The sequence below is a fragment of the Molothrus ater genome, chromosome 3, assembly GCF_012460135.2.
Source record: "Molothrus ater isolate BHLD 08-10-18 breed brown headed cowbird chromosome 3, BPBGC_Mater_1.1, whole genome shotgun sequence".
Lineage (NCBI taxonomy): Eukaryota > Metazoa > Chordata > Aves > Passeriformes > Icteridae > Molothrus > Molothrus ater.
In genome coordinates, this window is record NC_050480.2 from 31,607,880 (window position 1) to 31,896,237 (window position 288,358).

Genomic DNA, 288,358 nt, shown 5'->3' on the forward strand with positions numbered 1-288,358 from the left:
CTACAGTTTATCTCAGAATATTGGGGACAGGATAATCAGCACAATATTTTAAACCTTAAAAAAATACTTCATAATCTTAAACTACTTACTTTTTCCAATGTATTTTATGTCAGTATTTTTAACTTTATCATCATGTGGTTGAAAATGAATCATGTCTTCAGTCCTAACTCTTTATCATGCACAACCACCAGTAGACCGAGCTTATTTACCAGCACTGGAAAAACCCAAGTGTCTCAATTCCAGGATTTTATGGATGGTAAGTAGCAGCAAGCCACAGTGATGATAAATGTATTGAATTGTACCTTACAGTGCACATCTTAATGTTCGGCAGTGGCCTTGGTTGTGTAATTTTGTCAGTCCTCGAGTTTGAGAGATCCTTGTGTCATGGATCTCAAGGTCCCCAATTCAACTGCAAGAAAGAATGACTGTATTCACAATGTCCTTATTTACACACTTAAAAAAAACCAAACCAAAACCCTGTAAGAAATCCTTTTTTTCTTTGTCCACCTTAAAATTCACTGCCTGCAAAGCAGAATCTCAGACTTAGGAATTAGGCAGCACAGATTCCCCTATTACTTAGATTTTATGGATAGAAATCTTTTCCATCTGAAGCAGTCTCACAATTCAGTTTTTATGACAGAGGCTCACCATTGCCCTGTCTTCTTCATAGATGGAGACAGCAAAGTGTCCTAAGAGAACCCACCAAAAGTAGTAAAGTTCATGTTTCAGGTTTCCTTATTTTGGATGTAAATGTATCACACACCTGAAATGGGTCGTTCTAGCCCAGTCCCTGCCTCTGTCAGTGGCCAGAAGGGGAAGCTCAAGAACCATTTGAGAAGAGGCCATGCCCATGATGGCAATTTCCTGGATATCCCCAGTGTCCAACAGTGGAAAGCACAGGGCCCTCCCAAGCCAGCAGGGATTTCTCAGTGGATTTCCTGCTGGCACCAGCCCTGCTGTGTAACACCCCCTGCTTCCCTGCCAGCTTCCACCCCTCTGCACTGCCCACGGGGACACAGAGGGCCAGAACCCCTCCTCAGGTCCATGGTTTGGGGTCACATCCCAGCCTCCCCAGCTGGTGTGGGCTGGGGGAATGGAGCAAAGCTGTGAGTTTTCATTGCCATAGGAGCCAGAGCACAGGTGCCAGGCTGGAAGTGCAGCCCTTGACAGCAGCAGCAACTGGTCAGGAGTGGGGGCAAAGCCAAGCCCTGTGGCAGAGGTGAGTAATGAACCCTGGGCACACTTGTGCTGGCCCCACAAGGCAAGGCAAGGAAATTACAGAATCATCCAGGAGGGCTCTAAACGAGGGAGACCCCCATGGCCTCCCTCGGCAGCCTGTTCCAGTGCTCTGCCACCCCTCACAGCCTCACTCTGTGTGGAGTTGCCCCCATGGGGATGCCTGGCCACCCCTCTGGGGAGGCCCCTCCGTGCCTGGCTGTCTTTGTTGTAGCCATGGACTCCTGGCCAGGGTCTGGTAGATGAGGAGGAACGGCTGGGACTCTGAAGAGCATCACCCTTGGTCTTGCAATGCATAGCACCACCACACCATAACCACACACTACTCCAAGTTTTACAGCCAAAAAGGACTGGAGTGGTGTGGTCTTGCTGGGTGCCAGGTGTTCACATCATGTACAAGGGTGTGTGTGTGTGTGTAGGAGGGAGGAATGTATTGGGGGGCAAAATTATCTGTACATAATTCCTTCTCAAAGAAAGAGTGGCTTGTCCCTCCACTGTACCAGAGTGTCTGACGCCTCTCAGCTGCTGCAAATTGCTTTAACTAATACCCTTCCCGTAGCATTGCCTCTTCTTGCATCCTGAAACACTGAATTTTGTCCTTTGGTGCTACTCAAAGCTCAGTCCAATCTGTCACATATCAGAAAGGGAGACATGTCAGGGAATTGCTGAGGATTTTTGACAACCACTTTGTTACAACCTTTGTAAGCTTGGTGCAGCTCTCCTCCCCTACGTGGTTCCTGTGCCCTTGTAATTACTCATGACCTTATGACTTTGCCAAAATTGCTTTGAGGAGAAGGGAGAGGAAAGAAATATCAGGGTTTTCTCTACTGAATTACTGTGACTGTCCTTCTGGTAAGGAGGCTGCAAATTGGAAGGCTGTGTTTCTTACCTGCTTGTAGCCTGGAGAGGGGAGAGAAGATTTTAATATCAACCCTCTTTCTTTTTCACAGTGATTTTGGAACTTGCTAATCAGTTAGGAAATACTTCAGTGACACAGCATGTCATAGACACTGAAGATGAAAAATGTACCCAAATAACCCCAGTGAAGGAGCTTGCAGAAAAAGAGCCAGATCTATCTCAAAGCAATAAACCTTTTTTCTTACCTTTTTTTTTTTTAATTTCAGTTTAATTGTTGTGTCTCTGGGTTTCTGAGACTTTCTATTTTGGGAAAATTTCTGGGTCAGAAGACCAGTCCTAGATTTATTATATCGCAATGCTGGATGTAGCAAAAATCCCTAAAACTAGAAGTGAAAAAAACAACCCCACTCATCAGATAAAGCAAAAGAAAAAGTTTGATTTACAATCTGCTTCTACAGAAGGCCTCACTCCTATATGTGCAATCAATTATTCAAATAACTTGTTGACAATTGATATAATTATTTCTAATTATTCTTGATTAAAGTCCTCGAATTATGTGATTACATCTTGATGTATGCATCATAAATGCAGAAGGTACAGCCTAGATGAGGAGGAAATATAATTTTATTTTACAATTTATGTAGTTTTACTAGATAAAAGGACTCAGAACATTTCATTTTCATGATCCTAAACAGAGACTCACTGAACTCATCTTTATTACATTTATTTTTGTAACTAAAGTAGTAGAACTTCTCAGGTATGGAAGCAAAATTCACTGTATTTTTTAATATTTAGGAAGGCTAAAAAACACAGTAGAGTTGTGTGATGGACATGCAAGTGACATGAGTGTGTATGTTTTTTTCTACAAAATCAAGTCTGTAGTGCTAAGATAAGTGGGCTATTCCTAGGAGAATATAACCATTGGAAAAGTAGCAGTTAATTCAAATTTTGTTAATTTGTTAATTTCTCTCACGATTGAAATTTAAAATTCATGCTTCCTTCTACTGTAAATTCAATTATATTCTTATGATTTTTTAGCATTTTACAATTACTGGTGCTTAGAAGGTTTTAATATGTATCAGATAAACATCTGAACTTGGGGCATTAATTCAGCTGGGCATGCAACAGGAGGAGATTGCTGGCTCAAAGCATCTCAGGTGGGTGGGTGTGAAGGAAGGGGTGGGTGGGGCCTTGCTCTGGTGGCTGCCAATCCCTGGCACACCCAGGCAAGGCTCCACACCTGCCCCTGGAGCTCACACCTAGCCCCAGAATGGCCAGATGACAGCAAGTCCCACCCCAGGGAATGGCCCAGGAAAACCAAAGGGCACTGAAACTGAGGCATGAGGCAAGCACCAGTCTTGGCCCTACCTTCTCTTGGAACCTCTCTGAGCTGAACACTGCTGGAACTAGGAGTGGTAACTATACTTGTTCTTTTCTATAGCATTTTCATCTTTCTTCTAATTCCTTCTTCTTAGACTTTTCAGTAATTTAAAATCAGACAGGCTTGTAGTTTTCTAAGTTGACTGGACTAAGTTAATACTTTGTGAAATGTTTTATGTTGATTGAATGCTGCTCTAAACCTTTTGCTGAAGTTCTCTGATTTTCTAAAGTTTCCAGTAAAGTTTTTCGCTATTTTGACCTCTTGAGAAGATCTTGTCAGTATTTCTCCCTTGCATCTAACTCAGAGTACATTAAAAAATGTAAGCCCTCTTAAGAGTCCCATTGAGCAAGTTTTTGGGGGCCTTACAACAACTTTAGCAGGGTACTAAGCAAAGTGGATGCTGAGGAAGCCCTATCTAGTGAGCCAGAATTAACCTGATCTCATTGCTTTCATGCGTCTTCACAGCTGAGCAGCTTGGTTACACTGAAATATCTTCCTTTTTAAATTATTCTGTTTATTCCAGTCCTTAGCTGATGCATTCTCCTGACTGATTTTACAGTCCTTAGGGAGCTCTATCCTTCATGGTCACCAGCTGTGTAACAAACATGAGGGAATTATATCTCACAGTGGCAGACCCTTGCGTCTTTGTATGGTCCTGAGCAACTGCTGGGTCACAGGAGTCACCACCAGGTTTTCACAATGGTAAGAGCAGCTTCTGGTGCTTGTGGGTCAGCAGCAGGCAGGAGCATGGACTGAGCTAAGGACTGCTGGTGTAACCTCTCTAGCTTGGATCACAGCAGCATTTTGCTCCATCTGCATGAGATGGTTTCTGATCTTAGGAGCAAAGCCAGCCATGCAGAAGTCTTGAAGACAAAGAGCTGGATCAGCAGGGAATTGGTAAAATGGAGGGAAGGGCAGATGAAGATGAACTGAGTATCACTGCTAGGAGTTGCACCAGTTATGAGGGGCTGCTGTACCTGCCTGTGATTAAACCTTTTATGTCTCAATGGCCCCTGAATTGAGAGGCATTTCAGCAAGAGTTTACTCTTGCTTAGTGTCTGGCTCTTAGAGAAGACACTACAGAATATCAAGAGAGACAACAGTTATTATCAGACTGTTGTACACCATGCTGGGGCTGACATGAAGATTATTCTGGCCTCAAACAGCATAAGGACACAAGCAATTTTGAAACAGAGCTAAAAGAATGAAGGTGAAAGTCACATAAAACTTTCCTATCTCTTTCTGGCTTTGTTCCTCTGTATTTATACCCAGCTGAAATGTCACAGCTCAATGCTAGGCTTGGCAAAACAATGGGAGCAAGAAGCAGCTAGGGATTTGCCCAAGCAAGATTTCCCCTCTAAACTTGTAGAGCAGAGGGGAAGGCAAGGGGCACCAGGATCATGTTTCCTTGTAACACAATGCCATCTTCTGGGCCTTGCTCTGGCAGAGGAGGCAGTGCAAATGAACTTGGGATGCAAGTCCAGCAGAGCTGGAAAACACCTGCTGCCTCACAGCCATGTCAGCACAGACTGAATGAGATTACATTTGCAGTTAGCTACTGTATATGGTTTAACAGAGGCAATTTTAGAGATTTTTCATTCCTTGCTGCCTCACACATTGCCATAGAGTATGACAGTGTATATACATCCTGTGCTACATTCAGACTGGCTATTACTGCTGTAAGCTTTTCCCTCTGGGGTGAAAACCAAAGATGTGGTATCATTAAAGAGCAATTGAGACTTTCTGGGTTCACTGCTGTGTCACTTGTAAGTCCAGGGTGCATTAAACAGTGCTTTTGTCACTCCTGTGTCATTCCTACAGAATGGATATACAGTGATAGGGTAGACTTGTCCATGAAATTGATGTTCTGACTAGCTAGTAGGATTTTTTACTCACCACAATTCCCCAAGGTATGATCCTGGAAGCATGTTGGTTTGTGATACACATTTGCTGGTTGAGTTGAGATCTCTTATATGATTAGAAGTGTAAGATGCTAGTGCCAGACTTCTCCGAGTTCAAATCCTATCCTAACACAAAACTCCCATGTAACATGAGGACAGATGAGGAACTGGGGACTTTCCCAAGCTGTTCCCATGAGAGGTTTCTTCATATATATTTTGTTTGATGACAACACACATGGAAGAAATTCCCCTGAGTGCAGATGTTGGTGTTTTTTTGTCTTTTTTGGTGTTTGTTTGTTTTGCTTGGGGTTTTTTTTGGTTTGTTTGTTTGCTTGGTTGTTTTTTTGTTTTGTTTTTTTTTTGCAGGGGGAGTGGTCTGAGGAGACATGGTTTTTAGGCAACCTGTTGCCTCAGCTGCCTGAGTCTTTTAGGGAGGACTAGCTTAGACATTACTGCACACCTAGAAACATCTCAAACTAGGTGCTCTTCCTCCTCGAGAGGTTTGATCTAGAAAGGATGCTCAGATCACACCATGTGCACGTGGCTTCCCATGGAACAGTGCTCCTGCTTCTTCTGCTAACAGCTGCTGGGAGGGTAATGCTGCCTCTTCCCTCACACTGGAATGCAGGACCCTGATGTTCAGGGTATAAGTAGCTGAGATCTGGCTCTCGTTCTTGCCCTTGCCCACAAGGATTTAAATCACAGCTCCTGCCTCTCAGCTGTAGCAGGACTTCTGAGCTGATATATGATAAATCAGCTTTCTGTTCATTATTGGCTAAGAAGGTCAGGGAGGCAATGCCCAGCAGCCCACAGAGCTGTCTTGCAGTGAGAGCAGTAAGGTGCAGTGTTTGTCCACCTGCAGCAGAAGCTTCCCGTGGCCATGGGATGGCTGGTAAGGGATTATGAGCTGCTTGCTACATATGCTTTAAGGGCTCTCACTCCAGAGGTTCCAGCCATGGTGATTATACTGGATCTGAAATGGCACACAATATGCTTCCTTAGTACTACTGTGCCTGGCTGGAAATGCTCAATGACAACTTTTGAGGATTTTAATGTGATGCATTTTCTACCTTAGTAACAGCCATACCTGATAGCTGTCACTAGATGGTTTACAAAAAATACCAACCTTTGATTGTGGTTCAGGTCTGATACACAAATTGCTTAGATAAAGGGCAGGTAGCTTCCTTACCTACAGTATCTATGAATTTTGGCATTTATTTCCTGCTGTTAACTGTTAAACAGCAGCTGTCCCACTTTATGAGTGCTAAAAAAAAAGTACAACAGCTCAGCATTTCTCTTTCCTAACAGGCCCATTTTAGAGGCCCTCACTTGGCAGCTTCTGTGATTCATGCCAAATGGAACTCATTTCCATGACTATTAAGGGTCATTTGCAGGGAGTTACACATAACACAGCACAGGTTTGCAGTGAACACTCTCTGAGAGCTAATTTTTCTGCTGGCTATGGTCTGTATCACAGCAGCCCTGTGACCATCTGTGGGTCTCCCTGCATCTGTGTGAACAGAAGCACTGCATAAAAGCAAAAAAGGTTATCTGAAAAGATCTACTGCCAAGGGAAAACTCTTATATCTCATGAACAGCTTTCTTCTTTTTAATGTGTTAACTCCAGCCCAAAATTGCATAATGGTAGGAGCCTTTGTTTTGCCCCTTGTAGGACATATACACATTCCAGATAGAAAAGCCATTTCAGATGCTTGAGGAGGATGAAATATGAGTTAGCTCAGTCAGTTGGAGTGATCTTGCTCTGAAATTTAAAAATGGCACAATCCCAAGCTAGTTCTGCAAATACCCTAACACTCAGCTATTTTCAAGGCAGGACAAAACACATACATGAAAGAAAAACATTCAGGGCTTCTGAGCTTCCATCTTTGGATAGCAAAAAGGGCATCTAGCTTCGTGGAGATTCTTGCATAGAGTAAAACTGGCACTGAGCCCCTTATCCTCTAACTGTCCCCAGAGGGCTGCAGTGCATGCACAGAAAGGTTGCACCTAGTTAGTAGTAATGTGTGAGGATTCATCATTTTTGCAGCCTCATTCTTTGGTTTAAGGCATGCTCTGTGCAGGCTTAAACTTCACCTAGAGGCAAGGCACTCTGTGCATTTAAATGATAAGCAAAACAAGTAAACACAGACAGAAATAAGAAGGCGATTAGCATCATTAAAGGGGTTTGCCAACTCAGTCTGAGCTTTCTGCAATTACTTAATGAAACAAATTCACTCCAGTTTCTGTTAAATCTTTCAGATTGTCTCAATCAAGACTGAGGGGTGTGAATAAACAGGGATTAGTTTGGTTGCTGTGAGTGCTGACCTGGCACATGGGATTTAAAGGGACTTTTAGTCCTGCAAAGGAGAAGAAGAATGCCCTAGATAACCTATTGAATCAGCCTCCAGAATTACTATGATGTTATCCCCTGCAGCTTCAGGTCTGCACAGGCCATAGGTTTTTAAGGGCAAATGACATATGGTGTCAGCTTGGCCAGCAAAGGATTTTTTCCCTTCAGTGTTTTTGCTGTGCTTTGTTCATGTTTGTTAAATTGCTCCAGAGCCTCCTGCTTGTTGTAACAGACCTCACCAATGCCAGGTTTTCATTGCACTCTTTTCAATAGACTAGTTTGTTGCCCAGAGCAATAGCCTGAGCAAGTCTGGGGACTGAAAAGATCTAAAATTAAAACCCTGCAGAGAAACTGTCTTTGTTCTTTCCCAGAGAAATGAAATATGAATACATCTTTGCCAGAAACAAAGGAACCTATCCTACAAAGAAATGACAGTGTTCTGTCCCTCTCCAAGAGGACTGGGAGCAGCTCCAGACTGTGAGAGACCCAGGTATGAAAGGCAAAGTGACCGTGCTGTGCCTTGCTCTCTGTTCCCTCGCAGGGCACAGCCGTGTGGCCATGGCCCTTGTGACAGGAGCCGTGTGGCCATGGCCCTTGTGACATCCAGCAGAAAGCACTGCTGCCATTTGGAAGATCAGCTTTACTTAGGTTTCTCCTTTCCTTACATTTCAGACACCAAGCTTTCCCCAGCATGGATTTCTTTGTTGCAGTGATGTGTACCCAGGCCAGTGGACTGCACAGGCAGCTCTTCTGCACAGCAAATAACTGCTGGGAGAATCATTCATTTTCCACACAATGCTTCTGCTGTGAAGGCCATTATTCAGCAGCTTGGCAGAAGGGTGGGACCAGCCCATTTTTTAATTTGGCTTGAGAACTCCTCAGAATACCTGCAGTTTTTGACAGGAAATACCTGAGAAGCTACTAGACTCACCTGCCCCCCTTTCAGCAGCCCCACACAGTGGGATGCCAGCATGGGCTGTGACATTTTGCACGTGGTCCCTGTTCTAAAGATTTATTTGGTTTTTAAATGGGTTTGGCATCAAATGAAATGGTAACACCCTTTCATGGAGACATACCAAGGCCCAGGAGAATGATGCTACATGAACTGACTTCCAGATCTTTTTGTTTGTAGGCACATTCTGCCTGGGACCCTTATGTGGCAACTGTGATCAGAAATAATCTTGAGTCAGAGCACACCTTTGTTTCTTAATTGCTACTTCTCTTTGCCTCTGGAGCTAACAGTTTTTAAATGTTGAGGAGCAGCACTTACTAACACTGTTCATTTTGATGCTGGCCCTAGCCCCTAAGGCAGGCCAGTGGAGGTGTGCTGGGATGTGAGCTGAAATGTACCATACAACACTGACAAATAGATGGTTTTCTTTGCCTAAGCTTGGACCTTGTGTAAAGCAAAGCAATATGAAAATATATGGTGCTGGCTTAGTTGTGATGTAATCCTTCTCAAACTGGCAGGTTTCCTTCTGTCAAATTCCCCATAATTTTCCATTGTTGTTTCAGGGAGGGGAAGCATTGGAACAGGACAATGTGTGTTTGGAAACTGAAAGTGTCTCAGCAGATCTTGTAAGATTTGTATTGAAGCTCTGGTGACAACTGAGGTAGTTCTCTGCCATGGAGCCAAGAAAAAGACCTTTTAAGAGCTTCATGGTGCATTAGGTCATTTATACTTCATAGATTTATTGGCTTTGCACTTTTTCTGCTCATCACCCATGATGCTGTAGGTACAAAGTAATTCTGGTTACCTGTTGGTTTGCTCATCTGGGAACACCAGCAAATTTGAGGAAAAGAGCTTTACCAGCTGTGCATAAGTCTAGGACACCAGGCAGAAAATTGGTACCCCCTGCTATAGCAAGTTGAGGAGAGATTGAAATGGGATGAAACACTTTATCTAGTTCCAGGGCAAAGAAAAGTGTGTAAGAATACCTTTGTGCCATCTGGGAGTACCTGAATACTTCAGCATGCCAGAGAAATCTGTTAGTATCAGCCATGACATCTTAGGAATTCTTTGCACACACTGATGCTAAAACAAAAGTTGTTTATTTTTCTGATGATACCATTTTATAATTCCCTTTTCAGAGTGTACAAGCATTTCTTTTTGTTATTTCAAAGAAGGAACAGTTTCTTGAAGTATTCTTGAGAGAGACTAAATGAGCATTAAAAACCTGCTCTCTGTTTCCCTCTGTCTAATTACAGTCAGACCTTTAATGACTGGTACTCTAAGATGTAGTAATTTTTTGTCTGGGATCTGATCTCATGCTTTTTATCACCTACCATAGCCCAGATAAATAAATTAAAGGATGTGCAGTGAATTTATTCAGACTTTTGTCACGCAGTACTCTAGTGGTGGCAGACCAACAAATACAAATTCCTGATGTGACCTGCTGTTCCTTTGAGCTATGACAGAACTGATCTCTGGTAATCTCTCAAGTGTTACTCTTAAGAGCAAAGAATTCCTAATCCAGCAGGAGGATACACAGTCTCACTGGGGCTTGCAGTCACTGTGCACATTGTTTAGGTCAATTGGGACTTGAATTTGATCAACAGATGCTCCAAAGATCCTTGGCTTGACCTCAGAGCTGGGCTAAAATGTTAAATTGGTTTCTTTTGCTACAAATTTCTAGCTATGAAATCAGACAGGCCTAATTATGGGCACATTGCCTGTGAAGTCAGGAAGCCTATATGCAGTTTTGAGGAAAAATAACACTAATTGACATAAAAGAGGGATATTAAGTTTATGTGGAATACATAAATTGTTTCAAATTGTTACCAGACACCTTTGCTGTGGGAGGACGAGGTTCTGCCTCTGGAAGAGGCCATTGCTGACTGCATGTTCTGTCCTCTGCCTGTAGGGAAATGTGTCTGATGGGGCTCTGAGCAGGTAGCACCACAAACTGGTCTGATGGCCACTGGCCAGGCTGCAATCAGATCCCCTGGGGCCCTTTGCCACCCTCTTGAGCACCCATCCAAAACTGATCTGGGATACTTGACTCTGGCAAGTGAAACCTTTCTGGTCCTTGCAGAAAATTTCCTTCATTGCTTGTAAACTCGTACAGGTCCTGTGGGAATGCTGACTTATGTCAGGATGAATCTGTGTGCTTCCTTCTTTGAGTCCTGGTTTTGTTACAGAATCTGCTTTATTCTAAAGGAGACTTTTGTGTACAGCAGGTGCAGAGAATCAGGTGGGCAGAAAACCAAGAGGGATCACTTGGGTAGTAGCTTAAACTAATGCTTCTCACTTCCAGATTGGAGCTCCTGATTCTCTCATTAATTTCTTTGCTGTTAATATAATTCATGTTCCAGTCCTGTACAAATTCCAGAAGCCATAATGACAGTAAACCCCTCTCCCAGGTCATCAACCTAATGAAATGCAAAACAGGCTAACAAAACTCAGTGGAATTGCAAATAAGCAGTTCTATAGGATATATGAATAAAACTTGTGACAACTGACTTTTCTGTTTCCTCCTTATAGAAATGGCAGTGGAACAAGTTCCAATTTGTTTGAACTTCTAGTCCTTCTATTATTATTGTGATATGTCTGGCCACAGTGTGCCAGAGGCAGCAATGTGAATTCCTGACAATACGGACTTTAAATACTAAAGATCATAATCTTACAATTTTTGTTCCTTGTTCTTTTATTTTTAGATTATTCTAATGTATTTTTTACCTAAAGCTCACAGGAAAAACAGATAATTTGAAAACATTTTCCTGTAAAACATACTATTTAGCAGCTGTTCTGAACTTTTCATTTGCCTACTTAAAGGTAGATGAGACAAAATCTTCAAAGGGTTCCATCCTTATCGAAATTTTAAGGCTCTACTTTATCTTTTGTTGTATTGCATGTAAGGTTATACTCAAAAAGTAGTTTTCTATTGATGCCTGTTTCTTACTTGGCTTGTTCCACAAATTGTTTTAGTTAAGGAGCTTTCACACTTGGTGAAGGCTTAGGACTCCAAGCCTGTTGGGACTGACACTTCATGGCAGAGTGAATACCTGGAAGTGCTTTTCAGCTTTTTCCTCAGATTTTATTATTTTTTTCACTTTCCTGTTTGTTATCCTGCCTTCCACCTTGCACCTGTGGTGCATTGTAAAATTCAGCTTATTTTCTTGGATTACTCACTCACTAAGTGAGCAAAATGTTTCTTGCCCTGTAACCTGCAGGGTTTTTACTTGTGTGAGTGACTTTTATCAAGTCACCAGAAAGAAGGGTGCATGTCAAGTAGCTCCCTCCATCAGACATATCCATAACCATTGTGCAGGCGTTAATTCTGACACAGCATTGTAACAGCAAAAAATGTGAGGCCTTGAGATAAATTTCACCCTTCAGTGTGAAAACTGACTTTTGCTGTATACTTAGGTCAGAGTATGGATCAGTGATGAGATGCAGACTTTGACTCTTCTGCACCATTTCCTTGCAAGCACTGATGTACAGACCTAAGGAGGTCGGGCTGCAGCACTCTGTCTATTTTGGGTGTCCCATGATATGGGTGAATCCACTGTACTGAGTTAGAACAACTTTTTTCTCCAAGTCAGCTGATTAAAAACATGGTATTTTTGAAAGATTATTCTGCTGAGAGTTCGATATTTAAAGCTGGGACCAGGCTTTACAGGATCCACATAGCCTGGGAGGCTATTTTCATTGCCTATATGAAAAAGGCCTATATTGCGCTTTTTTTTTTTTTTTTCCTAATTAAGCTGATGCCACAGCATTTATCATCTGTTTCCTCTGCTTGTAGATGAGATTTTTTTTTAATTGAAGGGATTCAGGAGAGTATTCTTGGACTGAAAACCACTTGATGTAGACTTTGCTGCTTTGGTTATCTGTCAAGTATTTGCTGTGGTTCTAATACAACCAGGGTCCATTTTGAAAAGGCCATCCCTGAGGTTTCCAGTATTTGCAACTCTCTAAATTCTGTATCAATATGAACAGAAATGAATGTGCTGATCCTTTGGTTTTAAATAAGCCTTTAAAACAGAGCTCACTGAGCTGGTTTTGCTGTAGAAGACATGACCTTTCTGGGAGCCTGGGGATGTGTTGGCATGCTGTTGGCAGCCTGAACACAGTCTTTGGGAATATTATGTTACACCAGCAGTAATATCTACCTAAGGGCTTACTGCCATATTGGTTCATTAGTGGCTACATCCATAAAAAGGATACTGGGTAGGGACTGGAACACGACTCTTTGGTACTGAGCCATGATTTGTGCTTTCATCTTTGTGTTCTCTAGCATCATGAATGAGTTTTAAACTGCAGGTTGCAGAAGGCTATGCAAGGCTTGAAGAAAGACATCCCTTCTCTGTCTCAGAATAGGACTTGGTTCAGAGGAAAATAACTGAGACATGGGAGCCTGAAAAGTTGGTTATTGCTGTTCAATTATTTCTCTGCCCTCTGATTTCAGACCTCCTGTGCATCATTTTGATGACACTGTTCCACCATTGGTTGTGGAGCAGCAAGAATGAAGTGATTTGGAAGATTTCTCGCAGTGAGCCAAACACCTGCTCTGAATATTTTTCTTCTGTCTATAATACGGTTCCAAAACCTGGGTTACATTTAGCAGAATTCTCAAACTGGGCTGAAGTTTTGTGCTGGGACAACAAGCATAGGCTGTTCAGGAGTTATTTAACCAGGGACAGTCTGTCTCAGGACACTACTAATGTGTTGTGCACTTCAGCTACTTTAGAGAGCATGGTTGTGCTGGTTGTGGCCAGGGTAGGGTTCATTTTATTCCCAGGAGCTATGTTTTGGATTTGTGCTGAACACAGGGCTGGTAACATGGGGATGTTTTTATTATTGTTGAGCAGGGCTTGCACAGAGCTGAGGCCTTTTTTGCTTTCCATGCTGCCATGGCTGGCAAGGAATTTGAGTGTGCATGGGATGTTGGGAGGAGACACAGCTGGGACTGGTGACCCCAACTGACCAAAGGGATATTCCAGCCCATAGGAGATCCTCCTCAGGGTATAAAGTGGGGGAAGGAGGAGGAAACTGGGGGGACATTTGCAGTGAAGGCATTTGTCTTCCCAAGTCACTGGCACCTGTGGATGGGCCCTGCTCTCCTGGGGATGACAGAACACCTGCCTGCCCATGGGAAATAGTGAATGAATTCCCTGTCTTGCTTTGCCTGTGTGTTTGTCTTTTGCTTTCCCTGTTAAACTCTCTTTATCTCAATCCACGAGTTCTCCAGCTTTTACCCTTCCCATTCTCTCCCTGGTCCTGCTGGTGGGGGAGTGAGTGAGCAGCTTGGTGGGGCCTGGCTCCTGGCTGGGGTTAAACCATGGCAATACTGTTAAGAAACCTGTATGTGAAAGAAAATGGCTTTTCTACTTTTTGTTTTGTCACTTGGCACCAAAGGGGTTAGCAAAGTCCAAAAGCATAGCACAGCTGATTTGGTGTTGCTCCTGCTGGGGTCCAGGTGCTGTCACTTGCTGGGTTCTTTCAATGCAGCATTGCTTGAATACATGTGACACTCATGAGAAATGAGTATTGGTACTCAAAAATAATCAGGGGGTGGGGAGGGCTTCTTTTTTTTGTTTTGTTTACAGGAAACTGTAAAGTTCTTGGAGATGTCAACATCTTTGGGATCAGTGCCTTGCTTTAATTGATAAAATATATGCACTGTCTTGGAGGTGGATATCAAGTCAGAAAAGGATGTATCCTGTGAAAAACATTATAGCAATGTCTGCTTTACTTGAAAGGTGGCCTTCTAGTGCATGTGATTCTGAATGGAGAGGGGACCCACCCATTTCACCATGATCATCTCATTCCACAGGAGCACAAATCCTGTTGTATCAAAGGCAGGGAATAGGATAAAATCCCTTCCTTCTCTGTGAATCAGTCCAGTGGCAATGGCCTGCACTGTAGCTGTGACATTGCAGCTGATTTCATTTCAGCTACTGGGATTGAATTTTTTTTGTCTTCTTATGGAATGCATCTGAACATTTCCAAGCATATTTCCAGAGAAAATGCATATTTGGAAAGGAGATTTAACATGAAAATAGATGTCAGCAGCTGAATTTAAATTTTGTGTATTTTGCAGGCTAATTGTAGTGATACAGTGCACAGTAAGCAATTATAGTTGCTAATTGTCTGTAAACAGGACTAATATTTTGTTTCCTGCTTCATATGATTGTTGTGAAGCTGCATATCTGAAAAGAATATTGAGTTCCTAAATGCATATTTTTGTTAAGTGTATACTTCATTTTTCATGAAAATGGGTGCTAAAATAATAATGAAGTAGAAGAATAGTCTTGCAAAAAGATGCAAAATGTGAAAGTGAGATGCTCTGATATTGTCAAAAAAAAACACAAACCCCAAAACAGGGACATAAGTAGTTTGGGAATTAAGGTAAAACTTCTCTTCATGGGAATTGATTCCTTCTCCTTGTTCTGCCCTCATCACTCCTGCTGTACCTGAAATCTGCTCAGGTGTTGTGTTTGAAACTCTGTGGGTCACAGGGCAGCAGCTCACCCACTGGGACCTGTGCAGTCAAAAGCTGCCTTCCTGGTGCAACATAAAACAGCTCTTAAAAAAGCACAAGCTACTGGGGCTGGTGTTTATCTTGGGAAATTCAGCTTCCTCCTATCCCCTGTCAGTCTTCACCTTTTTGTTTGAGTATTATTTGCTGCTATGTGTTCTCATTTCCAAACTACTTGGAACATGAGTCTCCATAGAGCAAATTATTTAGAATTTAGTAAATTCTACACCTGGTAGCAGCTTTTTAGATGCAAATCAGAGGGGGCTTTATGTTCATTTGGTTGGGACTCCTGTAGTCTTAACAGAATGTGACAGCAGTCCTGGCAACAGAAAATCACAATGACTCTGTGAGTCTTCTGAGAAACGAGAAATCCACCGTAGTGCCTGCTTTCCCAGATTCCAACTACAACTTTAGTGCAAATCTGCTAGGAGAGAGGATCCCATTGCAGAAGTCCCAGTGGTCTGGCACCAGTGCCAGCACTGCTCAGGCTCTGCAGAGCCCTGCATGGAGGCACCAGGTGCACTGTCAGTGCTACCTGCTCTGCCTTTGGGGTGAGTGTATACAGAGGACTGGGAGCTGGACAGTAGGGGCTAATATTTTGTGCTCATAGAAACAAACAGACAAACAGAGAATAATAAAAGCATTATGTACTGAAACAAGATTCTTTATTTCAGTGCAGTACAAAGAAATGGGAGTTACTTTGCTTTGAATGAAAATATCGAACCTAAAAAATGGAGCAGATAAAATACGTTTGTGTAGTACTAGGAATCCTTGGATATCAAAGCAGTGAAAAATGATCTCTGTGATGCTGCAGCATTAAAATCAGTATTTACATATCTTTAAATTAATGAATTACTACCTTGATTTATGTTACATCATTGGTAACTCAGTTTCCAGCAGTATATTACCACTGACAATGCTGTCTTAGCCATCAGTTTTCAGCCAGTGATTTCCTTACATTTAAAATGCATTGGTACAGAAGCAACACTCTGTACCAAGCCAGCTCTCCAAAACATTAGCAAAATCAGTCTCTTCTCTTTTTTCTTCCAAACAAATGAATTTGATCAATTTTGTTAATTGCATTGAACTTTGGCTATGAATAGTAATACTGTAAACAGTGGGCCCAGTTCACAATCAAGTAACATGAATTATTTGTATTAAGGTCATGAGTATGAACTTTAAGTATTGTTTAAAGAAAAAAAAAAAAGATTGCTACATTGTCATCCTACAGCACCAAAGACAGTGGCTGCTCAGGATTGGATTTTTTTTCAATTACAGCTTGCATCAGGACAGGTCATCTGTTTTCCTAGTGCAGATTTACATTTTCAAAGGTACAAAAGCATGCCAACACAATGGTTCTCAGCAGACTCAATGGCCCCATTTACGGATTCAGGGATAATGTGGCTTTTTTTTTACGTAAATAAACATTAAGTACATAGGTATTGCTGTGAACCAAGCCCATTGTCTAAAGGAAGCACATTTCTTGCCAAATTAAGTCTTTACATAAGAACATGTTTTTATAATGGATTTGAATAGCTGCTGTGCAAGTTATTAAAATCATGTGTCTTGCAGCTTGCACTTTGTACTAACACAAAAAGGTGAAGAAACATGCAGTAAAATGTAGCATTGTTTAGAAAATAATGTGTAAAAAAACCATTCAGTATCTTATATTAAAGCATTTACACTGCATAGGCATTCATATAAGGATATAGTATAATAAAACTTATCAAATATACAAGCATGCAGCAGTTGCCTTATATTCACAGTTCTAGAAATGACCACACATTGATTTCCTCAAATATAAATTGGATTATCCAAAATAGATTTTGCAGCCACTCTCCTTTGCAGTGGCAAACTATGTTCTCATGTGCATTGCAGAGACTGACCTATATAACAGGCCTAAGCTATGCCGCTGTATTGTACACATCTGTGATAAATACTGTGGTTTGGAATAGGAAGGACAGTGAGAAGTGATCCCTACTTCTCATAGCAGAACTTGGAGACTACACAGTGCTTGAATTGAACAAAATATATACGCATATTAATTGTATTCTCCTTAGAGAGTAATGCTGTAACCTTGCCACATATCTAGCTACTGCATAAGCTGGCCATGCAGTTTTCAAAATAAGTTTAGACAGATTTTTCTATTTGATATTTATTCCATCAGAAGAGGTATAGTAGGAAACATATAGTACACACCCTTTTTGCTCTGCAAATTTTACACAGGACTCCTGATCGTTTTAGATTGTGTTGGGAAATAAAATGCAGTGCCAAAGTCACACTCAGAGATTCAAAATACGTTTGCAGAGAGATGATCTTCATTTGCTCTTTTGAATGTGGTGGTGTTCTATATGATGGTGAGCTTGGACCATCTTAACTGTCACAAGATGACAAGTACCCAGGTTAGACCCCCTCTGTGGCCAAATGCCACCTGGAGGATAAAGCTGAGGTCACGTGGCTTGAAGTTTTCTGTGGTTTTGACTCGCTTGTTATTGCCTAGCTTGGCAGGTTAACCTGGAGAGTGACTCCAGGCCAACAGCAAACAGAATACCTGGAGGGAAGGCTTGTGTTAGTTGTGCAAGGTTTGCAAAATTGAGCTCTAGATCCTGATACAGGTTTTGGGTGTGCCAAGGTGAAATCGGACTGAGGAGTATGACTTTAGACCCTTTCCCTGTCCAGGTATTTTTCCAGTAGTGCCTGCATTCTGCTTTTGCCCTGACTTTCCTTGTCTTCATACATAGTAATTTGTGTGTCTTGAAACAGTGTGTGCATGCACTTCCTTCTTCTGAGCACTTCAGGTAAAGCTAGTGGAAGTAACCTTGTAGGATGTTACAGCACCAACAATGCAAGTTGCAGGGATTCATCCTTGTGTACAAAGCAGCAGCAAGGGATTCAGAAACAGCATTCAGGAAATAGCTTGAGAAGGAAAAAGACAGATGAGGCAGAGATGGTGGAAACATTTGCTAATTTGCAAAGTGGAGTGTGGAAAGGGAAGAAAAGTGGGGCAGTGATTGCTGTTCTCTCTATTAGAAAAAAAAAGAAAGGTATAATCCTCTCTGGAATGTTCCATTCAGAGAGAAACACTGCCCTCTGTTTTTTTTTTTTAAAGCGAGCTTTGGCCCACATGCAGTGTGGGAATGACAAGGTGAGCAGATGGCTTTGGTGTGTGCTATCAGAAATGGTGACACTGATGTCCCTATGTGCTGCAGCCAGGAGTCCACTTTGGTAACTCAGAATAATGAGTCTCTTTGTGTGCATATTTGCATTTCCTAGTAAAGGATATGTGGCCTTTTCCAGACAGCTGTACTATTTCCTGTCAGCCTTATTTAAGAGTAGGACAGCAGTGGAACAAGTAATTGTGCTAGAGATGTTCCAAGCTCTTCTAGCAAAGATACTAATTTTTCCTTTGAGGACATGTCTCTGAGTCTATGTGTGTGAGGAGCCTCAAGTCTGTATTTGGAATCTGATACAAGGACATTTGGAATCTGAGCTGGATGGGGACATTTGAATGCTTTTATTGTATCAACTAGCACTTGGAAAATGGGCTTGCAGCTTTTTTTTGGTTGGCTTACTTGCTGACACAGATGTTGCTTTTCTGCCTTTCTCCAGTGTTCAGTAAGATCTCTGTGGTGACATCTGAAGACACAACTGCTAAGAGAAGTGACTGGTTTTCAATGATTATTTGGCAGTCAGATCTGTATAAATATACACAGAATCCCATTTTTTAGCCTACCTTTTAAGCTGTACACATTGAGAAATGGACACAAGACTTTGAATGCCGAAACCTTTGTACAGCACATCAAAGCAGTTCTCTGATTCTTCACTGCATCTCTGCATACTGAGAGCAGCAGTTCAGATGTGGGGACTGTCCATAAAAGTAAGAGTTTTGGTTTATAAATTCCAGTCCCATTAATCTGAGGTACTGCATTAGCATTTCATTTACCTTCCCAAGTCTGATTTGTTGGCAAAAATGAGAATGCCTTGTGGTTTTGATCCTGATTTCTTATGCATTTTAATATTTGTACTAGGTTCTTTGGATTCCTCACTGAACCTGCACTTCATTTTTCCTTTTCACAGGGAAAATTCTTACAGCCTAGTTTAGAAATGTCTTTGAAGAATCTGGAGATTGTAAAAAGCAGATGTCACAACTGTCTTGAGCATAGGGAGAAGGAGGAAAAGGAGCTCTCCTGAGAAGTCTGACAGCTTGCCACAAAGAAATTGGTACAAAAGCTGTGAGCCCCAAGTTCCCACAGAGATTCACCATCTTGTGAGAATTAATAGAAGTCAGACACGTAAGATCTTTGCTTCTTTTAGAAACCTTATCAGCTCTATTTCTAGTAGCAACCTGGCCTACTCCCTCAGAAGAGGGAATGCTACCTGCTTCTTCCACCTCTCTTACATAGTGAAGAAATTAGTTCAACTCATAAAGATGAGGGACATTTGACCTCTCACCTTTTCATGCTGAAGTTGGCCACACATTTCAGTCACTGCAAATCTGGCTGTGTGGAAAAGAGTGGTTCATTCTAGAATAAAGCAAATTCACCAGAAGAGGTATTTATATCATCAGAAGAACCTCTATCTCATTTAAAGCTGGCCAAGCATTCTCCTCACCCCCACCATCCATCTCTTTTTCCAGATTTTGCATATGTGTCTTTCCAGGTCAAGAATTACGTGAGGCACCTGGAATTATGTGCTTGGCCTCCTTTATTATACTTCTAGTATCTCATTAGATGAGGGATCTGTCAAGGGGCAAGAACATGTTGAACAGCCAGCAGTTTTCAAAAACAGCAGGTGACTAAAAATACTTTATTTTCTTTGCTACTCAGGCCATGACATATGTCAGCCTGGACTGGGCTGCTGAAGAAGCAGGACACAATAAAAGGACAAGTTGGATGAGAGGAAGTCCTCTGACCTTTAGAAAGAAACAGCTATCACTTCCAGAAGCATCCTGCTTTTTTGTAAAGTTTCAAGTAAAACACTGAATACAGGTACAGTTTCACTTGAAGAAATGCAAATAAGGAATACTTGCAGAGTAATTTAAGAGATTATTGTGAAGTAATTGAACATCAAGATCTACTAGATTGAAGTCTACTAGAAAATACTTGTTAGCAGGTCAGTCAGCAAAAAGTTGGTCTACATACTTCCATTTGAAGAGCTTCTCATTTTACATTTTTTATGCTGTTTTGCTTAGACACTACATATAGCCTTAAATGCATGCCTTTAATCTTTAACAGAGACCTTCCTTCCCCATTAAAACTCCCATTAAGTCCCTGTAAGTTACATTTGAAAATCATTCTAGCTTCTAAGTGACTTATAAACTTTATACAGTTAGCTCTTCTGGGAGGATTCCTTTTCCTCATTTGAGTGTGTCAAGTTGGATTGCCTGATTCTTGTGCTTAGTTTTCACCAGTTTATCAGCAGTTCAGAATGGTATCTGTCTGATGACTGTATTTGTACATTGAGAGAACAAACAAATCACAAGCAAATGCCGCGTGCGATGTGAAATTTGCAGGTGTGTGCTACGTTGTCAAGTTTTGCTTATATTAACTAGAAACTTCTAATGTCCAAGGAGGAGTCCCATTTCAAACAGTGCTTTACTGCTTGGTACCTGCTGGACAGAAGTCAATGGACTTTTATTCATGCTGATTTCTTTCTGTTAAGCATAAGTTCATAGTTGTTAAAGGTTCCTTCCTCATTCTGAAAACAATAATGGGAGCTCACTCATATAAAGATGAGCAAGGAGGATGCATAAGAAACACAGGATTTTGCAGAGAAAGGAACAAAATAAAAATTCAGTACAGAGCTTTTATGTCAGCATCCAGTCCACTAACCCAAGATGATCCAGGTTAGTTTGCCTCTGGCTCTTTTTGCCCCTTCCTCTCTACCCTTACTACATTTTATACTGTTACTAGAGGGATGGATTTTACTGCATGAGAGTCAATGTCCACCATGTGTTCATGCAGCACCACTGTGATACATGTCATTCATATTATTCATGGTTGTGGCCATGCAACATGAATTAACACAAAATCATGCTTTGGAATGCTGCAGTTGACAGCTATTTTCTTATATTCTGTTATGGTCTGCAGCCTGAATTGGCTATCAACCTTCTTCCTGTTCTTAAAGGCAGAATGATCGTGGTTATTTTACAGGGTTAAAAAGTTATTGAGTCTTCCTGTAAAATCGCAGTGTAGAATTTGTTGTGAACAAAATAGAGCTGACTACATTACTATAGCAGAATAACTTGCAGCCAGAATTGAATTACATTCTTAAAATCTATTTTTGACAATGTTTTCAGAAATAGGCTGCCGTAGCTTGATTTTTGTCCTACATGTTTTTGAACTGTAGGGAAAAACTGACATTAGCATGTTAATGCAGTTGTATCGTATGGATATGTAATACAAACATGTTTCATAAAAACCCAGTTTAAGTTACTGTGTTGAACCACTCAATACAGCTGGATTATTTTCAGATTCTCTGTAAATTCCTGATCACAAGGTAATTCAAACAAAGAATTCTCACAGACTTTTCTTGGAAGCCTGTGCAGGATTAATCTAAACAGGAGGTACAATAGAAAGCTCCACTTTATTATAGGACCAGAGTTTATCCATTGACTTCAGCATCCTTCAGAGTGTAAAGCACAAGTTTTTCTTTTCTTGTCTAAACTATTTTGAATGAGGTCTCTTTTACATGCTAGTTTGGCAAGCTTCTAAGGCATTTGTGCAAAGTGATGATCCAAGAGCAACCTGATTCAATACTGAGAAATTCATAAATAACATCCAGCAGTAATTAAAGTGAAAAACTACAGCTAAGAAAATCAATCTCCTACAGTATCAGTTGAGCTGCTATACCTTGCAGTGTTAGAAGTGGAGCAGTGTTAGAAGTGGTACCTTCAACTCGGGAGGCATCATTGTGAATTTTAAACACACCAAGGATTCATTCTGGTTTCTTTACATAGATTGCATTGGAAAAATGATGACTGAAAAACCATGAATATATGATAGCTGTAGATATAGAAAGGGTAAGAGTGGAAAAAAAACCACAGCACCAGAAATTACCATCTGGAAACATACTAAACATTCAGTCAGTATATTTGTATGAAAATGAAGAGGTAATTTTGAAGACCAGAAAGGTTTGAAGATAACTTAGTGCACTCTATAAGGCCATTCTCAGGAGTCAAGTGTATAATCATCTAAGACAGGGATATTTAGAACTTCAGATTGAAAAACTGGAAGAGCCAGCTGATGTTTTTACCATCTTGATGAGAGTGCATTCTCATCACTCTTTCCAGTAAGTACACGTTAAACTCACAAAAAAAAACAAACAACCCTATAAATTTTCTGGATTTTTTCTTAGATTAGGGTTAACTTGAAGGTAACAGAAATTAATTGTTCAGTTTTTATGTGTGCAAATCTTAACAAAGTAGTAGAATTTAGGTAGCTGGTAGTATAGCAAGTAATGAATGGGTCTTAAAAATAGCATTTGGAGGCTTTTCTACTTGCTTCTCAAGCTCTCTTCTAAACCACCAGCACAGCTTGTATTTACTGGGAGGAATACCTGACCCTACATTGGGTAAAACCTAAATCTGTTTCTGTTAGCCTACATCTAACCATCGTGCTGTAGCACATAATCCTTGCCTTTCTGGTCTTCAAACAAGAGGTGAGAGTAGTTGTGGATCCTAGTTCATGCTTCAGGCAGAAAAAGTAGCTGGCCCAAAACAACTTGAGACTTAACATGCAAGATCTGGAAAGTAGCCACTGTGTGACATTTGGACTTCAACCTGTGCTTACAGGAATTTCTGTGATTATGGTTTTGATAGCAGCCAGATGCTGGGAGAATTCAGATTTACTATCTTGGCAGGACAGAATAATTCAACTGTGTTGTAGATTATTGGATAAAGAAGCCAGGAGTAAATTATGAAATTTAGTCCTTGAACTGGGATTGGATAAAAACGCTCCAGTTTAGATGTGCTTGTGGTTTGGACCAACATCTTGCAGTCAGTTTTTGTCTTTTTGTGACTCTAGTTTTAGGTACTAAACTGTAAACATCACGATATCTTCTTACTTAGGAAGTTTGCTCTATGCCTCAGTACTAGATACAGGATCTGTAGCAGGACTTCAGGTGAGGAACAGTTAAACAAAAACTCGTATGAATAAGGCACTAGTAAATGTTTGCAGCAAACAACGATTGCAGTCTATATTCTTTAAGAATAAAACTGTTCTGTTTAGGAAATTGCCTTTAATATGACAGAGTTACCAATACCAGTTAGAAGGGCCTAGAGAAAGTGCATCTTTTGGGTTATGCCTGTGAGGTCTGTGAGAACCCCCTAAATTTAACCCCCTGTTAGGAAATAGCCTGTGCAGCAGTGATACTCAGGAGTTTGGAAGCAAAAGGAAACTAGTTTAGATTCTGACTCCTGCTAAACTAGTGTGAAATCACTGTAATGGATTTGCTTCCAATTTATTACAGTGGTAGAAGGATCTGAAGCCAAAATTGAGGCTATTTTAGCAAATCTGGTTAAACAGCAACAGCGCTGGCCCAGGCCAAAGAATTGGCAATAATCCCCTTATACGGTTTCAAAAAATAATCTGGTATTTTAAATTTCCTATTTGCTGAAGTTCAAGGATGCACTTTGTCTTTTGGCTAATGTAATAGGTCAAGGCCTTATGTACTACTTTGGAGCTGACGCCATTCTAAACAGTTATTACAGTGTTGATCCATACTTTATACCAAATGAAATTTGAGTCTGCCGTTCCATTTACAGGATGGCTGGCCAGTATTTTGTGTTGAAAGTTGTTCAAAACCACCCAAATTCTTCCATTCATAAAACCAAAACATACTGCCACTTTTAAAAAATACTTTCATGTATCTGCTCTTTGAGGAGGGTCATTGAAGCACCAAGAATCTGTTTATCTAGCCAATAAGAAAATATTTGGAAACACACAGATCTTGTTAGTAGTCATGATCTGCATTTTCCTAGGATCTGTCCAGTAAAACTATTTTAACAATCATTTGTTATACTAAAGCAGTCAATAGTCAGTCTGATTTCATCAATAAATCCTGCTTTGTAAACAGCTTTGCTTTATCGTCTGACAAATTTGTGTTCCACTCAGATCCTCCATTTTTTATACAAGATGTTATTAAAACAAGCTAACACATTTGCAGTATCTGTAATGCAAGAGGGGGAAAAAACCCCTACATTGATTGATTACTGTATATTATTGCCATTAGGTGCTACAATTAACAACTCCAGGCAGTGGGGTTTTTTTGTTTGCATGAATTATTTTGTGGTTTATGTAAGGTCATGGTATTAAGTTTATCTCAAACTTTAAGATCTCCTATCCATAGGGACCTCAGAAACTGTACAACTATCTCAACCAGCTTTTAAAAATCTGGTGGGCTTTTTGTTTGTTAATTTTGTGGGTTTTTGCCTCACAAGACTGAAGTTACTGGTGGTACAACTCAGCTGAAATTTTCATCAGCAATTAATCTGGACTAATATTAATTTCTTAAACAAAACAAAAAATCCACAACAAATAAGTTAAATTCTGGGAACCTCTCTCCCATACATGCTATACATACTGTAAATTAAATACAGAAGGAAGAAAATCCAGAAATTTCTCCTCACAAAGATCTTTCCTCATAGCAACACAGGAAACCTTTTTCTTTTATAACACTTGTTTTTTATCAGTATGTCAGATTATATGCTTTTCTGTGTGTGTGTGAGACTAATACATGCCATGTGTTTGTCTGAATATGAGAAAATGTTACTGACTATTAGAGTTGTGCGAAATATTTTCTGTAAAAGTTGACAATATTAAAAGTTTTTATCATTATTTTCATAAAATTATGTAAATCTTTGCAATTGCAAAATAAACAAAAAATCTTTGTCAAAAGTGTGCCTTTTGGGGTCATAATTAGTCTTGTGGGGTATTTCTAGCTGGTAATTTGAAGTTGTGCATATGTTAATTTATTAGAATTTCTTAAGCTGTACTCACTGTGAAATAAATCTGAATTTTTTTACCTTATAAGTGTAAGCTATGTTTTGAATGTCAAGGTGTGTTTTTAACTTCTTCATAAAATTAAACTAATACATTGGAATGTGGTTGGGTTTTTTTCTCTTTTTGCCCTCTGCTTTTGAAGTGTGCCTTCAGGAGATGAGAAGAAAAGTCATCATTTTGGAAAAGGTTCTGTGAATATTTAACAAAATGCAGAATGCAGTTTGCTTTCATGGCTGTGTTCCTTCAATGGAAGCAGAGGCATAGTAGTGAAACATTTTTATTATGAAACTATGCTATTACATCTCTGACTGGAGAAAAATCTGTCATCATACATTTGTGTATATTTCTTCAAAGAGTAAATTCACACTTTTATAGAACAGTTGCTTCTTGGTGTAACTTAGTTGTGATTATAGAGGCACACTTTTGACACCAACTAAAACTGTGGTCTAAATAAAGGCATTACTTTCTGTCCATGCAGGTGTATTTACCTATATGGATGACATTTTAACAAAAAAATGTCACTTCACAATTTTTATTTGCAAATTCTTCAGGTGTAAAAACCAACAACATTACTGTATGATCATTTAACAACAATTATTGCATGATTTTGCATAACCCTTGGCCTTTCTAAAAAGCAGTATTTGATTTTGAGATGTGCATTGGTTTAATAATGAGTCATCATGTATCTGCTGACTCACACATGATAAATATTTAACTTGGGGAAGAAATTTTGTTCAGATTACAAAAACATAAAAAAATCAGTTCTAGGTTTTAGCTATTAACCCAGAGATTTTCACTGTTAGATGAAATGCATGTAATTGGAAATAACTATTCTGTTGAAAGTAATCCACAGTACTTTGATAAAAAATCTGAGAGGCTTTAGGGAATATGACAAACTTCATGAGGCCAACCCCAACCCCTCAAAAATTTCTCATACTGTTAGGAGATGAAAGAATTACCAGTCCTGTAACTGCAATGTATTTTAAGGCTAGTTAGAAGACATGGAATAGTGATACTCAAAGTAAATGCTCAAAACCAGTAAGTATTTTTATGACAGGGTAGTTATTTGAAGGGAATTATTTATATGGGTGAAACTTTGCTAATTCCTTTACATTTTCTATTACAATAAACCTACCATCCATCTGAATGTCAATAATAACTGATCTTAGAATGCCATTTCATAGCTCGAATCTTCATTTTGCCCCAAGGTTTGCTCTAGCCAGGTTGGCAATTGGGGAAAGTCCTAAAACAGAAACATTGACACATGCTGATAAATTCAAATGTGGAACATTAAAATTTACATGGAAGCGGAAATGACATTCAGTGTCAGAAGTAAGAAATTTGAAAGTCTTAAATAATCCATATAGAGAATATAGGTTAGACAGATTTAATATAAGTGTGCTTTTCCTAAAAACACCCCCCCCAAACCAAACTTCTTTTTTTTTTGCTTTTTCTTTAAGTCTTTTGTCTGTAAATATGAAAGAAGGCTACACCCCAACATAATTCTTCATTGCCATACTAAACGGTAAAATAGTCTTTCTAATTCACATTGCTCATGGAAGTCTTATTTGAAGTTCCTTTATTGAGTTTGTGGTTAAAGCAGTTTGGGATTTTTGTTGGTTGTAAACTTTTGGCATAATGTGAATACCAGTCCCTTTCAAAAACAGCCTTGAGTTGCTTAATGATGCTTGTGCTGTTCCCCGCGTCTGCTTGGTTGATAACAAGGCCAGCTCCAGCATTCTGCGTAAAAGCATTTCCTACCCAATCAAAATTACCTGCAAGCAAAGGCAGGAATAAACAGTGAGTTTCTAACATTAAAAAAAGAACCAAATAAAAATCCAATCTCCCTAAAGGCAATCCAGAATGAAACACTACCATTTTCCCCAGTGCAGAGATGAAAAAAAGCTCCGATACATACCATGTGTAGTGAAGATTGTTTCTGGAAGTTTTAACACTTTTAAGCCTTCAGAAGTGAAAACATGTTCCTCTATTTATTCAAAACCAATTGGCTCTTCTTTTTACATCTATTACATTATTACTCCATTTACTTTCCTCAATGGCCTTTTCAGTGCTAAAAATGAATTTAATTTTTTTTTTCTGTATAAACAATTCAGAGTTCCAAACCAGTAGATATTTTAGAACTTACCTGTTGACAGATACTATTTGAGGAAAGAAAAATCGATTTTACTGGTTTATGCCAGTTATTAAAATCTTTGTGGAAATCTAAGGTAACAAATAAGCACTTTGAATCCTGGGGATAGCAGGGCAAAAAGGTTAATTGGACTAATGGAAAACAAGTAAATCAAGTGCTTCAGCTACTTTTTTTATTTCAGTAAAACTGTAAGTATTTTAAATTATACAATTAAAACACATGCAGTATTCTGGACAAAAAAGGCTGTTACTTCAGCAGGAACGTTAAGAACTTTAAAGTTATCAAGGATGGTAAATTGAAACCTCATCACAAGGGATAATTTTTCATCTGCTTTCAAGTAAAAAAAAAATCTTCTGTGAGGTGCCACACAGCAATTTTACTTAAATACACTTTTAACCCAAAATACCAGTTAGATACGTACCTAATGTTAGGAGGGTGGCTGAAATGTCATTATAGGAAACGGAGTTAGGCTTTGGATGATGAGGATGAAGAGCATCTGTACAGTATTTGCCAGGACTGACCATAGCTTTAGTAATAACATGGGGAAAGAGCACTCCATCTTCACTGGATTGCAGAATAAGAGAATTTGCTAATAATTATATATGCTTCATAAATTGTGTTATATTTGTGTTTTCAGTCTGTTTTGATTTACTGAAAGCAGAATGTTGGTCTTGAGAAACTGATTCAGAGGGAAAAAAAGGTTTTAAATGAGCAAAGTCTCAAAGTTCAGTCATCATCCAGGTTCCCAAAGAAATTAACTATTTCCTTCACTTAAGGAACATATCAGCTGTAGATGGCTCATCTACAAAAGGTTGTTATTTCAGCATACAAATTAGAATTTCTTGAGATGTGGTTACTTACCAATGTAGGCAGCTCCATCAGTCACCATGTATTTGTTACGATTCAATTTGGGAAGCGAAGTGTTCTTCTGTTCTTTAAGGAAGCAGGCACTCTCTTCCTCAAGGTCAAAGAATTTCTGCCATAAAATAGAAGGAAGCACAGGTTAATGAGAATTGCTCTGTAAGAGACAGAAAAAATACGGTCTGTTCTCTAATCTTTATTGAAAATGAGTTGTACTACAGAAGAGCTTGAGTGTTTCTTGCCAAGCATTAACTTTAATAAAATGCTGCACATTGTATTTCTAATTCAATTCTCATAGTTTGTGATCCTCCTGCCTTGGCATTCTGAACTATACAAAGTATATGGCTACTGCATGCTAAAAGCAATACAGTGCCAGGTAGTAAAGGCTATAAAAATGAAAAAAAAACCAAACATCTTTCTGTTCTCCATGGTAAGAGCCAGGAACTTTTCTTTAACTCATTTCCTTATTTTTCAAGGCATACTGGGGTTTGAAGTCTGCTTCAGGATTGGGACCAGCAGACACAACAACAGCTGAATTAATACCTCTGCAATCACACATTGCATAGTTTCCAACAGGAAACTTACCATTTCAGAAATTTAGAAGCTTCCCAGGATTGAATTTGGTATTAAGAGATCAAATTTTCCAGGCAACAAGAGGAAAATGTTTTACCCTGGAGAGTGAAGTATGAGCAAGATTTAATTATTTGTTTATTTATCATTTTAGAGTTATATGCACTCCTCATCAGTAACAGACAAAATTAAGCAAGAATATACCTGCACAACTCAAAAATAGATTCATGTGGACGCTCAAGAATAACTTGGCTGTAGATAGATATTCCTTGCCATTTTTTTGTGTTTTCCAGTTGTCTAGAGACAGTTTTGTTCTAGGTCATAACTTCTGCAGGCCCTTTCAAAGCACACACCTTTTTCTGTTCAGCACTGCACCCAACAGAGCTGGCCCCTTCCTGCTGCTCCTTTGAGTTAGAGCAGGCATTTGTGCACACAAGATTCATTTACAGGGTCAAGTACACAAAACTTAAGGAATACAGGAATTAAGGTCCCAAGAAGCACAATGGTGAGCTCTTCACCTTGAGTCTGCCCTTTCTGATTCAAGCTTTAATTTCATGAGCACATGTGCATAGGAGAGCTCCCTGCTTCAGCAGCAGTTTGATATGCAGGTTACTCCTTGCCCTTTGGCTGTGTGCTTATAGCCTTTAGTTAGTCCTCAAACAAAGCTTTCTAGGTGCAGGTTCTTCCAGTGATCATGTTCTTCAGAGTACTTGTATTGAGTTTGCATTCTCAAAACAGTTTCAGAAAAGAGTAATTATTAATGCCTCTGTGAATGGGACTTGGAGATGCTGAAAGTGCCAGGTGTAACAGGGTTACAGTGCCCTAACCTATACTTGCAGTAAGGCAATACCAAAACTTGCATTAGCCTGGTCAGAAACCAGGAGAAACAAGGAGGAGATTCCCATCCAACAGAGAAATTACATTTGCATCTCCTTCTCCAGGATGACCATTGGCAAACCAGCTGCAGCCAGCCACTGGCACTCACTGGAAACTTTCAAGCCAAACTGGTCTTTCCATAGGGAAAAGGAAAAAAAAAAGGAAAACAATCAAGACAAGGCATATCACAAGGATCAAAAGCTAAATGAAAAATAAGAAGTTACTGAGTATGCTTGGTAGGATGTATTATCCCCAAAAGAACAGGACAATAGAGGGATGGGTGCAGGTGTGTGTGGCATTTTGGTCAGAACCATATAGAGGTATTGTGACAGCCTAGCAATTTTAAGTGTAATTTCAATCAGAATTTGTAACAGGTTTCTCTTAATATTGCAGTGGTTTTGTATATAAACACACATAATACAAGTCTGCAAGACAGTTTTGTTTTGTACTGAGGTTAGTTTATGTTTTCTCACTGCCAAAGCAGAACCAAGAGGGAAAAGGAATGTTTTCAATAGTTAAAAGTTAGTTTTTTACTTTTTTAACCTATTCTTTCTCCTCCATACACACACATAGTTTTGTTTCGCCTTGATCCTGGCTATAACAGATGAATACAGAAGAAATGCAGCTTTAAAAAGCAGTTGCTCATCTGACATGCATTTTTAATTAAAAGAGTATTGAGATGGAGCCCATGGCACTGTTTTCAGCCAAAATCAAATTGATACCAGCAAACTCTGACGCTTGGGCTATTACAAATACCAAGGTTTATTTAAGACAGTGGTTCCATTTCCCAGACTGGGAAATGTGATGCACAGCACAGAGATAACCGACTTAGTGTTGTATCTTTACAACTCTCTACAGCTGATTTTTTTACTGAAAGTTGGTTTTGTTTTTTCTAACTGCAGAGATTCTAGCTGGACTATTCACCTAGAACAGATGTTGAGGAGTAGTTTTTTTCCTTTTATCATTTAGTTGTTGACAAGATAAATTCTGTACAAAAGATTTTACCTGCTGTAAATAGATGGCAATGAATATACGTATTAGGTACCACTTGCAAAAAAAATTTTGAATATGTAAATAGAATTTTGATGATAAATATGGAAAAAGCTAGAACTTACTTAAAATTGAAGTGGCTTAAACAGAGTCAGCTATGTATGGGTTTTTTTGACTTAAAGCCACACTTTAGGCTGCTTTTTTACTGAGGAAATTTATAATAACAACATACATTATAACAAAAAGCTCTATTTCTAGATATGCATAATGCACTTATTGCATGTATAAGAAATAGTACTTCCTTTTTAGAATTGTTGTCAATTTTCAAAAAGCCAGAAGGATTTATGGGATTATTAATTTAGGAAATCAACATAATCCAGCAGATTATTTAGAAGTGTTACCTAAAAAACACAAAACAAAACCAAAAAACCCCACAAATCCACCCCACCAGGATCCAAGGTGCCTGATTTCCAGTGTGCCTCAATTTCATAAAAGTGACGTGTGTCACACTGGAAGTAGCAATTACCATACATTCTGTTCTCTAATGCATTTGTATGGTATTTCTCACTTTCCTGTGCTGCATGTCTAATGTGGCCCCAGAGTGGCGTTTCTGGTCTTCACAGTTTTCATTTTGTAGTCTGAATTTAATGTAAAATCTTCATTATTTTTTCCTGTACTTTTCACTTGACTGAAGAAAAAGTAGATGCTTACACAGCTTAACAGGAAGGTAACGAGAATGCAGACTAAATCACATTTTTGTGCTGTCAGATTGACTCTTATCTCACAGTATAAACATGACCAGTGGCTACAGGTTCACTCTGTGGGTTTTGCTGTGAGAGACCACAGGTGGTTTTTTGCATGGGCTGTCCACCACACTGACTGTCTTTTGGCACCAATCTATTTTTCTGACTTAATTTTGAGTTCTGTTTCTACTAGGAGTAAATTATGTTCAATATTTTACATTTCCTGATATTTAATGGAATTTAAAGACTTTGATAATAACAGAAAAAATTCTCAGTTGTTATTTCTTCTTGATTCTTTTTTTTTGGGGGGGGTGGGGAATATCTTATATTTTAAAGCAATATGGATTATACTTACAACTTTCAAACTACAGCTTGGAACTTCAGTGCAAATAGCTTTCAGAGATGAAACAAAGTTAAAAGTAAGGGGATCTGTGTCTCTTGAGAAACTTATGAGAAGTCGTACTTTAATACTTCGTAAAACTAATGCTTCTCTTATCTTCCCATCTAAATACGGCCAGTACCTGCAGAGAAAGAAGATAACATTTGCCGAGAACTTTAAAACATTTGGGAGAGCCGCAGGCAGAGGGCGCTGCTGGCCAGCCCAGACACGGCCACCCAGGATTTCCCTGATGGCACAGGTCAGGGAACTGGGACACCGCATCTCTCCCTGGCTGACATCCCTTGTTTAACCCCTCCGCACTGGGACAGCGCAGGCTGGGGACTGGAATGCCTTCTGCAATTTCTCCTTGGGAAACAGAGCTGCTGGGCAGGGTGCCTGCGTCCTTCAGGAGCAGCAGGTGAGATGGGTTGCTTAAGGAGGATGCTATGTGATGAGGATTGCAGGAATTCTGCCAGGAATGGGATGGTGGCTTCCATGGTGATATTCTCACAATTGATAGTTAGATTTGTATTCCTGACATTTAGTGGGAGCAGGTTAGGGCAGGGAGAATTAAACAAAGAAAAATGCATGCTTTCTACATTCCAGTAGCATCAAGATATCTGGGCTAATGAAATCTGAGCTCTACCATGCCAGAAGACAACTTAGAAGCATGAACTGGGAGCTGGCAAGGCAGAAAAGCTGGGGCAGTGCCTCGAACACAAAGCCATGATGAAGGAAAAATGTTGAAGAATTCACACTGGTGGCTTTCCTGGATGTCCCTAATCCAGTAGAGAGAATAAAGTAAGGAGGAGCCCAGGAGATAACATACAACACTGTAGTGGTTCTACATACTAAGATGCTTTCCAACATAAAGGAGAAGTAGGAGGGATACATATAGTGAGACTGAGGTTCCTACAGCACTGCCCATGATTCTTTCCCTGTGATGCAGGCTGTACATAACGAGTTTATTGGAAAAACTCTCATAGACTTAGAGCAGTTTATGCTTGTTATCAGTAATAGGATAATTATTTTTTGAAAAATTTTAACAGAACAGGTCTAAATAGAAAAGAGTACATAACCACATGCTTAGTTTAGCTTAACTGTGTTCAAATAAAATGCATAGATGGAATAGCAGGCTTTGCTAGATTCTAAATTCATTGTGAGCATTATCAAGAGTAGGAGGGACCAGTGGATACTTGCCTCCTGAGCAGGATGGTTTTGAAGCACTCTGGCTCCAGTGTTGGGCCCATGAATGGTTTTTAATGGTCCATACAAACTGGCTGTTTGAAAAAATTGTGGTTTTGTTTGGTTTTAGCGCCTCTCAGTTAACCAAACTATGATATCATTCAAATATAATCTATTCTGAACTGGGAATTTTCATTTATATGTGTATGCCAGTAAGATAATGACATTTCCCACACTGTATACAAGTCACCACACATTATTTCTCTCCTAACACACACACACTTTGTCATGTTGAATATCTGCATGATACTCATAATATGCCAGTAGTTGTGGTCTCAGAATAGTCAATATAATAGTGTAAGAAATAGGATTTGTGTACAAGCAGACTGTTATATTCCTGGGTCCCAGTCAACATTCAGATGGTCAGACTAGACAATTTCTGATCTCCTTCAACAGACAGATCCAAATCTTAGGACCCAGATCTGGAAATGTCCTCTTAGGTCCCTATTCTGCTCCCATTTAAGTCAATGGCAGGACTCTCACTGATTTCAATAAGAGCAGAATTGGGCCACAAGAAAAGGGTGCACAATAGTAACTAACCTCCTGTGGGTTCACTTTCCCCAGCAGACCCCACTGGCATTATGGTAACCAGCTGGGCCTGGGCCTGGACACTCACCGTTTGGCGTTGGTGTCGATGACAATGGGCAAATAGTCCATGACAGCAATGTACACAAACTGCTTGGCATCGTCAATAACACTGTAGATAGCTTCGATATCCAGGACTCTGTCCTTGGGGCAGAAGAGTTTAGGTGAGTTCTGTGAAAGGAAAAGTTCAAATATGGTATTAAAAATGATTTATTTTCTCTCCCCCTCAGTCTTCTTGAGATGAGAAATAGTATCCATTATTTTAGCAGAGATTATTAAGTAATACCTTCAGTTGTCCTGCTAGAATACTCAAAGCTACAAAGGCAAGCTACTTGCTTACTTGGCCCTCATTTAAGTGTACACATTTAGGTGTAACTGTGGGTAAAATGCAAGACAGCAGACTTCAAAACATCCACTGTCATGAAAGAAGCTGTAATTGAAGTTATATTTCAGAGAACTTTGTTCCAAAGAGCCCCAGGACTGGTTTCTATTGGATAAAGTGTTCATATGTTCTTGCCACATGAGTATGATCCTTCACTTGTGAGCAGGAATTAAGTGTTTTATGTCAGTTACAGGGAGACACTGCAGTTTTGCAAGAAACTTATCTTTAAAACAAAGCTCCACCAGAACAGAGCTGCTACAAAAGATTGCAGCTTTTCTGTCTCCTGCCTGGGGCTGTTGAAGGCAAGGTGAAGCCAGTGGAAATTGCTCATCTGAGGCAGACATGCCCAGGACTTTCTACTCTGCTGCACAAGCAGGGAGAGAAAAGTGAACCCCCCTTTCAAGTTGCTTGCAGGTAACAACTTCATTCCTGGGACAAAGGCTGTCGAAGGCACCTTAACCCAGCTGGAACAGGTGTTTTCCTGCCACTGTATCACCTTCTCACCTCTGTTACTTGCTTGGGTTGCAGCTGACATCCAGATGGGCATCTTTCCTTTAGGGAAAGATCCCAGGGGTTTTATTAGTCTTCCTTAATTTCAGCCTGTCACAGTGGTTTCTTTTTACTAATTGGTGTTCTTAAGGATTTACTACAACTAAGCACAGAAAATACTAGAAAATTAACCATAGCAAGATTTCAAGACCAATATTCCAGATCCATTCCTGAACACTAAAAAAGCAAAACCTCTTATACTTTATCAGCCAGTCTGAAAGATGAGTTTGTTGCTAAGCAACACTAAGCTATGATTCCCAAGTATAACAAAAAAATTCAATGACTGTGTTTGGCGCTTGTTTTATATAGCACAAACATTGAAATAAGTTTTCAAAAACTAATTTCAGCTCAAGAAAAAAGTGTAAAGTGATTTAAATATGGTTAAAATATTAAATATAACTTATTTCAATTATCTGACACTTTTTGGAGGTTATTGCTCCGAGATGTTATTCTTATCACTTGTATTATTTTCCTGAACTTTTAAGTTACAGAACAGCCGAAGAAAGAAATTGTCATGCATTTGTCTTCTTTGGGTGTGTTCAATACAAATATTTATTTACATCTGAAAGTGAAAGACTTCCTGAAGATAATTAGGAGAAAAGTCTCAGTAAAAACTCTCAGTGTAGCACTGTGCTTTGGCATTCCACTTGTTACTCTGTGATCCCTGCCCCACAGCCATGGACTGGCTTAGGGCTTGTCTCCATGCTGTGTAGCACTTGCTGTACTGATCAACTACCCACTTGTTCCTCCTTTTCACCTACCAGGAACAGGCCTTTATTCTGGCTGGGAATGTCTGGAATAACCTTTCCATGCCCCTGCTGGGGGGGTGTGCTATCCCAAACCCACAGGGAGGCAGCAGCCTGTTTCTGCCCCAGGCAGGACTGCCACAGCATCAAGGGAACTGCCTGGCTCCTGGGAACCTCCTTCTGATCATTAGTTCAGGAACACACAGCAGCATTAACACTTGGTCCACCAGTCAGTCCCAAGCAGCTCCAGTTCTGCACTTAAGAGGGGCATGTCAGCCCAAGTGGTTGTGGATACAAATTCAGTTAGCTCTCGGAGCTGGACTTCAGTGATCTGAGCTTCTGAGTACCACTGAGTCCTTCTTTTTGTTTTCTAAAGTGAAGTGCCAAGAGAAGAGGCTTCTATGCCTACAGGAAAGGAAAAAAATCACAGAGGAAGGGAGCACTCTGCAAACTGAAAAAAAAGGTATAGTGTCTCTCCATCTGCCTTTGTCTAGGATCCCAGATTCCTTAAACTGGGCCTTAACCAGCTTTCAATTATGTGTTCCCCTCCAGGATCAACTTTCAGCAGGATTTCTCCATTTCTTACAGATTTCTTAGAAAGGAGTAGGATTTCATTTCACAGTGCATTAACAAACTGTCCAAAATTCTGTCTCTCATATAAGGTAGTCCTTAAGATTCTCCAGAATCAATGGAAGTGTCCATTTTTTCAAACCACTATTAATTCTGGCTGTCTTAGGCACTTCCACACTTTTACTCCAAAATAGTTTGCTGTCTATCCACTGATTGTAAGAGTAGGAAAAATCCTGGACAGCAGAACATTGCCTGGTGCCCAGCAGGTGAAGGGGAACCCTGCCCTGTATAACCACTCATCTGCACTGTCTGATGCCAGTGGCTGTACAACTTAATAGTGGGCTATGTAACATAACATGGCTATAAAGCAACGGTGGTTTTGCCCTTGTTATAGAGAATGGAAAAATAGTCTCAGCAACATTATTTATATTCCTGATTTTGAAAGGGTGGTTTACACTCATGTAATTACCCCCAAAATTAATAACACTCCACATCTTCCATCATCTCTCTCACTGGGTACTTTTTTCCAGTTTTGCTACATCACTGATGAGATGGAGGACTCCATTTCTTTCCATTAAAAATACAGACACGGACAGTGCTTCCATGGGGATAAGTGCTTGGATTTTAGAAGTTTTACAATGTCATTTAAAAAAAAAGCTGAAGTAGATGACCTTGTACAGAAGTATGAATGCTTTGCAATAGGGTGAATCCTTATAAATTACATTGATAAAAATGCAAGCTCTGCTTGTTCTGTATAATTTTCTATGTCTAATTCATGGTTCATTTACTCCCAAGTCATTCATATTCTACCTATTAGTATAAATAAAAGAATTTAATTTGAAGTGTCTCTGTATCGTTTTCTGAACACGACTGGAAAAGTGTTGAACATTGCAGAGAAAGGGAAATTGCATAATGCTCAAATGAAATCCTGGAGTATCTAAAGCCCTGGAAAATTGCATGTCATAAAAACCAGAATTAAAAAAAAATTGTGATTTTTTAAATTTCCAGGTCTTTCAAAGATCTTGTGGGTTAAGTACATTTCTTCCCTATCCTCCCCCCCAACCCCTGGAACTCCTTTCAGAACTTACCGACACAAAAGCTTCCGATTTTGTCTCATTCAGCTGCAGCGTCAGTTTATTTTGAGTATCGTACACTCCATAGAGTCTCTTAGACCAACTTGGAGGTACTTTATTCTTATACCTTAATGAGCTGTACAGGGCAAATATCCTTTGTAAATCCAGGACCAGGCAGCTACAGTTGTATACGATGACGCCAAGTTCCTTCATCTGTGAAATTAAAAGTTGGGTCATTAGTGATGTTTTCGCTGATGGATCAGTGGAAGAATGCAGCAAGAACACAAAAACCTCACCTTGGGTACCCCAGCTTTCTGGGTGTCAGTTTCTTCACATGTTAAAAGGGAGATAATGACGCTTTTCTCTCACAGAAAGTACTCTGTAAGCATCAACATTCTCACATATAAATTATGAGGAAAAATAGTCCAAGTAAATACAGACAGCAGAGTACAAGTAAATTCTTTAGCCTTCAACAGGCTAAAGTTCACAGTCCCACTTCTCATTTAGGTAAAGGTATGTCTCTTGATCATCATAAATCTTGTTTGGCAGAGATTTCATTAATTGTACACTCCTAGTACCTAAGATGCTGACAGAATTTTATGCTGAATGTATTGTCTGGCTTTTGTAATCAAAGCATAACCACATGCTCACTCTCTTCCCTTCCTTTGCTTTAGAACAGCTCAAGAAAGGACTGGTGTGGGCCTGGATGCTATTGACCTCTCATTGCCTGTATTTAGTAATACTTCAGCCATCTTCTAAAACAAAGCAAGAAGAAAATCTGCATGTATCTGTTGGAAAACCATATGTACAATAAATATTTAAAAGATCCATGCTGGTTTTCTACAGGCAAACTCTCTTGGTAGCATGCCTGTGAAGTCTGCCTGGCATGAAGAAGAAAATAAGGGTAATATGAACTCTCCAGCATGCTTACCCTTTCAATCCAAAATATTCCCACTGATGTTATTCCCTTAGATGAGATCTCCACAGTTACACAGACTACTTTCTGGTAAAAGCATATCTTTCTGTAAAGCCTGTGAGAACCCTGAACCCCACACTGATGATATCTCAGAGCTTGTTCCAGTGCAATTCTCCCTGACTGCAGATGAGAATCTCTCTGCAGGAATGGGCAGAGGGAAAGTGAAGGATAGAATTGAACCTTGACTCCTTCTGTGGTGGGTGAACACCAGAACTGCAGTGAGAAGGAAATTCTATGGGTGACACATTCTTCATGTCCCTGACCTGGAAATACCACATCCCTAAGAATACACAACGCTGAGCTACCTCGCTCCTAAATATTTGCCAAATAGTCGTAACCACAGGAACAAGACTTAATCCTACTGCTACCTAAATCAGAATATTTCTGCAAGCTTCTTTAATCTGTTAGCCTGCACAACCTGAAATTTGCAGAGAGTTGGAAAAATAGAAATACTGTACTGCAGCCTTTCATTTCTGGATAAGCCAGTAAATTAATTTTGGTGCTAAATATAAATATGACCAACATCCTAGCTGAAGAATCTATTTGGAATAACATCTTTAATTTTTCCCCTGGGTTCTGGTATCTTTGAGGATGCTCCTATATTCAGCTCTAGGCTGTCCCCATAGTCTGGGCACTATTTGTCTCCAAATATTTTTAACTGTACATTAGCACTGTTTTCACTGTGTGCTGCCAATACAGCTCTCTTAATTGCCAGGCATGCCATTGCAGAGGACTTGCTAATAGTACTCTGTTACATCTATCTGCATAATGTAGTTTAATCGGCTTTTCATGGCTGTTAGTTGATTCTGACATAATTATGTGGTTACAGTTTTCCTTTCATTTATCAGTCCCATTATTGCCATTCCACTTTATCCATTCTATTAAAAGTAAAGATAAAAGGGTCCTCATAGCACACCAGAAGCTGCCAGGATTGCATCTGCATGAGCAACTCTCTTTGCAACAGGAGTGACTGCAGTGCGTCCCCTCCCCGTGAATTAAGAGATTGCCCTTCTGCCTAAGTGGTTCCTCGTGTAGAGATAGGGAGGAAGCCAGGGGCACTAATGGGTTTTGTTAAAGCCACTTTCACAGCTCACCACCTAGCCGGAGTGCCAAAGGAAGCATCAGGCACGCCTTAGCGCCAGCCTCTCCCCAGGAGCAGGAGCGCAGGGAGCGCAGGGAGCGCAGGGAGCGCAGGGAGCGCAGGGAGCGCAGGGAGCGCAGGGAGCGCAGGGAGCGCAGGGAGCGCAGGGAGCGCAGGGAGCGCAGGGAGCGCAGGGAGCGCAGGGAGCGCAGGGAGCGCAGGGAGCGCAGGGAGCGCAGGGAGCGCAGGGAGCGCAGGGAGCGCAGGGAGCGCAGGGAGCGGAGCCTCCCCGGAGCTGCTGCGGGAGCCGCGGGGATGCCCGGCTGGGGGCGGCCGCTCCCGCCCGCAGGGAACAGGCGCAAACCACGGGCTGCAGTGAAGCCACCCAGAGGATGCGGTTACAGCCAGTAATGAACGCTCCCTTCCCAAGGTGTTGCGTCTTGCAGCTGGCTTCTCAAAGCATTGATCAAAGCTTTTCCTGCTTCTGAAGCTTTTCCCCACGGGATTCCCTAATACATGATAGAGGCAGGGCTCCTCTCCCTCGCTGGGAAAACACAGATATCCTCTCCTGCCTGTTTCCATTAAGATTTTATAAACTTAAGTTCAAATTTAACTCAACTTGAACAGTAGATTCAAAGCAATAGGAAGAGGGCAACAACGACTCTGATGCTTGTTGCGCAAACCGAATTTTCTTAAGAAACCGGTTTCGATGTCACTTTGTGACCCTCTCAGATTAAGGGTGATACATCCCCTTGAAATGCAAACAATGCATGTACATAGTAAAACCCCACCAGTCCCCTTTCTTGTGTAACAGCCCCAGTAAGTTTGGAGACAAAAAAACTGTTTCAGAAGCACCTTCTACACTGAGCCTAGTTTTACTCCCATACTCTGAGGTGAGGAGAAACTGCTCTTCTTCCTATTAATGATGAAGCTTTATAATCCTGGAGGCATAGGGGGCAGCAGGAATCTGGTAGTGACAGATTTAGTATGAAGTGGTATGACATCTTAATAAGGGAAAAGACTTTCTCTTCTGTTTGAGACTGCTGTCATTACAGACTTTTTTTTAGTAGTCTCAAGAGGAGAAGCAGAAAAAAACATCTATATTGTAAGAATCAAAATCTGAATGTTGTTCCCTGACTTGTCATCATGGAAACCTTCAGCTAAGCATCATTTGAGATATCTCTTGAGGTAAAACCCTTCAGGGCAGGAGCTCTTCAGGCAAAGGAAGTATTTCTCCATCCTATGTTTTAAGAGCAATTAATACAGTAATGTAAATGTCACTAAAAATCAAAGTGAAGATGATCTCAAAAAGCAAAAGCTTAATGAAACTAAGGAAGATAAATGTGAAATGAAAATATAGAGTCACAAATTGATTACTTCAAAATGGAACAAAAGTTTTTGGAAGATGAAGTTGTACAGTTGCTTGTGAGTGACATTTCCAGGGCATGTGCCAGGAACTGAGGAAAGGAATGGTTATCTGCACAGAGAATTTTCTGTCCTCTCTTGAGCAGATTTCTTCTCCTCTTTATAAAGAAATACCATGCATGCTCTAATCAAAGAACAGAAAATATAGGAGCTGGTTTTCCTTCTTTTTCCCCATGCCATTTACCTTTGTGTAGAGCAACTCTTAAAGACTACAAAATTACTGTTTGACTTCCTTGCCAATAAGGGCTTTCTTAAAGCACCAGAAGAGTGAATAATTATACTTGGCTTAAGAAATGTGGTTTCCTCCCACTGCACAGTGATACTCTAACTACAGAGCTCAGTTAAGCTATGAAAAGTAATAAATATGGCCTAGATAGAAAAATGGTAATTTTTATGACAAGAGGAGGAATTCCTTGCTAAATTGGACAAAAAGCAGCATTTCAAAACCAGGAATTTTAGCTTATTCTTTTTCCATGTGCATTCATAGGCATCCTATGCAAAAGGAAGAAAAAACATGGGAAAAGAACCTGAACAATCCAGGCTGTGAACACAGAGCTCTGTAAGATTCCTACACTGAGAAACAGAGTTAGCAGGATGTTTCAGGTACCTTTGGGTCACAGGCCAGAAGGGTGTTCCATGTGTCCTTACCCTGCACTGTGCAGACCAGACAGCTCATTTTATATTTACCTTGAGCTCCACTCTGAGAGACAACCCCGCTGTGTAGGCAAGGTACTATTTGACCTACATAAGAGTGCCACAATCTGGTTCACAGCTTGCAGTATCTGAGTCGTGGCAAATGTAGCAGGAAGCTTTAGAAAACCCCTTGCTTAAAGAAAAAGTTTTTCGTAGTTGTTCACACCCAAACCTGATCCTGTAAACAACAGGCAGATCTCCTCAGGCATGAATTACCATTTGCCCAAAAGATCCGGCCACTGGCAGATGCCAGGAATGCATTGCCCGTGCTACAGAAACTCTGGATTAACTACAGGTAGCCTATTGCACCCAAAATTTACTACAGTTGACTTTTGGCATACAGGATAGTGTATGCATCTGTCATTTGCCTGTGTTTGAAAATGTATTTAATTGTGCATTTGAGCCTCTGATTTTTTTAATGACAAATTTCTAAATGAATGACTGAGCAAAGCCAGAATCACAACAGGGTAAACTAATGCAGTAACAAAAAGCACTCCATACTGATAATCAATTACTAAAGCCTCAGATTTCAATAGCTTCTAAATAAAAGTAATATACAATGTATTCATTATCAGCTTAAGACAAATCACAGATATTTACACTGGTACACTAATCTTTTCATAAAATATGCTCTAGTTATCCAGTTACCCAGAACTCCAAACATACTTTCTTTTTTATTATCAGGCTTACCTGATCCTTACTGCAGGCCTCCCTTATGTTTTCATGTGGTATCCTTTAATACTGAGTAAATATTTCCTTATCATACATAGCACCACTGAAGGCTGCCTCTGTGCAGGTATTCTTTACCTCTCTTTACCAATATGTGTGCCTATCCCATGCCAGGCACAGGTGACAGCTGAGGGGTGGCCTGTGGCAGCAGTGCAGGAGGACAAGGGCATTCTGATAGGGTGACCACCAACAGAGAGAGAGTCAGAGATTTGAGAAAGGTTAAGAAGCGTTTCTCTGTGCAGAGTTGTTTGCTGTGACTGCTGTAGCACACTTTGCTGAAGAGGCTGACAGGAGCAGTGCTCATCACAAATGCACTCAGGCAGCCCAGTTTTGATGTAAGCCAAACGTGCAATCTGATGCTGAACAGGCTGAGAAGGCTGTAGCACTGCCTGGGCCCTCTCCCACAAACCTCTGCAGCTATTACAGTGCACCACAACAGCAAATGGATGTGCCTCAGCTAACACTTCACTAGAAACTGCAACCTACCCTGACACTCCTGAGACAAAAATCCTCCTCCTGTGCTTGGCTAGTGATACAGTACAGAGACCGCATACTTTATGTTAAAATCTAATGTAATTTAGTGAAATCCAAATCCAGCACAGTCCTGCTTCTGCTCCAGGTTCCACTTTTTCTTTTCCTTTGCTAAGAAAATCAGAGCTACACTGATATTGGGAAATACTAAACAGAAAACATTTATACAAATGGGAAAGCACTGTTTTCTCAGAAAGTTAATAAAACTCTGTCTAGCTTAAACCATTGGAAAGTGAATAAATCTAAATTAACAGCATCTTTGGATGTCAGAAATCATCCAGGGCACAATAAATGTTTTTACTTGAATTCTCTGTTATTTTGACAGCGACAAATTGCTTTTGAATATTACTTACAGAATTCAAACAGATTAAATTTTGAGATTAACTATTTCATTGTTTAATTGTGCAACTTTCCTGTTTTCTATAGACAATTTACTGAATCTATGGTATTTTTGAAATCTTACATTCAGCTCTCAACCATTCTCAAATTAATCAAAAAACCTTGTGAGTCTTGCACTTGGATCTCTCTTGTGCCTGGCCTATGTCCTAGAGTTTTGTAGGTTTTACACTTCTGTCATCTAAGGGTAAAGGTTAATTTTCTATTGTGTAGGTTTTAAGTAATTTGAAAATAATTGCCAGGTAGAATTTCGAATGAACTAGAAAAAAAGCCCTTCCAATTGACAAAAAAATGGAATTTCAACCTGAGCCAGAAACTCCATCTATCACTGAAAATGGAAAACTGTCACTCAAGCCACTGTCTGAAATAAATCTTAGCATGTGACCAAGAAAAGCTGATGCATTTGATAGAGAGTGCACCCAGCATTGGCACTGAATGTCCGTATAAAACCATGACAAGTTTTCACCAAAGGAAAGGAAGTGGTATAAGTGGACTGACTGTACCACTGAAGTTGATAAATTTGAATTGTCAGCCACCAGCAGTCCACTGGTCTTTAATTCTCACCTTCTCAAAAGTACATTTGATAGATTTGGAACTGTAGACCATGCAGAATAAAGGTCCCAAGAAGTTACAACTTCATATGTTACTTTTACTAATATTACCTAATGACAAAAAGCTGCTATGATAAGGCAGAGAAGATCTTTGATGTGCTGCTGATTTTTGTATTCTCTTTTTTTTTTCCAGTGGTCCATAGGTAAAGAACACAAAACTGCATTGTGATGCTCTACTAATTTCCACTTCACTTTAGCCATACCATTATTTTTCATAGCACCCTGATCTTAAGAAAACCATGCTGAGAAAAAAAAGATAGGCTTAGCATTTCATTTCTGCTGAAAAGTAGTGCTGCTGATACACAAAGCAAGTTAGGCACCCAGGCAGAATAGGGGCTTATTTTAAAATGGTGTGGTTTAAAGAGAATTTTGTGATGAAGAGGTAGCAATGCATATTCAAAGTAGAAATCCCCTGTGTCTTCATCGCATTAGAAAGAAGCCCCATCATGATTTTTCTTTTCAGCCATCTGTTCTATCGATACTAAAAACTCAGCAAAAATAAATTTGCTTGCAGAAAAAAATCAAATATAGTTTGTTTAAGCCATGGACCACTCTGTGATGATGTTTACATAGACCTTACCACAGAATTGTGAATGCAAGTTTGGGCTTTGTATTGCTGTTGTTTAAGCTCACTAACAAACCAAGCAAACATGGCTAATTGTCAGAGCAAGCCAGAAGCAGAACTGAATCAGTTAAAAATTCATTACCATATAATCTATCATCATAATTAATATCACTTGGCATAATCACAGCCTAATTTATAATTTTCAAATGAATTTTCAGTTTATAGTTTCATTACCCCCTCAAAACACTTGCAGGCGCAAGTGTCTTCTTTAGGGGAAATGGAAGCTTGCAACTGCAAGAAAACATATTTTCTAGTATCATGTTTGATTTACTTCTTGTTTTACCACAGGAAATCTAATTAATGTGAATTCTAATTTGATTCTGTTTCTCTTTTGAAACAATTTTGTTCCTTTTGTCAAAGAAAAGTGCAAGCTGGAAAGAAAAGGATCATGTTGTGTTGGTCCTCCCATCTCACTGCTGGCAAGCTGCATCACATTTCAGTCTTGGTGTCATTCACATGAGATTAAAAAATTCCCTTCTCCAGCAGAACCATAAGAAAACTAACAGGTGAGGTGAAAGAGCCTGCTAGTTTCTGAAAAGGGCTGGACTCTCCTTCACCACCTAAATCTGTGCACCTCCCTGCACCAGAGGCTGTCCTGTCAACCCTTATCTCACAGTCTCCCCACGCAGCAGGAAATCACAGCAGGAGCCCTCAGCATTTGTTCTCATGCTAAGCAATGCTGCAAAGGGCAGCCTCCACACATCTTCTGCTGTGCAACAGAGACAGGAGAGTGCAAAGGGCTGATCTCAGAGTAAGGGCAGTATTTATGTCTAAACATTTCTCTCAAAGCACACAGTTTCTTTGGGGCTTTCAGTTCCATGGCCTTCAGGGAAATGCAACAGCATGTAGTTGGCTAATTGGATGCATTATTTCTAACGTTACTGACACACACAGTGGGTTTTCCTTTTGCAAACTGAGTAGAGATTGGTAGCAGGCATGCTGGGGACACAAACCAGGACAATGACATTGCATATGAATTATTGCTGTAACTGTTGAGCTTTGCCAGACTACCTGATCAGAATAAGAAACCGATTTTCTTGGTGTAAGCAGAAGGCCAAAGGCACCAATTAATTTTTGACTGAGCCTTGATTAAATTCAGTGTACAGGACCTTGAGGTAAGCTAGAAATCCAAGCAGTTTAGATACATAAGGCAATTTAGCCAAATGGTACACAGCCAGCCTCAGAACAATGGCTAGTCAATGTGAAAATCTATTTTAGAAATCCACTGTGCTCTCTGTCCTTTTTTCTTGAAAGTAGTAACCATCTTAGATATTTGTGACGTCTCTGGCTGCTTCAACATGGAAGTCATTTGTCTTGTAAAGATACAATCCTGAAAGAGATTCTTAGGAAGAAAAATTGTAGCTAAATTATTACATCATATTTCTGCCTCCTGCCTCTAACAGTAAAATTGGGAAGACAGAATGACAGAATGTCATAAAGCTGGAAGGACCCACTGGAGGTTATCTAGTCTAGCCTCCCTCCTGCCAGGGTCATCCTAGAGCATATTGCACAGGATGGCACCCAGACAGTTCTTGAATACCTCCAGTGATGGAGACACCACAACCTCTCTGTAAAATCTGTTTCACTGCACAGACACCCACACAGTAAAGTTCTTCCCCATATTCAGGTGTGCATCCATTTCTGGCCATTGCCTCTTGTCCTATTGCTTGGCGGCACCACCACACAGAACCTGGCTCCATCCTCAACACTCTCCCTTGAGATACTTACAGACACTGATGAAATCCCCTCTCAGTCATCTCTTCACCAGGCTAAACAGGGTGAGTTTCTTCAGCTATGTTTTGTGAGGTGCTCTAGCACTACATTTGAAAGAAATGCTTAGGAATTCATCATACTGATTAGAAAAAGTTGCCTGTCCAGTATCACGATTCCTGACTTCCACAGTTCTCTGAAGACACTTAACAACTCTGTTTGCTCAATACACCTCCCTCATGCAGGGATTAATAGTTTTCCACTGTGCAGTTCCAGGGAAACGTCAATGACTTCACTGTTTTGATGACTGCTGTTTACTTAGAAAAGCTAAGGAAGCTGACTGCATGATGACTTCTAAACCAGGCCCTGATGCTTATGACGACAGTATCAAAATCTGAAAAGGTTAGCGATGACATTAATGCTGCACACATTCATATGGAAGGAATGCTTTGTCAGAGTCTATTTTGTTCTGCTTGATGACTTATGGGTATAGAAAGACGAGATTTTATTCTGAACTGCAGAATCATTTGTCTTTTATAAAATGACTGAAATGATTGTCCTTCCTTACCCCGACTCATGGAGATTTATGCCATGGTATTTCAGCCTGATTTACTGTGTGTCTTTTTCACAGGACAATACCAAATCCAGTTTTCCATGAAAGGATTCAAACTTTCAAGCAGAAGGTGACTGGGCTCCATCTGGGAACCTTTTGGAGTTAAGACAGTTCTGAATGAAGACATTTTTCTAGGGGGGAACTGTCATCTGTGCAATATCAAAGCGTGTGTGCGTGGGTGGAATCACATATTGGGAATATACTTTCATGATTATTTTAATGTTATTATTTTAATTGTTTAGTTGAACAAGATTGATCTGATGGGGTATGCTAATATCTAAACCCCTCTGAGAGAAACCTTCCTCCATTTGTTAACATCACTGACCAAGATTAGTTGCCAGCAAATTCTTGTGGAAGAAGATGACAGAATAGACTGTGGTGCATTAGCTCCCCCAGCAGAGATTCAGCTGGGGTTAAACAAACAAGTTTTCTTTCACCATAACATAAATCAAATTTTTGGGAAAGTGGTGGATTTACTGCCTTTTTTATATCCATGTAAGTTTACTGGTTATTTCAGACTACCCCTGGGTAGATCACTGCAGAGATGTGCCTAGAAAGAATTTTCATCTCTGCAACCATTGTCTTTTTGATGATTTGTTTTAAAGGCAAGACAACTGCCAGGTGAACTACTTGTGATGCAGTTTCTGGGAGATCTTCCCAAACAGTTTTTATAAATTTCAACAACTTAACTCTTAGGCTACTGTGCCTTATCCCTAGGCCATGGACTCGCGCAAGCACACCTCACCAGTGCTGTCTATTCACCAGTATTTGCTTCAAGATAGCAGAAGAGGTTTTAAAAGCTGTCTCCTTTTTTGCATGCACTTTTGTGGATGATTTTCTATCCTTTGTGCAGTGGTGTACAGTTTGTATCCTGGCAGTAAATTCCTGCATGCCTCCAGCTCCTAAACACTTTTAGAACCCATCCGAAATTCTCAAGTCTGATAATGCTAGTAAACTGATATTGCTTGTCAAGTATCTGAGGGACCAGCAATAAACCAGAACCAATCATACTCTCTTTGCAACATCTGACTCTTAATTAAGACACAGTAATGGTAAGGCAAGTATTAAAAAGTAAGTAAATGATTATGAGGTTAAATGTACTGGAGAAAGAACCTTCTATTTTCCTTTGGGTTTTGGAGATCCAACTACCTGAATATGGCATGCTACTTTGGAAAGAAGACAGTTTATCAATTCAAAATAGATATTCCATAATTTTGCTCTGCAGGGTTATTATTTATTGATTTACACTCTATTCTTGATTACTCCAACAGCAGGTAAACCTGTTCACAGGATTTCCACAGCAACTAAAAAAAAAGATGAGAAGAAAATAGAATCATAGAATGGTTTGCATTCAAAACGTCCATAAAGATCATCTATTCCAACCCCCTGCTATAGGCAGGGATGCCATTCACTAGCCCTGATTGCTCAGGGCCTCATCCACCCTGTCCTTGAACATCTCCAGGGACGGAGTATTCATAATTTCTCTGGGCCAACCTGTTCCAGTGCCCAGCTACCCTCACAGTCCAGAATTTCTTCCTAAAATCCGATCTAAATCTACTCACATTAAGCCTGGCATTCAGCAATATTCAGGTACCTGAAAATGCCATGCTGCTTTGGAAAGAAGTCAGTTTATTTGTTCAAACCAAATATTCCATCATTTCGCTCTGAAGGTTTATTACTTACTGATTTTCAATTTACTATTGATTATTTCAACAGTAGATAAACCTGTTTCACAGAACTTTCAGAGCAACTGGAAAAATCAACAACAAATCAAAAAGACAAAATCTGTAGTTTCAAAGGTCAGAAACAGAGTGATGAGCATATTCCTACAGTCAACAGAAATCAAATAAAAACATGCAACAAGCTGTTGATGTATTTTGCGCTCTCCTACACTAAATACAGACACTTAATGCAGATGATAACATCGGTGCATGTGAGAATGGAGCACAACAGTGGGAGAAGTATGACAAAGGGGCATAAATTCTGAGTTCCTCAGAGCTGGGAATCAGCACTGCACCTAGAAAAACTAGCCATGCTAAGAGGACTTTCTGGCTCCAACTGCAAGGTGAAGATATAGATCCCATGCTGTTTTCAGTCAGTAAATCACACAAGCAGAAGCCCACAGCAGTAAGGAGGAACCAAGGGCACTACCAGGCAGCAATGAAGCTCATACAAGGCACAAGTGGAACAGCCACATTACCACGTTCCTGCCCAGTTTTAACCAGCCCTCTGTGAGCAGTGCACAGCAATGGTGAGCAAGAGACAAACAGTCCTTTTGCTCCACTGATATTTATCTGTAAATACTGCATGCATAGGTACTAAATTTCAAGCAGAGTAAGCATAATGGGCAACACTGACTGTCCTGATTTACTGGATGTAACCGAGAAAAATACAGTTAAAGAATCTCAGTTAAAGAATCAAACAAAACTTCTACTTCCAAAAATGCAGACTTTATACTATGATAAATGCATGCTGTGAGATCTGCACATTTACAAGAGTATCTTCTCCCAGTCCCCTAACTTTTGGGGGACAAATAAAAAAAATTAAAAGAGGAAAGAAAATAGAAAAGCTGCAATTTTGGAGATATGTATCAGCCACTAAAGTGCTCTAGATTTGGTCAACGATAAAAACCCTAGCCAAAAGCTCTTAGTGAAAATAATAAAAGTATTTTCAACTTGTCCTTTGAAGGACAAGCTGCAATAGCATCATAGCAAAGTTCTGACAATACAACGAGAATTCTATGCAGCAGGAAAAAGAAAAAAAAGTAATAAATAGTTTAAGTAATAAATTACTAAAAAATGTAATTGTCAGTATAGCTCTGTAATATCTCCCTATGCCTCCTTTCTTCCCATATTGCCTCATCTACCTATGCTTGAAGATCCGGGTTCCACTTTTCTGTTATCTTTAAAATATTAGCTAGCTCAGGAAATGATCCCATAGACAGAAAACCCATGAGGATTTTTTTCAGCATTGGATCACATGGATAACAGCATATCAAAACTTTTTAGAAGAAGATACTCTCTGTCTTATATAAGAGAGATTTATTAACCCAGAAACACGAATTTAGAATTACAGCAGTATTATCTTGCCTGTACTTTCAGCCTAGTATTTACCCATCTGAGCTTGATTGAACCTCAGTGGACAACAAAGTTGAAAGAGCCTTGTTTCATGTTATAGGACACTTGAGACTGTGTTCAGTTTACTAATAGCAACATGATACTGAATACCACTGGGATAGTAAGAAAAGTAAGCAAATTATTAGAAGAATATGAGAAAAACTGACAAAGTGCACATTAGGGACAAATCTGTAATTCATACTAGCACAACACTAGCACAACAGTGTCAAATGGAAACTCCCAATATAACTTTTGCTTGACTGAAAAGATGGAATTCTATGTCAGACAAAATATCTTATCTCAAAAGGACCAGATGCACCATTACATAACTTCAAGAGACTCAGATAAAATTCAGAGAAACCACTGACTGATTACAGACTGCTTTTGCTCTATGAGTTCTGTAAAGATCATCAATAGAAATTGCAAATGTGCAGATCTTGTCTCAGTGATCAGTTTTGAGAGGTGGCTCTGCAATGGCAAGATTTTGGGGAAGCTGGAAACAAATAAGATCATCATGATGTATTTTTGAGATATATAGAAATCCAGTTTATTACATATTGGTTTTATTGGAGGACAATGTTTTTCCCACAAATAAATAGAAAATACATTGTTCAATGATATAATTTGGGGAAATCATCATTCCCCTTTCCCTGGGAGAGATACATAAAAAGAAACACAAGTTGCATTTGCTCCTGGCAGCATTCCATAGATTCTTGAATTTTGGGGAAGTTTTTATTAGAATCCATATCCCCAGAAATTAAGACCAAGAGAAGGGATAATTCTGAGGTGAGTTTTGTCCCTCATTAAGTGTGGCCTTTGAGCTATATCTCCTCCTTATGAGTATCATCAATATAATTGGGATGAGAGTTTTGAGTAAAGAACCATGTGGATTGCTTCCAATTGATTTTACCCAGCACAATCAATGAAAGGGTTGCTCCTCTAGTATTCCCAGAAAAATAAATTGCCCCAAAGCTGCTCCTTCAGATGCAGCTCTTAATACCTGAAATACCATCATTTACCAACTTTTGTCATTTCAGAGTAGGATGGGAAAGAGTTGGGCTTTATCAGTCTTTTTGTCACAAAATATTAGAGGAGAAGATGGTACAGATGAATTCAAACTGCTGCTTTTGTCTCCTTTTTTCTATGTTTCAGGAAGAACAGCCTGAACAACTCAACTGAGACTGCCATTATTTCTCAAACCAGTTCTGTCCTGTCTGGTGATAACAGGCAAGACAAGCAGACACACTCCAAGCACTCTTGGAGACATCCTGCTGCAAGCCTTCCTACAGCTTAGCTCAAAAAACAGACTCATACGAAAACAAATCAAATGTTGGCTCATCAGTTTTTACTTAAAGTGGACACAAAGAAAATGTCTATATTTTGACCAACTTAAGTTTTGGGGGTTTCCTCCCTCCCTTTTTTTCCCCTGCCTTTTTGTTTGTTTTCCTGGTGAGTATAGGCTTATTGATTTCACAAATTTCAAAATCCAATATACTTTAGCTGTGAGTATGCACTTGATTATTCATACTTATTGTAAAAGACAGAACTTAGTTTATCTACCGTATCTACAGATGCTTAATAGACCTTTATTTGACTAATTCTCATGGCTCTCCATCTTAGCTAATTTGGCTGTTGATTCAACTGGATTATTAATAGAATAAATGAACAACTTTTTTCCTTATCATTCAAATGTAACCAAAAAATTCATAATTGCTACAACTTTCATGTGCTGTAGGACTCAATACTAATGAGACAAGTATGTTTTAAATACTAATAACCATAAGGAAAAAACAGCTCACAGAGAGTTTCTCATTCACACACAGTCACATCTCACCTTGCACACTACTTTTGCCTCCTTGGGTATTTATTTAACATCTTAGGTACATCAAATAAAAAACTAACTCCTCAGATTAAACACCAACCTGACAAAAACTGTTGGGACAGTTTATCTAATTTCCCAGTTGCCTTAAATTATGTAGATAAAATTAGCAGTTTGTAACTCATAACAACAAGAGAGTAAGAGGAGGATGGAGAGGAAACTGACTGACAAGGAAATCCTGATGGATTTTTAAGATTAAGAGAAATCAAATGCCTTTCTGAAGTCTTACTTATATTGGTAACACAAATCACACAAAGAATCCAACAGATACATGAAATTATTGGGAAAATGAAAAAAAAGATCACTTGGTTATATTTTTGTCCTTAAAGAACAGATGTTTCCCAGCCTGGTTGGGTTTTTTAATCCTTTCAAAGGATAAAAAAATCCTGTGATTTTTACTGGTTGGTTTTGCTACTTAAAAAAAAAAATTAAGTCTAGCAGCCATTCAGCTTATATTTATCTGAATTTAAATGATCAGAATAACAAACAATCCAGAAAATACATGAGACTTAAAAGGCATCTTAGAAACAAAAATCCTCTGCTAGCAGTTTTTATACAGCTAAGAGAAAAAAATCATGCTTAGGACTTTGCCTCAACATCAGCTGAGCCAAAATTTAAGCAGGAATTTTTGAGATAATGCTTTTAAGATGTTCTAGGCAAGAGAGAGCAAATGACAAATGACTACCTGAGGTGGCTCTAGATATTGGGATTTGTTTAAGAATCAACACAATGGGAGCTTTTGCTACTGCTTGATTATATTTCACACTGTCCATCCATATCTTCTGTTCCTGCAGGGAGGGGGCTGCTGGCCCCAGATGTTGAGCAGAATGTTGGGTCCATCCCTGCCGCATGTCAGCTCACCTGTCTCAGGCATCACCAGCCAGTGGTTTTGGTGCATCCCCTGGCTTCCATCTTACCCACAGCTCTCTAATCTCCAGGATCTCTCCCATTTTAAGGACTTTTCCTCCAGTCAGGAACTTCACCTTTTTCTGTTCGGGTCTCCCTCCTTAGTGTCAAAACCACTTCCTCCTGGAACCCCAGACAAGCCACTTCCCTTCAGGCCAGATGTTTACAGTCAGACTCCACAATTCCAAGGAGCAAACAGCAAGCTTCTACTTGAGACCTTGAAGGTTTGAATTTGATCACTAACCTTCACACATACACTCAACTACCTGGTACTGGTGGTATTCATAATTTAAACTATTTTTTTTTGCCAACAAGACTAGCTAATATTAGCCTGATTTCACTTCCAGTGAAGACAATTGGATTAATTTTACTTGTTTCAGGAATTTTCAGTAATTGCATTTTCCAAAAGCTGATTATTTGTTGCACATTAATGCATTTTTCTGAAGTGGTTCAACTAATCCATTACAGTTGTTTGCCCACTGGATTCAATTATTCATGCGTGAATAAAACTTTTCCAAAAATGTTGCTAGTATAAAAAGCTCCAGAAACGTTCATATGTATTACAAACCTCATGCTCCTTAACAGAATTAAGGAGATAAATGCATTTTCAAGCTTTGCTGGAATTATTGGAGGGAGTCTTGGAACAAAAGAAATGTATGATAGGTTTCATTAGCTTATGGATTGTAACAATTTTTATATAACCAATTTCTTTTATGAAGTAATAATAAGCTACTGGGTCAAGGAACTAGAAACTAGAATACAGCACCATGGCCATCTTGATTGCCATTAGTTCAAGCCACAGGAAAAAAATTAATCAGTATACATACACACTTTTAAGCATGTTTGAGTGACTCATTTTTTAGTTGTTTCTCAGTATGTATAAATTTACCAGCAAGAAGCTAGATGATTTCACTGGCAAAATCTTACAGAGCTTACTATATCTAAGAAAGTGGCAAAACTCTGGTTGTTCATAATCCTCAACTTTCAATGGGTTATGTAATTAGGTAATATTGGGATATATTGATAAAAATAGAAAAAGATGCAAAATTCCAGACCTGTACAAAGAAAAATTCAAAATATTCCACTATAGACAAAAACCATCCTATTTTTGTAAAATCCTGCTTTCAGGAACTCTAAACAAGTACTTAATATTTCACTGTGGGGTTTGATTTCAGACTGAAGCAGATAGCTGGCATAGATGATTTCAGCTAGAATTACTACAGTTTGACAAACTTGCAATTTAACTGAAACACAGTTTTACTTGAAAAGTAATAATGTGCTCTTATCCTTGCTCATAATTTCAAAGCTGAGACTCTGGCAAGTATTAAAACTTTGCCAGCAGAGGCACAGGATTTCTGCAACTTTAAAGGCTATTCTTAAGTAATATCTGCAGCATATGAAAATCTCTCCTTGATGCAGAAAATTTACTTTTAAGAAAATACTCTCATTGCTTCTTGTCAGTGCTGGCAAGTCAAGAAAATGGCAACAAAACTAAATAAGCTTCATATGTGATTGATTTATAGTATCCAGCTTATAAACACAAAGAATTCTCCACAAATACTGCAAACCCAAAGCACTTAAGTCCTGATGATGTTTTCCATGGAGCTGTTAAAAGTTAAATTATTGTTTCAGCTTTAGATTTAGTCTCCTAAGAGACAAATGATAAATGATGCTAAACAGACTTGGATTTTTTTATGTTTGCTTGGTTTTTTTTTTTTTTTGTTGTTTTTTTTTTTTAGTATCAGGCAAAGGGACGACAGAGGAAAGTGAGAAAGAGAAGAGGGAGCTGATCTTTCATTTGCAGCTATACTGAGACTCTGATAATGAGAACCCGTGAGAGATACATTTCCCCAGAGAGGGCTCAGCTCACCGTGGGTTTTAAGATTAAGTCCCACACATGTGCAAAGCATTTTGCTTGAGGAAAGGACTCAAAATAAAATGACAGAGTTCTGTGCTTATTTTGCTTATTATGTGAAAAGGAAAGTTCAAGACAGATTATTATTTTAGGACAGCATATCAGATCTCTTTGACAGTCACCCTGATTTATTAACCTGCAACTCTGGGGTAAGGGAATCAGACACTCATATCTGGCATCAACAGGAGCCAAGCATCTAATTTCCTTTGGCTCCTCTGAAACCCCAGCATACATTTCTCAACTAACTGAAAGCAGATTCTATTTTACCATAATGCAGAGAGATTTCTTTTTGCATTGTACAAATATTCTTCTGAGCTTCATCTTAAAACTACATATAAAAATATACTGTTATACATGACAATAAGATTAAAACAAGTCCAAATGCATGCAGGAAAGAGTGATAAAATTAACATCCAGGAATCACTTTTGAAATATCAGCCTACAAGTAACTGGCATCAAAGTTTAATGCGAGTATGTTACAAGATTTTAGATTTACTTCAGCCTGAGAAGAGTAAATCTATATGGAATCATATAATCTGTGATGAAGATTATAAATACATAAGGAATATATAAATAATATCATTATCTGTGTGGTAAATGTGCTTCTTTCCCCCACATTTATTATTTTCACTGGTACTCAAACCCCCAAATAGAAGAGGCTTCAAAGACAAACTATTTATAAGCTAAATAAATCCTATGAAGAGCTATTTTGTTATGACAGAAGAGTTTAGCTCATGAGGCAGAGATAATGTAAAAACATTTTCTGAACTGTCCAAAAGCCCAAACTGTATTTTATTGCATTGCCTGGAAATACAACATCCTCTTTTCCAAGATTTTCTCTAACAACATTGTTTTTTCTACCACTGTTCCAGATTTCTTTGTAAACATACAATTCAAGTAAATTAGTACCATAAGAGGAGCAAAAATGCATTTATTCACTTTCTTTACTAAATTGGCTAATTTGCTTTTAGTCAGACTTCCAGTCTTAGCTGAAAACAAATATTAAAAAGTTCAGCACAACCAAGATGCACGTTCTTCTTTACAAAATCATTAGAACATCATCATGTTCAAAATTATTCCTGTGTTTCTGAGATTCTGCTCACATTTAGAAAGCAAGCTTTTTTTATAGCAACTAATAACTATCTAGGACTGCTGTTTTTCCCTCTCTGTTGTGCTTTTCAGTTACTGAGATCTCAAAGTACAGGTTTCACTCCATAAGTGTGGCTGAAAGCAGCCTCATACAGGTGGTATATAGCAAGAATGAACATGACAGCCACTAATAATCCTGAAACTGTTGCAGAAATAAAAATAGGCACACATACCTACAAAAAGGCAAATAAGCTGTGTTACTGACAAATTCCTCAAAATGGTCACAGACTGCACAGAGTTGTTAGCACTGCCATGTTTATGAGGAATAAAAATGTGGAATTCTCTCTAATACAGTCAGCCTTCAAAAGCATTATGCTACTTGACATTCTATACCCCTAAATCTGACCCTCCCCAAAGGTAGTGGGTATTCCAGTATAATACCCATTATCCATTTGGAAGTCTTTCCAAATCTGGGGTTTGCTTTTTAAATGGCAAATCAGAGGCACTACATCTTGCCCATGATATCACAATAGAGTTTCCATAGTGGTTTGTTAACCAATAGGTTTGCTCCCTTTTTTTTTTTTTTTTAAAGTAAACTGGAACATACAATGACCATCACAGAAATCAATAAAACACAATCAAATATTTAAAATTTAAGCATAAACATGGAAGACAGCTGTTATAATAAAAGGAAGCAAAATTTATAGTAGTACATTCTTGCCAACACAGAAGAGTCATCAAAATTGTGGCAGTACAGTTTTTGATGCTAGCAGTTTTGCCAGTAAACTATCAGAAAATAGAGTTATCCAAGTGTCGTCAAAATGTTACTTTTTTTTCTCATTATACTTTCAAAGGGTATAGGATTAGTTTTTCAATTCAGTTACCTGTCCCAGCGATCTCCAGTCTAGGCTGGCACTTCCAATGTATACGTGCTGTTTATCAACAATCCAGAACGACGACTGAAGCCGACCTTCATTGTATGCTGACATGTTCATATACAACACTTCAGCACCTAGAGATTTAAGGACAGAATAATAAATAGCATTACTTAATATGAGATAGTTTATCTTATTAAAAGAAGAAATGATTTCACATTTCATGGCCTCAGTTTCCAAAATCAGCGAGGGGCATAATGAAACACACCATTAAGGTTTAAAAGCAATGATAAACATTGTTACTGTCCCAATATTTAGGACTTTAATTAACATTTATTTCAGTTTTATGAAGAAATATTTATGCAATGCATGTCCCAGGTATAGGGAACATTCCCATGTGTTATAATGTTTACATAATTGCCTTCCACTTTAGAATCAAATTATCTATTTTTTTCCCCAGCACCGTATGTTCCTAAAAATAGTTCATTTCTAAATTTCTATTCTCTAGCATAAACCACATATTGCAGTAATGACCTTTAAAATATGAATCAATTAAAACCCCTGCCTAAAAAGCAGACTCTACTCTGCTCCTCCTCTCCTGTGCAATGATTTGAGAAGGTATCTGCAGTGGTTGTGGCACATAACAGACCCCAACAAGAGGAACATGGGTGGAGAATTAAGGAAATAAGCAAAGCCCTAAATAAATTATATTGAAGCTGCTCTTAATCCTGCTAATCTGTGATATTCGACCTACCACTCTGAATGGCACAGTTTTATTAATGACTATAGGCCACTGAAATCCAAGGCACTCCTTGTTGGCTCCATTGCATCACTAGGAATGTGTGAATTGGCCCCATCTGTATGTTTGCAGAACTAAATCCAGAATATATTTAATATTAGGTAAGTTTAGGGGATTTCTCACACCATCACTGTTCTTTCAGTGCTCCAGTGTTTGCAAAATAAGGTGATTAATCTGAACTAATCATTAATCATTGCTGAAGGCATTTTACAGTAACCCACTCATCTTCGCATTTCAGTCATGACTAACCAGGGAAGAGAACGGACAGTAAACAGCAGCCTGGGGGACAGCGATGGTACCAGCCATCTCCTATTAAACACTCATGGGGCCTCCAGTACCATGAACTCCAGTAACGGCTGAAAACGACTCACAACTTTAAAAGAATTCCAGGATAGATAGAGAACTAAAATGTATCTCTTTTAATCAAATTTCCTATTTTTGATCTCCTTAGAGACAGTTGACTTGCAATTTTAGGCAACAGCTACCAGTGCTGAATATTTCTTTATTATTATGAAACCAGCAAATTTCCTTGAAAAAAATATTCTAAAAATTCAGACATCAAGAAAAGAAGAAAAACCAGGTAAAGGTGCCACTCACCATGATGCAGCAAACACACAAAATAACATTTTGAGCACATTCCAGACTTTGGCTCATTGGTCAATTGCATTTGGTGCAACCCAGTTACCTTTCCAATTTTTTGCATGTTTCACTCACCCACAATCATCTATGCTTAGAAACAAAGATTTTTCCAATTTCCTTGCAATGTATTGCTGCTGCTTTCAATTCATGCATTAAAGAGCAGAACTGTGCTAATTATTGAGAAAATGAGTGTGAAATGGAAAAGAAATCAGAAAACACGATAGCTGCTATTAAATGGTTTAAATTGTTTCCTGGTGAATAAACAAAACAAAAGCAACTGCTATTAGCTAAGGATGACCATTCTGTAAGGCACTAAACTTCCAGCTAGTGATCCGAAAACTGTGTTTAAAATTGGGTTTAACAAAGCAGATTGCCTTGATGATGTTTTCTTTCCATACACCCAATTTGCAGCATTAAAGAGCAGTATGAATTTAACACCCACAACACACTTACACCAAAACGGTTCTAAATGAAATGTTAGGATTTTTACATAGTAAAGATAAAACAATAGGAAGTAACAATGAGCTTCCTTCTCATAACTGAGAGCCTAAAAAAAAGGACAATTTAAAAACATTTTTGAAATATTCAGTGACAAACAAAAATGCTGACTGCCAAAGCTGTAACAGGAGACTATTTAACCAGTAATACTAACATTAAAAATAGCAGATATCATCAGTAACTTGACACAAAATTCAAAAGTTGTAAAACATCAGAATTTGTTGGCGTGGGTTGCTCAGACATGGGCAGAAGCAGTGGGATGGGACTATTACTCTAAAATATAATCTAGGCTTCAATTACCAAAATAGTGAATATAGTAGAGCAGAAGATACTGCTATCACATATACCAGTAAGATCAAAACCTGGAACCGAATTTCTTTTCCTTTTGGAGACAGCCAACTAGTAAGTAAACAGGTGAGGAAGCAGTATCTCCAAGTTAATTAAAAAAAAAGTCATTTGTTGCAAACAGCAGCTGTTGTGCCGCCTATTAATGAGCCCCTACCTTTTGAAGAAAGGAAACGTGTATCAGTATTGATAATTGCCTCTGTTCCAGAAGCCCTTGAGATGCTTTGTTAAAACAGGCTTATCAAGCCTTCAACACAATCCCCCATCCCTAGTGTGGTTCAGGTCCCATGAGGAAATTAAATTGGACTGATCAATATGTGAAGCCGTAACAGAACTCTCTGTCACGCTGCAGTCTCAATTACACAAAGCTGTGAGTCTACTGAGTTCAACCAGAAGGGCACATTTGTAGGCTTGATTGCTAATAAACATGCCAAATAAATCTAACTATTTTGTTTTACTGGAAATTAAAATTCAGGATGAGGACTTAGAGAAAACCAGTGCTGTCACTTAAAACTCAAGTGGATTTGTCTGTCCCTTAAAATTGTGCATTCTAAGGGCTGGGACAGATGACACATTTTCTGCAACAAAAAAGCTCACAAGAAAAGAGACACTGTAGGGATCAAAGCATATTGTAAATAACAGACATTTATCTGAGTACTTTTTCCTCTAGGTGGGGATTTTTTTTGCACTGTATAAGGTAGATGACTGATGCAGTCTGGGATGCATGGAGAGGATCGTGCCATTGAGAGCCTGGACCTTCTGCATGTGATGTGAACACAGCCCCTGGGAAATGCCAGACAGCAACTTAGCCTCTAGCTTTGTCTCGTAATGGAGGAAGAACACAGAAGGTATCGGTTGCATTGCAAGAAAGATTGACTTTTCATCCATTAAAAAAAAAACCCATCCAACTCCCAAAGTTATCCCGAAGAAGAGGGGTGGTCAAGCAAATGTCATTTACAATTTCTAGCCTCCTGTTTGGTCTAGCTGCCTGCTCTCAGATACTTCACTAACAATGTCTGAAAGCTACAGGGCAAGCTTGACTTCAAGAATAGGAACTTGAAGAGAGCTGGGATTATTCAGCCTGGAGAGAATGCTTCATGGTGATCTAATTGTGGCCTTCCAGTGCCTGAAGGGAGCCTACAAGAAGGATGGAGGTGGACTTTTTCCAAGGGCATGTTGGAAAGAGGGAAGGAAAAAGGGGAATAAATTCAAACTGAAAGAGGGTAAGTTTAAATTAGATATTAGGAGGAAACTGCTTACTGTGAGGGTGGTGAGGCAGTGGAACAGGTTGCCCAGAGAAGTTGTGGATGTGCTGTCCCTGGAAGTGCTCAAGGCCAGGTCGGATGGGGCTCTAAGCAACCTGGTTTACTGGAAGCAGGGGGCTGGAACTAGGTGATCTTTAAGGTCCCTTTCTACCCAAGCCATTTAATGATTCTATGAACCTAAAGCTAAGACATTTTTTACATATTTGAGGCAAAGCACTAAATTCTAAGCAGGACCCTTTGATCAAGAGCTCATCACATCCATGCTGTCATGAAAACCTGTGTCAGACACATTCCTGGCACAGTTGTGTTGTGCCTGTGGATTTTCCTGCTGCTCAAGCAAGGTCATCAGACAGCCACACAAACTGGGAGATTCTTCTTCGTGGGAGAGACTGCAGGAGGTCAGAACTCACAGGGCTGCCACTCGACCTCCACATCAAGTTTATGCAACAGTCTGGAGAAGGTGCACCTTCTCTGGAAGTCTTCACTTTCCTGAGGCTTTGGATCCAACACCTGTGAGCAGCTTAGGATATTGTCCTTGTACTGAGGCAGCGTCATTATGCCAAATCCCCTCACTGGTGGGTGCAGTAAATAATTTTTGTAAGGAAGACCGAGAAAGAGCAACTATTTAGGCTGCTATTATCACAGCTGCCTTGAAAGCAAACATGCAAATTCTGCTTGCCACAGTTTTCAGCAGTACCAGTTACAGGCTAAACTTACTCTGGAGTTAGCAAACATAACGCCCAAGAAACAGAAGCTGCATTTGCTTGTACCATGCCTAAAATTGGTCTTCTGTCTTCCCAACTTTCTTGCTTTAACTACAGTGGTTTTAAAATCAGAGAGGAATAAAAATAAGGGGGAGAACTTTAGGAGTAAAAGGAGAGCCAGAGTTATCTATTTGTATAGATACAAATATCTCTTTCTCTACATTTTGCAATATATGCTTTAACTTCATTTTTTTGCTTTTGATAATAATTTTTAGCACAAAGTACTCCCATGAATAAATATAATTTTTATTCTACTGAGACAAAAGTTCAGAGTTTTCAATGCAATTGGTCACAAGTGGTGCAGTAGCTGTCTCATTTGGGGTAGACACAAGTGATCCAGGTGGAGGATCACCTCCCCATTTTCAAGCTTTTTCTCAACTGATTGCAAAAAGTATGGACTTCTTCCAGAAGCCCCATTAGTGTGACCTGCCACCACTCAGAAGAGGAAATACAAAAGCAGAAGAATGCACAACTTGAAAACAAAGTTATTTTTACTAAGTCTCTGAATGATTAAAAGACAAACTATACTATTTACTATTTCTGTGCTCTTTATGGAATATTGGATTTGAAATGCAATTTAAAAATCTGCCTGGCCCAGAAAGATTAATGATTCAGATTTATTTTAAAAGAGAACACTCAAGGACTTTTAGGGAAATCTCTGATGGTAATAACTTAACTTTGAATCAGCCGTTTTGTTTATATTGCCCTCTGCTTCTCTCTCTAACACATATCCCCCCTGTCCTTTTAAAAAACTACCAGGACTGAATCCTGTCACTCTAAGATTATGTGCTATTCATCAGTCTAAAGACACAATAATTTAAAAAAGAAGCAGCCTCGAATCAAAACCTTGCTGTCTTTTCTCTAGCAGCTCTATATTCAACTGTCACACATGCAAAAAATGAGATCATAATTACTCAAAGAAATTACATTCTAGCACAAGTCCAAGTAATCTCCAGAAAGCTTTTGCAATAATATTTACATTCATGCCATCTCGGCCCATCTTAGACTCAAACTGACCTGCCTAAGAAACACTTACTCCCAGTGTACAATCAGCCATAAGCTGTGTGCTCATGTAGCTTCTCAAAACTGCCTTTAGGAAAACTGGGCTGTTTCTGATGTAGGTATTTTTCACAAAAATTAACTGTAATGCTTACTATCTTGTTTTACAGCATCTGAGGTCACTGACACAAAGATAATTTTGAGGAAATCAAAGCCCAGGAGAGGAATCTGTGACCAAAGCTCCAGGAGCCCCTCTGGTCTATCTCTGGAAAGACACAGGTGCCTGCAGCACTCCCTGGGACTGCAATGGATGGGCTCACATGCTTGGGGCTGTGGTGTGGGTGTTCAGGGACACAGTCACTCTGCCTCCTGTGTGCTGCTGCTGTTCATCTCCACTGGCACGCTCCCCAGCCAGCTCACGTGTCCCTGTCTGGCTGCAGCTTGGAAGAAAGGCTGCTACAAGAGAGCTCTCCTAAGCAGACAGGCTGCAGTCAAGGATCTCCCTGTGGAGCTGAGGACGTGAGAAGAGAGGTCTCCATCGCTGCCGTCTGACTTCCCAGCCCCCTCTCCAGGCCCTGTGCCAGCTTCTTCCTGGCTCCCTTCCATCCCCAGCAGACTGCAACATGCTGATGGGCTCTGCCCTGGATGATCAGGGGAGGAAATATCCTCTACACTCACCATTACTTTTTTGCTTTGTTTTTTACTCAGTCAGTGGGTTGAAATAATTTTTGTGAGGTGGTACAGCCCCAGAAACTGCTCCAGCCACACAGCTGTGGAAGCCAAGAGCTGAGAATGTGGACAGGAAAGAGCAGGAAGAAAAAGGAATATAGTGACAAATGAGCATTACAAATCCCAGCTCTCTCTGAAGCCAAAGTATTACAGAACTACAACTGGTGTGTTTAAAAAAGGGAAAAAAACTCCAACCCCAAAAACTAACACCAATTACCCCAGAAAATAGTAGCATGGACAGATCTCATCTTCAGCAACCCTTCTGCACCCCTCCACTGCCTCCTCAGATGTGCTGAAGGAGCTTTTTCAGGGAATCATTTGGATCAGAAAATGGATCCAGGTTAAACATAAATAAAATAAGAAAGGTATTTCAAATGTAGAACAATTCACTAGTCCAGCTCACCACATGGCAGTAAACAATTTTTTCAAAAACAGCTGAAGGCAGAGAGCAAGTGTGGGAATGAGTGGCTGTGGTTGAGTGCAACAAGATGCAGGAACTGCTTCTGCCAGTGCTGCCATTTAAAGGTACACCCACACAGTCTCAGCCTCCACTCCTCTCAAAATCAGGCCTCAGTAATTTCAGGTGGCAAGCTCCAGAATTTGTTTGCCTTTTATCTTGCATAATCATTTGTCTTGTGCAAAGAGATAAAAAGGCAATTCTAGCATTTTCTTGGGTTGGCATTCCCCATGTGCTTACACAGGGGTTGACAGTGACACAGAAAATCAAGAAAAGACTCATCAGGGACCCTCATGTCCTGGATACAGGATGGCAGATTTTTGAGAACAAAGGAAAGGTCAGAATTAATTTCTTGCAATTGCTGATTTAACTTCAATGGCATCTTGGGAGCTAGTTAGTTCCCGAAGTAACATTTATCTAAATATACCCTTACACTGGCCTTGAAGAAGTCAAATGTTGGCCTTTGTTGCTACCCAAGTAATCAAAACACTGATTTCTCAGCTAAGTACCCAGCTGTATCTAGAGTTCAGCGTGGGAGTGTTACAGCTCTCCCCCACATGAATGCATTTTGTGCTGCCTGCTGGGCCCTTTTGATTTACTCAGCAGAAAAATCCCAGAGATTTAACCAAAGTGCTTCCCATCCCATCTCACAGGCCAGACAAAAGAGAGGCCTGACAGTATTTCTTTTTAATACTTGTAATACCCACCCAGCTACACCTTACTTCTGATTCACCAGCAAACAGCCAGTGGTCCATCACAAATATGACAGCACAGAGATAGAGATTCCCCTCTTTACCTGCAGAATAGACACAGCAGGAGAACACTTGACCTCCCCCATGAATAGAATCATAAAATGGCTTGGGCTAGAAGAGAACTCAAACGTCATCTAGTTCCAAACTCTCTACCATGGGCAGGGATACCTTCCAGCAGATGGAAGACCAGGTTGCTCAAAGCTCCATCCAAACTGGCATTGAACAGTTCCAGTGATGGAGCATCAACAACTTCTCTGGACAACCTTTTCCAATGCCTCGCCATCCTCACAGCTGATAAATCATGCATGGATGTGTTTACTTAACCTATACCCAGAATTTTAGACTGCAAAGAAGGAATAAGCTCGTATAACTACAGATCTCTGATCTTTTCCATGATGGAAGTCCAGGGCATCAGCATGTCCTTGAGAGACATTTGCTGCCACCCAGCAGAAAATGCCAGCAGCCAACAGTATAGCTCACTACATAGAACAAGACAGGAAAAGACATACTCAACTCTACATTTCCAACCTAGATGTGGCCTCTGAAACCAGGGATTTCTGTACTGCATTTGCCAAAAAATCTCTTACTGTTTGGGCCAAAGTTTAGGGCTCCCATTTTAGTCTGTCTTTAAAAAAATTAAATTGAGCCCATGCACAATAATTTAGTGTAATTTTAAAAGCTCCAAACAGCTTTTCCTTTCCTTCTAGTAATTTTATCAACAGTAGCAAACATTTCTGCCTCTTTTAACAAGTGCTGCTGCTTGATGTAGCAAACCTGAGAAAAATCCTCATTTTTTACTGCCTTGACTTTGATATCAGTATTTTTACATCAATTTTTACTTCTTTTTGAGCTATTTGAAGTATTTCAGATCAAGTCATAGAAAATTTTGTATAAAATTTTGAATAATGAGAGCATTGATGATCAGTTCAATTCTTTCCCCTTAGCAGAACTCAGCATTCCTTTAAATAGCATTTTCTTAATACAAATCTGCTCTGAGAGTCTGATGAATCAGTAGAGTCTGTAAGAGAACTCATATACAAGAAAGTTTGGCTAGAATATTAAAAAAAAAATCCACATCTTTTTTTGCCCTTCATTATTGGAGAGTAGACTGCTCATTTACTAGACAAAGCTATAAAAGTGATTGCTGTGGAGATTGGGAAAAGTAATTTTCTTAGTTGATTTAGGCGACAAAGCATATTACCACTTAAAGGAGGACTATAATACAATCAGTAAAAGCATTATTAAAGCTGGATTGTGGCTTTCTTTCTTTGCCTAAGTATAATTGCATATATTTTTACTATAAAAGAAAGCCATTTTAAATATAATAGAGAGATTAGTAAACTTGCACACTGCTTATCCCACTTCCTTGTGAAGACTTTTCTTTACTTGGATTAGCATTTTGAATCACTATATTTATTTATATACTTCTTGGATGAAGCATCCAAGAATTCAGTGACATTTTTTCATCCTAACACATGAGGAATTAGGATCACAACCTTTTATGAATGAACAAGGCTAAATCTCTACCAAGAAAAATGCAGTGACTATTTATCTGTATCTCTCTTTTTAACTTAGCAACATGATTTCATTCTGATATTTATATATTCTAAAATCATCAGTATTGGCAACAGTCTCTTCTAAATATGCTGACTCGCAGTAACAACACTTGTGCATTATTCTCAAAATGTGCTCCTCAGACATCTGGAGCTCTGCTTTGGGTTCTGTCAGTTTCCTTCTCCTGAAGGAGAAATAAATCTCAGTTCTGGAAGGTGAGATACTGCCAGGCAGGCAAAGAGTTGAGGGCAGAGTTTGCCTCCTTGGGTGGCTACTTACTTTAATTTTTACAATACCTTCATAACAGAATCTATTTTTTTTCCTGAACTTTCATTAGATGATTCTCTGAGCAGCTTCTGAGATAAGAGAGTGCTATCTTCAGGCTACTGAAAGCCAAGAGCACCAGCTGACCTGGCTGTGGCCATACAAGAAAAGCAGAGGCACAGCCAGAAGTAATCTGGGTCTGCCAGTGGCACAGACATTTCCTTTCACTACTTCTCCCTTGTCTCTGAGCAATTTTCCCCACCTCCTTCCTTTGATTCTATCTTGTTATCTTGCTGAGTCAGCCTTTGACTTTTCTACATTTTTTTCAGGTCATTCGTATCTCAATGGCAATTACTTTTCTTTCCATGTTGTCACAAGTCCACCAATAACATGCTTTACCTTTTGACAACATTCTGTTCTGATCTTTTCCCAAATTAATTGCTCAGTTTTAAGTTTCTGACCTTCGGTTTTATCTGATTCAGTCCTCCATCAGATTTCATTTCCCCCACTACTTTCCCCCAACATCATTCATCTTCCCTCTCCTTTGCTCTCTTCCATTTCACACTCAGTTCATAATTTCACTCTTGGCCTTGCCTACTCTTACATTGTTTCATTTATCATATATATTCATCCAATTATTCATTCAGTCCCTCTCGCTCCAGTTACCTGAGGAACATATTTTATTTTATAACTACATAAGCAGTATGGTATATTCTTCAAGCTTTTACAAATAAATTTGTGGAAAGGAAAAACATTTTCTTAAGAGTTCTAAGGCTATCCATGGCTTTGGGATATCCAGATTGGTCCTAATTTTACTTTATTTACATGTGCTAGGACTTCTACAGGTATTAACTCATGATATACAACCCCAAAATAAACAGATTTCTGATGGTTGCTGCAATTTAGGACTCAGGGAATTTCTTCTTGCTTTCTTAGTCCAAACAATAACTGAAGCTGAGTTTTTTACTATCATGAATCTAAGGTTCTTGAAAGAACAAGACACTTCTACAGCCTCTTTTTTATCAAAGTAAGCACACACACTACACACTGCAGCTCTGCTGTAGCAGGCTGAAGAATCTCACATTTGATTTACTATTGTTCTAACTAGTCTGTCAGATGCATTTTTGAGGGCTTCATTATTCTGGCTTGGTCACCCAGATACTTGATTCATTTAAATAGAGGCATTTTAAAGAGAAAAATGGACATGCCCTGATGTCAAAATCAGAAAAATCCAGACAGTGGACTGAGAAAAAACAAAAGGTATATGGGGAAAAATACATTGATTTGAGGAAATACCTAGGGGATACAGATCAATAGCTTGTCAGTTAGCAGATTTTTAACATGGATTGACTTTCTTCCAAACAGCCTACTTGAAATGTAGAAAGCAAAACAAAAGGAAGCCACAACGCCACAGATTCTATCTTATTATCTGTGTGAAGGACACACACAATATACAGTCAATAAAAGTAACTGCACACTGAAATCACCAAGGATTTTAGCACCGCAGAGGGACTAGACCACAAAACAAATATTGTTTCATTTCTCCAGTGTAAATATCAACAACTCCCCGTGAAGGACAGGAATACAGGCATATTACCTCCCTGTGACATTTTGAACTGGTGGATAACCAGGTCTGTAGGACTTCTTTTTCTACTCCAAACCACACAGGACAGACAGAATTAGCTTGAGGACAATAAGGGACAGAGATGGACCAGTTCAGTTGGGATGGCAGTAGTACACAGGACAGGGGCTGTGGAACTGTACTGCTTGCAGTTGACTACTGGGATCTCTATGAAAGCAGGAACAGAAGGCAGCACAGGCACTTCAAGTCCCAATATCAAATCAGGGGCTTGGTTACAATCCTTTGTCTTATGGCTGAGAACAGCTGCTCTGTGGTCCTTTGCTTAGGAACTGTTATTTTTGAAAGCTTCTCATTGCAATCATCACATTGTTCTTTTGTAGTGATTGTGAAGCTTAGTACAGTAATTATGTAGTCCTATAACTGCTGGCATTTTTGTCCATCACTTTAATGCTAACAAGACTACTGAGATTAAAAGCTTCAAGAGCAGGGATCTGTTTTGCTTTGAGTCACTGAAATGACTGTCAATTTCTGTACTACATAATTACTAAGACTTACACACTGCAGAAAGTTAATATTTTGTCCAAATGATGGAAAAGGGGCTGAAATCACTCTGTTCTCAAGGATAAACATTAGAAACAACTGCTCTGTAAGGACATGCAGAAAGACATGGAAAAGATGGAGAGTAACAGAGATATCACTCTGAGAACTTTGCTTCCGCTTGAATAACTTCAGAAGGATCTTACTGTAATTTGCTTTCCAACCATTAGGCTGTGTAGAAAATCATAACACACCAAAGTGCCACAGAAGCGAAGGTTAATTTGAAAACTGCTTTAGGAGATTACCAGAAAGATCAGTATCATAGTGGCAAACCCATGTTACAAAGATCAGGCTTGGTAACTAATGTTGTTTAAACCAGCAAGATATGGTTGCATGGGTTTACTTTATGCTACAGTTGTGCTGTACACAATAACCCAAGCTGAGTAGCCTTTCCAAAGTGTTCATCAAATGAAAACCAAGTGGTGCTGGTCAGAGTGCCAGCTGGGTTTGGGCATTTGTTAATGCTTCTTATACAACTTTGAGCACACAGTCTTTAACCAGGTTTGAAGCAGAAATGGAGCTAGCAGCGAAGCAGCTAAAAGAACATAATACAAGTGTCTGTGTCATGTCACTTCAGGTGATGGTCTTCTCAGAGCTGCCCAGGTTTGAAGTTACACTTCAGTCTAGATGACAGAAAAAACTTGAACAGGGTGAGAGACAAAACACTGAGCCCTGCTGAGAGGGCTGAAGCCTGCTTGCAGATCAGCAGCAATCAAAAATATACCAAATCATACCAGCAGCATGGCTTTGACTGACCAAGGTACAGTTCTAAGGAAACAGTCAGGCTTCCAGTGAACATTAGGTATGTGAAATGGACAAACCAAAATTGACCAAAATTAAATTCTTTTCCTTGGATTCCTTTTAGGACCATTAGCCTTCATGCCCTTGCAGGATGAGATAACATTAGTATTTTTGCACACAAGAGAAAGCATGGGATGCCAAAATTTCTGCAAAGGGAGCACAGCTACCTAACGAATGATTTCTGAGCTCAGATGGCCCTGGCAGCTCTTACCAACTCTTTCAGTAGCTGTAGGTAGGAACTTGCACGCTATCCATATGCTTTAAAAATGTCACAACTAATTTCTGCTAATGCCATCCGTTATTGGTTCCTCTGTGCTAAAGAGTGTCAGCAATTCAGAGCAGCTAGTGCCATACGGGAAGAATCCATTCCAGCATGTAAACCACCAAGCAAGATTTGAAGATGATCCCTGTGGCACCAGCTCCTATGTTGGACCTGACTAGGTCCTACCTGACAAGAGCACTTTGGCTGTTCACAAGATGGCTGGATTGCAGATGCTCATAGTTGTGCTGGAGCTTATTAAAAACAAAAGTGCCCACTGCTGCCAAATCCATGAATACACACACCTTAGTACCAGACTTAAATGCAGTATTTCAAACCGAAATTATATACTAAAATACTGACCAATCTACCATGAAAGACCTTTTCCGTTACAAATTTCAAAGCAGAAGAATTATGATATTGCTTCTACTGAACACCTAACATCTTAAATATGCCTCATAGTATTCCTGTCCCTAACAAATAAACATCACAGTACACCTGTTTTTGAATAATGAAGAAAAATATTTAAGTGAATGCATTATTATTTACCTATGCATCTTTGAAACAGTGACCACAGATACTGGAAAGCACAGCTGGTATTTTATAATGCCAAGGTAGACATTATCAATGAGAGGGTACTGTCTTTGGGTACACAGCCATTTCTCTCAGCAAAGGTACACATTTCTAAGACTACAGACACAGAAGCTGTAGAGCTTAGAATCAGAATTTATTGCTTACATATCTGGCTCCAAAAGACAGAATTTTTGGCTTAAGTGAACCTTTTCCCCATTTCTCTTTGCAAAACAAGCCAGTACAACCCAAGGCCCTGGCTGCCTTCAGAATTTAAGTGATTGTGAACTTTGTTTTTTTTTCTCCCTCTATTGGCTGTGGATCTGACAGCCTCATACTGCTAAATCGCTCCTGCTAGAGAACTCTGTAAGTCAGGCTATGCCTAAATCTTTTTAAAGTTAGTGTGCTTCAGGCTCACAAGAGAAAGTAAGCTGTTCACATTATGAACTATTATGGTGCCTAAAATGAGGATATTTGCGTATCTAGGGAAAGTTTAATTCCCAGATTAGGCATCTAGTTTCCTGTAGAACCTATAATAAAAACTGGATTATCACTAGCTTGTATTGTATTTTTTGAGCTAAAAGACATCCAAACTAGGCAGCAGCCAATGCTGATGGAAAGTATGTTGTTTACACCAGTTCCTCATTTTTTGCACAGAAAGAATGGATTATCCAATGAGGTTTTAAAATTCTGTCCTACAATCAGAATCTTAAAACAATTCTGTTACTATTAAGGCTAAGAAATTTCTTTCAAAATATATCTGGAGGCAATAGAAGGAGCAGAAGAAGAGTAGGGACTGGAAGCCAGGTTTCTTCTACCCCAAATGAATGTGTGACTACTACAGCCATCTTTAAATGCAAACAGATTGAAAGATTTTCTGCAAACTGCTAGAACTCAAATAGGAAGAACGAAGGGAGCACCACTACAAAATACCTTCTGCCCTTCCTAAATCTTTGTGATTGTAAGCTCAGTTTCAAGAAGTTTAAGATGTTCAATACTAGCTCAAGTGATTTGCTTTGTGTCAAGTGCCTGGTAAGGCAGACAGCTGTAAGGTAAAAACTGGCAGTTTAGAAACTTTCAGACAAAGCAAGATTTTCAACATCATCTTCTGCAACTCAGGCAGATGTTCTGTGTTGAAGATGTTTGGTTATTGAAACACATGTAACAAAAATAGTCCCCACTTGCACTTTTCAGTCATGTTTCATAAGGCTGGATGTGGTTTACATTACCCAGCCCCCCAACTGAAACAAATAAGAAATGTTGCATATGAGCTCTCATGGGATTTAGGCACAAAACCGGTGCTGAACATTCCCTTGTGATCAAGATGTTTGTGGATGTGTGCACACTGTGCAACATAAACTGAGGTAAGTCAGTTTAGGTGCCTAAACAGAAAGATATTTCTCCAAAAACAAACCTAGTTTCTGCATGTTAAGTAAGAATTCTTGAATCTCTGATGCAAAACTAGTACCTGCTTCTTTCCTCTCAGATGGGCTGCAGCTAGCTTTGGGAATTTAGCTTGGTAATTCTCACTACACAGAACACTGTCAAAGTTACTATGCATTCTAAGAGGCAAAGAATTTAATGAGATCTTCCATCTTGGAACTGGCTTTAAGATTGCTTGTCACAGGCTTAAAGTTTTTGAGAAAATATCAGAAAACATTTTCCAATAGCAACTAATAAAAGATAAATCAAATCTTGCATCTACTATATTCTTGCACCCAAGCTGTCTAAATAAATAATAAAAACTGAACAAGGCATGATTCATAATAAATCAAAACATAAAAATGAATTTTAAAATCAGATGTTAAAGGTGTTGTCAGTGGAATTTTCATTAGCTGCCTTTTGTACACTCTCATATTTTCAAGTGTGACTTAGAGTTGTAGAAAAATGTCAATATTTATGATTTGAAAGGAATGGAAGAGATTTCTTGCCCTCTGTTTACATGCACCTTTATTTATCCTATGAAACTCAGACCCAAACTACTTGCTTTCTTCAGGAAGACTCACCCCTCAAAAAATCCTGCTTACTTCTTCATGAAAAATCATAAGGAAAAGCCACTCTGGTTTTGGTACTGCTGCCAGAATTTCCTCCATCTTAACATCCTTCCCTCACACACACTCCTGGAGAATCCAGCCTAGGAAATGCATGAAGAAAGCAATGGAGCTACAGATCCATTCAATGCCTTATGCAAAACCATCCATTGAACACCAGCTGTCAAGAGCACTCTTTACAGTCCAATGGTACATGCATCAGATAATATTATTCTTATGATACATTGTGCAAAAACTGACCATCTGGACAGGCAGAAATCTCTTCAAGATCCACCTCCTGAATTCTAGCTTCCCATTATATGAACAGAATGCATTTTCTTCTTAGTCTGTGCAGAGTATTTACATTGATTCCCAACATTATCTTCACATGAAGAGGAAATTAAAGACTTAATTAGAATCAGAAAATCTCAGGTTAAAAGGGCCCTCAGAAGACCACCTGACCCAGTTTTTTGTGGAAAAAGGAAGCCTATATGAGATTATTCAGCACCCTGTCCAGTAACGTCTTGCAAACCTCCAGTGATGGAGACTCTACCATGTCCCTGAGGAAGGTTGTTCCAGTGAATGATTGTTCTTGCTGAAAAAAAAATTCCATCTTATCTTGACATAAATGGCCTTAAGCACATAAGTTTATGTTCTCCTTCCAAATCATTACACAATGACTAAACCCAGTTTTGAAATCAATCTAGACCTTTCCCATGCACCAGATCTATGAGGCCATTCCTCACAGAAGCTTGTCTATTTTATTCTTAAAATTGCCAGTGATAGCTCTTGTCTAATCTCTTTACAGACCACTACCCCCATATTTTGAACAATTTTTTATAATACTAGAATCAAGTATTTTGGGCTTAAAGTTAATCCATGTCATCATGGTTTATCCTAGCTGTCAAAAAACTTCTGTCGCCCAAACCCTAAACAGTTTTAGGCCCAAAGAAACTAATCAGGAAATGTTCCCTCTTAGTCTTATAGCTTTATCTTTTCCAGAAAAAATGTCAGTTTCTCCAGAATGGCCAATTTCACGTTCCTAGGGCTTGCAGTACACAAAGGCTCTAGTTCAAAAAAAGCACCAAATTCACTGTTTATTTCATAAGAAAAAAAATGTTCTTATATTTCCAGATGATCTCCATCTTTTCTATGACATAGCAAATGTCTTTCAGTTCTTCTACAGTATGTTAAAATTTATATCTTCCTTTCCTCCACAAGAAGACAGGGAAAGAGAACATGATTGTGGCCAACAGTAAAAATTCATGCCCCACAAGCAACCCAGTTCTAACACTACACAGCACCTTAAGTGCGCCAACAGAAGCAGACAGAATATGGAATTAAACACATTTAATAATTTATATAAACCATATTCACTATTGCTGTCCATTGTGCTACACTTATGTTCAGACTCTACAGGAAAGTACAGGAAACCCTCAAACTTACAGAAGTCCCTGACATTACATGAGCTTGAGCTTTCTGGTGCTATGGCAGATTGAACCTGTTGCAACCAGGTTCCAGTGGTTCTTCTCCCTTGTCCAGCCCAGCTATGTGTTTACTTTCCCTGTGTTGCCCCCAGCCTGTGAGATCACACACTGAGTAATCCAGAAATCTAATGCAAATGACAATTAAGCTAGCCCCCAAAAAAAAGCAGTCTGTAGCCAAATCAGCTCGCTGAACTGTCTCACCACATGATCACTGGTGCAAGGAAGAAGGCAGGGAAAATACAGGGTGAGGAGAGCAAAGAGGAAGCTGGGATTGTGCAGCTGCCCAGATACAACCTGATGAAATTTGTCATGGAGTGGTATCTGTTAGTATTTGTAATCTAAAGGGCACAACTTAATGCATAAAAAATTTCCAGAGCTTTACTAGCTACTCATTTATTTATCACTCTACAACAATGTAACTTTTAAGTTTCTTTGTTTTGGTTGTATCTGATTAGGAAAGACTGTAATCCTGGGCAAATGCGCATGCACTGCTCAGTAAATAACAGCTGCACATGTGATCTAGTGATTGGATCCTGCCTATGACAATGACTTCCTATTATTCTCTGGTTTCCTTGCTAATACATAAAAGTGATTACTAAAAGGACTTAGAAGATATTTTTCCTAAAATCCCACTGTGACATGGACAGACTCCTCTTTCCTTATCTGCCTCAGCCACCACAGACAAAAGACAAAATATTCCCTGCAAAGATATGAAAAATGCTTCATGAAAAAGGAGTACTGGGGAAAAAAAGAAATAGAAAATAAAGGAAGCAATGCAAATTGAAGTAGGAAAATCCATTGGTATGTCTTAAAAAGTATGAACACTATCAGCTAAAATAAGGTAGCAATTAGTAAGGGATTTAGATTCTGTACACGTGAGAAATAATACAACAACCTGCTAATTTGAGACAGTGCTATTCAAATGTTACTGATGAACAAAGACTGGTACATAATTATGTGAAAGGAGGGGGAGGGTTACAAGAAACACTTCAGTCTAGTACACTGAGCCCCAGCTGAGAAAAGGCTAAAACAATAACCATGAAAACAAGCATTAATAAGCTACTGTCACAGTACAAAAAGGATAAAGAAGAACATGTTTGTTTACACAATGAGACAAATTTTGTCTAAAGACAGACCTACCTTTCACAAGAGAGTCATAGAGAGGTATGTATAGTATGGATATACATATATCCTATAAAATATCATCACAGTTTATAGTCTGTTCAGTAATAATTTTGACAACATGAGCGGGGAAAACTTACATGTGATTATTTTTCTTTAATTACTAATATAATTTTTAAAATTTTAATTGTGCCTATAGAAAACAAATGCTCTTATCTGGCTTCTGGTGCCTTTGTTGCCATTAATAATCATTGGTTGTCCCCAAGAGATAGAAACAGTAAGAAACCTCACCTAACAGGGATGTTGTAAAAGAAATTCATTAATACTGTATTTGCAGAGCACTCAGATACCACAGTGAGAAAGAGCACAGAAAGGCCTATGAGGAAATTAATCATTCTGCATTCAGTGCAGGATCTGGCAGATGTGCAATGAAGAAAGCCTAGAGACATACATTAAATATGAAGATAAAAAAAGATTCTAGCCATTACCAGCATAAATAATATCCCCTGAATGAACATCAACTGTCTTAGGCATTAAATGTTTGATGCATTCTCATTCAATATAAAGGAAAACCCTCTGATTAATATGCTAATATTACAACAAGTACCAGCCAGGTATTCTGTGCAAACTACAGAATCTGATACCATAATTAAAGTCTATCATAAATATATGCTATGGGATTAGTATTTCCCCATTTTTGCATACTTAGTTTTGCAACTAAATAACACTCCCACAGTCCAACAATTATTGGCAAATGTACATTATCTCAGCAGTCAGAGAATCCTGTCACCACAGCTGACACAGTGTGGGATGTGTTAGCACAATAAATCAATCCATGTTTCATGCTGCAGCCACTGGACTTCTGTAATCAAGCTCCCCTGCTTTACAGCTACCTCAAGTAAGTCAGGACAGCATAGAAAGGCTAAAAAACAGTTACTGGAGTGATGACAAACCTGCAGGTTCACAGGTAGCTCAGATGTCTGCACTAGCATTGCGATTGTGAATTACTAATTTTATTTCACTCCACATCAGTTCAGTTCTGCTTCCCTCTCCACATAAGTAATTTATCTTACCCCATCAGCCCACATTTGAAGTCAGATCTCAACCTTCTCCTCTATTAATCAATAGGGACAGCTGCTGCAGAGGAAGCAGGTAGGATGCACCATTGTGGTGGAAAAGATCTATAAAAACAGCTTTCTACAGTTCTTCAGAAATGGGGAGAAGAGGCAAGGGGACTCAATGCATGATTGTCTAGAAAAAGGAAAGATGTGCTGGAATTATCTGTCTGGTAGAAATAGTTTTGACACCTGTGTTGAGATGCAGCCATACAGGAGCCTACCATGGTTCCCTGTACAAAAAAGCCAAAACACTGCATGAAAACACGGATAACCAAGTACTGGTCTTCAAGCAATCCCATGTGCTTAAAGCAATTCCACTTTGGTGGAATTTTTTTCCTTCTTAAAGCAGACAGGGCATGCTACCTGAGGATTCCCTTAAGGTTCCTGAGCAATATATTAACAGGTACATCCATGGCCAACAGCCAAATTATCCCTCATCCCAGCCCTAGGAACCAGTCTGCACCACATGAGGGCACAGCCCAGGCGTTCTGATCACTCAGCCTGCTGAAAGGAAAGGCAAGACTCTTCCACCCTCTTCATGCAATACAATTCTCTCTCATATCCAGTAGAACAGCTTGGAGACAGTCTGACTTGTGCATACAATCTGCCTTGGAAAGAAGAGCCAAACCTATGCCCACCTAGCAAGGTGAAGGCAGACCCAGAAAGGATGAAATTCCCAGTGTCCCACTGGCTGTGTATGTGCTTTCTGTCCATGCTACTGCCCATGGCTCAGGTGCCAAGCATGTTTGCTGCTTAGGATCAATCAGAGTCGTTTATCAGGTGATGAACCCCAGAGCAGGGCTTGGTCTCTCTGCTGCCCAATTCAGACTGACACCACAAGTCGGGGTTTGGGTCTCCTCAGACAAATGTATCCTGGTTCTCCATCCTGAGATGCTTCACAACTTGGCTGAGCTACTGATTTGTTTACTACTTTCTTCACCAAGAGAAGAATGTTAAAAAGGGTGCATGGCATATTTTAAAGACAAATCTGACCAGCTGCAGGAAAAAAAAATTACTTGTCTTCATGGATATAAGTCCAAGTGACAATGCACAGTTCCCTTTCAATGATCAGTTCTGACGGATTTCTGAGGATGCAGGTGGCCAGCCCCTCACAAGCAAAAAGATTCATAATTTTAGTAGATAGGCTTTCCAGGATAGCATGGCAAAGATTAATGTTATCTGGGTTTTTTTAAGCCAGCCTTATACTTAGCTTCTATTTGACACAAACAGGACCATAAGCTGCTCATACAAGGTCTACTCATTTCAACATAAAATTAATACAACTAAATCTGACTGAATTCAAAACTAATTTATTTCTTTTCAGGAATGCAAAACCAAAGAAAGATTTATCTAACTTCCATGGAGATAAAAACCAAACAACAAACCTAAATGAGTGAAACGATTGCAACAGAGTTGGCAATCACCTTGCCATAACCAAGACATTCTAATAAAAATATCAGTACAGAAAGTAGCAGACCAAAACATGGAATGAGAAAAAAATCATAGTGGGAAAATCTAGAACTTGTAATATTGATGTCTGAGGAAGGCCAATAGCAAACAGTGATATATACAATTCCAGAGTTAAAAGATGATGACAATGAAACTCATAAAAATTGCCAGCAACTTTCTCCAATCCTTTGTAGCTTAGAGCACAAATATATTGATAATTTAATTTAAATACTGTAAGATTTCCTGTCCCAGAAATCTAAAAAAGGCATAAGGGAAACTAAAGCTAGTAAAATTGTAAAAGCCTGTGTTCTGGGGTTTTTTTTTAACCTCACAGGTTAGATTAATTCCCACATAAATAGAAGGAAGTGTTAAAACATTTCTCCTCCTTTTCTAGCTAAAAATTTCTCCTCATCTTTTTTTAAAAGAGGATAATTTTTGGTATTGGGTATTTTTAATAAATGATACTTAAAATATCTGTTGCCAGTACATCGATATGAATATACAGGCCTACCTCTGCTATTCTCTGACTCATAGGAATTTGGGATATTAGAATCACATGGAAAAGAAACAACTTTTCAAAAGATAATTTCACTGACATTGATATTGAAATACCAATTTCTTTTGAATATATCAGAAAAAGACATTCCACATATATCTGACAAAGTATTTGATATATTCTTACTGGTTATGAAAGAATCAATATCTCTTCTGGTTATGTAGCAGAAATTATCAAATCCCTGGAACAGGTAGTGTTATGAAATTATGAGGATCTATAACTATTAGTTATTTAATTAATTTTAAGTTTATTAAATTTAAATAACATGTCAATCTTGATTAAAAGCCAATTTCCCTCAGAGATAAGGACTTCCATTAGTAATATTCTTTTACTTGTGCAGTGAGGAGATTAAAAGGAATTTAAACAAATATAGATTGATTTTTGTGGAAAGAGGGTGCCCTTTATTCTTCATCATGAACAGTCATGTTATGTTAGGATGCTACTACACATAACAACTCCTTTGCCTAATTAAATGCTTTAGAGTTTCCTTTGTGATCCATACAGGTATCTTCATCAAAAATGATCACCATCAAAACACATACGTTCTTTTTGATCTTTGAAAAGTGTATCTTATCCTAAAAATCATGATTTTATCAGATGTAGATAACTAAGAGGAGAAATGTGTATGAAATTTCTAGAACTCCTAAGAGAGACTAATTTCTTTCAGCAATTCTTGAATTCTCTTTACTATTTTTCCACACAGTTTTACACAAAGCAAGTTCATTCATGCAGTGCCAATGTGCAATCCCACTGTGGATAGGGGGTTTTGAGCCTCAAAATTACAATTAGGAAAGCAGAGACCAAAGAAAAATACATAGCACAGAGAACCTTGTCAGCTGGTTAAATTTGACCAATGGTCTATTTTCCAGTGCTTCAGGATCATCAGTACCATACACATGTTGTTCTGTTAATTTACTTTGCTATTGCTCGAAAGAGGAAAAGTATCTTGTCCCACAAGGTATTAGCCCAGACACTCAGGTTACGTTGCCTACAGTTAAAATGGCCACAGGGAATTTAAACACCTCTCGAATGCACTGCCTTTTTATTTGCTTGGGAGCTGCACACATCAGCTACAGTAACAGTTTCCGATTTCTGACATCTGTGAGCCAGAGAAAGCCGGAGGATTGCAGGGTCATAGTGCAATATCAGTAGTGTGCATTTTATGCACCATCCAAGTCTGCATTTTAAACAGCAGGAACATCACACAGCAGCCAATGGCAGAACGACATAAAGACCTTGGTCTTACCCTTTGTTTTCAAGTCGTTTAATACCTTGGATTCCACGGGCAGTTTATCGCTCACGAGCTTTATCTCAATATTTCGGGACGCCAGTTCCAGCAGCTTTTCAAAAAGACGCTGACCCTGGAAAGGACATTAAAGGAAGCAGAAGCTTTTAGACACCAAATTGATCAAACTGTATATCAACCAATTAAAAAAGCACATTAAACCAAAATCATTCTAAACAACATCTGAGTAACTATGTTCCTAGATATGATTAAACCTACCCCAAAGCTTTGCAACTCAAATTTTGTTTTCTTGGAGAAACACTGTTCTGAAGGCCAATGAGGTTTCTTACTTTTCCCAGATTGTGCAATATTGACAAGGTGACAGGTGTCAGGCAGAAAATGAAGTGTCCAGGGGTTTTATGCTGCATAAGCACATTTTGACATTAACTTTCTTCTAAATAGTCACAGTCTGATGAATTAGTATTAAAAGCTCAAGGCAAACAGTTTACTACGTTTTTTTCTGTATTGAATGATATTTTTTCAAGTGGTTCTAATCACAGTACAACACATTCCCAAGTAGTTGTATGCTCATCTTCAGATGAGTTATACCAAGAAGGAAAATAATTATCTATAAGTATTTTACATGCATTTAATTTTTATGCTGCTGTAAACTTTTACTATTTAAACCCTATCTCAAACACAGAACAAGAAAAGGAAAGTCATACTGAGCTGAATACATGTCAAAACAGAAATTTCATATGAAACATAGAATTTTTATTCACCATGTTTTTCCATATCCAAGAAACAAACAAGAAGTAAAACTTCTGATTGCACTGTAAATGTTTAAATTTTAGGTTGAATATTTTAAATTAAATAAAAAATTTTAGTAACATCCAACTAGACCATATGAAGAATAAACTCCTGTGTTGTTACTACAATTGTTACTACACTTACAACCAGAGTTCACTTCCTTGGTGCTGTCCTAACCTAGAACTGCAGACACCACATTCAATTAGCAGTCCAATACAGAAAGACTTTGGGCTTATGCACCTGACAAAATGCCTGCCCTACCTACACAGTTCACTTTAGATTCAATGCATTGTTTGCCCCAGAGTAAAATTAAAACAAAAAAAAAGCAATAGGTATACATCAACTTTCGAACATACAGGTAGAAGATAAAGCTTTTCACAGAAACATGTAACATAATTCTCTGTACAAACTAAGAATCTTAAAATGATCTTTCCATTCAACAAAAATGAGCAAACCAAGAACAGTTCAGGCTGACATAATATGATGCAGAATGGACCAACAAAACCTCTGACAAAAGCCCTCCCAACATTCTGAAAACCCATTAGCAGCAGAGAGTGGAAAGCCTAGAAATTTGCCCTGTAATTGCCTAGACATATTGGTACTTTGATCCTTGCTGGGCTTTAAGCATTACACAGTCACAGAAAGTAGCGTGTCCCCTGTCTAAAGTACAGACCTATTTTCTAATGTTCACTTGTTTTGAATATATGTGGCAAAATAAAAATGCCATCTCCCTAAAATACAGCTTTCTCAAAATTACCTATCAGCCACAGGCTGCAATGGAAACAGAAGTACTGCTTGTTTTACTTTTATAATGTATGCCTGCTTGCTCACTTAAATCTATAGTACAGCTCCCTGCTCATCCCAGGGCTCACAAGAACTTTGCAGTGAACACAATGCTGCCATAATGAAAGCATTAAAGAATAGCTAACAGAACAGAAAAGAAAAACATTCTTTGCATGAAGTTCTAAATGCTTCTTTTACTCAGAGTCAGCATTTCCCAAGGTTACTAGGTGGTTCCATATGTAAGAAATATCCTCCATGATTTTAACTCACACACCCAAGAGTCCTGAGTTTCTCTGTAAGTTTAAGGAGTGGCTTTCCCTCACATACCTCATCAAGCTAAAAAAATCTTTAATAATTACAGCATCAGGCTCCTGGCGTGTCAGAGCTCAGGCAGCTTTTGGATATGCTTCATATGGGTACAGCACTTCTGGTTTTCCTTAGCTACATCTTTGCAAAAGTCAGCTGGGAAATTCAAGGATTAAAATGTTTTCATTATGCATATTAACTAATATAAATGTAAGTAGAAAAAGCTACTCAGGTTCTCTGTGTTGATTCCATTTACTAAGTAGACTGATAAACACTGTTTTTGTTTAGGTTATCTACAAAAACTGATTTTGTCTAAAAGAACAGCAGAAAACTCTGGCATACAGAACTAAACATGGAAAATGCATTCATAAATTCAATGGAAAATTATTATCATTATCAAAATAAATTAATGGGTTAACTGTTTTGACAAAGAAATGCTTAGAAAGTTAATATCTAAAACTGATAAAATGAATTGCTTCAGGGGATGGATCCTAATTTTATATAGGGAACTACAGTAGTTATTTTTGGATATTATTGTCACTTCTACCTGCAGGAGATTATGTTCACGCATGATTTATAAAAGCTTTGATAAACAAGCCTGGACTTTCTGTATTAATTGCAGCTTGAACAAAAAAGAATCTGGCGGCACCTCCTGAGTTTTCCCTGATGTAACCAACACAGCTGTCTCCTACAGGCCATGCTGCCTGCTGAACAGCCCATCCTATGGATTCATAGATTGCTTGGAGTGTAGCCCTGCATTCCAATGAAACCATCTCCTCTGAAAATGCATCTGTTTTCCCATCAGGGACACCACAAGCTATTCAATTATGGCATTTTTTTCCAATAATGTTTATGAATGGTAAAACCCCAGACTGATTCAACATTTAAAGCATCTCTAAGTAGTGATGGTTAAAACTAGGAGTGCACTCACCACAAATATTTGTGTTTATATAGTTACATAAAAACCACCACCTGTGACAAAATTGGAAAGAATTCCCTTTGTCTCACCTGTCACTGCATCATGCCTCAGCAGGCATTCATACCCCCAAGGCTTAAGCTTGATGAACCAAACTATGAAAAATTCACAACTTGCTTTTAAAAGCAAGTACATACTCCACTAAATGGGGTTACTAGAAATTCTTCCCACACTGCTGAAGAACCTAAACTTCTTCTCCATTAATATTAATTTGAAACTCAGTTTCTACACTTTCTGACATGTTTACTTGCAATTTTACTGGTTTGTTCTATGAAAAGGAAAAAAGATGGGACAGAAGGTCTGAAATGTTTTGTTACTGCTGTCAGAACATTTGAAATGCTTCTGTTGAATACAAACCCTAATGCTGTCATTCAGACCATATTCCCTTTGTGAGACAATACCAGGCTGCTGCACCACTACGTGACAGTGATCAGAAGCATTGCTATATACCCAGCTTGTGAGCACTGAGAAATAGGAGCAGCCAAGTGCGATGAAACTGTGGCTACCTTATAGCAAAATCTGCATTTTAACAAACAATACCACCAGAAGTCTGCTTATCCTGATAATATATTCTCTTACACTTTTCACTGGGCTGTTTGAAAAACATCAAAAGTGACAAAATACTAATGTAGTAAGCATTTATCACATGAAAATGTGATAAATTTATAGAATTTTCATTTATAGAATGTAGTAAGTATTTATCACATGAAAAAATTTACTTTTGCATGGTGGCTTTAAGCCAACATAAATCTCAAACATCAGTCCCAACTGTACCTGCCACAGAAAACTGGTGAATTAAAATAACCCCAAAGTTGTCAATACCAAAAGGTCCTGAAATTTCCCCCAAAGCAATTTATTGGCAGACTGTAGACAGGCTGGCTGTAGCCTGGCCAATTTCCCTTGTCTGCTCTTGTCTCTGTCACCATAGGTTCCTCATTAGAAATAAAATGAGGAGATACAAACATGAAAATGCTGTATTTACTGAAGGACTCTCAAATTGCATTATTGTATTCTTCAGTAACATAGATTCCTACAGTTTAGAAAATGCTTATCTTTTTAATCCCACAGAAAAAGCCTGGTTATCTCGTAGACTTTTCTTCCGGTTTTATGTATCTATTTCTACTATTTTTTCCCAAGTTTTCCCATAATCAAGCCTCTGGGTATATTTCTAAAACATCACTAAAAACCATAGCATGCTGGCAGAAACCAATAGAGCAAATAAATCAAGAAATCCTAACTTTTACAGCTGGTATTTAATACAGAACAAAGAAACTTAAATGCTTTCCTCAATTCTTCTAACCAAACAGCAAATGCAAAGGAAAGGAATATGCTTTAATTTTAAAAACCCTCCTTTCATTGAATTTATTTTCTATGCTTCAGTCAGTACCAGGAAAATGCCACCACCTGAAGAGGAGAGATGTTTATGTAAAGATAAGCTTACAGATGTCTATAGCTGATCCCATCAAATTTCCACTGAGAGCTGCTAGATTGGGAGATATCCTCTTCTTTGTATTTATTTGTATTTTATAATCATTTTCAAGGAAGGGAACTTAAGCCCTCGCACTAACATTTGTTCTACCAAACAAATCACTTAAGCTCCTTGGGCAATGCACGTGTGAGTGACTCATGACTTCTCACCAGAGATTCATTACAAAGCTGGACAGCTGCCTTACACGAAACAGAGTATCAGATGGATGGGGGACTTCTCCCACCAAGCCATATGGGAGATGCACAGTAGGTTGTGTGCATATAAAATCAGAAGTGTCTATTTTTTTATGTGATACTTGTAAAAATCAGATGCAGATCTACCCCTGATCATTTTATGTTTATCCAGATATCCATCCAGGGCCAACCGTGTCATACTCATGGCAATACCAATAAGCCATGCTGGCATTGATTCTGATTTGTGAAAAACAAACTGAAGTTTGTGAAGGACTTGCTGGAAATCTAAAAGGTCATTCTAAATTAAAGTTTCAAAACATAAGATGACCCAGAGGAAATGAAATGTGAAAACTGTGAACTGGCATGATCTTGTATTCACCTTTCTCTTGGCACTGAAAATGAATCAAAAGCCATCCTCAAAAAAAGTCTCTATTTTCCTCTACTATCTCTAAACAGAGATTACCACAGGAAGAGCCACATACCCAGATTCCACGAAAACCTCAATGCTGCTACATGACAACTAGCCTGCTATTTGAAAACACACATATGACAACACAAACTCGCCAAAATATGTGGATTTCTTCTGAATGAGAAAAGCAGCCTAGAGAGAACTCACTATTGTGCCAAGCAAATATTTGTTTATTTGAGTGCTTTATCTGTTGAAGAACAGAAACACTGTCTCATCATGTGTCTGTCTTTAGAGAATCCAATTTAGCTAAACTCATCATCTCAGATGACTGAGCGCGGCTGTTGTGACCTGGACAGCTCAGTTGGCAATGAATGTTTATTTGGATTTATAACAAAAAAATAGACAAGCAAGAGTCAAGGACACCAGGTAATGTACCCACAAACAAAAATACAGAAAATTCAGCAGGAAGTTCAGCAATTTTATATATGCAAATGTATAGGTATCTATGTATATCCAATATACATTTGGACAAGATTGACAATATGTATGCATACAGATGGCACATATATTGGGCATATATATGTATGTGTGCATATAAAGATGCAGAATTTCCTGCTGTATTTTCTTCAATGTGTATATTGCCAATATGTGTGTGTACGTGTACTCACACATCTATGCATGGGAATACACAGATGTATATAGAGAATGTAATTGAACCCTGTAACTAACTGAGAAAAAGAAATCTAGCCAACTCTGCTTTTCTCCTTCAAAAACCCATGTCTGTTCAAGTGCTCATGTGGAGAACCTTGCTCTCCAATATGATTTGAATATTCATAAAATGGAAATTGCTAATTATATAGCAGGATGTGGGTCTGTATGGGAAATGGCTATGTCTTTAATTTCTAAAAAACAAGACTCATTCAAGGAACAACTAGAACTCATTCACTAAGCACTCTGCTACCTGGGAGTTTTGTGTCTCATCCCCTTACCTTTCATAATGCTTCTGCTATGCTGGGCAAATTTCCCCAAACTGAAATTGTAAAGACTTGAGGGCATTGAACTTATTCTTCAAACAATTATTAGATTATAGTTATTGAAGTTTATCTGAAATTTCACTTCCACTTCACTGAGTGGAGAAAGCAGATGTAATGATACAAGTTTTCTCCCTTCCCTTTCACAGAGTGAGCTTTGTGTACATTCTCTGGGACAGCAATTTGCTAAGAAACACTGCCTCTTGGCAATTTTTTAGCAATCAGACTGGCCAATAACAATATAGTGTTTTAGCATGAATAGACAAGCTTGACAGAAAGATCTATCAGCTGTTCAGCCCACGCTGCTGTACAAATGAGAAAATGACTGGAATATTAATTGCCTTTAAACAGAAGCAATTACTCATTTTTGTAAGACTACTAGCAGGCAGAAAAAGATAGCTAGAATAGAGTATTATGAAAAATGTTTCACTTTTCTGGCTTTAACTCTGCATTTGAGGACAAAAGACCAAATCCACTTCTTAGACGTCTCTTCTTCCTTTCCCTGCTGAATGGTATCCTACAGTTTTTACTTTGCAATGCTAATGTGGAAAAGGGAATGGATTTAATGCTTAACTACTGGAATCCAAATTTCAATTTTGCTATTTTATATCCTCTGTTTGGGATTTGTTAGGCTCTGCCAGTTTTGAAGCAAATGACATCCTGAATTTTTTTCAGACAAAATATTTTTGAAAGATTCATGCACATATCAATTCATGCACATCCTAGAAACATCTAAGGCCTTATCTCCTTGAATTCATCTGCTTGAATGACAGTACATGGGTTTGAAGCTACTTAGGCAATACATTTAAAAAAAGCTTAGCTGCACAATTACATTGTGAAAAAGTCAATATTTTGATATTCCACATAAATTTATTCACAAACCATATTCCAATATTTATAAGCATTCTAAAATGTAGGATTTGCATTACATTTTCTATTCATCTGCTCACCTTATATTTTCAGTATTCTAAATGGACATGCAGCAAACTTTTTCTGAAGAAAAGTTAGTGTATGCTGCTCAACTAGGCTACAGTCTATTTCAAAAGAAGCAGAATATAGTTGGTTAGAATACCAGGATTTCCCTATCATCTACCAAAAGGCATTTTTTACTGCACCAAATCAACAGAACTAGAAAGGAAAGCAAAGAGTTTATGCCACGGTATAACAGAGTCGATTCCTTACAGTTACCTGGCTGTCATTTTAGCACCATTTCATGTCAGCTGAGTGGCTCCTTTCAGCAAACGATCTATCTAGTGGAAAAGAGGAGATACTCTCAGCCCGTCCCTTCTTTGAGATCTTAGTTTCACAAGTGATGCTAAATGGAAACCTTTCCTGACCATATTTCTAAGAGGATGGCTCTCAAGAATGAAGTGTTTGTTGGCACAGCATCACTGCAATGCACGTCTGCCTTATTCACTATGATTTATGATTTTTTGTGCTGTTTTTAATTGCAGAAATCTTGAACACTGCTCCCTCCCAAGACTAATTTTGAAAAGCTATGAATCATCTGATACAATATTGTTCTTTATAAGTGTAATTCTATCCATCTATTTTCCTGGAGAATTAATTCACACACTTGCCTTTTATTTCATCAGTAGCACCAAATAAAAAATAATTGTACAGATTTATGAATATTACCAAATAGGTACATGTGCTAATATAGATATAACTTGACAGCTTTCTTAAGGTTACACAATGTCTTTCTTTCCTAAGATGGAAGTGCTGTAAGTATGTGTTGAATGTTATCTGGTCCAAGCACACCACTGCTCTTAGAAACTTTTGTATTGGCAGGAAAATCCCCGTAAGAAAAGGATTTTTAGACCACCCAAACAAATAGTTCTGCTACAGGGAAGGGTTTTAGTCCTGTAAAATTAAGTTCGACAACAAGAACAGACTGTTAAGGTCCCACTCTTTTGTTAGGCTAGAACATACCTGGCATGCTGATGGATGACTGTGATTGAGGTCCCACTGGGAAGATACTATGTCAACAGACTTTTCAGCCATATTAAGCAAATTCATCCAGCCTTGGAAAAGAGACAAATGGGATGGTGCACTGTCTGAATAGTTGATCCCTTCAGGAATATTTTCCACAAGAGCAACCCTGAGAATAGATAAGGAAAAAATAACCACTTAACAAAAGCACTTTTCTTTATTAGAAGGCTCCAAATTGTAAAGAACTTCAGATTTTGGGCCTGGGGTTCAACATCTGCTCCCAGAGGCTCTCAGCAGTTTGCCACCCTGTAACTCTCTCTGAAGCATCTGACTGTCATGCTCCATGCTTCCCAGAACAATGAAATGTAGAAGTGACCTACTGTGAATGCAGCAAAGCCAATCAAGCTTTCAAAGCTCTGCAAAATTAGCTTACACAGGGAAAAGGTTTTTTCTTACAACACAGTAAGTGGGAACCAGTCCTTAAGGTGAGCATGGGAAGAATGAAACAATCTCCTCTTGCTTTGCCACTCTTATCTCTGAATATATTTTCTTCTCTCTAAGGAATTTGACAAGATGTACACTCCCTGGCATTCTCTTAGGTCTGCTTTTACAGCTGACATTTTATTACATGGACATCTCTAAATATGAATTCTCCCTTTCCAACTGCTCTAAGCTACCCAATTTTTCTGCTTTTGTTTACTTGTGTAAGGCTCTAGCTGGGACCCAGTGGTTAAAAAAAGAATTATGACCTTTTAGTTTCTTGCTCTTTTTGGAAAGCTCATTGATCTTGCTGTCTACAGTATTCAAAACATTTTCAAATTAGAGTACACAAATTCATATGGATACAATCACACCCAGGAAGCCAAACAAGCACTGTAGCAAACAGCTCAAAACATGCTCCTCTGCTTCGGGAGAATGAAATTATGCATTTCATTCAGCACCTCGCTGCTAGATTTCCTTAAATGGCAGCAGGTAAAGCTTCTTTCTATACTCAGTAGAGGAATTTTAAAATTAAATAAAGTCAAGCAAGTTCTTCAATTCTGTCTTTAGGTAAAGAGAATAAATTTTCATATAAATGCCTCCAACATCTGCCACTTCTACTGTGAATGATACAAACCAGATGTAGAAAAGCTGTAATAGGAACTCAGAGAACACTCCTCTCTTATATACAAGTACATCAAGCATTTCCACACTGGTTTTGTACTTGTCAATAGTGTTAATTATCAACTCCAGTAATATGAATATAATTTGTAAACTTTAAGTAAATCATTATTACAAAATTCCAGGGTAAAAGAGATTTGTACATGTTTTGACTCTCAGATTAGTGCAGTATATACTATTAATTCAGTTCATCCTAGAGGGTTCACATGGAAACTTTTAGAGCCATTTCAGAATATCAAGCACATTTGTAAAGTGAACCCATTAAAAGACTGAAGATTGGTACTCTTAAGCAATGTTAAGAAAACCCAGCAAGAATTGTGATAAAGTAAACCCATGATCATTATCACACTCAATTTCCTGGCCTGGCAAAAAATCCCACCACCCAAACCAGAACAGGCACAGCTCCTCCTGTATGTTCTCTTACTCCCCAAATCTGTCAACAACATAGGTATCACTAAGCTGCAATTACCAATGACACTCTCCACAACTTTGAACACACTATTCTATTTAGTAACATTTAACTTAGCTACATTGCAGTAATGGAGTTGGAAATCAGCAAACAAGCTGTAAAATGTTAAAAACACAACTAGATTTTTAAATGTCTTTAAAGAATATTTTATTCTAAAACATTCCACCGACCTTGTTTACAAACTTTCTGAAATAACTAGTGCTCTAAAAATTAGGTGCCCTTTTAAAAACAATTAAAAATAAACTATTTTACTCTAATACTTTAGGTTTAGGCTAACTTTTGCCAATAATCCTGTTATAGAACTTCATAAAACTTTGGTTAGATCCCTTAAAAGCCTGGCTTGTTCTTTTTCAACAGTTTGAATTACAAATCATATCGCAGCTCTTAGCATGCCCATGTTTCCAGAACTTTTTTATGGAGAGTTGTAGGATGGTCACCTTCAAAGAGGAAGAAATTGGAGATGAGACTACAAGGACATGAAACCACCCTCATAATCCAGTTGCAAACATCAGAAATGAATGCACCTCTTTCTGAAATCTTCCATCCCCAACTCAATCACATCTAGATACAGTAAGGAGTTATTCTGAATATGCTTCAAATACATTCTTAATACCAAATAATAATAAAAAAAAATTATGTCAAATGCAGTTCTGATTTAGCTAGAATTTAAAATTGCCCATCACTCCCCTGAACAAGTAGTGACCAAAATTTCCCAACATTAGAATATTGCCTGACATACACAGCGTTCTCTAGTGGAACCCACACAAATCAATTACACAGGAGCCCACAAAACAACTGATAGGACTGAATCTGTCACAGTCACTTCCAGTGGTTTTAAGTAGTGTTTCCTGTACTGAACTTGTGTCTCGCTGGAAAACATTAGCTTAACTTCCACTTCTCCTGTCTCTTTCTCGGGCAAGTTGAGAGCCCCCAAAAACCTAACCCTGCCTCAGAAGGACTAAGATGATCTGGAGGTCATGTCCTTGTCAAAGGAGGGCCAATGCCAGCAGGTTGATCAGGACACTATCCAGTCAGGTTTTTGCATATTTCCAATATCTCCAAACCCAAAACTCATCATATTTGAGATGACAGACCTGACCCAGCCAAACACATACTGTTTATTTCTGACTTTACATTATTTAGGTGTGCATTAAGCTATAATGCAGGAAGAGTTGTGGGTCATTGCTGTTCACATACATTTTGTTACAGATACCATCAAGATATTCACAAAAGTTTGCCTCTTCTTCATTTGTCATGGGTTAAAACTTTTTACTTTTTCAAAGAAAGTAGCAAGGAAAATTCACTGGGCAGTAAGGAATTCAACTCCTCCTAAAAGGACCCTTGCCAAGGACAAGGTGCCTCTTGGCAAGGAAATTTGTCCTGACTATTGAAATAAACTTGCTCTTCACTGGGAGAACATCTCCCAACTTCTAAATCTGCATAGCATTTACCAGGCTATGGGACCAGCACTAAATAACACAAATGACTGCACAGCTCCTGCTATTGTATAATTTGGGTTTGGTTGTCCATTAGATGCCAAACGCATTCCAGTTAACAAAAGTGTTATTCAGAACAGACACTATCTGGTAATATTTTTCCTACTCTTCCGTTTTACCAAATAGTAAGTACAGGGAAATGGTCACAGCACCAAGCCTGAGTCTGAGAAGGGTTTGGACAATGTTCTCAGGAACATGATGTGATTCCTGGGATGTCCTGTGCAGGGCCAGGAACTGGACTCAATGATCCTGATGGGGCCTTTCCAACTCATCACATTCTATGATTCTACTTTGTGTTCTTGAGCAAAAATGAAAGAAAAAAAAAAGACATTTTATCTAGCTAGGGCACTAGTTAAAATATTCTTTTCAGAGTATAGATTTCTCTTTAATAATGAATTGATTCTGCCATAAAATTCCAATGTTAAAACCCAATACCAAGCTCAGAAGTAATACAAAAAGCCAAGCAGCAAGTTTTCATACTAAGTGATTTTGCCTTTATAACATTCTCCTTTTGTTTGGCACAATAGCAAAGTTCCAGGGCTTAGTCAAGATGAGTTTCAGTAAAACTCTGTGCAAAAATTTGAGTTTGCAAGCCCCAATCCCATCAATAAAAGCTAAATTTAGTTTTCATTTTTGTTCCAATATGACCCACAAAGAGGTTCTTCAAAAATGGTATTACAAAAACTTCCAGGAGAGAAGGTCACTCACAGACCTTGAGGAACGTTAGACATAGTGACATAATTTATTCTGCAAAAATGGCATATTAACGAAGCAAAACACAAGTGCACCATGGTGATTAAAACAGATTTTTGCAATCCTAAACATCATTAGCTGATAGCCTTACACCTGCTGAATGAAGATGTCTTCCCCTGTCTGATTCCCTGGTGCTCTATTTCATCTGACAATGCCAACATAGGCTTGTGTCTTCAGTTTTACAGCTGAATATCCTCAAAACTACCTCACACAGACTGAGAAAGTAATGTTACACAATTTCTGTGAAGTTGGACAGAGAGACAAGGGTCAGAGTGAGGTCCAAGCTCCTCTCAGCTTACAGAAATGGGGCAATAGAATGGTATTTAATGCCTACCACAGAACAGACCATGACCTCAATAATAAGACTCTTCTGAGCTCAGCTATGGCTTACATTTAGCAATTCCAAGTGAATTCTATACTTGGTTAAGGATTCTTGTTCATCTTTGACAGTTCTTTGGTCAGAAAGCAAGATGGTTTGTTTCTGATGTCACACCAATTTGCTCTTCAGAAGGAAACAGGGGTTCTTAATTTAGCACATGGGTTAATTAAAGTAGAGAGGGCTAGGACAGTGAAAATAGACAGATGCTATATGTCTGTCTCTTGAAAAAAATTTGGGCTATTCACAGAAATTTATGGTTCTGTCAGGAAATTTAGCTCTGAAAATTCACTAGTATAAAAGGAATATTTTTTTATGGTTCACGCCATATTAAAACAACAAACTGGAACATTACTCACTCTGGTTTATCTCAATTCACAGCCATCCAGTAAAGAAAACCCAGGTCATATGCACTTAAGCATCTTTACATCATCTGAATTTACTCACCATTAAAGGGAAGAAACTTAGTAAGAAAACACTGCAATGATTTGTATGAGGCAATAAAGAAACAAAAGATGAAAAAAGGCTTTGACATAAGGCTGCTCTATTTCAGACAAGGGAGACAAAAAAAAAAAAGGGAAGATAATTGAGAAAGGTATGCGAGTTCTGCTCCTACACTATAGTCCTATTTAAAGATAGCCTCTTGTGACCCTTTTTTTCTTTCTTTCTTAACCCAGAAGCCCTGGAATCACCATCCCCTGGTCTGAAGGACCACATCTACTCACATTGTTCCAGTTTCACTTGTAACACCAGAATCTTAATGTTTATTAAACCTACCATCTTTCTCTTTTTCAATTAAAGCTTTCACCAGGTCTTTTTTAAACCCTCCACATCCTTCTTCATCATTTCTACCACTCTTCATCCCTTCTACCACTCTTCCCCCTCAGATCTAATCATTAGCTGTCATCCTAGCTAAGATCACCTTCTCTTCAGTTCTCAAGTGAACCACAGCTCCAGCTCTTGATTCTGAAAGAGATTAAGCAATGCCTTTCTAGACAGGATACAGTTAAAATTTCAAAAACATGCAAAACAAACACTGTTTTCTGGGTTCACAGAGAAAATATCCCGAAAAAAAATAGGGAGAGTATAGCACAACTGTATTTGGATATTCTACTTAAAGACAGTGGTAATGATTTGAAAGATCATGTGCAATAAGTCTGCTTTGAGATCAGATCTGAAGCATAAAGGTATCCAGTATATTTGGATAATTACATAGTATATCCAGTAAAGTAAAATCAAACTGTGTATTGCATGTAATATTTACTTTGTAATTAATTACATCTAATTCTTCCAGTGTGGGAAGTTACAAAATGTGCTATCACATACTTATGCTATGAATTTCAATTTTAAATAAAACACGTTTGACACATTATAAGGAATTCAAGACAGAACATCAGAGCTAGAAGTGAAATGCAAAGCAGCTAAGATAGAATTTACAATGGGCTGTGAGCTCAAGCTCAGTACTCAAAAGCACCTGGACTATTAGCAAATGAGAACACATCACAAGTTCTGTAACACTGACAGACACTCTAACACTGACAGTCTCAACTGGTGAGGCACGTGTGTGTGCGTGTGCTTGTATGCATTTGCATGTGTGCAAGTGCCTGAGTACATGCACACAATGAAAACTCTTTGATGGCGTTTACTTGTCTGCTTTTTGAATTTTAGTCATGAAGACCTTGATGTCCAGAGACAAAATCTTGGGATGATGAATGCTTGGTTCAAGATTATTCTTCGAATTAGATCTGCAGTGAATAAGGATAAATTCAGGTTTATGATATTACATTAAGTTTATTTTTCTGCAGACATGTAAGGTACAAAGTTTCATTTGAACATTTCCAAGTCTGTGGTAGAGCAGACTAGAGTGATCTTTAAAATGAAAGGCTCTGCTGCCTCAAGCCAAAGAGGGCACACTGCTTCTGGGTTTCTGCTTTCCGTCACGGGAACCAGTCAGTGACTCCTCACTCACACTGCTCACGTGGGCTAGCATGGCATCAGGGCACCCTGACATAAGAAAGGGTCCCAGCACCTTACACCACAAAAGTGAATGGACTCAGAAGACACAGGCTTGATCCTCTTAAACATGCAGCTGCAGAAAGTGGCTGTGGCACAAGAGTGAGAATAAAAAGCCTTGCCAACTTCAAGTATTCACTGAAGTCCAGCCTAAGCACACCAGTTAATTCCTGTAATTAGATGTTATACTATCCCCGTCTACAGCTGCCTCTTCTTTGCACTTAACTTCTTTTTTTCTTACTGGTCCACAGAAGAAATTGAAGTATGATAACTATATTTCAAATCATATTTTAACTTCTCACCACTTAGGCCTTTTTATATTGTTTGTAATCAACTTGAAGATCACTCTGTTACTGCTGTGCCCACATAATTGTTTTTGTGCCCACTCATCATGATGTCTGGAAGACAAATTCAGCATGTGGACATGCTCAGCACATCCATTAATCCTGGCGGATTTTATGTCCCGCATTCTCGGTTGGTACAATATAGAAAATAAGATTTTCAGTCAGCATTTATGTCAGTGGAACAATATTGGTTTTTACCACTTAAGGATTAGATTCAATTCTGTAGCTCTATAGAACAAATAACTAGAAGTACTCCTGGAATACCTCTTCTCTTTGGATTGTCCCACGGATGTGCAAAAAGGATGATACCCTCCCTCTGATACCATCAGCTTCAGAAGAACGCACCAATAATGAAGTCCTTCTGTGATGAATAACACAGTAGCTGTGTTGTAACACACCATAAGCACAAAAGTTTTAAAAGAAAGATCCACTATACAAATTCACCAGTCATCTAAGGTTTAAACCTGTGAATGATTTCTAATTAAACACATTTTAGGTGATAAAATGAAGTTTTCACAGTTGCATTTCAGATGCAGCTTTTAGTTCCCAAAGGCAAAACTGCATGCAAAAGAGGGAAAGAATTGACCAGATGTTTCACAATGTCACTTCACCCTACTGGGGACAGTATTTCCCTGGAGTCAAAGCAAATCTGAACCTTAGCTGGAAATTCAATCTAGCCTGCCAAAATCATTTTAATACTGGAACCAAGACAGCAGTCATATAAAGTATCAAATGAAAAAGGAGCACAAGAAAGAATGAATAGCAAACATTAAAGGCCTTCATTTATTTTACTGACATGACTGATACTTGCCTCAGTTCAAAAAAGCCACATAAATAAAGTACAATGAGCACAGAGCCTTAAGAAGCCTTAGAACTTTTCATATGGTTTGTGCAAACTTAGGATTTCTTGTGAATTACGAAGAACAGTCCACTCAATACTTATCTTTTTCCTACACTTTTACATATCCAGGTGCATACCAAAATAATCCTTACCAATTGCCCTTTGCTCTCTAAATGTTGACACAAAGATGTTGAAATGCAATTATGCAATTGTTGTTTCAATTATATACAACTATGTAGCATCATTAGGACTCAAATAAAAACCCCATAGAAGAAGAAGAAAAAAATAGAATCTAATTGAAAGGGATTGACAAAATACATATAAAGACCCTTTTGGAATAAAATACTGTGTGGTTTTGCTGCAGGTTTCTAGCTCAGTTATGCCTGAACCATAGCATTAGCATTCCTGTCTAAGAATACCTAAATAAATTAGACATTTTAAAATTATTTCAAAAGCAAATTAACTTCTCTGATTGTTAAATAAATAAATCTGAGAACTAGTAATCACTAAGTATCAACTAATCAACTAGTAATCACTAATAAGTAGAGACTCTGAAATCTCTAACTGGGAGAATTATCATTATAAGAATGCAGAGAACGAAAAAAGTCTTTAGTTTACTGAATTGACTTCTAATTTACTGAGAAGACAGGATGTAGAGTTTAGTCTTCTAGACTTCAGTCTGGCATTTCTCACCAATTCAGTAAAAGAAGTTTTTTCACAGGTCCTAAAAATACAAATCTCAGAAAAATTTATCCTCTTTTATATCTTCTGTAACCATTTATATATATGCAGATCAAACAGATAAAGACCTAGTATGCCAGAACATATAAATATTTTCTGGAATAATTATAAATATTGCATTGTTTATGACTTGGATAGAATTTTTTTTATACCAGCTAAGGAAAATTACATTATGAAGCTGAGCAGCCAAGCCATCAAAACAGAAACAAGCATAGCTACATTTAATAAAGAGAAGTGTAAAAATATAATAAAGCTAAAACCTATATAATCTATATAATAGAGATCTAGTGTTGATCTTAAATTTCAATTCTGTATATAAACTAATGAAGAATAACATTACTTAATACTGAAATTAACAACAGATCAGCCACAGACTTAGTTAAGGCTGGTTTGACTGGAAAACCACTACACTATTCCAACACTATGCTTTATTGTCCCAGCTTTCCAAATCTTCATCTAGGAGAATCAGTGCCTTATTCCATGAGGGAAGAATTACTTGTTACAGTGATAACTAGTGCTGCAATAGTGACAACTACATTTGAATTTCTAAGACACAGAATGGATTTCCATTTTAGGAAACATTCAGATGTTGCATCTAATAATTTAACTTCAGGTGAAATCTTGCAGGAACTGATGAGCACTTGATCATTACTAACTAAATCCAGCCTGTGTTGGCAGTTCTTGAAGCCCCACTGTGCCGTTTCATCAGTAATCAGAGCTGAAGCATACCACAACTTTCATACTTTACCTAAAAGTTCAGCACAAAGTACATTTACTAAACACCATAATGAAAAGTGGAATGTTTGATAAGGCCACAAGAAATGTCAAAAAGACATTATTTGAACCAAACGGGCACAGCCATCATCACACTTTCCCCATGTTCTGATGGAAGTTGACCTTTCAAAATTCATCAAATCAATAGAAAAGGCAGCACACACCACATTTCTAGATTCATGCAATTCTTCGGTTGCTGGCAGAGCTTTGATTTTCACCCTTTTAAAATGGAATAACGACTATATTTTAATTAGAAAAAAATTTTCTTAAGGTTCAAGTAAATCTTGTGTTCAAGCAAATCTTATTTCACAATCTCATGTTTGAGTTACTCAAAATTTTTTTTCAAATGAAACACCAAGGCACTTTTATGTCAAAGAAAGCAACAGTATGTCTAGACAGTAACCATCATTCATTTCAGAGCACACTGTAGCTGAATTTCACAAACAAGAAGGCACAATACAGAGGTCAAACACTGCAGCGCTCTGCTCACGGCTCTCTTTATGCACAACAGATATAAGCCTTGGGGATATGTGTGAAATCTGTTTAATGGACACAGACTAAGAACAGAAACTGCCATCTGTTCCTTGTGTATATTTGGGCTTTCTGTAAGACACTTCCATTAGGCTATTGTTAGGCTATGGCGAATCATGACAAGAAGCTCTAAAATATGTCTGTGATACACCCCTGTCCTCATCATGTCTAAAATGTGCTACAAAACTCTTCAGCACCCTATCACGTGCCAGAACAACTTCCTTTCAGACTGTGATATCACAATAGTGTTTAAAAACAACAGAGGGAAAACAGCTTGCATTTTGGTCTTATTAAAAAAATGCATCACCAATGAAGGCTGTCATATCACTTTTGCATATGACTGAAATTTATATGGGGTCACAACAGCACTTCAGGAGCTCAGATATGCTCTGTCAAACTTCAAGTAGCTTAACCAGCTTCTCTATGACTATTTCATTCTTAAGCTCCCATATTTCTCATCAATTCCCTCATTTTTGTCCCCAGATGCTTATTCATTCCAGCTACTTGTGGAGCCCTTTCTGAGAGGGAACAAAGGCAATTCCTCTCATGGTTATCCTTCATTGTGATGATGTTTTATAAAATGAAATTTAAACATTGTTGGTAAGTGCTCAAAATGCATCCCTTTGAATGAACTGTTCATTCTTGTGAGATTTTTTTTCTTATTATTCTTTAGAAAAGAAATGCTGGGAGGAAGCCAGAATGGAATCAGCAAAGTCCTTTTGTGGGGATCATTGGGTTTTCTAAAGACAATAGTCTACTGTTGTATTTTTTTCCTGGGCATTCTCTGTATTAAAAAAGCTTGCTCCAACCATGCACCAGCTTTATTTTTTCCACCATCTTTTGCTCTAGATGTGCCCTGTTTTGAACTCTACCACTCTCATGGCTCCTTCTGCCCTTGCCTCCCTCTTCTGTGTATTAAACCCTAGATGACCTCTATTGTTTTGCTCCGTCTAGTTAGTCTTTCTCGCAATAAATTTCTTCCAAATTATTTAATTGGCAGAAAACATAATACTGTTACTAAATCTCCAGGACAGATCTGTGCATTCTATTCTGTTTCCCCACCATATTTGATTTGTCCAGGTAGACTGAAAGCTCTAATTAGTGGCACTTCTTTTTACTCAAGCAGTAGTGACAAAGTAGAATTAATTTTTGGCAAATTCCTAGGAATTATTAGATCAGAAAGAAGCAGCATGGGCCTCTGCAAAACTCCACTGACAATAAACATCATCCAGGGACATGCTTCTAAGTACTGCTACCTAAATTGTCATCATTCAATTCTTTACATAAAATGCCTCATGCAAGTCTAATCTGGCTTATTGTTTTGGGTGACAGGTTTTTGTGTATGGCTTTTTCTTTGTTTTGTTTTGGTTTTTTTTAAGGGGGTTTACAGATAACTTGGCAGCTTCCTAATTACAAGAAGCACAGCAGTAACAACTAGGACTATTTCTAATGATAACTCTTTGGAAGCTTCCTGCAACTTTCCTTTAGCTGCAGCAAATATAAAATCAGATACATTGCTTTAAAAATGGAACCTGTGGACAGTGTGTAGGACCTGAAGAAGTTATTCCAAATTCAAATGGAGAAGGTTTCCTGGGTGATGAAGTCTCTCTCCTTGCTACTTCAGGCAATGTTTCAAATGCTTTCATTCTTAAATTATCACAGAATCACAGAATATTCTGAGTTGCTAGGGACCCACAAGGACCATCAAGTCCAACTCTTTAAGTGAATGGCCTCTACAGGGATTGAATCCATGACCTTGGCATACAGATGAGGAAAAGATAATAGGACAAGTAAGAGTTTTTACCACCGCTTATTCCATACTGGAGTATTTTTATCTTGCTGCTTTCCTAGGCAGAAACCTACTTCATTTGATATCCTTTTACCTGCTCTAGCTTTTATCCTCAATAACTGAGATCCCACACTGCAATTTCTCTCTCCTTTGCTATTTTCATGGATGACAATAATTTCGCTTTTTAGCTTTCACCCTGCACAGCCAAGTGCTTTTAGTATTTTTCTCATTAAAGCAACTTTCCACTTCTAGAACCTTCTGCTACTAAGCACAAGTTCAACCTTCTTGATTACTGATGGTCACTTACACACAATATTCCAGATTAAAACTTACCGATGCCTTTCAAAATGGCATTAAATACTTGGCAATTTTCTTGCCAGATATAAATAGCATGCATCTTCCTCTAAGCAATCCTATTCTACTTTTATTACAGTTTTCTAAGGAATTATTTCCCTTAGGCAGCATAAAGATGTAAAATCTAGTAAAATTTCAGATGCACTACTGCTTGGGAGTGACAAAAATTGAACTGCTAACCAAAGCATGAGAAACCCATGAGAAACCAAAAGATGTATTTTTAAATGCAACTATTTGAATAAAGTGTTGTTCCATTCTCAGCATGAGGACAGGGCATTTTTTGACCATTCAATTATTTTCTGCCTTCAGAAAAAGATTGTTTGTTGTTCAAATTTAATTCTAATGATCTCTGTTGGGAAATGTATCGTTAGGAGGCTCTATAGTCAGCTGCCATTCCCTACTATTGTCATTTCCTGCTTCTGCATGACTGCTGTAGTTTGTAAAGTTCAAAGAGAAAACTAAACTAAACTAAAAAGATACCAAGATTAAAGAAGTAAACGAACAAAAAGCCAGATGATGCTGAGATGTGTAACAGGTATAAGAAAAAAATCTTTCTACAACCCTGTTTTAAAACCGTAAGCAACATGTTCCAATAAAACAGCTGACTTTTGAAGTAGCTTTTTCTCCAAATTGCTTCTGAGAATGCTTATTATTATTTTCATCTAATTCAAGATCAGACTAATCTCAGAACTTCAGGATTGATAAACTCCACAAAATATGAAACAGGAGACGTTGTTAGGCAGGGACAACAAAAAGAAGGTAAAAATACAGACAATCTGTGAAGAACTATTTTGAGGTGTTAACCCAGTCCATGCAATAAGAAATTGCATTATGGGATCTGCAGAAAAAAAAAATTAAGAAATTGTGCTGAAAAGATCTGGGATTATTCCTTAACAGGAGATTACCGACTGCCAGAATCAGCTCTGTCATACTGAATTGTAGGGAAGGCAAACACTCCTCCAAGAATTCACATAAAAAGCTCACATCGCTATAAGGAAGAATACCATTGCAGAAGAGAATAATGAGCTCCAACTGGCAATCCAGCAAATAAAACAGCAGACAGGATTATTAAATAATTCAGGTTAGGTGATACCCCTGGGGGTCATTCAGTCTAACCTCCTGCTCAAAGCAGGTCCTCCTAGAACCGGGTGTTCATCATTTTGTCTGGTAAAGTTTTCGGTAGCTCCAAGGATGGAGATTACATAATCCTCTCTGGGTGTATCTGTTTTGATATTTAACACTCTCACAATGGAGAAAAAAATTAAATTTAAGAACAAGATCTTATGATAAAGGCTAATGTTTACAGTGATTTCCAGCAACCCAAGAAATCAAGTAAGGCTCTTCATTCAATCCCAGTATATGAAAAGTCCAAGAATCTGTGTCAATAATAAAGTAATATGCTTTGTTCTAATCCCCATTCTTGCTTTTCATCTGCAAAATGAATGATTTTGTGCTTTTGCAGTATAAAGTGACTTTTCTGTAACTCCAGACCATAAGATCACCTCTTGCCTTCTATGATATTATCCTGAACTCCCAAATTCTTCCAAAAAGTCACAATATGTCTCATCCTAATCCTTGAGCACAAAATACACTCATTAGAATACGAAATGGCACTGATAGTGAGCTGTACGATGCAGAGCGATGCAGAGTCCCCAGGCAGTGCAAAGGAGAGCTGCTTTATTGCAAAAAACAGGCCTTTTGAAGCAGTCAGGCCTTTATCAGTTACATAGCTTTAAATCATAAGAAACATAATCCAACCAACTACCATACACCGTGATGTGAACATGTAATGGTTATATAACTTGTTTTTCTACCTCTAACTCAGCTGAGTCACCTTCCCAGAGTCCTCTTCTACTTAGCCAAAGCAGCAGGCCTGAGCCATGATTTTACAAGGGTAACAAAGGCCTTATTTTTTAATTTTATAAGGCTTTACCTATATGCAACAGTGATCATCACTGATTCTCAAAAGATACTGCTGTAAGTTCCCTGTTCATGATGTTACAGTATCACTGCTGCCCTCCCTTGTGGTAATTTCCCACCCACCAAGGGGTTTGCTCAGACTGATACAGAGTACATCTACTGCCTTACCTTGCTAAAGTAGTCAATTACCTTATCACTGGAAATACATTAGTCTGGTAGAACCTACCTCATACAAAATAAATGGAATTTTTAATCCCTCTTTCCAACATCTGCATTAAAGTATTGTATAGCACTGAAATAAAATTTAAAGTCTTGGGATTTTTTAAAGCAGAAGATATGTTAACTTATAAACACTACCCAGGGAAGCATAAAATTTCAAGCAACCTATTCCAAAGAGACCAGACTTTCATCACAACAGATGAAAGAATTTTTCTTGACTTTATTATAAATTATAATGAGCAAATTATAATCAGTAAATTAAAGCAATACAGATGGGATGTAGAAAATTCACTTGCGACAGCAAGGAGATGTATGAAGATGATTAATTAAATTATTACAGAACAAAACCAACTGTAAGACAAGAAAGGTTGATACATAAAACCAAAAATAAAGCTTATTCTTATTTCAAAGGAACATCAGTAGGAACACTAAGTAGTAAAGCAGAAATATTCCCTAACATACTCTAGTCCAGCATTTGTGTTTATAATTTGGACATTCACAACTAGCAATCTCTACATAAAAATAGGTTCAAGATCAGAGAAACACAAAATGTACTATTATTTTGCCCAATACAAAGTGATTAGATAGGAAACCATTTTACCTTGATTCAAAAAGAGAAAAAACTTCCACATTTATTGGTTACTCATTACTCAGGCTAATCCTTTTCCTATAAAAAAAACCCTCAGTATTATTTAACTTTGCCATTTCTGGTATTTTGTGGACCTAAAGTTTCCCAGCTGACACAACTAAAGGCAAGTTCATCAGGACTTCCTGTAGAACCCATATAGACTAAACTATCACTCATTTTCTTCTTATTCTGTCTCTAATACTTCTCATAAGCTGTGTGCTGTAGTGTCTTACAGTAAACAATTTATCCAGGCCTACTCAAAGAATAAAGATTGACAAGTCTACATTGCTGAAATTTTACTTTCCCGCTGTAAAATAGAAACATCTGATGAAAACTCAACCTTTTGAGATAGGAATTGCCTTGCTCCATGCCAATCTTCTCAGGAGCTACATTCACTCTAGCATAATTCCTCTGGTGGATACTTTAGAGATATAATGACAGGTTATTACATCCAACTTTTTCACAAGTTCAAGGCCATACACTGTCAGGTATAGATAGTGTCATTCCTGGTTTTGTGCAGTAGCTAACACATCCTGGACAAGAATACATTGCACACCATATTAGGACTATGTCAAGATAGAAAGATAGATGAAAGGGCAGATAAAAGTAATAGGTTACAAATGGACTAATATTATTGTTCCTAGGCCTTACTGGTAAAAATACCTGAAGCCTCAACAAATAACCTACAATTCAGAGTAGATGCCTACCACCTTATCACACAATCTTTTGAAGCTACTTTCCCACTCTACCAGTATGGAAGATGATGTTTTGGAAAGAGGATATTGTTCTGAAGACTTCAGATCTCTGTTCCCAAACCTACAGAAAACTCAGGGCTGAGAAGGAGCAGGGAGTTTGTTTCTGGGAGGTGCTACTTCAGTTATAACTGATTATAATTTTTTAATAATATCTGTCCTGAAGGAAGAATTTTGATGACTCTCTTTAATCAAACTCTGCATATCAAGGGAGATGCTATGGCAGGAAAAATGATTCAAAGTATGTCTCTGTCCCTTGGTCTCAGTGACTACCAATAAATAACACAAATTACTGATAACCTGCACAACAGCTTCAAAACAAAGCCCTCCTTACTGATGCTCCAAAGATAGAAATGTAGACAAAACCACAGAGAACAAGAGACTCTAAAAAACTTTATAGTAATGGTGATAGGAGAAAGAAAAACAGTAACACAATATCACCTCTTTGTCTCTCCTATTTGTCCATTGGCAAACAAAAACTTCTCACAAAAGCGATGTTTCCTTCAGCCCTCCCAGGTGCAAGCCAACTGTTTATGGAAACTGTTCACAGATCCCTCATGTGTCCCTCACCTGAGGAGGCAGATGGTGGATTGTGATGAAGCAAAACAAATTAAAATCTAGGCTCCCTAAAGTGAATAACAAAATGCCTAACACTTCTTTTGGAACAGAACTTAGCTCCAACTTACTCATTTTAAATAAACTCCAGGAAATATACATAAAGAATTCTGTAGTAGTTCACTTTTCAAATCCATTAACTGTCTGTTTGATCTCATTAATAATCAACTTCAGTTAATTCTGGCCCAGCAATTTTATGTGCCTCATGATTTTATACATACAAAAAAGAAGAATAAATAATTAGTATGTAGAAGGATTACAAATGTTCAATTTGCAACGAATTAAAGTTACAAAGTTGCAAGTGAATTCTTTTAACAATTTAGTTTAAATGGTTAATTATAATCAAAAGCATTGTAGAAAAAAAAAACCACATTTGAGGCTGTGTAATATCTGCTGTAAAGGACAGGATCCACTTAGGAGCAGCCTCATCAGTGGGCCCACACACACAACACACAAAATTTAATAAATCACTCACTTTCTCTTTACACAGCTGCTCATTCTACGGGTCCTGTGAACTCTGCATTATTTCCTAACCACAGTTTCCACAGACAGCACAAAACACACCACAACCCACACGCCTGGCTACACCCTGACATGGTGATTAAGACACCCATCCAAAGGGGGAGAAGCAAAGAAAAGCTTACAGCTCAGCTCATCTGCTTTCCAGCTACTGCTCACTCTCTGAAGACAGGCATAAACATCCTCACCTGGTAAGGAGAGGTCACGAGCTCAGCGGTGTGAGCTCTGCTTGGTTTTATCTGAGCATATTTCCCAGATCAGTAATTACCCAGAGGAATATTTTAATTGTGAAACCCAATTTTGCTTAAGGAAAAGATGAAGAGCTCTGTTAAAAAGGCAGCAGTGTTAGAAATGCTGCCTTTTGGTAGAGTACAAGAAACCTTGCCTGGCTGGGGTACATTTTTCATTTGAGAAATTTTTAAATATATTTAAAAAAATCCCCAACAACATAGATTACGCTCTGTGCTTCAGCTCCTAATTTCTGCAAAATTTGCATTTCAGTACACAAGGTGTGGTTTGGGATGTGGAACCAATGCCAGCCAGCTCCAAGATGGACCCAACACTAGCCAAGGCAATGGTGGTAACACCTCCAGGATAATACAGTTAGGAACAGGGGCAAAAACTTTTGTGCAAAAGCAATTTCAGCTGGGAAGAGGAGTGAGAATATGTGAGACAAACAGCACTGCAGGCACCAGTGTCAGTGGAGACAAAGTGGGAGAAGGTGCTCCTGGTGCCACAGGTGAGATTCCCCAGCAGCCCATTATGAGGCAGCTGTGCCCCTGCAGCCCATGGTGGTCCACAAGGGAGCAGAGATCCACCTGCAGCTCATGGAGGACCTTAGGGAAAAGCAGGTGGATGTGCCTGAAGGAGGCTGTTACCCTGTGGAGCAGGCTCCTTGCAGGACCTGTGGAAAGAGGAGCTCCACGCTGGAACAGGTTTGCTGGCAGGACTTGTGACCCCACGGGACCCATACTGGAGAAGGGGAAGAGTGTGAGGAGTCCTCCCCCTGAGGAAGAATGAATGGCAGAGAAAATGTGGGATGAGCTGGCCACAGCCCTTTCCCACTCTCCAGCATCATTGGGATGAAGGAGGTAGGGAACTTGGGAGTGAAGGTGAGCCTGAGAAGAAGAGAAGGGTGGGGGAAACGTGTTCTTAAAATTTGGGTTTGTTTCTCATTATCTCACTTTGATTTGATTGGTGATAAATCAAACTGATTCCCCCAAGTAGGATCAGTTTTGCCCCTGACAGTAACCAGTGAGTGATCTCTCCCCGCCCTTATCTTACCCATGAGTGCTGCATTCTCATTCTCTCTTCCCCAGCCAGCTGAGAAGACAACTGAGAAAGTATCCTTGGTGGTCACCTGGAACCCAGCCAAGGCCAACCCACCACAGCATATTGTCTAGTCTCATTCTGGCATTATCAAATCGTGAAAGACTTCTTGGCCACAGGGTTAAAAACTTAAAAAAACAATACTGAAAAGAATATATTCTAATTCAGCTGAAAGAGTTGGTCAGGACAGGACTTACTCTTGTGCCTGGGGAAATTGATAACAATATTCCACTGACTTGTTTTAAAGTATCATGACCAAGTCTTAGGTAATTAGGGTTTTCCATGTTCTGAGTAGTGCAGAGATGAGAAATAAATAATTTACAATACTCCTTTGACTGGACAGCTTCTATCCTCTCTCTCCCATTAGCTGTATTGACTCAATTCATCGCAATTTTTATGATGAATGCTTGTCAATGCTTTATTTACCTTACAAAGCATTCATAAAAGAATTCTTTCAATATAAAGTTACATCTCTTTGCCAAAATATGGTTTTGCCTTTTCTTCCAAAGTATGTTGCAACATAACTTCCCTTCCCAATTTTCCTTAATCCTTCAGGTCTTGGCTGACAGAATCTCAAATACACATTAAGTCACCAACTCAGTTTCAGAAGTTTATGTTGGCACATTCTCACTGCTTTATTTGATTATCCAGGTTTTGAAAGTTCATTCTAGAAATCTATCCTGGGCAAAAAATCTATCCTGGGCACTTGGATAATAACACAATCATTACTGTCACTTAGAGAACAGATATAAAAAATTTAAATTATTCTTATTTTATACTTTGTATATTTTTTCCTTCTATTTGGCTTCAAATAATAACTATATTAATAAAATCACTGTTTTATTGGTCACTAGCTCAAATACAATCAGAAAAATACAATTTTTACCACAAGCCTATTTATAACAGAAAAGGGCTTTTGGGCACCTTACAAACATACACACTAAAATAGCTTTCAGTCTATAATTGCATGTCTGGAAAATTACTAAATCTTTGAGAAACTGCTTTGATCCCTGGAAGAACAAAGTTAAAGTAAATATGAAACTCAAAAAAGAGGTCAACACGTAACTATGTCTATTCAATAAGATCAATGAAAACTACAAAATTATAAATTCCAATGGAGGTTACTAAAATAAAAAGCAGGGCAAGCAGGACAGATCTGAATCAAACCCTGTCAACACCCTTCCACCCCCACAAAAAACCCCACAGGCAGAATGCATTAGAAGCCAGAGGTGCACTTCCAATTGCCATGGTGCATTCAAGCTTTCAAGTTTAGGACCAACCTTTTAGGCGCTGACATTTGGAAATGGATTTGGCTTATTCCTGTTACTATCCATTCTGCAGCATCAATGAAAGCAGAGAAATATGAGATGCAGACTCAAGATAGAGGCACTGTGAACAGCATGACACAGAGGGGCACATTTTGTCTAAAAAATACTTTAAAAAATACAGTACTCTTTCAGTAGCAAATAGACTCCAGTAAAAAAAAAATAGAGATGGTCTTCAGTAGCATGAAAGTGAGGTTTTTTCTTTTAGACACACCTGAGCACAGCTTGGCATGGACAATGAACATCCCTAAATTTGCTCAGACTCCAATAAATAAACCTCTAATGACACCCCAAAAAGGAACAGCACACCTGTGCTGTCTCAAGCATAAAACTTAAGAGTAGAGCATAATACTACAAAACCCGAGAATAGCAGAATAAAATAGTGAAAAGACAGTTTAAAAATAATTTTTCTATGTAAGAGAAATTTCAATAATTCATTGTTTCAAAGACAGCATAGCATGCTTAGCAACATTTTCTGTAGGCCTCATGCATGAGGCCAAAGAAGGATTTTATATATTTTAATCAAATTAACTCCAAATATTGTATGTTATAATTTGATTTTTAAAAAAATATGACATTTCATCTAGAAAAAATTAAGTAACAGAACTCAGGTGTAGTCTTTGTGGAAAATTAAAATTAAATGAAAAAAAAAGATAAAGCATTTAGTTTGGTTTTTAAAATGTAATTTGTTTTTACATTTTAATGTATTATTCCCCTGCTCCTGATATGGAAAAGTAGTTTTCAGTATCAACTAAAGCTCCTAATACCATTTTACATTTATGAACTCAATATATCTTCTAGACGGTTCTTCCTTAGCTCCTTCATTATTGCTGAATTTTAATTCTGTATTTAATAACGACAAAGCAATTGTAATTTTGAGAGCTTTGGTGAAAGAAGTAATATGTTAGTTAATTAAAATAACAACCTATCTTGCATAATATTGAGGGAAGTTTTAGCCAGGTTTTCAGCCCTAGAGAGTCTGAACTGGAATACATGAGAATCACATTGCTCAGTGTAAATCCATCTTTGTTAAAATATGGGAACATGAAAAATTTACTCATTGTTATATTTTGTCATTTCATCTACCAAACCAAGAAGCCATAGCCACATGACTTGTAATTACACTGTTGTTATGAATTATATCAGTGAGCCATAACAGAATGATCTCATGAAAAAGAAATTACTTCAGCTTCAAAGCATATGAAAGCCAAAAATAGGCATTCTTGTCTTCTCCTCAGCACAGAAACAGACTGTCCCATGAGGGTGGGACTGTATGAAAATCAAACACTGCAAGCTTGCTACTACAAGTCAAATAACTAAAAGACAACAAGCAACTGAGGATTAGAACTACAGTTGTTTGTTGTAAAAACCACACAAATACAGAAGCCTCCATCAACAACAAAAAAACTAAGAAGCCTTCCTGACATAATAATCAATGCAGAACACCTCCCCTCCATTTGCCACCCCTCAAAACAACAAACTCTCTACAAATTAAAATGGGGACCTTTTCTCAGTTTAATAGTTTAATTCTGTGCTGGTGATGCATCAAGCTGCACTTGGTTGACTGACTGACCTAGGGTTTTTCAGTGCCTTCACTCCCAAGCATTCCATGAGGATATAATTTAAAAAAAAAGTTGTAGGTAGAAGACATCAAAAGACATTTTTCTATCAAAAATATCAAGACCCATATCCAGAAACCACATACACAAAGCACCTTCTTGTACAAACCCCAAAAACTGAATATCTGATTATTAACTACCTGGAGTTTGGACTTTACTGTAGAAGCAACAAAATCATGAATGAACACACATGAATAAAAGAAAAATACTGCAATTTTTCAGCAAGATACTGTTAAGCATTAGCAGAAGCTTTTTTGCTGCTAGTTAGTAGTCATACACAAAATAATGGCATCTGTAATGAAAATCACTTTCCCACTGTTGTCTTCAAATGCAGAGTAAAGTTTCAGCAGCTTGAAAATGCTTTTCATTTTATTATCTCGAATTGGTTCTTTTTTACTGCAAATAGGACATGTTTTTTAAAAACCTACTAAATAATCAATAGCAAAATTTGTGTTATTGTTGAAATATTTTAGTGCCATGCCAAAATACAGACTTCCAAGTAGTGCTGAATTTATTACAAATGCTTTGCATATTAAATAAATTCTAATTTAAACTGAATTTTAGTATTAATAAGAAAAATGCTGTTATTAAAAATATTAATTTCACTCTCACATTAATTAAAAAAAACAACCAAAAAGCAGTAGCTAAGTATTTAAAATAAGGTAAATTTGGGGATGCGGGGAAAGAAGTAAATTTTAAGAGATTAACTCTTCAAACAATGAAAACACTTGGTAACATAGATGTCTTAGACTAATTTAGAAGTAGTTTGTGATGAAGACTCTCTCTTCAAAGGAGAGACCAATCAGAAACTGTTTACTCCAGTACAGACTTGCAGCAGTTTTTTCAACTTTCAACTCAGCAGTTACTGCATTCAAACAGGGTAATTCCAGATTCAGATAACTAGCAATACCCCAGCAGAGAGACTCAGAGGCAAGAAATAAGCACCCAGAGGGGAGATGGAGACAAGGAGCCCCAACTCGTTGCTGGTGTGAGCCACCGGTCACAGCACATTTTCCTACAGTCACGCTCCTCTCCTACCCATGGATCTGATGGAGGGGAGTTGTGAGAAGTACTCAAGGAAAGAGGACACCACAGTTCCCCAAAGAAGCAAAATGCCTGGCAGTAAAATTTAAAGGCTCAAGAGGGACATAAACAACCATGATTGCCTCATTAGCAATGCGATAGAGAATTCAGTTCCTCCAGCTCTGTGCTCTGCTCTCGTGATTACTATCCTAACTACTTTCATCTAATACCAGTACGGGTCCAACATCACACCAAGCCAGAGTGAGGTGAGCAGTACTTTGCTTTTAGAACAGTTAACTTGAGCTGCTTACACAACAGAAAAGAGCCTTCTTGGATTTTTAACTAATTATAATAGTAAAAAAAATCCCTGCTGGGAATTTGTTCCTCAGAAAATAAGCAAAGATCCTTTCTTTATCTTTATTCTCTTTCTGACACAGAGATAGGTAATTTTTATTTAGCTTCATTTTATGCTATCAGGTATTCTGCACAATTTCAAGGCTGGCCACTGTGCACACAATGTGATGACCTTCTAGTATTAGCTTTCTAAAACATTGGCACTAAACTGTAGAATAATATTTACAACACACCTCATTATAAAAAAGAGAGATGGATAGGAGAGCTCAATGCTTTGCCACTGCTTTTGACCTTGAACAAAGCCTAACACAGAATATTTCCTGAGGACTGAGGAACAATAACCAAAGGTTAGTTGTTTTTCCACTCTAACTCCAGCTACTTTGAATTCTTAATTTGTCACTTATGTGTAGGAAGAGTATCCCACATTAGAGTCATTATTAATAAAAGGCCAATCAGTATTCTTGCCTTGCTAGATTGCAAGACACATAGGAACTCCATTAAGCTTGAATATGTCAAACAAATGTCCCTCTTCATTGTCCCATTATTAGCAACAATATGAGTTCAAAGAATGGAATTACCTGAAACCTGGAAGAAGGGAAAAAAAGGTACATACCATCATCATGATGGATTGCTGGATCTGGAGAGCAAAGGAGAGGAGAGAAGATGCAACAACAACAAATATTGTTATGAGGACAATTTACTTTCCATATGAAATAAATTAGTTCCAAATAAAAGGTTGCATTTAGAAAATAGATGTTTACTCTGATTTTTGTTACTGTTTAAACACTGCACCTATGTGCCTCCCAAAGAAATTTAAAGCAAACCATTTGCTGTTTGTAGATAAGAGTCTTTGAAGAATTTGTGAGTTAAGGCTCTAGACACGGCAGTTCCAGTTTACTTCCAGATGAAAGATATCATAGAAAAAACTAAACCCTAAGTTTTTTGTAAAGAATCTACAACTAACTCATTCTTAGAATTGGTTCACATATGTTATTTATCTAACTGCATACTAGGTCAATATAAACAGGGAAAACGTAAAGTTTTTTTTTTTAATTATAACACACAAATACTCCACAAATATATCAGGGTGACAATGAAGATAATGCATACAACTTTAACGCCATAAAGACAGCTAATTAAACTTCAGTCAGGCCCACTGATAATCTCCTCTGTCTTGCAATATGGTTTTTCAGATAAGCTTAAGGATAAACAAGTTTGGTACAGCAACAGATTATCCAGCTGATAGGTCTTTGATTACCAAAGGATTACAAAAAAATAAGCAAGTCTGTGGTTGCTGAGATCAAAAAGAGCTAACCTACTCCTTTGTAATTAGTGCGTGCCTTCAGGATACGTTTGTGCCAACACCACTGAGCTTCTCAAACAGTGTTAAACATCCCACATTTAACATTTTTCAGTTTCATTCCCCTGTGGGAGAGTACAATTTTTCTACCTTCTTCGTATTTTGCTCATATCAATGGGACTTCCACACTGTGCATGGAACACTGCAGACAGCTTTATGCAACCCAGATTTGTCTGTGTAACTTGTGAGAATCTTGCATACCCCTTTCCTGACGACTCAGATTAAAATTAGACAATACTGAGGTATACATATTAATCCCATATTTGTGTACTGTTGAGATCACTACAGAAACTTCACTATAAAGAGCTCCTGTTTCTTGATATTGCTGAATCAAGAAGTGCTCATTAAACACTCAGTATGCACCTCAGTGGTGTTATAAGAAAGTAAACAGAAAATACATTATTTTGGCTTATTATTTACACTTGTGTAAAGCATTCGGAAGGTGATAGTGACAATCTTCAGAAAAGTAATTTGCTGAACTGCACAGTAGCCCTTTCCAAATCCTACCTGTCCTTGTTATGCATCATCTGATGTAAAACTGAGAGCTAAGACAAAATTCAGCAACATAAATACAGCAACACAGATACAGCACATCAATGCAGATGACTGCACTTCAGAGAAAATTTATCATGCACATTATGCCTGAACAGCTCATTCAGGGCAAAGGAGGACTAGCAGAGGAGGAAATTATTGTATTGTTTCAATAGAAAGCACATTACCACAGTGGGAAAAATCAGAAATATCATCAACTCCTCCCTTTTTTTAAACCGTGGTTAAGGGAAGAAAACAACATCCTTTGAAACAGTCTTGATAGTTAACTCTTACACAGCTGCTCATTATTTCAGATGGGAGATGAAGGAAAAATAATTTTTAAATTTTCTGATCTGTCACTGTCTTTTCTAAAATCTGCACGAAGCACTCACCACTACTTTCTTTTGCAACAGAAGACAAAATTATCTTAGTTAAAGCATCTTGCTTTTAAAGAAAAAACAATTTCCTTGGCTCAGTACTCTACTGACTGAGTCACGGGCAGCGCTGTGCGCATTTGACTTGGCCACTGTTCTACAGAGCATCAGTGGGTACAAGTAGCTAAATTATCTGCTGAAACACAGCAGACCCTTCTATCCTGGGCTCTTCTATAGAGCTTCTAAGTGCTGCATGTAGGCAGGTGACCTCAGTGCCATTTGTGAGCCTAGGAAGCAGTTCTTCCTTTGTGCACCAGCAAAGTAGAACATCACCTCTTAGCCTGTTATTTTCTTTTTTAAAATAGAACTAAAAAAAAAAAGGCACATAAAGCAAACACTATGCACCAAAGTCCTCAGGTGACTGAAGATCCAAAATACTAGTGAACTTACTAATGGTAAAAGCTTCCCTCCCACTGCTTAAAACTTAGCATTCCAGCTGTATCAACTACCCTAAATCCTTATGCAGCAGTGAAACATTTTGAAAAGCATTTCTTGGCATCTTGCCCTTCAGCACAAGAAAATTTGCATTTTTACAGCATTTCTGCCTGTCAGCACTACAAAATTTTAATGGGTTTTGCAGCTGTGGGGAGAATTGAGAGCTGGTCAGCGGATTCTTATGGCAGACTGCTGAGAGACAAGTGCCTGAGGGTGCTGAGGCACCAGCAGACCTGACCAGTCTTCACACTCCAGAGAAAATTCAAGCAGCACCTTTCACTTCCAATGAGTGTACCAAAACAAAGGCCCTTCCTGATCCATGGGCTCTGTGTAGCAAGGAACATTAAAATCCTTACTTTTTTTTTTTTCTTGCACTTAACAAAATAAGCAGCTTTCTGTAGGAACTCATCAAAGAACAAAAACATAGCCAATTGCAACTTCAATTCCCATAAGCTGAACCTAGTATATTGGGTTTAAGTCACAGATCCCAGTAACTACTGCAAGCAAGAGCAAAATCAGAGAACCACAGGGTCTCAAGTTTCTCCTGGGGATGGGGACAGCAGAGTGGCTGACTTAAAGGTGCTTCTTCAAAGGACATTACTTAAATGTACGAGTGAGGGGCAGAGTGAGAAGTTGCAACAATGCCAGGAACTAATCAGCACATTGAATCTCTCTGGAAGAGCTCCATGCTGAGCCAGAAGGGTATTGCAGTACCAGGAGCTGCCATTCCACAGGGGAGTTACCCAGCATCTGGATGCCCAGTTTCAAAGTGTGAATTAAGTTCAGGAATCCAAGTGTAAGCAGGGGTTAAACACACTTCCCTCTGCTTAAAGCAGAATAGCACATCTTCACAGTATCTCTTGGTTAAACACTAATCCTACACATTTCACCCCAAAAGACATCCCTTGGCCAACCCAAGAAGAGTCTGTCTTGTTTCAGTCAGTACACCTTATTAAAGCCTACTAATTGCTGTCATAAAATATAATCCTTCTCAGGTGTAAGAAGAGCTGATATATTTTGATTTCAAGTCTAATAAAACTGGCATCACATAAGCATATTCACTGGATTAACTATCTTGTCACACAGTCTTCTAATAATTACACCAAAACTAATTAGCCAAATTTCTTGTCTTAACATAATACTTAAAACTGTGAATTCGTTTGATATTTGCAGCTCTGTGGCCAACACAGATTTATCCTCCAGACACTCTCAGTCTCCAAATATAGACTCGAGATAGCTCATCTAGGCAGGGAACACGCATGTGTGTGGGAGGCAGTCTGGAAATGTTCCAAGGAATGGAGTTTTGCCACTTTCTAAACCACTGGGGGATAGGGAAAGACCACAAGGAGGCCTGTAATGAAAAGCCCAAGGGAAGAGTAAGCACCATCAGAATCTCACAAAGCCAAACCCAAATGCCATGGTAAAGAAAGCGAGAAGGAAAACAAGTTACAGATGTCTGTCAAGGGGAAGAAAAATAAATTTTAAAAAGCGCAAGAGATAAGAAAGCAATGAGGAAGCATCTTTATCGCATGACAAGATTTAATCAGTGTGTAAGCCACGAAAAATGAAATACACAGAAGCAGTAAGATGAACTACTTCAAGTCAGAGTTTGTAGATAAAGTATTAACAATTTAACACACCACCATTCATTATTCAAAACATCCACACTCACATGCAAGTTCTTGAAATCCAGCTTGCTTCTCAGGTTTGATGTTAATGAGAGGAATGGTATTCCCTCCACTAAGGCCTGCCAGTATGTGACGGCCTATGTGACAGCCACAGTGCCTCTGTTGTTTTCATAACATCAAGGTGCTACATTACTCAGTGCTTAAAAAAAAATTAAAAGTTCACCCTTGTAAAAAGCAGATCTGTAGCCCACATTATCACGTTGTAGACAGCTAGGTGCTACATTGAAGGTCAAACTACAAAAACATGAGGATCCTGAGGATCTGAGGTGAATTGAAATGAAAAAAGATAAGGTACATTTTGCAAAACTTCTACCAAAAAAAAAGAAACAGTGACCCATTCTGTTGAATTTAGAATAAGAAATCTATCTGTCATGTCTGTTTATTATCTAGAATGCCATATATACCATTAAACAAGAGGAACTACATCATTTAGTTTTCTCTGTTCACTACCATACAGTAATTGAAGATCTCTAGGATATGCTTATCAAAAAACCCACATAACTGCCTTGTCTACATCTTTCAAAAGTTTATGTTTAATCTTTAGACATAAAAGGACAAGGACACAATCAGAACAGAAACTTTTTTAAATCCCAGTTTTAGTTACCAAACGCATTATTTTACCCCTCCCACTTTCTTCTTAGTTTTGAGAAAGGACCAGCCAATTTCCATTTTAATTAATCTCTTTTTGTCCATTAGATTTCTGACCCCTTACCAGGAATATGGAAATGCTGGCCTAGTTTTATTCCTGTACTTCTAAATATCTTCAGTTTGATGCCACAGTTCTAACATATCCTCAGTTTATACACAAAAACTCCCTTGTACTACCAATTTTTTTTTCTCAACATCTTATTTGTTCATAAATTCTTAATTCTGAGCTGATGTCTTCAAGATTCACTATGTACAAATGTTATAGAAAAAGTCTTCCAAATACTGTAACACAGAGCAGTTTGGCCCATGTGAAGTGCCTGTTTCCTGACTCCAGGCAATGCACCTAAATGGCAGCTGGGGAAGCTCTGCCCTCAGCCCACCACAGGCAGCTTCCTTCCTGACAGAGATGAGGACAGAAACGCTGCCCTCCTTAGGTGAAGCCACTCTCGCTCCTGTCATGGCTAAGGAAACTCAGCTGCACACTTCAGGGAACACCCTGCACAAGCATCAGTCAGGAATCAGGAGCTCAGCCTTCCCAGCACAACAGTAAGTGCTCACTTGGTACCTGTTTAGTCACTGAAAAAAAAATCTCAGCCTCTCTCCTTTGTTTCTACCGTGTTTAAGTCTTGAGTTAATACCATTACCATGACTTTCAAATTATGTAAAACTCAACAGCTGAGGTATTTAGTCAGTCCTGTACAAAGCCATATAGCAATCACATGAGCCCCTCATCAGCTGTTAAGCCTATTTAGCTCTTTAAAGCAGCAGCCCATTCAATGTTCACCCATCTGTAAAACACACTAAAATATCCTAACATAACAACTTTAAAAACCCTCTCAGAAGAACAACAAATATTGCATAAATAGCCCTCTCATATACATTAATTAGTTAACCAGATGTTTTTATTTTATTTCTACATTCAGTTTATGACTATGTTCATATTAAACCTTTTTATAAGGCTTGAATATGCCAAATTATTACAGGCTTTTTTTTTTTTAATAACAGAATTTATGTTGCCTTTTTATTTCTTTCCATACAACCTCTGATATTCTCATATGGACACTTTGTAACTGTAAAGAGCAACACTAATTTGGACTGAATAATTACATATCAATACACAATAAGTGAGAATTTGATTGCTACTATTTTTCTTTTGGCCCATGCATCTTTCTAAAAGGCCCTGATTATCTTGGTATGACTTGGAATGGATAAATGTGTTAGCTTATGGTTGCAGAAACCAATCAAGAATCAAAATATTATTTTTCCTCATAAATAAGCATGATTTTATGGTGTTAATAATTGAATGAGAATTTTCTAAGAGCTCTCTAATCCAGAATAGAAATTAAATTATATTCTATGATGTTGGCATTTACACAATCCAACAATACCTTAAACTTAATTAATGCCCTTCCTGTCAAGCAAGAACAAACAAAACTGCTTTGCAAAACAATGAAGGAAAATTGAAGGTAAAAACTTTAGTCAGCAACTATTTGAAATCAGCACTGCAAATTCAGCAGGTACAGTCAAGGTAGGAACAGTAATAAAAATCCACAGATGAAAAGAATTAAGTACCTAAGGTATCCATTCCCAAAGGACACTGCAGTGCTCAAATTACAGAGGCAAGAATCTATGGAAACGTTCCAGGACACCTTAGGAGTACTAAGATAGGTTTAACTACTGTCAGATGGTTTTATGTGGTATCAATTTGTATTTCTCTTTTGTTGTTGTTGGTTTGATTTTGGTTTTGGTTGTGGGGTTTGTTTGTTTGTTTGGGTTTTTTTACTGGTAATAAGGTTACGTCCATCTAGAATTGCATCTGATTAAAATTGCATCTTTGAAACTTGTCGCATTCAAGTTAAAACTGGGGGGGGGAAGAAAAATTGATGGGTACATTTCTGGCCAAGGTGAACAGAGTCAGGAACCTCTTCCCCTAACAGACACAAGCTATCCAGACTGATAAAGCAGGGCTTTAAGAACACCAAAGGAAAAAAAGAAAACAAGCAACCAAACACCTCTTTAGGTCTTAATAGAAAGCATTAACTGACTTATTGGTATTTACCCTATCGAATATATTTAAACAGCAAAATCCTGACTCTCAAGAAAGGCCTGAAAACATAAAACCCCCCTTAAATATCAGAAGCACATTTTTCTCTGGAAATTCTACCGTGTGTACATGGCCAAAGCAGTACCTCTGACACAGGATCAGTTGCCTGACGATTTTAGGTATTTGTGTGACTCTTCCCAAGAGCAAATGGAAAAATTCACTGTTGTCTCCTCTCTAGTCAGTCCTGAAGAAGTCTTTTCACATGCAAACAGATGTGCCACTAGGGAAAATAGTAGATTGCCTGTTGTCATACAGAGGTTACATCTCTACTGCTTTCCCATAGCATTCCCCAAAGCTGCTGTAGTGATGGATTGCCTTCAGTTTTGGCAGCCTGTCTTGGCTCAAAACTGGAAGGTCTATGGGGATATCTTTGAGGTGGCTCACATGGATTTATGAAACACAGCAGATGGGGCAGCTCTTGCAGTCTGTCACTGTCCCACTGGCACTGGCTGCATCTTTCAGGAGACACCTCCACTAGTCCAGCACTTCAGTCTCCACTGGCCCAAATATATCACCTCAAGTATCCTCTAATGCATTTATTGAACCATACTCTCCACCAGCATCTGCAATGAACTGTAAAACATGCACTGCCAAGCTGATACAAGTGACCCAAAACTGGCTGAGAAAAGGACTAGGGTTTCTGACAGTGTTTGAACAAAATCCAAATCACGGCTGCCTGCCTGATGCTGGTGACACATTCATCTTGCCTTAAAGTGTCGTGATCAGTAATGAAGCTTATGCATGTTCATATTTTGCTAAAATACTGGTAAAAGTGCATTTTTCTCCAATACTCAGCCAGCAGAAGAGTTCTAAAAATCATTCAAGCCCAGCTAACTTGAGGAACTACTTCATAAATGACAACAAAGAAAATTTTTAAAAATCACTTAATTTCCCCAACAGGTTCTTTAAAGAAATATTTTGATAACTCAGTGAAAATCAATTAACTCTATACCTGCCAAAATGACAGAAGATATAAGATACAATATGTGGTCATATATATGAGTGTCACATATTTATTCCAAGAGTTACAATCAGATCTAGAGTAAAAAGTCAAAGCCAACACTTCCAATGTGGTATCAAATATCCATCAAAAGTTTAGTCTGAAGCAAGATGAATCCTCCCCCTCATGTCAGAAGGCATGCAAATCACTGATGGTGCTCAGAAGAGCCATTTCAACACTTAGTATGTAAAGGAAGCAGCTTTAAACCTACCACATTGTTATGCTGTCAGTCATAAGAACTCTCAGCTGTATAATAATTTTGAAATAATCTTATTTGGAAAGGACTGGTCATTAAATAGAGAACAAATGATAGATCTGCATCTGGCACATGCCAAAGCTGGTTTTGTGCATTATTTTTTTTTTCAGTCTGGTTGACAGGAAGCAAATTAATTATGGGAAAAAAAACCAAAACCAAAACAACAAACCCTAAAACATAAAATGAAAAAGTACTAATGGTAATGAAACATTTCTCCAGTGCATTTTTTACCCTTGGTCAGGACAATTGGATGTGGGTAAATTGAATAAAGGAAGCAAACTCATACCTTCCTGCTTAACACAGGCGATTGACATCTTGCAGCCTTGCAACATTCAAGAGCCATCTGTATCTGAAGTGTTACTCACAACAATGCTTTGACTAAATAGAGAGACCTGGACATATGGACACCATACCAGAGGCCACTGAGAGGTGACTCTGGCTTTACCTAGATTTCACCGACGTGTTCAGAGGAAAACAAACCAGGAAGAAAATCTTCAGACTAACAAAGAAAAACCTCCAAACATTTCCCCAAAAGCTGTCTCCCTGTACATGTAAAGAGCATCTGGATAAACCAGCCCTAGCAAACCGCAGCCAGCAGCTCTCCCTGACGCCTCCCAGCAGGACGTAAATGCCAGGAGCTGCTGCCCTTGGGGTGCAGCCTAGGGCCACCACAGCAAAGTGAGCTGCACATGGCTGAACAGCAGAGGCAGATCAAGCCCACCAGGCCCACCAGCTCTGCACAAGGATTTGGGCTTCAGCAGGCACCACACCTGCTTCCCCTTGAACACGACACCGCCATGGTGCTCGGAAAGGCAGGCTCAGCCTCCTACTCAGCAGGTCACAGAAATCATCCAGCATGGTACACTTGCACCCCTGATGAGTATCAAATCATGCTAGCCCAGAGGACACGTGCAGTGCTGTCCTAGGATTAGCTGCAGAACCCAATACATCTAATGTAACCTGACAGGATAATAAGTATCTTTTTCATATACTGCTCTGAGGGTGGAAAAGCAATTAAAAATAAATGGTGTCATTGGAACAGGTGCTTGCTAGGATCTGATGCAAAGTCAGCTCTGGCTGAACGAACAAGTCACCCTGAAATGGAGCATGAATTCAGACAGACTCCACTGCAATTTTTAGCTACTTTTAATGCCTTTCCCACAAGCAAAAGGAAGAACGACTTACCAGGGAGCTTTATTAGGCTGGGTGGCTATTCTCACCAGGCAGAATAAAAACATCTCTGAAATGTCATAAATCAGTTTTAAAGATCATGAGAATGACCAGTAATTTTACATTTAATAACTCTGTTTAGTATAGCCTTACAATCTGGTATAGAAAATTACCTCAGAAATCTTTTGAGTTCTGCTTGGATGAAGTAATTTCAGTCTTCTGAAGACATTAAGGTGAAAAGAGAAAAGAACAAATTAAGCTGAGAAGGGAGAAAGAGAGGAAAAAAAAAAGAGAAAATAAAAAGATTTAATCACAGAGAAGCTCCACCAAACTACACAGGAGATAGGATACTCTAACACATTAATTGCTCCTTTATCCCACCTGCATTATCTAGGAACCTTAAAGTAATTGGAATTTGATTTCTATTAGCTTGGAACATTTTCTCTGATATCAATTCAAAAATTTTAAGTCATAAAAGCAGAAATAAACACATACTTTAAAAGGTAATTTCCAAGAACACAAAACACGTTAATCTCTGTTTTACATCCTAAGAAACACGTATCATGGCAGGAAAAGCTGCCTTAAGGAGACTCTAAAGCCCTCTGTCCTAAACTCCACAGAAAATAATTCAATTTAACAGAACAAAGAGTAGGAAAAATAGTAGGTTTGTGTGTTTGAATAAAATGAGTGGAAGCCCATACAATGTAATTAACTATGAACAATCTACTGGGAGTAATACAGACAGAAAAAGATCTATACAATCATAAGTTTTGCCACTTATTTTTTTATATGTGAAGACACTCTCTATAGCTGAAAATAAATGCAAAACAAAAAAAAAATTCCTTTGTTTTTTGTATTTTGTGCCAAAACACAGGAGAAAAATTGTACTCTGTACAGGTACCGAACTGTTAATACACTATTTTTTCCATTGAAATGCATTTTGAAAAATGAAAAATAAAAGGTAGGATAAGCAAAACTTCTTGTGCAAGTTGAATTCCTGATTTCCTTCCCTGGCTTCAGATGTTGAACGGACTTGCAGGAGGTACATCAGGCCTTTGCAGTGCCCAGCCAAGAAACTTCAATTGAAAGAGCATTCCTTCTTTGGATGCAAAAATTAGGAGGTTTTACAGCTCATTCTCACCCAAAACCAAGAAGAAAACAGTCACCCTAGAATTGTTAAGGCTGGAAAAGATCTTAAAATCACAAAGTCCAACCATTAACCCAGCACCATTGTTAACCCTGTTCACCACTAAACCACATCCCTGAGCCCTGTATTTTTATCTCTTTTAGATACCTGCAGGGATGATGATTCTACCACTTTCCCAAACAACTTGTTTCAATGCTTCATAACCCTTTCAGTGAAGAAATAGTTTTTAATATCCCACCTGAACCTCCCCTAACACAACCTGAAGCCATTTCCTCTACCACTTGCCATGTGGGAGCAGAAACTGACCCTCACCGGGCTACAGCCTGTTTCAAGTGGCTGAAGAGAGCAATAAGGTCAGCCCTGAAACTCCTGTTCTTCAGACTAAGCAACCCCAGTTCCCTCAGCCATTCCTTACAGGACTTGGTGCTCCTGACCCTTCACCAGCTCCACTGCCCTCCTCTGGATCCTCTCCAGCACCTCAATGTCCTTCTTGCAGTGAGGGGCCCAGAACTGGACACAGCACTCGAGGTGCAGCCTCACCAGTACAGGGGGGCAATCCCTGCCCTGGTCCTGCTGGCCAGACCACTGCTGACACAGGCCAGGATGCCACCAGCCTCCTTGATCCCCTGGGCAGACACTGGCTCATGTTCAGTCGCTGTAAACCAGCACTCCCAGGTCCTTTTCTGCTGGGCAGCTTTCCAGCCACTCTGCCCCATCCTGCAGTGCTGCAAGGGGTTGTTGTGACCCAAGGGCAGGATCCAGCATTTTGCCTTAGTAAACTTCATACCTTTGGCCTTGGCCCATTGATCCAGCCCCTCAAGATTCCTCTGCAGAGCCTCCAGAAGATCAACACTCCTGCTCAGATTGGTGTGTCTGCAAACTGACTGAGGATAGACTTGATGCTCTAGTCCATCATGTTGACAGAAAGCATTTTTATGCCAAGTGGAGTAGTTGTTTTGTAAATAGAAATCTTCAGTTGCTCTTTAACAGGCTTTTCAAAATCTGAGCATCTTGTTCTGTTTAGACATTTAACTATTATGCTTGTCATAGTTTGTTTATTAAATAGAAACCAGTCAATATAAACCTTGCTATGTTCAGAACCCACACAGCACACAGAAAATCTCCTCCACAATAAGCCAGGGGCAAAGCACTTCCAAGGTAAATGACTGTAAGCATGTGCTGCAGTATGCTTATTTAACAGTGCTGCAAAACCCTACTCAGTGAAATAGCAGAGTAGTTGAAAGAAAGATTTATAAAGCAACAGAAAAAAATCAATTGTGGGCCCTCTTTCACAACCAGAGAATAATCATCTAATGAAATTGAAAGCAATGCATGCAACACACAGTAATTGTTCAATATAAGTAATTATTGTATGCAACTAGATTTAATCTCTAAAATTCAGTGTTGAAGGGTACTGTTGAATTCTAAAGCTTTGCCCGTCAACAGGAAGATTCAGCTCCTCTCCAGGATACCAATCCTTATCCAAAACAATCCAAACAATATCTAAAGAAATCACAAACACTGCTCAGGTATCATGGCCTCCTTGTTATAGGGCAGGACTGGACAAAGCCTCCCTACAATTAAGAAGTGAACTAAATAGGCTTTGCCACTCCTGTCATAAACAACAGCAAATTCTTCCAATGTAAATCCAAACACAAAAGAGCAAGTGCCTTCATTATATATGACTCTGAGGAGAAGAGAAATTACCAAACCAGCATCACTGGAACAGAATGCAAGACAGAATCTACCTTGAAAACACACACAAACAGAAAGCAAGAACATCCTTCCAATTATCATCAGAGTAAGGCAATATTGAAAAAAAAAATCATGACAACAGTTTTAGTTTTAGCTTGGTAAGCATGGAAAGTAGCTACCATTGCTTCCCCTTTTTCCTTGTTCTGTAGTCCCTCTCAAGAGACCGGGCCAAACCCACAGCCAGAGGTAGGAGCTATGCCAGCTGCTACCACTGCTTCAATGGATATTGGCAAGGCCAATGAGACAAGGATAACCAAGGGCATGTGCAAACTCTGTAGGACCCCTAGCATGCCTATCAGCACCAACAAGCAGGAGAAGAGGCTCAAGTTGAGCCTTGAACAGCTCAAGTTACCATTAATAAATCAAAACAACCTTGGTTCAAATTGTTTGGATAGCAGAGACAATCTCTTGATAGTTGTAATTTCTTCTGTTTCCCAAATTGCAATTTTTAGAGTTTATTAGTCAATTCCAACAAAGTAAGTGTTAACTGACACAGAGTTACATCAGAGGCTAGCCAAGATTTATTCACAATAGATCAGCCATTAAAATGTACTATTTTCAAATTACAATAATCTAATTTTATAGATTCAGTGTCTAATGGACCCACAGCAAGACAGGCAACATTCCCAGACTGCTAAGATATATCCTCTTAACCAGTCTCATCCATCAGGGCTGCCGAACAACATTACTGTGGATGTCTCAAGAGAATAGTTTCCATCACATAACGAGCACAAACTGCAAAGCCCCAACTTTTCATAGTCACTGCTACTTTTTTTTGCTTTAATTTCAATCCGTTGACATTCCTTTTAATAGGATGGGTAGCATCAATCTCTCCGGCAATCAGAGAAGATATGCAAAAAAGCTTGATTTCCTATTCCCTGACTTATTTTTGTTACAAAGCCCCCAAGAGAAATAAATACATCAATAAAGAGTAAGGTCATTTTGGGAACATATGCAGTAAGTATTCCCCATGTAATTAAAGAATGGTTTACAGAGGAGGAGCCTCATGATGAATTACAAGCAGATCAGAAAAGCTGCATTTGTGTTCCTGAACAATCCAATCACAACAACAAAGAGAGATGTAAGCTTTACTGGAAAACACCACTGGCAAAAGCTCTAGATTCTAAAGTCTTCTTACGTTCTCTTTAAAATTCTATTTTTTCACACAATCTCCAAAACTTTCTAGCCAGAGAAATTTTCTAGACCACAGTTCTATTTCAGGTGTATTTTCCTTTATAACAAAAAACACAGAAATTAAATTTTCCAAAGAAAACAGCCACTAAAAACCATCAGCAAAGTTCTTCTCAAATCCACAGCATCCTTTCCCATCAACATTCTTCACAAATTCAATCAGTTAAAACCAAAAAAGAGTTATAGGCTCAGGCATATAAACTTATATTTGACAAACATTTCATTATAAAAAAGTTTAAAAATCGTCTATTACCATTCTGTCTCAGCACATCCTGCAAATGTACACACCTCTTCCTGAATGCCAGGGAAAATACTCACGCAGCAGAAACGTAAGAATTCAGTAACTCTTGTCTTATTAAAAGTGCTTAGCCCAAGTACTAAATATATGCCATTGGCAGACATTGATTTGTGACACTTCAGCTAATGTGACACTTCTGTGACGTATTTAACACATAAAAGACCCCAGTTTTATCATGTAGAGAAGGACTCAATGTTAGCAGGTAGCAGCTGCCAGCACTTGGATACTGTTATTAGAACTGGTTTCGGCAGTTTGTACACACAGCATTTATGTGCCTTCTGGTTCAGGCATTAGTACCTAGATCACGCACTTGGATCACTCTGTGAAAGGCACCTTAAAATAGAGCTGGGCTTTGGGCTCACTTTTAGCCCTGTAAATGCAGAGCAGTTTAATTGACTCTTATGTTTAAAGTCAAGGGGCTGAATTTAGTCTCAGGCTCCTCTAACACAATCCAGAAGATTGTCTTAGAGGACACATGTGACACATGTGAACCAACAGAACATTGAGCAAATGTAAGTATTCTTTGGAAAGGCAGATTGCTGTAATCCATACAAACAGACAGAAGAAATCAATCCAGTCACATGGAAAAAAATTAATATCCCCGTTTTTCTTAGTACTGTGTATCACTTCTACTCTGATTTTTTTTTCTCCTTTGAACAATTAAAAGTGAAGAAGGTGAAGTCCTTCCTTGGCTAGGCCTACACAGCTACCCAGAACAGAATGGGAACCATGAGTTGATACAACTAAGAGGAAACATGGTGCAGTAGTTTCCGACTGTGTTGAAGTCATGTGCAGCGCACTGAAGCCAATGAGCAGAAAGACTTTCCCCTCATCTGACCTAGTTCTGTCAAAGATTCACACATGAAGGCAGTGGGTGTAGAGGTGACACATGCAGTATCTTCAAAAATTTTGGAAGGCAACACCTCACAGTAAAAGACCACTTAAGACTTTGATGGGGAAAGGAAAGCTGGCTCAGCTCTAGAAAATTCAGAGAAGATATCAGAAGCCTGCCCAGATCTGTAGGAGTACAATGAAGTGAACAAAACACAACCTAAAAACAATTATGGCAAAAAGTGCCAGATGGACAGTTGGTTTCAGGACAAAGCTACCTGATCCTGCACCTATATTCCATTTGGATGGAGGTACAGATTTAAAGAATCCTCTTGTGTTGGGGTTTTTTTTTTTTTGGGGTTTTTTGGGTTTGTTTTTTTTTTGGTTTCTTAAGCAGCATGCAAACAATATTTTAAAAACCCCATTATAATTGAAAAGACATTACAAAATTTTCTGGATTCTGAATTAGTGCTGTCTGTAATGTAACAGGTGCAGCATAAAAAGGTACTGTCCCTAAAGAGTCTGCACACAAAATGAGCAAAGAATAACAGAAATAAGGATCAAAAGCTCAAAGAAACATTAATCTTTCATAAATTATTCTAAAATGCAAATGTCAATTAGCTCCTACCCAATGTATACCCAGCCGTCGCCTACAAATGATTTTTCCATCAGCTTGGCGGACAGAAGAGGCCCAGAAGACAACCCAGGAAAAGCACTGGTCATCACTAATGAACCAATTAATGGAGGAGCTGACAGTGAGGAGCAGCAAAATGAGATTCACAGTCAGGAAATGAATGGCTTAAAAAACTAATCACTTACTTAAAACTAACAGAACCAAAAGTTAAAGGATATACACAGCTATGGCAGGCATCTGAGGCAAATCTTAATTCAACACTGTCAACACTCATCGTTCTGATCATATCACTGATTTCCTTTACAGCTCACAGGTAAGCCACTATGTCTATAACAGGAATGCATCAAACAGGAAATAGAAAAGCTCCCCCTACATAGAAGGGACAGCAATCTTAGGTCAAAAGGTATTAGTGACCTTTCTGGAGAAAGAAAGAAAGAAAGAAGTGTCTTGATGAGAAATAGACATGAAAGAACTGGGAACTATGTGATCCACCTCCGAACTCAATTACTGAAACTTAATGGGCTTTGGCTCAGGCGTACAAAATAATTGATCTAACACAAGGGTCTTGCTCAAAACACACCATCAAAAATAACTTCAAAAAGTGTGCTTTAATTTTGTTAAACTAACCTCCAAAACCAAAAATTTAAAATGAGAAACCACTTTCTTCCTCTGTTAGCTACTCTTCCCAATAACACCACAGGACCATGGCAATTACTTCATGCCCTTATGTAACACACATATGTTCCTTTCCACCCCAAAAGAGAAGTTTTGTTTGTTACCTCTTACCGACAGTTATTTTGACAGTTCTTTTCTGAGAGTCCATCCTCATCTTCTCCCATAATATCCACTGCCGAAAATATCAGTGCAACCAGAATTGCAAAGCAGCATACCAGTGCAAAGATCACAATGCATCTTTGCTGGGACTGAAAGAGATTAAGATTAAAAAAGTTTTAATGGCATGAGCACATTCTAGTCAACGACTTGAGTGTCTGAAACACTTACATAAGATCTAAATTTCTTTGAAGACCTTACTGCAATAGCTGTCAACATGAAACACACCTCAAGATGAAAACACTCTCAAAACTGTCCTTCATGTATCACCTTGAGATGTATTTTAAATCTCTCAGATACTGTTTAATAATTCATGTCACAAATAATATTCATAATTCAAACTGCTTTCTGTTTGTACCACAAGGAAAGCATTATGCATTAAAATAATGACTCCTACATTAACTAAGTATTTTCTGATTGCGGCTCACAGGTAAAGTACGCACTTGGGATGGCACTTAGAAGTTTTGTTGTGTTTAGTTCAGATAAAACATGTCATTGCAAGACTGAAGCAAAGTCTTTTTTTTCTATTGCTACAAAAAGTACCTGACATTGTCACTATGACTGTCACAGCCACTCAGACACTTTGGGAAGTCCTTGCCCTACAATATCTATAATATAATGAACACAAAAACAAAATCCAGAACACATTCACAGATGATAAATGGGATTCAAGGAAACAATGGGAAACTGTTGCTCAGTACAATAGGCAATGCCCTTCACATCTCAGATTAAATATTAAACATGGCATAGCACTACCTTATGAAATCTTGCAGTAATAAATCAGATACAGCTGGTAGCCCCCTAGATAAATGTGAAATCTCCTAAAGACAGTCTCTTGACATGCAATTTACATAGCTGGATAAAGTATATTCTATTCTGAAACCAAATGTTCAAACAAATATACCGTGCAATTTCCTGCTGAAGTAAATTTAAACAAGACCACATCCAAATATAAAAACATCAATGTCTAACTTCTATTGCGATAGTCATTTTCTTAATTTTCATTATTGCTCCATAATTAAAATGTCACATGTAGGAAAAGGCCTCATAAAGGAATGGGAAAGTGGGAAAGCATGAAAAGTGTAAGGGAAAGGAAACAACATCACACTTGTAGCTGATAACCAATTTCACAGTATTTCCATTGTTCTCAATATTTTGTTTAAGAAGCAACAAGTTTCAGAGTAATAAGAACATTTTCCCATACACCTAAAGAAAAGGTCTAACTCTTTTTTTAAATAAGAAAAAATTCCAATACTTCCCAGCTAGCGTACTTCTCAGGAGAAATATGCTCATGTTTCATTTCAGAATAAATCAGATATAAACACTTTATTTCAGTCCATGAAAAACAAAACACAGCAAACAACTTCTTCAGACAAACAGGAAAAACTAATCTGAAATTTAGTGATAAATGAAGCCTTTAACAGTAATACCAAATGTGTGGTTCAGGTTATAAGCATATTTTAAATATAATGCATATTAGACGCTTTTATACATTTCAAATATATGTTTAAATCTGTATTTCTATTATAGTAACTAAAATCTTACCAGAATTCAGCATAAGAAAATGTTCTTCACCCATAACAAAACTAACTCATTAAAGAAATAAATTTGGAAAGTTTTTTTTTTCCCTGCTGCTAGGTAGAATCATGGTAACATTTGAAAAGAGTTGTAAATTACTGCACCTGAGTGTCCAGAACTAAGGCTGCACAGTGGGACATAGGATAAAATTGTTCAACACTCTCATTGCCTCATACTCCTAACAACAAGAACTAAGAACAGCCAAAGAAAAGTAGGCATTCAGGTCTGGGACACTGCAGTATGCCATTTCTTCATCAGGACACTTCAGACTGCTGTTAGGATGACCACTGTCTCATGCAGTTTTTTGCAGTACTGCAAGTGCACTCGCAGGAACTCTTTGATGCACGTTCCTCCATGCACTGAATGTATCACCATGGCAGCAAGGCAGCAAAGCTACTCACATAACCAGCAAACCAAAAAGAGCCAAAAAGAGCCTGGGCTCGTTTTCTAGTCCCTAGGAGCAGGGGGTGTGACCCAGCAGGGCTCACAACGATAGGGCTCTTTTTCCTCCCAACTCAGGCTAACTGCCACCATTCTACACACTGGGACTAATTTTGAGTTACTCAGGATAAATTTGTAGCACAAGCATCCTAGCTGCCACATGGTGTGAAAGACTACATGCTATTGCTCCAGGGAGTAACTCCCATCTTCTTGTCACGCTGCCATGCAAGCTGCACAACAACCACAGACAGTAGTGGGACCACTGGGCCAGCAGGAACCACATCAGCCTTCGAGGCTGGCCAGTGCTCACAGAGACAGCAGGCAATGCTTCACTAAAAGGTGGCCACAGAGCTGTAAGTCATAACACACCTCTGGAAACCTCTCAGCCTGCTTAAAGCTTGAAGGCCAAATCAATACAAAATCTACAGAGTACCAAAAATCATATGGTACCACAAGGAGGAGGGGATGTGGGGGAAAAAGGGCAGAAGCAACAAATGCTTAAAGTTAAATACCAGGAAATCTTATGGCAGCAATTTCTAAGAGGTCAAAATAATTCTGAATGGATCCTCCTAATCGAACATTAATTTCCATTCCACATAATTTTGGGGAATATATTCAAGGTTTCTCGACTGCTGTGTTGTAGTTGAAAATTGTATGAAGTTTAAATCACTGTTCTTTCATGGATATAGCTTGTCAAGCTCTGCAGTTTGTGAGTACTGCTCACTGTGAGCAGCACAAGCTTAGTACTATTAGTAAGAACACTGCTATTCTACCAGCACCAAAATAAAGACAGAACCACACAAACCTATTTTACTGCTCTTATTTCACAGATCCTTTATATTATGCAAGTATAATGGATTAATTATCTCACTTTTCCCTAAGTACCAGCTTAACAGTATGGTTACAAATAGCATAGGGAACCTTTTAAATCAACATTAAAAACCCCCCCGGGTGACTACAGTAGTTTTTCTTTGAACTAAGGATAGCACAAAATAGTAAATAAAATAAAGCAAAAAATTACAAATTTGTGATTCTCCTAACTATCTTTTCAGTCACAGGTCGGAAAGGTCAAGTAAAGACCAGTAAAAAAAAATTAAAGAGAATAAAGAAGATTTAAAAAAGTTTCACAGTTCATGTTGAACTTATTCGTGCTGAGTGGCGGGTTTTTTCATTGCTTTTCAATCTATATATTACATTATAAATTAATGTTTGGAAAATGTTTACATTAAAATTCATATTTATACTAGAATAGAAAGTATAAAAACAGCTACTTGCATCGAACAAGTCTTTTCACAACAGTAATAAATCTTTCTTTTCACACAATTTGCCATAAAGCTGACCATTTTCAAATAACCTTTCCCTATTTGAAACAGATTAGGATAGACCATATCCCTGCTCTATTGTACCATCCGTGCATGCCTCTGTGTGCATCTATGTGTGAGGAATAGCAGGCATCATGAAAGAACCCCAAATCAACGAGCTCACACCACTGACAGGCTAGAAGGGACCTGCTGGGCTCCTCCTCAGTTCCCTGTGTTGGTGGCATTGGGCAGACTCTTTGTTTGATGCTGTCTTGTTGCGCATCCCCTTGGCAACTGGGATCCCTCTGAGCTTTTCAGACCTATCCTTCTGTTTCCTCCGGAAAATGCCTCAGCGTTCAGGCTTTCAGTCTTCAGCCCTTAATCACAGAATACAGGGGTCTCTAAAACTTATGCAGTCCATCTGTCCATATACAGAGTTAATTTATACAAATATTAATTCCAACAGATATTTGTTTAGCCTGTCCTCAAAAATCCAGAGTTGAAAGAGATCCTGTAGTCTTTCAGGCAACCCCATCCCATATCTAAGCACCTGACTGATGCCTAACTTAAGCCTATTATGCTGCAACAACTCTTTTTTTCTTTCCAGTACTCATGGAAAACAGTGAACAGAGCATTTAATTCTCTCTTTTACATATTTAAAGGCTGCTATAGATGCTAAGAGGCCCAGGACTAGACCCCCTACAAGTCTGACTGTACTGATGGGCAAGAAATTCTGTTGCATGAGAGAAAGATTTGTTCAGGGCTTAAGGAAGATTGGAAAAGAAACTCCTGCAGGAACAAAGACTATCAAAAATACTGTGAGTAAAATGTGTTTCTTTCACCTGGTCAACTAGCTTAAACAATACCTAAGTTAAAATAAATCCACCAAAACACTGCATTACTAAAACAAAGCATGGGAGTTTTTTCATGCTGTTATACCTCTAGGGAGAGAGTGAGAAGAAAAGCCAAAATCTGCACAATGGTTATTCAGTACAGTACTATTCAGACTAAAGTTTAATCTGGGAAGGACCTGCTTGTTTATTATTAAGAAAAAGGATAGCCTATGCCAATTAAGCTTGTCAGAGCCTGTGATACCCATGCAGAATTGAGAATAAGAGCAAGAAAAAGGCCTCCATCTTTATTGCACTCACATTGCTCAAAAGCTCTTAAGAACACTTCACTGGCTCCTGAAGCTTTCAGTTTCTTCACAAACAACAGGCATTTCTTTGAGACTGAGATTTTAATCAGGAATTTATTCTTTCTCCAATGCAGTACAAGAATGTCTTCTCCCAAAAAAGGAGCCATGAAATTGCAATGCTATTGCTGCATCTACTGATAAAACTGACTACATAACAAAACATGTCATGGTTTTGAACTTGTGCTTCATTTTTTTATACCTATTTACAGACTGAAGAAGGCAACACCTATACACCACACTAATACAGGCTCTAAGAGGCAGGCTTTCACATCTTTGGTCATTTCATTAGTCTGCCCTTTCCTGCAACACCCGTGAACACAAATGTGACAACAGAAGCACTTGTCTGCAACACCCATAACTGTTCAACAGCCCTTAAAGAGCTGTTTATGAGTCGGCTTCTATGGGGTGCTGCAATACACCTGCCAAAGATAGCAAGAAACTGGACTTGAAGAATTAGCAATCATTCCTGATTACCCTTGATCATGCGTGTTTATTAGAGAAAAACATTACTATAAATACTATTTCCCCTTAATCTGGAATCTGCATACACTAATAATCTTCATCTTGAATCTCCCACCTAGTATGATTAATGCAAATCAACACTTAAAATCCTCTTTAAAAGAAACAGATTGCTGAGGTAAGTTAGTATTTTTAATTTGGCTGGACCTAGTTAGTTTCATCCTTGGATATTTAGGGTAGTGGCTGAAACTAACAGAGAACCTTTAGGACTCAGCTCTGAAAACTCACAAGCCTGAGTGAAGTATCAGAAGCCTGGAAAAAGCAAAAGTGCAACCCATATTCAAGAAAAAGGAGTGATCAGACAGTAGAGGTTGGGAAACAATAAGCTAGTTGTTCTAGCTTCAGTCTCTAAAACCTATGTAGATATGTAGAAGGTAAGAATCTTTGTCATGCAAAAGTCACATTGATCAAGTCTGATTTCTATCTTTCCTAGTCACAAGCCCTATTGACCTGCTGGAGAACCTGAAAAAAATGTATACTCTCACCTTTATTAAAAACTTTCTTACAAACCACAGCAACTATGTCCAGGTTATCACAGGAGAGGTGTAAAGCTGAAAAATCAAGCTCATTGAAAAAATGGGAGGACATTTTGCAGAATGGATTCTGCATTTAGAATGGATTCAGAGGATTCTGCTTTGTATCTGGTTTTGCTCATTAACAATCTAAATTCTGGAATAGAAATGAAAAGTTCTTTTGAAGTTTTCAATCAAAACCAAAGCAGAACAAATTGAAGACCAGGTTAAAATTTAAAAATGTTCTTGACTCTTTAGAGAGTATGTCAACAAAAACAGGATAAACTTCGATAAAGGAAAAGAGCTACAAGCAGGTAGGACTAAGCAGTTGCACATATATGGGAACTGAGAAACCACTAGGAAAAAGAATACCCAAAACTATTAACAGGCTGGAACAGGTGTTTTAGGAAGACAGACCAAAAAATGGCAGGAGTCCATAGTTTGGAGAGAAGAAGAAATATGACCAAGGGGTACAATAGCTACACATGAACATCAGATATAGTGAAGGCAGAATTATGCACCAAGTACTACAATTCCAGGAATAGTGGATGTTTATTGAAACTTCAGGAGTTAAGTTTCAAAAAGATGAAGTACTTTTTTATGAAGATGATATTAAGCATCTGGAATTTGTTGCCACAGGAGGCTATGAAAGCAAAGAGCAGCAGGAGGTTTAAAAAAGGTTAGACAAAGCTTTCAAAAATACATCCTCATCAGATGCTAGAGAAAACAAGCTGGGATGTGCCCTCTGCTAGAGATGATAGGAAACATTCCAGTGCCCACTGGTAGGCACACAGCACAGGACTAGACATGCCCTGAGTCCAAGCTGCAGAGTATATTTTCTACATTCTTAAATAGTTCCATTTTTCCACAGAAGGAATCAAGAGTTATAGCAGAGAACAACCTGATCATGTCACATTGTGTTGACTTAGATCTCTGCATCCTGCTATAATGCCTGAGCTGCATGCAAGGCAAAAATTATCCTTAGTCTCTACTTCAAGTTGGAGTATTTTGTTTACCTTTCAAAACTGAATGCAGACAGTTTAAATCAGAATCAACAGTAAATATTTAGTCCCATATTTAACCACTGAAACAAGAGAATCACCAACTAATACTCCAAAGAACACATCCTTTAATGTGTTTTCCAGGCAAGCAAGAAGACACACTGTGCAGCAGTCTCCCTGTCTGCCCAGTGTATTTTGGATCTGTATTTGATTTATATAGAAAGATTAATATAATGTAATTATCTCCGAAATTTTAGAAGATCCATATGCAGGTAGACTTGGCTGAGAAAGACACAAATAAGAGCCTCTGCCAAGAGAAAGATAGTCCAAAGGTTTGCCTTCCCCCACACCCAGGGCTCAGCAGCAAGCAGCCTCATGGAACAGGGGTGGGAAGAATCCCTGCCCTGGGCAGGGGGCTGTGGACCCTGAGCACACACATAATGAAGCAGCTGCCTTGGCTTCACTGCTGTCTGAACAAACCTTTGATCCAACAGCTCAGGCACATAACACTTGGACAGGCACATGGCTATAAATAGAAAACCAATAAACTACTTTGGAAGAAATCCAGGGCTTTAGAGGCTACTTATCTGGACCTCCTCCATGCAGGGTTCTATACTGCAGAAAGACATTAACATTCAGAATGTGATGTCTGTAAGAAAAAAAGGTTTCCAGCACATAACCAAGTAACCTCTGATGCAATTTGTCAACCAAAACTGGCATAAGAGAAGAGGTGAAAAGCCTGAATACATTGAAGTGTTCATGCGCCATTTTCCCGAAACTGGGCCCTGACTTCTCATCAGGATATATCGACTCAGCCTTCAGCATAATGTATGGCAGTATTATAATTTGGCAATGTCAAAAAAAGGCCATTGTCTACCCTAAAAATAACATTCTACTCAAATCTAGTGTCTCCTGAAAACAGAAAAGAAATAAGGTATTGAACAATCTGAACCTGGCCTGAACAGCCAATTCAGAAGATTATTAATACTTCATTAGTATGAAAAAACAGCATAAGATTTCTATTTCTATTTTTTTGATTTTTTCAAATCAAAAAGATTTGTGTGTCTTTAAACCAGAACCCTCTAAGTAAGGAGTCCTACCACAGCTAGCATTATAGCCATTATTTCACCAGGACAAAAACCAAACAAAAAAAGAACCAAAAAATTGTGTTACACATACAGTACTTTAATTTATTGCATCTTTTATGTATAGATAGACTTTCTATGTATAACTTTTTTTCACAAATATAATTAAAAACTGAACTCTTCAGAAATCAGGTGAAACCCAGCAACTAATAACTGAGCAAACAAACATTTGGTCTATTATTTCCCATAAAGAGCTGGATCCCATAAGCAGTATTTTTAGAAAGAATGAAATTAATAACTACATGAAGATGTAAATCATTAATATATTGCAGAACAGTCCATTTAAAATCAATTACAATCATCAGAGGACAGCTGGCTGGGGGGGTATATAGCAAATGATAAAAAGACTGGCCTAGATTGTAGAAGGCAAATTTCTAGCAGAAAATGCTCTTTCAAATTTTACACCCTCTATGTATCTTTCTGGAGTCTACAGCATGCAAACCAAGCAGTTAGAAAGCCCTACTCTGAATTGTAGGCCTACTTCTCTCAACATCTAGTTTAATTTTGATGTTGACAGTCTTGAATCCTAATGAAAAACTAGATGGAAATATCAGAATCTATAAAAATCAGAATTTTCCATGGACACAAAACAAGCAGTTGCAGTAACTTGCCATACTGCATCTGTCCCTAGCCAACAATTCTCTTGTTTTCAAAATCAACAGGTGGAAAAAAAATAGTCTACAGTAATACTGTCTCTTCCATACTTTGCTTGCATTCATCAAAATCACATTTTTCTTCTAACTCTGACTCAAGAATTTCTTAAATCTCTCATGGAATGAATTGTTTATTGTACACATTCAACTTTTAATCTCAAGATTAACTATATTTCTATGAAAATTAAACAGAACGTTCTAAGTCAAAAAGAAGGGGAAAATTGTTTTTTCTTAGTTGCTGGTTAAACATGCTCAAAACTTTTCCTCTTAGATATTTCAGACTAATTTTAAATGTCTCACCAGAAAAGGGAGGACATCCCACATTTGAAGTACTTGAAGTCATGTTTTTATTTCAGGTTTTATTTCAGCTTTTATTTTCATTTGGTCGCTTTTTAATACAAAAGTGAGCTATAACACAGAAGTGTCCATTGGCTACAATGATTCCAGAGTGATTTCATCCCAATTCCTCTTGATCAGTCTAATACATATTGTTCTGGCAGCATAATTCTGCACCAAACTAGGCAGGACTGCAGTAACTAAGACAGCTTTAGCTTTTCAGGGAAGGCTCCTAAAGGAGCAATAAATGTTCTAAACATTTAGAACATAGTTGTTATAACATCTATAAATATTCTAAATTTTAACAATAACCCTGCCATGCTATTAAGGCACATTCCAGCCTAGAGACAACCTGTTTAGATGGTAACATCCAGATATTCAGTATATTTAAACAGGCTGAATACAGGACAGGAAGCATTTGAGAACAGAGGACAGGACAGAGTGTGCTCTGGCAAACCACGGCATTTACCACTGCAACATCAAAGAGTTTCAGACTCCCTGACAAAGGAGATTAGCAAAATGTTGGACAGCTATTTTCTGAGCACATGATAAATAAATTTTTATGTGCTAAGGAAAGAAAATACAGTAAACCTAACGATATCAGTGGAAGCATGTCTGTGACAGATCACTCCATATCACTGAGGGAGCCAAAAAGCACCAAAACATCTCTGTGTGTCTTACCCACATGTTGCCATATTTCCTGAAATCAGAGAGCATAATGCAGATTCCTGTTTCAGAACAGTTACCAATTTGGGTGTGTGTGTCTTTGTATATATCTATATTCCTAAATATGTATATTTATACACAAAAACAGACATGTAATAATGACCATTAACACCCAACATAAATCTGTCTCTAAATCACAAAGAGAAATTAGAAGTAGGCAGTGCGAAGTAGCAGCATGAAGGCAGACTAGACTCTATGCAGATGAATACACTGATTTACACTAATTTACATTACAATTACATTACAATACTTTAATTTACAAATGGAAATGCCTCTGTTATGTTCAAAGTTAACTATAATTTACTTTTCTATGATCAGTAACTGTAGAAAAAAATTCTAGTAATGTACTCAGTTAAGTAATGTAAGATGCTGACAGCATAGCTTCAACTACAAGTCACTTTCTTTCAAGAGTGTGTTTTATATAACAGTGCTACTAATAAAGCTTTAAGAGAAACTAAGTGAAATTTTAAAGCAATGAAGAAAGTTTATTCACAGTGTTTGCATATATCCTTTTTGGTACATTAAATGATCATATGTACAGTCTGCTGAAGCTTCATGCACACAGCTTTGTTTTGCTAAGATACTTTCAAAATAAGACAAGACCAAAAAAAAAGACTAAAAAAAAACCCTAAAAATAGACTCCATCAGGGATCATGTTAGACACAAATTTGAGCTCAAGTGCAGTTCTGTAGAATTACAAATTCATCACTCTACCTAGAGTATGTGTCATCTTATCCAAATTAACAAGGCAAAATACATTATGTTAAAGCTTTTCAATGAGATTTTAGCATTTAATCCCGTGATTGGAACAGGCTAAGAATGCATCTACCATCAATTACAGCATTATCACATTAAGTTCTTATAAAGCCATAATTCTACAGTCAAGGGCAGGTGGTGCAACTGAACCTGGACATACTAACAAATTTGTTATATAAATCACAAATTACTGGTTTCTCTTCCATAAAGTGTAAACCGCAAATTGAGAATATTTCAAAATATTTTTTTCTTTCAAGTTTGCTTTCACTCATTCTGACAAGATACACTTAAAGAAAAAGTTCTATTAACTATGTTATAAATTAACACAAGTTCAGAAAAAGAAATTATCTCATATGGGAAGCATTTAATTTTAGCTCATTCTGAATTTATAACTACACTGCAAGTACATATTGAACTAATAGATTTGCCATCTGGCCAAGAAGTTAATTCCATTGTCACAAAGAGCACAACCAGTGTGACATTCACAATAGGAATATATATATTCTACTGTAAAGAGATATAAAGGAAAACAGAGGCTTATGATCTCCAGCTAATCAGAGATATAAAGCTAAACTAGTTAATTATAGTGATTAAGTGTATCCGATCTTTGCTTTCTTTCCTGTGAAAGACTCAAGAGGTAATTTAGGTGCCATGCTTTTTATCCTACAGAATTCTGTATTTGAATTAAATGACAGTGTTCATACTATATTTTAAGTAACTCCACTTCACTGAAATTTCCTTTACTGGTTGAGTAATAGATAATATCATGAGTAAAGATGGGACTGCCATATTGACTTCAGCTTCCCTGAATTGCAAGAAATGAACAAATATTTGAATATTTACAAATACAATAAATTTATAAGCACACACGAATATATACCAAGCAAGCAAACAAAAAAGAGCATCGAGAGAAATAAAGACAAGAAACAAACAGCATCAGGCATTTAAGACCTCCATCTTCTACCTCCCTCTACCATAGTCTCTTTCTGTGTGATATCTGTTCCAGATCTGTCTTCATTGTTATAGAAGTATTTTTCTACTCCTACTGGAGTTGACACACACCATTATGGGTTGAGGAGATAAAGGTAAAAGAACCAAGTTAGCTGGGCAAGGTAAATTGTTCTGGATGTTTTCTTTTTTCACTATTTCAGCTATATTCATCTTTTCCCCTTTCTCTGTTTCGCCAAACAGCAAAAAATAATTCATTGCTGTCACTGTCTCACTCCAACTAACAAGTCCCCACTCTATTCTGCCATCTTACATGTTTCTGCCTTCTTACAGTGCAGGCAAAACTGCACAACATGGACACCAGGTCTCAGAACCAGCAGAAGATAATAGGTATCTGGAGGGGAGAACAAAAAAATCAGCACCAGCAGGATCTAGTTTTGAAGGATCAAAGAGATTATTTTTCTAGAGAGAGCTGCAACCAGGTTCTTGCAGCAGCAGAGTGAAAACTACTGTACTCAGATTAACTTTTCACCCCTCACTGGAATTACCAGATACCTCTTCTACCAGCAGAAATGCTCCCCACTGTTTGCCCTTCCTGTGCTGCCTTATCTCCATATTAATAAGGTCAGATTCCTTCTGGTATGTTGAGATATCAAGGTGTCCTGATTTACAGCATGTTGTCAGGTTTTATTTCACAGCTTGTTTTTCTCATTTGCTACCTTTGTGGAAAAGGCTTTGTCCTCCTCTTTTCTTTGTTTAATATATTACTATAGCATTCAACTGAATTGGGCTCATTGCCTATTGTTCTACTATCGAGTCAAAATATTTATTTTTATTTTCTTAGTCTGTTTATAGGATAAATAAAATCATTTTTAAAAATAAAAATCTCCTCAACAAGATATATAAGGGTAATCTATCAACATTATAACTGACTAGGCAGACATAAAAAATGTTAACTTGGCTTCCTTCATTTTCTATTTGTCTTTCAATGTTTTTTGCATTCAAGTAATCGAAAAAACTAGATAAAACACAGCCCAGTTATGTAAAACATTTCCCATTACTAGGTGACAGAGAATATCTTTCCTCATCTCACCTTCAAATATCATGACATCTGACTTGAAAATGTCTGGAAGAACTCCTCTTTGTATTACATAATGTTTAAGTCAACCTATGAATTTAGAAGCTATTCAGAAGGAAAACTATGAATGCATACGAATATACATATTTACATGAGCACAAAAGTCTCAGTTCAATAGGAAGACAATCTTAGAGATTAAATATGATATCCAACATACATTACTGGTTAAAAATAAATTAATTAAAATATCTATCCAGGGAGATGGCTGTTTCCATGAAAACCATAAAACATTCTGGTCTAGCTGAATGTGCATCTAGTTTTATTATTGTTTTAAAGTAGGCAATCACTACAGATTTTTTTTAATGGTTGCCAATTTGGAATTTTAATTATTCTGTAAAATAGAACATGGAATGAAGGTACAGTGAAATTCTGCCTTCTTATTCTCAGTTCTGTAGCAGAGAATCTCAAAAAAGTAAAAATAGTGAGAGAGATGAAGATGAACCTTGAATATAAAACAGCCATGCGGCAATTTGACATGGTGGTGGTAGAAATCCCTCAGTGAGGTTTCAGTGCTCCTGAAAGCAGAGGAGGTGTATTGCACCTCACCACAGAGATGTTGATGGACCAGACAGAGTTCCAAGAATGAGTGACTGCATGCCAAAAAGTGCCACTAACCATTATCACCTTTCATCCTACTCTGAAGTCCAATATTTTTCTGGTGCAGGTGTTTTATCCCTTCCCCTTCTTTTTTGACAACAAACTTCTTTGGGAATACTTTCTCAGGAGGAAAAGAAACTAAATTTTCTGGAAAAAAGCCTCTTATGGCAGGCTATCAACTGATGAAAATTGTTATGGGCACAGGTTTGTCTTACAATACCCTACAAGCCCTTTCTAAGCTGAAAAATAAAGTGCAGCTTAAGTTTCAATACAGTATCAGGCCTTAACACAGTAAAGCATCCAGAGAAAGGTAAAGAGATTTATCTCTGAAATTTCAGTCTCAGGGTGACAGACTCATTCCCAATCTAGGAGTATCAACAATTTATTAGAAGCTTTCACTGAAAAGAGTAGGCATTTTCTTAGGTTCTCTAAAATTTACACAGACATCTGCATTTATTTTGCCACACTATCAGAAATGTTCATAAAATAATGTTCAAGGAGGTCTCAAAATATGGAAGTGTCCTCATTTCTCAGAGAGCAGCAAAATGGTAACTAATTTTTAGCATTTTGAAGCAATTGGAGATATGCAGATCTTACACTGTTATATTATTTTGCATTTTAAGTTTTTTCCTGAAAGCAGTAGCTGTGTAACACATTCACATTGTACTTACAAAAAAAACCCTTAGTCTTAATATTTTTTGCATTTGTTGCTTAAGGCTTAAATATATTCCATATGAATAAAAATCAATACAGTGTTTACTGTGTATTCTGGTAAAATAACCTATGAAATTCAAGTAAAATTGGGTCCATATTTGTTTTCTGAATGTGTAATATTTTAACAAGTATAATTTTTAGCAATGTACATAGATACTCTACTTCTCAAAAATAGCAAATTCAGATAGTATAAACTGGTAACATTTTCAGATTACTCTGTGTCACCATGTGTCCCTGTACACACTTGTTGAGACAACAGTGATTCCCATAATTCTTCACATCCAGATTCCCTCGGTATAGGAAATGCAACTAAAATTGCTTTTCTTGGTTTCCTAGCTATTTATAAAAAAAATAATAAAATCTCCGGTGGTATAGATACACTAGGTGTGTGCTTCTTCCACAGCACATTCAAAAAAAACTATTCTTATTTTTTTCTGGGATAACAGACAATATTTGAACAGGACAAAACAGACTTACTGCAGAAGCTATATGAAAGGCCACACCTGCTCATATTATCAGCTGATTGATACTCCACCTTCATGTCTGTGTAGAGATTAATTTTTAATTACAGGAATTTATTTCCATATTAATCTATTAAGAGATTTCCACAAAAACAGTTACACAGAAAGCCTTGCCCCATAAACTAAAAAAAAGTTTAATTTTGTTGACCAACATGCACTGAATGAACTACTGGTAGCCATGGAAATCCATAGATATTTTTGCTGCCATTTCTAAGAGATATGTATGGGTACACATATATGTCCTACAGAGCTTATTTCTGGGCAAATGCCATTGTATATCAAAAGCATGTAAGAGTTCCCAAACATTCTTGGTCACTGAAACCTTGCCAGACATCAAGAGCTACAATGGAAACCCAAAACTATTTTTTATTAAAAAATTGCAATTGCAATGAAAGTCAAGCAGTAATACTTAATACAGTTCAGTTTTGTAAGTCCTCAGTGCTGTCCAGACTACATCCAAACAAATTTCACAGAGAGAGCCTAATGATCTAGGGTCAAAATTCCCTTTCCTTGTATCTCTGGAGAGATATAGGGAAGATGCACAGACCTCACTACAACCTAACTCCCCAAACATACAGCAGAGATGCTTGGAATATGTATTCTAAATAAACAGCGAGGACAAAATTTTGTAGCAGCTTTGACCTAAAGATGTGCATGCATTACAGACAGAAATGTCCACAAACACACTAAAATATTCTATCACTAAAAATGACACTTGCTTTGCAGTAAGCTCACCACACTTGTTACATTCAGTAAGGAGTCACTGGGGAGAGGGTTGCTCTAAAGGGCTGTCTTTACCTCCTAAATAGCCACCATGTTTGCTAGCACTCCCCAAGGCAGATTGAAGTCACAGTATGAGCCATGATCTATGACATTTCTCACGTTCCCCATTTTTATACTGATGGCAAACTGCCCATCTGCTCCCGCCTTCCTTGGCTACCCACCTTTCTTTGGTATTGAATTTGCTATTGGCTTTGAAAATGCCTCTGCGTATAATAACAATTTTGCCACTGTCTTTAAAAGGAGCAAGACTCAGCTCAACCTTCAGAAATAATACAGTTGGATTTATATTGCAAAAGCTATAAATTCACTATAAAAATGTGATAAATTTCCTTCCAATAATAAAACTGTAGCCTTTCTTTTTCAGGGGCATTAAAATGCAGACTATGATCACATAAAAGTCACTCATTCAAAACAACCTTTTCAGGGGTAATATGCAATTCATTGTTTAAATTCTTTGCCTTTTCTCCTGTCTATTCTGTCTATGAAAACCCCAGTGTTCCCTATGACCCTAAATATACAATTAGATACATGCCCAAGCTAAAACTCATCCATGTCACTGAGCTCAAAATCAGATTTTGCCAAAGACATAAAACTATGATCTAGTTAATAAATGTGGCTATGATCTACCACGTTTATTTTGCCACAGTCATATCTGACAGGCAGGTAGCACACTCATAGCTCAAGCACTTCTGTTTAATGTGGCTCTCTGCTAGACAAACCTCTTGATCCCGTTTTGAGATTACACTAAATATATAAAGAAACACTATTAGATATGGTGTAAATTCATCAGCTTGATTTATACTTTGGATACAAAAGACTTGATCAAAATTTAATTGATGCTTCAAAGCTTTTGGTATTTCATGGAATATTTAGATATTATCCTATTACATATTTACCCTATAACCTATTACCAAGAATAGATTGCAACTTCAGTTCCCTTTGCTGCTAAGATGTTCTAACACATTTACAGTTTTCTTTATCCCTTTCTTCTCTATACTCTTCAGGGAACTTTCCACAACATGCAAAAGTTCTAGATTTTGTTTTTCATATGACAAGTTTGCTCCTCTTGGGGAAACACCAAAAGGTAAAATAACTCCCTTTGCCTGCTAGGACTGGGAGGCTCAATTTCTTTATAAACATTAACTTTGCACTCAGCTGCTGAGCTCTTTACTAAGTGAACAACCTGAACAATAAAGTGTTACAGTAACTTCTTTTTCTGTTTGAAACTGTGTACTGCTATCATATAGGTACTGCTATATTAGCCTTACAAAGTTCATGGACTTTCTTCAAAATTTGTGCTAATGTAAACATGAACAGAATTCAGGCCTTGTTCTTAGCTCCTTCAAGGCTGCAACTTCTCTACAATTATTTAGTGAAGATGAAAATATTTAATACATGTCATTCTGATCTATCTGGTTCTTGCACAGCTTTCAGCTCAATTCTTACATTAAAAAAAAAACAATGGGTAAACTGGAAGTTAACTAAGCTTGCTGTCTCATGCACATACTATCTCAACTACATATTAATAATAAACGTAAGTAGTTTGCAAAAGGTTATTATAAAGCTTAGAAGTTCTGCCTGAGAAGCATATAAACTATTTTACTAAACATGAGGGGAAAAATAATTAGTTTCCCTCAAAGCCACAATAATTCAAACTAAAGGAAATTACCTAGCAATTTATAAATTCAATAAATATGCTCATGCTTATCCAGAGATCCCTCAAGGACATTGCATCTATTTGCTGTATCTGCAGAAATTAATATATTCCATTTCTGATGTTTTGTAGCTGTGCAAATTGCTTTGTAGATGGCAAGATTGGCAATTTACCTCTTTGCTACGTAAGAATGGGCTCAGAGACTGTAAATGATTACTTGACTAAAAGCATCTCAAGTTTTTTGGCTTGATGCAAGAATTTTCCAGTACTCTGTTCTCTGTTAGACTCTGAAGAATCACAAGCTGAAAGAAAGCACCAGGGTAACCTTCTTGACTGAAATGAAGATCTACACATTTTAGAGAGAAAAGAAACTGTCTGAAGGTTAAAAAAAAACTTTAACAAAATAACAAAAAAATACAAAACCAAGAAACAGTTTGAAAAAAAAATGCCATCATCTTACTTCAGTTCATCACAGGACTGAACACAGCATGTGGTCCAACAGTTGTTTAAAAATATAACTAATGATTTGGATGGCACCCTTTCTGAAAAACAAGCCCTGTCTCCTCTCCAGCCTCTATGCTGAGCTGTCATAAAACTCACAGGGCTACTTCAAGGAGGACACCTAATGTCTAGACAAACCAAGCCACTCTGCTGTGGTAAGACAGGGGAAGAGAACAGCCCTGCCCCATCATTATTAAAAGAGCTGGAATGTCTTTGGGGCAACACCAAAAACTCATCAAAGTGAATTAATGTTCACCAGGATGATGGCATTCCAAAGGAAGTTTAGGATAATGAAATCATTTGAGGTCATCTTTCTAAACAGTAATCTTGGTTTATTGTACAAGGTGATTAAAACTGAGATGGGAGGTAGTGGGCTGTAACAGCCAATGCTGCTAAGAAAAAAAAATTGAAAAATCTTTATTATTTGTTTCTCCAAGATACACACAGAGCCAGAAAAATCAAGAATGTCGTTCCCATATGTAAAATTAAAGGTCCCAAACCATCCTTTTCAGCCTCTCTGACAGAACAATGTTCTGTGGATTAGAATGAGACAGGTCTATGGGATTGAGGAGAAAAGAAAAGGAAGACAAAAGTTGGAGCTCACTAACTACAGTGATAAGACAAGTAATTTAAAGAACTAGTTTTAGAAAAGTAAAAAGATGAACACTACAAAAATATTAGTGGTATTTTTGCTGAATTTCCCTGAAAATGATACATTGACTTTCAGGCAAATCTAGCAAAAGATCTAAAGCCACATGCTTGTATCCCCAAGGATGCCCAAGATGAGGGCTTCAGCACTATCACAGGACCTACTGCAACTGTGCTCACTCTCCATGGCCTTGATGTTGGAGCATAGAGCATAATGAAGGAAAAAAAATCCTGTTGTGGTGCATCTGATATTCAAAGAATTCTTCCATAAAGAAGCTATGGTCAAATTTCTTTTATCTATTTTCCCCTGTTTATCTGTGTCTGCTATACCTCTATAAATATATCTTCAGAAAATATCCCTTCATAAATGTCTGGCACACCCAAGGAATAAATTCCAATCTTTTCATTTAACAATCACAGTATATTTTGCTATTTCTTCTGCAATGTTATTATCTTTTTGCTACCACTCACTGATTTTCCCTCAATTCCAGCAAGTTCCCTGTCTCATCTCTGAAAAGACATCTTTGCACAGGAGAATAAAGATACATTGAGGCTTTGTAGCATGCCTCAACACCTTCACTCAAATAGCCTGGAAGGCTTCAGTATGTTCTACAAAAATTTTTTGACTGCTGTCAGAAGTGTCAGAAAACAACATCAAAGTCCCCTAAGAATACAGGACAGTGTCAAAACAGGAGGAGTAGCATAAGCAATTTCCATCTACCATTTTAGATTGTCATTTTCAATAAACACCTGGAAACTTCCAATAGTTTCAGCATGTCCCAGTCCACGATCACAGCTCTTATGGCTCTTATTCCATTTATAATAACACATAAAAACCTATGCAGCAGTGACACCTAATTCCAAAATACCAGTCCAATATCGCAACGCTCTATGCTACTTATAGTGCAGAAAAATGCACACAACATTTCTGAATTTATTTGCCTCAAAATTATTTTTAAACTATAACCATCTATGAGCAAGATGACAGATTTAGCACGTAAACTTATGGAAACATCAACTTAGTGTCTGGAGGTAAAAAAGGCAAGCTGAATTTACTAGAAAAAGAGCAGAACACCAAAGAAAATTTCTTCACATTGTGAATTTTTTTACATTTGTGGACCCAAACCCTGAAAGTCACTAAGTTCTTGTTCACTCATTTCAAAAATCACAGAACAACTGGAAGAGGTATAGAAATAGGTAAAAAGGACAATCAAGGCATAGAATGTTTCTAGATAAAGAAAGATTAAATAAACTGGTAATCTTCAGCTTGGAAAAAGACACGACTAATAGAGGAATGTGACAGAACTATGAATTCATAAGCAGCATGGAAAAGATGACTGTGAAACAGTTATTCACTGTCTCTTCCAATAAACACATTAGAGGGCATTAAATTAATTTTGTTGGCAACCTTGAATGAACAAACAGAAAAGGGTACCCAAGGCATTGTTAAGCTGTATAACCCCATGCCATGAGACACATAGGTGATAGAAGCTTACATAGATTTGAAAGCAAGTATCTTTGGGTTTTCTTCATGGAATAAAGCCCTGGGAGCTAGTAAAGAGGAATGCCAACTCCAGGAACTGGAATTTGCCAGGGTCCTGTCAAAGATAAGAGACAAGGCAGGCCACATGTTTAGCCTGAGCAATACAGCTACTCTTGAGGTCCTTGGTACTTCTTTCCTGTAGAACAACTCTGGCTAAACACTCCGAGACTGTATTTCAGGGCAGTATTGTTGGAAGACACACTGCCTGCTCAACATTACTAACACAGTCACTTATGGCAAAAAATACAATACAATACAATTTTCTAAAATTTGCATTCAAGACCTTCAAGGAACGTAACAGAACATTACAGGTCCCAGCCAGACTCCACAGCTCCTCCCACCAGCCCACGTTCCAGGAGCCCATCTCAGCTATCAGAGATGCTGGTCCCTGCCCCAGAAGGGCTGGGCTGCAGCTCCCCACAGCCCTGCCTGCCCTGCCCTGGGCACTGCTGGGCCAGGGCCACCTTCAGCATAATGGGAGCACCAGGACTGCCCCCAGGTGCCCTCCTCCCTGGCTGGGCTGGTGGGATGGGGTCTGGTCATCAGGCCCTGCCCTGACAGACCCTCACCAGTAAGAGCCCCATTCCTGCTGGACTCTGCTTCCCAGGGGTGCCCCTGGCACATGTGGCACCCTGGCCACTGGGGCCCACTGCACAAAGCAGCCTACATCTCCCACTGCAAGGCAATGCAGTCATTGGTCCCTCAAAATCTGCACCAGAGGACACCCTGTTGCAGGCACAAGGGAGAGGTTACTGCTCTGCACACTGTCATGGGTGACAGTGAGGTTTCAGCTGCTCCTGCTTTAGGGACCCAGAAATCTCACTGCTGAGTGATGACATGTAAGCTGCCCTAATGTTTTAAGTGAAGAATGACCATACAATCTAATTCTGTAATCATTTGTCCTAAGCACATCAATGAAGTCACACTCTTTCTATGCCCTGAGATTGCAATAAATGGCAAGAAATGTTTAATTGAACTCTCTTGCATTTCTCACTATTTCAGTGCTCATTAGGTATCAGTGTGCTAAGCTTTTTGTGAGCCTGAAGTCTCACTGTCCAGGAGGCTTTCATGGAAAAATCTTCTCCTAGCCTCCAGCATATCTATTCTAAAGAACATTTTCAAGATGACTTTCTTCCTGCACATCATTGTAAAGTGAACATTAACTTGTCAGCTTTATCCAGTCACCATTACAAAGGAGATGTGATAGTTGCATAAAAAATTAAAACTTAGGGCTGATCAGTAAATTTTATTCGTGACATAGGAAGAGAAGGAAGACAGAGAAACTTCTTTACATAAATCTGTCAAAATTTAAGACCATTTATATTTAATTTATGCCAAGTGTTGTATGGGTTCATTAAAGTTTATGGCTTCAATAAAAAGAACAGCAATTATGACATACAAACAGAACCAACATGAATATAACAAACTGGTTCAAATGTTACAAAATAAAGCTAGAGTTAACACTGTCTGATGTAATGCAAACAACATCTGATAGTATATATCAAAGAAGAAATGGTATCAATCTAAATCCAGCTACTAATGTATTAGTCCTAGCCTTCAGAGGAGGACACTTTTTCTTTATTATTGTACAAGACCTTGGAGCTCCCCAGTGCCACACACTTCCACGTGTTCTGTGCCGAAACTCAGCTTCCAGATAGCAAATACATTAGATTCATGAGGACAGCAGACTGATTTTCTCCTTGCTTTCTACTTTAAGAATTAAGTTTATTGAGAAAAAGTAGTGCTTGTCCACCATAAGAACAGCTCTTATGTCTATGGATTTATGTGATTTCATTTATAAACCTTTCATATAAACACAAGCAGCAATGCAAATGAGTCTCAATAACTGCATGCACAAAGGTACTGTGTACTTTGGCTATATGGCCTGCTCTTCTTTCCCAAATAATAACAGAAGATAAATTAATCTTGGCAGCACCCCACAGCCACCTGAGAAGTCTCAATTATCTCGATTTTGCCTATAATACACATTTTACAAACTCAGTTTTTGCTCATTTTGAATAGATTCTGATTACAACAAAAGGAAGAGATACTCATCTCTACCGGGAAAGAAAAGTTAAAAGGATAGGTTTCAAGCTCCTTAAGCTGGTATAATTAGGAAAGGCTTGTAAATGTCTCAGCAAATAGGACAAAACATACACTCAATGTCAGTGAGCAAAGCAAGTTTTACTGAAATTAATGGAACTGGCACAAAAATCACTATGTCAGTATCATTAAAGTGAATGAAAAAGATCTGCTAGTCCCACTGGAAACTTGACAAGGCTGTAATTGATCCAAGTTCCTACTAAACAGAATTACCAACTAATAAACTGCCTAGGGAAGAAAACTGTCATCACCATCTTATGGCTCTGTAAAATGTGTCTGTTGATGGTCGACCAACACACAGGAGAAATAAATACAGAAAATCCATTGCAGATGGGCAATTTCTGGCTATTTCTTAAAGCCAATCTCAACAAAGCAAAGAAGATATTCTAGACTATTCTGCATTTTTCAGCACTCCCATGCTCTAAATCTAGTCTCTTTCTTCCTTGTTCAGGTATGAGGAGTATTTAGAGTAGGCAAACCAGTCAGCAGTAAAAATACACAATCTACATCACTTCTGTGAATAATTCAGAGTTTACTTGGCCCAATTTTAGAATCAGAGAACCAACTATGTAAAAAATGAAGCTATTTAAACAGGAAAAGTAACAAATCTAAATTTAAAAATCAGGTGCACACACAAAAAAGGGTTTACTAGGTTTCAAAAATGAAAAATTTTAGTGTTATGAAGCAGGATCTCAATTCTATTTATAAATACATTCTAATGTGTCCACAACAGAACCATATTCTTTATACCTTCAAATGCAAATTCACTCTATAGTTCTTTTCTGGATTACTGGTTTCTAAAACTTAAGAACGATACATAGGCATCAAGACAGCAAAGCATAGTGCTCTTTGCCTTCTAAAATATTGATTCTTCAGGTAGGAATTATATATTCTAATGCAGATGATGAGTGAGATGTGTTCCATTTTCTCCTATGCACTGTCCCTACTTCTCTTCATTTAAAGGAGAGCAGCATGTACAAGACCAATGCTGACAGCACAGTTAGAGTTATATAAATGAACCATTAATTTCTTAGAGTAACATTAAAAGCAGCAATGAATCTTGGACTTAGATGCTGAAACGGTTCATTAGTTTAGAGCACCAGTAATTTAAGCAGCTTTGTTTTACAGTCTGCAGAAGGAAAACCAGTAGAATTTCCATCTGTTTCTCAGACTGCTAGCACAGTCTGACACTAGAAGTTATGAGAAATGATTCTGGAAGTCAAAACAGCATTCAGAGGACAAAAGTACCCCAAGTGACTTACATGACCAGAGAGTAAATTCCAGTGTTTTCTTTTGCGCTTTCACAGTCTTAACATACTGCCATTTTCATTTCTCCTTAGCAATACTCTTGCCTTTACAAGCCCAATCACAGATTCCTTGCCAAATCAAAGTCTGCAAAACTCTTCCTCACAACAGACAATGTCTTTCACCCCAGAAGTCCAAACCTCACATTTAGCTTTCAAGCAAGCAGCTCCTGGAATTGGCTCCTTACAAGTGATGGCATTGGCTGGAGGAAAAGGATGGGGTTGCATGGCTTGGGGGATGGCAGCAACATGAGCCTGGACTGGATCATTTCAGTTGCTTTGAGTAGAGGTGACAAATTCCTGGATAACCTCTTGAGTAACTACAGAGAACAACAGTGATTATGAAGCATTATAGCTATTTAACCCAGGAGCTTTATTTTGGATTATATAAATGGTCCTTCTGTATTTCCATTTTCAGTCATAGTAGAGCAAAGATTTCTGAAATTAAAGGATGTCATGGATATGTTAAATTCGTAATGCCTTGCTATTTTTGTTGAAACATTTGTGAATTCACAGGTGCTCACTCAAGAGCGCCTGTAGGATTCTGTCGGTGATCTTCCACGATTTTGAGGCTACTAGCTAAATGAGGCTACACTAGCTAAGTGGTTTACAGGAGGCCTGTAAACCACTTGGAAATCAAATACACAGTCCTGTGCTGAAAAGACTGACTGTCTTGGGTGATTTTTTCCAGGAACCTAGGTGATTCACAGCTATCACAAGTCATCTAATACATGTATCTCAAAAAAAGTCATCACCAAGACAAACTGAAGTAATGAACTGTATGTGCTAAGACGAGCATTCTTAAAGGGAAACACAAGAAGACCCAGTCTTGAGATTTTAAATTACCTATTTCCCACTTCCATGCAAATATCATTCCAGGAGTTTTTCTTGAAGGCTTAGCAGAACTAAAAACTCTTTAAAAATCCTTTTGTCTGGGCACTGAGCAAGGAAAACCCTGTTCAGTTCATGAGATCATCAGTCATCAGCGCTAACTGCAACACAGCAGAATTGAATTTGTGATCTTGACGATAGTTTACAGAATACATATGGGTTTTCCAAAGCTTGAGCTCATCCATTTTTTTAGCTGCCTGTTTTCCGTGCTAGAAGGAAAATACAGGCCATTTTTCCTGACGACACTTGCACGTTTTGGTGGCAAAGACCTCAATGTAAAAGGATCCTCTTTCCTCCCTCCTGTCTCCACTCCCCCAAGAAAAGTTGTAGCACACTGAAAAAACAGCATGTGGAAGTTTGGACTGCCACTGTCTAGGGAGCACATATTCCGTGGGAAGGCAGACTATTTCATTTGCCAGAGCTGTCAAGCCAGCCCTTTCTACAAACACTAGCTTAAGACAAAAGAAAAGAAAAATTATAACAAAATGCTGTTAAAAGCTACATGCAGAGGGCTGAAGCAAAGGCATAGTAATTAAGTGGTTTCCTGGGTAACCATGGGGCAAACTGATCAAATCTGCCTGCTTAAAATTAGTTTCTTAAAAACTACATTTAGACATTTAAGAGTTGCACAACTTCCAGGTGTTCTGAGCTGCAGCTGTTTTGATTAACTGCACCCCTAGCAAAGTAAGCAAGTCAGTCCAGTTTTGGAAAAATAAGTCAGTATGATTCTTCCTCTTCTCCAGTTATGACTTTAGTATAAAGTAAAAATAGGGCTCAATTTCCCAACATGCCAGCACCCATAAACAGTCAGACTGAAGCTAAAGGGACCTTTCAAAAATTGGAACAATCTTAGACTCTCAACTTAAGCTTTAAGACTAGAGGCCTGCCTACCTAAACACAGGTATATGAATCCAGTCCACTGTGAGAGAGTACATGACATGAAAGGACAGCTTAAAATCCAATTATCTGATTTAGCATGGTAGAAATCCAAAAATGAAGCTTGGAGAATTTCCTTTACCATCCCCCTCATTAGGTATCTGCATTTCTTGAAGGGGACAACAGGGAAATAATACAGGTTAATGAAGTGGTTAATGCTGTACATAAATCCACTGAAATATTCCCCTCTCCCTCAGGAGAGGGGAGCTCCTGCCTTGTAAGCCTCCTATGAGTGCCCCACATACTTTATCAGTCCTTTTGCCTTCTGGCAGTAAGTGTTAGCAAGCGTGAGATCTCTGTAATGAACTGTGCAGCAAGGATTTGAAGAATTACTTAGAAATTTTATTTACATGAAAATGAAATGCACACCCTAGCAGATGGGAGATTGTGAAAGACAGTTTGGACTATCCAAATCATTTTTATTTCAGAAATAGATAAGCTCTTGTGCAGTTTTCTAAACCAAGGAATCAGACATCTGGAGATCTCATTGTCGTAGCTTAAAACCTTATTTTTATACTAGTTTTTCGCATCTTTCTGTGTGTGGGAGGCTGTGAGCATGGGAAAGAAAATATTAGCTGGCTAATCAGTAACTTTGCGTTACAAACAAAGCAAGTTACACATGGTTTTCTCTGGTTTGTACAACAATACCAGCCAGATTCTGGTGTAACTTAATAAAACAATTGGTCTCTTGCTAGGTATGCATTTGTGCAAGTGGTTTACAGTGTTATAATAGAAGTGATGTGTGCATGTAGTTCAGTAACTAGGATTCAGAAAAAAACTGTTTAAAAAGGGAAATGAGGTGTTCATTCTCTTTATTCTCTATGAAAGAAAATACACATGCTATAAATGAAAAAAAACCAAAGTGACAGGTGGCAAAGCAGCATTTGAATTACGTTCCAACTCTTTAAAGAATTAAGCCATGGGAATTCTCATCTTTAAAAATAAATTGAAATGTTCAGAATGTTATTCTCTGTGGTGTTTCCTGCAAGGTTTGGGGTTTTTTTTCTCTAATTTAAGCAAGAACAAACAACACTGAATTTTAATTAACTATCAGGTACATCAGTTTCTATTCCAAACCTCCTCCGGGAAACAACTATTTTAGAATTTAACATAGAAGGCTGTTTATAACAAAAAATAATATGCTTCTCTCTGCAGCCTAGTGAGTGCCAGGCCCTAAAGATAGTAAAAATCCTAAGCTAAGCATGGTCTTCTGCTATAGCTATTTTCTTAGACTACACTGTCCATTCAGAAATTGTGCTTTTGATTTCAAAAAAATACATTTGCATTTACACAAAATAGTCTGAAATCAGAGACTCAGGAGAAAATATACATGTCACTACTGAAAATAGAAGAGATTCTGCAAGTTTGCCATATTCATCTGTGGGTCTCACTTTGACCGTTAAAACCAACAGCACTGACTTTTTTTAAGGTGAGATGGTTACATAGGTTTAGCTTTTGAAACCTCTTAATACCTGAAAACAATCAGTTTCATGGTTTTGGTCAGGATTCCTCCTTGAAATTAATGCTGACTCAATGTAACATCTCTCAGGGAACATTCCCCAAAGGTTAACTGCTGTGCCAATTACTTTTCACCATATACTCTCCACAGGACTTCTTCAATCAGGCCTAGAACCAAAATGTTCCACAGTGAACTCTTAGTGAAGATGCCCCAGCCACGGGTCCAGGCAGGGTCAGGGCAGAGAGTGGCAGCCTTGGCCCCTGATATCCTGTCAGAGCTCCTAACTGAGGGTCAATGCATCACAGACCACCCCCAGGAGACTCCAGCTCCTCACAACAAGGATTTCTTGGGCAACACTAAGAGGACAGCCCACAACATGTATTTTGGACCAAGAATTTCCAGGTGTATCTAAGCTGTCCATTCTTACAAAAAATGTTACCACACACACTGCCTACAGCTTTGTTTGGAGACAGCAAAAACAAAATCCACTGAAGCCTTTTTTCTCCTACAGAAAATGAAGAAGTAGTGGGGAGGAGGAAGGGGAACTGAACACTAATTTTTTTGTTGGCTTAGGATGAGATTAATCCCAGAAAACTCTCAACACACCATACCTAGCAGTAATCACTTGACCTAAGCAACTGACTCTGTTTTCATTTCTTATGTCTGAGTCACTGCTGAGTTACTTTGTAAGTAGAGAGTATTTAGCAGCAGGTGAATTAATATCATCACCTTTTCTGGATACCTTTAAACAAACATGGGTATGATCCACAGCAGTGGCAACCATGCACGTAATTAAAACTGTATTAAACAGACAGGAAAACCTAAACTTTGGAGAATTTCCATGGTTCTCATACTTCTGGAAGAGCAAATATCTTTTAAGCTATTAAATAAATGTTTACAACAGTGGTCTATATTAGGGCTGTATTAAAATTCCAATGTAATATGTTCAACAAAAATTTTGATCAAAAATTCTTTTGAAGACAAAGATTATTAGAAAAAAAAATGCTGTGTTACATATGGGAAACAAACTGCTTAGAAAACCTTTATGCCACTGATAAATTAGTATTATGTACTATCATTCCAGGAAAGTAATTTTTTCCCTATAATTATCTATTGATATAAAGTACTTTCTCAAGCAGCATCTTGCAGGTATCTTTTACATGCATGAATTTAATTATATTGTTCATGAAAAATCCTCCTACTCTCTCATCACTGACTGGAAGCATATATTTTATGTGCTTCCCTACCCCCACTGACACAGATCAGAGAGAATATTTCACTGCAGCATTAAAATGATCCACAGCAAATGCATGACTTCAATGAACCTGGACTAGAAAATCTATGAGGCTGAAACAACCGGTAAAACTATTAAGTTTCACTCTACATGAATCTGAATTTAAAGTATTTTAGCCTTTTTTCACCTTCTAGATCCTCCCACAAATATTTTTACATTTCTTTTTACTAAAAAGAGGCTCTAATCAACAGTGAAGGCAACTCCATTAGTAAATTTATAAAAGAGGTGAAGCATTTTGGGGACTTGTGATATGCTGACAACCCAAAATCTGCTACAAAAACTAATGTTTCACAAAGTCATATAAAATTTTAAAATATTGTATAATAAAATTCTTTCTATAACAGTTTATAAATTGCATGTTCTGTGTTATGATGCACTACACCAAAACTGTTTTGTTCAGTTGGCTTGCATTTGCCATGACTTCAAGGAGTTCTGAAAATGATGCAGTAGAAGGATTCATGTTTATGCTGGTACACTCTTAAATCTATGTTTTTCCAAGCTACTCACTCCAAATGAATGTGTCTTGTTAGGCTATGGAACTACTCCCTATCTGAAGTAAAATACCTAAATACACATTTGGTGAATGTTACAAATATTAAACTTGTGGAGGTGTTGGGTTTTTCTTTTCTTCAAAAGGAAAGAACAAGCAACATATTTGTTCTATGGCACACAACAAATGCTGTTAATTGTAAGCACCAAAGGATTAAACTGCTGCCATCCTACAGCATTGTTCTCAATCCCTACAAAACTGTACCCACAATAACAGCTTCCTAGTAGTTTTTAGTTGTTTTAACACACTTAAACCCAGAATTATGACTGCCTCCTTTCTCAGAACCTAGCAACATGGCAACTACCTGTCAATCTCAAACCCGTCAAATCCACCACGATCACTAAGACAGAAAACTTTTTTGGGACTCAGTCTTTCAAGCTCTTCTTCAACTTCCTAGAAGACCAAACTACGCAGTTGCCTTTGGATGATGAATGCATGAATGACCTTGAAAACAAAAGGCATACACATGGCACAGGCTGGAGACGAGGGAACTCCACTTGCTACTACAGGACCACAGCAGCCCTGATGGGCAGAGGAAATGCAGTCCATGAGCAGCCCCAGTGCACAAAGAGGTAACAGCCAGCTACAAGCAACATTTCATGACAATCTCTCCAGCAAACAAATGCCAGTAGACACCTTAATATATTCTGCCTAAAACATCACTAGGTGTGTTGTATTCATCCTTCACACAGAACTCACTTTTTCATGCTTTGCCTGTATAAGGAAACCATTTTTCTTCTACCTGTGCCACAGCAGAGGAATTATTAGATGCAAGTGCTGATTTTGTGATTGATCCTCTGTAATAGTGGAATGAGGAGTAGGACAAAAAAAATATATTTTTAAACATACCTAACACTTTCAACAGTCCTTCAAAGAGAAAAATAAGAAAATTAACATTAGTGCATACAACAAGTTTAGTCAGAAGATAATCTAAAAGTTTGTTTGACTTAAAAGACCTTAAGTTATCAAGCACTCTCTAAAATTAGTCCCTTCTATTTCTTCAATGAAAACAAAAAAATACATGAGGAACATTTCTTTTTCTGACATAAATTTTGTAGGCCAGTTTGAGTTGCTGAAAGATCATTTTTATGTGAATGATATAGACGTCTGCAGTAGCTCTTTAGTTAGTCAAGACCAAATGGCCCAGACAGCATGTTTGTCCCAAATCAAGTATATATTTTTTCAAAACTTAATCTCCAGAATTACTGCTGGTAAAATCTCTACCACAGATTTTTTTCTTTCTGAAAAGAAAGAACCACAACAAAAAGTGCTAAAAGTAGGTATTTACAGGAAAAGAATCTAAATCAGAGGTGTAGTCTTATAAGATCCTCTTTCTTGACATTTCTTCCAAATGACTATGTAGTCTCAGTCATCACCTGACCAAATAAATCCCCATTATATGGCTAAGACAGAGTTCTCCCTCTTACCAGGCACGTGTATATCCAGTTAACAGGAAGAACATGTCAGCAGCCTCTAGAGCCTCTAGTCTGGTAGCCTGACACACATGCACCACATCCTGTCCTATGACAGGGAAAGTTATCACAAAAATCCTGTCATGAAAGCCACATCACATAAGGGGAAAAAAGGTTGCAACACAAGATCTAAAATTCTCTGAGCTATTCAAAAGGTTAGCACTATGAAGCTCAAGCCATGGCTATTAAAAAAAATAGGCTATTACCTATTATGGTAATGGAGTCAGAAGTGTTTAGGGTTTCATCACCAGAGTTACCTACCATCTTTGACTGAATAAGGATCAACACCAGAGATTCCAAAAATCTTTCTGAATCCAAAACCTCTAGTCAGATATGCAAGGTGTATACTGGTGAGAAGAATGAAGTGGTGCCCCAACAGAGGGCCGGAGAGTAGACAGCTCTCACCTCCAAGCTGAAACTTCATTATCAAAGATACAATAGGGCTTGCCTATGGGCTGTGTATCCCCAGGTCACACCACAACACTGAAAAACATCTAAATGAAATATTCATAACAACAGATTTACAGTAGACTAAAACCTCTAGTGCAACATCTAGAGAATTCCTTTTGGAATGGCAGCTTCTCATCAGCACTCTGTGTAGGGAAGCAAACCAGGAAATCTACCCAAACTGTACCATGTCTCCCAACACTACATATTAGCCATCACTACATATTACCCATCCTCAGCTCTGGTTAGAGCTCATTCCTTATATAAGCACTGGAAACATATCCTTCAGGGCACAGCTCCATAACTTGCTTGTCTTGCATCTGCACAGTATCAGGTGAGTATAAAGTTGTCAGTACATTTTATCTTCTCTAGACTCTTTTAGAAAAAGTCCAAGGTAAGTCTCAACTTTAATTGTTTTCAGTATTCTCAGTATAGTCATGAAGTACAAGAACAATTATGTGAGGCAAAATACCATGTTGCTACAAGGGTCCTAAGATATATGGGAAACACAATTTAGTCTTGATATTTCAAAACACTGCAAATGCCATGATGCAAACATTAGCAGATGCAGAAAAATATGTATTATCCAGCCACCTTCTCACTAAAGCTGTATTCCTCTGGAAGCTGCTCCCAACAATTATTTCACCTAGAGACCAGACTGACCTTTTTCCCTGCCTTCATTTTCATCAACTTCATTTCTGATGGCATGACAGGATCAAAGCCAAAAGGATAGACTAATGCTAAAAGCATCCGTTTTCAATAGTTTCTTCATATATCCCATGGCTGAGGGAATAAAACCCTGTCTTGAACACAGATGCAGCAGGCATGCCAATACATTATGTAAAACACAGCAAATAATTTATAACTTCCTGAGAGCAACTCATTTTAAGTTATACTACCAGTGTAATGGCACAGCTTAAAAGATGGACTTCGGTGAGCAAAACCTGATCTGCATAGTAGGTTAACTGTAGAATCAAAGGGCAAATGGCTTAAAAATATAATACTCCATCACCTAAAGAACTACTTTTGCATAAACCTTGCCTGGAGACATATTTTATTCACTGAAAGTATTCAGGCTCCATAAACATAGATGCTGAGATTTTAAAATACAAACTTACTTCATTACAAGTAAATGCTAATACATATATATATACATATGGAAATATTTCAACATTACATTTCAGTGAAGTTTCAATGTGATTTATTTTCATCCTTCACAAACAGTATTTATGGAGCATGCAAGAGTGTATTTCACTCTAGAAGAGTGCCAGACTTACTGGCATGATAAACAGCCCAAAATGCAGTTTTTTAACCTAAACCAAACTGTGCCAAAAGTTAGTTGGGACACATAATTTAATACCAAACACATGCACAAAGCTATACTGTAGCAGATTCCTTCTGACCACTGTCAGCATGAGTACTTCTGAATGAACAAACTTCTTTTTTATCAGAAAACTGGCGGAATAACATAAAAGAACAAAACCTGAGAATATTATTAAATCTTGAATCAAGTTCATAGTAGATGTAAAGCTACATTTCCTTTCCTTAAACATATTTTGTATTACATATAAAGTCCACAGCTTACATATTTATAACATACCTCTTTAAATAAGGATTACATTTTCAGGCAGATTATCAGACTTCAGTTTAGTTACTGAAATGAAAAAAAATGTTTAGCCTAAATTTATCTAGAGGTACAATACATCCAATTGTTGAATAAGCTTTTTTAAATTCTGCACAAGGAAGACACTGCAAATGAACTTTGCCATACCAAATATATCCCTTTCACTAATTATACTTTATTAGAATTTAGCACTGTGATAGTCATGTCTATAACTTTTTAGTTTTTCTGGTAAAGCCAGTACATTATTTATAATTTTACTTTTGTTCTTTAGACTTACTAGAAAAAACACTTTAAATAATTAAAGCTGATATCTAATGCATTTGACAGCTTGCAATTTGGGCTTCTTTAAGACCAATTACTATTTACATTCTACAAGACATCATATCATCTAAAAATTTTAAGTGAGAGGCTGTTCCCTCTGGACTATTAATGTAATTTATTACATTGCTGACTAGCTGACTACTATTAAGGGTACATCTTTGGGGGATGTGTGTGGTGTGGTTTTTTTTTTTTTTTCCCTTCAGTAACTTATGCAAGATCCTTGCCCAGGCCATCCAAATTGAAAGAAATAGATCCCTTGTGAACTCACTGCTTTAGTTACTGAACTAATCCATGTCAAGCAAGACACAATGTAAGTTTACTTTGGCTAAAACTTTATTAACAGCAAGTATGTGGCAGTACATGAATGTTATTTTTCTAGAAGGAAATGTTTTTAACTTGCTGGTACAGAAGCATAATCTGCATTTGACTTATGTAGGAACTAGAGAACCACAAAAGTGGAAATATATGTAACACTGTGTATTAGCTATGGGCACAGTAACTGTGTAGTAACTATGGGCACAGTCTTCTCTGACAAGAAATAACAATATATTCAAGTCTCTTCAGTACAACAGTACTGTTTCATGGTTACTCAACATAGGGGATTTTTGTCCAAAAAAAAGCAATAATAATATTAATAACAACAACAAATATTAATAATAACAACAACAACCACCACACATAGATTCACACTAAACATCTTTCCAAGAACCTTACTGCCTGGTTGCCATTCAATTATTGATTTTGCAATCTATTCTGCATACTGAGGAAGAAAATCATAAATTTTTAACACATCAAAGCGCAATGTCTAATGTGAAACATATAGGCTACGATAACATGATTAGCTTAATGGCTTTTATTCAGTGAAACAACTTAGAAAAGGAAAATATCAGAAAGAAATTAGTGACAGTTTTAGGGGTTTTTAATTTTTGTACTGCTGAGAAAGAATAAATACACGACAAAGATAGAAAATATAAATCAAATGTTGTTTCACATTTGCTGTACACTTTTCAAAGTCTCATAGTTATTCTGTTAAAAATCTCCTCTTCCATTTGAATCACAAAGAGAATAATTCCTTACACATCAAGCTGGACTGTCAAGTAAATGTATTTCAGTGCTCTTCAGACTTATTTAGCAATTTGTTTTCCTCTCACTTTGACGTACTGTAATGTCCTAATCAATAAATTCCTGGACTTAGAATGCCCTTAAAATGAACGGCTGAGTTTCCACACAGGAGATTGGGCTTGATGTTTATTTCAATCAACACCCACCCCCAACCCCCAAAAAACCCCAACAAAACAGTCTTGACAATGAGTCTTGGGAGTAAACACTCCCAAGATACATTTCCTCCCTCCAATTCTTTAATACATAGAAAAATGCTATTATGCATATTTTTATTCTATTCTCAGGCATTTTTTAAACCATTAATATCTTTAGTATCAATTTACACTATATTTAGATCCCACATTTATATGCTTTATATTCTACTTCTATTGTTTTAATGCTTAGATCAGAATATTTAAATTGGTACAAATAATCAAATCATTATTCGAAAAACTTTTCCCTGGTTATTTTTCCCACCAAATAAATGCACTAAAGAAACAATGTAATTTCCAGATCTTCATGGATTGAAAACCCAGAAAAATAAAAACTTCATAGCTCCCTAAAAGTCAAAGGCATGTACTGAACCGATCTGCTTCTTTCTAAAAAACAAAATCCCAAACCCCTACAAAAGTAACCATATAAACATACAGCCTGCATGAGTGATTGGTATAGGTTTATTTATATTTTTATGTAAAAAGTCTGTGTCAGATATTATTAATCCAAAATAATTTTAAAAGCCCATAAAGCTGTCCTTCTGAAATAAACCAAGTTGACAGACTTACAATTTATATCAAATACTCATCAGCAATCTTTCCCAGTTTTAAAAAAATTTATATAAGCTGCACAACATGTTCAGTGCCAGATATATTTGTCACCAACTTGCATTGCTGTTCTCTTGCAGAAAAAAATCCTAATTCCTTTGCATCTTACATACTGTTTGTTTTTTGGTTTTTTTTAAATACTGATCTTTACTAATTTCATCATCTTTTAAACATTTTTTACAGGGTAATAACCTTGATCTGATGAAAAAAATAAAGAGCTTCTTACCATCCTGATCCAGTATTTTCCACGTCTCTGGAGTTCAGCAGCAAGGAGCTGTTGCTGTTGCACTGCTTACTAGAGACACTGGAGGCTTTGGAAGCAGAGAATGTTTTATGTGGTTAAAATGTATCACCACTGATTATATTTCAGTCCCTCAATTCCTAGCCTTGATGCTCTGGAAATCAGCCAATCCAAGTGATAAAGAGGTTTGCAACAAGAAGTTGCAGAATTTCCACAGTGAATGCTTCATGGAAATGTTTTGCTTCTTGATACTTGTTTTTTTATATCCACTAAATGTTAAAATAAATCCTGCCTCCCTTTTCCCTCCTTCTCTTTTTTTTCCCCTAAAATGAGATTCATATATTGTTCACAAGGGACTTTGGCATTTGCTATAGCTAGGCACAGTGCAGAAAGGCATCATGCCAGATTACACATACATCTCAGCCAAGATACCTGAATTTTGACTTGCAACACACCCTGTTATTCCAAACATGGATCTTCCTAAGCCAAAGCTCCTAACTGCCAAAATACACAGTGTTTTTGTGAGGCAGCCAAATGCCCCTTCAGATTAGCTAAGAGCATCTTTTGTTTGCAATGTGGTTGCTCTTTGTCGGCTTTTCTTTTTTTAACACTTTTTTCCCTAGGAAAGACAAGGTGGTAAGTTCCAAAGGGATGAAATGATCAACTGGCACTTCTACTGCCACTCCTCTCAAGAACAAATTTCACACAGAAAATTTCCCTGCAATGCTACAATTATGATTAATTTCTCAGTTAACATTATAACCATCTAAATGTTTCCAATGGTAGCTCAGGATGCTTCTGTGTTTTGTGTGATAAAATAAAATTTTAAAGAAGTCCAAACAAAACAAAACCAAAGCAAACAAGCAAACAAACAAACAAAAAAAAACCACAAAAACCCACAAACCTAAAAGTTAACTAAACAGGCAGTTCTGACTCCATGGTGTTATCAAATAACACCTCACAGTAAGAGGCGACAAAGAGGGAGGCAAAAGGAACCAAGTCAGATTACTGGCTAGTTTAACAAGTACTTAGAATAATTCCCAAGCTTTTTGGGGCTCACAATAAAGGGGTTTTAAAGAAAGGATTATCAAAAGGCTATGGAGACTACCTTGGAAATGCTCTCAAGAAGAAAGCATATTATTGTACTAAGAGAGCATAAGACTGAGCCTGAAATTTTAATGAAAAATGAAAGAGGATGGAGTGATGCTTCTGCGACAACTGAGAATTTATAAAGGTCTAGAAAAGTGAGGAACATGTTCTGTGCAAGGAGGGAAAATAAATTCAGAAGAGATGCCTGTGGGTTTTTTCTATTCTGTTTGCAAAAGGAAACAATAATGATTTTCATTGAATCTGAAACAATAATGATTTTCACTGAATCTGAATGGGTATGAAAGTGCAGGACTGACCTGAAGAATGCAAGGAAAAGGATGCTGGACTAATTGGCAAGCCTGTTTAATAGGGAAGAAGAGCTGGATGGAATATTCAAATGTTTGTTGAAACAGCAATGACCTTGCTTTAAGAAATTACATTAAAAAGTAAGATTTAATCAATAACACTGACAGTGTCATTTCTGAACTTAGAGAAAGAACAAAGTAATAAATGACATGTGTTATGAACACCCTGGCAAGATTAGGTTGTTTTCTAGAGTGACAAGGAAGCAGCAGGAGGGGAGTCTGCAGGAGGCCTGTTTTAGCCATGTTGAGCTGTTGACATCTAGCTGAACAGCCACAAGAAGCTCTCTTTACTCCAGACCCTTCTTCTTCAGCCAGAGCTACAAAAATTCATTTGCAAGGCATCATGGCAAAGATGAATTTGACTTGTATTTACAGATGAGCTTGTCTGATGCAAATAAAAGGATCACAGCTCAATCCCTAAGAAAAATAGCAAGATGAAGTGGAAAAAGGTACTGAAAGGCTGATTAAGAAGATCGAAGGGTAAAAAAACAAGCCAACCAGGTTCTATGTAACCAAGAGAGACAAAATTTCAGGCAGAAAAAACGGCAGCAGTATGCAAGATAGCTTACAGGACAAAGAAAATCAGTAGACAGCCCTAGTTTCATTGTTTGACCAGAAAGCTGTCGACACATACCTTGTCATGAGCAACATCAGCAGCATGGAAGGAGCAGAAGATGCACAGATTGGTCAGTGCCCAGTGCCACACCAGAACCTGGCCAGTGTCCATAAACAACTCACTGAGACCCAACAGAGAATTCTGTGAAACAATTCAATTGCAATCAGTCTGGCTACAGAGGTACTGCTCCTTTTAGATGTAAAAACTTTTCCATCAGAAAGTTTTCAGACATCTTACTAGTCTACACAAACCTTTCCTGAAATCCTTGGAATTTATGAAACCCTTATGCTCACAAAGATATCTGCTGGATAGTGATCAGATGCCAAATATGAAGATATACAGGCAGTCAAGTTGTGCCCCTGCATGTTTCTACACAAAATGTGTATGGGACGGGGTAGCATGGCCCTATGCATACACACAAACAATCTTCAACTCCGCCTCTCAGTCAATGAAGCCAGAATAATTCAATTTTTTATGAAAAGTAATGCAATTATTGAGTGAATACAAATTTCAGAATGAATTCTGTCACAGTCTTCTCACAATTAAAACATGTGCCTCCCAAATTCAACCACAAATATCGCCTCCTAAGTTCAACTAAAGATATTTCTTTACAGAAAAAATGCTATCATGAACCTATAGAGGCAGAAAAAACAATTCAAGTTGATTAACTTACTTCAGCATTAGGACACCTGCTTCAAAACAAAGCTACCTTTTCCATTTACTTTGAACTCCTTCTAACACAGAAAAAAAGTGACCACCAAGGGACAGAGTTATGTACTGATATAACTGCTAAATTTTTAATGTGAACTCCAACTTCTACATCTATAAGCCTTAAATTTTTTTTCTCCCTTCAATTCTTGAAGAATCCACAAGCAATGGGAACTTAAATCTTCAGACAGGTCCAGAATTTCTCCTCTTTATGAGGAAACCAATTCCTTCCCAAATCTGAGTTAAAATCTGTAATTTAATCCTTGCTGACTGGTTACAACCCTATTGCCAGACTTTACCCCTCTCAGCATATTAACTGCCAACATGAGCCCCTTGCTTCAGAGGCTATTTCAAAAATAAAAATAAAGCTCTGAAAGGTATCTGATACATTCTTTAGGCCCCTGTAGAAATGTAGTTAGCAGGCTACATAATTTAAACACTTATTTAGACGACATAAAGATGCCCTTGAATACTCTAAATGATCAAGGAATGGATAATGAAGCCATAAAAACTTAAATTGGATTAAAAGTAATCTATCTTTTGTGATGAAAATCGGTTAGATATGGCAACATAAGTCATTTCACAAGTGTTCTTTGCAGCATGTAACCATTCAGACTAGACCCCTCAGTGTGCAACAACTGAATGGTTGTACTAACTGGTACCAAACATAAAGCAACTGATCAAAGAACTGAATTTTTGCCCTGACAGAATTTCTTTTATTTTGGCATTTGATTGTTGACTGGAGAGAAGAGTTTAAAAAAAATCTGGTTTTCATTAAATGAAAAATCCTAATAAATTAAAATAAAGAATTTTTGAGTTGTTTCGCGTTTGCCTGAGATGTCACAAAGCCTCAGGGACACGCAATTATGGCTCTCTTGGGACACACTGTAAGTCTGTCCAAATTGTCCCTAGAGTTATGAAGCATCTTCTCTCTCCATAAGTTGTAAAAAAAAATGGAAGTATCTATAAACAATTTGTTGTAAATAGATAAAAATAAATCACAGCTTGATAAGTGATAAGACAAAAACATGCATTATTTGGCATTACAGAATGAACACAAACAAGATTATATATGTCTGCAGGAATTCTAAAAGTCAGCAAAACAAAACAGACAAAACTTCAAAGGCACCTAGACAAAACATGAAATTTATCAACAACATACTTTGATTTTTTTTTCTGTGAAGAAATATGTCCAAAGTGCACTCTGAGTGTAAATTGGTAAAATGCTGTAATTCTATGGGCTAAAAAAAGTCAACTGAACACAAAAATTCTCCATGCCTCCAATAATCTAACTAGAACAGGAGCTCCAAAACCAAATTACACAACTATAAATACCAGTATCAGCTCTTCATTGTTCATCAGTTTCATTAGCAACATGGAAAAGCAACAGGATTTGCAGGAAAAAAATAAGTTGTAGGAAAGAAAGAGAGAGAAAGCAGAAAGATGGAAGAGAGCTTGCAGAGGCAGGGTATGGTGCAGAGAGGGGCAGAACTTCACAGTATCTCAGTCTGGTCCATCTTCAACACTTGGTGGATCTACAAATAAATAGCTAGCTCAAAAAACAACCAACAAAACTGAAAATCAAAGACTGATATCCCCACCTAGTCTGTTACTCTTCCACAAACACAGCAGTATTTCACCTTGCAAGAAACTTTACCAAAATCTCAGATATAAGTTACATCCTGAAATCACTCACTCACAATTCATATATTAATATCCATGCAACTTTCCAGTGGTAAAATCCTATTCTTCAAGAGGACTTATAAAAGCACAGCCTCAAATACTTCGAACAATGTTCTGAAGCAGAAAAAAAATTAAGATGTTCTACTGGCCTTGCAGAAAAGAAAACTTTTATGCAAAATTCTGCTTGTAGAGGTTTGGACCTCACACAGCAAGAATACATTCAGATCTTAGGAAATTGGTACAGCATCTACAAAACAGAAGAGGCTCCTTACCAATTCAACTCTGCTCAAGCAGTAACCAGAGATTAAAACATGGCCCTGGATGTTTAACATTACCCAGCCCTAAATTGATGTGCCAGCTCACAGATTGTAACTGGAGCAGGTGGCAGCTACTTAAATGGGCAGTATCAATACACAGAGGATGATGGGCTGTCATTGCCATCAGGCACAAACATTGCTTACATGTTTCAAAGAAATATTATCCCTTCATTTTTGGGGAGCTGAAGGTGCGAGTTAAAGGTAAGAACAGTTGCAAAATAAAGTCCATTGATTAAGAAAAAAAAAAAAAAAAAAAAAAAGAGAGAGAAATAGAAAGCCTCCTCCTCTATCTGATGCCGTTGAAAAAACATATGAGTGCTGCCTCCCAGAGTCCAGCTGCCTGGAACAAGTCTTTCTATTTTTACAGTGATTCAGTGGCCAAGAAAATCTCCAAGGGCTGAGAAACAATAATTATATTCTCTTTCTGCCACTGTTTTGAGGGGGTCATACCACCCCAGCTCAGGCTTCCAATAGATTTGGGCATGTGTATTGCCTAAACAGCAGAGACAGGTATCAGCTCCAAAACAGAATTCATCTCTCTCTCAGACGCACATGAATCTCTGCCCTCAAAATCTCATAAAGGAAAACAGAGTTAATAGACCCTCTCTCTGAACAGAGACTCGGTCTCCCACCACTCCTCCACGTGGAGCAGCCAGGTGGGTGACAAGAGCCACTTCACTCCAGGGAGACGCTGGGGAAGACGGGGCACAGAGGAGATGCAGAGCTGCTCTGAGAGGGTGGGCAGCTTCCACTTCCTGACATCAGTGTCAACAGAGGCGATGCTACTGTCTCTCTGCAGGCTGCAGCCAAACTACTCAGAGCAGCACAGCATTTCTTGATCTAACCACTGAAATTAGCACACACTGTAATCATATTTTAAAGCCAAAAGCAGATGTTGAAGGAGTTCCATTTAAAGAAGTTTATGGTATTTTGAGCACTAATCAGAGATCACTATTTTGCAAGTTTGCAGCAATCCTTCCATCACAAAGTAGTTCAAGAGACATTTCTACAAAAAAAAAGCCAAGTACAAAGAGCATGATCCTATTATTTTAGGTAAAAGGAAACAAAAAATTGCTTTTTTTTCATCATTAGTGAAGATCGGACACACCTTTAAATACTGAGAGTACAATCAGCGTAACTCAGCAAACAATTTGTTTCGGTCACTGAGAAATGTAGTTGCCAGGACAGCATTTCCTTTACAAACTTCCAAGGCCGCAGGAGCCCGTGTCCGAATTCCAGGTGGGAAGCACAGGAGCGGTCGCGGTCGCCTCGGCCCGCGGCCACCAGGGGGCGGTGCAGCACCGCGGGCGCTGCCGGCGGCGGGCGGGGAGAGCGCGGGCGCGCGGTACCGGCACCGGTACCTGGATTATCGCCTCTAGCCGGGGCAAGAACGGTCCCACACAGGCTGCCGCGAGTGCTTAATAAGGCAGCCTTTTTATGGAAAGAGCCTACGTAACGCAGACACTAAAAATAGCTAATTAGTATTTGGCCTCCCGTGTAACAACATTAGCTGTGTTGATGTAATTACCTTTTGTTTCCATGTGAAATTACACTTAATATGATTTTACTGGATCATAAAAGACATTTCATTCTGCTGCAATACTCTCCTAATGCCAGTCTCAGACTTTGGTAGAAGAGGGATGAAATAGCAGAAAGAGAAAAGGTGCTACCACTAAGTTGAAAACAGTCAAATACAGAAGTGGAGAAAATGGAGCAACCTCCAAGGAGATTTTCAGGGCTTTTTGTGACCTCAGGGTTACTATAGATAAAGGTGACTTATATCTGTTGGACTTCCTGACTATGACATCTCTCCAAAACTGTCCTGAAAAAGCAAATGCCTGACACACATGATAGGGATGGGTGGTTCTGGAAAACCTCAGATGAAATGGGAGGCAGAGCAGAGTACTACTGCGAAGTCATATGGACGAGAAACTGCTCAGAAAGGCACTGCATGTCTAAGGCTCATATTCCTGTGTGACACAGTGCCTGTCAGACATGACAAATCCCAAGCAACAGGGCCAGGAGAGTGCCAAACTATTTCAGTGTAAAAAGCTCAGTGACAGATAAAACCTACTTTGAAAAACAACACGTGAGTCTGCACAAGTGGTTCTCAGAAAAGGAACCAATCTTAAAAAAGAAATGAAAAGTATTTGAACAGCACCACCACTTGCTCAGGTACCAGACACTATGAATCAGGTGATGCTGATTTAAACCCACTTCCAAACGAAGAATCATGAGCAAGAAATCAAGCAGGCAAATGACTGCTACAGATCTGTGAAAACTTGAGAAGTGTAGGTGTACACAATATGCATTTCCAGCACAGGCTGAGCAAAAAATGGACCTGCACAGTGCTGGAAGACATATGCAAGCTCAATATCCCCCTTACCTGACAGCATTTTGTGAAAAGACACAGCAAGTGGTCAGACAGCTAAACAGAAACAATCACTGGAAATGACAGATCATTTGAAAAACTGATCATAGTAGTGGATGACAATCTGGCCCACTTGTGCTAAGAATACAAGAAGGAAGAATAGGGAAGAGCTGATTTTAGTGGCAAGGTCTTTGGAAAGGTTCTAAAAACTGTGCACAAGCTTCTGAACTAAATTCTTTAACCAAAATATTATCCATATTGCAAAAAGGAGAAAATTGATTTAAAGGATGGACTGCTGGCTTAAAAGATGGAGGAACAGTGATTTATGGCTTTACCCTAAACTAATTAGGGCCAAATACAGTTGAGATCAACAGACTAAATCTTTCACTCATTTGACCAAGCTTACAACCTGTCCATTTCACACAGGATCACAAGATGGATTATTCTGTGTCCTGAGAAGTAAGAGGCTCCAACCTACAAAAAAGTAAAGTCAAGAGTCTTACAATAAACTCTGTAAATCTATGGTTTTTAAAACAAAAGAAGTTGCTGAGAAAGAATAGGTTATCTCACTGTGGAGACTGATGCACAGAGCTGCCAGTCCAACAGCCAAGAGCTTTGAAGTACAGACACACACAAATCAGAGTGACCATCTACTTATACACAGATACTCTTGACCTAACACACACAAGAGACAGGTGCCTGTGGAGCAACACTGCTCCAACCACAGGTCTGCAAATGGTTCATGCTTACATAAACTATTGTGGGGAGATGACCCTGGCCAGAAGGTCAACACCCATACTGCTGCTCACTTACTTTCCCCCTCTCTGTGGCACACAGGAGACAAAACCAAGAACAAAGGAAGGAATCCGGTGGATCAAATAAAGACAGCTTAACAGGTTAGGGAAAGAGGGACACACCATCTCCAAAGCAGCAAGTGACTTGAAGTCACTCACTACCTCCCACAAGTGTGGATACCCTTCAACAACCACCATGGAAAACACTCACACACCCCCACACCCTCCTTCTTTTACCCACAGTTGCCATTGCCAAGTAAGCAGTCATAGCTGTATCCCACCCAAACCTCTTCCACACCTACTTTCCTACTGAATTTGAGGGGAGATGGAGAAACAAAGACCTCTGTGCTGTGCAAGCACTCTTCGGCAACAGCCAATTAGTGCATTATCAACACTGTTTTAGCCATGTATCCAAAACACAGTACCACACAGCACTGTGAAAAAAATTAATTACATCCCAGCTGGACACAGTACAACTATTTTGCAAGAAAGTTGACTGTCAGGACAGGCAACCAGAAAAAGAGAGCGATCTGGATAATATGGACTTAACACAAGAGAGAATGCTGCAACCTGCCTGAAGCCACCATAGATGGAGTTGGTGTTCAGCTCAAAAGACTCTATGGAGAAATAAATTATTAAATCAGATATAACTTCATACATGAACATTCTCAGTCTTGCTCTTTGTTGCCAAAGCATTGCTTACTTCTCAAATGAAATGTTTCTAGTGGTTCTCTGGAGTCAGCTGGTAGGATGACATAAGAGCTTCAGTTAGGAAAGAAAAGTGAAAGAAAAGTGATCAGTAAGGTAGCAAAAACCCAAAGCCAAAATCAAGGCTGCTTGACTTCTCTGGACACATCTTCCAGAGGTAAAGTGATCACTGCTTGCAAGGCCATGTTTTTCAGGCTAGCAGGAAGTGACTGGACAGTGGAATATGGTTGAGTAGCAAAGTAAAAAAAACTTTTGCAGTGCAGCAAGAGACAAAAGAATATACAAAAACAAGAATATACTGTGCCTGGTGCATACAGTCATTACACTGTACTGGCAGAGGAATAAAGGAATAATATGTATTTATAGTAATTTAAATTAATACCCACATTTTAACAGTGTAGTTGAAATTTAATGTTGGGTGATGAGTAACTTAATGAACTTATTACTAGTCAAACTGAATCAAAGGTACAGCTTAAGTTCATTAATAGCATAATCATCTAATGATTTTAAGGTATCCAGAGGTAATTGAGGCCTAGGTATTCTTCCTGGTCCAATTCTTTGCTGCCATAATGCACATATAGTCTCAGTAGTTTGGGCTGTGTTTCACTTGCTGCTATGTTCCAATTGTTAACTCAGCTGAAAAATATGGTGTTGGTGAGATCAAGAGTGACCTGCCAGGAAAAAAAAATAACCTTTGAAAAACTAAGGACTGAGAAATATACTGAGAAAATGCCACACATTGCAAGAGCAATACCACCACTACTTCCAAAGTATTGGAAGATTCTGCTCTGATGACATGCAAAAACTATGACTACTAAATTTAACAGCATACTAAAGCAGCATCCAGCAGTGCTCTCCATATTACATTTGTTTAACATTGTCTTTTCAGCCTCTACTGGATAAGCTTCAGTGGGAACAGACCCAAATACCTCAAACAAGGGGTTGAAGAACCCACAAGTCAGACATCTGAATAGTAAAAACGTGATGGAAAACACATCCACATTCCACCTGGTTGCTGCACGCATTGCTTTACAGCAGAGAGAAGATGCTCTAAAGGCATCTTCTTGAAAAAAGAACTTCAAAGATCTAATGCTCAGACTTAATTTTAAAATCAATGAAAACCCTCTGTATGATATATATAATACTTCCTATCTTGCTAAGTCTTTTTTGAGCAGGAGAGAGAGGGAAATGTAATAATTTTCAGTATTTACAAGAATTACATGTAATGTTTATGTAGCCAACAAAATAAAGCTTCCTGTATATATAAATTTCCTTAAGAGAGTATCAGCCTTTGAATCTGCTATAAATAATTTGACCACTAATTGTAGAAAAAGCCACAGCATGAACACATAGTTTACAGGAACTATTAAAAACCACAAATCAGACTAGTCTGAGTTACAAATTTCTTCCCACAGATCTAAATATTTGAATTTTTCCTTTGCTATCTTTACAATTAAACTAACTACATTTGGATTATATTCTGATCTCTTACAATCTGAAGGGAATTGTTGACACCAGTTTTACATTCTATCTCTTTCTCTCAAAACAAGGTAGTTCATTACTTCATGAAAACCAATCACTCAGAAAAGAAAGTTATACTTGGACATACTCCCATTGGAAATCTCTTCTGCCCACTTTCCAGTAGACTGCTTTCAAAACTTTATGGAGCCCTCTGAACACAGGAGAATCTCCAGCTAACTCAGTCCTGATTTAAGAAGAAAACAGAATATATTTCTGTGGAAAAAACCAAGAGATCAAGAGTGACCTGAAAAGCCAAAACCATATCCTCTCCAATCCAAGGACCAGAGCTTCAATCCCATTTACTGAAATTGTAAGATATGTTATGCAAATGCAAACCATTCTTTGTTTTCTTGAAGAATTTATTTTTAGCTAAATGATGAGTGTACTTTAATTAGAATTTTATATTGCTTATGTACTATTTGTGATTGTAGACATAAGTCTGTGCAAGTGCCAGGGCCAGATGAAAAGTGAGGGCAGTGTGCCTCTTCTTACAGATACTTGCAATAAAGAAAGACAAGCCCAAAAGTGAAATATAGTGGCTAAGACATTAATCTAGGAGTCAGAGAGCTAATTTAAATCCAAACCAAACAAACTGAGACAAACTGCCATTCTCTGCCTTTATTTTACCTCCTCAGCCTTCCTGACAAGGCCTCTCATGGCATTTGCACAGCATACTGCATAAAAGGCCCTAATCTCAGTACAGGATGCTAATCCACATTATACAATATGCTGTTAAAAATATAAAGGTGATCTCCAACTTTCTCTACATGCTTTCAGACAACTCAATTTCTGTGCGATTAGGATACATAAATTCATAAATTAAGATCGTCCTACAGTGAGCATGGGTCACATGGGTCAAACTACAACTTTGTTGCTATGACCTGTGAAACTAGCCCAAATCTCTGAATGTGTTCAAAAGATAACCCCAGAGCCAAGTTCCTCCATCTTCACTAGAACTGCAAAACTGATGATAGATGTCTACCTTCAAAAACCTTCAAATTTGTAGAGTTAAATGCAGGTTTACCACTCAGTTTGAACCAAAGCAACTTTTGCAGTTGAATAAAAAAACAGAAAAAAATTTCACAGAACAGGCAGATGCTTCAATGGTAACCTTCACATTTTCCAACCACTGAATACATACTAAATATTATATGAAGCGGCTATCACAGCCTCCTGAGCTAAGGGGCTTTTCTTAACGTGAAGATAAAGTGAATCATCTGAAATTGTTCAGATTCTCCTTCTTTCCAAAATAAAGGTATGGTTTTCGTACTTTTCTGCCTTTATTTGTGACATTATGCTTTGGACATCTACCAAATCTGTAGTAATGTAAAAAACTGTCAAACTCTGTGTTACTGCACAGATATCTTTAACAGGCACTAAAAAAAAAAATAAAAAGAAAAAAGTGAAAATGTAGCCTTAAAAACAGGGAAGAATAAGGAAGCCTGTAACCTGAAGTAGTCTGACAGCATTATCAAATGAGACAAGAATGGTTGGTTTTTGTTTTAACTGGCATATGCGCCTGCACAGAGGTGTAAAACAAATCACTAGTCTTCAATGAAAAAATCCCAACAACAAAAGTGAAAAACCACCCTTTCTGTAATAGAAGTTTGATAAGAATGAACATAAAACAGGTATGGTCTGATACACTTTGGAAGAAAAGCATATTTGTTGCAGTAGGTAACCCAAGACAGTCAATCATTCTTTGAATTACTGTACTCATGCATCTTTACCTAGTCTCTACCTTTTTTTACTTAGACAAAAACTACAATTGCTGATTGATAACAATACATTTTTACCAAGCTGCTTTTTCAAATTCCGTCTTACTAAAAATGACTGAATGAATCAGTTTTCTGAAAAATTGAATAAACAGAATTATCTCTCTGAAGAATAGGATTGCAGCCACTACAAAGTTTCTTTGAATACTGCCTGATTTATACCATCCTCCGCCTACTGCATCATGACCCCCTACTCTGTAGTAATCCAAACCTATAGGAACTGGAAACACTGAGACTCCAGATGGCAAACAGTGCAGAATGTAAATAGGTTATAAATCACCTGAAGAGCTCAAGGTAGGTGTTAGGCAGGCAGGACAGGTAATCTTGTTTTATTTTTAAATTTTATTTTTTAAAATCACAAACTAGTACTTGCTTGCTTTAGCATACAGACTCACAGAAGGGTAAAAATACTTAAAACTATATGCCCTAGCATCATTTGTTTAATGAAATAAAGGTAACATTCATTTTCTAAAAAAAAGGTAATGTAATTATGTCAGGTTTCTGGTTTACAGCCTCACGTAAAACATGGCTTTCTGTTATTATTAAAGTGTTTCTGTGGCTTTCTGTTATTATTAAAGTGTTTTAATAGAGGGGAGAAAGGTATAATTTAAGAACAGGGTTACTCATTCACGTTCAATTAACAAGAAAACAAACCAACAAACAAAAGCAAAAAGCACACCACTACCAAAGCCCCAACCCCTAACTGTAATGCAGCACACTTACAAAGAGAAGGACTCCATTTCAAACTATGACAAATCAAAGACCAAGGCAGTGTCTGTGCTGAATATAATCTTAGAAATGAAACACAGCCTAAAGCCCTCAAGACAAGGACTCCACACTAATCAGCACTACATAAGCCATCAACATTTCTTCCCACAAATTTTAAAATTGAGAATTTTAAGGCCTTGATCTCAAGTTCATTGGAATTAGCAGAGTTTTCAATGGCGCTGGATCATGTCCTAGAGAAATAAGCAGGCACAGGCAGACTGGAATATAAGACAAGGTAACAGAAAAACACATTAACAGTAAGAATGAGCTTACTTTATTTCCTGAGAAACAATTTGCACACCTGCTTTATTTCAAAATCCTAATACAATTATACTGCAGGCTACATTTGCCTGCAAGTTTCTTTGAACTGCAGATCTTCGGCTTATTTCAAGATAAAACAATAAAAGCAAACATAAAAAGTAATAATAAATGTATTATAACCTACAGGGACTTGGTAATTTTGTAAGCAAAGAAGAAAACATCACCATTTTTATATGGACTGTAATGAAAAAGATTAGATACATTAGTCATAACTCTGGTAAAAATGCAAGAATACCAAGTTCTAAATATTTTTTTACAAGAAACCGCTATTTTAAATCTTTAACATGATTATTAGGTCTTTACATTGATGACAAAATATAATTTTATCCATCATTTAGTATTACACTTAGTTATAGCTAATGCATTCCAGAGGTATAAGCATGTACTATGTGACTCCCAACCTTCCTTTCAGTCTTGTTTTTTATGATTTACTTAAAAGAGGGACATTATTTCATGGGCATGCTTCCAGCAATCCAATTGGAAAACATACACAACTGTAAAAGTTGACAGAAAGTATATACATTATCTTATTATGCATTTTTTTTCTTTTCCATTTCTTAGCAAAGCAACCTTTATATTCTCAGAAAATACACCTATTACATGTATTTTTGTTGAGTTTGATCAGCTGTTGCACTGATCTTTTATCAGTGCAACAGCTTAATAGTAAATAGTTTTCTGTGCCACACTGTTTGCAAATGTAGCTTACAATTTAATGAAAAATGTATTTTATAACATTGCAAAGAAATGTAACTAAGTATTTCAATAACTATCTCTTAAAGACCACCTGCTGGTTTAAATTGCTCAAATGACTTGAGAAAAATGAAATGAGCTGCCAATTTGTTTCCATTTCACCGATCTGTTCAAGAATAAACATGGTTTGGTGCTTGATCTTTCACAGTCCCCTGCAAGATCCTCACAGGGAATCTGATTAAATATGAGCTGGATGAGCAGACGGTGAGGACTGAAAAGAGGCTGAAGGGTCAAGCCCAGAGAGTGTTGGTTGATAACAGAGCAGAGAATGCCTCAGCAAGTCTGCAGATGATACAGAACTGGGAGCAGTGGCTGATATGCCTGAGGGTTGTGCTGCCATCCAGAGGAATACTGACAGCCTGGAGGAACCTTAAGAAGTTCAACAAAAGGAACTGCAAATTCCTGTGCCTGAAGAGGGACAACCTCAGCAGTTCCTGTGTCAGTATGTCCTGGGAGCAGTCAGCTGGAAAGCCGGTTTGCAGAAGAGGCTCTGGGGATGCTGATAGACAGCAAGATGCCCTTGTGGCCAGCAGGACCAGCAGTCCTGGTCTACATCAGAAGGAGCATTGCTGGCAGGTCAAGAGAGGGGATCTTTCCCCCCTTACTCAGCCCTGGTGAGGCCACAGCTGCAGTGCTGTGTCCAGTCCTGGGCTCCCCAGTACAACAGAAATACTGGAGAGAGTCACGCAAAGAGCCATGAAGAAGACAGTTAAGGGAATTTATCAGTATGTAAAAAGGTCTGACGAGAAGCAGATGTAAAGACAGTGGACATAGAGTTATCAGTGGTGTCCAGTGACATCTTGCACTGTTTATCCAAGTATTTGAGGATAAACTCTCCCACCTGTGTGAAGCTATGGCCACACAGAGTATGCAAGTACTAATAAATGCTATAAAAGTTATTGAAGCGTGTGTGTCCTGTGTGCCTATGCTTTAATAAGTGCACTCCTCAAAGGAGACAGATAAGAAGCACTTTATGTGGGAAATGAAATGACTGGTAAGTAATATTATGAATTTGTACTAGCAAGGCAAGTTTAATCAAAAAAGTCTAATAACACATGCCTCAAAGTTTCACTCTTCCTGAAAGGAAACAATAGCTAAATCAGTATGCTAGAAGACAAGAAATCTGAACTTGCATAACACATTAAGGCTCTCTGAAGCAGCTGTTATTAAGAATTGTTCATATTAATATTGACTTTCAAAACTAGGACCTAGACTGTCCTTTACCCTAAAGCCAAACAAAAGCCCTTGTTCAGATAAATAAGCCTAAAAAGGAGCTCTAGCAAAATGCTAAAAAGTACTATGATAGCATTTAAGTTTCCACCTGTCAGAACACAATTATATGCTTCAATTTGCTCTTAGCCCCAAGTTCCACAATGCAGTGAGGACACATCTTGTAAATTCAAAAAGTCCCAAGCACATCAGAGCCCTACCTCAAAAGTCAGAAGGCAGGTCTACAAAAATCACCTAGTCCTGTCATTTTGGGAAATATTTTATCTTTTAGATTAGGGTAAGTCAAATTTCACTTTATGAAAGCTAATTGCTTAATGACTAATGTTGATATCGACATGGAACAAACAAGTAATTGAAGTAATTTGTCCTCAAATATCATTGTGTATTGCAATAGCCTGCCACAGCCATCCATCCAGGTTCCTACTCTGAAAAAAAAGAGACCAAAAAGCATACTCTGTGTGAGGCCAAGATAAAGTCAAACACATCTCTAAAGATGCCAAATTGCTTTGCATTTCAAACAACCATCAAAAGGGAGGTTTATGATCAGTTTTTCTCCTGTTCTCATGTTCCTGCTCCCTTCTTTTCATCAAATTTGCTCATTCTTCAGCAACGTGAATGCTAGATCATTTCATCTATCTGAAACAAAGTAAGCAATTCTATTTGGCAAGAATACTAATTAAACTCTCAATAAAAGTCAGCAAGTTGATCATCTTAGCCTCTGGCCACAAGATCACCAGCAGCAACCCAAGGAATGTGGCCAACTCCATTTCATTATCAATCTGCAGAGGACACATGTTTAAAACTGCATCTAAAATTTCCAGTGTACCATCTATTCTAGTGAGCTGGTGACTATTCACATGGTTTACAACTTGTCTACAAGTATCTTTTATCATCTTTACTGGATACATCCCCAGAACCCTTACAGAAAGCTGAGTAATGCTATTAGTCCATTATATATAGAGAGAAACAAGTTGCAGTAAGAGTATGGTACCTTGTCCAAGGTCACAAGAAAAACACAAAACCTGTTTTCACTCTATCTTTAAAAGGAGTAGTCCTGAGATCCTGTCCTGAGATTTTATTCCCTGGCAATGCCCAAAACATTTCTTTACACTAGGCCGACTTCAAGAGACTGAATCTAGAAACTGAATATAAAAGCATAATAAAGTGAAAATTGAGTAATACTTTCTCTGCTCATTTCCATCACTCTTTCAAAGACTAGCCATTTTCCTGGAAAATTCAGGGAAGCTAAGCAAAGCTAACTTTGCAGCAGAAGAAACTTCTGGCATATGAGGAAACTGGGTCAAAATTTTGATTCTCAAAGAAGTACTTCTATTGTTAGATACTTTTTTCTCTACTACAAAAAGAATTAGTCACGAATATGTTTTGAAATCTCTCAAGGAAAGTTACAGTCAGCCTAACTGCAGACAGCTTGCCTTGGGAGTAATCCCAGAAATAATAGCCAGGTGCACTTAAGAGCAGGTGCAAGGGAGAAATTACACTCACTTCTTTATTAGAGTTGGAAATGGGCAAACATTTCCCACATTCAAAGTGAGGTCAAGCTCAGGAATTGGCCAGACTGAGAGGCCAGACTTTTCACACTTGAAGAGAGAAGGCAACAAGTGATGAAGATGATGTGGACATCACCTGGATTTACCAAGAGCAAATTGTATTCAGCTAACCTGAATGCCTTCTGTGTGGTATGACTGTGAACTCCGTGGACAAGAGGAAAGCAATCATATTGCATAGCTGGACATTGGCAAGGCTTCTGGCAGTGTCCCATATAATCCTACGAGTATAAAAGGTTGCAGTGGTGTCACAACACCACAGACTATAGAAGTCACACCAAATTAAATCAGTTAACAAAAACTTTAAAAAAGCTCACAACAGGTATTCTAAGTGGTATATAACTTCTCTTGAGGTCCACAAGAATAAGATATCTGCCACTGCCTCTAGAATATTAAAGAAAATAAACTAGTCTTATGTTTAAGATCCCAAAAGATGAGACAAAAGGAAAAGGCCAGTTTAAAATCCACACCTTCATAGGGGAAAATGCAGCTTCCGAAGACTGCTGAAAAACTTTTTGCAAACAGGTTGGACTTTAAATAATACCTTCCCCTCCCTCTGAAATTAGTCCATTAGGATGCATACATAGTCAGGAATTTAGGATTGAGAGAAAATGAAAGAACTGGTATTATTTCAAGTTCCCAAAAATCCAATGCTTTTTATCTGCAACCAACAATTAATTTTATTGAAAATGCAAACTTAGTGAAAGTAATGTAAGAATTGAAACTCTTACTATTGCCATATGTGGCATTGATACTGTATTTGGAGGCAGCTCCAGGTCATAAAACACATTTCCCCATCAGACCTGATGTTCTTATCTGTACTCTTTATATCTTCCTGTCCCACAACATATAGGAGAAGAAGGAAGAAAATAAAAGCTTCCTGATTATCTGAAATATCAACATGCAACTCCTGTTTCCCTTATCAAGTGAAAGTGCTTGTGACACAAAATAGAAAGGGAGGCATTTCAACTCTCAGAAAGACAATTTTATCACTCAAATGACAAATGGAGACTAGTCATAGCATGTAATGGGTTATTGACATGGAAAAAATCATGACTGAAGTGACTGCATTGTTCTTCCTACATGCTTCAAGTAGAACAACTACCTTGCAGACTATATGGTAGGGAATAACAAAGAAAAACTATTAGTTAATTTCTGTAATCTTTGCTTTAGAGTCCTCAGAAAGGAATTCTACTTTTAATGTAGTTTTTCTTTGCAAAGTTGGTATGAAAACTGTTTGAATCTTTACATAAATAAATGGCAACCTGCCTGACATGAAGACCACAGCAAGAAACCAAAAATCCTACATCTCAGAATAAGTATGTTTAAACAAATAAGGTGAGACCATTATGTTTTACCTCTGTTTTCAGGTGACATCCATACATACAAACTTTGGAATGAGTTTTTTTTAGGGTTGAATAAAAACTCACCTCAGAAATGTTTGTGCAAATGTACATTTGGAAAGACTTATGTCTAAAGGGTTCACATGGCCATCTAGAAATTACTCATGTGTCTTCTCTACAAACAGAAAATATAAAAAATAGAGAGCAAGGTGAAGACAGCATCTTTGTGTCCAATCATACACAGCAAATTGCAAATAAATAATTTTAACCAACAGAAAATCCTAAAGAACTTGTCAGATGCATTACGACTTTGATAAAATTAACTCACAATTAGAATGTCCCCAGCTTGTAGAAAGTAAGAGTGACCCCTATTCACTCTAAATATGTAATATTCCCCTTTTTGGTGGTTTCTGTAGCTTCCACATCCCTCACTTAAAGGTGTGCAACAGAAGCTAGTTCAATGAGCCAATGACTCCACATGTCTCAGGAAAATACAAGTGTTCATGATACCAATTACATTGAAAAAAGAAAATCAATCTCTGCATCAACATCTATGTATGTTTTTAGAGCCCTCTATTCCAAGGACTCAATCACAAAAGTTTCTTTTGCTGTTTTTGTCTTGTTGCAATATTTGGCCAGTTTGTATGTGGAGAATCATGATGGAGCTTCATTTCTGGCAGAGACTTCAGGGGAAATCAGCGCGTCTGCCATTGTGAGTATAGCAGAAGAAGAAACAAAACCAAACAGCAAGAAGGAAAACACCAACCTACAGAACTCTATTTGTAATTGCTTGCACAAAAGTACTAAGCTAATACAGAATCCAGAACTCACTCTACTGCATAGAAAGATCTGAAAAAAACAGATTTTTGCCCTCTCATCTTGCATGGCAGGTCTTTTCCTCTGATTTGGATACCCAAGTCAAAAGCTTTCAAAGGTTGGGTTGAACAATCATGTTTTCCACTCCAGAATCCTAAAAGAGCTTCCATCTTTCTGTGTACTCCTACAACCAAGTTCTCTGCTCCTCTCAGCAATCTTCCAGCCTATGGTTTCCCTTGCTTTCTTCAAGCTTCATTGTTCCTCTCCCTCTCTGCTTGCCCCACCTGCACCTTGAAAGTTTCTCTGGGCCTCATGGCTCAGTTGCTTTCAAAAATCACTCATCTCTCCCTTCACAGCAGAGCAGCCAGGACAAGATAACAAGAGAACCTTCCTTCTGCTGCCAATCCACCATTTTGTTTTTTTTTAAAGGAAGAAAGCCACACGATGAATAATAAATGTACAATAAATACAACTAAACAAAGCTAACTGTTACAATATCATGCTCAATAGTTAAAAGTATGCACATATATAGAAATTTAAGTTAATTAGGCAGAGCTAGAACAAGCTACTGTAAAACCAAAGTAACTCACAGAACAGAGGCCACTACCAGGAGCTTTGCTGTTTTCAGACTACATCTCCATTATCATATCTCAAATTAGACACGCAATTATGATCTTGAATGGTGTTTTGGGAAGCTGTTTCCTTCATGGTGGTAACAATTGAACACCCATCAGTAACTGGTTCCTCATCAAGTTGTTCTACTCAAGTCAGGAGTTCCACACTATGAGCCTGAATAAATTAGCCAGATATGTTATCAAAAATTAATAATGCCCAGAAATAAACCAAGAACATCTGATGCCACACAGAATCATTAAGTAAATAAACAAAGCAAAGTAAATTCCCAAAGGTTCTTATAAAACATTTTTAATCTTGCAAATGCTGGAGAAACACACATTTTAAAAACCCAAAATGCAAACAGCTGTTAGGGAGAGACTTTTAGCAAAAAAAAATGAAATCATAGAAAGCATTAGCTTAAATACAACAACCAGATTTAGTCCAAACAAGAAGGGATTTTACAGCCTTTCAAAAAAAAAACATACTCCTCACCCCCCCTTATTTAAGCAATGTATTAAAAAAACCCCGAAACAACAAAAATACAACATGCAGTGGTAACCTGAGAGCTAAAACATACAAAAATTTTAAGTACTTCATGTGTGTCTTAGGTACTGTAGCCTGTAAATCAGAAGGTATTACTATACAGTGGTACTTCTATAATAAACAGGTATTTCTACATCTGCTACAAATTTCTCACTTGATCAGAGAAAATCCTAATTACTACCTGCACAAACTAACTTGAAAAGATGCACTCTCAGTTTTCTATTCCTGAAAAACAGAAATAAATGTACAATCACTTGAAAAACAGATTCCATATGAACAAGAAACAACTTCTTCATCCCTTTCAAGACATAAAGGTACAATTGCTTGTATTTCTCTGCACATAAAAAAATTTTGGAGTCCTTATTTACTTAAAGAAAAGACATTCTGAAAGAATATGCTGTTGGCTGACACGACGAAGTCACGCTGGTGGTGAAAAGTTTTATTGCTCTTCATGTAATCATTGCCTTTTATATTACCAGATCCAGAGACCACACTTGCAAGGCTGTCAGCCAACTCACACTCACAACTCAGAAACTTCCATCTTCCTTGCAACTTCAGGGTTTTCAGAAGTGCATATTTGGGATTTATGAGTTTAAATCACTTAAGAACTTCAGAAAGTGTTGCCCTGCCAGAACAAAAGTTACGTATAAACCTTATAAGAGAAGTGCATTATTGCAAATCCTACATATATTTTGCACACCATATCTTCCCTGGGTTTTTCACACAAGGTGCATTGCAGAACATGGCATGTGATACTAAAACAAGGCTGTGGATTTGTTAGAGGAGTTTGTGATGACAGAGCAAGAGTATGGGGACAAGAGAATAAAGAAAAAATAGTTTAAAAATAAGCACCATGAAAGAATTGATGAGCTCATATAAAAAGGAAAAAATTAAAAACCAAGGAAGGGCCTTGGGTAGGTAAACTGAACCTTGCAGAAGTAAAAAGGGGAACAGTTGTGCAACACAGTGTCTTGTAAAAATTGGATATGAGCAACAGTTATTTAAAGACAAACAGAATGCCTGGACGAGCCCTAGCACAGACACACACTAGAGGAACAAAGTGCACAAACTAAAAAAAAAAGTATTTTTTAAAAATTGAAATTTCCAGCAGTCTAAGGTCTCAGTTACCTTATGGTAGCAGAAACAAATTGATTTAGGCTGATGTGCATTAAGACCATATACAAAGAGCCAGAGAATACAGTGGGGCACATTCCAGTTTTCCACAGCAGGAGTCTGATGCAGCTAAGCCATGACAAAAAGGCTTAGAGAGAACAATATTGCAGAAAATGGGATAAAGTAACACAGAAGGGGTTAGCTGCCTGCCACAACCCCAATGGGAATTGAAGAAAAGTGTGCAGGTACAGCAGCTCACACTGGCAAAGGAAATTGCATTGTTCAAAAGGATAACATTTTCCAAAACACTTAAGGGTTTTGTTTCATGCTATACATAAAGGAATTGTTATTCAAACAATAAATTGTTTACACTGTAAAAGCCTGAAAACAGCATTTGGTGTATTGATGTATTTTGATGCTCACAACATTCCAAATAAGCACCAATCAGTCCTCAGCATCATAGATTTGGTTCACATTCTACAAATAAGTCACTCAAAAATAGTTTAAAATTGCAAATAATTTCGAAATTGTTTGGGTTTCATTCATCAGTGAGCTTTTTATCTGCTTGTTTTTAAATTAATTTTCTAGTCATCTTTTCTTAGTACCATCCCATCCATTGCACTCACCAGGGGAGTTATGTAGTCTTTATTGATGTAACAGGAGTTACTCAAAAGATGCATCTTTTCAAGGATCTAAAAAGGGAAGCAGAATTGAATATACTTCATCCCATATTGTTTTATGCAGCACTTATGCACATGCATGACTCCAAACCACTCTTTACCTGGTCAACAGCAAAAGTCAGATGTCACACAACATACTGGTTTTCCATGAAAAGATACACAGAGAATTTATACAGTTCAGCAAACACTTTAAACCATGACTGAAGCCACATCTAAATTATGCTACAAGTATCAATATCCTACCCGAATTTAGCACTATGTATCCTGCTGAAAACTGAGAGAAACTAGTTTTCCACAAGGCGTCCAAGATGACAAAAGTAGAAAGCTGCTTTCAGTATTAGAGTTTATAGGACTAAACACATGGCTGCAGGCCTAAGACAATTCTTTAATAAGGAGGAAGAAGTTATGGAATGTACTGATTCAGGGGAAGAAAGAAAACAGTCTGTTCTCTGCCAACCCATTGGCTTGAAACCTTTGTAACACTTTATTCCACAAGGTAATAGCAAATGGGTAGCACAGGGTTACCAGTGCACATCAACTTCTATTTGAGAAGACAGAAATCTCCACCCACTGTACTGCAAAGGTTGTTAGAGCTGTTCCAGCCCTAGAGCAAACTGACAGAGCATTAGCTCTAACTTATTTCATTTCACTCATCTTCCCAACCTTTTCTATGCTGGCTATTTTATCACTACCCAGGAAGAGACTAGACAGGCCAATTTCTGTCAGCAGCTGCCAGAAAGCCACAAGAATTTCTAAAAGACCCCATATCACTTGTGTTGCTTTTTAACATTCCAGGAATACAAGCTCATGGGTCCTCTAACAAATAACTATGGGGAAATAGCAGAACCTGAGTCCCCATCTTTATTGTAGCCATTCCAATGGATATTCTTCTATTTGTTCATCTAATTAATTTTTCACAAGAGGCAAACAAACTCCTCTAACAAATCCACAGCCTTGTTTTAGTATCACATGCCATGTTCTGCAATGCACCTTGAGTAAAAAACCCAGGGAAGATATGGTGTGCAAAATATATGTATGCTTTGGTGGTTTTGCTATCTTTTTTCCCTCCAATTATTACCATTGAAGCAGGTGCACATTTCTACTTAAATTAGCACAAAATATGAAAACAGATTATACCTGCTATCATTAATCTGAAATTATATTTCAGTTTAGATTTGATTTGCTTTTCAGCATGATCAGCACTGTTTTTCACTTACATTTTCTAAAGAAGTACAGAAATATTCTACTGGGGAACAAAGAAATAATTTCCCAGGTAGCTTGTTTTGCTGAGTTTTCTTAAGATACCCATTCATTACTCTTTGCACATAGTTGCATTTTCAAATGCACCCAGCATCCACCTGACTTACTTGTATATTCTCCCTTCTGAAACACCTTAAGGTGGGCTTAAATGGTGAACAACTGGATCTATATAAATTTTTCATATTCACATAAATATTACAGTTTCTTACATCCCTTCTGTTATATTAGGATGCCTTCTGTTCTTCTGATAGCCCTGTGCTAAATGCAAAGTGTTCTCAAATAATTTATACAGCAACCAGCCTGAAGATCCAGAGACTTAAAGCTCAGGAAAAGGTAAGGATTCCAAGACAGATTTTTCCTCCAACTGCTTAGCATGAGATACTGAACTTGGTTTTTAGCTCTAAATCCATGACAGCCAAGTTGATGTACAGTCTTTACAGTCTTCTCTCAAGGAGCTCATATACAACTTGAATCCATAGTAATGAAGTCAATGGATAGTGGTTTTGGAATGAGATCAAACAAAAGTGCACAAGCTGCATTTAGGAAATAGTGTCACCTTAAGCACCATTCTCAGCAAATAGCCTCCACTGAGGTAACACCTGAAGTTTGTTCAGCCCATAAAGCATATTCCCTTATCAAAAAAACAAAAAAAAAAAAACCAAAAAAAACCCAAAAAAACCACAAAAAACTGCCTAGAAAAGATCAGTCATAAAACTTAACGGACAGCAGCAGAATTTCTGCAACATGAAAAGCAGAGTAAGGCATGTTTATTGTGGCTGGAAGTGCTGAAGACCTTATTAACTTTTACACACTCCTGTGTTTCAAAACAAATACAAATCTGCTCATTGGGGCAGGTTTTTTACAGCATAAACTGCCTTTTAGAAAACTAAGTGAGAGTACAACCCCAAGTACATATGCCTTTCCTGCAGTAACAATAGTGTCACAAATTTTAAGTTGGTCACTATCACTATCTCATCACTTCTCCACATTTGGTTCTGCTCCAAACAGTTAAAAATGCCTTGGGGAAATCCAGCCTATTTAATGTATCAGCATGCCAAGAATTATCTAAATCACTATTTGTTTTATTAGCAGCAATTCTCAAATACATGAGCTTTTTTATTCCATTAAATTTTTAATTACAACTGTAAATAGATATACATGAATAGCAACAAAAATAAAAATAGAATGACTGGTATTAATGAGCTGCAACAACCTTATCAGTTACAAAACAAGCTGCTGATTATGTTGACATCATGCAGCCAAAAATGAAACTTCCTAAGCTCTCTCAAAATTTTGGTTTTAAGATGAGAAATTAATAAAATACACTTTATTCATCTACAAATACAGCACATAGAGGATTTTACAGGTTGTGCAAAAGTGGGGAAAAACAGGGAATTTTTTTTTTCATCTTCAGAGAGCAAACCAAAGTACTATTACTAAAAATACCACTCTCATATTTCTTTGTCCAGAGCTAGATGCTATCTACACAGTCAAATTCACAGTGCATTGATCAAAACAAAAGAAGACAATCCCTATAAAAATATTCAAATCCTATGTTATATTTGGAAAGCCTTTATAAAAGTTAAAGAATTCTGAGGAGCAAATCCTATTAAGAAAAAAAAAATTAGACTAAGTTTTGATGGATAAGCACTCAAAACCCTAGGAATTAGTTTCCAATCTAATAAAAAATATTTTCTGATTAAATCAGCTCACTTAACAGGCACCAATGTATTATTCAGTTCCTCTCTTCCCCCTCCTGAATTTCTGAGTTTCTCCCAACTTCCTGCACACATTTCTTTAGCTGAGTGGCCACTCTGCCACAAGCAGCCGCAAGAAGCCCAGCGTTTAACTGGGTTAACTGCCTTCTCTCAAAACACAAATGACCAGGGAAACTTCGAGTGCCTCATTTCTCAATGAATAGATCAGCTGCATCCCCACCAGGCTAGGGAGCACCGAGGGACACACCCAGCTCATCTCTGCCACATGGGCAGGCAGGTCTCAAGCAAGCAGCAGCACACATCCTGGACTTGGCTGTTCAGGGAATATGGATCCCAGCACACACTTATTGCCTAGCAGAGATAGGTCCTCAAGTAATCTACTTTTGTTCCCAGAAACCATGAAGGGCAAGTTGAAAACAACTTGATTGTCCACTCAGACTACACAATCTTACAGACATTAGAGGATTGTCACTGCATGGGAAAATTAATGTTAAACTTTTTCGCTCTACCAGCTGTCATCTAGGAGTGCAAAAATTTAAAAAATTCCATCCAAATTTAATTTAAAGAAATCTTTTTTCAGACTCTGATATACAAAAGAGGAGCTATTTTGTGTATCTGAATATGTGGACCTTGTAAGACATTAGCAGGGTGCCTATTTTTTTTCCTCTCAGTAACGAAACCATAAAAAGGCATGTAAATCAGACCTGAAATAATGTTACAAAAAAAGCAAAGCAAGAGGTGGGCTGTTAGAAACCCATCTCTTGCGCCTCAAGAAAATATTCCATCAGGAGAGACAGATCAAGAGAGTTTACTGCCAGCACAGGACTTTCTTTTTCAGGAACAATGAAGAGTATATGATTTCCCATCGTGAATGGCAATAAAGCAGGGCTTATTAATCATTGGCATGAGCTGGCCAGTTGTTTCCATCCTTCTGATAGTCTGGTAAAGTTATTTTACCTTCAGTATTTTAGCATTCTTGCTTATGGAATGGAAGAAGCCCTAAGCTTAACACACAACCAGCCATAGCAACTAGCTTCTTTGGGCACTGTCTACAGACAGTGAAGTGATAGCATTTGTGAGGAGATATTCATGAAGCATAATTCTCCTCATATTTTAAGTATTCCTACTACCCTTAGATGTGTTACAGTCAATGGTCAGCTACAAGACCAAATTACTGAAGACTGCAGAGTATTTGGTTGTGTAACAGACAAGGAGATTAAGTTGCAGGTTTCTGCAGCTTCTTTTCCAAAATGCTTAAACAAAGATGGTAAACGCTGTTAAAATAAAGGATGACAGTAGCAAAAAACTAATTTGGATTTTCCTTAATGCTGGTAGCATCAGAACAAGAAAAGTAGGGGAAAGCACTTTTCCTATACCTACAATGAAATTAAGATCCGAAAGAAAGGTAGACTAAGATAGATGTCTTTTTTCAGAAACCAGAAATCTTCATTGCTAAGAAGTCTTGAATAGGCTGAATTAAATTATAAATTAATATAGATATGCATATAAAAATTAATGTTAAGAGCAACTTTGAAACTTAATTTTGTATTCCTGTGAAACAGCATAAAGTCAGACACTATAAATTAAGCTTGCTATAGTGAAAATGCCTCTCAAATATTTTAAATTCAGCTTTAAAGATTTGGACTTTGAAAGTGACTGATGTTGAAATCATCAGAACTGACGTGTTAAATTAACACAATGTTTTATGATTTTCTCATACACCACAGAATGAAGAGCTGCTCCTAGGATTAGCGTATTTGGTTTACATGGCTTGGTTTTGGGGGGCAAGGGGACAATGCAGAGGTGGCCTCTGTGAGACCAGTGGCTGCCCCATGCTGGACACTGCCAGTTCCAGCTGGCTCCATGACAAATCTGCTCTTTGCCAAAGCTGGACCCATCAATAGGACTGCTTGGTGCTTCTGTCAATAACACATATAAGGAAAAAAAACCTGCTGCCCAGGAGCTATGGAAGAGGAGCAAGAAAAATGCGAGAGAAACAGCCCTGCAGACACCAAGGTCAGTGAAGGAGAACAGCAAGAAGGCATTCCAGGTGCTGGAGCAGAGATTCTGCTGCTGCCCACAAAGAGAGCAGGTTGTCCCCCTGCAGCGCATGGGGGACCCCACCAGAGCAGGCAGAGCAGCTATCCACACTGCAGCCATGCCAGAGCAGGTGGATGTGCTCTGAAGGAAGCTGTAGCCTGTGGAGAGCCCAAAAAGGAGCAGGAAGTGCAGCCCATGGGGGGACCCATGCTGGAGCAGTCCATTCCTGGAGTGCACTCCATAGGGAGGATCCATGCTGGTACAGTTTCTGGAGAGCTACAGCTTGTGTGGAGGACCCACATTGGAACAATTTGACAGGGACTATATCCCATGGCAGGGATCCCACACCACAGCAGGGAACTGTGAAGAAGAAGGAGTGACAAAATGTTATGAACTGACTGCAGCCCCCATTTCCCAATATCCTGTGCCACTCAGGGGATTGATGGGAAAGAGGTTGAAGATTCAAGAATAAAGGACTGAAGCTGAGCCTGGGAAAATGGGGAGGAGGAAAGAAGGTGATTTTAGTCTTGTCCTTGTTTCTCACTATCCTATCCCATATTTAATTGAAAAGAGATGAAATTAATTTTCCCCAAATTGAGTTTGTTTTGCCTATGACAGTAATTGGTCATCTCTCCATCTTTATCTCAAGCTAAAAAATTTTTCATCTCATGTTCTCCCCCTTATTGAGGAGGGGGAAAGAGAGGGTGGCTCAGTAGGCAGCTGGCAGAAAACCAAGGTTACCCCACTGCAACTAAAAAGAGAAAAAATACTATTAGGTATCATATTTTCACTGCTTTGCAACACAAAATTACTTTTGTGTGTGGTAACTACACTCAGGATTTGAAATTCCCCATACCACTTTCAAAAGAAAACATTTTCTATTTTTTTTCTCTAAAATGTTAATCAGTACTTTCCAACACTGCTCAATTATTTTGGTCCCTTTTTTCCACTTTTCTGAACATTTATTTTCTCTAATTATGTTTGTCTACAGAACATTACTGGAGAAAGACACCTGCAAAGAAATCGGCATTTTGACATAAAAATTCCCCTCCACACACAGTCTGTCAGCAGTGAAGCAAACTGCATGCTACTACTTCAGCAAGAATCACAACTCATGCTAAGTACCACTGCTCCAGGCAGGCAATCCACATACCAGCCTCCTGTTGAGAAAAAGCCCAAATCCCTCTAACTTAATTGAGTTTGTTCCTTTGGTTTAAATGACGAAACCTAAATATAGATATCTCCAGGACCAGACAGATATTTGGAATTATAATCTGCAACTACACCATCAAAAAGGTTCAAATAGAGGAAACTAATTCTCTAGAACCCTCTGAATTTTCCCCATCTATGCACCTTCCTACATGGCACAAGCCATTCACTTTGGTACCTAACATTATTGCAGATGACAAATTATTTATACCTGCCTAGTACAAAAGACTGACAACTGTGCAGCAAGCGCAGCATCACTGGTCAGGGAAGGCAAGGGATTGTCCTGCTCTGCTCTGGCCTGACCTCAAGTGCTGTGTGCAGCTCTGGGTGCCACAATATAAGAAAGATACAAAACTCCTAGAGTCCAAAGGAGGGCAATGAACAAGGCGAAAGGCCTCGAGGGGAAGCCAAAAAAGAAGTGGCTGAGGTCGCTTGGATTATTCAGCCTGGAGAAGATTGAGGGGAGACCCAAAAGCCATCTACAACTTCCTCATGAGAGAAAGTAGAGGAGCAAGCTCTTTTCTCTGGTGACCAGCAACAGGACCTGAAGGAATGGCCTGAAATTGTGTCAGGGGAGGTTTAGGTTGGATATTAGATAAAGGTTCTTCACTCAGAGAGTGGTTGGGCTGGAACTGTCTCCCCAGGGAAGTGGTCACCAGCCTGACAGAGTTCAAGAAGTGTTTGGACAACACTCTCAGATACTTGGTGTGTTCCTTAGAGTGTCCTATGCTGGGCCAGAGGTTGGACCTGTAGATGATTCCTGTGAATTTCTTCCAAATCAGGATAGTCTGTGATTCTATGAACTCACAGAAGAAGACATTTGTTTGCATTTATTTCAAGACTAGGGCTGTTTTGGGAATATGGGAATGTTTTTTGAATTCTGATTTATATCCTTGCATTATTCTTCCTTAAACTGAAGCCATTGCCACTGTCCGGCAACTGATTTGGCTTCACTGGGTTCTACTCCTGCAACATGCTTTACATCAAACTATGTCCACCTTTTTGTTTAGGTGTTGCAGGCTATAGCTATGCACATGGTGTCTTCCTGTCATCCTTCTGGAGATTACAAATCTGTCTTATGACTCTTAACATTACTGTTAATTTTAATGCAAGAGTAGAAGTGCACTTGGAAACTGTCCAACAATGATTTTGTTAAGAATTTCCAGCATCATAAAAAAAGAAGAGAAAAACAAAAGCTGCCTAACAAGCTTACTAATTTTTGAATAATAAAAATGAACTGGCAAAATGGGATTTGGAATTTCAACTTTTAGAAAGGTATTATGACAGGTGAATTAAAGCTATATTTTATTTATGATCTGCTCATGCAGCTCTGAGAAATATTCTGGTCACGCTTGTCAGGCACTTTTGTAAACTGTCTTAAGCCTAACAGATGCATATTAGATATCTGCCTCTGCTACCAAGTGACACTGCTATCCCTGTACCTCATGGCCACTCTTCTCCCTGGGTAGCAATGCTGCCAAGGCACAGCAGTGTGCTGAGCAACAACATCAACTGGTCAAATAACAGCAAGAGCACTTAGAATCAGAAAATCCCAGCACTGCCCTTGCTGCTGATCAGATCTTCAGTAAAAAAACCCAAAAAATGATGCAATAATTGTCAATAACTTCTCCTAATTATGATTCTTCAAAAATAACAGACTGAGGATTGCCAGGAATTAACACTGTCCTGATGACAGGTCTCCCCAAAATTTAGTTTTGAACCAGTTTCTTAAAAGAGATTTTTAAAAATCTTTTAATAATTAAGCAAATAATTAAATTTAGATGTTATTAGAGAAAGACTACCACTACATCCTTGAGAAAGAATAACTGTATTTTTCAAAAACAAATATATGCTTGAAGCACATCTCTTGTAGCTTAGAAAGAAATCTGTTCAGTTTTGAAGCTTTTATTATTTAAAATTAAGTTCTCTAGAATTCTTTGCTGAGGTACCAGGAAAGCAGCTATTCAATAACCATCATTACTGTGGGATGCAGAGACATGATGGAGAGCTGCTGCAAATTAAACCAGACCCAGTAACTCCTAACAGCTAAAGTTTACCACATTAGCTACTTTTCCCCAATCCCTACCTCCTCCTTTTTATCTTAATGAATTCACATTTAATTAAATAAGGCAAGACCAGACAAAGAGAAAGAAACAAAAAAAAATTTAAAAAACCACTATGCAAAGAAGAATTTAAGAATATTTCGCTCATCTGTTTTCTGTCCAACACTTCCAATACCAGGCAAACAATTTCACGAAGAGGCACAAGGAACTAGTTGAAGCAAATACATAGAATCTGAAAAATTTCAGCTCTGCAGGGATTTCAGGCAAATGTTTGCAACATCACTGTGGTCACATCTACAGTGTTGGAGTTCCTCAATCTCTTGCAAATTCCTCCATTAACAGTATGCCTCTTCAGCACACTGGGAACAGCATGCATGTACCCTGAGGCCTCACTTCAGCAGAAACTCCTCATTGGGCCTTCAAACATGTTACAGCAAATTCATTTAGTCTTAAATACAGCATCTGAGTTCAGAAAAGAACAGAGGTGGGTTATGTTCAGATCTTTTATAGTACAAGCTGTGTTGCTGCTACTTGGATAAAGAAAGTTCTATAAAAACAGCTAGGCAATGAGCCACACTACATTAAGATCCATTCAAAGAACAATTAATTAGCAAGACACCAGCAGGATGTTACAGATTTTTACTTCCTCTATGGTCAGTCAATAATTAAATATTGATCAGTTTTAAAGAAACCCGATCATATTTGTGCATCTGAACTTGTTCTGTGCTTTCAGAAGAGATAAAGTAGTTGAATTTTGAACCTCTTTACCACACTCCTCAAATTGACATCTGTATACAAAAAAGCCTAAAACAAACCAAAAACCACAAGAGCAAAACCCACAACTTTGCTACAGTTTTGAGATCTAGAAACAAACTGTTTCTATATTTGAGAATCTTTTTACATAAACAATTTGATACAAATTGGCTTCAGAATATGTCTTTTAACCCATCAAACTGTATGCGGATTAGTAAGCATTGCATGTGATTAAGTTAGGCTATTCACTTGAACAAAAAGTCAGTATAAAATATGTACTGTGGCCTACAAGGTCTTACTGTGAGTAATGAACAAAATATGCTGGCCCAGTTTCATCCCTGTTACAACTCAAATCAATTTAAGAAATCAATTTCAATGAAACAAAACTCAATGCCCTCCACAATGCTGAAAGAGTACATATGAGACTTCAAAATGTGTTCATGGGTACCTTGACTTACTATATACCCCTCTTCTGCCTAGCCTGTCATTGTACAGCATGAAGGTTGGGATTACATACTTTTAAATTCAGTGCCTCCATGAATGCTCGCTCCTTGGATTTTGATTTTCTTTGCAGCTTTCAAGTAACATGATTATCTCAGAGGGAGCTGTAATGAAATGTTGTGCAAACTTTGTGAGGTGGATGGAGGATATAAATATCTTCATTATTGGCCATAAGTGATCATATGTCAATGACTATCCCATTCAAAATGATGCATCTCAAAGTAATTGGTTTGTCTCTTGGAGTGGAAGAGTGGAGTGTAGGAAATAACTTCTCTAGCAAGAGAACACTCAAAACCCTCAAAAATTCATCTGAAAACAAAAATTAACAAACTTGCTCTAAAACAGTATAAGCAAAATAGAATTTATAAATAAATAGACATTTTATTTATATTCATGCAATAGCCTGTTCTGTTACAACACTCATAAGTGTTGCCTTAAATCATAAAAATGCAGTTGCCTTAAACCATAAAAAAAGTATTTTCATGTATCTGCTGTTAGCATATCAGTGTCCTTTGGGGTAGACACAATAATGTAAATTAAATAAATATTTTATGGCAAGGAAGGGACATCAGTGCTCCAATTTTTTTCTCTTTGCATTGTTCAAATAGGCTATGGGAGTAAAAATAACTGCATCAAATGAGAGGGAAACCCCCAGAAGAACATGCATTACAGAGAAAGCTTTTCACACAAATGCTGCAGGGATATTGAAAACAACTATTGTGACAAAATACTGACTTAACAACAGGAATAACAACAACCAAAGGAAAAAAAAAAAAACCAGCAACAAAACCACACACGAAATAAAGGTTTTGCACTTTCAATCTTTAAACAAGTTAATGCCTATTTTCTTTCTTCCTGATAATACTGGGATAAGGTTTAATATACAGGTATCTGACCATTCAGCTACCAAACTCTTGACAGATTAATCCCCCCTGCAATTAATAATTATTCATTTGATCACAGATATCAACATGTAGCAAAATCTGTTACAAAAGACACAGTTCAGATTTCTGTGCTATCAATGTTTTAGCTGTACTGAGATAAGGCACTGACCTTTATTCTTGATTGACAATGGGAGAACACTTACAAGCTTACTACTGAAGCCTTGTTGTCAGTGTGAGAATGGCAAAATTGTGTTAAAAGGCAGACAGAATTCAATACCTTCCTCAACATATGAAATGTGATCTTTCCAAAAGATCATCAGTTCTTGTCATTTCCCCAGAAGTATAAACAACTCAAGTTTAAGGTTTCACTACGAGGGATAAAATACTCTCTGCAGGTTAGGGGGAAGGGGGGGTTACAGTCTATGAACTACTTGGTAAAGGACCTTCTTTCAGGTTTCCTCTTCAAAGGACTCTACTGTGCCATCTAGGATTTTCATGTAGTAAAGACAATTTATCCTTCTTATCAGACCATTTCTATTCAAAGAGTCTTGGGGTGGCTGTACCAGAAGAAATATTTTCCTGTGCCTCTTGAAGTCAATGTGACTGTGATTGCAAATTACTCACTAATGTAAAGAATAGCAGACTGTTGCATTATGCAAGCCTATCCACATTCTTTTGCATCTCTGTAAATGCAGTACTTTCCTGCCTTGATTGTACAGTACACTCTAACAATGGATTTCACCTAATAAGCTATTCAGAAAACTTACATAGCATGCAGGTCATCTCAATCCATTTCCTTTCTGTTACAAGTAACATGAAGAATGCTTTCAAACATCATCTGAGACAGGAACACTTTGAAGCACCTTAAATTCTCATAAAATATTCACTAGAGCTATCCACAGTATCAGTCCTATTGTGGCCTGAAACACAGTTAAGTCATGTACTACTGCTGCAGCAAGAAAAGTCTTGAAGAAAATCTCAGCCCCACATAGGCAGAGTATGTTCAAAGTCCCATGCATGGAGAAGAAAAAGATGGGGGAGGGGGAGAATGAAAATTACATCTAAAATTAAAAACAAAACAAACAAAAAAACCAACCACCAGCTATTTTTTAAGCTATTCTAGAACTACATTATAATCACCATGAGATAAATGTTCTAACCTCCATCTGCACCATCCCAATCTTTCTCCTCCCACATCAGTGCTGAATTTGCTGAAGTAGAAGAAGAAGGCATCAGCCAAGAACATTAAAAAATATTTCCAGTTAGAAGGAGATTTGCATGTAGTTTGGAACAGTACTGACATCCCATTTACCTCAGATCTAACCACTATGGGACCTCTAAATAGCTCCTTTCTCTATCATTTGGGAAACGGCCATACCCAACTACTGGAGTAACACTTTTCTTCTGGTGTCCCAGCTGGCAGACAGCCTAACAGAGTACCTAGACAGAGGTCTAGAAATTAAAAAAAAAAAAAAAAAAAAAAGAAAGAAACAAGTGGGGGGGGGGGAAAGAAGCTGGCTTACGTGCTCCAGTTTGTCTTTCCTCCTCAGCCAGACACTGGCACTGTAGTCCTGCTGCTTGACAGTGCTGTAGAAGTTCGCACCTACTCTGGTGAGGCTTGGGGAAGGCTCCCTGGGTCTGCTCTTCAGCCTCATCTGCTCGAAGCCCTCATGGGGGGATGAGGAGAGCCAGTCATGCCTGACTTCCATCTTGACATGACAAGGCAAAGTCCAAAGGAAAAAAATCAGAAGAAATCAAGAAATTAAGAGGTACTAAACGAAGATGGTCCAGAAGGGAACAGGATGGGGGAAGAAGAAAGAGAAGGAAATCAAAAAAACCCTTAAAACCAGAAAATGGTAAGAGAAGGGGGAGACAAGCAGAAAAGGTAGGAGTGGAGGGAGAAAGAAAGGCTGCAGGTACGAGAGAGGAGCGGGCTGGGAGAGATGAAGGGGCACTCGGGAAAGAAGACGCTCCAAGATGCCGCTGCTTGTTGCCCTGGCCGCCAGGAAGCTGCAGTCCAGGACCGACGCAGCGGGAAGCGGCTGCCTGCGGCTCTGCCCGGGACGGAGGCGAGGGGCGGCGCGGCCCCGGCAGCCGAGGCCGGGCGGGGCTGCCGCCTCCAGCCCGCCTGCAGGTTGGCGCAGTGGAGGGGCCGCCGCCCGCCCGGGGATGAGCCCGGCTCCTCCCCCGCCTCCCCTCCCCGCCGCCACCTTCGGGGGAGCAGCCAGCGGCACGGGAGAGCCCCTTCCTTTTGACAGGAGCCGCTGCCGCCGCCCTCCTGGGGCCCCCCGTGCCCCTGGGGAAGTTGTCTCGTCTGCTCTCCTCTCGTCCCGGCGGCACCGACCCGCCCGCAGCCCGCCGAGGGCTGGGCGGCCGCTTGCCACTCCCTCTCCTGGAAGCCTTTGTCCGATCTGCCCACGGCGGAGGCTCCCGGGGCCGCCGCCCGCTGCCCTGCCCGGCCCATCCCGGGGTGGGCTGTGCCCCCCGCCCCGCCCGGCCCCGCCGCGGCCGCCGGGGGATGCGGGGCTGCGGCCGCCGGGGCCACCGCGCCGGCCTCTCCCGCAGCACCTCGCCGTCACCGCGCCCCCTCCCTCCCTGGGCAGGGGCTCCCGCTTCTCTCGGGCGGAACCAGACCGAGCTGCCGGCCCTTTCGCCGGGGCAGCCAGGAGCGCACCTCGCCTGACCAGGCGGCGAAAGCCCCGGTTCGGCTCCGGTCCAGGACCGAGTCCAGCCTGGAAGCCCCCGTCGCCGCAGCGGCTCAGCCAGCACCAGAGCTCAGAAATCGAATCTCTTCAGTGGTCCCGATGGACAGGGTCGCTGGGATGCCCACATTCGTAGATCCCTGGTATCTAGGATTTCTCTCATAAAATAAAAAGACCTTCTAGGGTGGTTTCTATAGTCCGCTGCCACCTCTTTTAGTAGAAGTTGATGGGTGTTGCTATTTAGCTCAAACGTGTTTCAGCAGAAAAAAGGACTTTCCTTTTTCACACTATGAAAAGCCACCTCGCTAATTCCCACACACTCTGTAAAGCTATATTAGGCATAGACAAGAAAACTTTCTCACACTGTGCATCAAGAAATATTTACTGGAGCTCAGAACAACATTTTAGTTTCCTAGTCAATATTTGTCATCAGACAAGTGTTTGCATGTATTCCAGTCCTTTGGAAATAGGTGTATCTCTATGAGTATGTACAATTGATACATCGGCATCTGCAGATTTTTTTTTTCCCCCTGCTACAGAACTACACTGATGTCGCTATGCTGATAAAGGGATGCTGAACTAGAGGTCTACACTTGAATGCAGTTAACTGAAAATAGCCTTTAAATGGTAAAGAAGTTCAACCAAACAAATTTCTGAGAAAATTACAGAAGAGCCCTCAGCTAATCACTTGATCTACAGTGAGCTCTACTTCCATCTGATCAAAAGGCAAATTTAAAATATCCTTGTGATTGGACTTAAGGTGTATTACTGCAAAAGATGGGTCAGAAACCAGACAGATAAATATTTTTTTCCTGTCAAAATTCTAAAGATAAAGGCAAAACTCACATCACAACTCATTATTGAGGATTATTATTAATAGGTAATACTAGTATCTCTGTGAAATACTGGAAGAATAAACTGAACAGTAGCAGAAATTATAGTATCTTCTTCTAAAACTAGAAGGACAATTTCAAAATCCTTACCTAAATACTACTACAAAAAAGAGTGTAACAAAATACCAACAACCAGAACTGTCAATATCACATACTTTTAACTCACCAGTATAAAGGACTTGCAGTTTTCTTTCTAATAACTTTCTAGTTTCTTCGGTTAGGAAATGTAGGTATTTCCAGGATTGTGAATACAGCCTCAAAACACCTGGATCAAGAATGAGACCTATGTGGTCCTGCTGCAGGCAGGACACACTGGAAGGCACTGAGATTTAATCTATGGCATGTCCCAGCTGCAGCAGTTTTAAGCTCACAGAGAATAACTTGATTAGAGATGTGCTGAACTGAACTTTAGTTGCAGATGCCCATTTAGGAGTTCTATATGCTCATAGATGCACCTACTCCCAAAGGATTGGAATAAATGCAAACATTCAGTCAGAAGAAAGGAAAAGAAGGGAAAACAAAAGAGCCTCTATGTTTCTTCAACTATATAATATCCCAACAGGTGTACATATACATACATATATATATAGCGTTCTTAGAAAAACTGCATGTGCTATAAATCAGGAGAGCCTGCTTTATGCTGCTTTTGCATAAGAATTTTCACATTGTATCTCTACTTGAAGCACTTCAACCTTTTCTTTATCCTTCTGATCTTTCTTGGTTTTTCTACTTGCAAATATTAATAAAGAAAAGTTATTAGTGTCACTCTGCAGTTGCCACCTGCTTTGCTCCCCATCCCTTAATACTGCAACAGAATCAATATGCCACTGTACTTGAGTACAAGGCATTGTCTCATTCCCCCATACATACTGGATTAAGATTTTTTTAAAACATGTGTTAGCTATTTGGTGGGGCTCATTTATCCTACCTTTCCTACCTACACTACCAGGAGACCTTCTCAGCTGCCAGAGGAACTTCTTTCTGCCTATCCAGGACAGCCAGATAATGGAGTCCTAAAGTTGCTTTTAGTCTCGAGGCTATAAAGAGAGAGTTTGCGCCTCTTTCCAAACACCCTCTTTGACATGTAGGTGTGCTGCTTTCTACTACTACTACTGCCAACATTATTATTATCCCAGTCCTACTCTCACTAGGAATGAGAGAGATAAGGCATAAAAAGAAGCCTGGAAAAAGTCTGTTAAAATCATGCAAACAAGCTATGCTTGCTAAGCCTTTCTTGCTTGCTGACCCCAAGCAGAAAAGATTTCTAATGGGAAAACGTGATCTAATGACTATAAATCTTTGTCTTTTCCTAAAAAATTTACTCAGGCAAAGTAATAAGCTAAGAATACAATGTCAGTTCCTAGTGAATACATGGTTATTAATCTAATTTGAAAAGAGTAAAGAGCTGTTTTCCAGATTTTGGGTTCCAGTTTATTTCCAGGTTAGATCTATGCAACCCCCCCCCCCCATTTTGTTCAAAAAACCACAACCATATCAACCAACTTAATTCAAAGATAATTCAACTCATTAAAATTCAATCAGTTCTGTAGTAGATAAGCATTTCCAATTGGCTGTATGAGCTGGATTAAACTGCTGTCTTTCTCTTCCACTCAATTTTCAGAATTACCCAAACACCTGCTCCTGTCAAGGCCCTTTGCTTCCATACTCAGATGACTACAGCAGCAAGGATGACTGAAATTACAAACATAACACTTACATAATTAGCAATAGATGCAAGTCATGCATATCATTATATGATTTTACCTTACCATGGTTCAGGCTACAATTTTCTTCAATTCGCTGCCCATCTTATCAAGACTCAGAGGAACTCCTTTAAAGCAATCTACAGAATTTTCCATTTTCTATACCAACAGGATGAATGCTGTAGGGGGCAGAGTTAACTCAGGCCAATACAAAGAAAATTAGGATATAAGTGGAAACATGTAGGTAGGGCTTCAACAGATTTACTTTTTTAAAAAGACAGCTTCTATTTCTTCCAAAAATCTTATCTAGATAAGTTTTAAAGGACCTCCTCCCTGTGCTCCAGCTTTCTAAACACATTTTTTTAATGAAGGGGTTCCAGCAATTCAACATATCTGCAAGAACCTTAGACCTTTTATCAGCAAATGGCATATACCTAAAACTGTAAAAAGTCCTATAGCAAAACTTTATTTTGGCTGCATAGCAATCCTTGCATATATGCACCTGTAATAGATTTAAAGCCTCCTTACAAAATACTAATTTCTAATGCAGAGCTGGGCTGCATACAAGCACTGACCCACTTTTTAGAATGTACTACACCTGACCAGAACAGCAGGCAGCAATTGCCTTGCAGGCTTCAGCTGCTGTCCAGTCAGAGGGCTGTGACTGACACCAGCTCCAGCAGCAGTGCTGGGCCTGGAAAGGGAACTGTCACCTCCTTACCCAGCTCAGCTCACTTGCTTTCTCATCTAGGAATTGATAAAAACACTCAAATGGGCAGATCTTTTTAACCTCCCAATAACATTGGCCTGTTCCAGATTAAATTAATTGTCGTTCAAACAATTTTTAGAATTACCAAAACACCAGCTCCTTCCTAGCCCCCCAATTCTATCAGCCTACAAATAAAAACCCATTGCAGCAGGCTGTTTCCTCTATGCTGATATGCTGGCCATGTCTCCAAGCCTATCTGCTACTACATCCTGGAAGCAGCTGCCAATCCTTAAAACATGGATTTGCAATAGAGAAGGACCAGAGAGGGAAAAAAAATAAGAAAGAAAAAAGAGATTTTTTTTTCACCTATAGTGCAATGTCCTGCAGTGCCAAGCACAAGGTCAGAATAGTAAAAGTCACTAGATGTGCAGTAGGAAAAAAGTAAGAAAAAGCTAGACTGCTACATGGAGATTTATAAATTATTTGTGCATTTTTGCTTTGTCAAATCCTATGCAGCACAATATGAAACCTTTATACCTTTATCTTCAATTTTTGGGCAAGAATTGCAGTCACAAGTATGAAATGGGAGGGTCAAATCTGAAGTTAAAGGGAAATTTTGGAGTTGGAGATGCTTCAGATTTCAGGTTATGAACATACCTGACACCTACCTCAGAAATAACATGGAAACAACATCTAATACTCGTAATGTTCCCTGCTTTAGCCCTCCCTTTCTGAATTCAACTATTAACCAAACTTTTCTGTGTCTCTTGCATGGAATTTTAACCTTTAAATTCTTTCTTCTTTTCATGATCCCTGATTCAAAATAAAAAAAATCAGCAACTAACAAAAAAATCCAAAAACCCAAACAAACACAACAAAACCTCCACAAACACAAATAAACAAACACATAACAAACGTAACACAGAAGAACCACGTGTTAGGAACATCATTAGTATTGAGATATCCCTTGTCTGTTGGATTTGGCTGAAATAAGGCATGTTCCAGAACACAGACTGGGATTGACAGAAAAATGGGATAATTACATTAACTTTGTTTCCTTCAGAAACCAAATAAAAAATACCTGAGACATTAATTAATCCATCTTCCATTTGAAATAAAATGTTACTCTGTAAGTATCATCAAAATACCACTTCACCTAGAAGTCCAGGCCTAGAATGTTTCTCCTATGGCCTCCTTTCCACCTCCATGCGACATAAGAGGGTGCTAAAGTGGCCTCTGGATCTGTCATGGGCTGCATGGATACCAGCATGGACTGAGATGCTCTCACTTTCACTAGGGATTATGAGATATAATATGATATCTTCCATCTCAAACCAAATTCTGCCTTTGCTCTTTCCACTCTCCTTCATCCCTTCCCCCACACCCATCCATACATTGCCAAAGAACGTTTTCAGTTCTGAGCCTTAATAATCTTGTCCAGACAAGATTTCATCTTGCACCTTAAAATAACATTCATTAGTGGCACATACTAATTGGGCCAAATTCTGTCCTCTATTCTACCTCTATGTCCCCACCGGAGTCATGAAACAAAAATAGTTGTATAATGAACCTGTAACCAAGGGGCAAAACTTGGCCTACATTTCTTTAAAATAAATCTGCAGCAAGTAATAGGTGTCCACTTACTGTGAGAATGGGACCCTTTACATTTTTGTGAAGGATCCTTGCTTTTTTTTTTGTCTGTTTCCTGGGGAGGTTCACATCTACCTCAGCTTGAGTTTCTCATGCTGAATTTATCTGGTTGGTGCAGCTAAGTTCAATAAGCAGACTTCTGACAAGATCGGAGCTCTCGAGGAGTCTTGCTCTGAAGTGAGTTGTTAAAATTGTTCCAGAGAAGTGGCAGTCAGCAGACAAAAAACACTGTAAGGGACATGTTTTTAACATGTCAGTTAGTTGTTCAGGGGAGAGGAATGCTTTTTCATTTCTATTTTCAACACATACGTAAATGTTGGTTGATAACAAGGGAAAAATTCTCTACATCTGCAGAATTTGAGGTGTAGAGAGGAACAAGAGAGAAAAAATTGAACAACCTTTCATGAATCATAGAATCATTAAAGTTTGAAAAGATCTCTAAGATAATTCAATCAAACCTTTAACACTTTGTTCACCAATTAACTATATCCCCAAGTGTCACATCCACATACCTATTGAATACTTCCAGGTATGGTGATTCTGCCACTTCCTGAGCAGTATGTTCCAATACCTGAATGCTACTACAGAAACAAACAAACAAAAATAATGTAGAGAAGCTCTATTCAATTAGGGGGTGGGGGAAGTAAGACAAAGAGAATGAAACATTAGTGAATATTCTTTCGAGGATGGATTGGTAGGGCAATGTAAGGAAAGAACAGTTTCTAAATCAGCACTCTGAAACCTCCCATAAGTAGATTCTCACAAAGATTAATATGGTGCAAAGAAAGAAATGTATTTCAAAAAGAAAAAAATAGCACAAAAACCTTTTTCTTTTTTTTAATAGCAGAGTACCTCTGTAGTGTGTTTGCCCTTAGTAAAATTTTCAGCACATGAAGTATTAAAACAGGAATTATCCAAAACAATCTTAAATATAAGATATTTTTTACTTAAAAAATATTTTTCTACCATACAAAAGAGTATACTTTCAAATAATCCAAAACTTTTTAAACACAGAAAATTAATTTTCAATATATTCTGCCTAATTTTTGAAGATATTACTCTGAACTTAAGAAAATTACCTAAACTATAACTGCCTTTTGGAAATCAGCTCAGAACTTTCTAAATAATGTCAAACTGCAAGCTACACTATTAGAAGCTTTAACACAACATGTTTTCTAAGTGCAGTAAAACTTAGAAGAAAAAGTGATTCCTCTATATTTGTGCCATCCTCTCTACTGTAGGTACAATTGATTTAAAACATTTTTCACTGAAGTGTTTATAAGCATTTGGATGGTGGCTTCTAGTGAAATACAGGTGAAAGAGTCATTATTTGCTGAAATATTTTTCACTCAGAGAAAGCAGAAAGTTATGTCACAAAAGACATTTCTTCCCCATAAGAGTTGTGTTGTGTTACATCAGATATCAGACATCCTTGTGTGACCAGAAAGATGTTTATTGGTGTGACAACCCCTAAAATAAGATAAAATAAGACCCATGAGGCAATATGACACATATTCTTTAACTACAAACTTATCTTTGTATCATGGCCCAACTGATCTAACAGCATTTGGGGTCATTGTGTTTAAATCAGATCAGCTACACACAGAAGAGCAGAGTTGGAGGACAATGTTCTCACATGGCTGGTGCAGGAGAGAAGAAGAATAGACTGTGACAGCCTGGATTTAGAGTGGTTTGAGTTATGGACAATCATGTCCTTGAAAATAAGTGTATTTTGTATAAAGCTTGACTGACCCAGAAGATTACCTGCATGATTAACATTTCAGGACAAGTTTTCGAAAGATTATTATTAATCAGTGCCTAGCATACATTACAGCTCAGGTATAATATAAAAAAATTACAGACACTGTCTCATTCACATTTGCTGTGACAGAGATCTTGGGATTCTTTGTACAAGGTTTTGCATAGATATATTATAAGTGATACTCTCTGCCTCTCGAGCTTTCTATCTGAATAAACAAGTCAGAGATCAGAGAAAAGAAGGAAGCAGTTATTCCATTTTAGCAGATAAAATTTGAGATACAAAGAAGACATGCCAAAAGTTATTAAGTAGCCTGTAAAAGGCCTAAAGATTGAGATAAGATCTCCTGGAATTCATTCCACTCTTTAGCCAGAAAAAGCACCATGGTTTTGTGCTAATGATTACACACTACAGAGGAAATTTCAGCCCTGTGGTTATGCAGTAAAGGATTTCACTATGTTTCTCTGCTAGGGCTTTAGTAACATAAATACCAGCAAGGGTGCTGAAAATATCATAGATGTGCTGTCAAACGGGTACAGCCTCAACAGGACTTGGCAAATTCATTATGTGATGCTGACAGCTGCATTACAAACTCCTGATTACTTTACAGCCCTGATGCTATTTCACAAAGTAACACAGAGTGAAGAAGAATTAAGGTACAGAAAAACAAAAATGCAGAATATGTCAACTGTTATTTGAAGGAGGTGGAAATGAGTAACTATCGGTGCCAAATGCTAACAGGAAAAAACCCACTTATAATAAGATGGTGATAAAAAGAAAGCAATATGTACTAGTTTGTGGATTGTAACAATACAAGGCAAAAATAAAAATTTTCAGGAAAGTGCATCTACCTTGACAACAAAAATGAAGCAGATTCCTAGCACAAAAAGATTTACAGCTAGAGGGCTAGAGGGGTTTTCTACCAAGATAAACTAGTTCAAAGGAGGCAACAAATGCAAATACCAACAGTCAAGATTAGGTTTTCATTGGTGGAGATCTCCTCATCTGGCTCAGTTTGTTTCTTGATTATATTAGGGGACGTGAGTCAAAGCTGCCAATATTCTGTCTCTTAAAAACTTTTTACCTCAAGAAGCAGTAGTTGGTTTGAAGATTGAAACAAATATGTGTATAGTGTGTCACATTTCAGAAGAATGGGGAAGGATGAATGATGTAGTCTTTTTCTCTGCCCTAAAACTCATACATATATTTCTGCTACATTTAACATATTCAAAAGGGGACATGCTGGAGCTGGCCATAAAATCTGCTGGTTCATACTTAATTTTACCCATCTGAATGTACACTGATTTTGCAGTTATATTAATGTGACCAACACTTTGCTGAATCATTGAAGGCTATGATTCAGAAAGGACTGAATCTGTCTGAGATCCTTGGGATATAGGATAGTCCTCCCTTTTATGAACTTCTGGGATCAGATTAGCATAAATAGACATGATATGTTTGCCTTTAGAGCCACAGCTTCAAAGAAACAGTCTTAGCTCATCCTCACTTCGCTGTACCCTCGCTTGGAGTGAGGTTATACTGGAAGACAAAAGCTGAGTGAGGGAGCATGGATATTATCTCTGCAAGCAGTGCTTCTTCCATTGTATCATATGGTTAGGCCCTTGTATGCAGAGCCAGGCAGAATTGCCATAGCTCCAACCTATCACAGCCACAATGTAAGATATGTGAGACGTGCTCCTGCTGAACTTGCTGACTTCTGGTACAAAATGTGGTTCATTCTAATAAAATCCACAGGAAATGTATTCTAAGGGAAGAGTTCATTTTCCTCATAAAGACTCTCAATGGCTTAAACCAAATCTTCTTGAAATGAAATATTGAAACTCCTGTGAAGTTGGAAAACTGGCAAAGGAGGGACTGCAGTCATCACAGTTTGTGTACTCTACTCTAGAAAGGAAAAAAATCCAGATTTCTTTGGGGAACTGAAAATTAAAAATGATTAAAACTTTTTTCAAACTCGAAATTTTATCATCTGTAAAGCCTGGAAATTACTGTAAATGTTCAAGCTATTGAATGTTGAAGCATGTATTAACCTTTCCTGAAAATTGTTGTAGTGCATATGATCCCTTTTTATACTGCAGAAGAAGGATTCAGATAATCCCTAGATGCGTCACTAAGATTTTTTTCATGCAGAAAACATTTACAATTGTGACAGTCCTGAGGAAAAGGTAGAAAAGATTGATGCAGTGCAAGGTATCTTAGTATTTAGTAGGTATACTGGGTTATTGCTATTTGTTTTCCAGTTAATTTGCAGTACTTGACTTCCCTTCTATAAAGTATTTAATTACCCTTATGTAATGAAAGTTAGAAGCTGAAAAACCTGAAGCAGTTATATAAATGCTTAAACCCATCAACCAAATTTATCAGGTGTTCTAGAATTTACAAATTCAAATTCTTGAAACGTTATAAGAAATCAAAGTAAGGCCACTTTGGGGATCTTCTTTTAAGAGCTTTAATATGCTCCATGCTTTGGTAGAGAAGTAGAATTTACAAGGGATTGATTTTGTACCAGGAATGTGCTTCCTCCTTTCTCATAAAAATCCATCCACAACTGACCATGTTGTACTTCTAATTCACACAGTTTGCTCATTATGTACTTCTTCAAGCTCACATGAGATTCTAAGGAGCTATATAGGTAAAGAATACCTGAATGTCACATACCAAGCAGAGTTTTCACAGGCTTCTTCTGTCTGCATTTCTTCTGAGGGGGTTGGGAACCAGAACTAGAAAAGATTCTCTCTTCTTGAACCTCTGTCTTAACAGCAAGGCATAAAAGACAGAAGAGTCCATTCAAAAAGGAAAGGATGTTTAGAAATGGAATATTATTTCTGATAATAGGAACTACAAAGTGGGAGTTAATTAGGACTTTCTAGGAGAGAAGGCAGTCATGGGGTTTTCACCAGAAGAGAAGAATTTACTTTTAGAGAAGATTCAGGTTTGTCTTCCTTCAATTCAGTACATACTGTTTTGAGGCTATCATATAAATGCTACATCCATCAAAGTATTGATCAAACATAAGTTCCTTCTGTTGGTTCCATGGCTACTTCAAGAGCTTTCCCTGTAACTCTAACTTTAGGCAAATGTGGTACTGATTGGCTAGCACCATGTCAAAATCAATAAACTAATCTCAGTATTATATAGAATGTTAGAATATCTTGAGTTGGAAGGGACTATGAGGCTCATCAAGTCCAAATCCCTGCTCCTTGCAGAACTACCTAAAAATAAACAGTATGGCTAAATGTCATCCAGCTGCACCTTGAACTCTGGCAGGCTTCGTGTTGTCAACCCTTCCCTGGGAATTTTCTTCATGTTGTCATCACTTCCCTGGGAAGAGAGTTGAGCAACAGTATAGAACCTGGTAGCTGGATTCTGAGAAAAATGGACTGAGGAGTGAACTGAGAGGCTGGGGAAAACAGTTTAGCATTAAGCTGTGTGCCTGTGACGTAATGATCTCCCTAAGCAGGGTTTCTTTATTCAAACTGAAATTAAACTTTTTCAGTCCACTGTTAGAGATTCGCAATTCAAGATGAGAATATCACTACTTACACTTGATTTTGAAATATCCTGCAACACTCTTCTAATACACTTTAGCATTATCATCTCAAAAGGAAGAACTAAATTTTGTAAAAGTTTTATACTTACTTTTCTCTACTAGTAATGTACGGAAGGAAACTTTAATATTTATGAATGTTAAGGCAATCCATTTTGAACAATTATTTACAGATTTTTTAAAATTAGGTTATTAATAATAATAATAATAATAATATGTCTTCCAAATCTAATAAAGCAGTAAACCTATATAATTTCTTCTTCTAATACAATCTGTAAAGCAGTTTAAAATGGAGACAAGAAAAGCATAATAAAAAAGGTAAAAATTACTCTTTGAACCCTAAATACTAACCACCTGAAATACTGCTTATGAGCAAAGAGACAGTCACTGTGAGTTGATATTCCTCCAGTGTTCTTCCCAAACATATCTTTTAAAGAACTGAAGTAACTGGCTGAGAAAGACATCTGATGTAGCTCATCTGAAAGAGCAGTGGGATGTGCCTCCAGATATTTTCACAAACAAAAGAAGAACTGGTGTGGGTAGGGCAGAGAGGACAGCTTACATTCAGGGTAAAATAACCCAGTACCAGTTAAAAAGTGAGAAGATCTGGAGCATCCTCCATTACCTTCAGGCCAGATTATGCAGAAATGCCAAAACCTAATGCATAACTTTTAATCTGAACTGCAGAATGCAGTCTCCTTACCTTGTGAACAGCTGCTCTACCCAGCCCTCTTATTTAGAACCATCATTCACTATGTACTGTTGAAACTCAAATATAAAATTTAATTTTTAAAAAAGGAAAGGCTTGTCCTTAATCCCCAGAGCACACTACAGGGGCCACTGTATCTCATACAAGCATATCCCATAGCCTGTCATGTCTTTATTACTCAGCCTAAATAGGTTATCATCAAATAGCTGGTTGACCCATGGTAATTTGGAAGACCATCTAATGCCATTCAAAATATTCAGTTAAAAAAGAACAACCAAGCAAAGAACCCAATGCAAAATACTTTTCTGCAAAGAAGTTAGAATTTTGCATATAGCTTATTTGGGAGAGGAGAGTAACCTAGGTTTGTAGAATAAACCCTGAAAATGTGACCCAATTGCACCTCACAGTTTTAGAGAAACAGAAAGCAGATACAGAAGATCAATATTGCAAACGATTTTGGCATTTGGGGATATATCATGTTTCATCCTCTTTAAATTATTGAATTTGTCAATAATGTTATAGGTTTTTGGTTTTTTTTCCTGGATACCTTGCAGACTTCAGTTGCTTGCTTTTGTACTAATTGGGCCATTGACAGCAGTTCCTGAGGTGATTTGTGGTTTCCCAGACTGTCTGTTTTAGGAGTGAAGAACAATACTGTTACTTTTGTAATTCACAGATTGGCTTATCATTAGGGCTTGGAAATCAGCTACAATATTTGTGGCCGCAGTACATAACTATAGATTCTGTAGTTTTGTATCATGGGGTAAGAACAGCTAATAGCTTGTTACAGAGCTTGCCTTAAAAGCTGAAACATTTGCCAGTCTTCTGCTCGGCATTACTGGACATTTAGTATCAGAGAGGAAAAACAACACTCTGAAAAACAAACAGAAAGAGCATGAAAATAGAAAAGAAACCAGGCAGAAAAGCTTGGAAGTTAGGATATTGATACAAACTGCTGTCTGGGACAGCAATAACTTCATTATTTTCCATGTTTCTTCATTCTGTACAATAGGGCAGGGAAGGCAAGGCAAGGGAAGGGGAGGGGACGGGAAAGAGGGGAAAGAAGGGAAGGGAAGAAAGCAGATATTTATTGGACTCTGTGTATTTCTAGACATGTACAAAGAACAGAGTGGATTAATCAATAGCCTAGAGGATAGGAGCAGTCACTGCACTGTATGCTTGTCTCAAAATAGGCCTATATACTGTAGTTCTGCCTACCTTTCTACCTACTCCCAGTGAGAAACAGTAATATGGATGGGCTCACAACTATGGGCTAAGAATTCTCCTTGAACTCCCGGCATGACTCCTGTACTTTGGAGCAATGTTCTACCTTGTGTCCACTTGGCCTCCCACAGAGGAGAAGGACAAAGAAAAAGAGAAGGAAAAAAAGGATATAAAGAAAAGCAGCAGCAGCACATTTTTTAGGCTGCAGGGCTTTTCTTCCTGCAAAAGGAAAGCAAATGGCCTTTTATTCCCATTGCTGCCTGTGGCACTTTTCCTCTCTGTGAATCCCATTAATTTTAACACATTGGTCTTACTGCATATACCCAAGTTCCTCTCTCATTTTTGGTGCCTTTTGGTGACCTGAAGACTCACAAGAGGAAGTAGGACATAGCTTCACAGGACAAAAGAAGGCAAAAGCTCAAAGTGAGAATTTTCTACAGAAAGAGTAGATTGTTGACAATCTTGCAAAGTAAGGCAACACTTTCCCCTTCCTCTCTTTATTCATTGTCATTCAGTTTACAATTAGAAAGGGGAAAGGTTTTTCTGCAGAAGTTGAACTTCTGTCCACTTCTTAAACAGTCAGAGCTTGTAATGTTCAGAGTGATCATTGCTGTACTAAAGTAAATGAAATCTCTATAAACACATTTAAAATGAAATTTGTAAGCAAAATGAAATAAAGACAGCGGAGATGTGTCCTTGCAGTTTCCTTCAGAGACTTTCTGTTGGAAATCTTATTATTTTTAGGCTTAATACATTCCACAAAAATTACTTTAAACAGGTGCTTTATAACTAGTATTGATGATCAATGACTAGGTAGTTTTAAAATGCAAACAGGCAATTGCATGTTAGTTGGAATCACTAAGTTCTAAGCAATCTATTTTTCTGGGTCTACTCTTGCTTCATGACATAAAAATGAAAATTACATTTTCCGCAACTCAGAGCAGTTGAGATTTCAACTCCAAATTTTCTTAACCTTCTTTCACTGAGACTGCACAGGACTATAAATTATGCTGGGTGGAAAAAAATGGGGGAAAATTGTGCAATCCTACTTTGCATCAAACACCAGGCCTTTTTTTTCATATTTGATTAATTGTATTCTCTCCCACTTCACAAGGGAAAGAATTCCTATACAGAATGAAGCACGGTCCTATTTTTATGGAGATCAGTACAAACAGGTATTTACTGCCTTTCTGTATTATCTTCAAAGTCTCTGAAGATGTGATTTTTGAATGTCAAATATTTTTTCATCAAAAAGTATCATATGCAATAAAAATCCAAAGAAATATTCGTTGTTTAAACTGAAGGTAGTTGAACATTTTATGAACTATTTTGCATTCTGCTAACCACATTTTGTAATTTTCTGAAAGAATATGCCTGTGTTTTCTTTGAATCACTGGGCAGCATCCTGATTTAATCCATACAATTCCAAAGACAGATACAAAAAAATTAAAAATCTGTCTCTTCCAAGATTAATTAACAGGGAATATACAAAATTAAATCTCCCCTTTATTTTCCTTCCTGACATTTTCCAAAGAATAGTGGGAACTATCAAACTGCAATTTTTTTCAGGGAACTATCAAAACTACAATTGTTCCATCACCTCTTATGATGGGCAAATAATAATTCTAACTCACAGTAATATTTCTAAGTCCACAAAAAAAAAATTAAAATATTTCTCCCACTTAACACAAGTTGTGCTGAAGAAGTGATGGAACCAGGGATTGATGACATGTCCACAACCTCCACATTATCATTGTTCCATATGTTTCTGGTCATGTGTCACTGAAAAGTTTATGTCCCTTATGTTCCCCCCTCCATCACCATCACAGCATTTACTTTGTAATGATGGTTAATATTGCATGGGCAACAGTTTCAGTTCCCCAGTCAAAAAAAACCCCAAACAACCCAACCCATAACTGAAGTGATCATGGGAAAGTAAATTGCAAAGGTGGTTCTAGTTTTTCCAGTTCTATAAGGGACTGGGAAAATCTCAATATCCCACTAGCTGAAACAATCAAGTGCAACATTTAGTAATACTAGCCTCGTAAGCATGGTTGAATTAAAAGGCCAATAAACGTGTTGTTGATATTTCTTTCATGCATAGTATACCATATCTCAATGGGGTTTTAGGCATTTTCACTGATGGATGAAAAAGAGGTAGCAAAATATTCACTAAAGAGGTATATTAGTTAATGTAGGATGCTGACAGCACTGAGGTTCTTTAACAATTTATTTACTGGCTTGCATGTTACCACCAGTTTGTAATAAACATGATTTCATTGCTGGCTTATGAGACTTATGAGAATTTAACAACAAAAAGGAGAAGAAAATGGAATTCTTATTACATGATATAATTACTCGCACATATTATTAATGCTCCACTTTGGTGAACTGTTACTTTATAAATTCTTGTATATTAGAAATTATTCACAGAGTATTTTCCATGTACTCTGGAGCTAGCTAGATACTAGATATTTTATCCTTTCCCATGAATGATTATTATGAAACTTTATATAAACTTTCTCAAAAAGCATGCTGGTTTCACTTAGTGCATAGAAGTGCTACATTAGAAAGGTCATGGATAATTCTATGGTATTTTCACTAATTTCTCCCTGACTGGCTTTGCATACCTGAGAGCACAGTATCTACATAACAAGCTGAAAAGCAACCATAACTTCAGAAAACTGATTCTCAGTTTTATTGTCTGTGGGTTTATATGACACTCAGAAACACCACAAGTACCAAAGCTCATTCTTAGATTCACAGGGAAAAAAGGAAACTCTAAAGCTATATCACATTTTTACTTGGACAGACTTTACACAAAATGCTGAACTGAACCATTTAATGATGTGTTTTGTGATAGCCTGCTTTCTTAAAGTCCTTTGCTTGCTAGACATAATCAACACATAAATATCTTTCACAATGAAATTAATCCCTTGTTTCTCTTGACCAAGAGGAAAGAGCATGTTTCAAAAGATGCAAAACCAGATTTTCTGAAAATGAAACCAACAACAATGAGGTGAAGAGTGCTTTTGTCCGTGAAAAACTTTTTCTCTTCTTATTTTCTGATGGTTATGTATGCAAATGATTCGATATTTTTGCTACAGGAGAGCAAATTTGTTTACAACTGAATAAAAAATGCAGGGCATTGATTTTTTTCTGGCATTGCTGTTCTGATTATTATTTTGAGCAACAAAAATTATTGCAAAACAAATAAACAAACCATCCCCAGAACACCAAGGCAACATGGCAGTTTCCTCACTACTTCTGTCCTATATGGTCAAGTACAGCAGTGCTCCTGTTTGGAGGCTCATCCTTGTTTATAAAACATCTCAGTACATATTGTAATGTTACCTTCATTTTCCCAAAGCCTTATGGTATTTTCATCACTAGTGAAGCCTTAGGGCATTATCACAAGCTAGAAACAAAGCTGTAAGAACTGTAGTTGTACAAGACAGTATTAAATGAATGCCCTAAATTGCACTCTTTACTAAGAACAGCCCAACTTTTCTAGCTGCTGTGCAAAACCAGACCACACAATGGAAGACACAGGCCACTACCATGAGAAAAACTGTGCCTTTTGTCAAGAAACGCATGCAAGCTGTAGGATACAAAAGCATCAGCAACAGACTGACACCTACATTTCAGCAATAGTGTGAAATACATATTTTCAAAAGCATTTCAAAATTTTATCCAGAGAAGGTAGAGTATATAATTGTTATCTGGTAGTGCTGGGTTTTCTCCTTGGTGATGAGCTGGTAGCCACAACATTGGCACTTATTCATCACATCAGTTAGGACAGAAGCATCTCTTTCAGTACCTGAAACCTACACTTAAACAATAGAGATTAAGGAGCACTAGGGTTCTGGTCCTTCAGTTCATCTCCCCTTGCTGCTATTTCATCTCTGTTTAGCAACTTAGTAACCTTTTCAAAGCCCACAGAGATACAAATTTTTTATCATACTGGATTGTCATAATGGAGTAAATTCAGAAAAAATTCCAAGCTTCTGTTTATACTAATGCCAGCAGCCACATCAATCTAGAAATGCCATACAGAGCAAAAAGGTAGATAATAGAATCTGATTGGGAATTACATGGGAAGTTTCTTGCTGTTTCTATGGACACTGCTAATTTGTTAAATTTTGTAATGGGCTGGATTTTGCATTCATGCAAGACAATCTCTACATTTTTCCTCTACACAAGGGAAATAAGGAGCTTAGTAATTCTCAAGTCTATTAATTGCTTGTTCTGGACTACAGATACCATCTGTGCATAGATGAGGAAACCATTCAAGAACATTCTCTGCCTTCCCAATCTATTTTGTCAAAGAAAGTCAGGGAAACCAATAGGCTTCATAGCTGAGAGAGGCATTTGGGCACTGTCAAAAAGCTGTGCAAGCTTCCTGGGTAGTTCTTTGTTCTTGTGTAGCCAAACAAATTTTTACCACATTTGTTATAATACAGACTTTGAGACTGCCACTATTATCAATAAAATGAATAAAAACATTATACTTCTTTAAAAAGAAGTATAATTCATTCACTCAGGAAATATGTAAAACAACACAAATTCAGTAAAAATATTTCTTATTGCTACTCTTTGATCCTACGGGTCAGGAGAAATAGCTTGAAAGAATTTATATTAATCACAACCAATATGAGTTCCTACAGATTGAAGCTATTTAAAGGTAATACTAAAATTCCTCTCAGAAATAAAGGCCAAAACATATTACATCAGTTTTTACTCATAGTATGTTAGTACTTTGAAATGGATGCAAAAATATATGCACCACTTTTTAGGCTGTAAATACTATGCTGCTATCATAAATAAATCTCTTAAAGAGTATTCTTAATAAATTTTTCCTTGCCTAAAACAGATTAAATATTCTCTATCATGATTAAAAATGCTCCATAAGTATTAGATTTTGATTGTTTACCCAGTATCTTCTAAGCATACATAAGAATTAGTAGAAGTATCCTGACTCAACAAAATCTGGTCCACTCTGAGAAAAGATATATTTTATCAATGTATTTCTGTCTCTTTTATATGGCTGACAATCTGAATTTGCTTTGTATACCCTTCTGAGATGACCACTAGCAGTACTGTACAGAACTGGACTTAAAAAATCTTTTGCTCCTTAATGTTCTATTGGCATTAATTGCATTTACAGTCAGTGTGTTTCATTTCTTACCAGTAGCAAGTCCCTTCCTAGCAATAACTTCTGAGTATGTGTTAATCTGGAATTTGATAACACAAATGGAATGTCAATTGGAGCAAACCCAAATACTACAATTTATTTCAAAGACCAAAGTTGTCAGGGGAGGAGGAGGCACTTTAATCTGAGAAGTCACCTCAGCAATAGTATCTAATCCTCAAAAGAGATCTATTCAATATTGCAGCTGCAAATTTGAGCATGGCCAGAAGGCCAAAAAGAAGAAAAGAAGTATATTTCTGCAACTCTTTCCCAAAAAAAGTAATTGAAAGAGCTCCTTCTCTTCTCATTGGTCTTAGAGAGGATGAGGAAAATCAAAGTGTAAAAGGGTGCTGCAGAGAGTGTAGAAGCAGACAGAAATTTGAAGGCAGTTTTGGAAAACAGAGACAGCAAGTAGAAAGCTGAGTATTAAGATTCTCTTATTGCTACATTAGGACATGCTCAAAGTATATTATGCATATTGGCTTATTGTTTTTTGGTTATGTTCAGATACAGAATCATAGTAATATCTGACACTGTATCGTGGACCACTTCCCCTTTTGAGGTCTGAGGCTCTCTTGTTTTTCAGGTTGTTGTCTACAATTTATTTCCATCCTGTAGCAGCTCTGTTGCATTTTACTTTTACCAAAGTTATGAAGAGAAAACTAGAAGGAAGTTATAAAAGCTAACATGTGTATGAACTTGCTCTTGATGCACACTGGAAAGCAGTTCTGAAAATCACATATTGGTGTACCATTTTCATTGATAATTGTTTCTTTGAATCTATATTTTAATTAAAAAAATAAGAATGTGTGAAATTTGTAGGTATGTGTATGTGTATGTAAATGGTACATAAAATCTTAATGAGAAAGAAGAGAAAAAACAGAGACATACAACAATAGTGGAATTTAGGTAATGCAGTTTCTTTCTATATTAATGGGTTTTTTCCCAAAGAATTTAGGAGTTGGACAAACACACATCAGGAAACTATCAGCCTTCTGTGACATTACAGTAAACAGAAAGTTGCTATCATATGGCCTGTAGCAAATTATGAAATGTGCATGTGGTGTAACTGGCACCTTTTTGAATAGCAGAACATAATTGCTATTCTTTTGGGTTTTGTATTGATTTTGTGTGGTTGGCGTTTTTTTTAACAGACTGGCTTAAAATACTTTACAATACTGGAATAAAATTTCATCTCCCACACATTGAGTATGTGAACATAAATGGAAAATTCTTTGATACTCTTTTTGAATGGAGTTTAGATGTAAAAAAAATTAGTCATTTGTACTGTGTACTTTAGGATCTGATTTTCAACAGTTGTACACCCACATGAGAATTTGTCACTATTTTTGTTAGTCTTATTCTATTAAATAATATTTTCATGGCAGAGAATGAATTTCAATCTATATGTCTAGTCCCATGAGAAGAACAATTAAATGGTCACGGGATAGATTATTTTCCATGGCATCAAAGAACTGAACAAATAGATACCTGGAGGAAACAGAAAGTTGGGTTTGCCAAAACAGTGACTGAAAAACACTGTTGTTGCTACTTCCAGATGAGGGGAAGGAAGAGGCTTCATTTTAGACTGAGACCAGGAGTCAAAGGAGTGACTTTAGGATCAAATCAGCTGTTAGATACAAATAGATTTCAGTGGCCTTTTGCTTCCCTCAACTGCTCTCTCACCTAAATAGTGTCAAGACCATAATGTCAAGAAAAGGATTAAGGGATTTTACAAATAATCAGAATTTGAATCAACAACTGAAAGAAGTTAGCAGACTTCAAACTGCAAAAAATTATGTCATATTTAGTAGTGAGAGAGTGAGGGTATATATCATGGAAGATGAATTCTTCATCACCTTCAGTTCAGATTGATGTCCTTCTAAAAGATTCACTCAAATGAGGATTTTGAAAGTCAGATATAGCAATGACTCTCAGCAATTCAATATTAATATTATCTAAGAGTTCAAACGGACATTTAAATATTTCTCTGAATTCTATTAATATTTTTAATATATATAGCAGAAAAATCTAACTCATGTAACAGGACATTTATGAATGAGTAAAAGATGAAATCAACTTCTGCTCTAAAGATATTTGGTTTATATTTGACCCTGAAAAGAAAACAAAACAAAACAATATATAATTATATTGGACAATTGTAATTAATGTTGTAAAATAGGTATATTTAGGCTAAAAATCTCTATACAAATAAGAATTGCAGCAAACATGATCTAGTGGTTATAAAAGAAAGTGTCTGATAAGCTTGTTGAAGCACCTGGTTTAGAATATATGTAGAGAACAGCAGAGGTAATTGGAAATTAATTTATCAAATTACATCAGTTCAAGCTATCTTCTCACTTGAAAATGCTGAGGGACAGGTGAACTGCTCAGATGATGCAAGTCACAAAAACCACCTGCTGAGGCGAAAGGATCCTTAAAAAAAACTTTGGATGAAGCTTCAGGAAAAAGCAGCACATACATTACCTTCTCCATCTGGAGGATGTGATCAAAATGGGTCTATTAAAAAAAAAAAAAAAAGCTTTAACCTCCAAGTGCTTTCACTGTGGTCACAGCTGGAAGCCGGGCTGTGGTTTTGTAGGCCAAGCTTTTACATTTTTTACTGGTAACTATTAGAAGTATGTGGAGTGCTGACAGATTCTTTTCAGGCACTGACCTAGATTTAGCCCTGGTTCAGTTCAGAGACCTATCTGTAGGGAGAAAACCCTTTCCTTCCTTATATTCTAATTTATGCAACTTGTTTAGTCTAGGTGACTCTACAGCCTGTAGTACACAAAGGCAATTCGAAGCATCAAGGGAATACACTAAATATGAGCATAACCCTGTTTGATCATCCCTTTGTCTGACAGTAACAAAGATTATTCTACAGCACTGTAAAATCATGACTCCTGTGAGCTGTTCCCAGAGGACAGGCATCCATCAGAGTTTCAATCTCATTATGGATTGAAGAGCTTTTATCTCCTTTGACAGGTTCAAGTTCAGGAGGATGACTTTGACCTTCCCAGAACACCTCTAAATTCACAGAAATTGGTGTCTTTGCCATGGGCACATATCATGTATATAAGCAGAGCAGCTTACAGGAATTTTCTACTGTATTCACCATAGGCTTAGATTTCACTTTTCCACTCCTTATAAAATTCCTTCTCACATCAAGAGAAGCTGGGCATTTACCACTTCTCTCATCTTAAGAATTTTCTTTCAGAAGTTCACCTATCCTTAAATATCAAGATTACATTCTAATGAGTACCTTTCTACCTAAATCTTTGCATCCTTACAAAAAACCACAAACCTGTGTTTTCTTACTAAAGCAGCTGTGCTCAACCTCAGCTGACCTCAAAGACAGGAAGATGGCACTGGTTACACAGGGAGTTTGTGCCATTCTGTACATTCTGCTGTTTTCAAAGTTAATTTGAATAAATTAATACTTGTAATAAAATCCATATTTTATAATGTTAATGTTTAAACTCTCCAGAGTTCATTTCTTGTATTCTGCTTGTCACACTACAAACTTATCTATTTTCTTTAAGTCTTTTTGAATCCTGTCCTTTCTAGCTGTAAGTAATGTAAACCTTATCTACATCTTCAACCAACTTAATTAATATGCAATACATTCTGACTTCTCAGATTGTCACCAATGGCAAAAATAAACAGTGAAAATGAGGGCAGAGGAATTATTGATGTGTAATTTGTAAATGTGTAACTGCAATGTTAAATCTAGTTGTCTTTGGTTTTCTTTTGTGGTCAGTAGTAAGCAAGATGACAGTTCAAAGTACCTAAAGGTGGCTTCTCCTTTGTTTCTTTTACTGAAGGTTGTCTATGCAGGGAGACTAAAAATGAGATTTGTCTAAGCAAATGCAGACTTGAAGAGCTGTGCTGGTCACTTAAGGCTTCCTTTCAAGGTCAATGGGAAAAATAGGGAGTAAATCTTCTTTAAACTGCATGTCTGTAATAGGTCTAATGAATCACTTTCTGCTTCTCCCGTTGACCTTAAAAAGAAGCCTCAAATTACTTTCTTAAGTGCATATGCCTTCAGCTTATGTTGTAAATGCCAGAAGTTGGTGCAATGAATTCCACACTAACCTTCTAATTTAGATTATTAAATTTATGTAGCAGCTTCATGCATAGCTCAGGCCATCCAGTAATTAAACTTTCTTTTCAAGTATTGAAAAGTGTACTATTTTGTTACCTCCCAGTTCATGTTTAGTTTTCAGGCAGCAAAAAGAGTTTAGCCCCAAACTCTCCCCACCTTCTCCTTCCAGGCCTGTAGCTCCCACTCCATTTCCACTTCAGAGAGACATCCAAATTCATGTCGTAAATCTTTAATTTGCAATGTCGTGTGGGCAGAGCCACCTCCTCTTGTGAGGACCCTATGATCCCAGCCCTCACTTGTTTCCTCTAAACAGTTGGCTCTGGGATACTGGACAAATTTTTGGATGCAACAGGAAAATTCTAGTTCATAAAAGTGTGTAACTATTGTGATTATGCATTGCTTTGCCTGGAAACAAGGGAGATCCTTGGAGACATTGGCTGAGATGGCTGCCAGAGAGTTTTTCACAGTAATTTATGAAATTGGATGACCCCCAGACACTTGTGCTATTGAACAAAATAGGACCAGAAGCAGAGAGGTGTCTGACCTGGACATTAGGAGAGAATGTGTCATCCTTTTCTTGTCGAGTTCTGTCTCAGCTCAGAATCTCTAAATTTTGGCTTGAATCTCCTTCCAGTGCATAGCTGGGACATCCGCAAACTGAACAAAATGAAACAAAACAAAAAGTTTGAATAAATAAGCTACCTATTTTTCTTATACACTTGCAATAATATACTTCTAACATTTTCAAAGAATTTTTACAAATAAGAGGTCACTGTTTACCAATGCAACTTATGGTGGCACCTGTTTGGCAATAATTATTATCAAACTCTTCACTGATTTTTTTCTTTTTTTCTACTATTTATAATGCTCTACAAATCATGAGAATATTTTCTTGTTAAGAGAACTGCCTCTTCAAAAACAGGACTGTACTCAAAATATATATGTAAGTCTCTTAAATCGTCAGTGTTTCTAAAATAATGTGAGCTTTTCCCGATTAGGATTTTACATAAGAAAATGACACACAATTAAGATAATGGCAATTGCAAACAAACTCTTCATCTGTCTGAAGGAAATGTTTCCTGAAGCAGTTGACAGCACACTTAGAAGCAAGACAGACTCTGTGAAAGTGGAAAATGAAAGTGTGACTTCTACTACCGCTACTTCACTGCCACCATACCAGACCTCTCCAAGCAGGGGGAGCCCAATCTGCATGGGCACCACGGCACCTTTTGGGCTTGTCTCTTCTAGTGGCACTGGCAATGAAAACCCTGTGGAGCAGTGGCAGCAAAGCACTTCCTGAGGAGCAGGAGGGGCTGCAAAACTGAAGGCATTTTGCATACCAAGCTCCCACCCAGTAATAACGGAGGTGGGTAAGTCAAACTGTTTGCTTCTTTCACAGAATAAGAAATATTCTACCAGGATGATGTGAGAGCTGGAGTCGTTGTAAGGGAGGGAAATTCTAAAACTGTTTGTGAATGCAGCAATAAATTGCAGCTGTTGCTTTGGGCCGCATCTTTTAAGGAGCTAATAGTGTTGCTTCTGCAGGAATATAAGCAGCTCAGAAAATGCCTTACTTCAAGACATAGAAAGAGGGTAATGGTGATGTACACGCCAAGTACTGTAGAGATACCATGTGCCTTAAGTAGCTGAAGGACTTGAGGTGTCAATCTTATTTTGGGGAAGGAAAGCAGAGATGCACAATAGAAATACAGGGAATTATCAGTGACTACAGACTATAGAGTAGAAATTTGGAGGAAAATGGTTAAAGAGAGAGAAGATAAAATGCTTGGATTGTGGATTAACAGGTGGAGTCTGCACTGGGGCTAGAGGATATGTATGTATATTTGTATACATCCATGAATATATTTTTTCTTAAGTTTTCTACAGAATATAATTTTCTTTTACTAGGTTTGTCAACAGTTGTTAGAACCATTCAACAACATGAATATACCCTACTGTGTGTGATAAATGAGTTGTACTTACATTCAATTTTATTTATCACACAAGTTGAACATCACATCTCCTTTTTAATTGCTACCCCTACTGAAAGATGCTGGCCTGATTTACAGAGCAGTACAGCAAATGTAAGATTACACAGACTTGATAATGAGCTGTAAGCACCTATGAAAATGAGGCCAACTTTATACGTGGGGATTGCACAACCCAGGGCTAATGAAGCATCCATGCTGCTGAACATCTCGTGTATAAAACATTCATAATGGCAAGTACATACTGCAGTGTGGAGGCCGGTACTTTGAGAATTTGTTGGGTTTTTTGTCACCTACTTTTCCTTGAGCTTTGCAATATCAATGAGCACACGGAGATGGCAAAAGCAATGACTTTGATTTTTGCTGACTGCAAGCATGGAACTTGTATTTTATACAGCCTTTAGTTTATCAATGTATTTAATACCAAAGTACTGTCACAATTTGCTAAAACAAAAATCTTGATGATAGGTAAAAAACTCTAAATACAGACAAAATAAGCCTAAATTTTAAACAAAATATGTCTGAAAAGAAAGCTAGCTCCTTCTAGTTTTTAAGGTTTTTATTTTGATTTTGAAAGCTGAAAAAGTGTTCATGCATATTTTACAAATTTCATAACTTTAGGTGTCATAATAAAGTCTGTTCTGCTTACTTCTGAAGCCAGGATGTGGGTTATATTGTGAACCTTGCTAATCTGCCATTTCATCCTGCTTAAACTCCTGTAGTGCTTGCACAGCTTCAGCACAACTTTCCCTTTACATTTTCGAAACTAACATCTTAGAAGAGGTAGAGAAAATATCACTTTGACCAACATTCAGCCTTACTGTAAAATGTCAGGATTCTGAATTTGTGAAGTTTATTATACTCTGGCTGAATTTGTCCCATTGTTCTTGTAGAAACAAAGAGGATTTTGGTAGCAAACCTCTTAGAAGATATTCAGCACTTACAGTTCTGATTAGTGTTTGAAAGTCCTATTCTTCATGAGAGGCTTGTTGATCTATATTGAAGAACTACAATTTTAGAGTAAAAATTTCCAAAGATTCTGTAACTATAGTATTTGAGGGTTGAGAATATTTTTTGCCAAATCTATTGCAATACTGCTTGCAAGTTCCTTGAGAAGTGCATCAAGGGATTTAAAACTATGGTTGCAGTCCATGCATACCCAGGAGAACTTAGTGCTTAGAAACGATTAAAGGCTATTCTTGTAAAGTAATGATCTCCCTGCAACTGGCCATGAATGTATTAACAGCTGTACCTCCTCCTCACTAAATTCAAATCCTTACAAAGCACTGATTGATTAAAGTGTTAGAAAATAATTAAACCGTAATTGCACAATGAAAAATAACTGTCAGAATGAAGAAAATAATAAACTTACCAGAATATTAATACTTTGTTTTTTAAATATAACATGGCAATGTAATTCACAGGACTACAGCAACTTTTCTGGCACCAATGGGAATTTAAAGATTTCAATTAACAGTTTTGTTGCTCAATACTATCAACTAAAACATGAGATGTACAATTAAAAAAAAATCTAAAATCACAGAGCCTTGGGGTTTGGATAAAACCAATTTCTATCATTCATATCAACATCTTTACATGTTGCTGTATTTTATGTAAATCAGGCTGTATTTACATCCTCAAAAGAGCAAAAAATTAGACAGGACTTCGAGACTAATTAATTCCAGCAAAGGACCTGATAATGTAAAGGGTTGAGGATATTTCACAGAAGCCTGAGAAGAGGCACTTTATCTGCACCCAGCTTCTAAAATATGGAACATGGTATTATATAAATTGTGATTCTTTTGCAGCATCTGAGCAGCCTGCACTAGTGGGAGGTGTCCCTGCCCATGGTGGGGGGTTTTGAATTAGATGATCTTTAAGAAGCCTTCCATAACAAGCCATTCTGTGTTTTTATGATTCTGTGATCTATAGAAAAATATGCCTAGAATCTTAATGCTTTAAAAAATTATCAAGACTTGTGTTCCTCTTTTGAGGAAAGTTTGGTCATCTGATTAACCTCAAAGTGCTGGCAGAATCCAACACTTCATCAAAAATGACCCAATTGCATTAGGTACTTTTAAACTGAAGATTACCCGAACAGAAAAGATCGAGCTGAAATGTTTTAATTGCATCAATTACCTTAAGTAATTCATTAAAATGTCATAACACTGAGAGATTATGTTCTCCAGAGTTCATGTATATATGATACTTGGTTGCTTTAATGTTTATTTTGTATCACCCATAATCATTTTACTCAAACAAGATGCTTCTCTTTGTATGTAAGGAGAACAATGAAAAAGTTGTTGTTTCAGACCATGTGAAATGTGAAAAACTTGCAGACGAATCTGACATTATATTTTTTTATCTTTTATTTTCATTCTTTATGGAAATAAAAATCTCCTAAATAAATCTCTGTGAAGACATGGACTATGTGATAATCTAATCTCTCAATCTCCTTTATATTTACCAGTGTTCATAGAGAATGTGTTTTATTTAGTTATTCAGTGCTCCAATGAATATCTCAGACAGAACTAGAGCTTGTTTGTGTTTTAGTTTAAGCTTTAGAGGACAAAAGGAAAAAAAAAGAGGCATTTTGATTTCCTGGTCTCACAAAAAAAGTAAGACATAAACTATGTAAAGTAAGACATAAAATTATGGTAAATAAATTGCAACCCAATAGTAGGTTTTGAAGTGCAGTGCAAACTTGGATACAGAAGTCAGCAGGCATCACAGACACTGGGGGATTGTAAGCATTTGACATTTTCAATCAAAATATGACATGATTATATAATGCATAACTATATTTCTGAGAAATATTTTAGAAGACGACATCATTACCCTAGCAGATGAAAGAATAAGAATATACAAAGACTCGAAGGTAAAGCTGGATAACATTAAGCACAACATTACTTCTTTTCAATAGTCAAAATAATTAATGGTTGGAGCTCCTTCAGAATTCATGGTTTAGGGTTCACATTGATATATATTATGTAGAAATTAATAAGTATTATGTAGAAATGAATATGTTGAATGTGGAGCCATTGAAATACAGAAGAGAGAGGACAAGCAATTGTGAAGGCATGCCAAGTGATGCTGAATCAGAAGGCTGAGAGAGAGTTCAGAATATTTACCCCATGAGTTCTCCACAGAACTTAGAAATATGGGTAGGAAAATAAAAACTTAAGGAATTTCTTCATCGTCTTCAGAGCAGAATACTATTCTGTGTATGGGAGATAAAGGGAAGGACCAAGAAAATGCTAAAGAAGAATGTGGAAAAATTCCAAGCTCATGGCTGTGGTAATTCATTGCAAATCAATGATTAATTCCTAATAATACAACTTGAAGACACAAAGATATGATTGAGACTTCCAGTTTCCTAAAATTGCACTCTTTGCACTCAGCAAAAATAAAGGCTAATTATTTATTTGGCATATTTTCAGAAAAAACAACATCAAATTTAGATACTTTGCACCAAGGCTATAACTTGTGCTGTCCAGTTTTTAAAGATGCCTGTCAAAGCATAATATCATCATACAGAAAGAGGCCAACAGCTACCCCAAGCCTTATCTGCAGTAGTCAAACTCGACCAGGTAAAAAAATTAATGTGAGCAGTCTTTGATTTTCCCTTGCTCCACAAGCCCTAGTACAACAATATTGACTTATTTTAAGAAATTAAGACTTAATTATATCCTTTCTGTAGTTACTAAGCTGTTTTTCCACAGTTATGTATATAAACATATAATTACTAATATGTAAGCATGTACTAACCAATAATATTTAATTAATTATAAGACCAAGTACATTACTTTTGTGCTTCAAGGTTTTTGCTTTTATTTTTACTATAAATCCTAAAATTATATTCATTTGAAAATTCCTGGCATAACTTGAAACAGTGATGGTCTGTTTCACATCAGTATTCCTTATTTTTTAAAAAGCAGAAATCTGCAAGTGAAAGTAAGTGGAATTCCCACCTCTTTCACTTTTCTAACTCTCCTCCAAAGTCAGAAAAAAGACCGACCCATCTTTATGTGTGAGTCATACTTAAAGCGGTTCTCTGGCTCCCCAGTGGATCTTTCCATACTTTTAGAGAAGATGGGCAATGCAAGAGAGGGATTTATTTCACCACAGAATGATGAGGAACACAATGACTGCACAAATTTATGATCTTCTGTGAAAAGAGATAGCACTGTTGGGAACAGTCACCAGATATGTGATAAAATGTGTAATCTAGATAGGTTTAGGTTTTTAAAAATTAAATACTGCACAAATATGAACATATATAATCTAAATCTCTGTATTTGTAATATATGGTTATAAATATTTGTGAAATAAGTAAAAAACCCAGCACACCTAAATTTACTTTAACAATTCATCCACATTAATGAAATCCTAGAAATTTTCTATTATCAATTAACTGCAAAGAGAGCAGAATTTTTATCTTAGATGGTGCAAAAAATCCGTAACTGATGAAAAACCTTGGAGTAGAACTAAAGCGAGTGTCAGATGATGCTACACATGCAGCTTTTATCTCTAAAAGCAGAAGAGACTCCTGTTTTGCATTAACAGAGGGATGGAACTACAAGAAACCTGAGTATCTAGTCAAAAATAGGTGAATTTTTGCTATATATGCTCTTTAATTCATACAGATAGTACATATTTGATCATGAAAAAAGATAGTCACTAGTGTAAACAATGTTAGAATAGAATTTCATTTAGTTTTATAGGTAAGTCAATACATCAATATTACCAGTGTGATTCTAGGCAAATATAAGCAAGTCTAAGCCTGTCAGAACACATGGATCTATGTTATCTGTTGAAAATGATACTTTTATTACTCAGGAGAAGATTTGGAAAGTTGTTTTATTTAAGAATAACAGTAGATCCCAAGTTTTTGAAACAGTAAGCATTGGTTTATTTGCTATCTTAAGTCATCCTAATCTGTCAAAATAGTTAACATAAAGGACAAAACAAATCATTATGAGGTTTTTATCATTCAAATGAGAACATGTTATTGTTGGGGTAATTTTTTTTTTGTTTTATTACATTTCTGCTACTACAGTTAATGAGTTCCATCAGCCTAATCCTACTCCAATACCACACTCTCAGTCAGTCACAGAGCACCATATGGCTACTCTGCACCCAACTCACCTTTTGGACTTAAAGCGCACTCATTATGCTTTGCTCTATAAAACAAAATGCTGCTTTGATTGGATTCCAAACTGTCTACTGGAAAACTGGGAAAGCTACTGCCAGGGATCTGGAGTATTTAGTTACATATACATGACATAAACAAAAAAAAAAGTAAGAATTCTGATTTAACTAGAAGGATACCACCTATGAATGGAGAATGTCTAATATGAATTTAATTTAATTCTCAGAGCTGACTACTTAGGGAGATAAAGGGAAATAAATGAACTAACAGCTCAAAAGCCAACATCCACAAAATGCTAGGTTTTAACTTGGAGATAATCAAGCTACCAGAAATATGTGGAAGATTCAATGATCTTATCAGTTCTTTTTACTGCTGTCTCTAATATGTGGAAAAAGTACCTTGATTAAGATAATTTTGACCTGTCTGTGAGAATTGTATTGGGTATTAAACAACTTATCCATTCAGTAGTACTGTTACTATTACCCTGAATGTACTGATAACCATCAGCAGGGCTTATAAAAGTCAATCTGAGCATTGCAAAGACAGCATTGTAGTTTTGCTCAGAAAAGAAGATTGAGTAAAGCTTGAAAAAAGATTACTTACCTCTAACAAACATTAGCTAACTTTTCATTTCAATCATCTAGAATGGGCCTTTTGATATTAGAAAACTCTTAGAAGATAATGAAGATTAATAAAACTTACAGCTCACTGTTACAGTCTCCTGCCAATTCAACACAGTCCTGTGAGAATTTTTCTGGTGTAATACCAATCTCATACAAAGAATTTTTGACCTGCCAAAGCAAGCCAGAAAAAAAATCTTTTGATTTTTCCGAAGAAATCTGAAAATTACCAATGCTATTGAAACGACACGTATTATAAAAAATGGACTTATCAATAGAATTGAATTAAATTTTAGTTTAACATTATTTATACTAGTTATTGTGTTTTTTCACTATCAAAAAGTAAACAATAAATTTGGTAAAAACTCTAAGTTCAGATTAATGAAGATGAGAAATAAGGATGACCAAATAAAATATGTACTTGGTAAGAATTTTTCCTCTCCTATGCGTTATTCTGCATAAAAGCAGGCATTGAAGATTTCAGATGGAGTACAGTCAAATGAATACTTACTCTTCAAAGCAAAAATAAATTAAAATTGCAAAATTATATTACAGTTACATAAAAGAGATTTCACAACAGCTCTGGAAAGTTGTCTGTTAATTTTCCCACTAGGTATTACTCAGCAGCACACAAAATTGTGCCCTGGTATTCAAAAAGGCAATGAGTAAGTAATACCCTTTGTATTAAATAGTTTACCAAAGGATAGTGGTGCAACTGTTTCTTCTGGTCATAAAAACAGTGTAAGTGTTTCTTCTGGCCATAAAATTTGTATAGATGTCCATATATTTTCACAATGATTGACTGGGGTGCCCTCTGTATGTAATGTAAATATAGAAGAAAGATTATCATATCTGAAAGAGAATATACCAAAAAAGCAATTTGAATTTAGCCGGTATTGTCATCTATGTGTAGAATTCTAAGTGTTCAGTATTTTGACAGATGCAAAATTAAATGGTAAAGGGAATTAAATAAATTCTTAAGCAATAGAAAAGTTAAATGAAGCCATGAATGATTGGGATTTCAGTCATAAATGGTAAATAATATTTTAGCTAACTTCCAATAATTACTTCTGGCCTGTATGGCACCTTCTTTCATTTATTACATTCTCAGATTCTAAGTAGGCTGAAGAAATTATTTGTGCACAAAATCTGTGCATTATTAAATTTGAAAAGTTGATTTTCAAAGCCAGAAACACATTCAAATTATTTTAAAAATTAAAGTCAACTTCCATGCAGTGTTTGTTTATACTATAAACAAAATAAGATGTTGCTTTAGAATGTCTCACAACTAAAAAAACTACAGACAGAAGGTGCGTATTAATTTGGTTGACATTAACATGAAGACATTTTTGGATATTCTGTTTCTTAAAACAATGAAAGCCAGGAGAAACTCCATCAGAGTCAAGACATTCAGAGTTGTGCAAAAATGTTTTAAAAGAGAATATAGACCATCTCCTCTTTGGCATCTTACCAGATACAATTTTTATCCCAGCACTGCATGGATTCTTTTATTCTAGGCAGTGGCTCAATGTATGTTATACATTCAGAGATCCTCCTCTTTGGTTAGAATATATATTCACAAGATGCAGAAGAAAAAAAAATTACAGCAGTGTAAGAGCAGGAATAACTGTTACCATTGGCAAAGTTTTCTATCATGTATCAAACAGCTGCTCTTTAAGAATTTTTGTGCTTCCTAGTCTCAATTACAACTGCTTGCTCTCTTCTTCCTGTCTTCAATTACCTATATCCCATTTTCACATTTGTTCTTGTGTCCTGTAAATTCATTGGCATTGTGAAGTCACTCAGCACACACTGGGCCTGTTTACATTCACATCTGAGTTTGGCTCAAGAGTGGGCTTTTGAAATAACTTCCCTCTTCATGCTCTATGTATCATGGGTTGTTTCACATCACAGAGCAGCTGTATTATGTTCAAGAGACTTCCTGTATGAAACTGAACTGAAAGATGCCCTCTAATGCACCAAAGCACTGGTCATTGCATCACCTGCATGAACTGCTTCTCCCTACACACCCACTCTTGTTGCATTGCAATTCTTGCTAATACCTGCAGTTGCATGCAACCAGCAACAAGCCAAATGTTATCTCTTGCTTGCCATAATAATCCATTTCCTTCAAGTTTGATGTGTCTTTGGATACATAGCTGAATTATTTTTTTAATAAAAGGATGTGATGAAGAATGCAGCCTCTTGACCCAGGAGTTGGAGACAAGGCTGTTTGGAGTATATTGTGAGATAGCAAGAGATCTGTCATCCAGTTCAAGTGATAAATGTATATGAGGAGCAAAACATGCAATATATGCATTGTATCAGTCATAGAGTAGGCAGGGTGAATCCTATTATTTCCTGGGAATACTTCCATATGTCTGTCAGCTCCTTATACATAGCTTAGTTCACCTCCCTTTCACATTTTAATAATAGTCTTCAAAATGAACTCGTAGTAATAGAATTGGGGTGGTGATCTCCTGTATGACCAAACAAAGCACAGTGTCTATGTTTATTCCCAATACTAATTTTGAAAGGTGGAAGATGAGGATCTTTCACAATTGTGATTGACATGTTGAAATAAAGAGAATGCAGCTACCATATGTTTTGTGATTCTGACTGAAGAGATTGTCATCAAGTTATATATCTATCTAGCCAGTTAATGACTAATCCAAACCTCTTCTGTTGTACTGTTAATTTCCTGTGCTGAACACTGCTTCTCTAAGATTACAATGAGCTTGGGATTTCAGCATTATTTCTGAGGGTGGTGTGTTTACACTGAGTCATCCATCCATCCTGATGCCCTCACCTTCTTGGAAGTTCTTTTTAGTAGAAACTTTTAAGTAAACAAAGTTTACTTTTCATTTGCTTGAAGAGTCAGATGAGGCTTTGGACTAGTTTCAAGGATGTTAGCAAATGCTGCAGGGTCAGCTGGAGTGATTAGAGGTTGGTTCTGGGTAGCAGCAGAGCTATCCAAGTGGTGGAGATCTCCAGGTTGAATTAGAGGACTCTGACTTGAGCTCATCTGCAGCTTGAAAGTTTGATGCTTATAATTAAAGACTTGTGTCTATCCTTGCTCTTTCAGTGGCCTCAACTTGGGTTTCAGGCACTCCCTGAAGAGATCATACTGAGAGTGGGCCCTTGCACTGGGCTACCATCAGCATCAATATGCAGCTGTGCCTGAGCTCATACATCACCTATAGCTTGAATTCCACAGACAAAGTAAAACTTGTAACAGAGGAAGAAAGCCATCAGAGCATATCTGGTCAGTACTGAGGTACATCAGGTACATCTGGTCAGTACTGAGACCAAATGAGGCCAATAGCTACTTACAGCTAACTACCAACATTTTCACTTTGCCCATTTCAAACCCAAGATACTTTTATTAATTATCATTAAAAAAATAACACTGGAGCTACCTCTATCTCACTGCTCCTAAACATGCTGCTTTCCCTCTATCCCAGTTCTCCTGTGGATTAAATTCTCATCTTCCTGAAGCCGCCTGCAACTTTTTTTGCAGATTGACTCACCTGCCTCCTTTAAAACCTGATTCAATCCCATGAGCACACCTTGCTGTGACCTTCTACATCTAGCTTCCACTTTGCTCCCAGCTTGATTAATTTTGTCTGGTTTTCCTCCTGTGCTCTTATTTGCACATCTCTCTTATACAATCTATTTGGCCTTGTCCTCTCTTTACCTTTGTCTCTCTCTTCAGCTCTCTTCCTTCTGCCTTCTATTTACACTTTTTCAAAAGGAATAGGGCTCTCCTTCCTGTGCTCCAAATATTCTTTTTTCTTTTCCTGTCCTCTTTTGCAAAGCCTTACTATAATGAATTTTTCTCACAGTGACCTTTTGTTTTCAAAAGTGTTAGTCTGAAAAATTGCTTAGCAGTGAAACCGCAACGATGTATGCAATGGTAAAATGAAAAGAATCAAACCTGAGTGCTTGACCTCTGGCTGAGTGCAATGTTCAGTTGTTCCTTCTCCCCCAGGCTTTGCCTGGATGGTTCATACCAGTTTTCTCCAAAGCACCCTCACTTCATCTGGGGATGATTCACATCAGGGATTACACTGAAAAAGAGTGATCATAAGACTGCAACACTGTCAGCTCTCCCCACCCTGTACAATTCTTCACTACCCTGTCCTTTACAACCAAAGAACCCTTTGGCCTGTCATAAACAACCTCAGTGCCAGGTGATGAAAACATTTTGGTGGAATGTAGAACATTCTTCACAATATTACAAGCACTTTGAGCGTAAAAGTAATTGCAATTTAGGGCTATAGGATACCATGTAAGCCATGTAGTAAACAGCTTCCCTGCTGTAGAAGGAACCAGCCAGAAGCAATGTAGGCATAGGCACATGCACACAAATTAGCTTTAGGGACAAGGATATTATTCTGATTTTTTCTGGATTTCACTGTATAGATATGTTTTATTATTGTTTTTATTATTTGTTCTCATATGGAATGAGCTCAGCTCATATGACTCACAGTGCTTTTGAGACATAATCTAATCCACCATGATGATACCATCTCACACTTATGGCTGCTCAAAGCTACAATCGATCTCAAGACAGACATTTCATTCTTTCATTCAATACTTCTTCTGCCAAGTTAGTCCATGATACATTCATGCTTAAACATACATGTGTAGCCTAGGATGAAAGAAGTGCTGAATTTTCCAGGAGCCCAATTTCCATGGAGGCTTTCTTCTGCAACTGAAAGCAGTAATGAGTGGATGCTGCTGCTTTATACCTGTGCCCACAATATGCCTCTCTGCTCTAAGATCCACTGAGTAGTACAGGACTGCCCAGTTTATTACAAACTGGATGCCAGGTTGTATTCTGGTAGCTTACTCATTGACCAGATGGCAAATAAATCTTTAGAGGTCATGCCAAGTATTAATGGAAAAAGAAAGACCAAGTGGAATTATGTTGCTGGCATCCTACTGAACAGTCCTGGTTTATATGGTCATAACTCCATGAAGGCAAAAAATGTCATCTCATTTCCACCAAAATCAGTGAAAGCCTCTCCATTAGTAGAAAACACGTGGTGAACATAGTTTGAATGGAAAAGTGTATTTTTTTAGAGCAGTTGATACAGATGGGAAAAATAGGCAAGTGTTTTTGCACAGACTTTTTTCAGGTAAGAAAACAGAAACAAAGCACTTCAAATAGCTTATGAAAATTGGTCTCAGTTTAATTATCATCAGTCTGAAAAAAAGAAGAGGTAGGAGTTAGTAGTCGTAAGATAAGGTGATATGTTAGCAAAGGCAGGAGAAGTTCAGTAGCTCCTGTGAGAATACAGAAAAAGAAGTAATTATCTCCTATGCAGCAATGAGGTAGGAGTGATGTTTGGCACAAGGGAAATTCTAAAGTCTTGATCTCATTATATGATTTTTTTGTGGATTCAAGTTATGTGTTTCAATTCTTAGGCTTGTTTTTTAATGATACTCTGAAAGTTTTCCTTGTAGTCCAAGATGTAGTGATTGTTTTGTGAATGTTCTGCTAATGGTAACAGCTCTTCCAGCAGCTGTATTTGCACATCTTGCTTGAATATGTGCAAGTTACACATCTAAGATGTATGTATGTTGAATATCCTACTGGATAAGGGATAGATGAAGTTTTTTGCATATTCAAAGGGTAAGAAATAATATGTAAAGAAATAAAGAAATATGGAGGAAGGTGAAGAAAGAGGGGAGCATGCTTCTGGAGAACAGTAGCAAAGAGAAGGAAACCTTAGCTCTGGCTCTGTGTCTTCACACAAGGGACAAAATAATAAAAAGGAAGTTGAAAGGGAAAAGATGAGATAGCCAAACTCTAGTTCTATAAATGAATCTTGACTAATAATAGAGATACTCTAATGGTAAGTCTGGGACTTTGAAAAGTGAAGAGCTACATTTAAGAAAATAAATTCTCCCAGGCACTCATTAATTACTTCCTTCTAAAAAGAAGCAGAGGAATGTGAAGCAGCATATGACTTTAAAAATACACCACATTGTTACATGAGGCAATGAAAAAAAAGGAGCAAGTTCATTAATTTATTGAGACTGGAAGTTTTGTCAAAGTTTACTTAAAAGTTGTCTATTTAAATGTATATGCAGACTAGTAGAAATATGCTGAAAAAGTATTTTTTTCCTTAGTAGTCAATAAGATAACATTGAAAAATCTGCTTTAAGCACTCTATTGCTTTCTGGAGGTCACTACTTGTTTACTTGCTATTTTAATCCTTTATTCTAAGGCAGGTCAGAGTGAGTACCTTATCGTATCAGTAGTACAGGAACGTAAAAATCTGATGGAAAGTGAATCTAAGTGGGAAAAAAAAAAAGGGCATTTATTGGGCTTGGTTTTCAGCAGCATCTAAGATTTAAGCTTTCTGGGAACATAGAAGCAGGTCTGTCCTTGCTGTTCTCTCCTCACCAGAACGGAGGATTGATGCATTTATTGTGGGTTTCCCTTCAAGTATTGTTTGTGATGTAACTCTGTGCTTTTGAGGAGAGAAATATAGAGAAACATTGTTTGCTTAGAGAGAATTTTCCAGAGGGCTTTGAAATTCCATTGGACTGGATGCAGTGTTGGATGCAAATAAGAGGACAAGTGGCCCTTTGTAGAATGCAAGCAAAAGTATTCTTGATATCACAGAGTATAGGAAAACACAATTGCTTTTATAAGTGCAAACTTGTTCCCTGCTCTTCTTATTCACTGTGAAATTGTCAATAAGCAATTTTTACTCTTTCATCAAGCACGATATGAATTTAGAGTAAAAAAATTAAGCAAGAGAGCACAGTGTTAGACTAATCAAAATAATGTCCTTATTATGATGAGCTTAATAAGCCAAAAACGTATCTTAATTAATTAGCTTTAAATCAGATGCTAAAAAAAGTATCTCAGTTCTAAGTGGGACCTCAGATTAACTAATTAGTTAATGTTTGCAAAGTGTGGTGAATATGTGGAAAGGGAGGGAGCTTTTTCTGTAGTGCAGGGTCTGTGCTTAGGCTGGGGGAGTGTGGTCTCAGCTGAGGCCCTGCCTGGAGTCTAGGTTTGCGTATAGGAGAGAATATAACTTGGTGGCTACAGGCAGCTGTTGACAAAACAGCACAGTTCTTAGCTGAGCTGTGCTACTGATGTACTGTGGCTAGCAGCAAGTCTATTTTGTTCCTCTATTATAGCAGAAGAGTTAAAACTGACTGTTTGGTAGGGCAGTAAGGTTCAGTCAGCTGATGTGTATGATGCTCTTGAAAGGCCATTGAGTGATATTGAGCATGAATTTCATCTCTTTATATCAACTGTGATCTAATGCAGTCCAAAGGACTGTGCTGGTAGGGTGAGGGAGCCACGAGTTCTCTGTGGCTTTCACAATGCTGTGTGCATGCATGAAAACAGGCCTTTTGTTTTGGTGGCATACCAAATTGCTTTGATTTGCAGATGTACAACTGAGGTGAAGTAACCACAGTACAGAAGGAGGGATGGAAGAGATTAAAAGCAGAAGATATTGAGGGGCAGCTCTCAGTGACAGGCGAACAGCACAAATAGATTGAAAAATGAGGGAACACATAAGGTGGGTTGTGACATAAGGAAGGGCAAATTGGGGAACACATACTTAGAAACAGACTGAGAAGGGAAAATTCATATATGTTTTTATACGTTATGGATTAATTTGAGCACTTGTGAAGGACAGCAGAAAGAATTTATCTGCTCAATGATACTGTGTACATGAAAAGCATTATAACAAAGCAGGTGTGTTCATGTACCACTGAGTTGGCTCTTTCTCACATCCAGAAGAAGATGACACTGCATTTGGTAAAAAAATTTGTGGCTGCCTGTTCTAGCTGTTTTCCCCTTTGACGATCTGCCTCTCCTTCTACCCTTCTCTCCTCTACAACCTGCACCCCTGACTCACTACTGACTGCTACAGTACTGACATACCTGTGTAAGGACTGCCTCAGAGTTTGTGTTCCTGCCCAGCTGAGGACATCTCTTCCTTATTAGATTTATCTATGAAGTCAGAAACTAGCTTGGTCTCGGGCTCCTTCAAAAATTACCAAGTAAAGCATAAAATACTAGTGCCAAAACAGTGTTCCATGATGTCCAACTGACAGCAGCTTGAAAAGGAATCCAAGTCACAGCTCTTTTCCCTATCTATTTACTCACTTCTCACTTCTGCATGGTACACAGTAGCATGCATTTCTCATAATCAATCTTATTTCCTATTGCAAGTTTAATTTTCAATACTGTTGAAGTTTATTAAAATGATGAAAAATTTCCCATCTATGAAATACTGTTTTACAATGTTGACTATTTTAAATTCCTAAAATATATTTAATTTGTTAGCAATTTCTCCACTCTAAGGAGCTCCTTATACATTCAAGTACAAAAAGGAAACTTCATAATATTTTGTCTATTTATCAAAATTTCATACAATAATTCAGTGAAAGCATGTACAATTTATTAAACACAGTTACTGATTAATTAATTTCAGGATTATTTCCCTTTCATTCTTAATATTTATCTTTGCCTCAATAAGGGCTGGTGCTAGAGGCCTTCCCTGGTTTGGAAACAATAATTCCTATCTCTATACTTCAGTATATCATCATTTAGAATTCAACTGTGCCTACAAATAGCATCTAACATGCATTATTATGGATTTGTCAGCAATTAATTTAATCTTTTATTATATTGACAATTTATCTACCTTTTCTTCTCAACTGATCTTTAGGCCTGACTAATCTAATTACTCTTTTGTTCTTCAAAGCTGAGAACAACTTGACTCATCTGCGGAAACCAGGACCACTGAAATGTTAATGCACAATGAAGTTGGCTAACAGGGAAAATAAATTCAGGTTACTTCAGTAACCTTTCCTTGAAATTCTACCTTCTTAAAATTTTGTTTTATATTTTAGCATATTAGACCATATATTTATGGCGTATTCTTCCATTTGAATATACTCTTGCATATATTCAAATGGAAGAAAACGCCATACTCACAGAAAGTAATAATTTAGAAATCATATCATGCTATTTCCCACTGGAAACACCAGCCAGTCAGAGTTATGAGAAAGTACAGAGGTATCAGGAAACCTTACTCTTCTATGATATGCAAAAAAACCCCTGTGAAAACTGCAATGGTTTGATGTGAGAGTCATGTTAGAGTTTGACTGTCTTCCTGAGCACATAGAGATGAGGCTGAGGCTGAGTATTTCTTTTGCCTACCCATTCTCCTAATTATGGTGAAAGTAATTTCAATAGGTACCCTGCACAGGGAAGGGCTCAAATGATCCTAAAGGCCACACATTCCCAGATCCCAGCTTCCATGTGGATCTTGGAGAGGTTCAAATACTCTTATAAGGACAAAACCCATCCTCACAATTCCCACCACAAATGCAGGACAGGGACTTCATCCTTAGTACAATGACTCTTTCTCTCTTTTTCTAGTCTTCATCCATTTCTCTCACAATAAGTTCCTTGATCCCTACTCATTTACTCCCAGTATCCTAATTTGCTTCTTTACCCCAGCCTTTGTACCCCTGCCTATACTCTTTTTTCCTCAGTTCACCATGAAAATATTCCTGTACTTACTTTTTCTAAAAAGGGCCTACTTCCCTATTTTCCCTTTAAAGAGTGTGGGAAGAGTGTGAGTCCTTTTTTGAGTGTGGGCTCCAGTACCGTTAGGAAGATACAAAGAATCTGGCAAACCCAAAATAAAACATACAGCATATGAAACAATATAGACACTGTTTGTAATGAAGAGCAATTTTACAAATGAATGAAGTACATCAATTTTTAAATCGGTAATTTTAAATTGGCCCCTTTAAGTAAATCCAGCTTTCCTTTGAATGATATTAGAAAATCTGATAAAGTGCTGTTAGTGTGAGGTGTGCTGTCAGGGGACATGACAGTGATAAGTTTTGAAGAGAAAGTGCAGACAAAGAGGGTTGATGAAGTAGAGCACATTTTCTTTGTTTCTGCTTAATTTGATGCAGCAGGAGATATAAATACAACTCATGGTACCTTGGTTCAAAGAAAAGAAACATAGCAATCTCTCCTCACACAAAATAAAACCCAGTTGAGCCATTACTTCCAAACAGATCTGGAAGTTTTGATAGCTACTTACTTTTTATCTGAGGTGTGCTTGTCAATCCCACATTTAGATCAATTTCATTGCATTTTAGCCTAATGTGATAAGGAAGGAATGTTTTTAGGAGAACCAGAAGCCAGGTTCAAGACAGTTTCTGCTTTTATCAAACCTGGGCGGTTGGTAGCTAATCTCTTGCACCTTTAGTCTGCAGTACAACAACACATAATTTTCAAATGCCTTGTCAGGACAGACTCAATGTCAGAAGAGCAGTAAGTCAATACACATGTTCTGTGCTGTCAAAGGGAGAGCAAAGAGGACTCGTACAGACTGGAGGTTGTAGAACTCTGGGGATTTTTTCCTCTGACACAGAAATGTGACGTTATCTCCCATCTCCCAGGAGATGAATTTGATTTAAGGAGTGAAGAAGTCATTCTCAATAGCTATTGTGTTGAAGGACAGATTGTCAACAACCCTTGAGATGGTGTCTGAGCAAGAGATCTGTATTTCACTTCAGGTGATGAAATTCAAAACAGACTGTAAGAACCAAAGGAAAGTAAAAAATAAAAGAGCAACAATCAAAGAAAATTAATAATCTATTGATAATTCCACTTCAGCCTGAGAAATTTATCATATTAGCTATCATTTTTTATCAGCATTATTATTCGATTGATTGATTGATTAAAAGAAATCAATGTAGCTAGCAAAACAATACACTTAGCTGATTTTCAGATGTCACAGACAAGAAAAAAGAAGCAGTGACTATCTAAACCACATAGATCACAGACCATCTTTAATCTGAATTTTTTTCCCATATGCTATTAGTTTGTGGAAATGTGAATAAGTAGCAAAATGAAAAATACAAAAAAAGCTAAATTTATCTCTAATTATATGTGGTTTTCAGGCTGGGAATTAAATTTATGCTCTTTAGTGTTTGTTTCCTTTTGTTCTTTTTTTTATTGTAAATATTTTAGAGACTTTCTGAGCTAGTGGCATGCCTGATTTCTTCCAAAAGGTACTTCTAAGTTCACAGCAGGGAGCTTACAGTTATCAATATCCTCTTTATTAACCACCTATTTTCAGGGAAATGCTGTATTCAAAAACCACCAGGTTTGAGATGAAGCTGTTTAGCCATAGGAGAGAGAAAACACATCAGTGATACAAATTTCCCCTGTAAGATCCATGCTCTAATGCTCTGTGCAGGAATGAGATGTCATGTAAAGTTCCATACCTAAGAAATATTTCATCTTTGCTGAGTCTGCCAAGAACCAGTCAATTAATGCTAGAGGTGAACATAACCTACCCTCTAAAAACTTGTAGCAGGTAGTGAAACAATTTCATACAGTTCAATATTGCTCTAGCAAATAATGCAACCATGCTTATCAAATATTCCCTATAAACCCCAACTCTGAGGAAATTCCGTCCTAGAAGAATGACTTTTTAGTGTCAGAAGCAAGTGCAAAGAATGCTTCATACTACCTTTTTCATGTATAGAAACAATGTACAGATGAGTAGAAATTGAATCTAACTCAATCTTTTCTTCAAATTCTCTAAATCCTTTAGTTGATCCCATCTGAGAAGCCCTGAAGCTCTACTCCACCTACAGGATCCAACCTATTGGGAATCCATCTTCTGATGTTGGCTGCAACTTTCCATTGGAATAGCCACGGTAACAGCTAAGCTTGTAAAGATTCTTTGAGAAATCTCTGCAGATATGTGGACTGTGGGAACTCTGCTGAGGACAGTGCTTGGCAGTACCACAGAGGGTCTCTGCAGTTACTCACACCAGCCTCACTCATAGCTTTGGGAAGAGAACTGTTGAAAGATTAGACATCACTTTTTCTTGCTATCTATAGGTCCTCAGATACCCTAAAAAAGGGCAAAAAAAGATGTGTGTGAAAGTGGTGACCATTTTCTACCCATAAAAGGAAGCACTCTCCCAAGCAGCCTTTGGCTATAGAGAAGCACGGATAGCAGATGAGCGAAATAGCAGAAGGAATTTAAAAGTTGATGCACAGAAGAAGGATTGTGGCCTCCTTGATGGTAATTTTTTCATGCTTAGAAGGTGGGGCCTGAATAAGGAAGGTCTTTGACTATATCTGCTGACAAATGTACACTTTTTTATATCACTGTCTATGTATCATACACCTATTTCTGTACTGTTAATTGCAACACTGGGCTTTGAGGCAAGGTGAAATGAGGTCTCTTTACTAGGCTAAGTTTTGCTATAGCAGCTTCTGATAGGAAAAAGTAAGAGTGACAGAAATTTGCTTCAGTGTGGAAGATAGAAAGTTATATTAGTACAGCAAAACCAGAAATTGTTCCAGCTACAGAGCTTCATTTGCTAAGCAGCCTGATTCAACCTCGTACAAATTCAGAGCTACTTACAGCAACTCAGTGCTTGAAATCCCAACCACTGTCACAGGACAGTTTGATATTGCTTTAGCTCACAAACCTCAGTTCCGTTGGACCCTTCCATACTGTTAATGAACTTAAATAAGGAAAGGCACTCTGCCTTTAAGTCCCAAAGGGAATCAAAATTCAAAAACCGTGACAAATTATTAATATAATTCATAATCCTGCAGAGACAAAGTATATTTCAGGTAGAAGCTAAAAATATTAAAGCGGACCTAGAAATACTTTCCTGTTTAAAGGACAATTGTGAGAAGTATTTTTCTCATTGAACTTAATTTTTTCTACCAGAGATTCATTTTGAACCATTTGGTTTGAGAGGAAAACTTGAATGCGAACAGGTGAAAGAATCCAGTGAATCGGTATCCTGGTGGCTAAGGGGCTTAAGTACATAACAATGTGACATATGGGAAAAAGTGAAGGGAGCTGCATCTGTTCAGTCTGAGGAGGTTAAAGAGGTATAAAATCATAGTTTTCAATTACCAAGTAAATCACTATGGAGAAAATACATGGGAAAAAGTCAGTGTCTTTTTGAAAGTGCACAGCAAAAGGAGTAGAGGCAACACTCACAAGTTGCAGAAAGGGAAATTCCAAAGAGAAGGGAAAAAAATTCCACTAAAGGAGTGTGCTTAAACACTGAACCCAGCTGCCCAAATAAGTTGTAGAATCCCTGCCAATGGACTCAAAACTTCTGTGTACAAGTCCCAGAGCTGCTCTGACTGTGCAGGTTTATCATGCCTTCCAAAGTCCCTTCCAATAAAGTCCCTAAATAATATTTAGAATAACTTCATAGTTTCTGAATGTCAGAGTAAGTATAAGTGAAATAGCTGCATTAATGAAAGGCAAGGTCAAAAGGTACTACAAATGCATAGAGCTATGTAATCACAAGCTCTCTGTCATTTCAGCATGAAAAATTAATTTAATTTACTATGAAAACTGGGTCAGAGACAAATTGCTTCACAGATAAGGCTCAGTTTATTTTTTATCACATCAAAATCCAAAGCTCAGTTCATCTAAAAATAGTTTTGGGAAAAAAACTGTGGTTTTGCACTAACACTCAGTGTTCTAGAAAACAAAGCATTCTCTGACATGTATTTATACATAAGAACATCTACTGAGCTGATAAAATATTGATTCAGTCCATAACTGACAGTGTTCAGCTTCAGATGCACTGCTTCAAAGATGTGAAGACTACTGGGCAAGTCTAAACAACCTGAAGGATGAAGAATTGATCAGCCACTAAGAAGAGATGGTTAATAGGCTAACAATCTGAAACTAAAAATTTTGTATTTTCTGTAATTCAGTCACTGTTTATTAGAACAAAGCCAAACATTTCCAGTAGTGATGTTCATTTGCATTTATTCACACTTTTATATACTTAGATTCAACACAGATTTAAAAAGAAAAATAGTCCATATAATATTGAATGAATGCACTGATGCCACCCTACTATGAAATTAAAAATGTTGTTTTATTCTGAAAATAAACTCAGACCCCTTCTGTTCATAAGTTAATATTTTTATTGAAGGGGTATTTAAATTAGGTCATACTAATTTTTAAAAAATATCACTGTTTACACTGAGGTACTGAAATTAAAATAACAACTCCAAAGAAAAATCAATTATCACTTAATGACCCCAATGTACATCATTTGACCGACCAAGATTTAAATTAAAAAAAAAATGCATGAGCAATAACATCAATAGGCATAAAACACAATTCAGTTTTTGCCTGTTAAACCACAGCATTTAACTACAGAATTGGCTCACTGAAGAAACACTATAGACAATCATGATGTACAGATAGATGTATACAGGTAGGTGTGTGCATGTGTCTATATATATATATATATATATATATATATATATATATATATATATATCATATACACCTGTCATTGTATCTATGTTATAAACATGTTTAGTGTGTTTGTCTTATGCAGTTGCTGTAGTGCAGCATCATCTAAGATAACATGAAGATAATCAAATAAGCAACTTCTGTCACACAGAACTTTTTATAATATCTTGTTCTTTGAGTTAGCAAAATTCTGTGTGTCTGTTACACTATGGTTGTCACTGGCTTTTGTAGCAGTAAAATCCAGTCCTATCAGTTTCTAAAAGTGAGCTGAGTCACATGGTCTATTTTCTCTGAATTATCTGTGCCCATCTCTCTAGGAACTACAGAAACACAAGATTGTACTGTGCCACTCTGTCACTTTTCCCTATCTCCTTTTTAAGATCTTTTCACGGAGAGCCTCACATTTTTCTCCAAGCAGTATGTATCTACTGTGACACTGCTCTTTTTCCTGACAAATCTTTTCTGCAAAATTCATTAGCATTTCAAATCATCTTTCTACATCTTTGAGTTCCTTTTCCCTTTGTAATCACCCTGTTTCATGCTAAGGAGAAAAACACATTAATTATTTATTCCTCAATTTTATGCAATGATGAATAAAGAATAGCCAAATGGCTTCAACTTACACTTTGCAGTACAGGAAACACTGAAAGAGGATTAATTTCAGTCACTATTATTCTGCAGTGTGAGTTCTCTATAGCAGCTGCATTAAACATTTCATGTAGCTTTTTTGCAGGTATTTTTTTCCACAGAATTTTTTTTCTGGGATCAAAAAGAAAACAGCTGGAGTTTTAGCAGGATTAAAAATGGGTTTCTCTTATGCAAGACTTATCCTTTCTGAGGATTAAGACCCTCTCTTACTAACTTAAAAATACATAACAGAAAAGGACCCCTCAGAGATGGTCACAGAAATACTCAGAGAAGCTGTCAGTGGTTGTTGATAAAATGACTTTCAAAATCATCCAGCTTTCAGTGATTGTAGATAAAATTACTTTCAAAATCACCAGATGAAATCAAACTCAAAAGGAATTGTATTTTAAGAAAAAAGGTTTACTTAAAATATTAACAGCAAATAGGTGGGAAATCCTTGGTGAATAGTTTTTACTTCATAATACAGGAACACATTTGTAATGGTAAAGAATTTTTTATGAGAAGTAGATCATAAACCATATTTTAAATAGTTCTTCATCATATGGCTAGCTTTCACCTTAAATTATTTCATATTTTTAATATTTAAAAGATGGTTTAACTTGAAAATAGTAACATTTTTTACACAAGGAATAAGAGATTCCTCTCTAACCAACACAAAAGCACTCAAACCCCATAGTCAGCCTGAATGGGGAAGTTGGGAAAGCAGAAATAAGTGCACCAACCAAAAATGTAGAACAAAAATTCTGTTTCATGCTATGAGATGAACAAACTTTTCATTGTAATGAATTAAGTAATGCAAAGTCTTTATGTCATATGTCCAAAGAACAGTTTTGGTCTTAAGAGAAATTTTAAGACAGTTTTGGTTTTAAGAGATTATATTCCTTGGCCTTCCTGTTTCCATGATCAATCAATTTGATACCTTCAAAAGTTGTATTGTCCTATCTAACTTAATCAGCTTTAAGGACAAAACTCCTAGCTTAATTCTATTTAGCCTGGAAATTTTTAATTCTGTGCATTAGAATTTGTAGATTATCCATTTGGTAGGTAAAAGTTGAAACTCTTAAATATTAATGAGTTTGTCACCAATCCACGTAATTAAAGAACTAAACAGCATTTCAATTACTTCTGGCTTTCTGAGGACAAGAAATTGAACCAAGTTCAATATTATGATGTAAAACCTAGCACTTGTTTGGAGCAGCTCATTTATTATAGTGAGTATATCATCATTGTTATTCACACTCCAGCATGATCTCCAAATGGCAGGGTATATATCATTCAAGTTGATATTTACAAAAAAAACACCACGTACTGTGGAGAGAACTGGGGAAGAAGCCTTTCAGTGACTTTTTTCCTGTGAGAAACTTGCTATTCTTGTCTCACTGTAAAAAATGGCAAAACTGACAGTATATTTCAGCCATTGTTTCTTGCAGCTGTTTGCCAAACAAAAATGGTAACATAGCAACTATTTGTAATCATGCTTCTGAAAATATTTAGACAGATGGTATGGTGACAAGATGTTGGTAACTGCAGGTTTGAAAGAAAGCATACTTTCAAAAATCATCTTAGTCCACCCATTTACAACAGCAGCTTAGCATAAACAATATTGCTCACATATATGAAAATTTCAGAAAATATTTCACTTAAAAAATCTTCAGAAATTTCCCTGGCGTAATTGAAAGCAGACATTGTTAGGCAGTTAAATTTGCTGTACAGGAAATAATGATAGTAAAATAGTCAAACAGTAGCCATGAGAGACCCACCTTCTTCTAAAAATTGATTAACAATGCAGCAGTGCATAATCATTTCACTGTAAAATCTAACATTTATGTAGCATTTAGTAGTATTGAATTTGACATATTTTTTATCCCTTCAATAAATATTAAAGAGATAACAGCCAATCTCTATCAAAATCTGTAATAAAATTTCCCAAGTTCTTCAAGGAAGACAGGACTTCAATAATGTGTCTCTGGGAAACGGTCACTGCTGAAAGTGTTTGCCATAGGGCCAAAAGCACTAGAAAAATACGAGGGATTTAAAAACAGAAGATATGACCTGGAAAAAGCTAGGAGAACTGAGATTAATCCCAATTTCACTTTAGAACAATTGCAATGCCTCTCTGACTGGAAGAAAATATCTAACATGAGCATACAGATATATAGAATTTCTATTCAGAATGTCACCTAAAATTTCATAAGTCTATGCAACTTTAAAGTTTTTTTAATCATGGGACTATTCAAATTAGAACGTGCATTCGTGACACTCTAGTAAACAGAGAATAATGCTCCTAGAATGATTGCCAACAGAGGGATTTTGCCTGTACGTTTTCAAGCAGAAACTCTATCAGAGAGATAGAATCATATCAAATAAATCTGCAGATCAATGAGTAGAAATGAAATGGATACTCTTGATGACAGGAGTCCTGTTCAGAGTGGCATGGCTCCATTTGAAAGTAAGAATTTTTTGCTCCATGCTGTGGATATATCTGTGCTGTCATCCATCAGTTTAAGAGATAAGAAAATTACATTTCTGTACCTAGTAATTTTTCCACTTGTTTTTGATGCTGCTAGAAAGTGGTTTATACCTGCTGTGCAGGTGACAGTGCTTTGGAGACAGCAGCACTATGGAATGTAATGATAGTACAATAGGAATTTCTAGCTATTTTTCTTTGGACTGCCAAGGAAATCAGAAAGTATCTTAAAGATTGCCCATGTGTGTTTGGTCAGCCACACAATAAAGGCACTATTATGAACAACTGAATGTAGGACTCATGAGCACAAATAACACATCCTCAAGAAGGAAACAATCAAGGAAAAAGATTAATTGAAAACTTATTACCAAATATACTTTGAACTTTAGAAGAGCATAAGTTAAAAAACAACCATTAATCATAGTCAAAATTAATCCTAAAGATTTACTTTTGTTTTTTGAAGATCTGACCGCTTTTTTCCCTTCTGTACTTGTTTATGCTTTCCTAGTGAATTTATTCCAGTTCTGAGTTCCCTGAAGTCTTCTCAGCAAGCCTACAACATCTTCTTCAGCTAACACACTTCAATTACATAGAGCATCTCTTCACTGGGAATAGATATGCAGCATACTAAACAAGGGAAGATAAAGACTTCTCAACTCACTGCTCAGTTGAAAAACACTGTTTTGGTCTAAACTTTACACCAGGAAAGATCTACCAGGTATAGCAGAGGAGCCAGTTCAGTCCATAAAATGGTTTGGTACAGAGTGCTGACTTAAAAACATCTAAAATTGGAAAGAACAGTGCCAGCAGGGATGGAAAAGTAAACAGGTGCCACTGCAGGAGAGAGTGATATGCAATATTATCAGTATTCTTACTGCCTCCATTTCAGGAGATCATAAGTGGACTTATGAAATTCCATGATAAGGAAGAAAATCAGCAAGTCAAAAAGTAGAAAGACCTGCTACTCTCTGTTAAATCTGAATATTAAGATATAGCTATTGTATCACTATTAGCAAAGTCAGACAAGTGTCAAGGTCAGACAGATGAAAGTGCCATGATATTAACAGGAATAAAGCTTGGAAATCAAGTTCTCTGTTCACAAAGCTGGGCAATCTGTGTTCTAATATTCCTGACTCAGAAAAGCTTGATTTTGCATCTAGTTTTGCATGGTTTGTGCATATAATTTAATCTATGTTATTTTCCCCAATAGTGACTTATTTTTCTTCTTAAATTCTATGTGAAATGTGTTTCCTTGTTAGCAAATTGGGAACCACAAAAGTAATTGTCTCAGCTGACTACATTTTAGCATGACATATCTGGATTTATTTCAAAGATGTGGGGTTTTTTTTTTTCCCCCAGTTAATTAAACCAATAGATAGCCTGCAATGTTTTCCAGCTAAATTATTGCTTCTCAACATACATCATGTATACTTATTTTTCCAAAACATTTGTAGTTTAGGAAGTATCAGCTCTTGCAGTGGTAGTAAATATAGTGCTAATTTAGATCTGTATGCATGAAGTAATTGATTTTTATTTATAGTTTGCATGAGTTTGCCTTGAGTAAATCACCAAGGAATATTCTGATCCAAACACTTTCCTGAGAGTGCTTTGCTCTCCTTTAAGGACACCTCAGTTTCCATATCAGCCAGTAATTTAGAAACCAGGAAAAACAACTAAAACAAACAGCAACTTTTCTATGAATATAATCTTTTTTTTTCTGTCAATTCAAAGTCTTTTTTACTAAAATTCTGAGGCCTTAAGGTAATTTTTCAACAATAAAATGATGTATTAAAGTCAAAACTAGGCTGCTAGAAGTTCTTTAAAATAAAAAACAAGCATGGAGAAGAGGGGAAAAAGAGGGACGAGAAAAGGTCAGAAGCCAATACTCAAAAGACATCCAAAGATATGGACACCTTAAACTTCAGTAAAGTATTTCTTCAATATGTCAGCAATTCAGAAATGAAAACACATTGCAAACTGACGTAACACAATCCACCAATTTCCTCCTTCACTATTTAGCTGATTGTTATTCCAAAAGTTCTGAAAAAGGAAAACCACATAAACAGCATTCTCTTGAAAAAGGATGTGAAACATAAGGCAGTGCAGAAACTGAACATATGTCAACAGCAATGTGATGCCATGAAAAAGAAATTATTGAATACAATTATTACCAGGTAACACTCATAACAAAATTGCTTCACTCTGCTCAATACTGGTAGAGTCCCCATCTGGGTTATGAGGCTGCTAACTATTGTCATGCATACAAGATGTGGAACAGCTGAAAAGACTGCAGAGAAGAAAACATCATCCCCAAATGATCTACAAACTATAGTGGAAAGAAAATGGAATCTGTTCTAGGGAGAGAAAAAAGAGCAAATACAAAAAAAAATTATCAAAGACCTAGTTTTTTAGAAAATAAGAGCACAAAAATTCTGCAAGTGTTCTCTGAATATGATTTACAATGTTTGTAGTGCAGCAAATATTTATAATAGACATCTTGTAATAGGAGAATCAACTCCTTGAATCAACTCTCCTTGTAATAGGAGAAAACATCTTGTAATAGGAGAATCAAGGTCTAAACAATTGCCTGAAGGAAGCACTGTAATTTTGAAAATGGTTGTATAATAATTCAGGGATTATGGCAGGCTGGTGAGGATTGGTGAGATAATACATTGATAGCCTTCCAATCTTATTTATATTATTCAATGAAGAAACATGTGGATATATGTACATCCACATATTGCTTATTCACATTTCCAAGAAAGCCCTTTCCTATCTGAAGAACAAAAGAGCAAAATCATGAATACAGTGATAACACTGCAAAACCCCAGACTCAGTTCCTGGCTTTTGTCAGATTTGTGCACTTTATAAGTTTTGAAATCATGGCATGAGATAGCAATTTCACAGTTGTTTTTCAAAACATACTCATGAAATTCAAATAATCCTTTTTATTGTTAATATTCCTGCCATGGTACACTTGACAACTGCAATACTAACATAACTAATCCTGCTCACATATCATGGGCACATCTAACATTTTGCTAGTTTTATTGAGTGATATAATGTCACGACATTTAAGTACTCTTCCTGATGATTCCAAACAGAAGTTCTACTGAAAGTAAGATGACACAGTATGATCTACTGATACTAAATTGTGTGTGCATACATATTAAGAAGGAAGATAAGTACATAAAATTATTAAATTCATAGGTTTTGTCATGCTGCTTTATTTCAGAGCAGATAAAACAGGAGAATAATATATTTTGATTGGTGATAAAATAGATTGTAGAGCTATGTAAAAAGGAGTATAGATTAAACGGGGAATTCTTCAATCACATAAATATTACTTTTAAAAGAGATGCTTGATCCTATTCACCCTCTAACATCTTTGGAAGACACTAATTATCATGTTGACGTCACAACTTACACTGGACATATCAGGGCCTTCACTTTTGTGAAGTGCATTGTCCACAATATCTGATCCTCTTAGGTTTCCATGCTGATTTTGCAAACTTTGCAAAACTATTACTTAGATCCTGCAGTCATAAGGGAGCATATGGCTGCTTAGGTTTTGAACCAAGACTGTCCACATTTTGCTTCATTTCCTCACAGTACCTACTACATTTCCCAAGTTTTATTAGGTTCAGATTAGTAGTTGGTACCAGCTTGACTGTGAAGTGGAGCAAGGCTGCGTGGCAGAGAAAAAGGCATCTCCAGTTTCAAAATACTACACTGGCCAGCAGTTTTCAGCTGATAGTATTTGTACCATCCGTTAAGAAAACAACAGAACAAGCTGGATGTGTTGCTTTCCCTTGGGAAGCAAACATAGTATGTGGGGTGATGATCCATGTCTTTCCCATGTTTGGGGTTTGCTGACACCCCCACGAGTCCTGCATGCCCACCTTTTCTTCCTGTGGATATTAGGAGTAGAGAAGAAGTTTGTGGGCACTGCCCACTTTGTATTCAGATGTGAGTGTTAAAAAGCACACTTGAGAAGAGTAATATCCAAGACTATCAAACAGTGGATAAAATGCCAAAAGAAGCTAACAGTGGAAGACATTAAAAGGTTAGTTTTTCACTATGACTACACATGTTTACAATTAATTGGGATGATTTTCTGTAGTTTTATGTCTTTGCAGTAGTGAAGAACTGACAGGAAGCCTGTTTCAGACTTACAACTGCAAAGTTGTCCAGTCAACGTATATACAATTTTTAGTAAGAAATTACATAACTATAGAATAGAATCTATACAGGGAATAAAACTTCAAAAATGAGAATATTCAAAAGAGGGAGAAAGGCAGAAAACAACCAGTGTTTACAAACAAATAATTGAGACATTCAAGCTACTGTTAAAAGGCAATTTTTAACAGTAAAGAGCCACTACGCGATTGTTTCTGAAATTCCAGAAAAATCTAAAAGCTTAAGTGAATATAAAAATCAACCTTTTTTTTTCATTAGTATTCATCATTCAGTTGGTTCTAATGTGGATGATAACTTATTCCATGCAATCACTCTCCTCCTTTATGGAACAGTGTCAGAGTTGCCTAAACCTACTTTTTTTAAAAAATGTCCTTTCCTTTCAGGCAAAAGACACCAAAAATATACAGTAATTGTATGTACCTTTAGACAGGAAAATTCCATGAACTGAGAAATTCAGCTTGGAAGTACATCTAGTCAAAACTCTTCCAAAAACAAATTACCAACTTTCATCAATTATTGTTTTAAAGAACAGACAGTAGACATTACTTTAAAGTTGAGTTGCAGTGCAAATATTTATTGGCAATCACTGCCCTTCTCATAGTCAAGATAGTGATTTTTCAGTTCCCTGTCTGCTTTTTCACTATTAACCAAGCATTACTCAGCACAGACAGGTAATGTTTTTAGGAGCTGATTTATCCCTGCAAGTCTAGAGGCTTTGGTATCAAGAACCTTCAAGGACAGTCAAAACTAATTGAGCACAGGTGGAACTACAAAATGAGTAATGTACCAATAGGGATGGCAGTCCTGAAAAGTGCAACCTGACTGGTAATTAAATACAAGTGTGTGTCAGCTTTTTGCTTAGGGTTGAGAAGTAATAGTCACACCTCTTGTTTATCTAATTCATTCTTGATATCACTCTGCTTTGCAGCACTGAGAAAGCAAGCACATGAGGTCACCTAATTGAGAAACCAGGTTTCTTAAAGTGTTAACATGCATTTTTTGAAGCCTGCAAATATCTTGTCTTTTAGAAGAATACATCTGTACCGAATTGTGTCTGCAAAGAATTCATGAGTATATACTAAAAGAAACATATTTTCCTAATACAATTACAGGATCTGATAGAAATTCATCTCAATTCCATAATTTATTCTCAATAACTGTTTGCAGACAGCATAAGTAAAATAGTGTGCATGTGAGAAAAGACTATTTATTGCTGTGACATTTAAATATCTAGATGCTTTAAGCACTATAATGAGTGTTAGCAGAGACATATTAAAGATAAAATAGACACCTATTTTTTCAGTTTCTATTACACTAATCAGTAAAGCTATTAATTTCCCAAAGTGCTTAAATGCATAAGGCAGAACTGAATTAAGTAAATTGGCATGATTAATTGTGTAGATGCTTCTCAAGCCTGCATTTTGGCTGACCTTCATTATTTAATTGGCAGTGCTGTAAAATATCCAGTGTCACACACAGAACTGGTTAAATAGTTGACTGCAGGTGTTGGAAGAAATTTTCAGATGTACAACATTAAGACAGAAATCAAACACTTGCCTTTGTATTTACCTACATATAAGACCGCATCTCTGACAGTTGGATCCTATATTTCAGCTCCCAAACAGGGATTTTGGAGCTTTCAGTTAGGCATCAAGATATAACAAGTTGTGCTAACATTTTCTTCCTAATTTTTTTTTTTTTTTCTTCTAGAATGTATTTTTCTTCATGTGAGCAGATGTCTAGCTAACAAAGAAGTTGCAACAATTTCACTTACCAAATTGCTCTCAAGGATGTCGGTCTTAATGTGCTCTATGTCAAATGCTGGTATTTCTCATTGTAATGCCACTATCTCTTTAGAAAAGCTTATCTGGCTCTTCAGAGAAAATATGACTTCTTGTAATTGAATTTAATCCAAAGGTGTGTATCTGTTTCATTACTTGAGTTGAGAAGAGAATGTTAACATAACAAACCCCTCCAGACATAAACAATAAATAGATTAGTGAAAACTATGCATATCTCAAATTTGATTTGTCCCTTGTGCTTTTCATTTTTAGTAATAGTCATTTCAAAATCCATAGAAAGATGTCATGTAAGAAATACTAGATTTAGTATCTGTAGCTTTTTCAATGATAAATATATAACCAACACTTATGAAGTGAATTGGACATATTAAAACACTGATTCTAGAACAATCTCTTTGATGTTATTCTCCTCTAAGGCAAAAAATTTAGAAAACTGCTAAAGTTCCTGAATCACCCTGAGGTTATTGTGAGGCCACAAATCTCTGAAGTGAACATTTCTTCATCCCTTGAAGAACAGCTACTGCAACAAAAGCACTGTTCTTAAAATGACCTTCTGTTAGGGAGATCATTTTAATATATGATATATTCAAAAAGATTTCTCTACTTGCTTGTAAGATAACATCCTTTAGGAAGGATGACTTAAAGTCTTTTATTTTTTAAAAGTCATTATTTATGGAGAAAATCATAGTTCACTAGACCAGCAATGGACAGATGGGTACTTCATCATGACACATCCAATTGACACGTTGGTGCATCTGTCATTTGCTTACTCCTGAAATCACAGGGTAAGGTGCTCTATCACAAAATAAACCCTGCAAAGATAGCAAGAAGGCAATGGCAACACATTGTTATGTGAATAACATTTCCAAACAACCTCCTACTTACTAAGGTGCAGCAGCTCATAATACTACATTTCATGGATTCTCAAGGGCTCAGGTATGATGCATGTATTCTTCTTCAATAAATTGGTGAGGCTAGAAACTAGTAGGTGCCAGTGATCACTGCTCTGTATGCTAATATATATATAAATCTTCAGGGAAACCATACTGCAGCCTTTCAATAAATAAAAAGTGAGCTTATAGAAAGATGGGGACTAACTTTTTAGCAGGGCAGAGATAGGACCAGGGGTAAAAGTTAAAACTAAAAGAGGGTTGGTTTAGATAACATATAAGGAAGATTTTACAATGAGAGTATTGAAACACTAACAGATTGCCCAGAGTGGTGGTAGATGCCCCATATCTAGAAACATCCAAGGTCATGTTGTATGCTCAGCCTGCTCCCATTGAAGAAGTCCTGCTCATTGCAGAGGAGTCAGACTACACAACCTTTTAAGGTCCTCCAATCCAAGCCATTCTATGATTCTATGATTTATTTTTAATTTCAAAATGAAAATATTTTAGAATAAAGAATAATTCTCTCTGTATACTTGTAAGATGATGAGAGCCTACAGATTTTTGTGGTAATGAAACGCCACCGCCTCATGACCAGTTCTTCTAACCTGAATTCCACTGGAAATCTACCACTTAAAGAAAAATACAGCCACCATTTCCTTTCTTATTGTCTTAAGTATGGGGAAAAGAGCTTCTGCATCATGACTTACACAATTTAGGGTCCCTTTCTCATAGTCATGTTCACAGTAACTAAATATAACAAAAATAAATTATTTATTAAAGATATATTCTATTAGCTGTGTCAAAGGTGACATGGTTTAGAATGAGATGCAGTTTGGATGTAGGTGAAGTTTGTTATAATGGATTTTATTAAGATAACTTCACAAGGTACCAAGAATTAAATTTCTACAGAAATCACAAGTATGCTTATACATAAACTAGAAATGCATGAGACTGTGATCATGAAACCTTGCTCTGATGTTTGATTGGCATTGCATCTGGTTTACCTAAGACCATCTGAAATAGGCAGAAAAGTCTTGCAAGTGATATTTGGTAAGGTAAAAAAACCCCAAACAATTTCCCTGGTTCTCTCATAGAAAGTAGCATTCTATAAAATGGTTCTTGTGAAAAAAGGCTGAGAAAACTCTATATATTGAGTCAAAAAAGATGTAGAGGTTTAATTCTCTCTTCATCTATTTAAAGGCACACTGCAGAAAAGACAGAGCTAGCCTCTTCTCATGGGTACACACTAAAATATGTAACTTCTTTCTGTCAGGAAAAGAACAATACAAGAAAGTATGTGACTTTATCTCTGATGCTTTAGCAGACTGGAGTCAGGCACAAATTGTTTCATAAGGAACATCTTTAGAGAAAAACAATATATTTGTAAGGCCTAAGTAATACCTGTTCCTTTTACCAGATTACTGGAGCATGGGGAGTTACTTCACTATGACCATCACACAGAGCAAAGCGTACTCAGTTCTGCCCTTTATATTTTATTTGGTCTGCACTGGATACAAAATGTAAATGGTTCTGAACCATATCAACTAATGCATTAAAATGCATTTGTATATCATTGTCAAAAAACTTACAACAGACTTACTACCATTTTACTTACTATTACAACATAACTTCTCAATCAATATCTATAAACCATTGACATCTTTCACAACCAAAATACCCTGCTCTAAATTAACAGGTTTTTATCTTTACTAACCAAAAAGTAAGGTCAATAAAAGCTTTCTGAGAAGTAAGAACGTTTCTGTATGAGAAGAGAAATGAAAACCAACTTATATCAAAGTTCCAAACTTTAGTATTTAATCCATGAACTCTGCAAAGCTTTTCAACATGGTCAGGGGTAGATGATTTGAGGGAGCATTTGGTACCATAAACTAGTACTACAAAAACATGAAAATTATGCATAACTCCTAAAGAGTGCATTTAATAATCCTCATCATACTAGGAAATTCCTAGCCAGGTATTCCCTTTATATATCTAATTCCCACCAATAGGCAACAGTTTCTCAGAACTGCATCCTTATGATGGGATTGGACTGTCATGCAATTTTCACTTTAGGTTTCTACATCACCACTTCACGCCTATACTCTGCATGGTGAAGACCAGGATGACCTGAGATGGTCTCACATTTTCAATGCAATCTGATTCTGTCTCATAACTCTGTAACTATATCCCCAATGTCCTGTCAGTCTAGTCCGAGTTTCAATCATATGTGGCCTTTTTTCCTCAAGTAATTAAAAATTGCCTTGACTGGACCATTTACTGTCTGCCTGCTTAACTCCACCTCACAGTCATTTCTGTTGCAGCAGTCAATTCCTCTGCTTTCCTGCAAATATCTAATGGCACTCCAAAATAGCAACTGTATTTCCTACAGTAAATATCACTCAATGTAAGCATTTCCAGATCCTCCTACATGATCTTTTAGAAATAAATAGAAATATAGATTTTAAGCAAGTGAATCAAAGGCAAGATACATGTTAATTTGGCCAGTCCACCAGTGCATGCTGCAAACATCATTTCTTGCACCATATCTCATAACTACCTCATGGCTCAAAGGAGATAGGTTGTGAATTTTTTTGTGCATCTCAGCACTTCAGTTGAGTTGATACATATGTAATGTATTTAACCGAGGGGAGAAGTACTGCAATGGCTAAGGAATAAAATGCAGGACTTGATCTTCAAAGAAAAATAAAACTGTGAAAAAAGATTGTTATCTGTTTTATTGCATAATGTACCTTTAGTTAGGAATATTGGTAAAAATAGACCAGCAATTAGGGGGAAAAAAGCCCCCAGGAATTAACAACACAGACAGTTACTCTGCACTGAATGTAAATTATTTAGAAGATTCAAGGTGCCTGAATGTTTCTAATGAAATCAATTGGAATAATAAAAACCCTGTCAAAATATGTTAAGTTTCTTTAAGAATCTACTTTAAAAAGAAATGTAAATCTAATGAACAGCCTTCCTTGTACAATCAATCACTTATTCAAAGACAAAGTAAAGTTTGCAGCAGTTTTATGCAGTAACACATTATTTTCTTCACATAAAACCAAGAGATGGGAACATTGCTCTCCAAACAGAACACAGTTCAAGCTTAGCTACAGGAGTAAAACTCTTGGTCTACAGCATATATATACACACACATGTTCATTCAAAGAGGTGGGTTTTGTCTCCATGAAAACCTGAACACTGAAGTTGCATGTGTCAAGACAGGATTTTTTACATTGCTGTTTTTTCTTTTCACATATTCCCTGTTTCTCTTTTGCAGAATCCTATGCTGTTTGCCCAAGCAGTGATAAGGAGGACAGCTAGTACAATTCATTGCAAATTCATTTACACAATTCATTTGCACAATTCATTGCAAATGAAGCAGCACCACAACTAACAGCTGGAACTTAATGCTCACTAAAGCCTTTAAGTTAGCCCTGAAATGAACAGGTGAACACCACTGGGCAATTCAAAAGAAGAACTGTTCCAAACATATTATCTTGTTTAGAAATCTCTGAGTCTTAAAGCCATGCAGATTAACCACACTCGGTTGAATAGGATGACATTCTTCATCACTGCTTGTTTATATGCTCTGCCTTTATTTTTTAACATCATATTGTATTAGCTAGTTACCAAGTATGTACAGAGAGAAAAAAAAAATTAATCAAATTCATGCTACCTTTTGGATTTTACTTAGAGGAATTCTGTATTTATTCTCTGGGTTGATTAGCTTTATCTTCTTGGTTAAGAGCTTTGCTAAAAATAGGAGTGAGAAGTAGCAAGAAATGATTCAGGAAAAAGAACAACCAAGCCCCTAAAGCATTAAAATTATCTGTTTCAGCTCAGACAAAAGGCTGAAAAAACCACCAGTGTCCCATGATTCAGAAATCCAGGTCTGCCTTGTCCTGGTCCCTTCCTCTGTCATCTACTAATCCTTTCTGAGTTTATCCAAGACTAAGGACTTTTTGTTAAAATTTCATTGATGGTGATTCTGCCCTCCCTTTACTACTGCACTCATGCTGCTCCTTCTTTCATACTTCCTTGAGCATTTCAGCTTCACTATGAAATATGGTCATTAAAACTGGAATAGAAAAAAACTCTATGGGCTATGTTAAACTGCTACAGTAATTTACCATGAATATTAGATGTATTTTCTGCCAGTCTGCTGTTAGCTTGCATAAAAATGTGTGTTTGAGCATTGACAATTACCTGAAGAACTTTTAAGTAATGCAGGTCACCCATGTGTTAGTCTCAGAAAAGTAACATCTGGAGGACTGGACTCTGAATGTGACCTCCTCACTGGATGAAGGTTTTAGAAGTTCTGAAAGCAGCTGCTTCTTATAGCTCCCATTACACACTGGTTTTGGTTTTCTGAGGCTATCCATTATCCAGGCTTTCTTGTCATAAGAACCGCACAAGAATAGAGAAGGAACTCTTGCAGAGCTTCCTGAATTTGGGTGAGGTGGGTGAATCCTGATAAATCCACTGCTTTGGTCTGAAAGTAATTTCTTCAGTGCAAATATGGATTAATTTGTTTTTTCTCAGGTGAGGGTTCTGGCGCACACAGATGCACAGAAATATATTTTGCAGTATGCATTTTAAAGCAATCCTTTCATAGCTGATTCTCCTCATAATTATCAGTGCTCTACAAGTCTCTTCCCACTGCATAATTTAAAGGAAATCTCAATGAATACTTTAAGTGATTGAGGAGAGAGAGGCCTTCCACTGAGATATGCCATATCTGGTTTTATAGACAAACATCATTATGAGACAACTGAGATGTCCAGATTCTAAACTAGCCGCAAATTTTATTTTAAAAATTAAATATTAATATTCAGTTTTGTTTCCACATCAATATAAAAAAAATAGCAAAATAGGGAAATAAGCAATCGCCTTTTGGAAAGCACATTCTAAGGAAAAATATGATGTACAAACATTTGATGCACACTTTTCAGTGTGCCTATAAATCCCCGAAAAATACTGTCATCATTTTATATCTGGAGAAACTGACAGGGAAAATTAGCCTGTACATGATTTATCTTTTCACAGTCCTAGTTTTCCTCATTCAGGGGTTCTCAACCTTTTGATAGCCAAGCCTCGCCTCAAAATATTGTCAGGTGAATCCAGGTCTGCCTAGTCCCTGACCCCTTCCCTGAAATCTACCAATCCTTCCTGAGTCTATCTAAGCCTCAGGATTTCTGTCCCAATTTCCTCAGCTATGCTCCTGACCTCCCTCCTGCCACCTCTTCCTCTCAGCTGTAGCCACATTGGTACTGAAACAAGAATAAAGCCCACTGAGATGCATCTGATTGTGTCCAGGATATTTTGGTATCTCTGCTTGGGAGCAGGGGAACAGTGCAGAGCTCTGACACCAGTTCTGCACAGAGCTAGCACAGATCCACGCAGCTCATTGTTTGGAGTGTCTTAGAGAAGGGGTCTAGTCAGCAGAAACCACTTTCCTAAATCACATCATCTTTTGTGGGCTTTCATGTTTATGCAAGGACAGTAAATGTGCAAGAAGCTGTGCAAAGTAGGCAGTAGGTCTTCCAGTAAAATATCTCCTGTATATTAAAAAAATTATTTCTCTCCAGTTTGGTCACTGGGGAAACAAAACACAATATCACTATCTAAAGTCACTAGAATTTGATGAATGTATCCCACATCAAAATAGCATTGTGAGAGTGTGAGCATCCAGTGGACTTCTAATAGAATTCAATTTACAAATTTACAAATAATAATTTGCCTCTAAGAAGGATGTACCTTTGCATATAAAGTCTTTAAGAATCTAAAAGTAAAACCATACAGAGAGAGGGGCTTCCTTTTGCTGCTTGTATAGTATAAAATGCATTTTATGAAGAAATACCCTGACCTTGTCATGCAAATGGAAAATTTCATCAGTGCAGCTGTAGAAATCTATGTAAATTTTAAAAACTAAGTTGTGCAATTCAGACAAAATCAATATCTTTCAGAATAGATGTTTCCAAGCTATTATGTCATTATATATATTATACTCTCATGAGGTACCATGTATATGACTGTACACTGAGCTTATAAAACAGACCTTCTGGGTTTTCTACTTGAAAGCATAAAATAGAAAACACCATATATTGTACATAACTCTGTATGATTGATGTCATCTAATCCACTACTATAATACTCCAAAAGATGAAAAGGCAGTAGCAACTATGTCAACCTTTCCACCTACCAGCCTGTTTTAGATGAGTGCTATCTATCTTTTCAAGGTATTGGGAAACTAAATGAAAGTAAGCATGGAACAAATACCTGATGGGTGACTTATCTGGCATTAATGCTTTATACTTGCTGGGGAAAAGCAAGCCAGTGTCTGCTTAGCTCCAGGCCTCCAGAGAACATTAAGATGGACTGAATGGGATAATCTCCTCCTCACTGCAGGAGAGGATGGAGCTACTGGTAAGAGATAGTGGACTCAACAGAGAAGGTTGCAGCAGTAAAAGGGGTGATTTTGTGTCAACAGTGGGAGACCAGACTGCTTTATTCAGAAGGCAATTGGCTCACTGAGACGTTCACTTTAGGAAGGGAGCACAGATGGCTTATTGACACATTTATCAGGCACTCCTGTGACAGGGCTTCAACTTTTATACAATTTTTATGATATTAGTGTTTCTAAAAACATTTAAATAATTATCTATTTAATTTTTACCAGATTCACCCTCAAGTCTCACTCCCTTCAGTTAGCCATAGCTGGAAGCAGATGAGGACCTCCAAGCCATACTCTGCTAAATACTGAAATATGAATTAAAAAATCTTCTTGCTTCCCACCATCACAAGGTGTAAATCTCACTGGCACTACTGGGACTTTTGTGAACAGAGAATAGAAGAAGTGTATTTGACAGACAGAAGTTCTGTCATTATTTTATCTCTCTGCAATGCACAAAGAACAGAATGATAAATGTCACTATGATTTGGATGAACTGGTAAAGAAAAATTATTTTTGTCACAGAACCGGGTAAGAGTACTGGATAAATTGATCAAAAGGCTTGCTAGAGCTTTGTATGATATAAAAGAAAGCACATTCTTTTTAAAATAGTCATAATTGTAGTCTATAGTATCTTCTCATTGTCAATGCTGCAGATTCTTCATTTGAAGCCTGAGTATGTATAGTGAAAATAAAGGAAAATCAGCTTTCTAAAAGAAATACCCCAGGGATAAGTTGTAGTTTATGTGAAACTAGTGATTATGCAATGAAGTTTTTTTCTCATTCTCAGCCAAACTGCTGAATAATTTTGCACTGCAACATTGAAGAGAGCAAGAAAACTGAAGACTGAAACAAGACGAGAATAGCAAGAGCTCTGCTATACCGCAGGACCTCATTGGTCACTTCATACTCAGTCTGTTCTGACAGAAAATTCCAATCCATCCTTTTGTTAGTCCTGGTGATGTATAGAGATTTACCAAATAAACTGGTCCTTGGAGATATAAGCAACTTCTTTTGGTTTGAGAGCTGAAGGACTGATTTATTTACTGGGGTTTTCTTTCTCTTATTTCCAGATTTTTCAGAACCTATCACTTTTTTTCATATTTACTCTGTATTTGAAAACACTATTGATAACAGATATTTCAAACTTGTAACATATTGGATAAATAATGTCAGTGATTCCTTGTTTCTCAACTGAATTAACATTTCTACAGCTATTAACATCAGCCTTTTTAATTGAATCAATCTGCAAATATTCCTCTATATAGCAACAACATTCACAGCTAATAAAGTGTATTCTGTTTGCCCAAATGCGGGAGAGGATAATAACCATAACCCAGGATTAAATTAGGTTTAATCACAGCAAACCTTGTTCATTCATTCCTACAGACACCATGAAAAAACATGGCTGATGAATAAAATATGGAGCATTTTCACATTGTCTAACACAACCTGAGGCAGTACCTAATACTCTGTTCTCTTTGCCTCTGCTTAGTCCACAATATGATGGAGTGATATATGGTACCTTCTCTAAAAATTATCTCCACTTTAAAGAAAGGATCAAATGTTAAAAGAAAGTAGAAATGGCCCTGGGGCTTGAGGGAACTGCCAAGTTCACAGGGTCTGCTTTCACAAGCAATTACATCATGCAGTATTTTTCATGAGGTGATGACACACCACTTAGAATTACTGGGTGCTTTCTACCACTACACTAATCATTATTGGGAAGCTGTCCCCAACTCTCATGAAGTGCACTCATGACTATTTAATGTTTAGTTTTTCTAGTACTAAGAATCTGCTCTAATTTCAATATCTCATTTTCCTCCCTGGAATCACACTTTGAAGAAATCCTCCTATTTCCTTTAACATTATCATAAACAATTTAAAGTAGTGAGTTACATTTTTGTAAGAAAATGTTTAGTGTTATCCTATCATGGGAATGAATTTTATGTGAACTTAATGCTCTGGATATTAGTCTAACTCCCACATCATTTAGGATTTCGTCCATTCATGTTAACTACACTACCACTCTCCTCTGCAGGGTACTTCTTTCCCCAGACAAATTATATGTGCAGAGATGACATTGGTCTATATCTAGAATCAGCATTTGTCTGCTCAGTTTTTTTTTTTTCAGTCAGTAAGACACACAAATTTACAGGCTTTTAAAGATAAACTTGTTACTTTTTTTCAAAACCATGTGTTTATGCTAGCCTAAAGCCACTCTGATTTGCTGTTTGCTGCTGTTCCAGTCCCAGATAGCCCTGCCATGCTCTAGATCATCATCAACAGTTACAACTGTTACTGTAACATCATTTTCTACTATGCAGGTCACATTCCAGTAAAGACTAAACCATCCCAAATTAAAATAGATAAGTCTCAAAGGCCAAAGGCAAAGAAGAGGTCTTTGATTTCTGACAATATGTAGTTAAATAAAAGCTTTTCATACTATGTACTATAGATTTGGCTTATCAGGTACCTAATAGAACCTTTCTTTTGACCCAATACCTACTTATATAAATCCTCCACCTGAAGATAAATACACCCTTTAAGTGTAAAAGTATGGCTGGGATAGATACGTTACACATCTGGACCTACATAATTCAGGTAAGATTGTAGAACAATCTAAAACTTGAGTAGTACCTAACTGGCCATAATTTTTTTGTCCAGAGTGAATTTAATCTTAAGGCAAAAAGTCATCTCATCTCCAGTGCTTGCAGAGAGAAAGGGTACAATTTTGTGATAACATGTAACAGCTACAGAAAATGCTCCAGTTTCGGTTTGGGACCTCTTGACAAATAACTTGAGCCTTAATGGTAAATCGTGATAGTCAAAATATTATTAGTGACTTACAATGACACTAATTAGTCCAGTTACTTTCAAATCTAAACCAGCTTTGTTTTCAAGTGGTTTTCAACACAGAATCAAGTTGCTGCTCTAGACCCAAGGAAGTACTGTGCAAATAGGATTTCTTATGCCAGGGTAACATGCAAATAACCCTACAATACATGCTGTTTGACTGAAGATATAACTTTTCTGAATTGACAAGGCACATTCACCAGTGATACTGTCTACTGTTCAGTTATAAATAGAATTTATAATTCTAGGTTAAATAATATCCAAGAAGCAATGAAACATAAGTGAAACAATACTTGTATTAAAGGCACAGAGCTTTTGGTTTTATTATTTTCATCAATACTTTCCAAGGAGTAGTGTAAGAAGTAGCTACTCAACTTTGTTCCTATGTGGAAAGGCTCCGAAGGCAAAATTCATCATTTTAAGAAGAAGATCTGCTTTGACAACGATTTGCTATACCAGAAAGGCACAGGGAAAGAATCACAGAGTAGAAGATATCCAGAAAGGCTTTTGTCTATGCTTTTAAAGTGAGAGACATTCCTACCATTTACCTGAGATTTCGCAATGGAAAGATTTTCCTAATAAGAGGAGCACCAAAGTATATTTGCCTATCTAGAATACAGCTTCTTTATATCCTGTACTGAAAGTTGCTACCTTTCATATAAATATCTTCCATTTTAGTGTCTTAGTTGTGTTCAAACACCAAGAGAATCAAGCACCCAGCAGAAATTTCTGGGAATTCTGCTGGCCAGGGCTGTGAAAACCATATACCCTCTCATAATCAAATTGACAAAATCTCTCATGCTAACAGCTACCGATATATCTAAGGATTTATTAATGCTTTCCTCTTTGAAGGTACCTGTAATGTTGGTCTTTAAAATATTTGTAAAAACTTCCAAAGACATCTTGAAAATTTCCTTCTAAGTCCATAAGCACCAGAATGTCTGTGCAAATACTTCTCTCTCAGATTGTTAAGCAGATCAGAAAGCTGTCAAAACAAAGTATGGAGAAAACATTCCATGCTCAGATACAGTTCTAGGTGCCAAAATGAGAACAAAATACAGCTAAGATATTTAATTTTCTGCTTCAATGATATCAGGAGGCTGAGGAGCTATGGTCACCTAATAATAGCTGGAGTTTAATGGATCGTCCACTTGATACTGCAACAGAGGAACCATTGGTTGTTTCTTCCTGCTGTTTCATTCATCTACCATAATCTACATTCTCTTATTTGCTTTAACTAAAAGGCTAAAACAAAGGCTTTCTTGAGAGAGAAACCAGACTGCTAGGGGTAAACTGTGATCATTAAAGTCTTTTTTCTGTCTTCAGAACAAATTGCCATAATAGACTAACTTTTTAACCTTCAGTTGGAGGCTTCAGAATTCTAATGAAATTACAGCTGTAGGCAAACAAATATCTCCTAAGTGACCTAGAAAGTTTTTTCCATTATGTTTTCTCTGTCAGTTTAATGTTACACAGAGCAAGGAGCAGAGTTTCTATTGTATTAGAGTTTACTTGTTCCAGGTTGGCTCCTTATTCCTTACATTGTTTATACTATGAGCCTATGCCCTTGTAACAAACTTGCAACACAAGCAAAAACCTGAATGTTAGGATCCAAACTTTCAAAAAATTGTAAGATGTTTAGCCCTGGAGTTGTGGAATATCCAGATTAAGACTCTTATGAACAGAAATCTTTTGGAATTTCACTAGAGTTACAGATTTCAATGTCTCCAGAGAATGAGGATGAACATATCTTGAGCCAAGTATACAAAAATGTAGACATCTCATATCTGTGACCCAAAAGAAAGTGATAAGATACATTAAGATTTTTAAAGGGTATCTATATTAATATTGAATGATGAAACAAATTATCTATATTTATACTAGGTGTTAATCAGGGGCATTGTGTCAGCTCTGAATTGATAAGTAACCTCACTTAGAGAACCAAAATTTAAGTATTGGAGCTGTTGCAACATATGGTGACTGCAAAGCGATCACTGGTAGTAAGACTTTTCTCTAAACAAAGCAAAAATGCTTAAAACAAGGCATATCAAAAACAGGGCCTTTATAATGGAAAAAGTGAGAAAGCATCATAACAAAATAGAATGAGAACAAGAAAAACTGAAAATGCTAATGAAAAACTTGATAGTCTAAGGAATGAATGAATTATTTGCTTGACCTGTATAGCAGAAAAGTGGAAGCTGCAGACAGATATAACTGCTTTGCAGGCAGAACTTCACCCTTGAATGTCACGGAGGAAGCAGTGTGGTCATGAATAAAGAGTTTTCACATTTTGCCATTTTTTCTTAGTTTGAAATAAATGTACATTTTCTCTAAAAGCTCCTGAACAACTACAGGGAGATTAGGTGTGAGGTTCAGACAGATTTTTTTCATAATTTCAAAGGTTTTTTCAAGGTTACCTAATTTACCTAATTTCTTCCTTACTTAATGAATATAAACAATAAGGTATACTGGGATCCTGAAGCCAAGTATTCTTATCGATATTGTATTTAATGCAGGCATTCAAATTAAAAGTGACACAGAGAAAGAAACAGCCTTGTTGTGTGTATTTTTCCCATCGTGTACACTTCAATACAATTAGACAAATGAAGCAGCAATTTCTTTATTAAATTTTTTTTTTTTTTACTTTAAGGACAAATACCTCATCCTTTTGGTGTGAAAAAATTATTTTACACATTGCCAGCTAACATCACAAATCTCTAAATAAAAATATACTTCCTTGTGGATATTCAAGTAAGCCTGTTACTGTTTCTAAGGCAGTATTATTTTAACAATTAAATTCTTCAGGCATACATCAGCGTAAATCTGTAAAGATGTTGGCAATTTTTCTCTCGTTATTTTTCATACTATGATACATTTTTAAATTTATGCTATTTTTCACTGCATATATTATGGCAACATTGCTCAATGAGACTTCAGTCCTCTATAAACACAATGGCAGCATATCAATCTCTAAGATAATGGAATTTTTTCTTAATCAAGGAAAGAAGAAGCTCCCACTTCTAGCAGCAAAGAAGACAGCATATTCAACCCTGTCAGTATTTGAAAAACATCCTTAGCTGTCACACCTCTTGGTCTTGGCTAAAATGTGAGAGGCACATTATCTGCTTGGTTCAGATTACCCTAATTTCTCCTAGATAGAAAGAAAAGTTCTAATGTTATTGTTTCTTTTATTTTTTGTTTTCTGTTATTGTTTCTTTCTCTTCAATATTAAAATCAGAGAAATATCCAAGAAGTAAAAATAATCCAGGTAAATATGAAGTCCTGTCTAACTTTAAAATTTGTGTCCTGTGCTGCTACAAAATCATTCTCAGTAAGGCAGCAGCCATGAAAGAGTTACTGTCTTTTTACTGACCAACATCTACAGGCACATAAGTGCAGATTCATTTGTGTTGGTATAAGCCTATTCATTCTTATTCAGCTGCAGAATACAGGGAAACAAAAACCCTGATTTCAAATTCCAGTTCCTGAAGCAGTGTTGCATAGGAACTACAGATGTTATAATTAAACACATGGGTTAGGCAGATTTTCCTTCAGAGATGACTTGCATGAGTTAATTATGCAGAATGTACCACCGCTGAAGTCTAAAAAATATCAGGTGGAACATCTTTATCCCCTGGCTCCTGGTCGGATATATCATTCTATAAGTTAAAGATCCCCTTTTTTTCCACATAAACCAGCAGCCAATTTTAGGTAAGCGTGTTTTTCCTGTGTGACAATAGAAAGCACTGCCTGTCACAATGCAACAGCTGACATCAGGTAGGAGAGTCCTTCTGCTACTGTTTGTGTGCAGGTTCTGGGCCTGGAGGCTAGGTGATGTCCATGTGCAATCTTAATTTTTGGAACTGGGAATTTGACCTAAAAAGCTAACACAAAGTTCATATTTTCAGCCAAATCTTTTTTTCTGATGTGCCATTCTTCTTACAGATTTATAAAAGTTATATCCTTTTTATTTGTGTAATAGAAGTCATAAATCCCTGAGCCAGTAAACGTCATTACAGTAGTGGCTTTAGACAGTTCTGCCCAAGGATTCCGGACTTCTAGGATTTGATTTTGCCATTTCCTGTTTAAACAGTCATAAAACTATGCAAGAAAGCACTGATCAGGAAGCCAAATCATTTTCCTCCAAGTCTGGAACAATAATAGAGCATTGCTTATCGCCACTGAAGTCTTAGACCTACAGACTAGCAGTAAATGTCAGAAAATGGTAACAACATTTTACTACACCTCAAAATATCCTCATACATTTGAAGCCTGCAACCAACAGGCTTCACTGCTGACAGAACACAGCTGGTGTTTAAAGCTGTGCAGAGATTACAGTATCTGCAGTAAATACATCAGAGGTTTTAAGATACTAATTGGATCCACTGTAATTTGGAAATTCCTATGTGACTGGGAATATGCAATGAATCATGCTCAGCTTTCTCTGCTGTTAGCACCCAGCAGGAATATTTATGACAGTAGCTAGAAGTAAAATCATGAAGGGCATGCCATGGTCCTATCCCTGGATGATATATGTGTATACATATTGGGAAATGTAATACAATAGTGTATTTATTACTTCCTATGGCTTTGCATAGGCTCTTGTCACTTAAAAAGATAATAAAAATTGATGTGTATATTTAAATAGGGCCTCCCACAAGTTTTAAGTCACATAAAAATGGGGCAATTAGGCAACTAGATTTACATAATGCTCAGAACATGTGCTAAGGTGCTTTCAGCACAGATTTTCAATTAAATTTTTAAGAGTTCATCTTCCTTTCATCCTTTTAATTATTTGAATATTCAATATATTTTTATTTGTATTGTACTAGAAGCCTTACCTACTAAAAAGTGCTATCTTGATTATAGTTTTTAATGTAAAGCCTGCTGCCAGTAATTCTAGCTTGCATAAATTAGGTTTGTTTTCTTGCACTGATCCCAGAGAATTTAAAGATCATTATTCAACTTATAGACAAGCCTACTGTTTTCTACAGGCTTATTTTTCCCTAAACCAAGAAGCTTTGTTCTTGTAACACAGTTGGGTTTGGAACCAAGCCTATAGAAACACAAGGATTTTTCTTGTCCTTGAGAGTTCACTTCAGGCCAGGTTGTTGAACTAGCAGAACAGAAAGGATGCTTATCCTGTAAGGTTTTTTTGCAATGAATCTGTTCAGTCGTTCAGATTAAAGAAGCGTGAGGAATCGAACAGTGTACTGAGAAAGTAATAGAGTAAATATGGCCAATAGCCAGAATTTGGCCCTCCTAATCACACATACTTGTCCATCTAGGAATACAATTGCTGCAGATTCTTTGTAAAATCCAAGATCTACAGGTATTATCACATTTTCTTAATTATTGTCTGAAGATTTCTTGCTCTTTCTCTAGAGAGGAGAGTTCAAGTTGAACTGTCACCTGTATACACATCTAAAGATGGGTCTAGCTATATTACATCTAATAAATATATGCCATGATGGGAGGACGATTACTAGACAGAAAGACTGGCACCAGCAATTAGTGGCTGAGAAGTGGAAGTTGTATTTTCCAAGGAGGCAGAATGGAATATTGGGGTTGGAATAGTAAATTTGGGCTCAAAAATTAGGAAAGAAAGAAGCCAAGACATATAAAATCTCAACAAATTCTGTGAAGTGCAGCCACTGTACATTAATTACATTAAACCAAAATTTCTAATTCTGACCTGAGACAATCAGTTAGACACCCTGCCAAAGCACGTCCCATACCACTTCCCACTCTACTCTACATGAAAGACAACACCCAGCTGCTGTTCTTAATACTTCATTAGCTAAAGTAGCAGCTGTCAGCCTGAAAAGGTTTCAGCCCTGCTGATTGTAGTTGTTAACATGATTCTCTTTCAAATGACTCAGCCCAGTTTTGCATGTTTGTTTGTTTAGACTGGAAATTACACATCTGAAAGCTGGCATTAAAACAACAAGATTAAGATTGAAAACCGCAGCTCTCTGGGAGATTAATGCCAGAATTGCACAGAAGTTTCCTGATGAGCAATTCACCAGAATGGCAGTCCAACTGGGCAACTTGCAAGAGCAAAACTACAAGTTGCTGGTGCAGATTCAGATTCTTGTTGCCCAAACATTAGAAGGTTCCCCAAGCACTCAACAGTTTTTGTGAGCAGGTTTTGTGAACACCTTGCTAGAGTCTGATTTAGGTGCTCCTGTCCATGCTAGGTGTCTGACTCTTCAAACAGGGTGATGAATGTTAAGGGTGAGGATATGTGCATTTCCCAGTTAACTACCAAGGGCAGATGTGCTATTTAGCAAACTCATATATGCATAGGAGAATTGTTTCTGTGCTTTCCCTCCCTATGGGGCTCACCTGGAAACACAGCTAAAATTAGGAGTTAGAGATTTACCCTCTGATCTGCAACAAGAGATGCACACATTTATGAACTGACTAAGACAACAAGCACCTTGTGCATATGGAATATTCCCTTTCATCTTTATTTTAAGTGCAGTTGTGTAACAGTTGCATTAGTAGGACAAGGTGATATAAGGGTCCATGCCACAAGCTGTACAAGCCACCAATTGTTCCAACAGAATCGTGGAAAAACCTTCAGAGAAAACAGGATCATGACTGTAAATATCAAGCAACCTTTTCTTTCTCCCCTACATTATCTCAAAGCAGATACTACACTCCCTCCTTAGTACAAATTCAGGAATATCACACCAACTACTGCTGTTGGTTGGGTACCTTTAAACTTCATACCTTGCTACTTTTTAGGTTTTGTGCATGATTAACCTACAGATTCTAATGACCTATAGTTGATTTTCTACCAAAGTAGAGTGGAAAAATCACAGTGATTTTTCATGAAAGATGATTCCTTCAAGTTCTGCTGGAGAACAATTTCATTGAATTAGATTGTTTTGGTAGTTGCTATTTTAAATAAGATCTATACAAGGAAACAACCTCTTTACATTATAAAGAAATGTGTAACTCCCATTAGAAATAGTTCAACTTTTCTAAGAATTCAAAATACTTTGCATAAATGATTTAACAAATATTTAATACTGTCTGTCAAATTTCAACTATAGATGAAGGTATCAGTCATATATTTTTGTATGTAAGAGAGAGAGAGAAAAGCAGCTCAATAACTTTTCAAGTAAAATTTGGAGCATTTATTTTGTATTATTTACCCAGATTCTTTAGTAAAAGAATGCTACTGTTGAAAAACAATGGCTGGAGAAAGAAGGGCTGGCAAGCTCCTGGATGGAGTTGACAAATGTGTTTTAGGCTGATAGATGAGCAGGGGGAACTCTCAAGACTGCTATTCCAATTCAATTCATTAAGCTTAATGGAAGAAACCCCAGCTAAGGTATGAGCTTCCAGTTCATCATGCACACAAAACCCCAGGTATGTTCCCACTTGCTCTTGTCCTAGGAACTTTCTTCAGAAATAAGCAAGGAGAAGATATAGCTAAACTCAGAGGCTTGATTAGATTGTTTTTACATAGCAACAATTTTTAATATAGTGCATATTTAATTTCAATTTAAAAAAAATTGTCAGGCACCATTTTTTTTGCATCAGACAGAAATAAAGAGAAAAAATTGCAGATAATTATTTGTTAACAAAAGTAATTCTCTGAAAATCTTATTTGTGACATCACAGTTAATAGGAGCTACTTACTTCTAGTGAGTATCCAATAATAAAGTAATAGCACAAGAAGTGCTGCAGTAATTATTCATTATGTTTAATGAGGTAATGATTCTGTCAACCCCACATATGCTGAGGGATAATTTACTGTGTATGCTGTCCTAATAATATGAACAAATTCTTTTACAGATAAAGGTATGACTCAAAGTGACTGAAATTCTTGAATGATTCCCTAAATAAACAGAAAAAGTCAGTCTAAATAATAGAAGCCATGACAGGATTTTCATCTTACAAATAATGACTTTGGCTGTTCAGACCCAAAAATGTATTATTTATATTAGAATTCACTTACTGATAGGAACACACATATTCTTGCAGAGTTATAAACAACAAACCATTTTTACTTGCTTGTATCATCACTACATGATTACTTTGAATCTGCTGTCTTTTAGATTTTGGGTTTTTTTCCTCTGTATGACAATCTCCCTTAAGCACTCTTTAATTAGTAATTTTTGATCTTGACTAGTCCCTGTTGAAAGTAGGGCAAATGCAGCCTTCTCTGGCTTGCTGTGTCTACAGTTTGGGGCAGGGAAGCAGAGATCTTTCTGAAAGACAGAGGAGTACCCATTATCATATTTGAAAAATGGTTTTTGTTTATCATCACCATTTTGTTAATGACTGTGGAGAGTTTTCAGATATTCTCAAGATTGACATCCATCCTCATTACAATATTAGAGCAAATCTATCCTCTTCTATCAGGACATGCACTAACATTTCAATTTTGCCAATTGCACAGAAGTAATTATTTGTTTATAGAAAATTTAACAAGAGTACACAATTTCCCTGCTAAGTAACTAAACTAAAAAAACCCAAATACTGGTTGCATCTTAGACTAAAAGTATAGATTCATACTTTTTAGAGTCCTCATTGCTGAGAATAAACTTTATTACTAAGCGAAAGCAGACAGATTATGGTTCAGACCTTACAGCAAAAATTGTTCCTTATCTGTTCTGAGGTTTTCACAGGAAAGCATGTTCTAGATGAAGGATTTATCAGTTTTTCTTCAGCTGGTTATCAGTTAAGTATGAAATTGAATTGTATGTTTTGATATGTTTTGAGATGATGCCAAAAATAAGGTAAATTTCAACATTTGTAATACCTCTTGAGATCATATATATATATATATATGTATGTGTATATATATATATATGTGTATATATATATGTGTGTGTGTGATTGTATTGGTTGCATTGGTCAATGCAGTGCATAAACTTTGCATGCTTTAGGAAAATTAATTAAGACTGCATATTTGCCTTTCTGGAGTCATAGCACTCTTGCCATGATTATATATCTGGCTGTCATCAAGTCACACTTGCAGAGATGTCCTTTGCTTTGTGGAGAGATAAACTGCATGATCTAATAGGTCATTTTCTATTCCTAACTTCTATGGCTCAATGAACAATAAATAATATTACTGTGTTTATGTAATGTCTTCTTCCAGCAATAAAACACTGCCCACAAGACACAAACATCCCAGAGATTGTGATATAATCCCTCAAATGACCAGAAATTATTAATATATCAAACACAGTATAATGTTTTTCTGTACTGTGGGCCATATTTAACATTACAGCTTCTCAAAAAATCAATTTGGTTTACCCCACAAATTAAAAAAAAAAAAAAAAAAAGAAACATCAGAGTGATAAATCCTACAGAGTGATTCTTATAAACTAAGACTCTTTGTTTTCTATTTTCCTTCACAAAACACATTACAAATAAGCATCTCCGTTAGAGACCAAAGAAAATAATTTGGTCCCAGCACATTTACAGTGTTAAGGGCAGAATATATATTCATAGCTGCCCAAAAGCACACCTAACATTTTATCTCATGTTCCACAGTTGCAGTCTGAATTTGGATGGGTGCCTAGAGAAACTAAATGTTTTCCCCAGTGATGATAAGCTGAAGCAGAAGATAAAAATTACATATTTGAGAACAGCAGAGTACCCAATTAGATGGCTATATTGGTCAGATATGTGTTTATGAGGATGCTGGGTTTTTGTTTTCACGTGCCTTACTTAGATCTGTCCCCTCAGATAAATCAGAAATGTAATACATGGAATGCTTTTCTATTTAGATAACAATAAAAAAGAACAAAAACACTTGCAGTTCATACTGTTTAGCAGTTAAATGAAGTTTCTGAATTGTGCTGGAAAAATAAATTTATTATCTCATTTTTTAAAGACACAGCAGACATGGTAATATGGTTCTCATTATTATCACAGTCACCAAAGCCTTTTTAATAATTCCTGGATGAAGTCCAGGGAAAAATCTATACTGTATCTTCTACCTCACTGTGCCAGAATAAAATGTATGGCCAGTCCCCTTATCAGCCATGTAATCAAAAGAAAGTATTGTACCAGAAGCTCTTTATACTTTCAGGTGCATTAAAAAAAGAAAAGTGCATTAGTTTCCAGCTCTCCAAAAGGTCAAGGTTTCCAGAAAAAGAGCTTCTTCATTATTTGTGAAATATACAATAGCAAAACTTAAGCTACAGAAAGCAATGTGCTAATATTGCCAGTAAAATGTCAAGATTCCTTCATAGTAAAGCAATTTAAACCAACAGATTTATTTGCTTTTGTAAATTAATTTCAATCTTGGGTTGCAATACAGGGTGGTCTGCATATTCCCATAAATAATGATAGTTTAAAACCAAGCTATATAATTATCTATTTGGATTTGAAAATGTTTTCATATTTTAAACAGAAAATTTCATGATTGTCCTTTCCTAAGCAAAATTTAAATTAAACAAACTTCATTTAATGATTAACCAAATATCAGATAATGAAACAGGGACACTAAGAAAATCCATGAAATTGCATTATAAGTAATGAAAAGGAGATAAAAATTGAATGCATAATTTTTTAATTTCTCCAATTATTAACCCACTCTACTAATTTCCTAGCCCCAGAAGAATAAAACATTCTTTCCAGTGGCATAACTTCTAATGGACTTTATTCCCCGTCTGAACACTCTTATTTCTACTGTCCTCAACATTTGTTCATACTAAAGGTTTATGAGATAATGAGATGAAGGTTTCTCTGCTCCATATCCTCCTGATAAAGTTGTTCAGAATACTAGAAGTATTTTCTCCTGTTGAATAATTGTTGAGAGTTTTTTGCAGATTGAGGAGTTCTTGCTAGACAATGGCCATATTCAGCCGATGCACAATCCAGCCTGCTTGTACTAATGGACAACGGTCACATTCACAAACAATGAATAATGGACATATTTAGACATAGGGTCAGTATATCCTTGAAAGAGATACAAGAAGAAGAGTCATCAGGACTCAGCAAGTTTGTCAGCAAGCTTGGGAAAGTAAGAAAAAAGTGAGTCATGGGTGGGCCAGACAACCACAGCAAGACACGTGAAAAATTAGATGATCCAATCAGCATTCTAATTTAGACACATGAACAGCTAAGATTGACCAATCATGTATTAGCTAGAGACACGTGGACAGTAGAGATTTATTATAAATATGAGTTTTTTAGGGATAATAAATTTGGCTTCGCTGGATCATGTTGGTCATGGTGTAATGTCCCTGAACTTCCGCACCCCGCAAATAATGACGTAAAATCATGGCCATGTGTAGTAACACCAAACCAGAATTGAAATGCTCATTCTCAGTTGTGCTATGGACTTTAATTTGAGAGCAGATCAGTTTAGATCAGCACACTCCACTTTTAGAATTCAGGAATAATAACATGGCCTCACTTTCATTTTCATTTCATTTGCATGTTTTATGTAGACTCTATACTCTTACACATTCACACTCTATCAATACAAAATTAGAGAATTTTTTATACATGTCCCATGTTAGTTTAATGGAGACTCAAATCTATATGTATGTTCCGTGTAGCACTATAAATTAAAAATTATTTAATTCAGTCAATCTTAAGACTGACCTTAGGCCTGAACTTTGTCAGCTATAAACCATGGAAGTCTAGAACAATCCAGCTTTATGACTTGTGTAGCCTACCTATGCCAGAGTCAATAGACTCATTGCATAGCCTAAAATTTCCATCAATCAATTAGTCGATCATAAGTTCTTTTGTTCCCTGGATATAGTTATTTATCTCCTATTTGAAACACCATCATAATCCTAATATAACTACTAATAAAATGGAAAAGTCTAAGAAGTCTATTTGAGTAGAAATACTGAATTATCTTTACGTAAGCAAGATAAACTTGTGTGTTGACAATGGCAAAAATGTACAGTTATATTTTCTATTCTTATTGATTTTAAATTTCATTTGTTGTTTCAAAGTGAAAAACAATCTTTTTCAGAAAATTAACAAAGTTTACACCAGCTTTGAAAATTAGTAGACCACTAACAATATACACTGATAACTCCAGTGAATCAAGCCACACAGCTCCATTCTTATGTCTGTATTTTCAAGATGAGGGATTTTCCCTCAAATTTTTGTAGCAATTCATAAGCTGAAGTTAATCTTATAGCATCTTTTCCAGTATTTTATTCTGAGCTGTAAAGATGACAATATTCTTCACTATTACAAAAATACTTATTTTATATTAGTTCCAGTCTTCATAAGCCAAAAACAACAGGCCGAACAAGGTTTGACAAAAAATCAAGGGACATGCATGGTAATACAGATGTTACAGGAAAAGAATTATGGTGAGAAAGTGGAGAAAAGGACAGATTTCACAACAACGAGAATTTGAGGAAGCGTGTAAAAATACCTACAAATAAAAGATTGGTCAAATATAAATTGGTCATATATTTTAATTAATTCTCGGACTTGACTGTTAAATCTAACAGCTGAAATGTTCTTATTTTCTCTTTAAATTTTATCTGGCCATTTATTTGACTAAATGACCAGTAATGCATGAGGTAACCGGCAATATAACTGTGTGGAAAGATTAGCAGCAAAGGGGAGCACTATTGCATAAAAGTGTTCATAACAAACCCACTTTGGGCAGCTAGGAGCATATCTGGAACAGCATTTCAGACCAAAAAAGGGAAAAACCCAAAATGGACTCTTTTTAGAGGGACTCCATATCAGAGTTGCTGACTATAAAATCCTCAGCATCATTCACACAGTGGTTGCACTTCCTGCCACTTCCAACCAAGCAGACTACGCTGACATAGTAACTTGGCAAAAGCAAGTATTTGCTCCTACAGATGTGGAAAGGTCACATCCAAATTCAAAACACACTATCATGAGGAAAATAGCTTTTATCTGGCTTCCTTTGAAGGCAAGACATTAGCAATTAATTCAGTCTTGCCTTGGCCTACAGTATGGATTTCTTTATTTCCTTTCCAATACTTCCACTGAGTCTGTGACAAGCGAGGGGGAAGGAAGAGAGTGAATAATTTCTTGGAATCAGTAAGTTCAGAAAAAAAGCCCAACAAGGAATATCTGATCTGGTCTGATTTCAAGTAAGACTTATCTGCTGACAGGAAGAGAAATTCAGAAGAAAGAAAAGAGAAGGAAAGAGAGATACTATTTCATGCAACATCTGTTAATGTATATATTTAGGGTGCATTCCAATCCCTGGTACCATGCAACAAATCAAACCTTTTTAGGGAAAATTTAACACTGTAGCACTGTGGTATCATTTTGCTAGAGAATTCTTTGCAAGAGAATTCTTTGCTGGAAATGTTAGGTTTTATCCTCAGAGATATGATTGTTTCTTGGCTTTAGAGAAGACAAAGTAACACCTTTAAACTTGAGGCAGAAGTTAATGAATGAGATGTTTTTTAATCTCATTTTCCAGAAGGGATCTCGTTCTAGTCACAGGCCAGCTCTTTCTTGAATTCTGTCTTTCAAAGAGGTAATTTTTTACACCTGCAGTTCTATCTTTGCTGCAAAAAGAGACATAGAATCATAGAATGGTCTGAGCTGTAAGGGACCTCAAAGATCGTCTAGTTCCAAATCCCCATGCATGGCAGGGACACCTTCCACTAGATCATGTTGCTCAAAGCCCCATCCAACCCAGCCTTCAACACTTCCAGGTGCAGAGTATCCATAACTTATCTGGGCAGCCTGTTCCAGTGCCTCACCATGCTCACAGTAAAGAATTTCTACCAAATATCTAACCTAAACCTTCCCTCCTTCAGTTTAATACCACTCTCCCTTGTCCTGTCACTAAAAGCCCCTGTGAAAAATCTCTCTCCAGTTCTCTTGTAGGCCGCCTTTAGGTACAGGAAGGTGCTATAAGGTCGTTCTGGAGCCTTCTCTTGCCCAGGCTGAGCAAGCCCAACTCTCTCAGCCTGTTACCAAAGGAGAGGTGCTCCAGCCCTGTCATCATCCTCATGCCTCTCCTCTGAATTCACCACAAGAGCTCAACACCCTTCTTATGTTGGATGCTCCAGAAGAGAACACAATACTCCAGATGGGATCTCATGAAAGTACAGTACAGATGGAGATCCCCTCTTTTGACCAGCTGGCCCTGCTACCTTTGATGCAACCCAGGATACAGTTGCTTTTCTGGGCTGTGAGCATGCATTTTTGGGTCAAATTGAGATTCTCCTCCACCAACACCCCCAAGTGCTTTTCTCCAGGTCTAGTCTCAATCCATTCTCTGCCCAGCCTTTATTTGTGCTTAGGACTGCCCTGACTGAGGGCAGGACCTTGCACTTGGCCTTTTTGAACTACAGGAGGGTCACATAGACCCACCCCTCAAGCTGTGACAGTCCCTATAGATGGCATCCATTCTTTCCAGTATACTGACTGCTCTACACAGCTGGATGTCACTGGCCAGCTTGCTAAGGGGCACCCTTGATCCACTGTCCATATCACTGACAAAGATGTTAAACAGTGCTGGTCCCAGAACTGGCCCCCAAGGAGTACCACTCATCACTGTTCTTCACTTCGGCATCAAACCATTGACCACAACTCTGAGTGCAACCATTCAGCCAATTCCTCATCCATGCAGTGTCAAATCCTTGTCTCTGCAGCTTATAGACAAGGATGTTGTATAGGACACCCATATGCTTTGCACAAGTCCTGGCAGATAACACTGGTCACTCTCCCTTCATACCGATGCTGTAACCCCACAATAAAAGCCACAGAGTTTGTCAGGCACTATTTGCCCACACCAAAGTCATGTTGACTGTCACCAATCACTTTCATATTTTCCATGTGCCTTTGCATAGCTTCTAGGATCATCAAGGCACTGAGGTGAGACTGATTGGCCAGTAGTTCCTCAAGTCTTCCATATTTCCCTTTTTAAAAATGGCAGTTATGTTTCCCCTTTTCCAGTCAGTGGGAACTTCCAGGGTAGTCAAGGGTACAAAGGTAGAAATAAATTATCACTGGAAGTTGTCATCACAAAATCAGGTACTAATTTGAAGAAGGAGTGAGAGAATTTATTTTGGAATTTGGGAAACCAGAGATGACAGAAACAGCTACTGTAATACGACATTAGAAAAAAAGCAGAGCTCACTCACACTCAGGGGCCTCGCTTCAGGACCAGAAAAGAAGTCAGGAACCCCTGAAGAGCAGAGCACAAAGAGCCAAAGGCTCCCAATCTTTATCCAATGGTTAGGGAAAAAATTTCCAATGGTAAATGTATCCATTGTTCATCAACACAGAGCAAGTTACAAAGGAGCATGGTCACTCCAAAACACCCCACAGACAATTCTGTCTCTGTGAGAGTTCAGATCAGGAAGACACTCATAAACTCTCTTAAAATGTGAACTACTCTGTAGATATGTGCCTTCAAAGAGAGAAGACTGTGCTGTGATTTCAGAATTTTCGGTACTACACCAAGAAACAAATCTTTTTAAGTGCATGCCTCAGCCACTGAAGTATTGCCAAAGTAAAGATGGTAGAAATGAGAATCATCTGTGCAATTCTGGCACCTGAGCCTTATCATCTGCACTGTTTACCTGAAGAATCCAAGTGCTTATTTAAAAGATTAAAGACACCAGGATTCTAATCTAAGTTAGGGGTCTGGATTCCCATCACTTCCTGGCTTTCTGGATACTTCCCTTTGTGGAATGAGTCACTTTGCACAAGCCTAGACACTTTCTATTTCTCTCAAATATGAGAAAAGTATTTCATGGTCAGGGCTGCAGTGGTTCTCAGGATTTATGAGTGAGAATGACTGCCTACAGAAAATTGAAAGGAAGGAATAATTCATCAATGCCACTAACTTCTATGTCTTGTTTGTATCCAAATTTTTCATCTAAGTTTGTAAGAGTTCAGCCTAGGACTGGAGCAGGAACACAACTGATATGTTAAAACAGAAAAAGAAATATTGGCTGCTGTAATAGAGTATATGAAAAATCTATACTGACCACAGGTAAGTATTTTGCAAAATAAAATGCAGAATACATCTTTCGTTTAAGGAAAAAAAAAAAAAAAAGCTTGTATTCAGACTGGAGAAATCCTCATGCTAAACATATAGAAAGCTTAAAAGTTTTATAGTTAAAATCCTCTACATTTCATGGAATAAGTGTTTTTCCTAGTGTCCCAGAAATATTAACAATGTGCAGTCACAGATTACTGATTTTTTCCTGTTTATTGTCATCATTTGCCTCCCATGATGATGCTAAGAGATCTGGAACACTATCCTACTTGTTATTTCAATTTGTGAATTAGGATAGAAACATGTTACAGCAAAGTCAGAAAGAATTATTTGTTTTTCTATTTCTTTTTGTATAAATCTCTTCCTGTCTGAGGTTGAAGTTTACCTCCATTTCTTACATTTTCCTGAAATAAACAAAACATAATTAATGGAATATGAGCACCTATTATGAAAGCAGTGTAAGGTACACCATATTTTAGAGGAGTAGCAGATAATAGCTACCATAAATTAAGCTAGGTAAGGAACACTTTGTTTTGTTTGCTTATAATGGACACAAAGATAGTCAGCTAGAGATTTGTCATGAAAAATATTAAAAAACCCAAAATAGATTGCCTTTAGTTTTTAAAAGGTCAGCTATGGCAACTATTGTCCACTAGGGAGAAGAACTCAAACAAAGAGATGTTCTGAAGATCTGCTTTGCTGACTTTTTTTTTACCTACTGAAATTAGCATAAAACTGTGATAGAAAAGCTGAATCCTGCTGCTGAGATAAAATCAAATTTTTTACCTGCCTCAAGGGAAGAGATCTGTTCTTTGAAATGAACCTAACAATGGTAAGAGCTGCCCATTATTCCAAAAATAATAAAATGATTATGCAACTACTTCACTGAGGATTTCACTCACTCACAGTCCTTGAACATCCGACAAAAATTATTAGCTGACTTAGGGTAGCTAACTCTGTGGATTTCCACCATATTGACTAGACCAGACTAAATTCTGTGGAGAATGAGAATAGATTCTCTACATCATAGCTGATTTAGAAAATCATGAAACACTGGAATTGCAGATAGATGATTTGAGCTGCAAGTGTCCTACTAGACATTAGTCCTATTAAATGCCTGTTGGTACCTTCAAGACGCACAACCTCTTTACAAAGCTGGCTCTCAGTCTCGTTGAAAACAAGTTGAAATAATGCCTAAGATAAACTATTAAAATCAAACTTTTCTTTAAAGTGGCCTGGTTTCACAAGGTCCAGAAGAAAACTTCCTAGCAAAAACTAAAAATCAAGAAAAAAAGAAAACTGTTGATTACAATTCACCATTCATCTCCATGGTCTGATGTGGACAAAGTTTCTTTCAGATTGCTCTTTTGCAGGGATTGAAACCTCATGAGAATAAATTTGCAACTTCAAAATTAAAATAAGGTATTTTCTATGAGAAACAAGACATCCAAGAGACTATCTCACAAGCTGAAAACTGATCACTGATCCAGCTACCAAGATGATTCTCAATACATATAGTATAGTTAGTTATAACTCTCTGGTGTTAAATTCATCTAAGATTAATTTCAAAGGCTAATGCATTCTTATTTGCCAAGAGCTAGTTGGGTATTTAGTTCTGGAACAGTTATTGCTGAATAAGAATTAAAGCTGTTGCAAAAATAGTATAGTTATATGAAAAGACTGTTTCATCATCATCATTTTTCATACTAAATCACATTGAGAGCTGAGTTCTTATAGTAAATGCCCATATTAGTCATAGAAGTTTTTTAAACCTTTATCAGACCCTTACATTTTCTGTATTTAAAAGCAACTCTCTGACTTAAGTCACTGTAGTTTTCTCATAATTTTAGATCTAACTGGAAATAGATTTACCATGACAAGAAACTAAATAATAAAAAAAATCTGAACATCTCACATTCCAAATAAATTTTCTTTTATTATTTATTTAATCCATATATGTAACCTGCCTTTATCAGTAAAGACAAAGGGGAATTTCACTAACTGCTGTTATCTGCAGAACACTGAATTACTTTTTATTTGGTGCACAAATAATCATGTGGTCATGGGTGGAGAAGGAAGAAGGCAAGGCAAAAGAGTTCTTTTTGGATCAGGGAGTTAGCGTATTTCTGAGGAGCAGGCCAAGCAGTGGGATGGGGCTCAAGGGTGAAATGTGAAAAGTATAATGCTGCCTCTTTTTGAAAGTGGAGCCTTCCTAAAGAAATATTCCCTCTAACCTGGGAAAGACCTGACTGAATCAATCAGTTGCATCAAGAAGCTGGGTTCCTGAAGAATGAGTGCAGAGCCTGCCCTGACATGGAGAGAAGTTGATGACACCACACCAGGAATGCTCTGACAGATCTGAAAGTGAATTTCATGCAAAATGCATAAAATGCGGCAGATCTACTCTTTCCTGGACAAATTATAACTTACTGAAGACTAAATTATGAGCATTTCAAAAACAGGGACTATGGAGAGGATAGAAGAATATTTGCAATTAAATTCTCCATTTGCATATAGGCATTAAAAATCATATTTCCACAGACTAAGAGCATTAATCTTCCTGGACAAGTGAAATTCTATTTTATATATCCAAGAGATATAATTACACAAAGAACCAAATGAAAGTACAGATATATGCATGGTGTCACTCTTCTGGAAGTAGTGCAATTACTTTCACCCAAGTTCTTAACGTGTTAAAGATGGTTTATCAACAAAACATGTTTATCAACAAAAGAGGCATTTTGCATATATCTCCAAAGTCAGCAGACAACAACTGTGGTAACTATTCCATATGTCTTTCAGATTGTAATTGAACTGTCTAGAGTAATGAATGAAGCATGGAATAATGTGCATCCAGTTTGCCTTTGTTTATTCACACTGTCAGTCTGACTTTGGTTCACTTTTACAGGCAGATTTCTCTATTAATGTCCATATAGTTTCTTTCAAGTTTAACTTCCCAATGCCTAGCACTCCTTCAGGCACAAGACTCATTACAGCACTAGACTAATAATTGAAGTGTTTTTCTTTCTGTCATTTTTCTATGTAAATAAACAAATGGAACAACTTTAGAATGCCATGAATTACATTATCATAATATGCACAACTTTTCTCCTCACAGTAGCTCAATCTCCTCATTAAGTTCAAATATGAAACATTAGCCAACAAAAATTTGCTTTGAACAACAATTTTAACAAGTTCTTAAATACATGAGAAAAAGAGGGAGAACTGGCTTTTCTTTTCCATTCCAAAATCTATCATGCAAAATGTCCTTCCATGCAATAAATGTTGTCTATGGTGTGATTTATTCCACATAAGTACATAGAAAATTCAACCTTAAGTTAATATTTATTAACAATATTTTGCAATTAACACAGACATACAAATGTATGTTTACTAAGGGTATTTCTGGAATCCAAATTTGCCCTACATAAACAGAAATTCCAGTAAAACTGAAATATATGTCCATTTCATCCTTTGAACATGAACCAAATCTCAACAAAGTCAAGAGGAAGCATCTGAGGGTTTTCAGCAATTCTGCTGAAGTTTAATCGAGCTTGTAGAGATCCATTTGGGCCTTACAGGGATAGAAAACTATCACTCTCACTCTAAATGCATATGTTCCTAGAGCAATAAAAATTTTCTGCACATTCATAGTTCTAGTCTTCCAGACAAATATTATATTGTCTGGCAGTTTTTATGTATAAACATAAAACAGCAGAGACAGTTTTATCGCATGAACAACCTTACTGAGAAGACTAAGGATGGGCCAGGACTGTTCCCTTCTCAGTAAATATCTCCACAGCTGAACACATAAGAGTTCTATTCTTGCAAGCATTCATTTACGGATTCTGCTTTGTAACAATTTTAAAAGCACATACCTAAAGGGGAAAAACCTAAACAACCGACCAAAAAAAACCCTCCAAACCACAAACAACAGCAACAAAACCCCACAGTGTATCCTTTCCTTACAAAGCTTAGGTTATTAGTTTTGACAAACTTTAGTTGATAAAACTGAATGGGAAAATGTTTGCATGTGTCTATGTATTTGTATATCTATATTCGTATCTATAAATTGGTTCTAGCTTCACTTGATGAATGGCTGAAATCTAAATTCCCAGTCTCCATTATTTCTTATTAAATATGGCATCTGAATGATTAGGTCATCTTTTTTCTCTACAGAACCAATCACATGCTTCTTCCTAACAGCATGGATTAGAGTCAGGGAATGCAGTGTCTCTTTTGAATTTCTGAAGGAATCTGTCATTTATCTAGATGTAGGCAGTCCTGTATCACTCTGCATGTCCTGTATCACCAGCCTCATTGATTAGGACAGGAATTCTTGGTGTCTATCAAATTCCATGTGAGATTCAGATTATTTATATTCTTCTGCATTATAAATGACAGAGGGCAGTTCTAGCAATGTGCTAACCTCTCACCCTCCCTAAGCACAGCTACAGAAGTTCAGACCGTTCTCTCTATTCATGAAGAAGTCCAAAAGAAAGCAGTTCAACCCTAATACAGACGTGTCAGATCAAAATTCCACAAGAAAAATCTTCCAGAGTGAATGGGCTGATTCCTAGGTGGCCATGTAAATCAATAGTTTGCTCTATTACGACAGGTCAAAGAGTCAGTTTAACAATAAGAAGGTTGGGTTCCAAATTCACAGAAAATTGCCATGTACTTATCTGCCAGAAAAGGTCAGGGTGCATTCTAAAATCATCCAAGAGCAGTATAAGATAAGCCCCCTTTATCCTAGAACAAAAAAGACCTTTTATTCAACAAGTCACTAAGCCTCGTGTTATGTCATCTGCTTGTGACCTATCTTAGACCATGCACTAAGTTCCACAATTTCTAGGAAGAGTGCCTGTGGTTCATGATGATTGAAGAGCACACCTTGGGTCTTGCCAGCTCCAGGAAAAATACAGAATCAAAATAAGCACTTTTTAAAAATAAAAAGTAATAAAAACAAGAACAACTTCCCGCCTGAAGTAAATATCAATAAGTATAAAACTTCCCTGAATAAGAAATAATAGGACAAAACAAGTAGAAGAGTACACCATTACCTGCATAAGGCACAAAAGAAATACTTAAAATTACCCAGAAGACTGAAAGCAGTTGGAGGATTTAGAGCTGCACCCTGACATTTTATAACATGCATACTTCACAGGAAAGAAATAAAATATGAATATGTGCCTGTAGGCACTACAAGGCCTAGAATGGGTATGAATGCTTGTACACATATACTACTAATGAGATAAATGCAAACAAGATTATCATTTCAACAAGGAAATGTCACACCTGATAAGGATGTTGAAAAAATAACTGGACTGGAAAATGTTAATCTACTTCTGAGACACCTGTGATTGACAGGTGATGCTGAAATCTGGATGAAAAATTCCATTACTGTTTTATGCTAATGATTTGTTATGTGACACTATTACCACTAATTACAAGTAAGCAGCAGGATTAGCAACTCCACATGGTCCTAAGTACATTATGCTGCTAGAAATAACACCTCTGTGTAGTACAGTGACCTGATTCCTGGCTTTGCAGGAACAGACATACCACTCAATAAAATCAGAAAAAGGAAGTACAAACTGAAGGAGGGCAATAAGCCCAAAAGGAAATCGGAATGTGCCAGTAGGAATGCGCTCAAAATTGTGCAACTAGAGTTGTTAAAAAATGAGCAACCAACAGGTATACAACCTTATTCTCAACTAAATACATCGTGTCCTTGGTCCTACAACTGGGGTCTGACAAAAATATTTGAGCAGCAGGTTCTTCTATAGCTGCCAACACATCAGATCCCTACCACATATTCCAAGCAAGTGGTGGGTGAATCTGTACAGTCCCGTCCTAGAATTCTTCAGTAACGTGGTCTGGATAACAGTGTCTGGCAAGGTAAGAGAGTAAGTGTAAATAGCTACAAAAGCAGCATGAATGTTTGCAACGCATGAACAAAGTCAAAATTGGGTTTTGTGTCAGAAAAGATCTACACTGTGTTCTCCACAGGGGTGTGGCAGAATCACTGCCACTACATGCTGTGAGCAGCCTGCACTTAGGTAATGGACAGGCAATACAAAGTAGAAGTGGTAAAAACCCACAGGCCAGGGGTACACAAGTGCATCTGGGCTGTGCTTTCACCAAAGTGTGTGCCAAGGATTGGGTGGCTAAGGTTCACAGGAAGTTGGAGTACCAACATCTCAAACAGGAGTCTTGTGTAAATAGGGGAAACTGCACGACAGTGGCGTTGACACAGGGCAGGGTTAGAGCTTTCCAGGATTCAGTATAGAAAGGTGGTTTGAAAACTGTACCTGTACTTTAATATCTTAAAATAGCTATTATTGTGGTTTATCTATTGCATTACTAATACTGATCCTGAAGATGCAGTTCACTGATTTTTCATTAACTAGATGTCTAATAAAACAAACTGCCTCAGTCCTTATCCAAAATATGTGTGTTGAGCAGTTTTTCACTGCAACGTGAGGTGCTATTGCTATGGTTCTGAGTCCATAAAACTTCCAAACAATTCTAAATGATTGCAGAGACTCAGGCCAAGCTTTTTAGAGCAGCAGCAGAATCATGTTCCAGACTTGCTGTTATCTTATTATGAGTCCTGAATTGCAAAGAGAGAACATAAGAGAGTTTAAATAACTGTTTTCATTTCAGAGAATTGGGGAAAGCAACTAAATCTTTATAAGCTGCCAAATTCAGTAAAAGTAAAAAAGTTGAAAAAAACTGCAGCTCTTAACATACTTGAACCTGATATACCATCTTTGGCTATGAATGGCAAAGCAGACTGCTATTAGATTTCATGGCTTTCTTTTAAGCATGGAACATGAAATAAATTTGGGATTGTTTAGTCTCCTATAAAACATCCTAATGCAACATCTAGAGGAAAAGTTGTCATTATTTTTTGCTGTTGGCTAAAAATCAAAAGACCAGAAGACACAACAAATTCAGAACATCAAGTGAACTGATTAATTGAGCCAGTCATTCTGCTCATTATTACAGAACAAGAATAAGTAATATGCACTAGTCCTTCCCTTAATGTTCATATCTGCAACAGCACACAATCAGTATTTTTATAATTAGATAAATATGTTTTCTAAGAGCTGGTGAAAGTGTCAGAATGCAAGAAGTATGTTGACGAGCTGCTGTCAGCTCCAAGACTCAGCAGAACTCTAATTATATGCTGGAATATTAATAGGTGCACTAAAGACAGGTATGGAACTACTCATAACCTTCTGTAGACACATGAAAATAATTTTAATTGATAGCTCGAAATCTGTTATGAATTGACAATGGAACTTAAAGAGAAGTTTTGTAATTTACTTTATGTGCAACCGAGCTTCTTCTGAGCTGTTTCTTCAGACCAAGATGAATATTTAAAACAAAATGCATACTAGAGCAAAAACATTAGAGACAAATAATGCTTCATCAAAAAAAAATCCTCTGGGAATTTTGATAGTGACTAAATTAAAAGGTGCACAGCATTTTATCAATGGCTAATGCATTGCTTGGTACAAGCTACAAAGTAGTTGAATGTAATAGAAGGGTTTCTTGGAACAGAGCACATACGTTCCCTATCCTGAAGGATAGTGGACATAAAAAGAACAATAAGGGATAAAAATATGTTTAATTATGTAAGTTAGGTTAAATGTTTGTAAAACATTTGCATAATAACTAACTTATATGTAAGGCTTCGTACAGAACTATTTAAATCATTGGGAAGATTCCTCTCAACTTCCATGAGCTCTGACTCAAGAGCTTGTACAGATTACAGCATGTTTTCTACAACCTTGCTACTACAAAACACGTAAGAAGAGGCAACCATAACCCACAAACCTTTTTACTCACTACCATAACATGAAGCAGTGATTTTCTGCTGTACCAACCTTTGGCCTATTCCATCTGTTCCATCATACCTCCAAATCTGGAACCAACACAGGGAGAAAGGCCTGCTTAGTCACAAAAAACAGCAAGAGAAGAAGAAATATATGACAGAGTTGTGCAAGAATAAAAAAATGAGTATACAGCCTTAATTCAAAATAGACCTGGACAGCAAGGGATTTTCCAGAAGACCTGATTGCACCTAATGATGATGACAACTTCAGCATGAGGAAAAACTCACAAAACTCAGTCTGTTGATCCTTGTAAGACCTTTCTAATGGCAATCACTAACATTTATGTTCCACTGTACCCTACTTTTACACAACTACATCAAAAACAAGAACAATGTCATTTAGTTGGTTTGGGGCTGTTGCTGTTGTACATGGGGGTTAAATAACAAAGTATCACTTCAGAGTACTAAAAAAACCTCTATTTTCTAACCAAATGATACTGAAAGTACCCTAATAGAAAAAAGTTCTCTCATTATCACAGTGTTATGTGCAAAAACACCAACTAAACATTGTCTTGAGCAGGATTTGGAGATGAGCAATTCTAACAGACAGAACTGGAGCTGAAAGACAGGAAATGGCAAGGAATATCACTTCTTGTTCATATTCTTCCCTTATAACTCTTATATTGCCTTCTAGTGACCTGTCTAGAACTATTTGCCCAAGAGATGGTATCAGTGGGACAGAACAACATGATCAGATAAACAGTAGTGACAAATTGTTGGCATTGCAGTCAAAATCATTGTTAAAATTTGTTTCCTCACACTCATCATTGCAGGTATGAATCAACAGGACTATAGTTTTCCCAGAAGTTTTTAGTATGGAGTACCACACAGAAGGATGACGGCGCGTACTAAGTATTCTTGCATAATTTAGCTAAGGAGTGTTTGTTGAAAGGAGTAAGATGAAAAGAGAATGAGTAGGAAGGATGGTGAATTCCACCTCAACATTTGGTACAGGCATGAACATAGTGAGTTAGTATGACAAAACTGAATGAAACAAAAGGACTGGTTTTTTACATCACACAATCAACCTTTTTTCCCCTGAGCCTTAGGAAATCACCACTCGATCTGTCGAAGATAATAAGGCAGTATCTAAAATTAAACTGAAACTGAGCACATCTTGGGAGGAGAACATTACACTAACATGTGTTCTCACTCTGACATCCCCACAGAAGGAATGTCATAGTAGTTTCATAAGATGCTTTCAGAGCAGCATGTAGGTTCTCTTAAATTAATATAGAGGTTGTGTATTTTGGACACATTTCTCCCCATTTTCCTTTCCTTTTGGGAGATTACTGTTCTTTTGAGTCCATTCTTAGAATATTGATGTCAGAGGCACAAGTGTTATTCTCAAGGTGAAGCACCACAGTTCTCTCTCTTGTTCCTATCCTAGGGGAATAAATGAGGTCAGAGTCTCAGTGGAAACTCTGAGGGGAACTCAGAGTTTGAAGAATATTCCTTCTGTATCGCAGACCTTATAGAAAATTATCCAACTGAGAGAGTAAATGAGATACTATTCCTTTTGACAATTTCAATTCTTACTGTCTCATGGTAAACAAGCAATTCATTTTTACAAATAAATTCATTACTTGCAATTTGTTGTCCTGATCCTACAAACATTTCAGATGTCCAAAATTAATTATCACCTGATGTAATCTGCACAGTTAGTGAGACTATCCAAAGGGATTGAAAAGCTACCTTTAATACTTCATCTGCAAGTCTTGGTTTTGTATTTGAAAGCAGCAGAAACTGAAGAAAATGTGGTACTAATGGTTTGCAGCACTTACTGCCTATCTCTCAACAACAGCATGGCAAATCATGCTAAGTGCCTTCAAATTCTATTGATAGAGAAGGGAATTCCAAATGAAATCTGTGAATACTCAGTTAAAAATTAGGGAGGATGTTGGAAGAGGATAACCTATAGGTAAGAATCTACAAAATACAGTTTTCAAAAAACACCTTCAAATATTGAAAAACACAAACTGACCATCAGAGGGGTTTGTGATTAAATTTGCATAACAGACATCTGTGAATCCATTCTTTGTGTCATTCATACTGCAGGCTGACTAGCTCAGTGGCAGAGGTGGACAAATTCTTCTTATACACATTCCTTAAAAATCTTAATTTTTCTCTGTTTCCTAATTAGAAAAAAATACTGAAGTATTCATCCTTTTTGCTGATTTTGCTTCTTGATTGCAAGTTATGTTGTTGAAGAAAAAATTTGATCATCCATGGCGAAGTCAGCCAAATAATCAGGTCAAGAAATTTGTAAGTAGGTTTTGGGATGCTATAAATTTTCACAAGAAATATGTATCTTCAACTATGCTTTGTTTAATGTTATGGTTCATAACAGAATGTATCACTGAGCATTATTACTTCAAAGCACAGTGCTTCTAATGAACCGTTTTATTCTTTTAGAGGATGAAGTGTTTTCTCAACAACAAAGGAAATGTTGCTGACAGATGTGTGTGCTAATTACAACAGATTTGTTTAAACCAGACATCCACCATCAACTGCAGAGACTTCACCTGACTGAGCAAGCAATATGCAAGCATGCAGAATTAATCACAGCAAACAGAAGAAGAATAATGGTGGACAGTAGATGCTGCAATATCAGTCCCATCAGCAGGGCTCCTTAGATGACATTAATGCTGTTAGCAAAACAAGAGACAAAGTTTATAGGAGGCATCTGTGTATGACATCTGGAACAGATATGTCCTTCAAATCTTACAATAAATTCAGGATCTAATTACACTAAAAAAAAAAAAAGGAGACAAAGTACACAAAAACAACAGAAAGAAGTCAGTCCTGGAGAAGGGAGTTTGCTGTTAATTTAGCAATGTTATAGGGACAATAATAAAACCTCATAATGTATCACCTGGCAAAATGAGGTGACAGCAACATGCATATTCCAAAGACAGTATGATTAACAGATACAGTCAGCAAAGAAGAATAAAAGGAAAGGTCAGAACAAAATAAGCGAGATCCAGCTGAAACTCTCCTTGTAGTAGAAAAATTTTACAACATCTCTCTGTATGGCTAGGGGCTTTGTTATAAAATCTAGGTTAACTCATGCTGTATATTTTTATATCATGAATACACTTATTGGTTTCCTCTATCCAGTCACCTATCCTAATAAAATGCTAAAAAATTGAAGTCTATTTTAAAAATCACTACTGTTATATTTGGGATAAATTTTCCATCTATTTCAGAGTATCTAAGATGAGGACTGAGAAACTGACAAATGAAAAGCATGATACTTATATCTTCTCACTTTATAAAATTACTTTCAAAAAAGAAAAAAAATATTTTTTTTTAATAAAAAGGCAACCCTATGAAAGCATAGCCAAGGAAAAAAGTACATTTAATTATTTGCTCTGATTGTGTTCTGATGTTAGTTAAAGCAGTACAGCTGTTCTTTGTTCCTGCTAATCAGACTGTCTCTAACTGTGATCAGTTGCTCAATCTAATTTTGCTCTTTGTATGTCCAGGTCACACAGTTCAGTCTATCCAGACTTACACAGAATCGTATCTGCTGCACAGTTTTCATACAAAGCAATACTGGAGGATTAGCTAAATATTTCACCCTTAGAAAGAATGTAAATATCAACAGGTCTGTATTTCCACCTCTCTTTTAGCAGTAACAGAAACTTTCAAGTAAAAGAAATTACTGAGATGGGATGAAAAATTCTCATTACCACCTACAAAAACTCCCTCTTCATCTTCTAATGGCATGGCAGTGTCACTATGTTGGTTTGGATTTTCCTGCAATAATGAAACTCAGTGAATGTAACCTTCAAATTTGTCTGTGGAAGTCCCACAGAGATAAAGCAGATCTGTATATCTGAGATTCACTGGGCTGCCCTGTGCAGAAGGACATCTTTGTGCATAAGCAATTTAGAGACTGTGAATACTACGCCACACAGCTGGACCAAACTACTATTGCTTGACACCTGGTAGCAGAATAATGTGCTCTGGGAACTCTTTGTGCAAGCCACTGCCTTTTGCTAGTGAGGAATACCTTCAAAACGTGGGTTCACTTCTAGTTACTTGTTTGTAAAACAGTACAATTTATCCATCCACAAAAAGTGAAAAATACTTTTTAGGAATTTCTCACACATATTGTACACTACAGGATGGTATGTACAGACTCATTTTTCTTAAATACTTCCTCTGACCCTTCTGCAAAATTAGTTCACAGAAACCTAGAAGCCCATAAATAAACTTACCTATCTGAAACACTGGGCAAGTTTCAGATAACCTATGTGACAAAAGAGTTAACTGCTGAGCTTAAACAGCTGAATAGCAAACCTGAGAAGTGACATAAGCAGGATACCCTAAGCAGACAAAGAAAACCCCAATTCCTTATTTTTTGATATGTGAAGGGAAACATCTGGACCTCAGAAGGTGAAGTGTTAACAACCAGACTGCACCAGGTTGCCTAAGAATACTTCAAAGGAAGCAAATGTGATTGGAGAGGACTAAAGGATGCCTGAGTAATACTGGATAATCATGTTTAATAGTTTATTTCATCCATGTATAAACGCCTCAAAAATTCCTAGAAATACATCCTTCCCATATGGCGGTGGCAGGGGGCATCTCATGATCTTGAAATAAATCTGTTGAAATTCTACCCTTGTGTCCTTTAGTCAAAAAACCATCCCAAATAGTTTTTGCAACACTGTATCAAACCCTTTTTTTTTTAAGCCTGTGTTCTGCATCCTCTTTCCTTCAGGTTGCTGTGACTATTGCAGCTTAAAGTATAAGCAGTAATCACCATTTGCAAGTAGATGGCACATTATCACAGCATATTTATAAACAAAATGCACTTGAAACATATGTCTCAGTCACACAGTAAGATGTCTGAGATCATTCCTTACTGCAAATTAAATATAGCTTAGTTTTTTGTAAGTCCCAGTGCTAGCAGTACTAGTTGAGTAGATGTGCTTGGCACAGTTAGTACACTAAGCGCTATTGCACATCTGTTACTGAGAAACTTACAAATGACACAATTCAAGCAATGAGCTGAAGGAAACAGACTCTGTGTCCGTTTACACTTTAAAGGAAAATCAAGATTAATTTCAGTAAAACAGAACATCCAGGAATGCATAACCAAAGAGCTTACTTCCCACCACACTGCTTACCATCTCATCCAAAAGGTAGAAGATTTGAATACAGATACTGCTGCTCCATCTCCATAATGTGCATTCTGTTTCAGTTTCACTAACCTTTTCCTAACTGGACACCGATGTGTAGAAGAGCAATTACAAAGTTTATTTACCAATTATTTGAAGCAGAGGAAAGAAAAAGGCAAGTGATAATAAATTTAAAATAACAAGAACAATCTTATTTATAGAAGAGAACCACAGAGTTAAGGCTGGAAAAGGCCTTTAAGATTCTTGAGTCCAACAATTAACCTAACACTGTCTAGTCCACCACACAATATAAAACAAAATCAGTATTAATGTCAAAAATTCCAGTACATGTGCTAGTGTCAAGGAACACTTTGGTACAAGAGTGAATGTTCACCTTTACAGCTTTCCTACAGCTTTCCTGGGTATACCCTTCAGTCTGGCATCTTTTAAACTTTGATTTAAACTGATTCTTGTAAGTTTAGGTTTATCTGACAGTCCATTAGCTAATTACATAAGGACAAGAGTCTCTCTATCATAGCTAAAGATGGCAATTATTGCACTCTTTTTCTTCCTCTATCCTTCCAAAAGGGGTTTTCATAAACCACCCAGAATAAGCATGATTAGTCTACCATTTGGGAGCCATAATGAACACAGTCTCAGTGGTCCAGTTTGGATTATTTCCTATTTCAACTTTTTGCTTTAATAAGGGCTTTCAATGCATTATTAATGAAGGTGTAGGCAATAATTTCCTTGTTGGGCACCAATTATGCCACTGAAAGACCTTTACTGTCACCATATTTTTTGATAATTCCAAAATTGAAGTATCTGTGCCACAGACCACAGAGAGCGTCATTGGATAAGTAACATTTCAGATTTTTATTTAAGTATTATTCTGGATCTAGGATATGCTATACTAAAGGCATAAATTCCAGATCTAAAGTTATATAGATGATCCATCATAGAGATGACATCCATGATCCTGTGAAAACACTGTACGATAAATATACCAGACACATCTAATTAAGATGAAAAGGATTAAGACAATTCTGTAACTTGATGTAGAACACTTCAGTCATTGTATGGCAAGCTCATTACTCAGCTTGTGGTTTCCTGCATTCCACATAATTTTTTATGACCTAGAAGTTCAATATTTAATTATGTTTTTGTGGTTCAGCTCCAGACACCAACCAATCCTCAGGAAGCCACTCACTCATGTCCCCACTATGGGACTAGGGAGAGAATTGGAAGGGTAAAAGCTGGAGACCTCATGGGATGAGATAAAGACAGTTCAGTAGAGACAGCAAAAGCCACACACACATGCAAAGAAAAACAAGGAATTAATTCACCAATTTCCATGGGCAGGCAGCTGTTCAGCCACCTCCAGGAGAGCAGGGCCCCATCACATCACACATGAAGGTGACTTGGGAAGACAGACACCATCACTGCGAATGCCGCCTCCTGCCTCCTTCTTCCCCAACTTCACATACTGAGCATGATGTCATATCTCATACGTATAGATGTCATAAAAACAGTATAAATTTGCAACTGTGCTTTCTTCCTCCTCAGCTTCTTTCTTCCTCCTTTTAGGGTTATATACATCCTAAGATCAAGTAGGATCGATCATATTCAACCATTAAATCTACCTAGTGAAATGTACATTTATTTTCTGCTCAGTCTAACTTCTAGCTATTCTCTTTGACGTGGCATTGGACCACCTCCTTTGCACCTGTTATTTTATCTCTGCACAAGTTCTTGCCCAGCCTAACTTCAGCAAATTTCTTTCTTTTGATAAACTAAGTAGACAAAGCCACAAATTCTCCACTGTGAAACAATTTCTATGATCCTAAGAACACATAAGATTTATTACTGTATTCCATACTATTTTTTAAAAAAATCCATATTCAAATTTGGAAAAGAGAACCAGATGATGTTTTCCATCACCAAAGCCATGCACAGAAGTAAGATCATTTCCCTCTTATTTTCTCTACCTCTGTGTGTTAGGTCTTTTTGACACTAGAGCATATGGGGGGTCCCAGACTTGCTTGTTCCTTTGGAATTCATAGATCCTTTCAGAATCACAGTTTCACAGACAGATACCAGAGCATTTCACACTGCAAAATTGTCTTTTTGAGGGGGATCTGGTCAAAAAGCTTCAGAGTGGTGTTTCTAACAAGAAATGGACTATAACAGAAGACATCATATAGATCATCATCTAGCCTCTGTGTCATAATCAAAAAAGTTTTCTGTGCCTTCATTATCCTGTCATTACTGGGTAGGTGCTTTCTTTCATCCTATTAAAGATAGCTCCACTTAAAAGGAGTGGATACAGCCAGGATGCTGACAAAGAAGGGATGCTTACCTTTTCTCTTGCACCATGTGGTGAAGAACACATGCAGTTCCAGATGGTGCTAACAGAAAATATGATTGGGCTACAGCTTTCTAAATCCCTCTGCCCACTCCAATAAACATGTAACTGCTGTAACAGTTGGTACACAATAAATAGTCTCCTTCTTCTGCAAATAAGCAAGTGGGGAAACTTGAGTAAGAGATTCAGTGAGTTACTTTATGATCACACAGGCTGCTTGATCAAAGATTGAGCACGACCCTGTTGCACATCCATGAACAATTAGTCACACCATGCAGCCCTAACACTTTGCACCCTAAATATTTCTGCGCTATTGTAAGTCAGATCGAACACCACATAAACAAGATGTCATGATCCTCACTCAGCCATATGTACAGAATTATTGAGAAAGTGAATACCATTTTTTCTATTTTGCCAGAACAGATTTCTTTTAACCTAACTCACTTTTAGTGAGTGTGTATGTGTTCTAGAAAGGGGTAGTTTAGCAGTTTCCCTTGGGCTCTTGTTTCATTGCCTAACTGTCCTTAAAAGTTAAAGACACAAATGAACATCCTGTAATGAGCAGTTATTCTGCAGATGATAGAAGGCAGCATTGAAAGGCAGAAATTTGCTATTTTCACTTGTAAGTTTAACCGTAAAATTCTTTCAGTAAATCAGTTTTATTATAAAGGAAAATGACACACACTACTGGTATATTGCCTACAGCACTGATGATTAAAAAGGCTCTTCTGCCTGCTTCTACTTTATTCTGTAGAACAGAGAAGTGTAACCTCTTCATATATCAGTTTAGTCTGTCTTTCAAAGGGTGACACTGATGTTACCACTTCTGCTCTTTCAGATCTCTTCAGACATTTGTAAGAACCTGAAGCATTGCTGCATCCTCATGGGATTCTGGCTGCCATGCAATGAAACTCCATCATTTCTGAAGTCCCCCTGGCTAGGACAAAAACATTCCTGCGTGCCACTGAATGTGGCATCCAAAAGTGGGACTAAAAACCCAGCCAAAGCTGAAAACAAGATCTACCAAGTGCTTAGGCAATGTTTGGTGAGGTACTTGAGAATGTGTTTAGCTCTAGAGAATATCTCCATAATGTGCATAAGTGCCTAATGATCAAGACCATTGCTAAAATAAATATTTGCAAGAATAGAAGGGAAAAGATACAAGAAAAAATTTACACACATTGTCATTTCTGCTTTTTTTTTTTTGTATTGACATATTTAAAGCATCCTTAGTACTTGGTTGAAGTATGTGTTTGTTTGACCTCTGTTATCTCTTCCAGTATTTAATAGGTTCTGTTTCCATTCCTCAGCAAAATCTCCTGACTTCATC

General features: G+C 37.6%; 1 protein-coding gene across 3 annotated transcripts; it reads right to left on the reverse strand.

The window, feature by feature from the left end:
- Nucleotides 1–15,853: 15,853 nt before the first annotated feature.
- Nucleotides 15,854–192,104, reverse strand: PLD5 (phospholipase D family member 5). 3 transcript variants are annotated; one of them, XM_036380367.2, is made up of 10 exons: nucleotides 191,550–192,104; nucleotides 124,086–124,222; nucleotides 85,873–86,041; nucleotides 77,985–78,099; nucleotides 56,112–56,239; nucleotides 36,948–37,145; nucleotides 33,644–33,783; nucleotides 31,759–31,924; nucleotides 28,225–28,339; nucleotides 15,854–26,986 (listed from the first exon to the last, which is right to left on the reverse strand). In XM_036380367.2, the coding sequence occupies exons 1-10, from the start codon at nucleotides 191,733–191,735 to the stop codon at nucleotides 26,751–26,753; spliced, it is 1,590 nt and encodes a 529-aa protein (XP_036236260.1). In that variant the 5' UTR covers nucleotides 191,736–192,104; the 3' UTR covers nucleotides 15,854–26,750. The 3 variants fall into 3 exon arrangements, with proteins under 3 accessions (XP_036236260.1, XP_036236261.1, XP_036236262.2); XM_036380368.2 differs by lacking the exon at nucleotides 191,550–192,104 and having other exon boundaries at nucleotides 124,079–124,158; XM_036380369.2 differs by lacking the exon at nucleotides 191,550–192,104 and having other exon boundaries at nucleotides 85,873–85,964; nucleotides 124,086–124,114.
- Between the last annotated feature and the right edge of the window lie 96,254 nt (nucleotides 192,105–288,358).

Coding starts and splice junctions, on each gene's coding strand:
- PLD5 (XM_036380367.2), bottom strand. CDS start 191,735: ATGGAAGTCAGGCATGACTGGCTCTCCTCATCCCCCCATGAGGGCTTC. Junction 78,100..85,872: donor GTCATCCATCAGCATGCCAG/GTATGTTCTAGC, acceptor TGTCCTTTCCAG/GGTCAGCGTCTTTTTGAAAA. Junction 37,146..56,111: donor ACTGGAGATCGCTGGGACAG/GTAACTGAATTG, acceptor TTAATTTCACAG/ATGAAGGAACTTGGCGTCAT.